Genomic DNA, 260,000 nt, shown 5'->3' on the forward strand with positions numbered 1-260,000 from the left:
ATTTTATACATATGTTTCAAAATTACTATTAATTCCTTTAGCAATAAAACTTTTTAAATGGGGAAAAAAATTACTGAGTGCACCTTTAATATAACTTCAGCTCTTCTGCCAACATTTGTGACATGTTGTCGATTACCACAGGAAATCAAAAATGTTTTTAACATTAATGTACTTTCAACGGAAATCAATGGGGTAAATCATTGCACCGGAATACATGTTACATTACACTTCCAAACCTTGTATTTGTTAAATATAATATTTCAACTCCTGTCATGACCATGTAAAGTTGGTAACCCAGTAATTTCAGCATAATTCAGTTTACCAGAAAGGGACTGTTTACACAGAGAAATCCACCCACAGGAATGAAGTTAATCCAACCAGAAGTTAATAAAGTAGTCCCACCACTAACACTACTATTTAGATACGTTTTAAAAAATATACATTGTACGTAAGACTTAAAACCCCTTAAACTCTGTTTAATTCTTAAATGTTTCTGTACACATAAGGCATACAAAGTATCATTTGAAAGTTTAGAATCTGTACTTATATAACTTGTAACTTCTGCATTTATCTTACTTAAAATGACAAAATAAGGCTTTAAAATATTTGCGTTGAAAATTAGCACCCCCTAGAGGTAATGGGGTATAAATGTTTATATGAAAATAAAAGTCCTTCACATAGCATCTATTTTGTTGCCCTAAAAATGAAATATGATTTCTGTAAGTCATCAAATAAATGTCACTTTTATGCTCTGGTCACTGTTGCTGTAAACCCCAAATAGCTAAAAACCTTATATCTGCTTTTACTTTTTTTTTCCTGTAAAATTGCTTGGCTGAATAATGTTATTTCTTAGATGTCCAGAACAACATATGCCATCCAGCAGGAAAAGCATGCTAAACAAATCATCATAAAAACATGTTTTTATTATCATTACAAAGGGGAGGATCTCAGCTTTCTAATGACAGATTGAATTTCTAGTCCACTCAGAGGCCGTGATATTCAATGAAGTAACGAGCGTGGTGCATGAACTGAAAATTAAACTAAATGTCTATGGACGAACACATCTTTGAGGGCTAAAATGCATTAGAGCGCTACCTACATTTCAGATCTTTATATTGTAATGGAATGACTTTGCTTGCTGCCATCTAGTGGAATGAAATAAGACTTTTCAAAATGAGGTTAAGTGAAAAGAAACAGAAATACACGTTTACAAAGTTAGGACAACAACAAAAAGATTAGAAAAAAAACTTTGTTTATCACAAATTATAAACACATATAATATTATTTATAAATAATTATATATATATATATATATATATATATATATATATATATATATATATATATATATATATATTTTGTTTTTTTTTTGTGATTGTTTTGCAATTAGTCCACAGTATGACTAAACATTTTGAAAAATTGCTTAATTAACGTAAGCACTTAAATAAAAATACGAGCTGTGCATTTCTGCTTATAACCCTCTGGAATGCCTTGCTCCATAGAAGTCCACTGTAAGTGCATTACCGTAAATCTGATTTACAATCAGGGGCGATTTAAAATGACTCTTGTTGGTAATTGTCAACATTCCACAGATGTGTTTAACCCAGATCATTTCTTAAACATTTGCACATAGTTTCTCAAAATTGTTTTTCTCCAAGTCTTGATTAACTCAGACTGGAGATTCTGAAGCTCTTTCTTTGATACAGAAAATTCTTCCTGCACTTCTACATGGAGAGGCGGTTAACATAGACATGGCTTTCATGGTCTATGTGGCTCATGAGATGGGCTTTCTGACAGAGGAGGAGAAAAGACGCATCATAGTCTGCATGTGGAGTCTTGAGCTTCCTGTGTGGCATTCAGACTGCACTCTGGAGCTGGTACAGAAATCCCTTAGTGAACGACTCAAGCACTCCGGTGGACTTCTGAGAATGCCTCTACCTATGGGTCTGGGCAAAGCAAGTATGTGGTACAGACAATGGGATTTAAAAATATTTTTGAACTTTACTCTGTATTATTGCCCAAAAATGACTTTGTATTTAAAAGTGCTGTAAGCAATATCTTTTATGAAATGGTATGCAGACGATATTTCTTCTCCCTTAGTTAGTAGTTGAAGCGGATCATTCAGGTTTAATGGCACATTCAAATTAATAACAGTTGTCAGTTGAAGGCACTACTTGATACAGTTGTTTTTGACAATGTTGAAAAGACACACTGTTCTCTTCTGCTCGGTGATGGTCTTAACAGTGTCTTTGGAGTGCAGGGTTTTGAAAAAGAGGGGGTGTGCCGCGTGTCTGAATCAGTCAGAGAAGTTTCAGAACGTCAAACAAGTCCACAAGAACATGAGAAATCACTTTGAGAATCAGCTAATGTTAATATTTTCAGTAAAAATGTAAGTATTTGATGATTTTCATAAAGTTTTTTTGAACGAATATTACATTTATATAGCGTTTTTTTTTTTTGACACTACACTCAAAGCACTTTACATAGTATAGGGGGAATCTCCTCAACCACCAAGAGGTGTGCAGCATCAACACGGAAGATGCAACAGCAGCCATAGTGCACCAGAACTCCCACCACACACCAGCTATTGATGGAGAGGAGAGAGTAGAGTGATGTAACCAATTAATGGATGGAGATTACTAGGAGGCCATGATTGACAAGGGCCAATGGAGGGAATTTGGCCAGGACACCAGGGTTACACCACCTACTATTTACGAGAAGTGTCCTGGGATTTTTATTGTCCACAGAGAGTCAGGACCTCAGTTTAACATCTCATACAAAGGACAGTACCTTTTTACAGGATAGTCTCCCATCAATATATTAGGGCATTAGAACCCACAAAGATCACAGGGTGAGCACCTCCAGCTGACCTCATAAATACCTCTTCCAGCAGCAACCTTAGTTTTCCCCATGAGGTCTCCCATCCAGGTACTGTCCAGGCTCAACCCAGTGGGCAACCGGTCTACAGCGTGATATGGATATATTAGACCATTTCACCCTGTATGGAAATAGTTGTATTTCTTCATGATGATGTGAAATGCATTCAGTATCAAAATAATTTAGTAAAGGAAATGTATATCCTGTAAATAGCACTTTTGAAGAATTATTAAAATGATGTAGAGTACACTCACATTACATGAAGACTACAGTCATACTAGATTAGAAAAAGTAATTTTTTTTTACATTAGGTGGATTACACATTGTGGAGGCCACCATGTTGAGATCATATAACCATTTATGGTTGAGGAGTAAATGGGTTATGAGAAGAAATATGCCTGCTAAAAAGATATTTCTGCTTCGATAGGTGTCAGTATAATGTCCAAGACCACTGTTGTACAGGGATGTGCCGACACAATCATAGCACTTCAACAATGTGATTATTTTTCTCAAAATATTGCATTGATAGGCCTACTTTAAATCTGTGTATTGATATTTTTTATGTGTGCATTCATATGATTTTTTACAGTTTTATTTTTAAAAGAAGCATGTCATCTAAATTGTAAACTAAGATACATGCCAAGACCAGACAATTGTAAATTTCTGTCCATATTTCTCAGGGGTTCTACTGTATGAGATATCCTACTGGGCAAAAATAAAGTGAACCATGCAAAAGAGATTAAGGCAATCCCACAGATTTTCATGTGATGTATTAAATCAGCATTTTCATGCATTAAATTGGGATTATATTCGTAATGTTTATCAGGAGGTAGAGAACTGCGCAGGCCTTAAAATGAAACCCGGACCCGTACCAGAGACCGTGTGGCCTGTCCCGAATTATACCGTAAGATTAGAAGCCCGAACCAAACCCGAATTCTCTCACCATCTTTATAATTTCTTCTCCTAGCAAGTACTGTTGCAATAAGCTGTTTTTATGTAAGCATTTAGGCAGCATTCGTAACAATATTGAAACAGTAAACGTATACCATTTTTAAGGATTATGTGCTGAAACTTTGCTTGGTGCAGAACAATCTGGAATAAAATTAAACAATGCAACCGTCCCCTCTAACTTGTTCAGGCACCTGCTGATTCTGTGTCATTTGAGCCATAAGTGAGTCTGTGTCATGTAACAAACGATCTTCTCTGCCCATATTTGGATGACTTCCACCTCTGGTTGCAGTGATCTGAATCCTAATAAGATTAGTTTAGCATTCCATGACGCTGGACAAAGTACTGTATCGTTTCCGATGAAATCATCTGATCGAAGAAGGCTAACGTGTTTTTGCCAGATAGCACATTATGCTTCGTGTGGATTATCTAATGATCTATGCATATTACATTGTGTGTGGACTCATTAGACAAAACCAAATGTAATGGTATGTGACATTTCATGTTCCATTTATTTTTATAAGTGAAAACACATGTACTCTAAGCAACACCTGTTTACATGTATCATATATGTCAAAGACATATACATAGCTATTATTCGCTATATTTGTCTGTCAGTAAAACAAACAGGCTGGTTGTATTCTTCTCATTAAGAGCTTTCAAACAACATATGACACATGGCTATTTTATTAGTTTCATGTTTTTACCAATTACAATAATGATGTGTTGGTCAAGACTGTGGTTATTAATATTTTGATAAATGTTATTTTTCTTGAGCTTAAAGGGTGCACCGGTAATACTCTACAATAAGGTTCCATTTGTTTACATTAATAGTTAATGCATTAGGTATCTTGAACTTACAATGAACACTATGTTTTTAACAGCATTTATTAATCTTTGTTAATATTAGTTAATAAAAATACCATTGCTCATTTTTAGTTCATGTTAGATCATAGTGCATTAACTAATGTAAACATATACAACTTTGATTTTAAACTATATGTTGGAATTAACATTAACCACGATTAATACATGCTATGAAAGTATTGTTCACTGTTAGTTCATATTAGTTAATGTTGTTAACTAATGTTAACAAATGAAACATTATTGTAAAGTGTTACCGGTGCACCGTTACGTGTTCAAAGCAAATTGTAGACACTCTGAAATTTCCTTCACTTTGTTTCAATTTGCCCCTACAGGAATCTACAATGGCATAGAAGAGATCATACTTTGCAGAGCATTCAAGAAATGGTGTGAAGAACATAGAGCTGAGCGCTTGGACAACATCAAGGAAACATAATACTGCCCCACTTCAATATTACACCTGACTGTAATTCTTAATAAACATCCACATACATTTGAGAGTAAAACATCTCTGATAAAAATTAAATAAATGCCAGAAATTGTGAAAACCACTAAATATAACTTTAATGTTTGTAACACTTTCAATCCAAGTACACTTGTCAAGCTTGAAATGGCCACACTAGTGACCAACTACTTCAAATTTTCAATTTCAAAACAACATTTTGAGTGAAAGGTGACTTCAACAGGTGAAAAGTTGGGTCGGCTTCCAGTACTGAATTCATACAAAATCCTTCATAAGGCAATTCAACCAACATTTTTTTTAAGTCCTTCCTTAAATAATGTTTGGTTAAGCTTCAAAAACATAATACAAAATGACATTAACAAAAAACATCTTTAGCTATAGCCAGCCCCCCCCCCACCCCCCATGGAAGCTTTCAGTGGGCATCACTGATACTCATGCATTCACATAGGAGCCTTGAGCTTTCCTTGATTGTCTGAATTATTGCTAAGAAAATAACAATTGCAACAGCCAGTTTTGCTTTAACTCCACAACATACATAAATAATACTTTTACTGCATATTCAGACTTCACTTGAAATTTGGCAACATTTTATCAGTCAACACTGTATAACATTACATACAAATTACATTAAAGTCAACTTTCAGTAGTTTCATGCTAGTAGGTGGAGTTAAATACAATATTCTTGAAAGCCATGAAGTGCTTCAAGACAATTCAGGTTTAATCAAGAATACATTTATGTCAGATCAAGTCTTTAGTCAAACCCTTCAAGATCATTCCCCTCTACTTCCCTTAAGGACATTTATTTGACACTAGTTTGATGCCACAGTCTAAGACACAATCTAAGATCACAAAAATAGAAGAAAATACATTTCTTTTAAATACAGAATTCATGAGTAATGAGATATCATTCAGTTCCATTCTATGTCATTTGAGCCATCATTAAATCTGTCATGTACTTGGTGGCCATATGTAATTAGAGTGAACAATCCTCCCTGCCCATATCTGGATGATGACTTCCACCTCTGGTTGCAGTGATCTGAATCCTACTACGATTAGTTAAGCATTCCATGACACTGGACAACGTACTGTATAATTTCTGATGAAGTCATCTCATCCAGGAAAGTGAAGCTGTTTTTAACCAGAAAGCACATTATGATATAATTCACACAAAAATGTGTCATCATTATGCCTAATGTCACTCAAAAAACTTGTGATTTTCAAGTTTCTTTGCATAATGTTTTTGCATTAACAACAAGCATGTGAGTAAATGTTGATATAATTTTAATTTTGGTTGAACTATTCCTTTAAGTAACAGGTTTGTAATTTAAGGCACTTAACTGTCGTATAACTCATCTTTCACTAAAACTTGTTTATTATTAAACCTTATTCACATAAGTCTGCACTAACTGACTGGCACAATTAACGTTCCACCTCCCGTGGAAAGCAGGTGGTATACTGAATTTTTTCAAATGTAATTTATCAAATGATTTCTTCTTTCAAAGAAAAGGGTTGATTTCTGAACTGAAAGTTACCTCTGCATAGTTCTATATAACAAAACATAATACAGTAGTTGCACCTACATGGCCATTATAGTGGCACAAATTGGATGCTTCTCAAAGGCATATATCAGCGCCACTGCTGAGCATTTTGAAACAGTAAAAATATTCAGTAACTGTACAGCTTATTATAACATAGTCATTTTACACCAAGCATTTCAAAAACCCAAAAAAGTGTTAGAATATATATATATATATATATATATATATATATATATATATATATATATATATATATATATATATATATATAAAAATTGTTTTACATTTTGTATATACCATTTTTTTGTTTAGTTTTGAAGGTACAGGCGTTCATCCAGTGTTTTTGAGAAGTACAAAAAAATTTTATTTGATCCTACATTTTCTCCTAATTTTCCTAAACAGTCTGAAACACCAGGCGATATATAGCCCCCCCAAAACACCCCTGAAAATTTTTATTTTTCAGTGGAGATGACGAGTCTAAAGTCTGAAATACTAAGCAAGTTCACATTCACATGGATTATTTAATGCTTTGCACTGTATTGTGAGATGCATTGTGTTAAAATGCATCCTCTGGGTATATTCATAATATAGGCTACAAGCAGTGTATAACTATATAGGCACTGCATATACAGTAACCACAACAAATCATGTTCATTTACATGACAATAAATCTTAAAATGTATTAAATGACAGATATAGCAACTAACCATAAAACAGACCACTAATAACAACTGCCTATTTTTGTTTTCAGAAACTATTACCACCCTAAATGTTTGTCAAACTGTCCAAGTTTTGCAGATCATTCTCTGTTTGTTTCTAGCAGGACATTGCTTACAGATCTTGGCACATTTGAACTTAAATTGGATATTGTGGAGATTATTCCAGTGACAAAATGACCTGATTCCCATCATTCCAAAATACCCACAGTGGTGTGAATCAATGGAGCTTAGTGAAATAACCTTAAAACAGAAAAAAAAAAAAAAAAAAACAGCTCTGAGGGACGAATTCACTAAACAATGGCACAACTTTAGCATGCAATATTTCAGTACAAAAACTTGCACCTTATTGACATTCCACCTGCAATTCATTCGAACCAGGCACCATCTACATCATGCATATTTCAATTAAATCTTTGTGAATATATTGTCTATTTGACAACAAAACTTTCTGTTGACAATTTTGTATTGTCGACTAATCGTTTCAGCCCTAGATATAACCACCATTTAATAAGATGCATAGTGCAGTCGAACACCCCTTTAGTATTCATAATTGCTTTAGTGAATCACCAAAGTGCAAATAAACAATGCTATCAGCTGGCCCAATTAGTTTTTAGTGAATTTCCCCTGAGAGAATAGTGACACTAATTCATTGGCAGAAAATAATTTGTATTTGTAAAATGTTAATATCTACAAAAACTAATTAAATGGCAAGTATTATGTTTAAATCATTCCTTTACAAGGGATATAAAAGAGAGAGATTTTTCTAAACTATGCGTAAAGATGCTACTGTACAACCAGAGAAAAATCACCATTCAAGTGCACTTTTACAATATCCCAAAGTTGATTCAGTTATATTCTAAATACACCTATGCAAAGTACACAAATCAATCTTTTTTCTGATACTGACCTTGATTATTTAGATATTATGCACAGCTGAATTATTGTAACATGATAAAAACTCCAGGAACGCAAAACTGGGATAAGGTTAGAATACAATAAAATAAAATGAGTGTAAACATAAAAAATAATATTACTTTGCACTTGATAAAACAAGCTGTGCTTCCTATTCGGCAGTCAATCGCATTATTGGAAGACTGTAACCAATAACCAGCCAAACGAGAGCTAACAAACATGCTCGTTTTCTTCCATGCTCACGCTATTTTTCTGGCTACTTTCGTTTGAGGCTCCAGGTGAGATGGAGGTGAGCAGCGAGTCGTTTGTTGCTACACCCGTTAGTGTGTCGTCCATCAGGATGTCATCAAGTTTGGTGCCATGTGCCTTAGGGATCAGACTGTAGGCCTCGGTATCAGTGGTAGAGCCCGGACCATGGGCGTCATTAAAGGTGATTGTGCCATTGTTAAGGTCGAGGGTGCTTGAGCGGCCCATGTCCGGGCAGGAGGGGTGCGCGTGGGAGTACATATCCTGGGTGCAGCCTCCCAGAACCGGCTCCTGTTTGATGGCCCGGGCTGCCAGCTCTGATGGGCAGAGTGTAGAGGAGGCGACGGCCAGTCCATGTGCACGGGCCTGCATTTCCAGCTCCTGGATTCATGCGGAGCATTCAAAAAGAGAGAAGAGGTCTCCTGTTAATGGTTGACTACAACATTGCATTACCTGTTGCTTAAAGGGTTAGACCAAAATGTAACATTGGCACAATTTTCGCTATTGACACAATTTCAGAAAGGCTTCATTACCTGCAACAATCAGTGTCTTTACATGCACACCAACATGCTGATAATGGCCAAAAATCTACCAGTTTGTGCTTAAACCATTTATGACCTTACCCAGATAAAGAAAAGCCATTTAAGCCATTTAAATGACCACACACATTGTCGCCTTATTAAGCATATTCAGTGTAAGAATGCACACGTAAACTTGCTCATTAGCTTAAAACAATGCCTAAATAGCTATTTGGCTATTGGTTACCATTAGATTAGATAGACATTTGACCGTGTAGAAAGACAGACTCATCATTGCATCATTCACAGAGCTTCATTGAAGTGGGCGGTCCCTGCAGAGCTCATTTGGCATGCTTTGTTAGCTGCGATTCTCTGATTGGTGGATCTTTTTCTGCAGGATCATGGGTAATGTAGTTATTCAGCACAAACTCCGCTATTAAATGTGTTTTTAATAACATGAACTGATAGCATATTCCATCGATTTACAACCTCAGAGCTCACTGTAGGTCTGTTATGAAATATTTGCATGTTACTGTTTAAAATAAATGAGCTTATGGAGAAAATGAAAGGGGTTTTTACTTCCTCTACAGTATAGTGGTCAACCGATATGGATTTCTGACCAACATCAATGGCTGATGCCATTGAGTAGAAAGCAGGGTGGCTACTGTTATGAAAATATATACACATGATATTTTAAAAAGATAGCATATGAGATGTATACAAAATATTTACTGAAATGTACACTTCTGCTAATCTGCAAAGTGGTTATACAGTTATAAGCCAATGCCAATAATCTCAAAATGGCACAAATGGCTCTTTTGATTAATCAGCCTGGCCAAAATATTGGTCTATCACTTCTTCGATCAAAAGTTTACATGTTACATTTAGTTAGTGTGCTCATTTATTGTCTCTAGCTGACCTGTATCCTAAGCATCAGGTGGCGGTTGGCATGTTCCAGCTTCTTCTGTCGGTTCTCCAGCTCTTTGGCACGTTGTTGCTCTCTCTGAAGTTTCCTGATGTAGTCCACAGAGGCCTTCAGAATAGTGCCCTTGTTCCAGCGCATATCCCTGAGGAATAACACAACCATCCTCAGCTGACAACAGCAGCTCTATTAACAGCATTAGCATCTGTGGTATTCATGTGGTTGACGTGTAGCTCAGAATGTACTGAACATATTTGTCCTTACGGGTCATTTGATTTTGGAATCAGAGTTCCCAGTTCTTTAATTCGATCGTTGATGTTGAATCTTCGTCTCCTCTCAACTGATACAGAGGAAGAAAATAATATTATATTACAAATCCATATCATATTCGAGGGCCATATAATATTTAGTCTAGCGTAGCCAGACTTTTGACTAAATGGCATAAAGTCTGGTCCACATTGCAGCTTATTCTGGCCATGAACCGCCCACATCGAAGGGACCGTCTGACCAACATGTAAAGCGATCAACCAGTTTGTTTTGTTTTTACATAAGGGGTGGGTTTATCTGAAATAGCCTATAACACAATGTAATGTAATGCAAGTATGTAAATGAGTGGTGCAAAGCACAATTAGCTATCATTTCGCTAAGATGTTTCAAAAGCAAGTCTGTTTTCAGCGCAAAGTCTAAACTAATTTCCTGCATTTGAGTAAAGTTCATGCCCAAACAAGAAGTTGTAGAAAAATGTTTGTCTTAAGTATGATTTTCCTGACCACTTCGTTATTTTGATTATATTTTTTATTTCGTTTGAAGTGTTATTTGAATTTAGGAATATTTGTGGTTTTTCAAAATCAAAAACGACCGGTAGAGGTGAAGTGTGTTCCGATACAATCGCTGTTAATACTAGCCATGATTTGTGTGAGTAGATGAACATTATACTACTTACATTCTCTCTATAATTTAATGGAGCATAAATCCAAATCCTGATGAGAACCACATTTTCCATACATATAAAATGAGCGTGTCACTGTCATAGAAATGCCTGACATTCAACAGGGATGCGGTTAATGCACAAAAGAACGTAAGTCCTTATTTCTATACTTCTAATTCATTGCATACAGTCCATTAACACTACCAACTTCTTATGGATGTGCTGTCTTGTTTATATCGCTGGTGCTTGACAGGGAATGACTATATAATAGGATGCAAATGGTGCTGGAGAAGAACCTCAGAATTAAATTGCACTTGACCCAGCCCATTTGCACTTTGCACCAGCAATTTCACCAAATACTCTTGCGTCTAGATTTAGTGCATGCTTGAACGAAAGCATAACTTCGTGGCCACGCTCACAGACTTTGCATGTATGATTATGTTCATGATGTTATGCTCTTAAAATAAACTGGGAAACTTTGTCAGATTAAGTGATATTTTCACGAGTGCTTGCTGTTTCAACACATTACCTTGTAAACATAAGTTTGAGGCAGACTGATAAAAACCTTATGTGCCCTTACTGGCAGAAGTTACATAAAGGAAACCAATCAGATAAGCTTGCCAGATAAAAACAATAAGGACTTTCCAGTTTTGTCTGCAATATACATCAGATGATCAATGAACCGACTGTGGGTGGTAATATGTCAAGTCAACATCAACATAAAAAACTCACTTAAGTTATGGTTGTCCTTTTTTTGCCTTTCCTTTGCGAAAGCGCGCACCTCTGCCTCTAAAAAAAGACAAAGCAAGGTGAGAGGTGAGGAGAAGTTTATTTCCCAGCTGGCTTCATTGTTAATTTGAGAACATGAAAAAGTCTCTTGGCACCCCTGAAATGTCATTGCAGCTGTCTTTCATAGTATAATCACTAAAAGTCAGTGTTAAGTTGTTGTTAAGCAAGTATGCATATATGCTCTCCCTAAACAATTCTTTGTAACCAACCATTTTCTTTTTGGTCATGTTTGGAATAGCATACTAACATACCACTCTTACTATTGCTGCTGTACTGTATATAGTATGTATACTATGCACAGTAAGTGAATTTTCTGAATGCAAGGCATGCATGGATGATCTACTAGTTTTGCCCAAATTTGCAGTATGCAACAAAACACACTGCATGGAACACAGTAAGCAAGTATTCTATTCTGAACATAGCTATAATAATTGTACACATCAGATGCACCAGTATAGGTCTGTCAATGTGCAAATGAAACCCACAAAATTGTCATTGTTATGATTCAGAGAAGACCCTGATATGCAGACAATGTATGAAATATTTCCACGTACCCACAGGAAACCCTTCAGGCCTTTGATAGTTCTCAAACTTGCCACAGGAGCTGGGTTTGTCCATCATGTGCATCATGGCTGGAGATGGAGTAACTATGTGGCATATGATCATATTTTTTATACAATTCTCACTCTTAGCATCTTCCACATGAAATTTCTACTGACTTTAAAAGGTAAACCACAATACATTGTCAAAAGGCCTGGAGGGTCTTTGTTGCTAAACAAAACAGAATTAAAACTTTCATGCCCGAAAAAAGGCAGTTTTTATCAAATCAAACATGGTTAGACTCAATGTACACTCAGTGGCACTCACCAGAGAATTCCCTTTTAATATTGGGCAGGTTAGCAGGGCAGGAGTTACTGATAGAGATTCCAGGAGGTGGTATGCCTGGGTTACTGTACATGTCCATGAGGTTAGCTGAGACAGGGATCTAAAAACACAAGATACATGCTGTGCACACAATATCAACATTGTCTCATTGCATTCAACACCACTTAGAATCCAGTCCTTAAAACAGGACTGCACACTTACTTTCTTAAGAAAATTATTAGCACAAATGAACATTTATTAGCACACCATAGAGTAGAATTGCAATTGTTTTATTGTAATTTTTTTAATTATGTATTACTATATAATATTTACGACTGATGAGGGCTGTCGATTTAATTTGTTAAGTTAAAAATAATGCAACTAATCATGTCTCTGGACCGTAATAAGGAATATTCCTACCATCGGTGCAATTCAAGCTTGCAGTACCACCTGTTTTCAGCCAGGGGCAGTAAGCAAAACTCCAGCTGTATAAACAGTGCGCAGCTGTACAAAGAACAAAGTTCAAACTGCATTCTGAATGGGATAAATCAGCCTCCGAAGGGCACTTTGAAGGGAGAACAATCATGATAGCCATGCTGTAAGATCACTTTAAACAGAGTTACCAATAAAAATGACTTAAAATGTGAGTTCTGAATAAACTTTATTTTTGAGTTTAAACACAGCTGGACTGAGCGTAAGTCCTAATGCAGAGGCCTTGAAATGGATTGCTGTAGATATTTGAATTATTATATGTTATTTAATTATAACATTGTATAATTATTGAATAATTATATATTGAATTATTGTTATTTGAGGGGCTTTCTCAGCAAATATTTATATATTTGATTGATTGCGAATATTTTGATTAATTAATCAGCATATCATGTAATTCATTCGATTAAACATTTTAGTGGATGACAACCATATTTTTTTTTTACCATAAACAGTAATAAAAAAATAAAATAAAAATCACTCTTTTTGTGTGTTTATGGTTTTGTTTCGTCATAAACATACAGTTTCTAGGTCGCTTTGTCAGTTAAACAAAGTTTGAAACTTAGAAAAACACATCTTGAGATCCCTGTTTTTGGATCTGCGCTCCATCAAGCTGTGTTTGTACACAAGAATGTGTTCTTATCTAGTGTTGTCTGCTCTTGGTAAGTGTGATTTGTTCTCAGCATAAGCTGCGCGTTGCCTATATAGTGAGTTTCGCTTACTGCCCCCTGGAGAAAACAGGTGGTACTTCATGCTTGAATTGCTCATGTGGAAGGAATATTCCTTATTACAGTCCAGGTACATAATTAATTATTTTTTAACGCATCATTTTTTATATAATTAATCGCACTGAATTAACGTGTTAAATTGATGACCACTAATTTGAATAGCATGACCACAGAATTACAGTGATAACACGTCTATGCCAAACATTTGGCAAAGACATCAGACTAATTTTACATGTTTTTTGTTGAACACTCCTTATAGGTGTAAACAACACTTAATGCACATCGGCAAATGTGTTCAAATTTGCTGTTGCTTATTATAATTTGTTATCACAAATGTGAGCAAAACATTCTTCAGAGGAACACAAAAGAGGTTTTGAAGAATATTCATGCAGATCTTTTCAATACAATGAAAGCACCAATTAAAACAAGCATCATAAATGTACCATAAAAGTAGTCCATATGACTCGTGCAGAACAGACCAAAATTTAGGCTATTCACTGAAACTTTTCCCCACTGTCTATCTGATAGCTCTCAAAACTCATTTGCGTTTGCGCATATTCAATCTTGGCATCTTTGCGATGATTTGTCATTAGACGCATGCTCCAGAGTCATTTTGACATTATTAAAGTCAAACCTAATGCATCGAGAGGTGACAAGTTTGAATATGCGCAAGCGCAAATGAGATTTGAGAGTCACGGCGGAAGTTTTCATCCAATGTAAATTTCAGTCTGTTTCACATACACAGCTATCAGATAGCTTTAGAAGGCTTGCGATATACTCAACGAGCACATGGACCACTTTCATAATGCCTCTTTTGTCCTTTTTGGAGCTTTAAAGCTCCAGTCCCCATCCTCTTCCACTGTATGGAAAATAGCAGCATGAACACTCTTCAAAATTCTTCCTTTTGTGTTTTATGGAAGAACAAAAAAACAAAACAAAGGTTTGCGTGAGAGTAATTAATAGTTGCTGATGCCAAAAGTTATATTTTTGGGGTGAACTATTCAGTCAATACTCCAAAAGATTGGGTGATTAAAGACATGTGGTCCACTATACAAGAGCTGAACTAGCAAGAAAAATAAGTGTAGTAGTGCAAAGAAAGTAAAACAATCCATACCGTGTTTGACATCTGAAGCCCGGGGTCCAAGGGGAATCTAATGAGATCCTCATTGTAACTTGATTCCAAACCAATTATGTCGTCAATGACATCGTCCATCTGACAAAGATCAAAGCAATCAGTCAAACAGCATTTAATAGTTTAAGTATATTACGTATAAGCCTCCTATAGTTAATTAAAGTGCTCTACTGTGGTAAAATAAAGAAACAGTTCAAATCAACCCAGTTCTTATCATTAAAATCATTAAGAAATCTATGCAGTTCAACAGCAGACTCTCTTTAAATCAGGTATTAACACTTATTTCAACTCTCTCCTCTCTATCACACTGTGAGCGATGACGCAATCCACGGCAGCTGTTATAGCGAGATATTCATAGAGCCGCAAACAGTGAGACTGTTAGTTTTGCTCCTCTACTTGTGTCTGTTTTTATGATTAGCAGGTAATGAACTCTAAAATGACAGAGTTCATGACGAAGTCATGCCTATTTATACTTCATTAACAAACGTTGACACATGATAATGAATTCACAACTGATTTGTTTGTCATGTTATAGAGTGAATTTCACAAAGAACGTGTCCAGGCCACATTTTTACCACAAAATAAAAAAGGGAGAAATAATCTTTAGCATAAAGAAAATAAAGCCTATTTTAGGCTTTTAAGATATTTCTGCCATTATTTTTGTCACAATAAGGCACATTTTCCCTCTTAATTTTTGCTGTAACAGATCATTTTAACTTTTAAGTTTGTTTGTAATTATCATTGCTGATTCTCATTAGATTCTCATTACTGTAATACAGTAATGAAAATCATCCCATCCGGAAACAATATTTATTAAAAATTCAAATCAGAAAAATGTACAGGCAGTACAAAAATGTATAAATACTTTTACATTTAAATTATATATATTATTATTATATAATATAATATATTTGCATTACAGTAATGAGAATTTGGGAGGAACATTTACTTAAAGGGATAGTTCACCCAAAAATGAATATTCTCTCATCATTTACTCACCCTCATGCCATCCCAGATGTGTATGACTTTCTTTCTTCTGCAGAACACTAATGAAGATTTTTAGAAGAATATCTCACCTCTGTAGGTCCATACAATGCAAGTGAATGGTGACCAGAACTTTGAAGTTCCAAAAAGGAGATAAAGACAGCATAAAATTAATCCATAATACTCCTGTGGTTAAATCCATGTCTTCAGAAGTAATATGATAGGTGTGGGTGAGAAACAGATTCATATTTAAGTCATATTTAACATTTTTTACTATCAATCTCCACTTTCACTTCCGGTGTGTTATGCATACACATAAGGACTTAAATATTGATCTGTTTCTTACCCACACTTATCATATTTTTTCAGAAGACATAGCTTTAACTACTGGAATCTTATGGATTACGTTTATTTTGCCTTTATGTGCTTTTTTTGGACCTTCAAATGTCTGGTCACCATTCACTTGCATTGTATGCTCCTACAGAGCTGAGATATTCTTCTAAAATCTTTGTTTATATTCTGCTGAAGAAAGAAAGTTATACACATCTGGGATAGAATGAGGGTGAGTAAATGATGAGAGAATTTATATTTTGGGTGAACTATCCCTTTAATTTTTATGATAATGTTACAATGCCAAAAAAAAAATCTTTATGCTAAATATTTCTTATTTTTCTATATCCATTGTTTATATACATTTTTAAATATACATTAATAATCAAATTAAAGCAGCAAAGAATTGTGAAAAAAATCTGGAGCAATTAAAGATGTAACTATGAAGTTTACAGATTATTTTTCAGACTATAATGACATATATTAGTATTCTTAATACAGTAGTGAAACAGGGTTGTTACCTCTTTCTCGCAGTTGGAGTTTAGGGTCAGTAAGGCCATGGGACTGTTGGGGGCGCTGTTGCCCGGCCCCGGAGGCATTCCCCCGTGATCAGTGGCCTGGCTGGGGCACGGCAAGCTCAACGCCTGCGATCCAAGCTTACCTCCCAGAGTGGTGGAGAGATACTCCTTCACCTGCTGCCGCTGAGCCTGCTGGATATGATACTTAGTGGGGTTTTCAAGATGAGTTTGAACCTTCAGGAGAGAGAGAGAGAGAGAGAGAGAGAGAGAGAGAGAGAGAGAGAGAGAGAGGGAGAGTCATTATATGGCTAATGACAATGTGTAGTTTTAGATTTTAAAAAGTTTACTATATAAAGATTTGTATTTTTTCAGATTAAAGGGATAGTACAAGCAAAACATTTGTATTTGTATTGTCCAAAGCTGCCCTTTTCCATACAATGAATGTGAATGGTTACAACAGCTGTTTCTGGACCACATACATACATACTGCAAAACATATTTTGTGTTCCAAAGCAGAAAGAAAGTCTTATGGGTTTGGAACAACATCTGGGTGAGTAAATGATGACATGTCCTTTAAAAGCTAAATGTCCCTTAAAAGCTTGCTCCACTGCAATGTAAATGCATTTTAGGAGCATAGGGGCAAAAAGAGAAAATTTCTAAAAACTTGTCTTTTCTTATGTTAATGTTTTTTGTTGTTGTTCAAAAGACATTACATTATATTTGCTGTATAAGCACCGCTCGCTCCATAAAAATAAACACACACAAACAACACAACCTTATTTTGCTGAAATCTTTATTATACCAAAAAAACGCACAAAAGACTTACCTACAACTAATAAACAAACAACCAACAAAGGTTGCAAGAACATTGTGATTTTACAGAATCTGCAACTTTCAGTTTCTCTTAGAAAAGTGAAAGTGTTTCACTTTCCACCTATGAAACCAATAAAACCTTATTATATCCTACAGTGCAAAAGTGGTAACCTGCAATTGTTACCTCAATTATTTATTTCTACTTGCTCTAATCCACAATAAATAAATAAATATATATATATATATATATATATATATATATATACTTTTGTTGGTGTAGCCCAATTTTTCAAGTACATTTTGTCAGATTAAATGACATTTCTGAATAAAATAAAACCAGTTAATTTAAATGTTACCACATGAAGTATATTTTATAGGTTACCTCACAAAATATTTTTACAGTTTATAATATACACTCACTGAGCACTTTATTAAGAAAACGTGTGTATTAAGCGTCCTTCCATCTTCAGGAGACAATGGTATAGCTTCCAGTAGGGTGATGTCCTTTGTCCTGTACTTTGTCCTGCCACTGAATGTGTAGAATGTGCCGAAGGCATCTCAGATGGAAGCTGTGGAGTTTCTTCTCATGTTTTGTTAATTAGTCCATGTCTCACTGAGTAGAGGAGTATACTGAGCACGAGGGCCTAATAGATGAGCAGTTTGGTCTTTTCTGTGAGATTTGGGTTGTTCCAGACCCTCTGTTTCAGTCTGGCCATGGCTGCTGCTGCCTTGGTGATCCAGCCGTTCACCTCCGTATCGATGAAGAGTGAAATGGAGATGATGGACCCTAGGTAGGTAAAGTTGTCAAAAACTTCAAGGTGGTACCAGTCAATGATGATGGTGGGGGAGTCTACAATCCTGGGCCATGATGTTGGTCTTCTTCAGACTGAGGGTTAGTCCAATCTACTTGCAGGCGTGGTAGAGGCGGTTGGCAAACTGCTGCAGACCTTCCTCTGTGTGTGTGACGTTAAGGCAGCATTTTCAGCAAATAGCATCTCATGGATGAGATCCCACTGCAGGTCCTGAAGGTGTATTGGGGGAGCATACAGAAGATCAATGAAGGCAATTTAGAGGGGCATCTCCTGCTCTCTACACTTTTCCTGCAGCTGCCGTAGTGAAAACATCATGTCTACAGATGACCGGCCAGCTCTGAAGCCACAGTGCGACTCTGGATATACTCGGAAGGTTAGGGTCTACAGGCGCACCATGGCGACACGGTGAATGCCTTCCCGACAACAGTGAGGAGGGAGATGACCCGGTAATTATTGCCTCCTTTGTTCTTATACAAATTGACAATGTTGGTGTCTCGCATGTCCTGGGGGTAAAGCCAGAGGAGTTTGTGCAGTGGCTGAACCAGCGCAAGTTTCCTGCTCTTCAGGACTTCAAGTCAAGTGGTTTTTATTGTCGTTTCAACCATATACAGTTAGTACAGTACACAGCAAAACGAGACAACGTTCCTCCAGGACCATGGTGCTACATAAAAACAACAAAGGACCAACATAGGACCACATGAGACTACACAACGAAATAAAATACCTATATAAACTACCTATATATACCTATATAAAGTGCACGTGCAAACATGTGCAAAAAGTACAGGACAGTACAACAAATTACTGACAATGAACAGGACAATAGACAGTGCAGCGCCGACCAGTACTCAGTAGTGCAAAAAGATGACAGTTTCTAAAATGTAAACATAACAGACTATGAGATAGTGTTCTATGCACATAGCAGTTATTGAGGTAGCAGACAGTTATAAAGTGACAGTAATTAAAGTGCAACTCAGGACACGTGTGTGTCAAACCAGTCTCTGAGTATTGAGGAGTCTGATGGCTTGGGGAAGAAGCTGTTACACAGTCTGGCCGTGAGGGCCCGAATGCTTCGGTACCTCTTGCCAGGCGGGAGGAGGGTAAAGAGTTTGTGTGAGGGGTGTGTGGGGTCGTCCACAATACTGGTTGCTTTGCGGATACAGTGTTTTTTGTAAATGTCTTTGATGGAGGGAAGAGAGACCCCAATGATCTTCTCAGCTGTCCTCACTATCCTCTGCAGGGCTTTGCGGTCCGAAACGGTGCAAGTCCCAAACCAGGCAGTGATGCAGCTGCTCAGGATGCTCTCAATAGTCCCTCTATAGAATGTAGTGAGGATGGGGGTTGGGAGATGTGCTTTCCTCAGCCTTCGAAGAAAGTAGAGACGCTGCTGGGCTTTCTTGGTGATAGGACTTCTGGCAGGATGCCAACTATCGCAGGGGCCTTCCCACAAGTGAGGCAGTCAATGGCTTTGCTAAGCTCTTCCAGAGTGGGTGTGGACATCTAGCTCCTCTATGACTGTCAGATCTGGTATGGCTTCCAGGGCGGTGTGTGTGACGAGGTTTTGGGTTTAGTACAGCTCAAGGTAGTACTCAACCCAGCACTGCAACTGTTTCCCTTGGTCTGTGATGACTGCCCGACTTGGACTTAAAGGGGGTGGTCTACATGGTTGAGGGGTTTGTCACCTTTTTGATGCCCCCATACATTCCTCTTACATCTCCAGTTTCAGCAGCTGCCTGGATAGCACTGCAGAGGTTTAGCAAATAGGTGTTTGTGCAGTGGTGGGCAGTGTGCTGGGCATTTTTCCTAGCAGTCCTGTGGGCCTCAAGTGAACTCGAGCTAGGCAATGCCTTGTAAGCCAGGAGGGCTTTCCTCTTCACCTCAGTCACAGGTTCCATTTCCTCCCAATGAGCCTCATAACAGTCTGCATTTTATGCTCCTTTCCGTAGGCAGTGATGGCTACGGAGTTGTACACAGCATCTCAGAGGTGGAGTCAATGGTGTTTTTGTCAGTTGTCTCCTAAGTGAGAGCTACCTGCAAGTTGCAATGAATTGCTGCGACTTCTCTGGATTTCTTGCACAGCAGATTTTAATAAATTAATGTTGCTAGGGCAGTAAATTCGGTGCTACTCGCACCTTGCTGGCCATGAGGGAGTGGTCTGTGTTGCAGTCGGCATTGTGATAACTGTGGGTGAGGATGACACTGGCCAGTTCCACCCATCTGGTGATGACAAAGTCTAGCTGGTACCAGTGGCGGGAGCACAGGTGTCTCCATTACACCTGGTGGATCTCCTTGCACTTGAAGAAGGTGTTTATCACGCATAGACCATGGAAGCAGCACATCTCGAGCAGACGCTGATCATTTACGTTGATGGCTGGGGCAGCTCACACTATAAAGTCCTTCTGTGCTGGGTATCACTTCACCCAGGGCCTCATCCGACTGGTCTTTCTCTTCTGGGATAGAACAGAGGGTTAGGGCATACACAATGATGTTGGCTGGGCCAGAGGATTTTGATAGGTGGAGGACAAGGATGCTCTCAGTGCCTGATGGAGGCTTGATGAAGGGGACGAGCGTGTACTTCACAGCGAAGCCAACACCGTGCTGCCCTGGTTTGTCCGAGGACTACCCTTGCCAATAGAAGGTGTAGCTTGCTTCCCTGATGGTGCCACTGTCAGTCAGTCAGGTCTCCTGCAGGTAGGCAATGTCGACTTTCAGTCTGTAGAGTTTCCTCTCAATGACAGCAGTCTTGCGTGCATCGTTGATCCGCTGCAATTTGGCGGTGAGTCCAGGACACATGGTCCTGATGTTCCAGCTTGCGAATCGAAGAGCTGGGGTCTTCTTTCTTTTTTTAGTCTTGCCTGGTGTGATGCTTGTGGCCTACTTGTCGAGTTGGTTCTCTAAGCTCCAAGTACCCAGTAAAGCAGGCAGGCCATGGCGGGACAGCACCTTACTGGCTGGGGGCTGCCCAGCTTGAGCAGTCTGTAGCTGTCCAATGAGATGCGATGAACTCTCCCAACATAGATTCTTATGCCAATCGGATGAGTTTATTACTGGTAACTGCCACTTTCTATGTTGTGCCGATGCCTTGCGAGGTCGCTGGAATGTCCTCTCCAGTGGAGGTACAAAGCGTGGGCAGAGAACTATGGAGAATCAGCTTAGCATCAGCAGCAGACACCATAAAATACTTTCATACTGTGTATGAATGGAGAAAGTTATAATTTGTCATGCCAAATATGGATATTAGAGGAAGAATGTATTAATTAATGCATACTTCACAGGCCACATGACAAGGACTTCCGCATACCACGCTATTATAACCTTTATAAGCATAAAATATTGTTTTAAAAGATAGAATATGCAGTAAATAAATAAATTATTACAGCAATGTATGGCTTGTCTATATTTTCCAGTCTCCTCTTGTATTTGTATCTGTTTATTAAACTGTATACATTATAGAAAAAACAAAGCTATTGCTGCAGCTGCAATTTGCCCCACGCTGCATATTCCATAAATATAATGCATTCTATTAAGTGTAATTTGTACTGTTTACATTCTACATTCATGGTACTAAAGCTATATGTGGTCACAATATGCACCTGTTACCCTCTATTGTATTTTATGATGAATGTTGTTAAAAAAATCAGCTTGATCATAAATCATAAAAAAGTTTATCTCTCACTCTTTCTCTTGCTCTAATAACCAAACCAATAATGGAGGCTTGGGCTGTTTCTATGGATGATGCTTAAATAGAGGCATACGGAAAAAAAATATGCAAAAGTGTATTAAGTATGAAAACCTGAAATCAGATGTCAATTTATACATTACAAGACTTCCAATAAATATGTAATACATAATTATAAATATATAATTACAGTCATTTAAAACCAAAATAGACTACCATTCTATTCATAGCACAATTATTCATCTTTCACGAGTCCCTCCCTATGAGCCATATGAACAAAATGACCTTTACATTCATTTAACTTGTCATGATCAGCTCACAATTTACACCATGACATACAGTACACACGAGATTTCTTGTGTACTGTATGTCAAGATGTATCTAAATAGAATTTCTTGCCATGTCTTCTGTTACTGACATATATAAATAAAGATGTATAATGTATGTATAAATGTATAATTATTATAAAAAAAATTATTGTATTTGACAGAGCACAATTATCTGTATTATCCATCAATGTGTATGCACAAATATGGAAACATTGCTGTTAACAAACACAATAACTGTTCCAATTACTTTGGTCAATCAATAGCAAACAATTTAATAAAGAGATAACAATACTATGAGCATCAAAAATACTTAAACTCTCACCTGATAATTATGATATTCAACCATCTCCAGCATAATTAGAAAACAAAGCACTTGAATGAACACTGTGAGAAAGGACCCCAATCTACTCTGCTTCACCTTCTTAACTATCTAGTAAACTGACTTAAGCAAACAAGAATGCATTTGGATCTGCCAAAAAAGTGGGTGACAAACCGATTAGTTTTGCATGTTGACCGATTAGCACAAGACACAACAAACACTATTGATGTTGTGCTGTTCTATTTCAAATATGACTTGATGCTTTTATGTAGCAACTTTGACGTCAGCATCAACTTAAAACAATGGAGTCTTTCAGACTGACTCTGGCTCCCAGCAACAAAAGTCTCCCACCTCCATCCTATTTAGAGAATTTTGCCTAATTCAGGACATAGTGGAATTATTTAGTTTTTACCACTATAAATGTGAGAACGGCAGATGAAACGCATGCATGATCTTTGACAGCTAAATTGTCACCTAGATTTCTGACTATTCTCTGAGGAAAACAACAAGTACACATAGCTAACCCAAATGTTTAACCCAAAAATAAAATGTTAAAAACTAGAAAACATTGAAGTTTGAAGGTTGACATTTTTAGGATCTCTACTACACGAAGAGACTAGATAAATTGTTAGAAAAATGTTTAAGGCCTTTACATGACCTTAAACATTGTCAGATTTGTGCACGTAAAGCCCCTCAATGTAAGTCTACAAAGCACAAATTTTAACTCTTATTGCTAAAATGGAACCCACTAATATTCACTTGCAATTTACTTATGGCTGCTATATAAGAAAAGTACTGTGTGTATCACAAAACCCAGATGGTTAACCCAGAAAATAAACACTTAAAAAATATATATACACAACTAGATTTTTAACTAGATTGGCTAAGGTTGCCATGGTAGTCTGGTCTGGTTTGTAGCACATTGGTATGTGGTTGCTAAGGTGTTATGAGTAGATTCCAGGGAGTTTCCATGAGGTTGCTGAGATGATCTGGACTGTAGTATATAGGCAGAGGCGTAGATTCTGGGGTGGATAGGGGAAGTTAACCCCCCCAGTTGTTTATACTGCATTGGTATATGGTTTTTAAGAGTGGTTTGTAGTGCACTGGTATGTGGTTTTTAAGGTGTCCTGGGTGGTTGCTAAGGTATTTCTAAAAGGATTAGCTCTGGATTGTTGCTAGGGCAGTACTATGAGGTTGCAAAGGCAGTCTGAGTGGTTTGTAGAATAATGGACCCATTTCACACATCCACGTTCGTGAACATCGTCATAGTTGGGTAAACGCAAAACTGCCGAGGTGTATGTGTATTCACAGCCCTCTCTAGGAGGGAGAGCACTAAGGAGACCACATCCTACCGGAGGGAGGTTAATATGTGGAGAATAGCTCACATGGACTTATCGATGGGGAAGTTCACATATGGAATGAAGCAACAGGGAGGACCCTATCTACAGAGAGGTACACAGCAACTGTGGCCAAGGCAGAGCGATGCTCTGTCAAGGGAAACTCAGGGTTCACCTGAGGGGTGGAATGCATCATGCGGGATTACCGAGGGGGAATCACCACATATGTAGCACTGAGCCCAACACTGAGTGCACCATGCACCACCTGATCCTGAAAAGGAGTAGTGGAACACTGAGCACGTAACCGGGCCGTGGTCTCAAGATCACATCACAAGGACAACACAGACCCGACCATGCATCTCTGTGGATCTTCCCCATGGGAAGAACACCAATTTGCCATCATGGTGACAGAGTCCAACTCCATACCAACAAAAGTGATGCTCAGCACAGGGCAGAGCCTGCTCTTTTCCCAGCTGACCTGAAGCCCCACTCGGTCGAGGTGCACAAGGTCCCTATGGACACACACTAGATCTCGCAAGTGAGCTAGGATCAGCCAGTCATCAAGATAATTGAGGATGCGAATGCCCTTCTCCCTCAGAAGTGCCAGGGCAGCCTCTGCAACTTTGGTAAAGATGCGAGGAGACAGGGACAGACCGAAAGGGAGGAACTTGTACTGGTTTGCTCGTCCTTCAAAGGCAAACCGAAGAAAGGGTCTGTGTTGAGGAAAGATGTATACGTGAAAGTATCAGGTCGATGGCTGCAAACCAATCCTGATGTACTGATGCCAGGATGCGCTTCTGCGTCAACATCTTGAACGGAAGCCTGTGTAAGGCTATGTTCAAGGCACGCAGATCCAGAATCGGGTGCAACCACCCCCCACCACATTGTAAGCCTTTTCACTAATGATGAAGAAAACGTACATGCCTTGGAGGGGAGCCTTGATCGGTTCCTCCAGGTGGCACAGCATGCTCTACCAGGGGAGAGACATATCCCTTAGCGGCACCACCGTCGAGGGTAATTAGGGTCGACGGTGGTGCTGCTAAGGAATATGTTGAGCTTCCCCTGGTTGAGCACGCTGTGGAGGTGCATCTATGCCCGCAGGGCATAGCCACCTGGAGGAACCGTTCAAGGTGGAGGGTTCCAATCAAGCCCGTTGTTCGCAGATGACCGGGCAAGCACAGCTGCCAACTCAGCGTCTGCCTCATCCTGAGCTCTACCGCCCGAGGCCAGGAGCTCAAAAGATTAATCCGCTTCCAAAAGCAGAAGCCCACCCTCCGTTGCTGCGACTGATAACTCTTCCTCGTCGCAAGCCCCGAACGCGACATTAAATTTGCCTTGAGGCGGGCCGCTTGCATAGCTCATAAACTCTACCGGGCAGAACGAGCGTGCTGGAGGGTTGGAGGACCGTGGGGATGGAGCAGGCGGAAACGCTCCCATATCCCCATCCAGATCGCCCACAGTGCTCGGCGATCCCGCCGTCTGAGTTTCAACCCAAGACGGATCGGGTCAGGAAGCAGCCGCGGTGGCTCTCTGCTTCACAAAGAAGGAAGAGAGACATGACCACAACGTTCTCATGGGCATGCTCTCCACAAAAGCTGCCTCGCCGCGCTGGCGACCCAAGCACTCGAGACAGATTTCGTGGCCATCCGGTGGGGAGAGATAACGGCCACACCCAGTGGCACAAAGGTGAAAGGACATCTTTAAAAAGATGGCAATCATTTGTGCAAGATCTTTTAGAGGAAATATACTCTTTTAGAATACACTGTTTACACCTGTGGACTCAGTCTCCAAAGCGCCCAGGGGAAGCACAACACTCGACCGTGCGAGGGTGACTGCTGATATGCGCCGTAATTCCAGCAGCAAGGTGACGGGATGAACACACACATGCACTCGGCTCCGAAGAACAAGTCTGAATGAGTGGTGCATGTCATCTCCTTTTATACCCATATATCCGGGGCAGAAAGCGTCATGCAAATTCCACTCACCAATTTTCCTTGGCCTTTTCTGAATAAAGCAAAGGTGATTAGGGCTCTCAAGAGTGAACCCCTAGTGTCACTACATTGACACAACTTCAAGTGAGTGACAGACAGGGAAACAAAGTTACTCACTGAGCTCGTACAAAGTTCAGCATCTTATGGAAATTCATGGAAACACACTTATACACACACACAAAAATTATTTGTGAAAATAGGAACACTATGCTAGCACTGATTATTACTGTTCTACCTGATAGCTGCTATAGTTTACCCAACTATTACAACTTCCGCTTTTCGAACGTGGAAGTATAAAAAGGGTCCATAATAACAGAGCAATAATACCAATGCTTACCTAAAAATAGATTCAAACTAAAGGCAGTGGCAATTTCACTCAATGATTTGCTATAAGTGAAAAAAACAGAGATCATGTAATGTGTTAGATCAATAAACAATCTTTCAATTATATAATATTTTACTGAAACAGTCTGTGATATATAGTAAAATAAAAGTAGGTATACAGGCAGACTTCCCCTCTTTTCTCTTGAAATGACAGAGAAGAGGCATGGCCTGGGGGGTGGGGGCATAGATAACCAAGGAAGTCAAAGTTTCAACCAGAATTTTTTCTTTGAGTTTGAATAAACATAAGCAATAAACATTCTGCCCCAAGGCCGGCATTAAGCAAAGCACATTCAAAGGACTTCTCTTTTTAATCTTTTGACGTCATTGGGGTGAGTTAAGTTAACGATGACAAACATTTTGGGTGAACTGACCCTTTACTGTAAGTCAATGAAAAATAATTTAATAACAGATTTTGTGCTTGCTCAAGTGCCAAATCTAGAGTTTAGCAACATTCGATGGGGTCCTGAGGCTAGAAGTTGACATTTATATAAAGAAGGCAAAAGAAAACTAACAAAGATTTGTCTTAAAGACTTAAAGAATGAGACACATTGTTCACTTGTGCAGTATTGAACTATCATCTTGCATCAAACAGCTGCATATAAAACATTTTTCACTTGACAAACACAAGAGTATCATTGGTACGCTATCATCTTTTTTATTTAATTTTTTCAAAGAAAGAAAGTTGATTTTGGAGGGGGGGGGGGGGGGGGTTAGCTTAGCTTCATTAGCATTTATAGGAAATCATACGTAAAGTTTATGCATGGTATTTCAAGTTTGGATTAAAAATTATTTTTAAATCAACATATGGATAGCTTCTAAAATGCAAATTATTAAAACTGATAAACTGTTCAGATCTACAATTATTAACAAATCCTCTGTTGTCTTTTCAAAACATTTTGTGAAAATAATGCTGCAGGTGTCCGAATGTGGCGAAAGTGATTGATAATCAGTAAATGATGGAAAAACTTTGTCAACACCTTTTTACATGACAAATTAGTTTATTAATGAAATTTAGATGGGTAAAACTTATTTGTACTTTTTTGTACATAGAAATGTGAAGAACAATGTGCGTTTGTGTTTGTGCGTGCTCTCACAAAGATTTAAATTATACAGACCAGCCTGAAAATGAAAAATGTTTAATGTCAAAGTAGGTAAATGTGTTTGTGCGGTTATAAAATAAACATATATTTATTAAATAAACACATATAAGCTATCAGAAATAACATGTTAAAGCATGCGATTAATAAAAAAAAAATTCTTAATCACAATTAACACATTTACCGTTCATATGGCATAAACCAGCAATAACACAGGTTGAAAGGGATTTGTTATGTTTACACTGAAACACACACCATAATAGCGCTTCACTGTCATTGATAAAATGGAGAAAGGAGCTCTTAATGCTATTTGATGTATAAAACAAGCCAAGATGGGACTTGTGATAGAAATCTTCTCCGGTTAATCAAGTAACCTCAGTTACCTGAGATGAAGGGAAGACATTGCATTTGAATGCTTTGGGTAAAATCCCTTCTCCACAACCTAGTTGAAGCCCTTGTATCGTAACGTCAGTCTTGTAATTGGCAATGAGGTTTGAGCTCTGCCCCTTTAGGCGTGCATTTGCCCTATATTACCAAGCGCTCAAACATAATTTCTTCAGAATTTATGAAGAACGCGTCGCTCATTCCTCGAAACTCTGACATAGTAGTTTTTGACAAATGACAAATTTTACAATGTCTCATTCCCTCATCTCAGGGAACTGAGGTTAGGTGAGTAACCGGAGATGTTCCCTATCGATTCAGATCACTCGACATTGCATTTGCCGCACTACGTAGAGTCATACCATAAATGTACCAGGTTAGAAATACTTAGAAGAATATGTATATGAGGTCACAGCCTCTATATACACACAGAATAATGAACCCCTTCATAACCAGAGGTAGGGAGGGAGGTTTTATTCTATTGGAAGTGCTTGTGACTTCTAGTGTGCGGAAATTGGATAGCGGAATACCCAAGCAGCTATAATAAAATTATAACTCGTAGCCCACCCAAATAAGGAGCTCGGGCTCACCCGCTGGGTGAAGGAATAGTAGCTCTCTAGACAAAGAGGACTAGCGAAGTGATGGACACCACGTCTAGGTTCCTCGCAAACATGTAACAAAACAAGCGCTGCATCAACACATTTCGTGAATGTTTGCGTGGCCAGAGACAATCTGAAGGGAAGGGTTTTTAATTGATATGTTATCCCTTTGAACGTGAATCTCGAGAACAGTCTGTGATGCTGTACATTCGGATATGAAAGTACGTGTCCTTTACATCTATTGATGCAAACCAGTCATGTGGGCAGATGTGCAATAAGATTTATTTTCGAGTTAACATTTGAATGGGCATTTTGCAAGTGTGCTGTTCAAGTGTCTCAGATCTAAAATCGGCCAAAGCCAGGCACCTTTCTTTTGAAAGAAAAGTTAGCAGCTGTAAAACCCTTTGTGGGCATGGCAGTTCGGAACAGTCTTTATCGCATCTTATATTACAAGATTTCTGCATGTAATACAGACATGTCCCATGATGGATCTGTGGAGGACAAAACGCTGTTGAAGCAAGAGAGCCACGTCACGAACCGGAATGTATAACCGCACACTACCATATTTTAAAACACTGAGAAATGCTCGGTAACACGCACCACATGACCACGTAATGCACGGGTTGGTGCCGAGTTTCATGCATGTGTTGAGGGGTGCCACTGTTTATAAGATGCAAGCATTTTGTGTGGAGTGTTTGTCACACATCAGTGCACAGCACTAATAGTGTAAAGGCTCGAGCGAGCTAACAATAGACACCAATCACCCGCGGTTATCACGGCGAGTGAGTTTGGTAGGAGAGGAGCTTTTCAGCCTTCATTGTGCATCGAGCAGTCTCTACGAGGTATGCGTGCTATTCAAACAATGCAAGAACCTTGCAATAAAATCTGACTCATTCCAGGCGAGAATGGAGGGGAAGGGCAAGTCGAAACATAATAGAAAAAGGCAGGAGCTCTCGATTCCTATAAATGCTATACTTCCAGGGGGATTCTTCCCGTTGGGGACAGACAGCGCTGTTGTGCTTCCTCATGTGATCCCTCGAGACTTAACACAGAGGAAGTGGTCGGGAGGGCGTGGGAGGTGGAATCAGAACAAGGGCAACTCTAGAGCGGAGCGTCTTGAGACTCATGTCCTCACAGTGAGGGCAGTCTGTCCCCATGAGAGCTGCTTCGGCATGGCCCAGGCAGCGAACGCAGCTCTCATGTTGGTCTGATGGAGAGATGTGTCGCTCACAGGAACATCTTTAAAAAGACACGTACACACAAGCGGCTCTTTTACGTGTGTCTTACGTCACTTGGACGAAATTATAATATATATATATTAAAAGTATACAACTCCTGCCTTGATGCTGCGGGAAGTGGATAGATATCTAGCTGAGTGAAGAACCTGATCCGCCGGTGAGGCGGAGAGACTTCTTTGCTGGAACACTAGAGGGGTCGGATACATTTACGCTGCAGGAGCTGGACTCAGGGGAAGAACATCCTGATGCATCTGCAGGGAATCCCGTCTGCTGAAGGGTGTCTGTTGAAGAGGAAGAGCGGGCTGATCAAGATGAGATGATCTGTTGTCATCAAGATGAGAAGATGTCGGTCTTGAAGGAAGAAATTCTGAAGAAATTATGTTTGAACGTCCGCTTATACAGGGCAAATGCGCACCTAAAGTTGCGGAGCTCAAACATCATTGCCAAACATCATAGGTTGTGGAAAAAGGATTTTCCCCATAGCGTTCAAATGCAATGTCGAGTGAACTGAATTGATAGGGAACAAGTATTTTTCAGCCTATTTAAGGCACATTTTAATTACTACAGAAGTATGTCAAGTCCTAACTAGCAGACAAAAACGTCTCATTCTGCGTTTTGGTGAAAGCGCTTTTCATGTGGAGTTCAAAGACATGTTTGATGCTGGAATTGACACTCTGAAGCGAATCATGAATGCAGCTTCACGACTGCTGTAGGAGAGCAGACAGCCACAGTCTACCGGCAGATTAATTATGGAACCATTGGGGAAACTAGTTCTTTCAATAAGTCAATTTCCCACTTAGACTTTTATAAATGTTTAATGTTACTTGAATTGGTGCTGTTTTAGTGCATTTCTATCTTTATACTGTGGAAGGCTTTGTTTGTAAAATTATAGTATAGCATTATATTGTTACATATTACGTATTAACTACAAAATTCATAATGCGATTAATCCTGATTAAAATTTGTAATTGACTGACAGCACTTATAATTAATAAAATATATCAAAAACAAAATACACAAAAATGAATTATGAATTCCATGCAAATTGAGTATAAACCTAAAAGGGTCTGCTTTTAGAATCTGTCCTTATGTTGCTATTGTATGCACCCATGCCTGTGTTTACATGCATGCCAATACAATAATTACCAAAAACAGTAAAAATAAACAAATAAATGATCATGTCCAAAAGTGTCTAGAAATACAGTAGTTCTTAGATTTATAAAGAACTAATGTTGATAATATAATGAGAAAACAATGGCAACAATGAATGGCCTTTTATGAACTCCATTGGTAAAACCAATCTCACAGACTAGAACTAGAAGCTGTACAGTTATGCCTTCCTTAGGAGACAAGTCCATAAGCCATTGTGTCGTTTAACAGTTTTTTTGTATCTTTTGTTTCAGTTTCTTTGGCATATTGTGTGTGAATAAAGTGATGGGCAGTAGCTTCCCTACAAGTAGCAAAGCTATTAGCTTAACTACATTTCTGAGTAGCTAGGTGGTAGCTTTGCTAATTTTTAAATCAAGTAGCTTTTCAGTAGCGAAGCTATACTTTTGCCTAGGTAGCGGTGTATCGTTGAGAAAAGCTACACCGCTACATCATGCCTTGTATCTAGTGTTAACTATCGCCAGTTTTGAATCAAAACTAAAGATGTCCGATCACAAATTAATCATTTATCCGAGTCAGTTCTTTCAAATGAACTGGTCACACGTGATAGGAAAGCAGTCTAAATCGGTTTGTGATTCAATCTGAATGCCACAGAACACTTGTGTGAAGTAGCGAAGTACCATGGTATTTTTTTTAATTACCTCGAAGTACCAATAGTTTATGAATATGGTAATCATATATCAATTTACCATGGAAGAAACAGTATTCTTTGAAGTATTTTGAAGCACCAGGTAAATACAGAATGTTACATAAATGTGGTAATTGCATATCACATAGCATGGTATTACCATCTGATACCATCAGAAATCACAATGTTATTGCCCAGATGTAATCTCTCTCTCTCTCTCTCTCTCTCGCTCTCTCTCTCTCTCTCTCTCTCTCTCTCACTCACACACACACACACACACACACACACACACACACAAATACAATTTTAAAATAGTGACTTTACATGTTGAACACATGGGTTTGTATAAGTAGCATGTCTAAATATGAATTGACATGTTTTTTTGTTGTTTTTCTTACATGCACATACAGTACATATTGCACCATACATAAGTCTTTTAGATGCTTTGTCTATGACAGTATTCTTTGTGCATCTGCGGTTGAAAAAACATGAAGTAGCTTAATTGTAGCAAGCTACTTTTGGCATGTAGCTTGTAGTGTAACATGCTACTTTTTCTGAAGTGTAGCTTTTAGCTTAGATTGCTATACTTTTTGAGTAGCTTGCCCAACACTGTGAATAACCAATAGTGAAACTGATCTCTTGGATTGGTTCCTAAATTTGTTTTTCTACAGATTGTTTTCATTCTTCCCGCCGTAAAATATGACGTGGAATGAAATCGGCACTCCTAATTACAGGCATTCTTTTCTGAATTAGCATTCGGTGTGTGCTAAGACTGTTCCTGCCTTTGTCTCCCTCCTAAACCTGATCCAGTACTTATTTCTAAAAAGTTCAAAGGTCACTTGGATAATTAGGGGCCAATCAGTCTTTAGACAAACTCATCTAAGCTTAATGTTTTCACTTTTAAGGTCCAGCAGCTCTGCCTGGTACACCTAAGCTAATTTTGCATAGTTTTAAGAAAGGGCGGCTAAGCTAGTCAGAGACGGCCAGTCTGAAAGCTTTGGGTCTTTCTTTTTTTCTCTTCTTCTTTTTCTTTTGATCGTTTGCTTATTTTTGTTCTCATAAAAAAAAAATGAAAAGATTTCATCACCTCTTATATAACTGGAATTTCTAAAACTACACCTTTCCACGGGCAACGTTTCAAAAGGTTTAAATGTATGAAAATACAGTATGATCAGATCAAAGGCATTCTTGCAAAATGTTTCAACCATTACATTCACAATCAGTTGCACTTATCAGTTACTATATACTTGACCTATATACGTTTCTTTCTTACTGATTATCTGTATAGATATATTATTATTTATTTGTGTTTAAGTATGAGAACTGACCACTTAATCTTATATTTGTATTTAATGTGTAAATAAATGTAAAAAATTTCATGAGAGCAATCTTACCTAATACTGATATACAAAACATTATGACCACCTACCTAATATGCTGTTGGTCCTCCACGTACTGCCAAAACAGCACTGACCTGCCGAGGCATGGTCTCTACAAGACCCCTGAAGGATTCCTGTGGTATCTGGCACCAAGACATTAACAGATCCTTCAAGTTCTGTAATATGTGAGGTGGATCCGCCGTGGATTGGACTTGTTGGTCCAGCACATTCCATGGATACTCAATCGGATTGAGATCTGGGGAATATGGAGGCCAGGGCAACACCTTGAACTCTTCATCATGTTCCTCAAACCATTCCAGAACAATGTGTGCAGTGTGGCAGGGTGCATTATCTTGCTGAAAGAGGCCAGTGCCATCAGGGAATCCCATTGCCATGAAGAGGTGTACCTGGTCTGCAACGATGTTTAGGTAGGTGGCACATGTCAAATTGACGTCCACATGAATGGCCGGACCCAGGGTTTACCAGCATCACACTCCCTCCACTGGCTTGTCATCTTCCCACAGTGTATCCTGGTGCCATCACTACCCCAGGGAAACAGTGCACACGTACACGGCCATCCACATGATGTAAAAGAAAACAGGACTCATCGGACCAGACAACCTTCTTCCACTTCTCTAAGGTTCAGTTCTGATGCTCACGTGCTCATTGTAGATGCTTTTTCGGTGGACATGGGTCATCATGGGCACTCTGACCGGTCTGCTGCTATGTGTTAAGACACATTCCTACCATAACCATCATTCAAATTTTCTGTGACTTGTGCCACAGTAGACCTTCTGTCAGTTTGGAAATCGATGAGCCTTGAGTGCCTAATACCCTGTTGCTGGTTTGTGGTTTTGTCCCTCATCGGACAATCACCATTGCTGACGGGAGCACCCCTCAAGCCTTGCTGTTTCACAGATGCTCTGACCCAGTTGTCTGGCCATAACAATTTGGCCCTTGTCAAAGTCACGCAGGTCTTTAATCCTGCCCATTTCTCCTGCATTCAACACATTGACTACGAGAACTGATTGTTATCATACCATCTAATCTTCCCAGACCTTGACATGTGGCCTTGTTAGAAGATGATCAACATTATATGCTTCACCTGTGAGTGGTCATAATGTTTTGGCTCATTGGTGTATATTTAAAATGACAACAGGCCTATATGTTGTTGTTGTACCTAAAATTTAAACGAAGAAGTATATAAATATCAATTTTGGTGTTCAAGATCATATCAGTAAATCAAAAACTAAAAGGAGAAAGGAATTCTAACCATTAATCTCCAAAACGGTTTCCTCTACTCAATTATCAATGAAAAGAAATCAAAAGAATACTTCAGCTATTATCTATAAACATATTAACAACCATCTACATTGCTCTATTAGGCCTAGAATTAATAACTCAAACATTATACACTTATGACATCCCTGTATCTTTTACCATCAATGCACTGTACTGCATGAAATTGTACAAATCTTAGCTGAAACCAAATAAAAAGTCAAACTGACAGTGTTTGTTGTATAATATCTGAAATGTGTGTTATGATGGAAGGAAGCGTGTATTAATTGTTGACAGCTGTTCAGGGGGTTGAATGACCAGCACATCATAAGCTTGGCATAAGTAATGACTGACTGAACAAAAATACTACGTTAAGGTTACGGAGAACATGCCATGCCGTATTTTTCCTTTGATATAAGCAACTTAAGATCGGACGTGTTTTTCAAACATGACTACAATGATTCCACGAGGTTTCAGCAACATCCTACAACATACTTCAAACTGTATATCTTTTTTAAGAAACCTTTTCTTTTTCTTTCGATATTGTTGTGTTATTCAATAAATGTGGACTGAACTTTATGAAATATCAGTAGCATTGGAGAATTTATAGTAGACCCACAGCAACAAAAAATAATTGTCAAAAGCACCGTCTTTCTTTTGTTGAAAAAATATAAATAATAATAATTCCATAGTATTTGGATAAGACTGCAGTTAGCATGATGGCTGGTCTTGGTTTATGTGATTCTGTTGACACGTGAATGTCACATGTAAATATAGCAAATATCACAAATCTGATAAAAACTGTGAAAATCTATTTATACCAGAGAATGAAATACAGTAAATATCCCGAAGGTGTTTCAACAAAGTATGCACAAAGGAGAAACATTACAACAAGCCAGTAACACATAACAAACAAGTATTTTGTAAGTATTTATCATATATTTTGAGATTGGCTTATGAAGTCTAGTTTAAGTAGTACTAGTTCTAGTGTAAGTAACTTAAAAAATATTTAAGTTTTAATAATTATTTTGAAAATTGTAAAACAAACAAAGTTTTTAAATCATTGGATAAGCAACTGAATGTACCAGCATAAGAAAGTTCATGAACTTGAGTTCGGCACTAGAACATTTTGAACATGTATAAAAGTGAGATAAAATCGCAACATTTCCAAAAATATTTAATTACTAAATGACTAAAAATGAAACAAATACTAAGCATGAGAACATATTCATAGTATAGTGATCAGTGCACATACAGTAACAGAATGATGCTACAATTAATGCACTTGGTTCCCGTGCCAGCGACTCGATTAAAGACAGCGATACCATAAAAATCCCTTTTCCTTGAAATGTTTTTTTTATCACATTTAACAAAACAGCTCTTACCGAGTGAAATTAGCAGCATGAGTCCTTTGGGGTGAAGGCGATTTTGACGTAATTATCACAGTCTGTGCACAATAGCACAGAAAATCAGTAACAGTCTCTAGTTCCACAGACTAACGAGGAATCAAAGCTATGAAAAGATTTTGAATGTAGCTGAGCAAATAGGATTAAAGATGGCTAATTCCAAGAGGCTGGAAGCACAGCATGCATTAAAGAGGAATTCTCTTGGGAAAGATAATCCCCATATGCGTTTTAACACACTTCACTGTCCCATACCCACTCCACTCCATTCCCTCCCCTCCCGCACAGACAGTATCATAATCAGACATGCTTGAGAAGACAAAGACTCAAGTTCAAGTTGAAGTGAACGGTCAAAAGATGATATGCCAGCACAGTCAAAACATGAAAATAATTTTCCCTCTAAGAATTTTCTCTCTAAAAATAAATGGTTACTCCACTGATGGTTAGGTTTAGGGTTGGGGTTAGGGTTAGGTTTAGGGGTATGGTTAACAGTGTAACTACAGATGTAATTAAATGGAAGTTTGAATGGAAGTGAACGGAGTGAGAAATGTAGTGGGACCACCCTTTAAATCTGTATTTTTCCTACATTTTTGAATGATGAGACGCACCTGCATCTCGGCGAAATTGGAGTTGAAGATTTCTGCACGTGTTTTCAAGTTGAAATCCGATGTCAAAAGGCATTCCATTGCACTTTTTCTAGTAGGAAGTTGTAAATTCCGACTTTCCAAATTGAATGGAAAGCAGCATTAGAACTGGAAACGGGTTCATAATGTGATGTCATTAGAGAATTCACTTTTAACCTTCAAGCAGAAGAGTGTAATTTCTTTGCCACTAGCGGCACTAAACAGAACTGAAAATAAAGAGTTTAACTCTTAGCCAAACAGATCTCTCAAACATCCCACCAATTCCATTGGTCAAACTTTAAAACCTTCATATCAGCCTTATATAACATTTATATATATCTTATGCTAAGCTTTTTATGCTGCCATGAAATGAAAAGTAGAGCATTATCCCATTAAGCACCTCTAGTATGATCGCAGCATGCAACAAATTAACATTTTGAAAGTACTGTCATTATCAAGATGTTTCTTATGTGGCTGTGTTACCTTCAGCACTTCCATGGGCACCTGTGTGGCACTGGTCAGGCCCGTGGGCACGCTGACGTTGATGGCCGGGCTCTGGGTGATGGAGTGCTGGCCGTACACTGCGTTCTGCCGTCTCTGCTGCTCACGCCGCTCCTGCTCTTGGAGCTGCTCTCGCATCAGCTGCTGCCGGAGCAGGATACGAGAGGTCATGGCCGACATTCCCAGCGGGGGCTTAGACGAGCCATGCTGCTGCTCAGATGGATTACTGCAGTCAGACAGATAGATAGAAAAAGGGAAAGGGAGAGAGATTAGAGCTAGAGCATTGACCAAGGCAAGAAAGTGGGGCTCTGTCATGGAAAAGTGTTTGTCCTGGGTAATTGAATTATTTCGAGATCTCAATAGTTCATTAGGAAGCATCATGATCATGACCACAGGGTTGGAGCTGATTTGGTAACATGGAGGCTTTTGGGAAAAACTCAGAGGCGATCATCAATATTACTGTTGTTCATACTTAGGGTTAGTGGTTTGTTCAAGCCATAGGTATTACACTTTGGACTGTAACTTGTTCCGCACCGCTTGTGCTACGGACATGAATGATACCTGAAATCACACGACTTGTTGAGGAGATGTGTCCTTTTCTTTTCTTAGAGATAAAACTTGTGATTAATGCCAAGTGGAAGATAAAACGTGTCAAAATTTGACTTGTTTGAAGGAGGGACCCATGCCATACATAGACACCAGAATATCACAGAGACATGGGGGTGGGCTTTTTTGGCCAGTAAGCAAGCACCTACAGTATCAACCACACAGAACATCTTGGCTACCAGCTAGAGACACCATAACAAACAACCAGGATATCATAGCAACCTGATAGCAATGTTGGGGAAGCTACTTTAAAACTGAAAGCTACTTTGAAAGCTACTCATAACTTAACCCTATAACGCCGGCAGTATCAAATTTGATATGCTATTTTCTAAAGCCTTTGAATCAACATAATCAAAATTTTGCTGAACATCCTGTTGTCTGGAATGTACTAGATGTCTGCAGCCACCTGGTGGATGTTTCTGGGCATTTCTTGATGGAAAAATACTGTAACATATTTTCACAATAAAAATGCATGCACTCGTTTTTTATGTGAAATCTTTGCTGAAATCTTTTTCTAAATTTTAATAAAGAAAAAGTGACAGTAATGATTATATTGTTATTGATATTTTGAAATGAGTATTTGCTGAATATATCAACTTGTGCTTCATTAAAATGTTGTAAATAATTTTATTTAAAACCCCCTTTGAAATTAATTTATCAAATATGATACAACAGGCTTTTGAGACATATCTGTCCATCCATTACTTTACATTCATGCCCACCACAAAATAAATAATATATATATATATATATATATATATATATATATATATATATATATATATATATATATATATTAGGGCTGTCGATTTAACATGTTCGGTGCGATTAGTTTTATTAAAAGTAACACATAAAAAAATATTAACGCCATTAATCGCAATGTCCACAGACCATAATAAGGAAGATTCCAGAGAAATGCAAGCTTGTAGTACCACCTGTTTACTCCAGAGGGCAGTAAGTGAAATTTCAGCTGTGAGGCAATGCGCATTTTATACAGTGAAGAAAAACACCATCCAGCAGCACCACACAAACATGCGTTACATTCTTGCATTAAAAACACTTGATGGAGCGCAAATTTGAACTAAGGGATCTCAAGATGTGTTCTAAGTATTAAATATATTTAACTTGACACAGTGAACTAAAACGTTTATCTTTATGGCGCAACGCACCTGAGACACTACACGAGACACTACACGAGCATGTCTGACGCAGGTGTACATTAGCAGGTCCTTAAACAAGCCCTCATAATAAATCTCCAACTGATTGACAAATTCACTTGTGAAATGGATTGCTGTGAACTGTCAATCTCAATCAATGATTGAGTTATGATCAATAATATGGTAGTAAACAATAGATTGTATTCTAAAGCCACTTTTTGTATTGTCTTATTAATGATTAACTCTTCTGCCACAAGAATGTAATGCATTTTAATTATCTGAATATTTTGAATTTTTATTAATATATATATATATATATATATATATATATATATATATATATATATATATATATATCATTTTTAAATATTTAAAGATAACTCTGTATAATTATTTCATCAATATATATTGAATTATTGTAATATGTTGGGGTTTCTCAGCTAATATTTGTATATGTGATTAATTAATCGGGACACCACGTAATTAATTTGATTATAAATTCACTCATGCTGCTATAAATAATTGATTGACAGCCCTAATATATATATATACATATATACTGTTTACATACTTTACATTACTTAATGGTGTCACCATTGCCCTCAGCTGGGCTGATTCATTTATCCCACTCCAACCCTGATGAATCATTTTATGCCTTAATGAACAGCACTTTTAAGTTATACAAGTAAAAGAAAATAACGGTTCTGCATATATCTTGAAAGTAATAATAATAAAAATCAAACATAACTACTTGATTCAAGCTTTGTTCTAAATTTTGTTGTAGAATCGTTCAGTACAGTGAACCAAACCAAATCCTTACACCATTTATAATTTGTTTCTTAAAAAAATAACATTTTAATAAAATACAGGAAATGTAGTTATTTATCTGATTAATCGATTAATGGAAGAAATAATCAAAGATGAATCGATCATCAAATGAATCATTAGTTGCAGCCTTAGAACATTTTACAATTTGTATTCATGGTAAAGTAGACCAGACAAAAAAAAAGTGTGCAAAAAACTGAGAAATTGGATCGGCAAATGACACAAGTTCAGACTCGTACAACAAATCAATATGTTGAAGCATGCCTACTGACCGCTAGGTCATGGCTCCAACAAAGTTGATTTATTTAAGTGGATAGGTATTTACACTATTCATACATATTTCACAAGTACTTCCAATGGTGTAATTGACTTATCTACAGATACTGTTATAACAAACCAACATCTGTAAAGTTAAGCAGGTTAGTAAGCAGTGATTGTTGATGTGTATGTATTGATCACAGAACTGAGCTGGACCCTCATGACACTTATTTAACCTAATGAATCATAACAACAATTTTCAAACAGCTCAACTATTTTGATTATTAGTTTAGAATAATACATTAATCAGATTAAAAAGTAACTTTTATATTTTATATATATATTAGTATGGTATAACTTAAAATAAAATATAAATGTTACAATATAAAACACATTATTGTTTTGTTTGTTTTTTTTTTTAATTATTTGTAGCTGTCTAAGATTTAAATAAATCTCAGGCTCATAACCAAAAAACAACATGTGAAGGTTAAAACCCATTTAATGCAAGAAATTCAACCTATGAGTTTGATGACCTCCACTTCCTCTACATCAGCTGGTGTTTTGATCATACAGTTCATGTGGCTGTTTACATTGTCTTTCTCAAAAACAGAGTTTTCCTCCCACTATTTCGCCATCCCTTTCCACCCAGCGATCAGAGTACCGCAAAGATCCGAATGCTCCTGTTGTAGCTCCAAATGCAGAGGAACTTACACAACGTTCCCTCGTCCACTTTCAGTTCTCTTCAGCAGTCAATTGGGGAACTGTTCGCTCCAAACGGTGCGCTTTCCCGACCAGAAACACCAGCGATCAGCTTGTGCAGAAGCTGTCGAGATTAGGCCTTCTTCGGCGGCTGATCCTTTTGATGCGTCTTCCGCTGAGCAGCCAGCCAATCCAGCTGTGCAGTAATCGCTCTAATTAGCCAGTCTGGCCCTGTTGAATGCACGTCTACAGCACTCGCTTAGCATTGTGGTTTAAACACAAGTAATCTCATTGTCTACATCTTTCCAGTTCTGTTTCTGACTGAAATATCAATAGGCCATTGTTCATCAAAGCTGAAACAACTTTAAGTAGCAGCAACAGTTGTACTTGAATCTTGAAATTCAACATGTTTCTTCAATTGTACACTTGTACACTTAGAGTGTACTGTTCAGAAAAATGGCTAAAATAATATTCCTGTGCATTGCCTACTGAGTGTTTTATGGTTGAATTGTACTGCAAACAGGAATCTAACACCATATATTTAGAGAAGATGCGATATTTCATGTCAATCTTTTTTCTCCACTAGAAGTTTTTGAAAAGATGAATTTTCAATAATTCATCAGTCGAATGACACACATTAGTATAACCTATTAAACATATTTGACTTCAATCCCTCACAGGCTCATTTTCATTCACAAACAATTAAAAATGGCATCTACCCTCACTACGGTCTGTAAAGTCTTTACACTTATCTATCAGTTACAATTCGTTTATTGCATGAAATACGGTGATAGAAAAAGAAGAAGAGGGGACCGAAAGAAGAAATGCAGAGACATTGATTCTGGGTCAGCAGTGGCTAACTCGCGTGTCTTTGATGCATCATGGTTCCTCATTTTAAAAACTGATCATAGGTCGTCAGGCACTATTGAATCATAACTTGGACAAACTGCAGCAAAGAAGCAATGATTGGCACACACTGGGTAATTGGGTTGCTAGATGGTTGCATACTGACCCAAGTCAAAATAGCCATCCCAAATTTTCTTTGATTTTCTGGTCCAGCTGCTCAGGTCTCTTCTTCATTTGAACTCTATAGTATTTCTTTGCTCATTTTATCATCCATGTGAAAATTCAAATTTGCTAAGTCTAATTGCTCATAAAAGTACTTGAACACCTCTCCTCAATAAGCCAAATGATTTGAAGTATCAATCGTGTCCTTGGCACAAAAAGTGTGGGACAAGTAATGCACCAAAGACAAGTTTAATACTTATAAGTAAGGGGTTTGTTCCAATCCCTAAGCCTACATATCAGCAATAATACACATCTAATACAAAAGCACTACTAATACTAATGAAGTAGAAAAAAACTAGGTAAAATTGTTTAAGATGGTGTACATACAGTAGCATGTCAACTCTCCAAATACTAATGTTGTTATTTTTGTAATCAATAAACAGATCTGAGAACACTAATAGTGCACTACATAATGCACTAATAGGTTTATGTTCCCTACACCAGTGTCTAACCATAAGGTTTATACAGTGGCAAGATAATATGTGAACACTTTGGAATTACCAGTATTTATGTATAATTTTGTCTTAAAATCTGGTTTCATCTTAATCTGTTACAATACTGAACAAACACATTCTGTTTTAACTAATAACACACAAATTATTGTTTTGTTCTAGTACATTTTGATAACGTCATTCAAACATTCACAGTGTAGGTTGTAAAAAGTATGTTAACCTCTAGGCTAATGATGTCAACAAAAGATAATTAAAGTCAGGAATTGGCAAACCTGGCATCCAATTAATGAAACAAGATTGGAGGTGTGGGTTAGAGCTACTTTTACTTATAAAAAGCGGTGACAGGGCAGAGGGCGGGGCCGGGTCGTGATTCTACACACCCAGCCCCTTATCAGGCTAATCAAGCCTCCGAGAGGGATAAAGGCCAACTGCTGACGGTGGTGCGAGAGAGAGAGTTTACGGGAAGATGCCCTGTGTGTGTTTGTGTGTATGTCTTTTTATTTAATTAAATGTCATTTATATTGTCAAGCCGGTTCTCGCCTCCTCCTTTCCATTAATCCCTTTACACTGGTGCCGAAGAACCGGGAAGGAGGAGGGATGTGCCTTAGTGGAGTTCTCACCCCTACCATCAACCCAACGGATTAGCTGTGGACTCCTGTGGGGATGGAGGAGCCCGGCTGCCTGGAATCGGAGGAACGGCCTCCGACCGCGAGGGGAGAAGGGGCTCCTAGCTGACTGCCTGGAGTGGTCAGGGCCGCTGCCAGGGGAGACCCCTACCAGCCGCTAAACGCGGCGGGATCAAGAGAGGACCGCAGACCGCGAGCACCTGGAGAGGGAGAACATCTGCCAGGGGCGGGGGAGACCCCTTCTGTTCACCGAGAACGCGGCGGGGCGTTCAGTCTGCCAGGGGCCGGAGGACTGCCTCCGATCCACCCGGGGAGGCGCGGCTGTCGTCCGTTAGAGGGTGGAGGAGTGGCAGATGCCCTGTGTGTTTTTGAGTCTTTTTATTTCATTAAATGTCATTTATATTGTCAAGCCGGTTCTCGCCTCCTCCTTTCCATTAATCCCTTTACAAAAGCACTCAAACATTTTGAGTTTGCTATTAACAAGAAGCATCTACCGACGTGGACCATGCCTCACAAAAGAGATCTCAGAAGACCTACGATCAAGAAGTGTTGCTATGCATAAAGATGGAAAGGGTTACAAAGTTATCTCGAAGAGCTTATATATTCATCTATCCACAATTAGACAAATTGTCTATAAATGGAGACGATTTAGTACTGTGGCTACTCTCCCTAGAAGTGGCTGTCTAGTCAAGATGACTGAAGCTCAGTAAAAGTTGGATGATGCAGCAGGACAATGACCCTAAACATAGAAGTACTTTAAATCCACACAGAATGCCTTACACAAACTTCTCACAATAAGTTGCTGGAATTTTGGCCCATTCCTCCAGACAGAACTGCTGTAACTGAATTAGGTTTGTAGGCCTCCTTACTCGCACACGCTTTTTCAGTTCTGCCCACAAATTTTCTATCGGATTGAGGTCGGGGCTTTGTGATGGCCACTCCAATACCTTGACTTTCTTGTCCTTAAGCCATTTTGTCACAACTTTGGAGGTATGCTTGGGGTCATTGTCCAGTTGGAAGACCCATTTGTGACAGAGCTTTAACTTCCTGGCTGATGTCTTGAGATTTTGCTTCAATATATCAACATCATTTTCCTTCCTCGTGATGCCATCTATTTTATGAAGTGCACCAGTCCCTCCTGCAGCAAAGCACCCCCACAACATGATGCTTCCACCCCCATGCTTCACGGTTGTGATGGTGTTCTTTGGCTTGCAACCCTCACCCTTTTTCCTCCAAACATAATGATGGTCATTATGTGCAAACAGTTAAATTTTAGACCAGAGGACATTTCTCCAAAAAGTAAAATTGTTGTCCCCATATGCACTTGCAAACTGTAGTATGGCTTTTTATGGTGATTTTGGAGAACTGGCTTCTTCCTTGCTGAGCAGCCTTTCAGGTTATGTCAATATAAGACTTGTATAAATATATATATATATATATATATATATATATATAATATATATATATATATATATATATATATATATATATATATATATATATATATATATATATATATATATATATATATATATAATTATTACAAATGCTGTCCGACATTTGACAGATTCAGATGTCGAAGGGAGGCTGCTTGATTTCATGACTGCATACATCAATCATAATGACAGCGTGCTGTTGCCAGTTACTGTATGATAAAGCGCACAAAATTAACAAGATTAAAAAGTGAGAAAAATTCATGCATGCCGTTTCTGATGGTAATACTTGGATTTAATGTAAGTGCAAACATGACGTTTAGTGCAGAATTCAGAGTTATTTCAGTAGAGTAGGCTAGATGTATTATTCAGCTTTAGATGTAGACTATGTCCTTCTCATCTGTGCCAGACTGTCACTGCTTGCATGTTGATAGCAGACATACTGAAGAAGTCTTATCCATGTAAATGCGCTTTAAAGCAGCATGTAGCAATGTTTAAGAATCTTGTTTTAGCACTGAGGTTGATTGACAGGTAGAACTTTCAAGCCAGAAGTCCTTTGATTCACCAGACTCACTTGGGGAGTTGAAAAATATCTCTCACATATTCACTATCGTGTATATACAATTATAATAGATGCTATATCCCCCTAAATGTCACACTAGAACTGAAACAAATGCAAGTATGATGAATAAAAACAGACCATGACAGAAATGTTAAAACTCTGTCTGTCAGAGTGAAGATTGTTTTGCACAAATATTGCACAAAACCAACTCCAGCTAACAAGAGGCATAAGCACCCAAAACGAGCAGATTCATCCACAAGCTGTCCCGCAGAAATGAACACCACAAACAACACAAAACAAATTCCAGCCACTAAATCACCAAATGGCTTTCTCACTCCAATGTCTTTATGTAGGACAAAGCTTGCTGTGGGCATGTAAATTCTCTACGGCCATCCTTGGTATCTATTCTCAGTTTGGCCGGAAACATCAGAGCAAAAGCGTCCTTCTGTTAATGTAAGAGATTCATGGATTCCCTGAATTGTTAACGTTTCTCTCTTGTCGAATTCGCAAAGTCTTGGAACAGAACTTGGAAAATGCTGTCCCCCTCTGCGGATCCCCGAGCTGGGACCCCGCGAGCCCGCCCGACCTCCAGCCCACAGCCCACCATGCTGAGCACACCCGGGAAGAACTCGTCCAGGAACCCCACCACATCTCGGGCCTTCCCCATGCTCAGAAACTCCATCAACTTGGATGCTGCCCCACCGACCACAACTCTCCAAATCCTCCAGTTCCTCCCATATGCACTGCAAATCTCCCCTGGTTGCCAGCGGGCCAGCATCCAATTCCCTATCTGATGACCCCAGACAACAATCTGTCCCCCGACGTCCACAACCACTGCAACCATCCCAGAGAACCCCATTTACTACTGATTTGAAATCAAATTTGCATTCAGAATAGCTAAATTGAAGAAGAAGAAAAAAACACAAAGCAAAGCAAAACAAAACACAAAAAAAAATTGCATTAATTTTCAATCTCAAAACATAACAAATTTATATTCAGAACTGATGAATTGCCAATGATAACAGCAAATAAAAACAAAACATTTACATTCAAAACTGCTGAATTGTCAACCTCAAAAACAAATTGAGACACAAGCTCAAGTGATTCAGATGTCTGCTAATATACTACAATGCTATCAAGGGCAGTATGACTCTCACCTCACACTGATTCTAACCTTAAGTTACCGGGCATATGGGATATTTATAGTCTCGGCAGGTTTTTTTATTTATTGCTCACCCAAACAAACACACTGTCCCATCTCAACCGATACACACACCCAATCTCAACACACACAGTCCAGCGTCACTCCACCACAGGTACTCACAAGCGGTTGAAGTGAAAAGCACAGGGTCTTTGCGCATGGACACTCAGAGCCTCCATCTTTATTTCCTATGCTGAAGGTTTACTGCACGCCCTTGTACAGCTAAAGGAGTCAAGCTGGTTCGGCAGCACTGGGAGTGTGTCAGCAGTGAAGGCACCACAGCCAATCCCCATGTAGGGGGTACATGAGGAGGTACACACTGTGCGGTCACACATGAGCCTAGAGTGGTAAACACACAACACTGCTGCACACGTTTAACAGCACATGGCTAAAAATACAACAGCAGCTACATGGAGAGTATAAGGGTGAATCTCATGAAACCTGTCAAAAACATACCCTGGTCATATTTTATTCCAAAATCAAATAAAATAATTAAGAAAATATATTTAGCATAAAGCAAATAAATCTGGGTGAAATGTGACCAAGACATGTTTTTTGTGAGATGTACCACTAAGATCTCAATATGCCAAAATTGAAATACAGACTGAAAGTAGCCCATTATGCTTTCAACAAACTAATAATAAAACAATCTGTTAGAATGCCACATTAATGCACATGAAAAAGCTGCAGTCTTGTCATATTTCAGAGTTCTTTAAGTATATTTGTGCAGAACATATGATGCACTGTACACTAGAGGGCACTAGTTTCTGTCACTAATGTTTCACCTTCACAGTCACCTTATCTCAGAGAGGAAGGTCATTACAGGTAATGTGGAGGGGAGGGGAGACAGGTGTAGACACCAACATTCTGTACACTTTCTCTCTCTATTGCTCACTTACTCTCTCCTGGCCAGCCACATTGTGTTAATTATTACAAAGCACATTTAACAGACTAACACGCTTTCCTTTCACAGCTCAACAGGTCTGCACACCTGCACAGGTTTTAGCACACACACACATACAGACACATGAAGTCTGTTCCAAAATCTAGGGAGGCAGCGTCCTAATTTAAATAGAGCCTTTTAAGTGACCGATTGGTATGCACTTCATAGGCAGCAAGACTTGACTAAAAATGTATTTTAATACAGGTGACACAAGAGGAATGACCCAGTACTCTAATGAGCATAAATATAAATAGTACTCATTTTGGGTAAAATAATAAATTTTCTTTTATTATAAATTATTTTGTATTAATAATTTTCAGTATTGAATGGATTATAAGTATATTTATAAAAATGTCCTGAAAAAGATTACACAAACAAGTAGTATTTTGGCTATTTATGAAGGAAAGTAAAGGTATGATGGTTAGGATAAAGGTACATTTTAAAAGTTTAAAACTTTATAAAGGTATAATGCATAGTACTGGGCAATATAACAGAGCCCCTCAGAGGACAGGGCGAGCGCCAAACCTACTAAATCGGAATGGTGGATGGTGGTGGTAATGACGGCCGTGCACACCGGATATGTGGCCCAGGGAATGAGAAAACTGCTCTGTTGTTGAATTTTTGGGTTCTGCAGCTACTCGATAGTTTTGAGAGTTAACAGAACACTTCAGAGTGTAGAACAAAGCAAGACATTTGAATTTAAGCTTGGCAAACACAACACAAAATGAATATTTGCATTCAAATGAACGCAAATTCATGTTAAACATGAAAACTTGTTAAACTGTTGATGCTCACTGTACCAACAGCAGGCGCTCCTTCACTTTGTTTATATTTGTTTACATTTACTGCATGCGATATGATACGTGTCATGTATAATCTTGAAATCCATGGTCGTCTGTTAAATATAGTATGTTATCCATTCAACCACGAAGCTAGAGGTTGCTGCAGTGCTGAAATGATCCAAATATTGACATGAAGATAAAATTGTATCACATCAGAGACCACATGAACAGAATTCCTCGTTCGAATCTATACGTATAAACAAATACGAATACGATTATTAATATATTATGTTAATGTTTAGTCTGATGAAAGATGTTATGAATATATAAATGAGTACAAAAATGTATGGTTTGTCAATATTTTACAAGTGATCACTGGTATTTTTATAGGTTTATTTTCTGGAGCTGGCACTGGACTCAATTCTAGAAATTAGTAGCCCATGCGCGGCAGTGGTGGAGACGGGTCCCGTTCCTCCAGTTACATCTGGTAATATAAGATCATCATCATATTATATTTGACCTCATATCAGTCACAGTGACAGCACATTAGAGTTTGCATGATTTCTCCAATAAAAAAGTTAATATCCACCAACAGCTGCTGCGGGTCAATTGAGTCTAATAAAGGAGACGCATTGACAATGACGGCGACCAGAGAGTTTTTCATGATGTAACTATCGGGTGGAAATTTGAAGAAGCCCTCATCTCCAAAAATCTGTGGAAAACAGGGTATTTCAACTTCACAAACTGCACTTTTTGGGCAGTTTCTGAACAAATTGAGTGAAGCGCCCACAGACAACGGTTATTTTCTGGGCTCCCAAAAGACACTGGAAGTGGCTGGGCGGAGCGTTGGTTTGTAAACAGTAATGACATCTATAGTAAATAATGTATATAGTATAAATGTATACTTTTTTTTAAATAAAGACTTCCTACCAGCCATAATTCATGTCCGAGACATTCAGAGGGCTGGACTGGTAATCTGGCATGCCGGGCATTTTCCTGGTGGGCCGACGCACTTTGCGGCCGATCAGGGGCGGACAGGCCATTGGGAGAGCTGGTGGGTCGGCCACGAAACGGGCCGAATGAGCCGTGATAAGCTAAAATGAGCCGTCGTGTTCTGCAGAACGGACCACAAAATGGCCCCGCGATATGCAGAAAAGGCCAGCGATCACCCTGTGATACATGCCTTCCAAACTGGCCTTTTTCAAATGTGTGGGGGCTCTAGAGGATGTCAGGGAAGTACATTTTTTTATTAAATAATGAATATATATATAGGCCACTGACGCTTCATATCATGTTGCACTGCGTTTTGCCAAGGTGGACAAAGCACATAAAATCAGACAGCCAAAGAAATGTGTTCCTTGATGGTAGGAGAGGCAGAGGCTTCTAAGCTTGATTCTGTTCCCCTCTCTGACAACACAGTGGGTTGCATCTCTGACTCTGACTAGGAGCAAGTGTTAGACAGCATCATGCACAGCCCATTTTTTGCACTCCAGATCGACAAATCCACTGATGTGGCCAGCTGCGCACAGCTGTTAACACAGTTTAGCAAGAAGAGTTTCTATTCAGTTGTCCTTTGTACACACACACACACACACACACACACACACGCACACGCATGCGCACACACACGCGCATTGGTGCGGCTATCCTTATGAGGACTCTCCATAGACATAATGCTATTTATACTCTACGAACTATATATTATATCCCCTAACTCTACCTCAAAACCTAACCCTCACAAAAAATGTTTGCATTGGGGGCCCCATCGTGTATGTTGTGTCACAAGGAAGTCCCACTGTCTTTGACTTTGAAAACCCCTGCCCTAGTCTGTCATGAACTATTCTGTGTTTTTCCCCCAGTCTTCTAGAGACTCTTATGTTGTAATCACCTTCACTACAATTCCTAAGATGGACCGTTATCATCCTCACCTGTCTTCCCTCATCGTTGTGTTCAGCTCTTTTGGGCTATGCATCATTTGTACCTTTCTATTTATACCCTTCATGTTCAGTTATGAGTGATCTAGACTAATCTATGGCAGCATTAAACAATCTTAGAATTCTTTTGCTTGATGCTAATCTCTTTTGTTTATATAAATTGTGGAATTTCTAAGTTTGTAGTTTTCGACCTTCATCATTAAAGTACTGCCTTTGGGTTCCACCAGCGTCTCTCTATCCTTGTTTATGCATGACTATTACTTAGAATAGAAATATGTCCAGACTTTAGGATATAAAGGGTCTGAAGCTTCCCTACATCTTATACATGTTGTTTTTGTTTACATTCTCAATCTCCATAAATACTATTCAAATATTAAGTTATAATAACATTTACCATACATAAATAATTCATCTATATTTTGCATAACTTATTTTACAAAAAATAATAGTTAATGGACCTGGTTGTGAATCTTAACTTATGGATGGAAGTGACGGTGCACTTTGGGTTCTCTAGTTGTATTTTGAACCGTGCATGTTAATCGCGGTATACAATATTTCCGAATATCACCACATGTTGTACATGAGACGTACGCAAAATTGCTGAAATGAAACAAACACATATGTTCCACAATATTAAATGAAAATTCAATAAACATTGGGCCTCATTCATTAAACAAATGAATTTCATTTCACAAAACCATTCTTACATGGATTAATCACATTCAAATCAATGTTATACTAGACAATCAATTTGTATAAGAATAGTTTTTCAAATGACTGACACAGAAATTCATTCTGCTCAATGGATGTTTATCCTCCAATCGTGAAGCTGTGGGTAGATTCTGTAATTAACACATGGAAGAAATAAACTGTTCTGTTAAATGACCAACTTGGTACGATTATCCGCCAGTAACCTGAAATTAGCAAAACAAAAATGGACGATATATATTGGTCTATCACCACAGTAACACTTAGAGAGCATTAAATTCAAAGGTACAAAGTTTAGTGCACAACAAACCAAACATGAACATGGTCATAAAACAGTGTGCTATTTAGCATCTCTAAAAAACAAATATAACAGGATAATATTTGTCTTTTTAACACGATATACGAAAAGACTACATTCCTACCTCTTCACTTATGTCATTTACCGGAGGTGTTATTTATTCCAGTAACTGACAGCTGTACAGTCCACACTGTGTGTACTAACACTGCCTTTATGTCCTACTGTATGTGCAGTGAAACCGCCATGACTCAAACTCCTCGCATCTGTCGTATTCTTCACTCGTTCAACACTCAACTTTTATCAGCCATGCTGGAAACACTGACACACTCTTCTAGAATGAGACGACAAGGAGGAACTGTTTTGGGAGAGTAAATGACACTCAAGGGAGATTTTATCTAGTTTGCAGAATTGCTGTGTATTGATTCACCGATACATCATCATTTATTTTCAGGCTTCTGCTATTGAGCATTATAATGTATTCATTTACATTAAATATATTTACATTATAGTTAACAATAGGAAGATGTATTACCTGCGTTGGTGCCTAAAGTGAGAACACAATTTGGAAAGAAGGCCTTTGCTTTTGCTGCTCCCTCATCTTGGAACACTCTTCAGCAAACTTTGAGACTGCATTGCATGGTGCCTTTAAGTGATTTTAGGAGACATGTTCATGATTTGTTATACCAGAATTTAGGTCAGTGTCATCTGTGCCTGTAACGATTGTCCCTTGTTTTATGTTGTTGAATTGTTTTATGTAGCAATTTTGGCTAGGTCTCTCATAAAAACGAGATTTTTAATCTCAAGATATTTACCTGGTTAAATAAAGGTTAGAATAATAATAATAATAATAATGAATCAATCATTTTTGGTGACAACTACCATACCAACATAGTCCCATGACAAGGTCATTACTGTATCTGAATGACATGGCGAAATGTTATGATCTCTTACAAGTTAACCCATATGAAAACAGACCAAGCAATCAACAAACAGAATTTCAAATCAACAAAATACAGGCATCACATTTAACTAGAGCCTTCTACCCAACACTTTTTCAAGAAGACTCACTTATTATACATAAGTAAACACATTTTGTTATTCATTCGATATTTATTAAGGCTATCCAATACAAATGACTAATGTATGTCAATAACCTTTAATGTGCTTCCCTGATCTCATTCCAAATCCCAGTGTTTTTAAACCGTATGGGAAGAACTAGGGGTGGGCGATATGCCCAAAATCTTTTTGATGAAAAGCGATTCAAAAACATCTGAAAAATAATTCAAGTTTATTTTTATTTAAAATTATGTCCAAAGTAGCTAAATAGTAAACCTGTCATGTCCATTACAATAAGAGATAGACTGATATATCTGTTTTACTTATTAATTAACTGATTTGGGGTCGTCTCTCATTCGGTGTTCATCTCTTCTTGTTTGTCTCTCGCTGTCAGTCTCACATGCAGGAGGTCGTGCACACAGATATTTACATACCACGATATAGACGGTATAGAAAGATCTCTTCCGTTTCACATTTTATTCCGTCCCAATTATATATATCGCTACACCGTCCAGCTCTAGAAAGAACCAGTTGTGACCTTTCACCTTTGAACTTGATGGATGTTTTACAGTTGAAATCTTTTTTCTAAAAACTCTGTTTTTGTACCAGTCAACGTCTAGGTTACGGATGTAACCTACATTCCCTGATGGAGGGAACGAGACGTTGTGTCGGAGAAGCGACACTAGGGGTCTCTCGAGCGCCGAATATTCCTCTGATCTATGAAAAAAGGCCAATGAGAAGTTGGCAGACAGTATTTGCATACACTGACCCCAGACATCCGTAACCTAGACGTTCCCCATCTGTTGCTCTCTCGACGTTGTGTTGGTGAAGCGACACTAGGGGTCCAATTTAAATCACGCTATGCACTGAGCCGTGTACGTGTACGGCTGACGCAGGTCTTTTTGATGTGCATCGGGGACCAGCTGTGTCAGACCGCACATACCCTTCCCCAATGCCCCAAAGCAGTCGTCGGAGTTCTTCTGGTTACCCTGAACAGGGGAACAAGGCGACGCTTGCCAACCTGGGGCCGAGCCTGGCTGGGCCTCTTTTCTCTCTATGTTTCTCTCATAGAGCAATAATGGCCGGGATTGGGTTGGCTAGTTCCTCCACTGAACTGTGGACCCACAAGGGCTAGGGAGGAATCATCCAGGGATCCGAGGAGTGGGATCTCCTGGGAGAAAAAGCACACAATTTTATGCCAAGGCTTGGCATGGCCTGCGTGTGATAGGTCAATGAAATGGCGTCCACTACCCTGTGGGAAAGCCTCTGTTTGGAGACAGCGTTCCCTTTCCGCTGTCCCCTAAAGCAGACAAAGAGCTGCTCAGAACATATTGAGAATATTTTTTTTATACTGAACTACATTTTAAATGTTGTTAAGTTAGAAGTTAGTAGCGTCACTAATTTGAGTTACTCCCAAACACAGCAGGCTAAAATTATTTCCAGTAAATTAATAATAATAACAGATAATACTATATAGCAACACTCGAACTGTGAAACAGTTTGTACACTTTAAAATTATTTTGTTTACATCATGCTAGTGGCTGTAGCTCAGGTTTCTGCAATGACAGAATGTCTAATTTGTTTTCAGTGTCCCATAACCCAGATGACACAACATCGATTTCATAATTGCACTGCAGTTGCACTACTGAGGAGCACACACTGGATCCCATCTTATTTACTACACCCAGTTGGCGGTTTCCTTTGAAATATAGCTAACTCTTGTCCATTTCCTGTATTTTGTGGAAAGTTTGATACATATTTAACTGACTCAGAAGTCTGGTCAACATGGTTTGAATGCATTCAAGCTCGCTAAGGTTTTCAAGTTTAATGTTAAAGGTGCACTTAGTAACTTTTCATCTTAGACTTACAATTGGACATCTAACAGTTTGGATGCAGCATCATTCACCATTAGATGGCACTAAAAGCGAGTCAATTTGTTCTCAAACAGATGAGCTTTTTAAGGTTAATGCTCTATCAAGCTTTAAACCAAGAAAACTGACCTCCCTTCTGTAAACCTTAAACCTAAACTGATAGTGTCAGGGAAAACTAAATTGTGACATGAAAAATGTATTGTGTGTTGCTTCTATGACACTTTCAGCACACGTATAAACTTGCATTCTTTTCAGAACTCAATAAGGGACAATAGGCATGACATATGGGATGGCGAGCAACCCGGCTAATACCCCAAAGTTGACAAATGAGAACAACTGAGTCTGAAATATCCTACTGCAACAAATAAATTCACAGGAAATTGGAGTTAATTAAGATTGTAAATAAAAACATTGCACAGCAGATAATATGGGGTTAATATGAATGCATGTTTAAAGACTTTTTTGGGGAATTTTGGGAGGTTCACAGAAGAAAAAAAAACAGGAACTCTTGAAATCTGACTAAGGAGTTGCGCTGATGACCGCCTAAAAATACACTCCACCATTCCGGTGCCTTGTGTCAATTCCCAACCACAGTGGCCTTGTAATTGACAAAGATATGAACCTTGCACATCCTTATCTGTTATTTTGCAGTAAAACAATTGCAAGACAATAATCATCAATATCTGCCCTTATGCAAGGAGAAGTTTCAATTGACCACCTTATTGCAATCAAAAAATAGTTAATGAATGAAAAAAGGGAGTTTCATGGAATACAGAGGTGGGACAAATCAGTTGTGAGGAGTGTTGGAATTGATCTAGAGAGCGAATCAAGGATACATGGATGTTCTTCCACCGGTCAGAATGTTACTGGATTGCAAACACCTGTTTCTGCCACTCAGTCTCTGGCTCTGGTGCCAGATCAATATCAAGAACACAAAACTCCCTCTGTTATCTTGACACATTGCAGAACTGGCAACAACAGGGTCCTCGATTAATGCAGGGGCGTTACAGATCAAGAGCATATATCGCTCACCCTGATTATACTGGATTGCATTCAAATGAATGCACATTATCTTAAAACTAAACATCAAAAATCTAATGTTTTGTTCAATAATAATAAATAAATAATGTATTGTTCTAGGTTAGCCTATAAGCATTCTCTTTAAAGAAGCCATGGAATCATTTCATGTGTTGATGTACTTCCATTTAAAGGTGCGCTCACGCCAGTCAGTAATTTATTGTTTAAGTCATCTTGGACTAACACTGATATCTAGTGGTGTGGATGCAGCATCACTCAAACACAATAGTTTTCAGTTTCAGCTGCCATTGTAGAAATACACTACTCACATTTAGCTATGATCCATTTAATCATTGAGTGAAAGTGTCCAAAAACTGGACAGTTACTGCCAGTAGAATTCATCTGGTCATGTGATTCTAACACGGCCGCCCCATGAGGAGACCCTCTCCATGTAGAATAAAACAGCTTTAATAAGGTACTTATTATGTACATATGTGTTGTTACATTGTATTTACATTTAAAATATCTGCATTTAACTACATCTTAACTGTTAATCTTAACCCCTAAAGCTGGCTCTACACTAGCAGACTCAAAACAACTTTTGTTTTGGTTGAGGGTGTCACAAATGCAGACTGTTTTGCTGAGGTATCACTCTCTTCAGTCAGAGATATGACACATTTGCGATTAAAAATTGCTCAGCAAGTAAAGACGCTGACTATCACCCCTGGAGTCGTGAGTTCAAATCCAGGGCATGCTGAGTGACTCCAGTCAGGCTTCCTAAGCAACCAATTGGCCCGGTTGCTAGGGTGGGTAGAGTCACATGGGTTAACCTCCTCATGGTCACTATAATGTGGTTCTCGCTCTCGGTGGGGCACGTGGTGAGATGTGTGTGGATGCTGCGGAGAATAGGGTAAAGCCTCCACACATGCAAGGTTTCCGTGGTAATGCGCTCAACAAGACATGTGATAAGATGCACAGATTGACAGTCTCAGACGTGGAGGCATCTGAGATTCGTCCTTCGCCTTCTGGATTGAGGCGAGTCACTGTGCCACCACAAGGACTTAGAGCGCATTGGGAATTGGGCATTCCAAATAGGGGAGAAAAGGGGAGAAAATCAAAAAAAAATTTATAAAAAATACAAATGGTGGAGGGGTGACACACATCTCTGACAAAATAACAACATGAGTAAAATTGCAATTGTAATGGAGTGATTTGGGTAATTTTCAGACCTGTAGCTTGCTTGATTGTTTTGAAACAGGGGCTAAAATAGTTACAATGCTGCAGCTTCTTAATGGTTCGGTTGGCTTTCACAAGGTTATATTTTAAAATGCACCAAAACTGTAAAATGTTTGTCAAGGTTATTTTTATCCGTCATTGGTTGCTTTTGTATTATTTCTGCGTTATCCAGTGTTTGTGATGATATGCAGCTGAGTGTGATTAGAAATAAGTTCTGATCAGCTTGTCATCTTGTCAGTTATTTTCAGTGACAGAATCATAAAAAAACAGATGTGTTTTTTCAGTGCTTGAACTATTAACTCTGCAGGGAGTCCCGACGGATAAGTGATTAACACCTCCACCAACCCTAAACACTACCACTAAATCTAACCTTACACATACCCCAAACCTGTACTCTTACCTCTACCCCTAACCCCTACTCCTAAACCTAAAACTAAATCTACCCGTACCGCAACCCCAATAGCAGCAAATGTGAATCTTGTGAGAATAAATGCATTGAATTGTATTGTATGTATTTTAATATTAGTACATGGTAGTTAAAGACACCTAATATAATGTTGTTTTAACCCTGTACAGTTTGTACCATGGACAATAATGACTTTTAAAATGAATAAATTCCAGCCACTTCCTTGGCAACAAGGTTGGGAAAGGAAATAAAGAATGAATGTTAGCCCAACCAAAAACACAGACTACTTTGTTACTTACTATATCTAGTAGGAGGCAGGTGGTATTTAAAATTTAAGGGAGGAGGACATTCTTCTTGTAAAGAGCATTTAATTGGACAAAAATATGTGTATTAGTCATTTCCCAGAAAAGAAAGACTGTGCATTTTAAATTGTACAGTCATTATTTTTCTGCTAAAATGTAAACACATTAGGAGCACAATAGCACACCCTAAATCTAACTAAATGTCACAAAATACCAATACTGATTTCATCAACTAAGACATGCTAAAAGTAGATCAACATTAGCAGAATATCACTATGGTTGTATTTTATGGCTTCAGTCAGCATTATGACACTTCTGTTTTGGATGGAGGAGCGTTAGGCTGACGGTACATACTAGACCCTAATCCACTCACAAACAAACTCACCCAACAGATGACTGCAACAATGTTTGATTGATGACAGTAACTGGATTTAAATTACTGTAGGTAACCATGGAAAATGCATAAAAAAACATATAGTCAAAATCATAAAAAAGACCAATCCAACAGCCGCTAAAATATAAATTAACTATTACAAATTAACTTCATTGTAAAATTTTGCATCCAACACACAAGTTATTGCACTCAATATCTCTGCAACAAAGCAAAATAGCCCATAAAAGCCACCCATAGAATCTGATGTATTGGCTGTGTTTCTAAATTTATGTTGTTAATTTTCACCTCATGGTGGCCAGAGCTGTCAGCCTCATCTAAATTAAGATCTCTCCATCTGCCAATGAAACTTCATGCCACTCTGCCATGAAAAACACTCTTTGTGCTGATGGATTAAAGTAATTACAAATCATTTGGATGATTTTATGATTCTTCATAATATCATAATATCATTTGTTTGATATACAGTAAATTAAACATGAATATGTAATGAGATTCCCTCTGTTGTGTTTGTGTCTGCTCAGTGCAATATTTAGTATTGTGTCACTATAGCATAATCATAGTCTCTATATTTTGTATAATATATGATGAATTTTATAACGTATATTATAAATATATCATGTTCATTTAGATAGACTTAAAAGCATAATAGCAACTTAACCATGCCAGTAAACTTATAAAAGAAAATGATATACCATTGGGAGCAGGGTTGGAAATTAAGGGGGCTTTAGGCAAAAATGCCCCAAAAAGGGAAAAAATACCCCCACAATTCAAAATGTGGGTGCAAAAAATGCCCCTGCAATGAATTCCTCTATTTATTTATATTATTTGTAACTTCTGATATAGTCCTTAATATTCTATTAGTAGTAGTAATATATATGTATATCACATAAAATATTGATGAGTTGATGTTGATTTAATTTTCAGGGTAAGAGGTAATAAATGCTCAATCTTTAGAATCTGTATTAATACATTTATTAGACACTTTGTTTTATATGTTTAGAAAAAAAGCCCACATATCTATATAAAATGCCCCTGAAAATCAAATCCAGGGGGCAAATATCACCCCTTTAACTTTTATTTTTATATTTTTTATCCCAATTTGGAATACCCAATTCCCACTACTTTAGTACCGGGTGGCTGAGGACAAGCCTCCGCTTCTGAGACCATCAATCTGCACATTTTATCACGTGACTCACTGTGCATGACGCTGCGGAGACTCACAGCATGTGGAGATTCATGCTAGAGCGAGAACCACTAATCATGACCATGAGGAGGTTACCCCATGTGACTCAACCCTCCCTAGCAACGGGCCAATTTGGTTGCTTAGGAGACCAGCACACCAGTCACTCAGCACACCCTGGATTTGATCTCGCGACTCCAGGCAACGTAGTTAGCATCAATATCGCTGAGAGACACGGGCCCCGCCCCTTTAATTTATTATGAGCTATTCTTACAAATTCACACAGGGTCTGTTATGAAAGATCTCAAATGAAACCCTCTGCAGGTAACAACAGCTAATTATACAGGTGAAACTCGAAAAATTAGAATATTGTGCAAAAGTTCATTAATTTCAGTAATTCAACTTAAAAGGTGAAACTAATATATTATATAGACTCATTACAAGCAAAGTAAGATATTTCAAGCCTTTATTTGATATAATTTTGATGATTATGGCTTACAGCTTATGAAAACACCAAATTCAGAATCTCAGAAAATTAGAATATTGTGAAAAGGTTCAGTATTGTAGGCTCAAAGTGTCACACTCTAATCAGCTAAACACCTGCAAAGGGTTCCTGAGCCTTTAAATGGTCTCTCAGTCTGGTTCAGATGAATTCACAATCATGGGGAAGACTGCTGACCTGACAGTTGTGCAGAAAACCATCATTGACACCCTCCACAAGGAGGGAAAGCCTCAAAAGGTAATTGCAAAAGAAGTTGGATGTTCTCAAAGTGCTGTATCAAAGCACATTAATAGAAAGTTAAGTGGAAGGGAAAAGTGTGGAAGAAAAAGATGCACAAGCAGCAGGGATGACCGTAGCCTGGAGAGGATTGTCAGGAAAAGGCCATTCAAATGTGTGGGGGAGCTTCACAAGGATTGAGGCTGGAGTTACTGCATCAAGAGCCACCACACACGGACGGGTCCTGGACATGGGCTTCAAATGTCAAACGTCTTACCTGGGCTAAAGAAAAAAAGAACTGGTCTGTTGCTCAGTGGTCCAAAGTCCTCTTTTCTGATGAGAGCAAATTTTGCATCTCATTTGGAAACCAAGGTCCCAGAGTCTGGAGGAAGAATGGAGAGGCACACAATCCAAGATGATTGAAGTCCAGTGTGAAGTTTCCACAGTCTGTGTTGGTTTAGGGAGCCATGTCATCGGCTGGTGTTGGTCCACTGTGCTTTATTAAGTCCAGAGTCAACGCAGCCATCTACCGGGACATTATAGAGCACTTCATGCTTCCTTCAGCAGACAAGCTTTATGGAGATGCTGACTTCATTTTCCAGCAGGACTTGGCACCTGCCCACACTGCCAAAAGTACCAAAACCTGGTTCAATGACCATGGTATTACTGTGCTTGATTGGCCAGCAAACTCGCCTGACCTGAACCCCATAGAGAATCTATGGGGCATTGTCATAAGAAAGATGAGAGACATGAGACCAAACAATGCAGAAGAGCTGAAGGCCGCTATTGAAGCATCTTGGTCTTCCATAACACCTCAGCAGTGCCACAGGCTGATAGCATCCATGCCACGCAGCATTGAGGCAGTAATTAATGCAAAAGGGGCCCAAACCAAGTACTGAGTACATATGCATGATTATACTTTTCAGAGGGCCAACATTTCTGTATTTAAAATCCTTTTTTTTTATTGATTTCATGTCATATTCTAATTTTCTGAGATTCTGAATTTGGGGTTTTCATAAGCTGTAAGCCATAATCATCAAAATTATATCAAATAAAGGCTTGAAATATCTTACTTTGCTTGTAATGAGTCTATATAATATATTAGTTTCACCTTTTAAGTTGAATTACTGAAATTAATGAACTTTTGCACGATATTCTAATTTTCGAGTTTCAGCTGTATTATAGAAACTTAGCATTAGTTCATTTTATCCTTGTATTTTCATATATTAATGAATGGACTTCCATGATGTGTATATGCTATATCCATGATAGGTTATAGTTACCAACGTTTATTAAACTTTTAAACAGATCATATACATACATATTTGAGTAAATATTTGATGATGATGTTGTATAAGGCGTTGTCTAACTGTACCACCCATGTTCGCTGAAAGCGACGCGACGTGACACACACCTGCGTCTGCGTACATTGCAGGCGGCCGCTTCGTTTATTATAAAAGCGTTTGATTTATTTGCGTCGCGTCGAAGCAGCGTACACGGAGAGCGCTCAACCGATACTTCATAGAAAGACCAAACTAATGAAGAACTAATAATTAAAAAAATATATATAATAATAAAAACCAAAGGCAGTTTTTCTGAGCATACCACACTTTTAGAAGCATGCAATACAGAAAATACAGTTCGCGTCACAGCTGTCAAATGCAGTAATAGCAGACGCGCTCCGCTCAATTCACCGACCTGTTTTGTAGCGGCTGACTCTTCAACTCGTAATACGTTTTAGGCTCTTCATGAAATTCCTCGCCGACCTCAAAGTCGGGCACGATTCCCGATTCCGACTGCATTTTGGAAGTTGTCAACTTTTGTCAGGTCCCAGGTGGAAAAAATAATACGTCAGTTCAAACCCGTACTTTCAGACGCACGAAGTGCCAGCCACCGTGATGTCAAGCTTTCAGTTCTCCCTGCGCTCCAGTAGTCCGCTAGTTTCGTTTAGTAGTCCTTTAACAGGGCGCTTTGATGTTAGCGAATGTCGCCAACTATGGCTTGGAACTACAAATCCCAAAAAGGACAGAAGACCGTGACAGTCATGTGTCAGCATCGTTTGATTGGCAGTTATTGGAAATGAGGGCGTGGCTTTAAAAGTGTCCGGATAAAAGGCTGTTCTGTGCATTGAAGAACGTCAACATTTTTTTACTTGTTACATTTTTACGTATTTAATTTAATCTGTTTCATTCACCGATGTTATTGTTTTATTTGTAAGCGCACGATGTAGCGTTATTAAATTATCGCTGCAATTTTGTAAACAATTCAATCAATTGCCACACGATGGCATAATCAACTCGATAAAACATCACACGTCAACTCTTTGAACTAATTCCTGACAAATGGTCAAATATTTGCATTTGTATCTAGCTAAGCTGGTTTATTACATCATGTACTTACACATATACTTAATATACAGAACTAGTCAATAAAGATTATTAGTAGTGCAAATATTTCAGTAATCCATCATATATGTGAACTTAATGAGAACTAGTTTTAACAACTCAACTAATGTGATCTGAGATTGTTGCTGATGGATTTCAAATGTGTTTCATCTGTTACAGAAAGATTTTTTTTATTTTTCTGCCTTTGTTTTCTACAACAATAACAATAATAATAATAATAATAATAATAATAATCTACTTTCTGACAGACTGATCATGTCTCACTAAAGACAATTGGAACTGGAATGGAAATGATGTGGTCTCAGACAAACCACTGGTGTGAACGTGTATAACTTCTGTTTGCACACCTTTGGTCTACTGTATGTTCACATGTTCTCTGTCCATTATCAGGGTCATAATTCTACCTAAATCAGGATGTTTTTACATTATTTATTAATTAATTATTATTTTGTGAATATATTTATATGCCTTGTTCTTTTTATGCACACACACACACACACACACACACACAAAACACACAAATAATAATAAATAATAACTAAATATTAATAAATAACAATACAACAGTAAAGGTTTTCTTCAAGTGGTAAACAAGTCATAAAGGGCTTCTGCTTGACCGTAAAGCATGTTGCAGTATGGAAAAATCTTGCTAGTGTGCTCCCATTATTGTTAATGGCCCATTGCAGATTGATTTATGTTTTATATCATAATATCAGGGTAGAAATTAAGTATTGTGAAGATTAGCTTCAATATTATGTAATAGAAAAAAGTTGTAATGCACTACATTACAACTGAGTTTGCTGTTACAGTTTTTCTCAATCGCTTTGGCACAATCGTCGAATGACTATTACATTTCATCAAACTATATGACTAACTACGTATATGAACATTAATTAATTTGTTAACATGACTATAGTCATTTATAATTGCTTTGGCACAAAATGCATTGAGTAAGCCTTGCAGATCAAAATAGTCTGCATTCATTTGCTTTTGAATGATATTACTCTCAAATGCAATTATACACATGTTCATTGTGTAAATCCCTACATGCTAAATAGAACAACCAATGATCACAATAACCTGTCACACATATATTAGATACATAATAGTTATGTGGTATTGCTGTAATAGTTGACAGATGGATAGACTTAGGCTAGATGGGGAACAATTAACTTTCCTCACAATTTAGAGCAATCAAACGCAAATGCTGTCCAGTTTAGCTGACAGGTGAAACTCATAACCTATCAGATCTATCAGGAAGACTTGCTGACTGAGTGAAATTTAAGATGACATTTATTTGATGAATATAAAACAGAAAAGTAATAGATAGAAGGCAGGGGCGAGGAGCCTACCCCCATGCAGGACGGGACTCAACTGGTGGTGGTGGTGTGATGGAGGTTGACGTGTTAGCACACTGAAACAGCAATCTGATAGATTGTGAGCAGACTTATAAAGCAATGGCTTTCATGTGATTGGCTAGGAATTACCCAGCTAATGGTGCGATGATGTACAGCTGCTAGTCTTTCCGCCAGAACTATGCTGCGCTTACATTTCTCAAACAAGTTTATACTGAAAGGGTAAGACTGAATTTCACAGCTGTGGAATATGGAGCAGGCAGGAGACAGACAGGGGCAAGAGCCTACTCGTGCAAGAGGAAGGGGCATTAGAGTGCGGGTTGGTATGGTGAGAGGGAGAGGGAGAGGGGGGAACAGAGGATGAGGAAGAGCCAGAGAAAGGCAAAGGCACAGAGAAATCTCAAACGAGATACGGGCAACAATTATAGACCATGTCATCGACCATGGCCTAAGTATGACAGAGGCTGGTCTGAGAGTGCAGCCTAATCTGGTCTAGTCCAGGTGTCATCAATAGTCCAGACATTAAGGAGGGACAACAGGTGTGTAATCAAATACTGTACTGCAATATTCCTTCACACTGCTATTCCAGTAAACTTAGCCAATGCATGTCTCAAAATTTGTGTAGAATGACTTTACTGTGCTGTATTTTCTGTCTAGGATTGAGCGTCTGCCCATTGGTGGTGGCAGGAGATAAGTTTTCACTGCTAAACAAGAACTTGACATTTGTATTATGAATGTAGTTAACAATGCTATTAGACTAAAAAATATTCAAAGCACAGTCATACAAGATGACAGCATCTTTCAAAATGTCAACACCGTCAGCCTCCCCACAATTGATAGAATGTTGAAGAGAAATTAGACTGCAGTTAAGCAACTCTACAAGGTACCTTTTGAGAGGAATGTAAGAGAGTGAAGGATCTGAGGAACCAGTATGTACAGGTAAGAATTCATCATTGCACATTACACAGTGCTGTAATCTCCTTGTCTTTCAGTATTGACAAGTACAACCTGTATATGCAGAATATGTTACACAATGTGGGATATGTGTAACTGTATGATTTACAAGAACTACTGTAAATGATTTGCTAAATTGATTTATCTTTTATAGAGAGTGATGGAGCTGGAGGATGATGAATCACCATACATTTTTGTGTATATTGATGAGGCAGGATTCTACAAGACGAAAGTCAGGAGACGTAGCTGTTAAATTACTGGTCACAGAGCCACTGTTGATATGCCAGGCCAGCATGGAGGGAACATTACAATGTGTGCTATCATATGTTGGAATGTTGTACTCTGTCAGATTCCCATCATTGGGCCCTATAACTCACAACATCTCAATTTCCTGAAACTCTTTACAGGGATATCATTCCTGAGAATGAGAGGGAGTTCGTAAGTAATGACTTGCCAATGTATGTTAAAGTTTGGGACAACGTAAGTTCCCATCATTCAAATAAAGTCAGCGAATTGTTTGTTGCCTACCCATGTTTTTTGATGGATTTTCTCCCACCGTATTCCCTATTCCTAAATCCCATTGAGGATTTTTTTTGTTCTGCATGGAGATGATAATGAATCATGATGAGAAATGTTTGAATACATTTTTTGTTGAAAGTATTGTGTGTGCCATGACTTTCTGACATCAATACTATTCAGCTGGATGGACGGACGGACGGACCAAATACAAACAACAATTACATGCCCCACCAGAGACAGAAATACAGTATACTAGATCATTTCTACAGAAGAATAAAGGATGCATATCGCTCTGTCCCTAGAGCAGCTTTGGGAATCTCGGATTACTCTCTGGTTCATCTTCTTCCAACCTACAGGCAGAAATTAAAATCAACCAAGCCAGTAGCAAGGACTGTAAAGAGAAGGACCAATGAAGCAGAGTGGCTAAAATATATACTCTGAGAAGCTGGAAAACAAGTTTTCAGCTAAAATGTGCATCAGTGTGGAGTGGCATAAAACATCTCACAAATTACAAGACTCCTACCCCTAACCCTGTGGTGGACCAACAACTGGCTGTTGACCTGAATGTGTTCTACTGTAGATTTGAAAGGCACAATCTCACACCCCACACCCACTCTGACCTTCACTTCACACAAACACCAACACGCCCTGCAACCCCCCTCCTCCCCCCTCCTGCTACTCAACCTGCACTCAAGATCTTTGAAGATGATTTGAGCCAGGTCTTTCGGAAACAAAAGAGGAGGAAAGCTTCAGGCCCAGATGGCATCTCACCAGCGTGTCTTCAGTCCTGTGCTAACCAGCTGGCCCCCATCACAGATTTTCCCATGCTTCAAATGCTCAATCATCATTCCTGTCCCAAAGAAACCAAAAATCACAGGACTTAATGACTACAGACCTGTCGCCCTGTTGTCTGTCGTCATGAAATAATTTGAGAGACTGGTGTTGGCCCACCTGTAGAACATCACTGTACCCTTTCTAGATCCCCTTCAATTTGCTTATCGAGCAAACAGGTCTGTGGATGATGCAGTCAACATGGGATTGCATCATATCCTGCAATATCTAGACAGACCAGGGACATATGCAAGGATCCTTTTTGTGGACTTCGGTTCGGCTTTCAACACCATCATCTCAGCTATACTTTAGAACAAATTACACCAACTCTCTGTTCCCACGTCTATCTGTCAGTGGATCATCAGCTTTCCGACAGACAGGCAGCAGCTTGTGAGACAGGGGAAATTCACTTCCAGCACCTGTACCATCAGCACTGGCGCCCCCCAGGGATGTGTGCTCTCCCCACTACTCTTCTCCCTCTACACTAATGACTGCATCTCCAATACCCCTCTCAAGTCAAGTCAAGTGGTTTTTATTGTTGTTTCAACCATATACAGTTAGTACAGTACACAGCAAAACGAGACAACGTTCCTCCAGGACCATGGTGCTACATAAAAACAACAAAGGACCAACATAGGACCACATGAGACTACACAACGAAATAAAATACCTATATAAACTACCTATATATACCTATATAAAGTGCACGTGCAAACATGTGCAAAAAGTACAGGACAGTACAACAAATTACTGACAATGAACAGGACAATAGACAGTGCAGCGCCGACCAGTACTCAGTAGTGCAAAAAGATGACAGTTTCTAAAAATGTAAACATAACATACTATGAGATAATGTTCTATGCACATAGCAGTTATTGAGGTAGCAGACAGTTATAAAGGACACGTGTGTGTCAAACCAGTCTCTGAGTATTGAGAAGTCTGATGGCTTGGGGGAAGAAGCTGTTACACAGTCTGGCCGTGAGGGCCCGAATGCTTCAGTACCTCTTGCCAGACGGGAGGAGGGTAAAGAGTTTGTGTGAGGGGTGTGTGGGGTCGTCCACAACTCTGTCAAGTTCCTGAAGTTTGCAGACGACACCAATGTCATCGGCCTCATCCAAGATGATGATGAGTCTGCATTTAGAAGGGAGGTTGAACGGCTGGCTGTCTGGTGCAGTCAAAACAACCTTGAGCTGAACATGCTCAAAATGGTGGAGATGATTGTGGACTTTGGTGAGGGGGTCAGTGTTGGGGTGATCCTCCTATTCTAAACAGCACTGTGGCAGCAGTGGAGATATTCAGGTTCCTGGGAACTACCATCTCACAGGACCTGAAATGGGTGACACAAATGTGAAACAGACCCAGCAGAGGTTGTACTTCATTTGCCAGCTGAGGAAGTTCAACCTGCCACAGGCGCTGCTGATTCAGTTCTACTCAGCTGTCATTGAGTCTGTCCTCTGCACTTCAATAACTGTCTGGTTTGGTTCAGCTACGAAATCAGACATCAGAAGAGCGCAAAGGACAGTTCGGACTGCTGAGAGGATTATTGGTTTCCCCCTGCCCTCCCTTAAATAATTGTACACTTCCAGAGTGAGAAAAAAGGCTGTAAAAATCACTCTAGAACCCACTTACCCTGGCCATTACCTTTTTGAACTGTTGCCTTCTAGCCGATGTTTTAGAGCTCTGAGCATCAGAACAGTCAGGCAGAGGAACAGTTTTTTCCCCTCAGGCTATCCAACTCATAAACAGTTAAATCTACGCCATTGAGCAACAACTACGTGCAATATACAGTTCAGTCTTTTTTATCCAACACATCCAACCACTTCTGCCATTTCATTCCTCTGGGGAAATTTTTTTGCACTGTACATAACAGATAACAGATATTTATTAGATTTGCACTACGTATTTGTGTATGTATGTGTATGTACGTATGCGTATAATTATTTTTTATAATTTGTATTATTATCTATGTCTTGCTGCTGTTTTTGTATTGTTGTGCACTGAGCTCCTGTTAGCAAGACAAATTCCTTGTGTAAGCATACTTGGCAATAAATCAGATTTTGATTCTGATGTCGACTGTTTATATAATATTTATTTAATATTATATATTTGAAACACATGATTATTATTATTATAGTGGATTTGGTGTTATACATATTACATTTTATAATAATTACATTTGATTAAAAACAATATCAATGTGTGATTTAAAGCAGCTCCACCATAAATACTCCATGTCTTTCTATTTCACTGAAGGCTACAGTTAATAGAATAAATTAAATGATTAATTGAATTAATCATCATGCATCAGAAGTTATTACCCCACTCTTGTTGACTTTATATTTCTTTAATCCTTCAAAGAAATGTTTCTAATCCTCAATCCTTCAAAGAAATGTTTCTAATCTTCAAAGAACCATTAATCCAACTGGCATGCATTTATATTAATTAGCTACACCACTGTCTTTCTATTTCATTTAATGCTACAATTAAAATCATTATCTGGCACATATCCAATCTTTTACCCCACTCTCATTGTCTTTCTATTTCTTCAATCCTTTAAAGAACACTCATAATCTTAAAAGAGCGATTAACTGAACCATTAGCTAATAGAATTAGCATGTATATAAAGATATTAGCCTTATTAGCATGGTAGTCTTTCCATTTCATTGAATGCTACAATTAATAGTCTTAATTGAGCCATTCATTTTATTCATCAGCACTTCTCCAATGTTATTACCCAACCTCGCCTTTCTATTTCTTGAAACCTTTAAAGAAAGTTTCTAATTTTCAAAGATTTGAATCAGCGGATATCTAAGGGTATTATATACCTAATTTAAGGGTATTAGATACTAAGATTCCTAATTTGCCCAGCTGTTTTTTATTTAATTTTTTGAACACTACGACTTCCATGGCTCCACCATAGGAGACACTATTAATTGAATTAATTAGCACATATCTGAAGTTATTAACCCACTCTTTTGTCTTTCTATTTTCCTTAAACTAATGTTTTTACTGTTCAAAGAATGATTAACTGAATGATTAGCATCAATTGAAATTAAGCATGAATCTTAAAGTGCTGTCTGCGATTTTAAGGCCGATTTATATTTCTGTGTCAATCCTATGCCGGAGCCTGAAGTGCACCTCTTCAAATTTTATTACTGTGCATCACATCGACGATGACAACAGGTGTGATTGGTGCACTTTGTAACCAGAGACCGCTCCCCTAGGATGACAACAACGATATCTGAGGTAGCGTTGCATTTTACTTACATTATTTTTATATTTATGTGTTATGTCACATTTTATTTAGACTCAGGAGCATTAAAGCAGTTAACTCAACTGACAACTATTATGAACAACATGGCATAAAAATGGCATTAAGCCTCAATAATTTGCTGCAACTACAAAACTATGAGAACGTGCAAAATTATTGACATGTCAAAAACGTCAATGTCAGCAGTCCGAGGAAACATTTTTGATGCTGTTTAAATTCTAGAGCTTTCACAAAGACAGGTGAGATATCTTACAACACTTATTTCCATAATATCTCTCAGGGAATGGGACATTTTTTGCTTACCTTTCGCTTGCAGCACCTTTAAACCGTCTAGTGCTGTCACAGGGTAGGATATTTGTGGGATATTTCAGTGATATCTTTCACTGAGAAGGAATATTTCGCTGTATACATGTTTATACCGTTCCATAAAAACACAGCCAGGTTTGGGGAGTAGCGGAATACATGTAATGGGATTACAAATTTAAAATACTAAATATAAGTAACTGAATTCCACTACAGTTACAATTTAAATAATTGGTACAATTACATTCACAAAGTATTTGGATTACTGAAGAGATTACTTTGCATTTTATTGTCATGTGTTTCATTTAATATTTAGTCCTTTCAGATGGAAAACATTTATACATATTAATGATGCAATGCAAAGTGCATTTGAACAGCGGTGAAACACTTTCTTATTATGTGTTACATTCATACGAGCAGACAGAGAAGTACGTTTGGAGCAGAAGAAATAGAAATAACATTTATGTAAATTGTCATCTTTGCGCTAAATTAAATGCTATTTCTAGCCATTTTACATGCACATGTTACCAGACACGATCATATTTTTTTATCAAGAAAATTCATGTTAGATGATAATAATTTTTTTTGTAGTAAGTCCTTTGATATTAGCGCAAAAATGTTATTCTTGATAATAATTGTTGTATTGTTTCCCTGTAAAAAATTCTAAAAATCCTTCAAACAAGATCAGTTTGATTGATCTTGTTTTAGAAACAACACTGCATAATATATTTATGTTTTTCAGAGAATGTATTTTTAACATGTGTATTTTGTCTTACTGTACTGACAGAGTTTTTATAGTCAAAACAAGTGAAAAAAAATGTACCAGTGATCCAAAGTATTTAGAATACGTTACTGACCTTGAGTATTCTAAAAGAATACGTTACAAATTACATTATACAGTTTGTAATCTGTATTCTGTTGTGGAATGCATTTTAAAAGTAACCCTCCCAACCCTGAACACCGCTTACATCACCTTTAAGGTATGTAGCTACTGTCCTATTTCGTATAACGCTATTAATCGATTTAATTGAATTTAAAGGCCTAAGCGAATTAGTAATCGATTTTTTATTTCACAATATTTCCCAGCAGCGCCGTGTGTGTGTGTGTGTGTGTGTGTGTGTGTGTGTGTGTGTGTGTGTGTGTGTGTGTGTGTGTGTGTGTGTGTGTGTGTGTGTGTGTGTGTGTGTGTGTGTGTGTGTGATAACGGCATGGCTCCGGTCTCTTTGTAGCCGGTGTTGGGAAGGCGTGGTGAGTGACTGTGTGTGGAGCTCAACGCCTCGGTGTTTGATCACAGAATGAAACGATGATGAGGGAATAAAGCTGTGCGGTGCTATATTGGACAGCGACCATCTGAATTACACGGAAACGCCCTTATAGAAAAAGGTAAGGTTTCCTCGCGTATGTATAATGAAATTGTTCGTTTTTAAGGTTTTTGTTCATCTTATCATCCGGCTTTGACAACAGGCTGCACCGACAGCACGTGAAACATAACCGGGCGGTGTTTATGCGATTTTATTTGTAATAAAAATAAGGGTTGGAGAAGCTCAGATACAGTTTGGATTCAATAGTTCGCGTTCATTCAGCAGAATTTGAGTTTTTATCCTACTTAAGTGATAGCCTAATACAAAGGTGGTATATATAATTGACTATTCATCGCAGTATTGATAAGATTAACGCATTCATTAATACATTTCATATGGTCATTTATATGGAATGAGTCAGCTTTGTGAGTTAATGAATTAGAAGTGTAGTGTAAACTGCATATCTGTGAGGTACAGTAGATCAGATGCGTTATAAGACAGTTATAGGTGCCCAAAAACGCCGCACGCGCCTTTGAAGCTTTAAAATGCTGTCTAGGGAGGTAGCTCACTAGGTTTTGAGACACAACCAATGTGTCTAGTTCCTGCCTTATCTAATTCTGTGTTCCTGAAGATAGACTGTATTGTGTCACACCATAGATGGACATTTATTGGTTGATGAACACATAATACAGTAAATTACAGTATATCCAGGATATGAGATGTCATGGTATGTTTTGGCACAACTGTGTCATAGACAGATTCATAGATGGATCTGCAGCGCTTTCAACATTGCTCTTTTTGTTTGAGCAGTGCGACATGCCAACATTGGCTCAACACCCTTAACTCTGCTGAATGACATGCTCCTCATTTTATTAAATTTTTTTAATTCTGGCTGACTGATGGAAATGTGACGTGACTTTTTTTTCTAACGGTGACCCCAAAGGCTTTGAGTTATGTCTAGTGCTTCAGAAGCAAAAACAATAAAACACATGTCAGTCTTGTTATTAGGCTTTCTCGGGTCACTTTTGTAATCTTGAGACATAAAAAAATATGTAAAAAAAACAACAAAACAAAACTGCCATATCCGTCCTTCATACTCGATCGATTTTTGCAGACCAGATGGGGACTCACTTTACTTTTATTTTTAGAACTCCTGCTCATTCATGTTTCACCCTTGACCTGAAAGTAAAATCAGGTCAGGATGAGTTCAAATTTGCCTAAATTTATTTGCATGTAATATACAGTATTGTAGGTGCTCTAAAAACACGTGAAATCAGTATGACATGAATTTCAACATACAATTAAATTCATATAGTGTTTTCTATTGAAACAGGAAGTTTGGAAGGGGCATATTGAAGGGCTAGTGTGTTTAACCATTTAGTTAGGTTTATTTATTTTTCCCCCGTAAAGTCCATGTTATCCATTTTATTTTCTCTGAATTCCAGGTTTTAAAGTTTATTTTCATTTTATCATTAAAAAAACTAATCAAATTAATTCATATAATTTAATCAAATGAAAACAGAACAATTACTTTTCAACATACCATTGCTTTATTTTTTATTAAATGAATAAAAAACTACTGATCTATACTGATCTTCACAGCACAATCCAAAACCCCAAATTTGAGTTTTTTTGTTTATTATTAATATTATTATTTTGGTCAGAAATAGTGCTGCAGTAAAGCATCACATTATTAATGAAAGCAGTGATGAAACTCTTGCTTGAGAGATTGCTTTTATAAAATGTAATTATCATTGATAAATTATTCTTATATCATTACTACTAATAATAATACTACATTGAATATAAAATTGTACTATACATAAGTAATATATTCCTGTCGCATTTTTTTTCAGTTTCACGCATCTAGTTAAATGGAGCAGATGTGTTTGACAGCTTCACATCTCACCTGCGGAGAAGCAGCTATATGGGCTAATATGCTTAATGAATTTACAAATGATTTGATTTAATTTTACAAATATATAGTCTGCATGTGCTAGGTGCTTCACAGTGAATAAAGTGCTCTACTATTTGTCATTAATACACACAGTGTGCATGAGCAGAGGCTCCTCACATTCGCTTACCGTTGAAGCTGCCAGTCATGTCATCGCCACCGTACTCTCCCCCCGTCGGTGTTCTTGGGAAGGCGTGCATTAAAAAAAACGTTCAAAGGGAGACGTTGATGTAAACACAGAGAAGTTGTGCAACGGTTAAATCCGTCTGTGTAGTGAATGGTGATTGAGTAAGGCACTTAACTCCAGGTTGCTCCAGGGGGATTGTCCCTGTAATAAGGGCTCTGTAAGTCGCTTTGGATAAAAGCGTCTGCCAAATGCATAAATGTAAATGTAAATGAGTGCGAACGTCCCCTGTTTTTCCAGAACCAGACTGTTGCGCTCTGTTAGGGAGAGCTGACATTCTCATTCTACTGTAGAGAGCATTTGACTGGACAAAAATGTATTTACGCCCTTGCGAACAAGGTGAGGCATCAATATTTCAATTCTTATTTAATAGAAGAATTTATTTATATGTGTATATCTGCTAAAAGTGAATTTTATCAAATTTTAGGAGTGTACTAGCATATAAATGGCCTCAAAGCAAACAGACGTGGACTGAAAGCCACAAAAGTCAATTTTTGATTTCATTGGGTCTTTTAAAAAAGACCTTCCTATTTATACATTTTATATGATGGATGTGACGGCCTCTTATTTACTGCTTCTTTGTATTCCTCGTACCTCTCAGGAAAAGACACTGGATTTGACGTGCGAGTACGACTAGCTTTTCAGCCTTGTAAACAGGATCTGGTAGTTAAAGAGGAGCCTTTGGATGTGGAAATTATCTGCCAACTTCTCTGTGAGAAGCAACAGCAGGAATTCACATTCAGGAAGTGTTGTCAAAAACAGACAGCAACTAATTTTAAACACCAAATCAGAGAAGTTAGTGCTCATTGTGTCTGCAATGGATGTTGTTCTGTTGTGAGAAAGCCACTGGAAGTGACAGTGTTTTTACGTCACAGTAAATTACTGTATCTTCTTCACTAGAAATGCTCACATTGCGCACGACTTACATTCAGGGTGCTTTTTGGGGTACAGATATAGTTAAGAGAAGATGACCTAATATCTGCTTGTATTTATAGTTCGGTGTCATTTCTCTTTTCCATCTTGTGTAAGTCCTGAAGCTTCTTGAAAGCTCTGCTCCTCTCCTCTTGTTAATTGGTGGTTTGACGCCGAAGCAGTATCAATTTCTAGCTGTCCGGTTTCTCCATGCGAGGAGGGCTCCTGCTATCCACTAGAGAGTAATATTTAACATCGAAGAACGAACGGGTGTAACTTCATTTCAAACTAAATTTGGCCCAAAATAAAAAAAATTGGAGTTAATTTCAGTGGTTCGTAACAGCTCATCTGGGCAAACTTTTAGGAGAACTTATCGGCTGCTAAACACCTGCTTACTGCTATTTGGTCCACGTCATCGTCCACCTAATTGGAGATCGACAGCTAATTCCTGTTCAGTCAAAGATATGCCTCTTATCATCATTCTTTTGTCTGTATTCTGTCCATTTACACTCTTTTATACACCCATCTTTGCAGTAGTATCAGTGCCATCATAAATTTGAAAAACAGAGTGTAACCGGTGCATATTATGTCCGCGTATTGCGTGTTAGCGTGTTTGTGCATTAGCGCTATGAACTCTGAATGTAAACAACACAAATTACACATATTGTACTGCATATATGTTACTTTAAATCAAAATGGAGTGAAACAAAAAGCATCTTTTACTGATCTTGTGTGAACTGTACTCATAAAATGAGGCATTAAGTCTTTGATAACACATTTTATTGACACATTATTTAAGGTTTTACTGTGCGTTCTCATATTTAAATGATCCTCTATATGCTAGCCACAGAAGTGTGACCAGTGTCTGAATGTTCACAAATAGTATGTAGCTGCTCAGCTTTTTCAAACGTCTTTTTTTAGGGTGAATTTCATGAATACATGTGTGGGTCAAATTTTGCTTATACAACATATTTGCATAAACAAAATGAAACCTAATTAAGAAACATTAAGATTTTTTGCATCATGACAGCTAAGCACATTTAAACCCCGTACTCCTTAATTTTCATAGTCTAAAATACACAGTAAAATACACAGTCTCTAATTTTAACAGTAAAAGACTGTAAAAATGCTGCAGATAAAAAAACGTAAATTGGTTAACAAGTATTAACTGTAAAATATACAGTGACAGTTTTTTATATATATTTTAAAAGACAATACAGTAGTTTTTAACAATAAAATGTCGTTTGTTTCTGCAATGGTTGTTGTTCTGTTGTGAGAAAGACACTGGAAGTGACAGTGTTTTTACGTCACAGTAAATTACTGTATCTTCTTCACTAGAAATGCTCACATTGCGCACCACTTACATTCAGGGTGCTTTTAGGGTACAGATATAGTTAAGAGCAGAGGACCTAGTATCTGCTTGTATTTTTAGTTCGGTGTCATTTCTCTTTTCCATCTTATGTAAGTCCAGATGTCCTAAATTGTAATTTACAGTGTACTGCAAAAAAAAAAAAAAAGTCTCATTCTCATTAATTAAATGTGAAATAAAACACAAAGTATTGTAGTAAAGTACAATTGTAATTATACTGTACATCATGGTATATGGTTAAAAAAAAAGGCAGCTGTGGTTGCCAGATATCCCTACTTATCATACTTTTTTCTTTTCTTTTTTTGTTACAATATATTTCATTGCAAAATTACATGTATTGTCTTGCTAAATAAAATATAACATTCCACCATACATGGTATGGATTACAATTAAAATTATTTTATTGTATTATTTACCGTACTATTTTTACGTGTTTTACAGTGTAGTAAATATATATAGTTAATATATGCTCATTTTAATAAAAAAAAAACTGTCTGGACAGGATGATTTGAATTTTTGTACAAAATGTAAGGGGAAAATGTGCTTAATTGTCATGAAAATAAAATCACAAAGCAAAACATCATAATTTTCCCATAATTGACTTAATTTTCTTGATGCAAAATTCAAATGTATTAAGTTTTTCTTTGAATTTAGGGTGAAATACAAAAATGATCTGAACATTTCCTTGCTTCAAACCTTTAAAGGTGAAGTGTTTCCTTTATTTAATTATTTTTTTGTTAAAATGCTTTTTCATATCTGCCTTCGAGTTTGGAGTGGGACTTTGTTTCATCGACCAATGAAAGAGAGGGGTGTAGCATTTGAGAAGCCTGTTTGAAAACAGTCAAAATTTTTGCAGTTCCGTTTGATGCCACTAGCTGGACAGAAATGACATACTTCACATTTAAGACCAAATCCAGTGTGCTGAAACAAAAGCATTTGTCTCCAGTTCCCGTGTGATGATAAATCAAACAAGTTCTCACACCCTATTGGTGACATTACAAGGGAAAAGGTTTTAGAAACATATGCTGTTATGGAGAAATGTCCGATTATCAGGTCCAGTTTTCAGCCTATTTCACAGTAGTAATACCACTGACCTTCGAAATACCAAACAAACGACATGCCTAACAGCTACTGTTTAGACTGTGAGCTGCAGGTGGATTTCCTGAGGTTTTCCTGGCAGATGCTCAAACCACTATAATCACACATGGGATATGAGCTGCAGGCAGGGCTGTGTGTGTGTGTGTAGTCAGTCTAGAACTGGAGCCTCTGACATGATATCAGCCTCTATTGTTGAAGAGAAACAAGAGACAGAGGTCTATCCTGCAATATAAGTGCCTGTATGCAGTTGAGCATCAGTTGGCTTCAAAACAGCTAAAGACTTCAGCTGTAGTTTCACACCATAGCGTGCCTTAATATTGAGTCTCGAGACTAAGAGTTGACATCCTTATGGAAATATCAGCATTTCACGAGGATATCCTATTATATACATATATATAGTTTTATTTGAACCATATTTTTTAAGACCATGCCAAATTACAGTAACTCACCCTAATCTGAAAAGGTAACCTTTAAGAGTAGAGCAGTACAGTAAATGACATTAGTGTACATTACATTATTCACTTGTTCCATAATTTCTATTTAACTTGCTCCATGATAACTTGTTCCATTTTTTTTAAATGTAATGCTGTATGATGTCATTGTGTAATGAAACCTTTCATATTCAACCACTAACCACAGGCTTTATAGAGCTTAAGATGAAGCAATAGTAAAGTGCTTTTGGCATATATCCAAGGGATTTTGCCTTAATTCTCAAACAGTGGCGCAATTGCCCATTGGATTAATGAAATATTAACTAGAGGGATACAAGTTCAAAGAGTCCTGCTGAAAGTACATCTGTTGTGCCCTTAGTTGGGCCATTTAAATCCCCTAAACAGCCTCTTAAGGGAGTTTATATCTCAGTGCCTGTAGCTACACCAGCAGTGTCTCCTGTATTCAAACGAAATCGGCTCAAATCTATAGCAATTTAAAGGAAACTTATTTGATGTTGTTCTTCATGTGGAACACAAAAGTAGAAAATGTTATGTAGCTATTGCCATACAATGACTGTTCATGGTGACCAGGGGCTTTCAAGCTACAACAAGGACTAGGGCCTTATGATTTCTGTGATGTGGAAAACACGGTGAATTGAGTAAAAAAAAACAAAACAAAACAAAAAAAACAGAATAAAGAGTAAAATGCAGAATGTCGCGGAATTTGGGATGAAAAGTTTGGATGAATTTGGAATAAAATTATTGACAATTTGACAATCAATTTAAAATTGCGATATGATATTTAAACCACACAGGAACTGAAAGGTTTTCACTCAGCTTTCCGCCAAAATAAAAGCTTGTTTCAAATTGATACATGCAATTGAAGACATTAAAATGTATTAGCAATTACTACTATTAACATTAATTACATAATAATAATTTAATAACAAATAACTATAGAATAATAATAATAATAATAACAACAACAAATATTTAAACAGTTTAACATGAAAATTATTTACATAAAATATAAAATATTTTTCATTAAATATAATAACAATTATTTATTATTATTATTATTATTTAGGTGGGAGGAATTTTGGTTGAAATGAATGACAATGACAATTAAACAAGTTCTAATTGCGATATGGCCAGTTGTGTTATTTAAACGACACACAGGAACTGAAAGTTTTTCACTCAGCTTTCCGTCAAAATTAAAGCTTGTTTCAAATTGATACATGAAATTTAATTTATATATGAAATCAAAGACATTATGACAAAAATATATTACTACTGTATAGAAAATTATTTTATGACATTTTACGACAATGATTACTAATAATATTAATGAAAAAATGCCATATTACAATTTAATAACAAATAATGATATAATAATTATAATAATAAATAATCAATTACAATTTAACTTGAAAATGTTTTACATTAAATATAATTTATATTAATTATTATTATTATTATTATATTATTATTATATTTAAGCTTAATCATAAAAGCACCAAATGTTTTGTTGAAAATTAATAATTATATTCTCATTTGTTTCAAGTTTTTTTTTATTAATTTGATTAGACTTACAGTTAATTCATTTTAATTAGAATATTTAATTAAAACATAAAAAAGTGAAATCCAGAAAAAAATCTAATGGAACACACAAAAATTGGGAAAGAATTAAACGGATTTCATTGGGCCCTAAATGATTAAAACCATAAAGTAGTCCATACAACTCAGCATCGATGTGGTGACCGAACACAATGCACCATATCCCATATAATTGTCGCTGTATTGTAAAATGTAATCCTATGAAAAATTCTTCATTTGTGTTCCACTGAAAAAATAAGAGCATGCAGGTTTTGAACAACATGAGGGTGAGTATATAATGACATAATTTGTATTTTTGGATAAACTATTAATTTAAGTCTACCAGCGTCTACTGCCGACATGGACTGCTGTCTACATAGACAGTTTCCTCTTAAATTAAACCATGTAAGTGCCTGACTTAAGATGGGCAGAGGGCTTGTGATGCGTACAAATGCCATCTCAGCTGGCAGTTCACTACTGTAGGTTCCAAGACACTGCCATAAACTTTCTAAATGTCATCTCTGAAAAGAACAAATATCTCTGTAAAGCTTGAACACTACAGAACCGCAGAGCAGATAAATCTTGAAAGGCAACATGTCCAGGGTTTGTGTAGTCTGCTGTATAAAGCTACACACATGTGTGCAGTGAGAACTGTCAGCACAGGTTACAGATTTGGTGACAAGTAACCTCCTCAGTTCATTTGCGGCTTGAGCGGTTTTGGTGTGGGAGAGCCCCCTCCTTTGAGGACTGCAGTCGAACTCTGTTGCTTTCACTGCAGAACTAGTTCGGTTTGTCTCAGGGAAACTCTGAAGTTCCTTATGCTGCTGTAAAGCAGTTCCTCATACTGAATACTAATTCTGTTGGGCACATAAAGTCTGATTGAATTGTTCTCGGATTGAATTAAGATCTAGTGGAATTCTTTGCCTCACACCATCCAGGGTCCTGAATGCTTCAACTGAGATTACAGATTTCCAATGCAGTGTCCAGTAATGTCCTATATGGAGAGACAGGGGTCCTGACCAGGCATTTGAGGAAACCAATGGAGTGTTGATATCATCAACAGCCAAACGAGAGTTGGAGAGATTCTCATCAGAATTGGTGTTGCAGTAAACATGTGATGCCACAAAATGCATGACAAGCAGTGGCGGATCTAAGCATGGGCGAATTGGGCAGTAGTCCCAGGGCTGCATCTTGCATGGGGGGGCATCTCACGAGGCAGCGGCACCTCCCCACCGTTCAACAACATTGGGGCCGTGTTGAAGCGGGTTTCGCCCAGGGCGTCAGACTAGCTAGAACTGCTACTGATGACAAGAGCTTGATTGTTTGAGAGAGAGAGAGTATCCAGCGTGGATGAGACTGTTGACAGGGATGTCAACTGACAGGAAGATGGACTTGATAACCCTTGCAACTGCCCCATCAGCACGTGTGTTCATATTGTGAGTTCATGACCTGGAAGAAACACTTGGACAGAGGGCTGAATTTAATAACTCTTGTGAACAGTAAATTATCTAGTAATTTGGAGAATATTGACTTCAAACCTACAAAAATTATCTTATCGTTTACTCAACCCTAAAAAAATTTTTTTGTTGAATGCTGGCTGTAAATATTCAAAAGAGCTGGCTCATAAGAGTCATTTGTACGTGAATCGGTCTACACTGGTCACACTGTATGTTTTGCGCTGATTATTCAAAAGAACTGGCTCATAAGAGTTAAGTGTTCAGCAATCGGTGTACACTGGGCGTGCTTTTGTTGTACGCTGTAAAAATTCTAAAGAACCGGCTGATAAGAGTCATTTGTTCAGGAATCAGACTACACTAGACACGCTGTACATTTTGTGCTATAGATTCAAAAGAATTGACTCATAAGATAATTTGTTTGGGCAACACATTCTCACACCCCAACTCGTCACATACGGACGCTCGGGCAGGACCCCTTGGCGTCACTTATCGACGCGCTGGTGTACCTTTGGCTTCATTTTACGACGCGTCTGGTTTTGCAACGTAAAAAACCAGTTGGAGGGCCATTGTAGCCTATTCCTTTTTATTTTTATTTATTGCGATCTCGACTCTCGACCCGTTCGCGGCGTGAGCTTTTACCCAAGACGTGAAATTTCAACGCCACAACGCTCCGGTTCAGAGATACATAGAAGTCTATCGGACTACCCTGCGCGTCGAAAAACGACGCCAAAGGTATACCCGGCGCGTCAATAAGCGACGAAACCGCCCGGAGCGTCCGTATGTGACGAGTTGGGGTGAGAATGTGTTGGTTTGGGAATCACACTACACTGTTCGCATTGTATGTTTTGTGCTGTATCGTATGTCTTCAGAAGACTTTAAAAGAGCCTGGAGTCTGACTACACTGGGCATGCTTTTTGTTGAAAGCTGGCTGTAAAGATTTAAAAGAGCTGGCTCATAAGAGTCATTTGTTCATGAATCATACTACACTGGTTACACTGTATGTTTAACACTGAAGATTCAAAAGAACTGGTTCAAAAGAGTCATTTGTTCGGGAATCAGACTACTCTAGTCACGCTGTAAGTTTTGTGCTTTAGAATCAAAAGAGCCAGCTCATAAGACTCATTCATCTGGAAATCACGCTCTGCTTGTCACACTGTATGTTTTGTGCTGTAGATTCAATAGCAGTGTTCAAGTTCTGTTGAATGGTAACGCATTAAATCGAAGTATTTTTGAGCATGGTGTCCCATCCACATCGGCGTACTGAATACAAACCCCCCCAACAAAATACAGGCCTGGAACAACAGAAGGGTGTGTAAATTATGACATTATTTTTTTGTTTTGGGTGAGCTATTCCTTTAACACAATTGAAGCTGATGCACATTTAGCCTTTTTTGTACCTTTATCTTAGAAGGATATTTACAAAAGAAGGGCACGTTCAGAGTTGAACAGAAAGCAATGTCTCCTCTCGTAGCAGGGATAGACGGTGACACAAGTGCTGATAAATTATTCATCACATGGAGTAAACAGAGATAAGATGAACACAGACCGGGACGGAGCTTGATAAAAGCTCCCGCTTGTGTTCGCTCACAGACATGATAGCCATGGAAGATCTAACTCTGAAGACATGCTGGTTCTGAGAGATACATCTCTGTCCCACCAGATTCCCAGAAACAGCTCTGAACGGAATTACAAACAGCATGCGGCAGAATAGATTCCTGCGGTGAGAAGATTAATTTTACTTGGTTTTTATTTATCTTGTCATCTGGAAACACATTTTTGGGCTTCTCTTGCAAATATGGGAGTGTCGCAGTAATTGATTGCTGTTTGCCAAGAATTCCTCATGTGGTCGTATAAACAGTCATATGTCCTGTTAGTGTGCAGCATCCTAGAAATGTATGTTAATGCGTGTCCAAAAGTCCTGCTATACTGAAGCATTTTGATTGTGAAATCATGTTTTGCAGAAATAGTAAGAGAACGTCCCTTGCTATCATTTGCTCTAGATCTTGTAAAAAAATAAATAAATAACATTTACCTAGATTTTTACCATTTCTGTAGAAAATATGACTGTGCTTGAGTGGAAATCTCCACTTTCACTTTCTCATTCTTTCATATGTTGAAAGTGAAAGTGAAATTTGAGTTTTATAGTAAAAGATTACATAAATATTGATGTTTCTTACCCACACCTATCATCTCACTTCTGAAGATATAGATTTAACCACTGATTCGAATGGATTACTTGTATGCTACATTTATCTGCTTTCTAGACCTTCTGAGTTCTGGCCACTATTCACTTGTATTGTATGGACCTACAGAGATGAGATATACTTCTAAAAATCTTTGTTAGTGTTCTGCAGAACAGAGAGAATGTCATACATATCTGGGATGGCAAGAGGGTGAGTAAATAATGATAGAATTTTAATTTTTGGGTGAACTATCCGTTTAAGGCTGCATTTTCTGGGTGTTTGTGCCCATCACAGGACAGACTGTTTAAATGTGGCCTTTTAGCTTTATAGAGCCTGATGGTCTGTCTTGTATACCCTCCCCTGTGGCACTGTTGACATCAAATAACCAGTCACTCTCACACACACACACACATTCGTAAAAGTGCCTTGTGGGCATTTGGTTCATATTTGTGCATGTGACAAAATAATCAAAGGAAGTGTTTTAACACCTAGTACAGGGTTGACATGACAATGGTGATTTCAAGGCCTGCAAATGTCATGGAAATATCTGGTCAATATACATTCATAGTTATCCTCAGCTGTAAAACATTTAATCAGATTAAATGTTTACAATAATTTAAGTCTTGTACAAAAAACTTAATCAAATATAAATCATTTGCATTTTATACTAATAATTAAAGTAAAAAATTGTGTTATATCTTAAAATATTATCTAAATTGTTATATAATGTAAAGAATTGAATCGTAATATATACTTTACAGTATATTTGAATTGTAATACATTTTGTATTCTCCCCACACACGACAGCTTTGCAGATCATAGACATTCTAGCTGTCAGGTTGTGCAGATACTCATTTCACCCCACACTTCCTGTAGCACTTACTATAGATGTGACTGTCTTGTCGGGCACTTCTCATGTACCTTACAGTCTAGCTGATCCCACAAAAGCTCAATGGGGTTAAGATCCATAACACTCTTTTCCAATTATGTTTTGTCCAATGTCTGTGTTTCTTTGCCCACTCGAACCTTTACTTTTTGTTTTTCTGTTTCAAAAGTGTCTTTTTCTTTGCAATTCTTCCCATAAGTCCTGCACCCCCTGATTCTTCTCTTTACTGTTGTACATGAAACTGGTGTTGAGCGGGTAGAATTCAATGAAGCTGTCAGCTGAGGACATGTGAGGTGTCTATTTCTCAAACTAGAGACTCTGATGTACTTATCCTCTTGTTTAGTTGTACATCTGGTCTTCCACATCTCTTTCTGTCCTTGTTAGAGACAGTTGTTCTTTGTCTTTGAAGACTGTAGTGTACACCTTTGTATGAAATCTTCAGTTTTTTGGCAATTTCAAGCATTGTATAGCCTTCATTCCTCAAAACAATGATTGACTGATGAGTTTCTAGAGAAAGCTGTTTCTTTTTTTGCCATTTCTGACCTCATATTGACCTTAAGACATGTTAGTCTATTGCATACTGTGGCAACTCAAAAACAAACACAATGACAAATGACAATGTTAAGATTCATTTAACAAACAAATAGCTTTCAGCAGTGTTTGAATGGAAGTGATTTTCTAGTACCAAATTAGAAATATAGCATGATTACTCAAGGATAAGGAGTTGGAATGATGGCTGCTGGAAATGAGGTTTAGATTTTTTTTTTTAATAACGAAGGTGCTGATTTTTTACAGCAGTAATGTCCTGACTACTTTGTGATTATCCATCCATTTCAATGCCTAAGGAGAAAATGAATGGGATAAATACTTAAGGGGCCAAGGCTGCAGAAAAAGTGGACAGTCAGTGAAGCACTCGGAGTTAAGGAACAAAAATTAATGTTTAATTTTCAACATTAAATGTCCATTTATTAGCCCCTCACGTTAAGTTGATCCTATTGTGATTGTATTGAGCATTTTAGCATCAGCCACATGATGTAACTGTTAAAGAATTCAGAGAGACTGTCAGTTCTCTTTAATATGCTTTGCTGAAAACAAAAATGAAAGAAAATGAGAGAAAAACAAAACAAACAACACTTAAGTATTTTCCCATTTCAATTTTATTCACATGGCATGCATTGATTTCAGTCAATATTCATAAGATTTTGAGGATGTTTAGTCAATTCAAAGTAACAGTTGCTAATCATATTTGAATACAAATATAATTATTTCATTTGGGAACATTACATACAGACTGTGCTGAAAAAGGAAGTTGAAGATGAGTTGTGGGAAAGTCAAGCGAGCAAATGTTGCTGTGTTTCTATAGTGAACTGCAGGTGAGTCGCTCTGCCCTCTGCTGGCAGCACAAGTAATTACAGCATGAACAGAAGCAGAGGGACGACAGGAAATTAGCTCTCGATGACCAGTTACTTATAAATAGCAAATAACAAATGTCACATATAAACATCTAATATCTGTCATGACAAATATCATCCACGATTTCAAAACCCTTACAGATTTATCTTCACTTCCAGTGGCTTTAATTTGAATGTATTCTGCTCCTTGTGGATTCCAGTCGATGTATAAAAAGCAGTGAGTCATATTTTTATGAAGCTAAAGCCACAGAAAGCCAATAAAAACGGAATGGCGGGCAACTGCTGGAAGAGCTGGAAATTATTTCACCAAAATAGATTCTCTGTTTGCTCAAAGTTATTTCTGTGAATATAAAATTGAAGGAAAAACAAGAATCAATATTCTGTGAAATTAACTCAGAAAGATTGCTTGAGTATGTAGGAGACAATCACTCCTCAAAGTGGATGAAAAAGAAAGTCTTGCATGTGATTTAAGATTGTGAGATGGTTGGATGGAGTTTATATTGGGGTGTTAATTGATGTGAAGGCGTAATGCTGGTCACATGATCAGGGAGGGTGAGTGTGGGGTCTCTCTTATGGGATGGGATAAATCAATTTAACAAACCTTTGTTTGACTGATCGTTCAGTCCTCTCTGTTTCCTCACAGTGCTAGTGAGTTCTGGGTGGTTGCCAATGCATTGATATGTAGTTGCTGGTGTTCTTAATGTATTTTAGAACATTGATATATGGTAGCTAGGGTGTTCTAGGTGGTTGCCACTGCATTGCTAATTGGTTTCTAGGGTGTTCTGTTTTGTACTAGCTGTGTTTTTTGTTCTTTTTTTATGATTTTCTCGCCAATTTGGAATAACGCTTCTAACTCCTCATGGTGGTGAAGTAGCTCCCCTCAATCCGGCTGGTGGAGGACGAATCTCAGTTGCGCATCTTTTCACGTGGTTTGTTGAGCACGTTACCATGGAGACATAGCGCATGTGGCGGCTTCACGCTATTCTCTGCGGCATCCATGCACAAAACTAACCACGCACCCCAACGAGAGCGAGAAAAACATTATATTGACCACAAGGAGGTTAACCCAATGAGACTCTGCCCACCCTAGCAACCGGGCCAATTGGTTGCTTGGGAGACCTGACTAAAAACACCTTAAGTGTTTAGTCCACTCAGCATGCACTGGACTCGAACTTGCAACTCCAGGTGTGGTAGTTAGCATCTTTACTAGCTTTTTAGATATTAAATAACTGGAATACCTGGAAAATTGCCTTGTTTGGATGAAAAGGGGATCGATTCTTCCGTGTACTGTGTGTCCATTAAAGAAGAGGCGCACTTCACTTTCATTGATTAATGTGTCTTAATATCCTCTGTTTTTTACAGTCAGATAAAAAAGTTAAAATATATATGAATTTTAATCTCACACAGCATGGATATAAAAGAAACAAGATAAAGAAATTAGATACTCATTGTTCACTCAATCAGAACAGTGTGATCCGCTTGTTCAGTGACAGTAACCATTTTAGTGTTTCTGATATAAATGAATGTAAACTCAATGTTATTACTTGTAAATTGTAAAAACAGCTCATATAATTATTATTTATACAATTTCATGATATAATATTAATTATTATAATGTAAAATTGTTGTATTTTTACAAAATAAAATTCTGAGTATGATATTGACGACAAACAATTAATTAAAATATAAATATACACTTTCACATACTTTTACAACAGGTTGTTTTGTTGTTGTTGTTATTTTATTGATTCAATCCACAAAAAACACAACATAAAATACCGAATCAGTTATATAAATTAAACCCCTCCACCCGACACAAATGCATTACAGTGGTCACTTACATTTATATCAAAACAATTAAAAACAAACCAAAAAAACAAGACTGCACATACACAAACAAAAAATTAAGTCAAAAATCTCTCTCCACTGCCCCTCCCCAAGAACCCTCCAAAAAAATGCAAATATCATCCCACTTTCTATTAAACAAACCCACTTTCCCAACTCTCTATGAATCGCCTCCTCAAATGCCGCAACCTCACCCATCTCCCCACACCACTCCCTAAAAGAGGATTCCCCAGCCATCTTCCACCCCCTGAGAATGATTTGCCTGGCAAGTATAACTCCGGCAAGGACCCAACCTTTCAAGTGGCTATCCCCAAAATGAATGACCTCCCCACATGGGTTGTGTCCCCATCTTCTGATTGGCATCACCAGCAGGTGGCAGTATCTTTAAGACCAAGTCTATACAATCTAGAGGGTGTCCAATATTATCGATTACAAATCTTAAATTGCATCAGACGCATCCTTGAATCTCTAGATGTAGTCTTGATGTTTTTTTTAGAATCTTAGCCCACACTCCCTCCTCCAAAACCAAGTTTAAATCTATCTCCCATAATCTCTTGAGCGAAGTTAAAGCTCCATCCCACAGACTCCGAATTAGCAGGGAGTAATACCCTGATGCCTCATGATCTTTTCCAAAAGCAGTAATCACCACTTCTAGCGTATCTGCCCTTATAGGGGGTGTATGCTACTCCCAAAAATAGTACAGAGCAGGTGGCGCAGCTGTAAATACCTAAAGAACTGAGATTTTGCAAAAGGGATACATTAAAGCGCCAGCTGTATGATTTCTTTTTCTACATATGTGGCAACACCTCTAAACTCACCAGGGCATGATCTAAGACCAAGATGTTTTCAGTTAAGCAATACACAACAGATGAAATGAGGGACTTGGATATAAAAAAAAAGAAAATATTTGATGAAAAAAAAGTATTGTCTCTACCAGATGGGTTCAAAAGTCTCCAAATATCTGTAAGACTAAGATTTTACACATCCTGTGAAGCATCAATGCTGCTCTAGGGGGCTTACACACTTTTGCTTCATTATGATCAATGACTGAGTCCATCAAAAGATTAAAGTCTCCTGCCAATATTATATCATGTAGGGTGCCTGTGGCTTGCAACATCCCCTCAAGATCTATAAAAAAGCCCTGATCATCAGCGTTAGGTGCATAAATATTAGCCAAAATAAAATTTTGTCCCTAAATTTCTGCTAGAACAATTATGATTCTTCTTAATTTATCTTTAATCTGTTTGAGACATTTGAATTGTAGATGTTCATTTATCAATATAATGACCCCCCTGCTCTTACTTGAACCAGAACTAGATATGTCCACCCCATATCTTCCCAAATTTTCAGCTTCCTGTGGGAAAAGGTGCATTTCTTGAAGAAACACCATTTCATATTTCTTCCTTTTTATGGGGTGTCCCAACAATCCACTCATATAAACAGATAGCTTTTTGACATATTAAAAAAGATAAATTGAGTATCGAAAACAAGATTATAGAGACCACATTTCTCATAAGTGCAACAATCAAACCCTGAACTTCCCTCAGAACCAAACAAACAGAAAAAATAAAAACGTGTCAATCCCTCTTAACTCAAAAAGTCCATGTACGCCTACAAGAGTCCCCAAGACATCTTTGCCTTTGGATTGCTCAAGTCCGGTGATTCTGTACAACAGAACAGAAAATAATCTATGAAAAAAACTTCAGCCAATAGGCAGAATAAACACTAAGAACATGTAGATTAATTCACAGAACTGTCTCAAAGATGTGTTCCTCCACAAAACAAGCTCCATTCTCTAGCGGAACTATATAGCCGTGCAGTTTCCTCAGACAGACAAATGAATGATCAGTGAGCCGACTGGTCATGAATGCAGCAGATGACGTAATCCTCCCAATGTCCTAGAAAAATACTCCACAAAACAAACTCCAACCAACAAGAGGTAGAAGCACAAAGAACGTGCAGATTCATCCACAACAGTCCCGAAGCGGTGTTATTCCACAAAACATACTCCAGCCACTAGGCGGAACCAGCACAAAAAGAAACATAACGGACGTACTGGATCCTTGGATGGTCAAGAGTGTATTGAGTGAGTTTATTTCACTCAGAGGCCACATAAGAAACACACCATGACTTCCATTGATTTTATGACAGACATCGCTTGTAGGGTATTGAGAGGCCATACTTATTATCCATTCTCAATCTGGAACTTCAGTGTAAAAGTGATCTTCCGTCAATGCAAAAGCATCTTGAAGGAATATTATTCCACAAAACAAACTCCAGCCGCTAGGCGGAACCAACACAAAAAGAAACAAAAATGGCGCTCAGCATCCTCCGACAGCCAAGAGTAAGTACAGTGAGTCAATCCACTCCCATGAGAAACGCCAAATGGTTTACTCAACCATTGTTTCTATGAAAGACTAGGCTTGCTTGGGACATTTAAATACTTTGCGGCCATCCTTATTATCTCTTCTCAGCTTGGCCGGGAACATCTGAGCAAAGCGATCTTCCTTGAATCGATCATGTTTCTCTCGTCGAATTCGCTAAGTCCGGGAACAAGCCAATATTGTGGTTCTTCGAAGAAAGCTTTCCTTTGTTCCTCGCTTTCCTTTGTTCCTCGCTTTTGCGCAGCACAAGATTTTTATTGGATGATCTCATAAATTTGGCCAGAATTGATCGGGACTGTCTTCCTGTGAGCTCACTCGATTTCCAGCTTATGGCCTGTTATGTCGAGCAGACTTGGGAAAAGCTCATCCAGGAATTTCACCATATCTCTGCCTTCATGCTCAGTAATTCCAACAGTTCGTACAGTATTTTGCTTACTTCGGTTCTCCAAATCTTAAATTTGTTCAGAAACGCGTTCTAAATCTATCTTGGTTGCTAGCGGATTGGCAGCTAGTTCTCTCTCCAATGACTCCAGATAACTGATTCGTCTCTCAACGTCTGACACTCTTGTAACCATTTCCATCGCCGTAATTGATCGACATACTACAGCAAGATCCTCTAAGTTGGCAACAACTTTCATCAGTATCACAGACATGTTGGACAGTTGACGCTGGATTTCTCCCGATGCACCGTCCAAACAGAGTCCCTGGTCTACAGGCCCGTCAGAGGTTTCAGCTTGAGCATGTAAGTGTCTATTTATATCTCCAGAGCCTGAGAATTTTGACTTCATTTCCATGTTGACTTCAAAGAACATATATGTAGCAGGATGTATCGAATCTAACCAGATTATAACACAAAAATAACTCAAAAGTAGCAAAGTGAGCAGAGCTCGCCGTTTACACGTCTGCTCATCGCATGGCGTCACGTGACTCAGGAAATGTTTTGGTAAGTTTTATTGCGGATCAGCCTGAATGTAGCCCACTATCTGTTTGTGATATTTTTTTTACATGGAAATGAATGTGGCCAATTTTTTTGATAGGTTTAAAAAGGCAAATATGTGAATCTTATCATTTTAAAAAAGCACTTGCATTAAATCTTCTGTTAAAATTTGTTTAAATTGTAATTTTATAGTCATTTTAGGGTTTGTTGACATTACATCGTCATGGGAATTACGTTTTAAAATTTACTATAATTTTACAACATGTTCAATTTAACGTTTAAGGATTGGTCTCATTCACTTCCATTGAAAGCCATAATTGTTTTACTGTAACCTAGAGTATTGCTTTTTTGAAGAAGAAAAACATATTATGCCACAAATCCTGTCATTTGAGTGTAACTTGTATTAAACCCATAATATTCCTTTAAGCGAATCAGTCTTTTTGGATCATTCTGTTTCACGAGTTCACTGGTTCATATATTCTTGTTTTGGCTGGTTTGAGTATTTCTGTAACTGCTGATCTCCTGGGATTTTCACACACAACAGTCTCGTGACAATGGTGACATCATTGTTGATGAGAGAGGTCAACGAAGAATGAACAGGCTGATTTGAGTTGACAGAAAGGCTACAGTAACTCCGATAACCCCTCTGTACAATTATAGATAGCAGAATAGCATCTCAGAATGCACAACATGTTGAAGGCGGATGGGCTACAACAGCAGAAGACCACGTTTGGCACTTTATTAGGACCATAATGTTCATAATAATGAACTCAGTGAGTGTATTTCTGAAAATTATATAGCTCACAGACTTATTACTTTAATCCTCACTTGTTTTGTAATATGCGTTTTTAGGTATGAGATACTAGCGCTGTCTATTAATGAGTATACTAATGCCTGACGGTTTCCATATGCAAGTCTGATCTGGTGAAGTGGTGAACACTTAAGCTTGTGTTTGCTGCCGTTCTTCTGGTTTTCCGCTGCTGCTCTCCTAATAACAGAGGACGGGATGTAATTTCAACATGCTACTTTTCCTTGCACTCCCATTCCAAAGATAAAGCAGTCAATTTAAAACAGTTTTGTCTCTCTCCGCCTTAAATGCACCCACTTACTTATAGTAGGTGTAGTTGGCTGCAATTATTCTTGTATCTTGTATTTGTTTTGCACAGTTTAATAAGGTACTGATGAGTCATATTAGGCAGGGTTAATCTCTCCTGTCCTTTATTTCACACAGTCTTCGTGCTGTGACATGCCGATTCATTCAACTGAAAGAATTTGCTCAAACAAAACAGATTGATTTGAACATGTCCCATCTCTCTGGAATAATCGTCAGTCCAAAAAACAAATTTTGAACAGGAAGACATTTGTGTTGCATTATACAAGCATACATTCTCCAGATACATTCAATGTTGTTGAGGCACCCAGAGGACAATTGTATTGCTCTGAGGTTTCGCTTCCGTAACTCAAGAGACATAATGTTGTTAACCTGTATTACTGTATTTCCTCTGTGGAACATTAAAAGGGGAATTTTTGAAGAATATACTGTCTGCTCTTGTCCATGTAAAGCAAGTAAATGGGGACTAGGGGCTTTGGTGATGAACAGACGTTACAATATGCAGTCGTTGTTCATTAAAAAATAAATTATGTCATCAGCTATAGCTCTCAAATCAATTATGCCATCAGCTATAGCTCTCCAAGAAGAAAGTCCAACAAAAGCCTGTATTTTAATACCAAAAAGTCGTCAGTAATTTTAATCATTTTGAATGATTTTGTATGAATAGACATGATAAACACGATGCAGTCAATGGCAGAAATAATAAATTTTTATTATTTCTGCCATTGACTGACAGAAGAGTAAGTGTAGTATGCCATTCCAAACTCAGTCCATGAAACATGTCACCGTTGTCGTCGGTGAGTCGTCGGTGAGTCTGGCAAATCTCGAACAAGCCGTGTTGTCATCAGAGCTTGTGTTTGGAGCAACTGCAGCGACTGAGCCGGTGCTTTGATGACATACTTCACAGTAAAATTTCTAACCGACATGCTCTGCTTAAAGTTCAGGCCGATCAGTCTGCACAGCGCTGCATGAAGTCGAACATACCTAATGTATCACGTTTGTCAACATGATCACACGGGAAATCGACATGCTGCTTCCGAATTTTCATGTACCCTGAAATCGATCCCATTCTGCTGAATCACTGACAAGCACCATCCCCCATCAGACGCTCTAAGTCCTTGTGGTGGCATAGTGACTCGCCTCAATCAGTGTGGTGTAGAACGAATCTCAATTGCCTCCGCGTCTGAGAGCGTCAATCTGCGCATCTTATCACGTGGTTTGTTGAGCGTGTTACCGCAGAGACCTAGCATGTGTGGAGGCTTCACGCTATTCTCCACGGCATCCACGCACAACTCACCACGCGCACCACCGAGAGCGAACCACATTATGGCGACCACAAGGAAGTTACTCCATGTGACTCTACCTTCCCTAGCAACCGGGTCAATTTGGTTGCTTAGGAGACTGGAGTCACTCACCACGCTCTGGATTCGAACTCACGACTCCTGGGGTGGTAGTCAGTGTCTTTATTGTCTTTACAGAGCTACCAAAGTATAAAAACCTTTGAAACTTTTGACTGTCATCTGCAGCACCTCATCCTGTGTGTGTGTGTGTGTGTGTGTGTGTGTGTGTGTGTGTGTGTGTGTGTGTGTGTGTGTGTGTGTGTGTGTGTGTGTGATACCTTGATGGCTCGATCGGCTTCAGTAAATGTTATATTGCCCTCTTGTGGTCTCCCAATGCTATTAAGCAAGATTGTTAAACAGAGGCCAACTGAGTGAATTGGAAAGCATGCAAATTAGGCTTCTAATTTAAATGTCAGCTAATTTTAATATATCGATGCCTCTAAAATATTAATAAAATAGCGTGCCAATAATCGATATACCTTTAAGTCAGTGGAGTCAAATTATTTTCTTAGAGTGAAATTGAAACCTCCGAATCAGACACTTAAAAGTATTTTTCATTCAACGGTTCGTTCTGAGCAAAAACTGTATTTTTTCCTTCTGGTTCAATAGTTCCACAGCCTCCTTTCCAAAAGGTTACTGGTTAGAACAAAATAAAAGATTGGTAGTAGTGTTATTTATAATATGACGGTACACATGGTGGGTGAAGCCAATTGCAGCATTGCCAGATCTCACAAGAGAAGCAAACAATCTGGTCTGGAAAAACAAGCTTAAAAATAAGCCACTTGCCTCAAAATAAACAACAAATTTGTGATTTAATTTTGTACTTTAATTTATTTAATAGATCTGCTTCTGAGTCAAAACCCGGCAGCATCAAATTAGGGCTGGGCGATATGGCAAAAAATATTATCACGATATTCTTTTTCATATCATTCCATATTTATCACGATATTGAATCACATTTGCACATTGTAAATTGTTTTGAATTTCCAAAAAAAGAAGAGATTACAAAAAAAGTATTTACAAAACTGCATTGGGGGTCCAGACACCACCAATGCAGTGGTGTCTAAGGGATCTTCTATGAAAATATTACAATATTGTATAGAGTTTATCAATTGAGTGCAGTTGGATATGAATGTTATAAGATGATCTGTTCATTTTGAATCATAATGACAGTATACAGTATGACAGTTTTTTTTTTTTTTACATAATTATTTTCATAATTCTTTACATACAGATATCCAAGTATGGGGGTATAGAAGCCTTTGTGACTGAGGAATGATAATGTATGGGGGTTCAGGGGTATCTCCAGAGAGAAACATTTGACAATTTAAAAGTCTGAATGGACCATTTTTCTTTTTTTATTAAAGTGAGAAGACTATGACAAGGATGAAAGACAAAACAATTACTAGTTTGTTGCAGAGATGATCAAATCTGAATAATTTCACAAAATTAGAACAGAAATATATTTGTTTATTATTAAAGGCTTGGAACATGCTGATTAATAAAACTGAATTTAGTTCTAATGGCCTCTGGAAACATGCACCTCATGTTTACTCAAGTGTGGGGAAACAGGATGCGGGTGCGGACCGGGACAGGGCATCAGTGAAGCGTGTTTCAGTGCTAGAGAAAAATATTCAAGAATACAGCGCAGAAAGATCAGATATGATGTAACCGGCACTGTTGTTTTGTTGCTCTGCTCACTAGAGACGATGAGAGGGTGTAACCATCGTCATGATGTCTTCCAGTCAAGATGGAATCAATCTGGGGTCCGGAACACGGTGACCTGCGTAGCGGGGGCAATAGCAAGTTCATACAGTCGGAGGCTGCGTTTCCATTGAAGTGGAAGAAAACCGCACAAAGGCACTCCCAACGCTAGGGAACTGCTTGCCCCGTGCTACTGTCAATTTTACAATCCACCTTGCGAGCTTGACGCTCGGCTGCCATAGGAAGGAATTGAAACGCTTGCTCACATTCGCTCAGCACGCGCCAGTGGAAACAAACGACAAGAAAGCCAAACGGCAGGCTAAATATAAAAAATTACTCAAAAGCTTATTTTGTTTATATTTGGTTTGTTCCTTGAACCATTTTAAGTCCCTGCTCCGAACCAAACAACTATTCTTTATGTGATAGTGATTACTTCCTGATTCCCGGGGGACCAGATGCCTTGTCTCTAAGGTGGATAGCTGAGGTTTTTCTCCTCAGGAGGTATAAAAATGGACACAATTTAACTTCTTGCAGGTATATTTTTGTCAATCTGAGCACAGTTTGAGACATTGTTGAGTTCTATCTGAAACTCTAGAGGAGACATAATTCTCAATTTGCCTTCCATTTAATCCCTTTGTTGTCAAAGAGAAACAATTGAAATGTTAAAGAGAACAATAATTTTTTCAGTTGACTGTCACAAACGCAATAAATCAACCCTCAACATTTCACCAATAGATCCCACAGACGTTTTTGTGGAGCTTTAGAATAGTATGTTTTTTTTTAAATCTACATTGTTGTGTATTTCCTCTCATTTCATGCCAAACAGTAAGGTAGGATGGCTGCTAGCAGCTTTTGGACTCCTAACATGAGACACATATACACGTGGACAGGATGGAGAAAGCTATGTGACAAAGCCAAGTTCGCTTCTGGAAGCAAAATGCCAGAAGTGTGTGTTTGAGTGTGTGCGTGCACAAATCTTGCCTTTACGTCTCTATGTGTGCTTGAATAGGGCCTGTAAGAGCTAAAACTGTGGCTTGCAGTCTCCAAAAACCTCAACTCTTTCCTCCATGGCTTGGCGACCCTCCCAGAGTCTACGGCTCTAACCTCAGCTCACAGACTCTGAAAAGAAATTCCCCTCCTCGTCTCTCCACGGGCAAAGCGGACTCTCTACAAATGTGGGGAATTTAGTCAGAATGCACTTCACCTACTTGTCGATCTTACACGAGGGAGCAAAGATTAGGCAGTGGTAAAAGAATGGTCTGTTTAGAGTCTGACCCAGACTAGGGCTCGTTACGTAAAATGGGGGCGACCCGGGTACCAGCCAGTGGCGGACCAACCATGGCTTGGGGCTTAGTGAGTGGGGTGGAAGCACTGCTGGTGCGGAGCGGCACATTCATATGGCAGATCGTTTTGTGGATAATTCGGAGGTGTTACCTGCAAAGGATGAGGTCATGTCAGCAGTGTCTACACACCAGCTTCTTCCTGGGCAACGTCTATCAGGTATCGTCTATGGGGGACTTTCAGATTGGTATTGGGTCAGAAGTTGAAACAAGCCATTTTTTTTTTTTACATGATATAATCATTTAGTCAATTTTATAATGAAGAGGGATTTCTGCATAGTCATTTTTAAAGGTCTGTTTGAGTGGCTTATGCTTTGAGTCACTAACTATGAAGTATAGTGGTAAGTCTGCATTTTATTTCCTGTATTTACTAAGAACTCAGAACATTTCTCATCAGATTTGTCAAAAAAACATTTTGCTATGCTCTCCACATTCATTTTTATAACTCCATGCACTTGTTAACAATGGTCTCATTTTTGAAATGCTGTAAACTCTATTAAAATAGAAAACATCTGTTAACAAACCAGTATGTTAGGTAACCACAAAAATGGTGCATAGCTATGTGTGGCTATACACACACACAACTGCTTTGTTTTTCGTGCTATAAACCAAAGACCAATACCAAAAATGTCACTTTATAATATATTGTGGTGGAACTGGTGTACAGTTTTATGTCACTCTCAAGTTGTTCATTATGGAAAAGTCCAGTCCAAATAATTCATTTAAGTTTTTTTTCAATTCCACAGACCATTTTGTGCAAGGGATTATTGCTATGGAAACAGACTTCATTACCAGCATAAGCTTTTGAGAGTTAAACTTCTGAGCAGCAATTATGAGAATTACAGCATTAGGTGTTCTATACTCTTGATGTACTTTCCAAGGCTACAATTTTTGTATGCATGAGCTGTATTCTGAGAGTAGTAACACTTCATTTTGTATAACAAAATCGGTCCAAAATCTGAAAACAGTAAGGAAAATTTGGGATTTTTATCAGTTTAAAAAAAATAAATGTGCTAACTTAAACTGTTCACAGAAGCAGTATCCTGTTGTCATATTCAGTGTCACAAAAAGAATGAGTTTTTATTTTGTTCCGCTTGCTGTGTTTTTTCTACCATTCGTTTGTATGCCTTCTTGTATCTCAGATGCATTGACATTCTACACAAAAACACCCAAATAAAGAGCTCTTACAAAGAACATGACATCAAATATTGTACATTGAGAAATGTAAACGCATCAAACAAATGTAATTGTCCCCATGTTGTGATAACTAAATCAATGTCTCTTTCAACTCGGAAACATTTTTGACCAAGAAATATAATGGGTTTTAAAAGATAAACCTTTAATTTATTCAAGATACTCTGAAAGTTAGGACCCCATTTCAGTTATATATTCCAATTATATTTAATCATAGAACAAATTTACAATCGGAATGCAGCAATTGACCAACAATACGTATCATTTTAAAGCTTAGGTGTACTTTACAATGCATGTTGGCATTTTGACCAAACTGAACAAATGCATTGAAAGAGACAAATCAGGTGTTTTGTTAATTTATTAGCAATTTTGCACTGCGCATTTTATTGTAATTGGTAAAATCTTCAACCTGATCAAAAAGCCATATGCCGTTGGAAAGCTCCCTAAGAGTATAATACAACCAGCCTATTTGTTTTACGAAGACAAAAATATGAGTATTATTTACTTATACAAGTATATGTGTTTGACATACATGGTTAATGTAAACCGGTGTTGCTTAAATGCCACACTTTTGCTTATAACTTCACAAAATGTAAAATGAGCAAAAAAAAAAAAAATACCATTACTTAAGAGGTGATTATCTTTACAAATAACCCACACAATGTAATTGGATGTATAGTTCATTAGATTGTATTCAGATGGCTGAAACCAGAGGTGGAAGTCATCCAAATATGGGCAGAGAGGATTGTTCACTCCAATTACATATGGCCACCAGGAGATGGCGCAAAGTACATGATAACAATGTTCAATGATGGCTCAAATGTCCTTGAATGAGATCTCATTCCATATGCAAATACAACAATAACTAAAGGCATGAGTAATAAGTTCTTATGTACAATTATAATTTTTTTTATTTGTTTGGAGAGGCTTTTGGTCACTTTGAGATGTTTTTGGACAGGATAAATGTTTTTGGGTATGCTATAACTTTTGATTGAGAAAAATTGTATTGATACGACGAAGCAGTTACAGGTGACATGATTTGGAACAAACAAAAACAGTTTTTCAGAGATATCTTATTTAAACCAGAGATACAGTGGATATAAAAAATCTACACACCACTGTTAAAACAGCAGGTTTTTGTGATGCAAGTAATTAAAAGAAGTCATATCAGAATTTTTGCATGTTTAAATGTAAAAATTTCAACCTATGCAATGCCACTTAACAATAAAGTGACACATGTGACAAAATCTTTGAATCATTGCCATGCTGAAAATGTGAGATCTCTTCATTGTCAGCTTTCTAGATGTCAGAAGGTTCTGTGCCAAAATTGACTGGTACTTGGAGCCATTCATGATCCCTCCACCTTCACTAAAGCTCAACATCAGCCCCAAAGCATGATACTGCCACCACCATGCTTCTCCATGGGTATGGTGTTATTTTGCTGATGTGCCATGTTTTTGCGCCAAACATACCCTTTACAATTTTGAAAAAAAAAAAAAAAAAAAAAAAAAGTTAAATCTTGGTCCAATCAGACCAGAACACATTTTTCCACATGAATTTGGGAGACTGGATATAGGTTTTTGTAAAGTTTAGCTGGGCTTGGATGTTGTTGGTTTTTTCTTGTCAGAAATGGCTTGGTTTTGCCACCCTGCCCCATAGCCAAGACAGATGAAGAACATGTAGGGAGAAACCAGTACTTGCCAGAAAGAACTGCAGCTCCTTTAATGTTGCTTTAGGCCTCTTGACAGCCTCACTGAACAGTTTTCTCTTTGTCTTCTCATCAATTTTGGTGAGACGTCCTGTTCTTGATAATGTCACTGCTGTGCCATACTTTCTCCACTTGTTGATGACTGTCTTCACTGTGTTCCATGGTATATCTAATGCCTTGGAATTTGTTTTGTAGCCATCACCTGAGCGATACCTTTCAACAGTGAGATCCCGTTGATGCTTTGTAAGCTCTTTGTGGCCCATGGCTCTTGTAGTAGCATGTAATTAAGAAGATGTCAGAAAAATCCTACAAGAACAGTTGAGATTTATTTGGAGTTAATCTGAGTCACTTCAGGTGAAGACAGGTGTGTACTATTTCACATGAGCTTGATGATTGGTTGATTCTGAACACAGCCACATACTCAATTATAAAAGGGTGTGAACACTTATGCAGTTTGGTTATTCTATTTTGTTATTTTTTCTCTGAAATGTGTCAATTTGGTTTTCATTGCATAGGTTGTCATTTTTACATTAAAGGAACTAAAAGTCTGATATGATTTATCTGTTTAATTTTTTACATCACAAAAAACAGCTGTTTTAACAGTGGTGTGTAGACTTTACCTCCACTGTCATAATGTCAAATTAGAAAAATAAGAATAAAATATAAATTGTTTTGTGTGAATTTTCTTCAGTTTCTTATGCTGAGAGTCTCAGAATTTATCATAACTTATATCATTAAAACAATTGAAAAGTTTTCCTTAAAATGATACCAAAAAACCTGACCCTCCTTTTTTTGCTTTGATGAGTTATAAGCTTTAATTTTGGGTGTGCCACTGAAAAAGGGAATATTTCAAAACTCCCTCAAAGCTTAAAGGTTTAATTAAGCAAACATTGTTTCATGTTCTCAACTGATTATTAAAGACAAGTAAAGAGTCAGTAATAAAGCAAAAACAAAGAAACTAACTACAAACAATAGATCGAATATCAACAATAGAACAAAGACACAAATTAGGAAAACAGTGTTTGAAGTATTTAACAGCAGAATCAAGTATTTAAGTAAGATTCAGAAATCAAAAAGAAATGAAAGGTAACATGAAACTACATAAATGACTGGAAAGCCTTGATCATATGATGTAACTTTAATACTTTTTTTAAAGCTACTTATTTATTCGGGAGTGGTGTGCGGAGATCTGAGGGTGGCAGCTTTCGAGGAGGTGTCATATGGTGTCTGGGGATCTGAGATTCATTTGATGGGAAATGGGGCAATTATTTGGAGTTTTTGAGGGAGTCTCAGAGAGGGGTTGTAGAGAGAGAGGTGTTGTTTTAGATGTGTATGATTAATATATTCTTTTTTTTGTTATTATTATTATGTGTGTGTGTGTACTTACGTGTGACCACAGGGATGTTCGTTGGGGGTCGGGGTGGGGTTGGTCATTGGGAGGGGTAATAGAGGGAGTTAAATGCTGATTCAATGTATATTTGTTTTGTTTTTATTTGAAAAATGTTAATAGAAAAAAAGTTACCCAGCCTAGAGCAAAAGTTTGAAAATTGTGGTTAATATTAATGACATAAAAGACAGCTCGTCTATTAGATATGTTATCTTCAGTTCTTTTGGCATCCATAGTAAGACAGTAAAGACATATTTAAGATTGGGGGTAATAGATCAGCAGCAAGCTTTTGAAATGAAACAAAATGAAACATTGCATCTGCAGAGCTTTAAGAATGTGCTGCCATAACAGATTATTTCTGTATTGTTTTGGTTGTTGCCGAGAGACGTCGTATGATTCATAGCTCTGCTATAGATGACAGTAATAAGCTACTGTGGAAGTTAAATATTTGGATCTGTTTATTTTCCCATACACGTGAATGTGCAGCAGTATATTGTACAAAGCATGGATTTTGACCCTATATGAAGTGTTCAGTTTGGCACTGTAGTTAATGATGAAAAGTTCATGGTGCCGCTGTGTACATATTCTGATGTCATAATTGTGTCCACAGATGACAGAGGGACGACTCTGCCAGGTGCAACTCCTGGACGACAGGAAGCTGGAACTTTTGGTTCAGGTAAAACATCTCAGTTTAATAGCTCACAGTTTTTGTCTGTTTTAAGCCCATGCAAGAATATATATTAGACCTAAAATAAAACTCAGTCATATATAAAACTGACGTATTTTCTCTCGCAGCCAAAGCTATTGTCTCGTGAACTCTTGGATTTGGTATCATCCCATTTTAACCTTAAAGAGAAGGAGTACTTTGGCTTCACATATGTGGATGACACGTGAGTATCTCTTTTTAATGTTGTCTGTAGAAGTTCCCCTTTCCCCATAGAAACTTTGCTAAAATCCTGCTTTCCTTATTATGGACAGGTGCGGGGTGGGGGGGGGACCTCTGAATAATTTTAGTGAGTCAGTTCTTTTGAATGGTTATTGTAAATGAACCTCTTTTACATAAATTATTTACTTATTTTCTCGAGCTCCACGCAGCTTCAAAGGGACTTTGTGTATATTAAAGGGGCAGTGATTTTTTATCATTAAAAAGGTTGTACTCCTAAAGAAATTCATTGTAATTTTGAAACATATGTATAAAATTAGTAGCACTCACATGAGATGAAGACTCTAGTCTTGTCATTAATCTTACAAAAGCTGTTTTATTCTACATGGAGAGGGTCTCCTCATGGGGGCGGCCATGTTAGAATCACATGACCAGCTGAATACTTCTCACTTAATCTCAGTAACCGTCCTGTTTTTGGAAACTGTAAGTGTAAGTCAAAGAAAAGTCGTTCTAGCATGTCAGTCCACTGTCGGCCATTTTTGGAACGCTCTCGGGAGGCTATTTTCAGTCATGACAGTGCAGCCCGTATCTACTGGAATGGGAAAAGACCAAAAATCTCCTTAGCGGTCGGTCAAGATTAATCAAAGGACATATTTCAAATTAGCAGTAAAATCTGACAAAACTGGGATAATAAATTGTACTTCTTTACCTCAGATTGCACAAAAAAAAAAAAAAAAAAAAAGATTCTCGGCTTGTATAGCTAATGTGCATGCATGTTGTCATATTGATTGACAGGCGATGTCTGTGTCTAAAAGGTGATTGGCTTTTTTACCTGTAAGGTGGGACTTCCTTACTTCATCTATTGACCGTTGGCTGCCGTTGGGGGTTCCAATATCTCCCATTCATTTTAAAAGTCAGTCCATTGGCGACCATCTTTGGAACACTCTCAGGAGGCTATTTCCAGTCATAAAAGGGCATCTCCTTTATACTTGAATGGGGGAACAAAAGTGGTTGGTCAGGATTGCGATCAAAGAACATATTTTAAATCAGCAGTAAAACCTGACTACACTGGAATAATAAAATATGTTTCTTTACCTCAGATTACACTTGTATAACTAATATGCATGTGCATTCTCGAATTGATTGATATGATATTATTGAATTCTGTAGTCAGGACCCCTCTTGACCGTTTTGCCATCAGATGGTAATAAAATGATACTTTCATACAGGGTGCTGAATAATTGCCATATTCATACACCATGGAGTGCATTGTACTCCAAGCTCCTTCAAAGAATATCCCATTACCATGGTATTACCATGCTACCTTGTACCAAATAACATGGTAACCACATGGCACTTTTTGGTTAGTGTTATTGTTTCAACATTCCTTCCACCTCACAGTTTTACTCGCAGAGTTCGTCTACCTTACAGGTGCTTTACAAACGCTTGAATCATGGTTCACCAAATAATTTCAATGAACCGGTTCAAAAAACCCTGGATCATACACTAACCTAAAGGATTATTAGGAACACCTGTTCAATTTCTCATTAATGCAATTATCTAATCAACCAATCACATGGCAGTTGCTTCAATGCATTTAGGGGTGTGGTCCTGGTCAAGACAATCTCCTGAACTCCAAACTGAATGTCAGAATGGGAAAGAAAGGTGATTTAAGCAATTTTGAGCGTGGCATGGTTGTTGGTGCCAGACGGGCCGGTCTGAGTATTTCACAATCTGCTCAGTTACTGGGATTTTCACACACAACCATTTCTAGGGTTTACAAAGAATGGTGTGAAAAGGGAAAAACATCCAGTATGCGGCAGTCCTGTGGGCTGAAAATGCCTTGTTGATGCTAGAGGTCAGAGGAGAATGGGCCGACTGATTCAAGCTGATAGAAGAGCAACTTTGCCTGAAATAACCACTCGTTACAACCGAGGTATGCAGCAAAGCATTTGTGAAGCCACAACACACACAACCTTGAGGTGGATGGGCTACAACAGCAGAAGACCCCACCGGGTACCACTCATCTCCACTACAAATAGGAAAAAGAGGCTACAATTTGCAAGAGCTCACCAAAATTGGACAGTTGAAGACTGGAAAAATGTTGCCTGGTATGATGAGTCTTGATTTCTGTTGAGACATTCAGATGGTAGAGTCAGAATTTGGCGTAAACAGAATGAGAACATGGATCCATCATGCCTTGTTACCACTGTGCAGGCTGGTGGTGGTGGTGTAATGGTGTGGGGGATGTTTTCTTGGCACACTTTAGGCCCCTTAGTGCCAATTGGGCATCATTTAAATGCCACGGCCTACCTGAGCATTGTTTCTGACCATGTCCATCCCTTTATGGCCACCATGTACCCATCCTCTGATGGCTACTTCCAGCAGGATAATGCACCATGTCACAAAGCTCGAATCATTTCAAATTGGTTTCTTGAACATGACAATGAGTTCACTGTACTAAAATGGCCCCCACAGTCACCAGATCTCAACCCAATAGAGCATCTTTGGGATGTGGTGGAACGGGAGCTTCGTGCCCTGGATGTGCATCCCACAAATCTCCATCAACTGCAAGATGCTATCCTATCAATATGGGCCAACATTTCTAAAGAATGCTTTCAGCACCTTGTTGAATCAGTGCCACGTAGAATTAAGGCAGTTCTGAAGGCGAAAGGGGGTCAAACACAGTATTAGTACGGTGTTCCTAATAATCCTTTAGGTGAGTGTAAATCAGACATAAGTATAATCTCAGTTTAGTTTAGTTTATTACGACTTCTATCCTGTTGCAAGCCTTTTTAATGTATTTTGCATGCAATTTAGTGTTGAATTGGAGAGCTTTTACTGGGTTGGGTAAGAATGTTGGATTGCACACTTCAGTCAAATGAACTTTCCTCTTGCAGTGGTCAGTGCAAATGGCTGCAGCTGGACCGCAAAGTCCTGGAACACGACTTCTCCAAGAAATCAGGACCCATCGCTCTACAGTTCCTAGTGAGGTATGTAATCGCTACCTCATGACGTCAAAAGTCACATGACCACACCGACCACAGAATGCAGCGTACATTCCTCAACTGAATCATAGGTCACTGTGGTGCTGCTGCAAAAGGCACCTTGTTGAGGATTTTGAGTAAGGTTTTTGTCCTGTGGATAAGAGTGGAAGAATGTCACATGGACCAATTTTATTGTACTTTTGTGGTGCATTTTTGTTATTTTGGAGCTGAACAGACCCAATTTTCCAGTCAATTTACCATTGGTATTTCATGGGGGGGGAATTGATTGGAACAACATGAGGCTGAGTAAACGATAACAGAATTTTCATTGTTGTGTGAAATATCTCTTTAACTAGAGGCTTTCTCTTATTTACAGGTTTTATATTGAGAGCATTTCACTCCTGAAAGAGCACACAACAGTGGAGCTATTTTTTCTGAATGCAAAGTCCGCCATTTATAGCGTGAGTACAGACATGTCTCTCATTTCTTGCCTCTATAAACAATTAGAAAACCACAGTCCTCAGACAGCCAATATCTGCCTGTGGCACAAAAACGTGCTGCTTTCCAGGGGCGTAGAGAGGGGTATGTGAGCGAGACACTCCCTGATTCGCTCGTGTATCAGAGAGCTTGAGCAATTCCAGCAAGTCTCTTCAAAACCATCATGATCAACATAAGGATTATTTGGAAATGCCAAGATTATCACACAGTAGTTGAAATACTGTTTGTGTGTCTGTGGCACATTTTTAAAGACATTAATACATTTAAAACTAATAGGATGATTATGAGACAGAACCTTCAACGTCCGAAAGACATATTAAAACAAAATTCAGTGTAATTGCGTGAAATTAAGTTTTGCTTGTTTGTCCCGCAGGGTGATATAGAGGTGGAGAGTGAGCTGGTTTTAAAATTAGCTGCTCATGCATTGCAGGTAGGATTGGTGAAGCTTTCATATGTCATGTGTTTTTTATAATCCACTGTTAAGTCTTAAATGTGTATACGTGTACATTTTATCTTACAGGAGTCTAAAGGAGACTATACAAGGTAAGGATTCAATTTTACCTCACTAAATGCAATTTAGCAAATCTAGAAAAGTCTTCATTTTAAGACTTTAAGTCATAGACGTTAGTGGGTTCGCAAAATAGCGCACTCAATGTGTGAATGGGTTTGAAACAGTGTAATTTAATTCAGAAGTTCTTTTCCAGATATTGTGCCGGCTGCGTACTATTGTATATCATTCCCTTTCAAGCAATGTCGATATAAATAAAGACAGCCCATCTCTGTTCCCTTTTACTTGCATCTTGTTACATCTTACATTATTTACCAATGTAGCATTACAAATTATGCTAATGTTAGTCATTCAAGCATACTGCACATATTTGTTTCAATTTTAGTGATGAAAACACCAGAGCAGACCTGAAGAAACTTCCAACACTGCCTACTAAAGTACTGCAAGAGCATCCATCGCTAGCATACTGGTAACGTGCATGTTTTAAGACCGCTATTTGAATAAATAAATGGACACATTCACCGTAAATAAAGTCTGAAGACTTAAAGACATGAATTAAAGTATATTTTAAATGTGTATATCAGCTAAAAGATCGTTTAGTCAACTTTTGGAAAACACTAGCATGTAGGTGGCTTTAAAGCTAAAAGCTAACAGTTCATGCTAATATGAATGAAATTCAGTAGTTGATTGTAAGAACACATTTGTTTACTTTTATATGATGAACAATTTTGGTTCTGTTTTTTTTCACCACTTGTTATTCAATGTAAAATCTGAAGTTAAACCAGTTGAGAACCACCAAATATAACTAGCTTAGGAACTAGCCTGCTCAGTATGCTGTTTAGTCTAGTGATGTTTAATTGGTCATTGACTGCCATCACCAAAGTTCCCCAATCACATCTGTCTGTAGTTCAAAATTAAAAATTCTCTCATCATTTATTGACCCATGTGGCGTGGGGACGTGGTCATGTGTCGGGCTGCAGGAGAGAGAGAGCGGTAATGCTTCTCACCTGGTTCATAATTAACCCTAACACCTGTCTCTTGTTATAGTGATGCGGAGGGAGACATAAAAGGCATGCCGAGTGTCAAAAGAGAGAGAGAGCGAGAGTGACCTACAAGCCGATAGTCCTTCCCTTTGTCCCGCAGACCGACACATGACCACGTCCCCAAGCCACACCCCTCATGCCAGATTTGTATGACCTTTTTTGGCTGAACGCAAAGATTTTTAGGAGAATATTTCAGCTCTGTAGGTCCATACAATGCAAGTAAACAAGGTCCAAATTTGAAGCTCTAAACAGCATAAAAAGGCAGCATAAAAGTAATCCATAAGACTCCAGTGGTTAAATCCATGTCTTCAGAAGTGATATGATAGGTGTTGGTAGGAAACAGTTGGTGGGAAATGGACATAAAAATATTTTAAAAATCTTCCCTCCTAAGAGTTCTCCTTCTTTTGTTTTTTGGCTATTAGCATTCGTCGTGCATATCACCACCTACTGGGCAGGGAGGAAAATTTATAGCAAAAAAGGACTTAAAAATTAGTCTGTTTCTCACCCACACCTATCATATCGTTTCAGGAGATATTTACTTAACCACTGGAGTTGTATGGATTACTTTTAGTCTGCCTTTATGTGTTTTTTGAGCTTCAAAGTTCAGGATCCTGTTGACTTGCTTTGTATGGATGAAATATGCTAAAAATCTTTGATTGTGTTCAGCAGAAGAAAGAAAGTCTTACACATCTGGGATGCATGGGATAATTTATTGAGTAACTGTTCCTTTAAGGTATAGCGGCTAAAGTCCCCTATATACACTTTAGGATTTTTACAGTCCTTTAGGATTGTTGCTTGTCAGACTGTACAATATGAACACACTGATATCGCCATGGCACACTGTGCAACATTATGTCAGACTGCACGACACACATCGTTGCCGACTGTGGTCCCAGTTGTCCTGATCAGTGAACGACATGCGGGAGCGTTGCGGAATAGAAGCAAAACTGCATTTGTTTTTATTTTTCTGAAAGTCAGGACATCAGCATTTCCGTTGCTCCAATACCACTCCATCACGAGCATAAGTTAACATGTAAAAAGAAAGATGGATTTTGTCAAATAGGCCTATAAATAGACCACAAATCCACAATATTACAAATGTTGAGACTGAACAGGAGTGCGGGAGGTACCTTACAGTAATAATTAACTACCACAAGCAAATATTCATTGTGAAAATAAAAAGACTTTTAAATTTCATAAAAGCTGATAATATGTCACGCTTGCAAATTCCCGATGGATGATGGACAAGCATGATGTAGATTTCTATAATTGTATCAACTGTATCCGCTGGCTATTAATCAGCCGTCGATGAACGTGTCACCGGTGTTGTAAGATTGCCAATTTCTGTCCCTATGACAACAGAAATCCTTTAGGATTCCTAAAATTTGTCTCAGACGGCAGAATCGTGGCCCAAATCGTACAGTGTGCTCCGGACTTAAGACCGACACAAGCTATGCATTTATAGTAGATGAGTCAGTGATGCTCAAGCTGCATTTATTGCCCTTTATGATAGCTTTATGGTTGATGATCAGCACTCTCCTGCCTTTATGCTGACACACTGAGGTCTGGGGGTGATGGGGGGGGGGGGGGTGCCTTGTTTCACAGGTGAGGTATATATCCTCTGTTCGGCAGATTTCATCATCTCTCTCTTTTGCAGCGAGGAGCGAGTGATTGAGCACTACAAGCTGTTGAAAGGGCTCTCCCGAGGCAAGGCCATTGTGCAGTGAGTATCGCAAAAACAAAGATTAGCCTCTGGGGGGTGGGCCTTCTGGGGAGACGTGATTTACGATTGGCTGCTTGATTTTCTAATTCTAACACTTCAGGGCTGCTTAGAGAGTCTGTCACACATCAGTTATAGTTCACCCAAACATGAAAATTCTGTCATTATTTACTCTCCACCCCATTTTATCATTATTCAAAATGTTCCTCAAATTGTTTTATTTGTGGGTGATCTATCACTTTAAGCAAACATGTAATTGATTATTATGTCTGTTTCAGGTATTTGACTGTTGTAGAGTCCTTGCCCACATATGGAGTGCATTATTATGAAGTGAAGGTAAAAACTATTCACAATGTTTGATGATCAAAACAATTAGTATGAAAACCCCTTTATGCACGGATCATACCAGTGTTACAATTGAACTTTTTTATAAAGGATTTATAAATGTTGTATTTATAAATTAATAAATAATATATATTCATTTTTTTTAACTGTATATTATTATTATTTATTCATATAATATTAAGTTCATTATTTTAAAAATATTTATTTTATTTATAATTTGTATTTATTTATTAAATTTGCCCACAGGAATTAATTATTTAACTAAACATATTAAAAAGCAGAATGCAATCCATTGTCAAATATTTCAATTGAATCAAATTGTTTTAAGCATAAATCCATCCAATTTTAATGAGTTTATTTCTTAAAACAAAAATAAAACATTTTCTAATTTGGAGGGAAATTTCTAGTCTCTTGAAAATGAATGTTTTTAAAATAATTGATTTTCAAGTAAATTCATCTTGTTTTAAGTATGTTTACTATTTTTTATGATATTGTTTACTAGAAAAGAAGACATACATAGTTTTTTCTTTTACAGTTTAGCAAATGTTACATGTTACGATTTGCACAGTCATTTAGCTATTTGCAAAGAAGAGAGCAACTCAAACAACATAATTTTCCCTGATTGATATCAAACAATTTCAAGTTGTTGATGTATAATTAATGGAACTATTTTCTTGTCCCAACAGGATAAGCAAGGTATTCCATGGTGGTTGGGAATCAGTTATAAAGGCATTGGGCAATATGACCACCAAGACAAAGTAAAACCTCGAAAGGTATGTAGTGTTTTCACTTTACAAATATGTTATTTAGATCAAATCTGAAGTAACTGTATGTATAATGCTCAATATCCTATGAAATAAGACTCATGACATATCAGCACATGCATTGACAAACCATTTGCACTTCAGTCAGTTAGAAGGAAATCTTATCCGGAGCAACATATAGAGCGCATCATTAACCAGACTATAGATCACTATGATATGTAAATGAGGTGTTATAATAAGGACGTGCTGTCTGTACAGGTTGTCTGCATGAACTGTTATGTAACACAGCGGTATGTGTAAGATGTGGTGATCAAACAGACGGGTACAGACTATTGCTGTATGCACCGGACTGATGAATCTTCACAGCTCACCTAGAACTGACCAGACACTTGACACTGACTTCAAAGCAGCAACACACAAACAAACACAGATATGCAGGTGTCAGAATAAGCTTGAACCATCTGAGTACAGAAATTGTGACTGGAATAAAAAAAAAGAAATGTATTCTCTTATTACTTCATAACAGAAGAATTTAACCAGATTCTGATTAGTGTGATGCGTCAGACCAATATTGGCTCAGCTCTTCCATGTGCTTTGCAGAAACACTGAATGGACGTCAAAGATAAAGATAAAAGTGTTGCCACATGACCAAAGGCAGTTAAAGTAACTCATTACGTACAATGTAAAGGTGTCAGTCTTATAGCATCTAGCCCTTTTTATTATTACTACTGCAGCTCTGTTTACTGATTTGAAGTTTACTGCAAAATGTTCTAATATAAAAAATATATGAATTGTGTGTAGACTGTCTCAATTACGTCATATGGTTGTTGGCATTCACTGCTGAGGTCTTTTTGCATAATTAAGGTTTTCATAATAACAGCAACCTAATTGGTGGATTTCTCTTCAGGATTATGGGTAGTGTAGTTCTTCACTGGGAATTCAGCAAATTAATCTCGCAAGCACTAAAAATCAATGTCCGATAATTTTCCAAATCCCTGTTGCTGCACTCAATTGCTAACCCTTTGCTAAGCTTCACCCTTCTTGTTTACTGTGGTTCGTTCTGACAAACTGCAGAAGTTCCCACAGGAATGAATGGGAGATTGTCGTGAACTGCACTGTTTTTGGTAATATATTCTCATCAAGTAAATGGATATGATTCTGATGTGAGCTGAAACGAAGACATAGCAAAGCATTTTTCTTTCTTTTTTCCTTTTAAGGGTCATGAATCTTTTTATATAACTTTATCATCTTCACTGAGGTCCACTGATAATGTTAGTAAAGTATTTTGTTCTCACCAAAACAGGCATCATTTAGTAATATATGTCTCTGGCACTCTGTCTGAAATGTATGGTTTTGTTCTGACCGCCTCCTTAAAACATTTATTGGCTAATTTAATTCATATTATGGTTATGATTGGCTAACACTGTGAAGCCCCTCAAAATCATCCATATTTGGAAGAAAATCAACAATCTCCACTATATTAAAATAATATTTCAGTTTTTCCACATAATGCACATCCAACACATTGCATCTGAATATATTAGTCTGTTCATATCAAGCACTATGCACCATAAACTATCAAACAGTCATGACATTTGAAATGATATTCATGGTTTACTTACGGTTCTGATTGGGTCCAAGTGTTTTTACTGCCTTGAATACCAACGGACGAGGATCTGCTTTTATGGTGGATAGAAAATGCGAAGCGGTACAAGAAACTCAGAAGCTTATCAGACCAGTATGTTTCTATGTGTGTTAAATCTCTTAACACGGGCAGAGCAAATTTTATAAAAAAGACAACTTTCATAATTGTTTTTCTGAATAATAACGTGAAATTATAAAAATGGGATGTCCTTTTTGTAGACTTTTGTAGAGTTTTGTATTTGTGCATTACCCCAATGCCATCAGCATTGGTTTCTATGAATGCTCAGGGCGATGAAAATTATTTTTACTGTTATTTTTAAATCTTTTCTTGTTGTTGTTGATGTTTTTGTTAAAGCATTTTTAAGGGTCATGAAACTTTTTATATAACTTTATCATCTTCACTGTGGTCCACTGATAATGTTAGTAAAGTATTTTGTTCTCACCAAAACAGGCATAATTTAGTAATATATGTTCTCTATGAATGCTCAGGGCGATGAAAATGATTTTTACTGTTATTTTTAAATCTTTTCTTGTTGTTGTTGATGTTTTTGTTAAAGCACTTTTAAGGGTCATGAAACTTTTTATATAACTTTATCATCTTCCCAAAAGAAAATCATAGTTTGTTAAAGTTATCAGATTTTTAAACCGTTATTGGTAGCATTTGTGAAATACTTGTTATTTTTAACTTATATTTTTATTTACGAGTAATTGATTACTCGTTTTTTGTAGGTCAGAGTACTCAAATACAAAATCACTCAAACAAGGCCACAAATGTAGGGGTCCTTGCTGATGTTATACATGTTCATTTGGGAATTAGGTCTGGCACAGATTTGAATTCATATCATACTCTTCTCACGACCAGATAAAGATAATAAAAACGTATGAACTAAAATATCATGTTTATCCTTTTGGGTGGCTCTTTTCACTTTAAAAAGTGACCCTGCATCTATATTTTACATTTACATTTATGCATTTGGCAGACGCTTTTATTCAAAGCGACTTACAGTGCATTTATTACAGGGACAATCCCCCCAGAGCAACCTGGAGTTAAGTGCCTTGCTCAAGGACACAATGGTGGTGGCTGTGTGGATTGAACCAGCGACCTTCAGATTAACAGTTTACCAGTTACAGTGAGGAAAATAAGTATTTGAACACCCTGCTATTTTGCAAGTTCTCCCACTTAGAAATCATGGAGGGGTCTGAAATTGTCATCGTAGGTGCATGTCCATTGTGAGAGACATAATCTAAAAAAAAAAATCCAGAAATCACAATGTATGATTTTTTAACTATTTATTTGTATGATACAGCTGCAAATAAGTATTTGAACACCTGTCTATCAGCTAGAATTCTGACCCTCAAAGACCTGTTAGTCTGCCTTTAAAATGTCCACCTCCACTCCATTTATTATCCTAAATTAGATGCACCTGTTTGAGGTCGTTAGCTGCATAAAGACACCTGTCCACCCCATACAATCAGTAAGAATCCAACTACTAACATGGCTAAGACCAAAGAGCTGTCCAAAGACACTAGAGACAAAATTGTACACCTCCACAAGGCTGGAAAGGGCTACGGGAAATTGCCAAGCAGCTTGGTGAAAAAAGGTCCACTGTTGGAGCAATCATTAGAAAATGGAAGAAGCTAAACATGACTGTCAATCTCCCTCGGACTGGGGCTCCATGCAAGATCTCACCTCGTGGGGTCTCAATGATCCTAAGAAAGGTGAGAAATCAGCCCAGAACTACACGGGAGGAGCTGGTCAATGACCTGAAAAGAGCTGGGACCACCGCTTCCAAGGTTACTGTTGGTAATACACTAAGACGCCATGGTTTGAAATCATGCATGGCACGGAAGGTTCCCCTGCTTAAACCAGCACATGTCAAGGCCCGTCTTAAGTTTGCCAATGACCATTTGGATGATCCAGAGGAGTCATGGGAGAAAGTCATGTGGTCAGATGAGACCAAAATAGAACTTTTTGGTCATAATTCCACTAACCGTGTTTGGAGGAAGAAGAATGATGAGTACCATCCCAAGAACACCATCCCTACTGTGAAGCATGGGGGTGGTAGCATCATGCTTTGGGGGTGTTTTTCTGCACATGGGACAGGGCTGACTGCACTGTATTAAGGAGAGGATGACCGGGCCATGTATGGCGAGATTTTGGGGAACAACATCCTTCCCTCAGTTAGAGCATTGAAGATGGGTCGAGGCTGGGTCTTCCAACATGACAATGACCCGAAGCACACAGCCAGGATAACCAAGGAGTGGCTCTGTAAGAAGCATATCAAGGTTCTGGCGTGGCCTAGCCAGTCTCCAGACCTAAACCCAATAGAGAATCTTTGAGGGAGCTCAAACTCCGTGTTTCTCAGCTGACAGCCCAGAAACCTGACTGATCTAGAGAAGATCTGTGTGGAGGAGTGGGCCAAAATCCCTCCTGCAGTGTGTGCAAACCTGGTGAAAAACTACAGGAAACGCTTGACCTCTGTAATTGCAAACAAAGGCTACTGTACCAAATATTAACATTGATTTTCTCAGGTGTTCAAATACTTATTTGCAGCTGTATCATACAAATAAATAGTTAAAAAATCATACATTGTGATTTCTGGATTTGTTTTTTTAGATTATGTCTCTCACAGTGGACATGCACCTACGATGACAATTTCAGACCCCTCCATGATTTCTAAGTGGGAGAACTTGCAAAATAGCAGGGTGTTCAAATACTTATTTTCCTCACTGTATGTGGTTTAGACCACTACACCACCACCACTTTTTTCCATATTTTTAATAATTTATATAACACACATGACATGGATTTTTGCCCATTTCACCGATTTCACATGCCATGTAAACACCTGACCCGATGTTCGTACTGGCTCATCCAGTGTGCGCACATGTTGAGCGCATTCCTCTTCACGGTTTGACGTCAAAAGTAAAGACTAACGTGATTATTTCAAATGTCATGTAAACGTGGATTTCTTGCCTTGTCTGATTTTAGGCTGATTTTAGAGAATAGGTGTGCATGTAAACGGGCTCATTGTTTAAAATAGTTTTAGATGGAGTATAGCATGTCACATCGCAAGACATGTCAACTTCCCAAATAAAAATTTCATGCGTTCTACCACTCTCTACTAGGGAGAGGTAAATGGGATCGGAAAATGTTTCATGAGGGTGTAACCCTGCATTGCCCACATAAGCAACACTTGAGAACAAGAATGTGCACTAACAACTGCCCATGGTTCTGGAAAATATTTAACAATTAATGTATAGGATATGTAACATATAGTAATGTAGATAATAATGGAAAGCATTCGTCATGACATGGCATTTCTGTTCATCTACTGAAAACAATACTGATAATTAAAGTATTATGTAACATCAACACATTCTTAATTGAACAAATAGTTAAGGAATCTATGTATTTTCCTCCTGCTGGGACAGGACAGGTAGAGCAGTGACCTAACCAGTGAGAGCAATCCACCCTGGGCTTTAGACCAGTTTTACCCGAGTGCTGTCAGATCACTAATATAAACACAGCAGGGAGGAGACACAGACACTTCAGTCCTGTGAGGAGTTGCATTGGTATCTGAGTGATGTCATAGTCAGCAAGGCTGGGCCAAAACTGTGTGCCTGAAGTGTTTTAGGAACCTGAAGAGACAAGTCAGGAACAGGGAGTGAAGACAGCTAGAACAGAGTAGACTGTAACACAACGAAGAACCTCAGGATTTGATTATCACCAAGATTTCGATTCCTCAACTACTGGTAAGTGGCTCTAAGAGCTGGATAATTCAATTTCACACGCAAACTCTTCAGAGACTGGGTTCAAATTGGAGAATATTCATGTTGGCAAACTGCTGTCTTTGCTTGAGCGCTATGATGTCGTACATTGTTGGAAAAGATGTGTTGCAATGAGGCTTAAATACATACGCAGATATAAAGCTAATAAAGTCAATAAAGCTTATTGGCATGATTCATATGTTAATATTTAAAATATTGCCAAATAATATACATTAAAATGTACATATACTGTATATATAGAATAAAAATACAGAAATAGACAATATAAAAAAATTTTTTTTAAAAAGTGACATGGAAAACATATTTAATTCATACTGTAATATAATTATCTTAATATGTCTTAATGTTAACATTAATAATCATAGATATCTTAATATTAATAACATTATGTTATTATTATGATTAAAGATGATTAATGTCAATATCATATCTTAGTCTTTAGTTAGAGAATAAAATAAAAAAGAATAGAATAAAATAGAAAGGAACGTTTAGCTAGAAATTTGCTTTGAGTGGTACCATTTAAATTAACTGGTTTTATAAAAAGGCAATAATATTTTTTAACGTGACTGAATCAACATAAGTTGCACTAACAAACTCGTTTTAAGGGTTTGATTGGGTTAAGAAATACGGACAGTACAGTACAGCTGCTTTAAGTCCCTCGAGCAGCGTTTTCTTTGGTCTTTTGATGCATTTCCTACTGAAACAGGACTGGTCCAATGGCTTTTTAAAAAAATAGCTAATATGCTTTCGTTTAAATTGCAGCCCCGAACAGATCCACAGATGCACAAACATACCTCTACTGCTTCTCATGCCGGAGCCAGTGTTCAGCCGGGAAAACGGAGTAGCGATCTCAATACCGAGTTCGGCCATTTTTGATCAAAAACTTGAGAATCGAACGATGATAAAATGACAACATTAATCCATAACAACCAACAAACGCACACAGCACATCTCTGTCTTTGCTTACTACGAGGCTGGAGCCGTTATGCAAGTCTAATGCAGATGAATGAAAAACAAGCGACTAAAAGATATACATGTTTTGAATCGACACAGTCATTTTAGCTGGAAGAGGGAGACTGCAGTTTTTAAATGCTTTTATCTTCAGAATTTTTTTTTTTTTTTGCGTTTTGCTGCTTTTTGCTGCTTGTTTTATTTCACTGGGTCTTTAAGGTAACAACAGCAGGTTACCACTTTTTACAGTGTAAAATACATCCTAGATATATGTGAGTAGATAATAGACATATGAATCAGGATTTTTGGGGTAACATAATGTGTCAGAGAATTTTCAGAAACGTTCCATTGACGAATCAGTCAGTGCAGTACCTGGAACACTGGTCTGCTGGAACTCGCTGAAGCCTCATAACACTCACACGCTATTTTGTTTTTTCATTCATCAGCTCTTCCAGTGGAAGCAGTTGGAGAACTTGTACTTCAGAGAGAAGAAGTTTGCAGTGGAGGTGAATGACCCGCACAGGTGAGAAGAAACATAAGTTTAATAAATAGTTTTTTTGTTTGTGTCCATGGGGATTTATATATATATATATATATATATATATATATATATATATATATATATATATATATATATATATATATTAGGTGTACAGCGCAGCCATTATCTGCATTTGTCTCTGTATTCGGATAGAACCGGTGTGGGTGGGGTTTAAACCAGTAGTGCTTTAAAACTAAATTAAACACATATTTTTAAATATTACCCTTACTAATATTAATATTAATCTTATAGTTTCTAATAATTAAATGCCTTTTCTTAATAATAACCTAATAATAATTATTATTATTAGTAGTATTATAACAACATTTTTACTTAATTTAATTGTTATTTTCTTCTTTTTTACCAGATGAAGCTGAATTTGTAGGCTAGATTAACTGTGTAATATGTTGTTGCTTCTCCTGGTATTTCAGATATTAATATCTGCATGAAACAGAATTTATGTTTGTCTGTGCATGTATAACAACATTATTATAGAGGCAAGAGGTGTCAAGCAAAATGTGAACTTTCAAGCATGCATACATTCACTTTTGCAGTGAATAATAAATACTAGGGCTGTCGATTTAACGCGTTAATAACGTGCGATTAATTTTACAAAAAATAACGCGTTAAAAAAATGAACGCAATTAATCGCAATGCTTTCCTGAGAAATTCAAGCTTGTAGTACCACCTGTTTACTCCAGAGGGCAGTAAGTGAAATTTCAGGTGTGTGAGCAACACACAGTTTATTACAGTGAACCAAACATTAACAACCTGTCAGCACAACACAATGCTGCCCATCCGATCTGAAATCACAACGTGCACATTTCATTCTTAAGGTTTACACTTTAGAATGTAATTCTTGTGAATGCTTGTGACTATTGGATAATCAGTCAAATTAATATTTTATATATTATTATGAAGAATCCGTTATTCATTTTGAAGTCATTATTCGTGCCTTTCCGAATGCGGCACATCCCTAATATATTTAAATATAATACACGTGATACATACAGTCGCTTTCTTTAAACTTTCTTTCTTTAAAGCCTGATCTCATCTTTCAAGTTTGATTCATATGTTCATAAAATAATTGATAAAGAATTCAGAAATGTGTGATGTAAATGAGTATTAGGGCTATTTATGGATAAAAATATTATAACGTGGATGATTAATGAATGCATCATTGTGATTCGTCAATCACATTATGAAGATCAATATGTTTGTATAATGACCGCTAGACTGTATAATTGACTTGTCCCTGCCTAGGCAACATATTATTTAAAACAATTTAAACTCAAATCAATATTTAAAATCAATTTATTTAGCATTTGATAAGTAGCCATGTAATAAGTGGGATAATATATCATCAACCAGTCATTATCACAGATTATACCAGGTGTCTGTTGAATGCTTGATTCTGATTGGTTGACGGATGTTCTAAGGTGTGCAATTATTTTTCAAATAAACGCACGGCTATGAAGTAGTTCCAGATCTTGACCGCATAATAACGGTTCCATATCACTTCACCAAATGATTTCAGTTATTTCAAAGAGACGTACAGGCTACTACAACAAAATAACCAATTAAAGCAAAGACACTGGTTAAGTACTTCATATAAGATTGACAAACATGGTCTATAATATCATACAATTATTTCAATTTCAGTTGAAAAGCGCCCTTGATCTCCTTCTCTCTCTCTCTTTCGCTCTCATCTCACCCACACACCCACACACACATACTGTATGTGCACATACACACATACTGTACATGCACACAGACACACATACGCACACACACATATAGACTCTAGTGATCAACAAACAGAATATTTGCAAGTGTTTGGATGTATGTATAGCGAACAAAACCTAAAAATGTCTTGAGATAAAACCCTGAACAATGTCTTAAGCTGTGGTAACCGTGGTATAAGCAGAATAATTGACGACGGACCATTGAATTATTGAAAAATAATGCACACCTGAGGTGTAACTCCACTGCACATCGTGGCCGCATTACCAATTCGGGGTGTGCATTATTTTTCAATAATTCAATGGTCCGTCATCAATTATTCTGCTTATACCACGTTTACCACAGCTTAAGATTCTTACACTAATGGTTTGTAATAATAGATAAGACAGAGAAGTAGTTCATGTGCATTCAAATATGACTTTATTTGAAAATAAACTACAGAATATGCATAACATTTTCATGATGTTTCTAACTGAATTAAAATAAATTAACGATCATGATGGATCTAAGCTCTTAAGAGTGTTCTCTACGTGTGAGTTTACGAATATTTGCTCCTTTTCTAAAATGCAATTAACATGAACACTTGAGAATGCGCTTTACATGCTACTGAAGTGTCACTGTCCGTTTGTAAAGTGCTAAAATGTTACCTAGAATTGCTCGTCATTGTCAGTGTTGGGTGTAATCCAATTACAAAGTAATTAGTTACTGTAATCAAATTACTTTTAGTCAAATAAAGTAGTGTTATGCATTCAGATTACAGTTAATGACTTTCAATTGATTGAATTATTTTTAAGTACATTATAGGGTTATGCTGATTTGTAATAAAATATTAATGAGAATACGTGAATTATGGCCCCATAACGAGTAATGTGAGACATGTGAGGTGCTGAGTATATGACTTGTTTGTAACAATGAACAAGGACATTATTTTGAATTTGTTGAGCGGAAAAGTGTTTTAGAAATAAACTTAAAAGTAAAGTAATAAGTAAGGATGTGCCCGAAGCCGAATACCTTATTTAGAAAGGCACGAATAATGACTTCAAAACGGATAATGGATTTATAGAAAAAATATTTGTTTGACTTATTATCCAAGAAGCACATGGATAAAGAGGCATTTTATATACACTTATCCAAAATTACAATGAATTTATGAATCTGTGCAGACAATATTTCTAAAGTGTAAACCTTATGAATGAAATCCACACGTTGTGATTTCAGATCGGATGGGCGCAGTCTCGACTCCGTTTGGGGTCTTTGTAAATTGTGCACGTCTGGAGCTTGTCAAGTGTAATAATAAATAAGATTCAACATCATTTCGTCTGTTAATGTATCACAGGATTCACACGTGATTCTCATGTATTTATTTATAGCCTAAACCTGAGTGTGATGTTAAATTCCTGACCTGAAGAGATGATTTCACGTCAGAACTCGTCTAGCCGTCTCTTAAAGTTGACCACATTTATATTCACATCAGTGATTAAGATAATTAACTGATTAAGACTTTATTCTGAAAAAAGTAAAACTGCTCCATAAAGGTTTAAATGCTCCATAGAGTATTCATCTATTCAGAATATTCCTCCTTATGTAAAATGAAGAAACTGAAACTTGCTCCATCTTTTTTCTTCTTCTTTAACCTGTGCTACTTCTGTTAAGGTGCTATATAAATTTAACATTATTATTATTATTATTATTTAACTAAATAATAGTTTAAAATTCCTGATAGACTTATGGGACTTTTAACTGTTTTCAGGCTATATTGTTTTAATTTTAATTTATTTAAATTTATGAATTTGTATTTATTATTCACTGCAAAAGTGAATGTATGCGTGCTTGGTATTTCGCATTTTGCTTGACACCAATTGCCTCTATAATAATGTTGTTATACATGCACAGACAAACAGAAATTCTGTTTCAGCAGATATTAATATCTGAAATACCTGGAGAAGCCACAGTTAATGTAGCCTACAATCTATAACAATATTGTATAACAATATGATTATTCTTATTATTATGATTATGATTATAAGCTACTATTATGAAAAGGCATATACAAGGCATGTTTTATGAACAGAAATTATAAATGTAAGAGTGATATTTAAAAACGGGCTTTCATTTAGTTTTGACGCACTTCCGGTTTAAACCCCGCCCCCACCCAGTTTTATCCGAAAACAGAGACAGATACAGATAATTTTGTCATATTTCCTCTAAAAAAATTTATCAGATTACTTTGCAAATTACATCATGGATACAGACACAAATACAGATAATGGCTCCACTGCACACCCCTAGTAATTAGTAATTTGATTACTTTTTCAATGAAGTAATTAGTAAAGTAGTCTGATTACAATTTAAGAGATGGATTACTGTTTTTAAGTAACTTACTCAACACTGGTCATTGTAACTTCATTATAGCTTTTTGCATATCTTCGTAAATGCTTGGTATTACCTTGCCACTCAAATGTTGAGAGCTATTTTCTTAAATATTCAGCATAATTTTCTATAAATGAAACAGAATGATGTTACTTTCAGACAATCACTTTTTACACAATCAACTTCGATCATCTGATGTGCGTTTGCAATGTTTAGTGTTTGCAAAGTCATCTGTAAGGCGAGGTACAAGCTTCCAGGGTCAGTGGAGACATTGAGGCGATACTTTTACAATCATTTATTTGTCATTTTTAATATAACTGTTTCTACAATCAATAAGGCTGACAATATATTATTAACTGCTTATTTAAATAGTGCATCTTAGTATGTGTTTCGTTAGTTATAGTTTCTAAAGTGTATCACAGTGGTTTTACAGTACAGTAACCATGCATTGTGTGTATGTGTGCAAGTAGACGAACAGTGACAAAACGTACGTTTGGCCAGACGGGGTTGGTGATCCACACCTGGTATGCCAGTCATTCGTTGATCAAAACCATCTGGATCATGGCCATCAGCCAACACCAGTTCTACCTGAACAGAAAACAGAGCAAGGTAAGTCCCCGTAGACACATAATTTTTTTCTGAAAGCCTGAATCTCTTAAATGGCCGTACAAGGACAATAAATGCAGAGAGATTTATGAAAATCAATGCACCCGAATCCCAAGGAATGTCAGGCGTTTCATTGTACATGTAGTGTTTTGTTAAATCACAGCAAAGGTGTGTGTTTCATGAGTATACGTCTTTTCAAGTCATACCTGCTTATCTTAAAATGCTGAAATTATATTGAGTGTTTGTTTCAACTAACCGCAACGGGATGCTGGATGTCAACAACTATTTTTATTTCTCCTGAGGAATTTTAGGAGACAAAGTTGATACTTCTATGAAACATCATTGAGAACTACTGAACTATTAAAGAGCAACCTCACACTGAACATTATCATTTTCCTCCGGTTAGCTGTATATTGTAATACCCATGATCTATATCCTATTTATATCAATACACAGGCAAAAATCACCACAGCCAGAAGTTTAGGAGACATCGCAGCTGACCTGACAGAGAACGGAGCATCAAAAATGAACAAACTGAGTGCAGGAGTGAAGAATCAGCTCATCATGGCCAGTAACGGGAGCCTTGTGTCAACAGGTACATCAGATCTTCTCTTGGGTCTTGGACAGCAGGAAAAAACAATGCTAAATGCAAAGTCAGAAGGTGGGGGGCATGAAACCATCAAATTCAATAGATATTTAGAAACCGAAATTGTAAATTTTTTCCTAATTCAACCTATTTTAGTTGAATTTTTTATATTGTGTTAGCTCTCAAATTGAAGTTTGATTTTAAGGAAATTTTAAATGAGTAATGGGATTACTTTTTCAATGAAGTAATATACAAAGTAATCTGATTACAATTTTTAGAGGAAATAGTAATGGTAATTTGTAGTGAATTACTATTTTTAAAGTAACAACCAACACTGGTCATCACTTGACGCCAGTGTGAAGCAAAATCAGTTGAGAAGCACTAATCTAGACTCTAGAAGTTTACTGTGGTTATATTCTCAGACCAAACCTTTTCTTGTATTACCTGTCATTTCATTCAGTGCTACTACACACCCATTGTGTAATCTGATATTCATAATTTAATTCATGACTTCATAGGTTCGGCTGACTCAGAAATGAATGACGACCAGAAAAAAGAGAAACTGGCAGAGCTAAGAAAGAAGGAGCGGGATATCCAGGATATTCTCAGCCAAAAACTGACTGAGCTGAAGGAAATATGCCTGAGAGAGGCTGTAAGAGCAACAGTATTTTTCCTTTCTGGCATCTGGTTACAGGCATTCTGATAAATACAGTTAAATATAATTAGTCTTTCTATGTGTCAATTTATACCTGCATCAGACGGACCCTTTTGGAGCGTCTCACTTTGGTTGCATTGCGTCATGAACATACCATTTTTAGGTTGCTGTGTCAAGTTAAACGTAGTTTGAAACTTAGAACAAAACATCTTAAGATCCCTAAATTCGGATTTGCGCCACATCAAGCTGTATTTTGAATGCAAGAGCTGTCCTCGTGTTGAGCTATCTGCTGAAGGGTTGGTTTCTTCTCTGTCTGTATAAGCAGCGCACTGTTGCTTACTGCCCCCTGGAGGGAAAAAAAGGTAGTATTCCATGCTTGAATTGCTTATATGGAAGGAATATTCCTTCCATGATTAAATGCGTAAAATTTGTAACATGGTATTTTTAATAAAGTATAATTAATCACACTGAATTAACGTGTTAAATTATATATATATCTGGAATCATGTGTAATAGTCACATTAAGTCTTCTTTGCATCCTGAACTTTATCAGAATGTCAATTTGTGACACCAGCGCTGAAAAAAAGCTTGATGCAGTGCAGCAAATGGTAAAACAGAATACAGGTGTCTCAAGATCTTTTCATAAATATCGAAATTCTTTTTAAGTTAACACAGTCTCTAAAAAAATATAATGCAACGGTCCTGCGCGGTACTCTGAAAAAAATGAGTTGTGGCACAACGATCAAAGATGTTTGTCCACTGTGTGTTTACATGGCCTCGACTTACATACTCGCCCTATAGCCTACTTGAAAACTGACCTGAACCTGGCCCAAAACCTGTAGGTTTGTTGGGTACCGTCGGACACAGATCGGGTTGAAGACCTCTAAAAATGTGCAGAATAACTGAATAGTGATTTTGGTATTTGAATACCATGCATATCTCTAATAATAACACTTCATTTTGGATTGGTTCACAATAAAAAATTACATATAATTGGCCGTGTAAGACATTGCTCCAAACTTTTCCTCCTTCAATTTAAAAAATCCAACCAAATCTTTTAATAAGTCAATCTCCTTCTTAGACATTGGGAAACGTTTAATGTTACTTGAATTGGTGCTATTTTAGTGCATTTCTATCTTTATACTCTGGAAGGTTTTGTTTGAACATTTTTAATGAAACATTATATTGCTACATATTGTTTTGTTTTCTTTCTTAAGAAGCAAATAGATGCATTTTGACAGGGAAAAAGTATATATAGAGCCACATTTCACTACTATCAAAAAATGTGATTAATTGTGATTAACTATCAAAAATTATGCGATTAATCGCAATTACCAATTTTGATCGACTGACAGCCCTAATATATATTGTATATACTGTACGTATATAATATTTTAGATTTTCATGTTATGATATAAAGAAGAAAATTAAGCCAATTTCTGGACCATTAATTATTAACTGCAATTGTGAAGAAAAAAAAAAATAATAATTTTGGGAACCTTTTGGCAATATTTTTTTTAATTCCATTTGGTGCTGGTAGTGGCACAGAAATTATACACAACCTTTATTTGCTGATTTTTTTGGTGTGTGTGTCAGACAGGATGATGTGATACAGTAATGAGAATCCTCATTTGGAGTAATTCGAATTACAAACAAACTCTAAAGGAACACATCCAGACACATTATAGTAATGGGAATTGAGGGGGAAATGTACTTAATTGTTATTAAATAAAGTTACAAATCAAAAACATTGGTATGGCCATAAAATAGGCTTCATTTAGCAAAATATAATTTTGTGGTACAGTAACTTGCATGTATGTTTGATGTGTTTTCTCAGGAACTTACTGGCAAACTCCCAAAAGAGTATCCTCTCATTAAAGGCGAGACCCCTCCTCGGCTCCGGAGGAGAGTTGGGACCGCTTTCAAACTGGATGACCTTTTCCCATATAATGAGGTTAGTCTGAATCATCACCACAAACAACGTTGCCAAGCAGAGGACTGAATCGTATATTAGACTCTACTGGTATGATGCTGTCCTATGCTATCTAAATGCCAACATGCCATTTTTACCTTGTGTTGTCTTGTTGGATTTGTCTTGGAAACCAGCCACTTGTTTTTGGACAAATTATTCTGCTTATTGATTGGTGGTTGCAGCCACAAGTTTTGATTGAGAACAAACCTAGGGTGAACTTAAAAGCTTGTGGCTTGAAAGGTTTGTTGATTAATATTTTGTGCATGAATTCATAATTGGAGCTTGTGGTTTTTAACTCATGTATTTTAGCTTTAAGGCCATCTTTATGCTAGTGTACTTCTAAAAGCAGGGTTCCTACGGTCATGGAAAACCTGGAAATTTCAGGGCGGTTACAATTTTTGATTTTCAGTTCTGGAAAAGTCATGGAAATTTCTATATATATATATATATATATATATATATATATATATATATATACACACACACACACATACACACTGGCATCCAAAAGTTTGGAATAATATACAGATGTTGCTCTTATGGAAAGAAATTGGTACTTTTATTCACTAAAGTAGCATTCAACTGCTCACAGTGTATAGTCAGGACATTAATAACATGAAAAATTACTATTACAATTTGTGAAAATATTCAGAACTTCTTAAACTACTTCAAAGAGGTCTCATTAAAAATTCCTCCACTTGTAGCAATGATAGCTTTGCAGATTCTTGGCATTCTAGCTGTCAGTTTGTCCAGATACTCAGGTGACATTTCACCCCACACTTCCTGTAGCACTTGCCATAGATGTGTCTGTCTTGTTGGGCACTTCTCACGCACTTTACAGTCTAGCTTATCCCAAAAAATGCTCAATGGGGTTAAGATCCATAACACTCTTTTCCAATTATCTTTTGTCCAATGTCTGTGTTTCTTTGCTCACTCAAAAGTGGCTTTTATCTGTTCAAAAGTGTCTTTTTCTTTGTAATTCTTCCCATAAGGCCTGCATCCCTGAGTCTTCTCTTTACCGTTGTACATGAAACTGGTGTTGAGCGGGTAGAATTCAATGAAGCTGTCAGCTGAGGACATGTGAGGGGTCTATTTCTCAAACTAGAGACTCTGATGTACTTATCCTCTTGTTTAGTTGTACATCTGGTCTTCCACATCTCTTTCTGTCCTTGTTAGAGCCAGTTGTTCTTTGTCTTTGAAGACTGTAGTGTACACCTTAATTTTTTTGGCAATTTCAAGCATCGTATACCCTTCATTCCTCAAAACAATGATTGACTGATGAGTTTCTAGAGAAAGCTGTGTCTTTTTTGCCATTTTTGACCTAATATTGACCTTAAGACATGCCAGTCTATTACATACTGTGGCAACTCAAAAACAAACACAATGACAATGTTAAGATTCATTTAACAAACAAATAGCTTTCAATTGTGTTCAATATAATGGCAAGAGATTTTCTAGTACCAAATTATCAATTTAGCCTGATTACTCAAGGTAAGGTGTTTGAGTGATGGCTGTTGGAAATGAGGCCTGTCTAGATTTGATCAAAAATGACCTTTTTCAAATAGAGCTGTTAAAGTACCAATTTCCTTTCGAAACAGTTAAATCTGTACATGATTCCAAACTTTTGGCTGCCAGTGTGTATATATATATATATATATATATATATATAGTACCTCACAAAAGTGAGTACACCCCTCACATTTGTGTAAATATTTGATTATATCTTTTCATATGACAACACTGAAGAAGTGACCACCTTTGCCTTTAAAACAGCACCAATTCTCCTAGGTACACCGGGACAGCGTTTTTCTTGGTTGTTGGCAGATAGGATGTTCCAAGCTTCTTGCAGAATTCCCCACAGTATTCTATTCTGTCTATTTCGGGTGTCTCAACTGCTTCTGTCTCTTCATGTAATCCCAGACTGACTCAATGATGTCAAGATACAGGCCATACCATCTGTTGTAGGGCTCCATGTTCTGCTTCTACTGAATTATATTTGCAATCTAAATCTAAAATTGATATTTCCTCCTACTACACTAAAAGCAGAATATGCAGAATATGACAAATGTTTTCGTGAAAATATAAAGCACCTAGACTTTTGCACAGTACTGTGTATATATATATATATATATATATATATATATATATATATATATATATATATATATATATATATTCGTTATTCTCAGCTCTAAAATATTTTATTATCAAGATATTGCTCTTTGTGGGTGCAGTTTGCATAATATTATTTGTTAAAATACTTTTCCAATAACCACAAACATATAGAAGGGTCATAGAAAAGTTATTTCAATTTACTTTAAGTTGTTTAATAGGAAATATGTCAACAAAGGACATGTCAAGACATGCGTGACGAGTAGAAGAAAAATGAATCGTCCCCACTTTACATTAGGTGTCTTTATCTACTATGCACCAACATCAGAATACATATAGGACGATGATGTACTTATTGTGTATTTATATTCTCTCAAGATTCACATTTGCTGCAACTGATGTTGAAGTATGGGTAGGTTTAGGATTAGGGGTTAGGGTATAGGTTAAGGGTTGGGTAGGGTTTAGGGTATGAGGTTAGGGTTACTGTGAGGGTTTAAGGTACAGGTTATGGTAGGGTAAGGATTAGGGGTTAGGTTAGGTTTAGGGGATTGAGCAACACCTCTAAGGGTTAGGGTTTAGGGTAAGGGTTGGGATAGGGTTGGGTTAGGAAATGTCCAATGAATAATTTTTCCTCTGCACTAAACTGTTGGGGTAAATAAATGCAGGTACTTTAAATGTAAGTACAATGCAATGTACATATTAAGTACATTTTATAAAATGTTTAAGTGCATAGTAGAGAAGGACACCAAATATGAAGATATAAATTGAATTCTAGCTTACTATTGAATGTAGGGTAATTTACAGTGATACTCTGCCTACTGTTTTTTTACAAATAGTATGTGAAACCACACATTATGCAAAATATTCAAACTGTAGTATGCTACATTGTTGTCACTTGACATGTTGCATGATTAAATTAGTATGTGGTGTCCAGTTTGATCTCATGTCAAATAATGATTCAAGAAATAGTTTACGTGTGGTTCATTCATCACACTGGACATGGAAGATCGAGCACATTGCAGACAATGTATTACACTACAGTAAAATACAATATACTTTTAATTAATTGACTATACTTTTCCCAGGATCCGTATCTCAGGAATCTGGAGAGCCGTTTTGCGCTGCAGCAGAAGATTGTGGAGGCGGCGAAGAAGCTGGCGGCTGATCATGACATCTCTAAATTAGTGAGGAAGAAGAGGAGGAGAAACTGTCTGGATGCCATGCAGAAGCTGCAAGAGATTGAAGATGAGATGAACCAGTACAGACTGAAGAAAGGACAAAAACCCACTCAGAGAGCTTCATTACTCATATCAGGTAAATAAGACAGATACACAATAAACTCACTCACTATAGGGCATTATGAAAGAAAGTCATCCAGGTAGGATAAGTAAATCATGAACTGTCCCTTTAAATACGAACAAGGTTTCTGATCAACATACTGTACATGTTGTTTCTCTCCCATAGATGAACTGGTTCCGTCCGACTCTAGCTCACTCTGTAATAGTCTTGTGCTTGATGATGGTAAGAAGATCAGTTAAAGCCACTATTAAATCTATGCTTATGTAATTATGATTTATTATAAGTTAACGTCACTTCCAGTTGTTCTTTCAAAGCATTGCTCCCTATTGTAGAAATACTCCAGGATTAATATACATTAACACATCAATAATAGTTAATTTGTCATTTGAATGGGATGTGCAGCTTAAAATATCTCAGGAAAGGATGTAGTAAAGCCCAAAAAATGCTCTTGTTATGTTTCTACAGAGGTTGATGGGAGCCAGAGGCCGCGTTCTCGCTCAGTCCAGTGCTCCCCGTGTCTTGTTCCTCCTCTGTCTTCTTCTGGTTTGGAGTTTGACACAGCGAGACGATCCTCAGCCAGTGTCACACACCTAGACAGCAGGTATGAACGTCTCAGAAGTGGATGCTGTGAGTGATTCAATAATATATATATATATATATATATATATATATATATATATATATATATATATATATATATACACATACATATACACACCAATGAACCAAAACATTATGCCTTATATGCTGTTGGTCCTCTGTGTGATGCCAAAACATCGGGGCATGGACACTACAAGACCTCTGAATGTGTCCTGTGTTATCTGGCACTAAGACATTAGCAGCAGATCCTTCAAGTCCTGTATGTTATGAGGTGCATCCGCCATGGATCGGAGTTGTTGGTCCAGCACATCCCACAGATACTCAATCGGATTGAGATCAGGGCAACACCTTGAACTCTTCATCATGTTCCTCAAACCATTCCTGAACAATGTGTGCAGTGTGGCAGGGTGCATTATCTTGCTGAAAGAGGCCACTGCACTCAGGGAATACCATTACCTTGAAGGGGTGTACCTGGTCTGCAACAATGTTTAGGTAGGTGGCACGTGTCAAATTGACGTCCACATGAATGGCTGGACCCAAAGTTTCCCAGCAGAACATTGCCCAGAGCATCACACTTCCTCAACTGGCTTTTCGTTTTCCACGCAATCCTGGTGCCATCACTTCCACAGGTAAATGGTGCACATATACACAGCAGTCCACTTGATGTAAAAGAAAATAGGACATGGCGACCTTCTTCCACTGCTCCAAGGTCCATTTCTGACACTCACGTGCCCATTATAGGTGCTTTCAATGGTGGTCAGGGGTCATCATAGGCACTCTGACTGGTCTGTGGCTACGCAGTCCCATGGTGTGGGTTTGATGTGTTATGACACATTCCTCCCAGCAGGGTGTGATGTGTTGTGACACATTCCTCCCATAACCAGCATTACAATTTTCTGTGACTTGTTCACAGTAAACCTTCTTTCAGTTTGGACCAGACGGGTTAGCCTCCGTTGTCCTCACGCATCGATGAAACTTGGGTGCCCAACACCCTCTCGCTGGTTTGTGATTTATCCCTCCTCGGACCACTGTCAGTAGGTACTCACTCACCACTGCTAACTGTGAGCACCCCACAAGCCTTGCCGTTTCAGAGATGCACTGACCCATTCGTCAAAGTCACTCGGGTCTTTACTCCTGCCCATTTCTCCTGCATTCAACATGTTGACTATGAGAACTGATTGTTCACTTAACATCTAATCTTCCCAGACCTTGACATGTGGCCTTGTTAATAGATGATCAACATTATATGCTTCACCTGTGAGTGGTCATAATGTTTTGGCTCATCAGTGTATATATTATGATTTTATTATTTTTTTTAAAAATCACCTTAATGGACAGAAAATTTACCCTATATTTGCACAAAGAAAATAAAGCATTTTTCTTTTTTCTTTTTTTTTAAGATAATTACTGTAATATGAAAATGTATTTTGTGTATTATTACCATTGTGAAGTATTTATAAAGATTAAGATACAAAATGTGATTTGTTTTTATGGGGGAAGGGGAGGTGCTTAATTGTCATGAGAATACTGGCACAATGAAAATTTAATTAATAGGCTTCATTTGCTTTATAGAAAATATTATATAATTTCTTTCCTTTAATATTTCTTTCCTTTAATATTGTCAAATACATGACCCATAAATGTGACCTCTTGACTTAGCCATTGCTTAGCATCTCTGTTGTTTCATAAGCAGTCTCTCTCTGTTTGAGTTCAGATTAGATCATGAGGGTCAGGGGTCAGGACAGTACTACACTCCTCGAGAGGTGTTTTCTGCACAAAGCAGTCCATGTAAAACCTTACCAAGAATGCAGAGGAATCCCCGCAGTTTACCCCAAACCCCTGTCATGCCCCGTAATGCCTACAGCAGCAGCCAACTCAGGTAAGTCATTCAGCACTGAAAGGAATTCAGAGTTTTTTTTAAATGAGATTAATTAGTTTCTTAGTTTGCAATATGTTCTCAAAACTGTGACCACAATAAAACCATTGTGAAATCAAACGCCTAAACATCCCGTCCGTTGTGTGTTTATTAAAACGTTTAGCTAACTTCATGAAACTTTCATCTGCCAATAAGAGCAACCTGGTCATATTTCCAGACGGGAATATAGCTTCATTTTTGCCAAAGTTTTAAAACTATCAATGTAGTATTCATTTAGTTTCCAGTCTAAATGTCAACGAAGTGGTTCCAAAATTAAGTTTGAGACTAGGCTTTACACTTATAAGGTTAAAAAGCAGTATGTATATCTCCAAATTCTAGCTAAGCAGAGATGGGTCACTTCTATTCAAAGGAATAGGAAATATTGTAACGGTCAACGGAAGTACAAGAAAGTCCCATCTTACAGGTAAAAGAGCCAATCATCTTTTAGATACAGACATCGCCTGTCAGTCAACTCGAAAACATGCATGCGCATTAGCTATAGAGTTATAAGTGTAATCTGAGGTAAAGATGCACATTTTATGATTCCAGTGTTGTCAGATTTTACTGCTGATTTGAAATATGTTCTTTGATCGTAAACTTGTCCAACTGTTTTTGAGATTTCAGTCTTTTCCCATTCAAGTAGAAAGGAGCTGCACTTTCATGACTGAAAATAGCTTCCTGAGAGCGTTCCAAAGATGGCCGCCAGTGGACTGACTTGCTAGAAAAATTTTCATTGTTATAATTCTAGTTAATTTATAATCATTAATGCACATTTTACTAGCCCTACCCCTATGTGTATTTAAAAAAGCAAGTCCAGTTTAAACATCAGAAGAGCATGACATTTTCTGATGCTTTTGCCTAGGACTGAAATGTTCCAAGAAACGAGAATTTTTTATTTTTTGCAGAATGTAACCGAAAGCAGGAACGAAGATCCTTTCAATTGTTCCATAGTGTAAACGTTATTTTTTAATGTTGGCAACCGGTTAATAATAATAATATTTTTTTTCACGAAACCAAAGTCTAAATGGTTTATTACAGTACATTTTTGGAATTACACCACTTCCTGATGGCCAGGTAGAATAAGAGTGTAGTATTCTCAAATGTGGTCAGTGGATTTCTGCAGATTTTCTTTGGGTTCCTCCCAGGCCAGTTGAACTAATTGTTTAATGTATATTTCTAAGTAGTTTAATTTATGCAGCCTACTCTCTCGCACTATAAACAGTAAGATATGTTGATGTTAATTTGTGTCTTATAGGTCAGAAAGTCACCTCCGAGGTTTCCGGCACCGCAGCGGGAGTTTAGAATCTCAGTCGCAACTTCTCCACTCTCACTGTCCAAACAAGTCGGTCTTCCCGTTGTCTCCTTCTCGCCGTAGTAACAGCACTGAGGTGTTGGACGACTGCTCATCCTATACCAGCATGTCAAGTATGGACTACTGTCCCCCCTGCTCGGCCACACCCCCCTACCACACTCTGGACTCTCCCCACAACTATCGCCTCCATCGCAAAGTGGAGATCTATGGCAACACAGGCAGTATGCCCAACCTGGTCCCTCAAAACTCCAATTGTTACGGCTACCAACAGAATCACTACGGCCCGAACTACCCTACAGGATATCCCGCGTTTGACTATGAGCCTTGTTCGAACGGAGCTTACGTTTACGAGAGCGAACTTGAGGGTCATTATAATATCAATCCCTCTTATCCAGCGCAAGGTTACCATGGGCGTAGCCGGAATAGACATTATGGGATGGAGGGGTCAGATAATTTGTTGCAGAACCCTTACGCAACAGTACGGCCTCCAAGAGGAAGGCAGGGACCCTTGAATGATGTGCTAACGAAGAACATGTACAAGGCTTTGGTGGCAGAGCACCTAAAGGGATGGTACAATCGTAGCGCTGGGAACAAGGACCCAGGTGGATATCAGCTGGTTTATACCTACAAATATGACCGAGGCTCACAGCACAGCCTGGGCTACCAGACCCTCCCCGCACCCTTCAGCCATTCCAGCAGAACCAACTCATTCTCATCAGGTAACTACAGTTACTCAGAGCATAGTTACTCTACAGTGTGAAACATAAAGCTCGACTAGTATAGTCTGATTCCTGAATGAATAATTGTTATGAGATGGTTCTTTTGAATTTAAAGCATGAAACCTACAGCGTGACCAGTGTAGACCGATTCCTGAATGAATGACTCTTATGAGCATTTTATTTATTTTTTTCAATCACCACCAGTGTAGGCTGATTCAGGTATGAATGACTCTAATGTGTTGGATCTTTTGAGTCTACAGTGGGAAACATACAGCGAGACAAGGCAAATGACTCATAAGAGTCGGTTCTTTTGAATCTTCACCACAAAACATACAGTGCGAGAAGTGTAGTAAAAATTCCTGATTGAATGACTCTTATGTGCTGGTTCTTTTGAATCTTCACCACAAAACATACAGTGCAACCAGTGTAGTCTAATTCCGAATTAATGACTCTAATGAGCTGGTTCTTTTGAATCTACGGTCAATGTAGTCCGATTTCCAGGCGAATGTCTTTTGATAGTCGGTCCTTTTGATTGTTCGCCACAAAACATACAGTGTGACCACCAGTGTAGACTGATTGCAAATGAATGACTCTTATGCGTCGGTTCTTTTGAATCTACAGGGTGATACATACAGCGTGACCAATATCTTAATTAAAAGTTATTTAAAGGAGCATATGTAACATTGACGTCAACTGTTTAAAATGGGTAGTGCAGTCTAAATTAAATATATTGGAGAGAGTTGTCTCCCCTGCCCCCTCCTCCCCAGACTGGAAGCTCACGCGAGTTGCCAGGTTGAGGACACGCACCAGGAACGAGCAAACTGACAATGGCAAGCGACGAGCCTTAAACTGTAAGTTGATCAGCTAATGTATACGTTTGCAATGTTTTTATTGTTTGCAAATGATAAACCTGTTCATGTGGATTTTTTAGAACTCAATATTAGCTAGATATATTGTCAATGTTAGCTAGATATATTGCTGGCTTCCGTGGCTGCTGCGCGCTGTGTTCCCCGCTAACTTGTTTCAAATCTGGTAACCCGTGGTGTCTAAATAATATTGGGAAATGTACAGTGGGCGGGATCACACAGTCCAAAACACAGACAGAAATTCCGTCTGGGAAGGGACATTTCAAAGTAGAATATACTGGCTGTAGCATTGTTTTTGGAGAAGCCAGTATTTCAACTTAGCATGTTTCCTAAATCTCTGATAGCATATTATGATCATTTTATTCTTTAGTACAGTAAAAAATTACATATTGCTCCTTTAACTTTTAAATTAAGTCTCTATTCAAATTAGCGGTCGGTATCATTACTGCATTACTTATTTCCAAATATTTCTTGCACAAATGTATTTAAACAAATGTGAATGGAACCAGAAATGTTAAGAAGAATCGAAATTGGAAACGGAATCATTAAAATCCCCACGACTCCCATTCAAAGTAAAGATTCTTTAAATATGTTTACTTTTGTGCTTCACAGAAACTATAACAGCATGCAAGTCTGGAATGACTTTAGGGTCAGTAGAAATCTATAACTTGCCTGACAGAGTAGTCTACTTAATATTTCTTCATAAAAGCCATATTGTGAATGTTTGCGTTCATAAATGCATTTACTCCATATTTTGCTTATTACTATGCAGCATTAATATGCATTGCTGGTGCGCTGTAGATGAAACAGGCCTTCCATCCAAACTCCAAAAGCTGACAGGAATTTTAAAGAACTACAAGAATATTTTTTTTAGTTTTTTGAAAATTGCACGGTGGAAATGAGACCACTGATAACTAAGCTATTGATTTGTTGTCAATTCACTCACTGTTATATTGCCCTGTATTATATTGTCTGGCTAGTGTGATTTAGCCAATGTATTTTAGGTTATACTTAATATATCACACCTCTCTTCCTCACTAGTGTCATCTACTGCCAGTGGAGGGGGAAATTGGCAGAATCATTTAGCTGTGGGCCTGACTGATGGTGAAATACCAGACGCTCCCTTGAGCGAAGGGGTCTACAGTCCTTCATACAGCCGCAGTTCTTCACACAGCAGGTGAGATTGAAAATGTGTACATACTTCGCAACATGCTTGCTGCTGATTTGGACAACATTGCACTTTGGTTAGATACAAAAAAGAGAAAACAAATAATGTAACCATAAAACAATACGCGAAGATTATATATTTGGATTACCAAAAAGAAAATGCAACTGTTCTGTTTAGCACTGACAAATAGTTCAATAGACATTATTTTGTGCATATGAATCCCGTTTCCACTGGAATAACCAAATAAAGTTTTCAGGCTGTTGGGAACTTTTGCAGTTCTAACTTTATTGTTATAGCTCTACTTCACATTCATCAATTGCAATGTACTGGTGTTGGGTTAAGTGTTTATTTGCTGTTTCTTGTGGCAGGTTCCCGGCAGAATGTACATCTCCACATACATCAGAGACTGTAGAAGTGTTTGATGCTGTGGCCGGCTGTTCAGATGCAGACCATTGAAAACAGCAGATGAGGACAGGTCAGCCATCAACTCGTCATTTATCAGTGATGTCATGTGGTGTATCTTTTCCTTTTATTGACATATTAGAGACACTAGTATTACTTCTGAGTTAAAGATCTGTTTATAACCTTACAGAATGTCTCTTTACACTTTAAATAATTTGTATAAACTGGGAGTCATATATGTGAATGGCGAGCTCTGCGCACTTTGCTAGTTTCAATACTTTTAATGTCGTGATGGTGAGATTCGAGCAACCTGATCCTGAGACAATGTCAAAGAATTTAAAATCCTCAGGCTCTGGAGACAGTAAAAGACACTTATGTACTCAAGCTGACGTAAGCTCCCCCGAGCAACTGGACGCAAGCCCAGGAAATTCGGTGAGGATTGTTGAACATGTCGGCAATGCTGACGAGGTTTGTTGCTGACTTGGAGGATCTTGTTGTAATACGTTGCTCGATCACTGCCATGGAGACAATATTCACTAAAGTAGTTACAAGACTGGGGGATGTCGAGAAACAGATTATCTGGGGTCATCGGAGAGGGAATTAGCTGCTAATCCGCTAGCGAACAAGGTGGATTTGGAGCACGTCTGGGAGAAGTTGGAGGACTTGGAGAACTGTAACTGGTGGAATAACTTCAGAATTGTTGGAATTCCTTAGAGCGAAGAAGGGCGGGATATGGTGGTATCCTGGTATGATATCCTGGACGGGCTCTTTCCGAGTCTGATCAACATAACAGGCCATAAACTGGAAATCCAGCAAGCTCACTGAGTTCTGGCTTGGTGATCCGCTGAGGGAGACAGGCCCTGATTATTTCTGGCCAAATTTCGGAGATCATCCGATAAAGATCTCGTGTTACGCGAGGCGAGGAGTAAAAGAAGGCTTTCTTGGAAGAACCAAAGCATTTTCTTGTTTCCAGACTTTGTGAATTCGACAAGAGAGAAATGTGATCAATTCCAGGAATGCAAGAAAATCTTACATCAATGGAAAGTTGCTTTTGCACTGATGTTCCTGGCCAAATTGAGAATAGATCCTAAGGATGGCCATAAAACATTTGCATGTCCCAAGCAAGCGATGATCTATTTTTTCTAATAAGCTAAAATGTCAAATGAGCGGGTTGTCTCTCTCCATGTGGAATGTGGTTTGGAGCACCCAAAAAAAGAAGGAAGGTTATTTCTTTTCTTAAACGTAAGACATATGATATTGTGTTTCCTCAAGAAATGCATCTTTCCACGCAGGAAGCTGAAAAATTGGGGAATATTTGGGGTGGACATGTTTTCTTTAATGCTGGTTCAATAAGAGCAGGGGAGTCATTACATTGATAAGTAAACATCTACAATTCAAATGTCTCAAACAGATTAAAGATAAATTAGGAAGAGTCATTATTGTTCTAGCAGAAATTCAGGGACAAGGTTTGATTTTGGCTAATATTTACACACCTAACTCTGCATTAAAGGCTTTTTTATAGATCTTGAAGGGATGTTGCAAGGTGCTGCTACTCCTCATAATATAATATTGGTAGGAGACTTTAATCTATCGATGAACTTCTTGATCATAGTGAAGCAAAAGTGTGTAAGCCCCCTAGAGCAACATTGACGCTTCACAAGATGTGTAAAAATCTTGGTCTTACGAATATTTGGAGACTTTTGATCCCATCCGGTAGGAACTATACTTTTTTTCATCAGTACATAAGATTTATCCTAGAACAGATTTTTTTTCTTGATATCTACATGTAAGTCCTCATTTCATTTGTTGTTGATTGCTCAATTGAAAAATGTTTGTCTCAGATCACGCCCTGGTGTTGCCACATACGGAGAGAAAGAAATCATACAGCTGACACTTTAATGTATCCCTTTAACATTTGTTGGAATTCAGGATTTTGCTAAAGGCTGAAATCAGTGTCTATATTGAGACCAACTGGTCCTCAGTATCCTCTGTGTGCGTGGCTTGGGAGACACTTAAGGTGGTCCTTAGGGGTCAGATCATATATATGCCTCATTCATCAATAAATCCAAAGCATGAGAACTTGTGGAGTTGGAAGGGAATATTAAAAGGGCAGAGGCAGAGCTGAAGCACCGAATGTCGTCTGATGGACTCAGAGAATTGTCCCGATTGATATACAGATATAATACTATTTTGTCGTGGAAGGAGTTTTTAAAGTTTAAAAATCTTATTTAATTTTGTAATTCCTGGTCAAGAATTACATCACCTTTGATCATAAGGGACAAAATCCACCAATCAGAGAATCACAGTGAAAAAATTGTACCAAAAGAGCTCTACAGCGACCGCCCACTCCCATGATGCACTGTGAATGATGCAATCGAGTCAGTCTTCCAACACCCTCAAACTACTTACCAGTATATATTTGTAAATATGTGAATATTGGGTAATAAACTTTAAATATATTGTTTCTATACTTATAATTAACAACTTTAAATCAAAAGTTTTATATTTCATTTTTAAAGGGATAGCTCCGAAAATGATCTCATCATTTACTCATCCTCAAGCCATCCCAGATGTGACTTTATTTTTCTGTTGAACACAAACTAAGATTTTTAGAAGAATATCTCAGCTCTGTAGATCCATACAATACAAGTGAATGGTGGCCAGAAATTTGAAGCTCCAAAAAGCCTGCATTAAAGTAATCCAGTGACTCCAGTGGTTTAATCCAAGTCTTCAGTAGTAATATGAAGTGTGAGTGTGAAAGATCAATATTTAAGTGCTTTTTTACTATAACTCTCCTCCTTGCCCAGTAGGTGGCGATATGCATAAAGAATGCGAAATCAACAAAAACAAAAGAATTTGAAAGTGAAAGTGGATATTTATAGTGAAAAAGGACTTAAATATTGATCTGTTTCTCACCCACACTTATCATATCACTTCTGAAGACATTGATTTAACCACGGAGTCTTAGATTACTTTTATGCTGTCTTTATGTGCTTTCTGGAGCTTCAATGTTCTGACCACCATTCACTTGCATTGTATGGACCTACAGAGCTGAGATATTCTGATAAATAACTGTGTGTGTTTGTGTTCAGCAGAAGCAAGAAAGTCATACATATTTGGGATGAGGTTGAGTAAATGATAAGAGAATTTTCATTTTTGGGTGAACTATCCCTTTAAATGCTTTATGAGATTCTAGTTCATTTCCACATGGAAGACATTAAATACACAGTCTTGTACCTTTTGTCTTTTTGTCTGATTTTCATATAATTATTTAGCTTCAAATCAAAGTATGTAATGTTGTGATTCACCTTGGAGCTGGTTGGTTGGTTTGGTGCATAACTTTGAACTTGACCTCCCTGTGGAAAAAAGGAATGAGAAAAACACTTCCAGAACCAAGAAGGCTGGAAAAGTGGACGGGACTGTTACTACATAATAAAAAGGAAATTAAGAAAAAATGTATTATAAAATGTGTCAAGCAAAGTCCAAGTGCCATCATACTTAAAGATATATTCCCTGCCTATATATTCTATAAACTAATACAACTGGAATTCTTTATTGACCAATCAGCCTCCAGGACCAGAACTATCTATTTTATAATAAATTCAATTTTATAATATAAAGTGTCTATAACTCAGTGATTGAGTACAGCTCATTTTACATACATTTCTGTCACAGAGCACACATTGAGACCGGCGGCTGTATTTCCCAGCTTCTGGAGGACCAGAAGACACATTGGCACAACAGGAAGTAGGAAGTACAGTAGAAAGGAAACAGAAGCACCTCACAGACACCATGGACCTAAATTCTCTCGTGCCTTGGAATGGGATCTTTCAGTTCCAGAGTGACAGGAGAAGAGCTGTGGCCAAGCTAGTGGGGACATTTGGGAAATGTCTCATAAAATGCACAGACTTGTAAGAAATAGGGACCTGGAGCATCAGTGTTTATATTCAGAACTGTAGAAAGCACAGAGAAATAAACCAACTAAACAAGAAATGCACACGTAATTATAGTGAATGTCATTTCAAACAGGATTTTGAGAGAAGGTAAATAAAACTAGTCATATCACATTATCTTTCTGACATTTTTTACTCCGTTAGACACTATTACTGTATAGTCCATTAATTTAACATTCTTATTTCATATATAGTGTTTTCACTGTCATATTCCACTGCCGTCTTCTATCCTGAAAACAGTGACAGATTTGAACGCAATTAAATAATGAAATCCCAAACCATTTCAACAACAAAATAATGTAAATATTGTTATGGATGTTTTTGTAATGTAATTTATTTAATTGTCAATGGCATAAGAATGCACTCTCTTCAAGTGATCATTTCTGATTATGGACCATTAGACGGAAGTGAGTTTTTCGCTCTCTTTATATTGATGTAGATACTTTTCATCGCACAACTTCTGTGCATTACAAAAGCAACAATTGATTGAAGTGAATTCAATGAAAAAAATAATCAAATTGGGGAATTTTTGTCCAATATGGAGCTTGACCAAACTGCTGATACAAGACCAGAAAAAATCAGGATGCTTGTTCTATCAGAAAAGAATTATTGGGATTAATACAAATGTAGAAATATTTACATAATGTTTCGGTACATCCGTCCCATGATTCAGAGCACGGATACTTGTTTGAACCGTCAGATCCTGCCAGAAGGCTACAGCATCATGGGAGTGGAGCTTACCCCTGCCCAGGATGGGACCTAAACTGGTGGTGATGGGGTGGAGGGGGGGTAAAAACAACAGAAGTATGCAAACAATGAGAGACAGTTGAGCAGGCTTATAAAACGGAGGCTGTATTGTGAGAGATGCCTGATAGAATGAATCCCATAATCTTCCTGCTAGAACTACGCTTACGCTTATATTTCCGCTTTGAGTAAGAAAAAAGATGTCAACCCAACATTTTTCAGTGTTTTACTGGTGAATGCGGGAAGAATGTCATCAAAGTTATTAAAGGAATAATTCACCCAGAAATAAAAATATGACTTTTAGAACTTTTTCATTAACTTTCATTTTATGGAAAAAGGCGGCCTAGACATTCTTCAAAACATCTCCTTTAGTGTTCCATGGAATAAAGAAATTCATAGATGGATTGACATTAGGTTGAGTAAATAAGCACATATTTTAATATTTTGGGTGAACTATACCTTTCAAGTCAACAAAATCGCCATGTGTCATGCTGGAGTACACAAATGTTCATTCTCTTCCTATCGATCTCCTTTAAATGTGTCAGTCTGATTGTACAGATTGTAGTTGTATTTTCCTGTATTGTCTGTTTATGTGGCTTAGGAGCATGTGATGTAAAAGCACACGTTTAGAACAATGTTTGGTGTTTTTTAAAGTGGTTTGAATGTCAACATTGACAACAGTTATACGTTTCATCAGATACCATTAACTGTGTTCATTTCCATACCTAAGCAAGTAGTCTTTCCTTTTCCTAAAGTATGTGAATAAAAAACGAGGTGTGTATGCACTTTTTTTCGTCATTATTGCATTATAACGTCACATGTTAGACAACTCAACAGATTTATAAGTACATGAATTGAACATAATTTGCCAGAGTTCTTCCTTCAGTACATGGAGGGTTACTGAATTAGCGTTTCCTAAGTGCCTTTGCTTATACTAGAATCTATTGGAATCTAATTGGGCCATTTTACCATTCATTCTGGTTTAAGACATCACACAAGCTTTCAGATGTTATACCTTATTATAACTGCCTGAGACCCACGTCCACATACATATGGACATTACGTTTTGGCTTTAGTATAGGCTGTGCATAATTAAATTTCATTTAAACCACCAGATCTCAGTTCAGGAGACTCTAGGCTGTCATTAAATGGTAAAACGTTCAAGTCATGTGACAAAGGAACATGGTGCCGATCTCAGCTGAGTTTGACTTTGGGAGAAAATGGCAACACAACTCCATCTGGTAGTTTTTACATTAAAACCTTTTTGAGTCAATAGATTAGAGTCTCTAGTTTCATTAGATATGACATTTAAAATATTTGAGCGATTTATCACGAAACGGCACGTTGTTAAACACAATGACCACGTACGTTGACAAGGCTTTATATGAAGTTAGGATGAAAATAACATGCATTTCAAACTGTTCTGAGACCAGTGCAGACAGACAGCACACTAGAGGTTAAGTCTTTCACTAATTAGTGAGCAAGGCCACATTCATTCCTAACATTCAGTCAAAAGTTCAGTTTCAGGCTGCAGATGATGTTTGGACCACTCGACATGTTTGCTGGACATGGGACAATGGTAATCAGTACATGGGTCAGTGACATATATACCATAAAAAAGTGTTTTTTCAAAAATTTCAAATAATAGGCATAAAAAAGACTTTTGTTCTACTAACTCTCATCTTTATAGAAACATATGTTGTTTCAAAATTTTCAATTGGAACCAGAATTTATGTGACAATTTGTTGTATTAGTGCGTACAATCGTCATATGTTGTGACATGAAAATAATTGTATATAAACTGAAAATGGATTATACCTTTCTTAAGTTACTCACTTTATCAAAGTCATTTATCATAACTAAACTGTGATCCATTATAGTTTTGTGAAAATTAATTAAATTTGTGTATTATTTTCTAAAACATTGCTCAATGTGAGACCTATGCCGTCGGTCTCTCAACATATTTTCTATTTATTGTGACAAACCTTGAGAGAAAATTATACAAATATTTGTGACTCTTGCTGATACTATTTTCTATGTATTCCATGAATATTTTCAGGTTTTATAATTAATAAAGGTATGTTATTTTCACAATTTGGAATGTCACACCAAATGATATAGTGTCACACCATATGATAATGTCGCCATGTGTCAATGCAAACCATGTATTATCCTACTTATTGGTGAGTACTGATCACTCATATGGCAGGAAATATTTAACCACGCTTAAATGCTGGAAGGTAATATTCAAATTTTATTGATTTATTTGATATTTAACAATAAAACAAACATTTTTTTAATATTGTATGAACCATATGAACATACAGTATGTTTGTGTATCAAATAGATGATCATAGATGGAGTTATCTGGGGGAGTCATGTTGAGTAATGCATTTAAATTTCTTCTTTTGGCTCTATATTTTGTTTGAGAATTTCTCCATATCTCCCTCAGCTTCTCTCTTCTTGACGGTGGGAGAGTCTGGATTCTAAATTTAGGCATCTCCCCTTTCTGTTTCTTTTCTTGATATCTGTTAACAGAATGGTGTGAACATTTTAACAGCTGTTCAACATTGTTTATTCTCTTCATTTCCTAACTGTGTTCCTCTTAGTTGCACTGCCTACAGTGATGATATTTTAGCTATCATGTATTGCCAGGCTTCAAGAAATCTGCCTCAAGGCATTTTGAATCAACAGTGAAAGCACCCTCAGACCTTTCCTATTGGTCAGCGAATAGAAACAGACAGTTGTTGTTTACTTTTCTTTTCTTTTCCTCAGCATCTCCTCTCTCTTTGCAGGGTCTGAATTCAGTCTCTCCCTGTATCTCTTTGTCCTCTCTGCACTTGTCATCATTATCTGCCTCAAGTTGACAAAATAAAAGGAAATGTATGGTTTGAGATGAAGACAACATTGTTTAGACTTAAACAGCATTCTAAGGTTTCTGTGAAGGGGTCTGCTGTGTCTGTCTGATGAACTAGAAATCTGTATCACCGAATAAAACTAAACTAAACTAAACACAATCGATGGTGGATAATTACAGCTTTTATGTGATGATGGACCCGAATAAATGTTTAAAAAGACAAAACATACATTGGACTTTGTTATTTATTGTTATATATGCAGGGAATTACAATTCATATCATATGGTGTGACAATCAAATCATATGGCGTGACAGGCAGACATGTCACACCAAATGATGAAGTGTCACACCACATGATGTTTTCTGCACTTAGCACAACCTTGAGTCTTGTAGCTACACATTAGCATACTAACAACATGCTAGCTATAACAAAGCAGCATAGATTTACATATAATTATGACAAAATAATAACATTTCTTTTGCATTTTTATAAAAAAAATGTGTCACACCAAAAGACATCTGGAAGTGGGACTTTTGTCAGAGTGCCAACAAGATCTGATTTATTGTAAATATAAAAATCATGACTCACCTCAGGTTGTACAGCAGCAACACACTGCTAGTTCTGTACAACATTGCTGAAGAAGGTCCTCTCCTTCTCAAGGGTGTCAAAACAGTTGCTTCAAATATCCCAAAATAGTGTCACACCATATGATTTTGATTTGTGTGACAAAATCTTTTTGATTAGAACTGACTCAAAACATTATGCTTGGACTTTGAAAAGAGTAGGCTCACAAATAGACATCTGTATTATTTTTCTGTATTTTTTTGAGAATTTTTGCATTTATTTTTTTTAGTTTTATTCAAGTTCTCACTTTGAGAAACAAGTGCCGGACAGTCACACCATATGAGTTTTGTTATGTTTGGTTGAAAATTCTGAAAAATGAGTGATGAACTGTTTTAATGTTGAATATGTTCACATAAAGCATAATGTTCTGCACAATATTGAGAAGGTTTTTGGCAAATGTATTTTTTATTCATACATGTTTGTCACTGAAGACAGCAAAACTGCCATGTTATGTCATCCACCCACATAGATTCAGATTTTACAATGTATAATTTTATTTTAACATGGTTGGCAGTGATTGGATGATGCTGGCTATTAATTTACATCTGAAATTAGCATCCATAATTCTGATTCAATGTCTGTAACATCTCAAAAACATGAATAACACTCCTGGAGACTTAACTATTTGAAAAAAATCTGACTTCCTATAGGCTATCTTGATATTATTTAAAATGTCACAACTTTGTACCGCTGTCCACATGTATGAACATACATTTTTTAAGGAAAACTATTCGGTCTAATACGTATACGGTCCTCGAATCTGATTGGACGAGAGACGTTCCATCAGCACTCCGTCCGACACTTCACTGTGCGTATGACTCCTCTGTAAATGTAGTGCATATGTGTTAGGAGTTACTGTCTTTATTTTTTTTTTTATTAAATATGTTAGCCAGCAGGTGGTGGCAAAAGTTCATTGTTGTGTATAATTATTAGCCAGTTGGTGACGTAAAGTGAATCCGTTAGTCATTGTTTACATAGAACAGCGCTCTGTCAGTTTCTACATTGGATACATAGTGTGTATTGTAAAATGGCGGAGGACATCGCTGTTTCTAGAGTGAATGACATTTGCGCACCGGCTACCCCGATATAAAGAGGAATATGTAATTATACTGTATATGTATATTGCTAAAAGAATGACTCCCACACAGTACACATATTTCAGAGAGCAATAAAGTAAATTGCATGTTTGCCACAAAAATTCAAGACATGATATATTCCAATTAAAATGGCAAGATACAGGCAGTTGAGAATATTCGCTTACAAAAAAATCAAACAATAAGGGCATTCTTTATGCCACAAGCTTTGTTACTTTAACTGGAGACCTTTAATGAATTCATACTGTATTTGGCCAATAATTCATATGAAAAAAAAAATGGAAAAAAAACAACCCAGGCAGATGTTGAAACAGGCAGATGTATTGTGCAAATGCATTCTTTTAACACACATAGTGGGGCGGGGACAAGTTCACTCATTGCAAAAGTCCTAGTATGATATGGGGTCACTGTATCAAACAATTAAATGTATGGATGAATCTTGGATGAAAGAAAACTCATATTTCACCCTAAAAATTATTATTATATATTCAAATGATACTATTTTGGGACATTATTTTCATGAAAATAAAGAACTTTCCCCCAAATTATGTGAAAAAGTACTGTAATGCATTGTTTTATTATTATTACTAAAATCAGTGTAAATTAAAAGCAGTACAACAAGAACTACCATGATCTAATATCTAATATTTTACTATTGTTTTTACATTACAGAGATGAAAATAATGTAACAATGCAAACGTGACATTAATAAAATAAACTTCATTTTCTTAATGCAAAATATAAGTTCTTTTTTTTGGGGGGTTGTTCTTCAGACAGATTTTGTGAACTCATACTTTTACATTTAGATGTCAATATAAAAAAAAATAATCTCTGCATTCAAAATATGCTTCACAGTTGCACTTATACAGAATGTTTACAAAGAGAAGGATGGGAAATTCATATTGGAATACATTTCTCAAATAAACTTAGCAAACAAAATGGACTTTTAGCCTTCTGTGGTTAAGATTTCAAAGAGAGTGTGAGAACATTATCATTTGAAAATCTTTTTTTTTTTGTATGTATAAACAAACAGCAATAACAGCACTTGGTGCTCCAAAAAGACGAATACTTTGATTCACTTTCTCCACCTTAAATTCACATTTAAAAATTGTGTGAGCGCTTATATAGTCTTATACAGCTTATATAATCTAATACATATATAATATGGTGCAGTTTCACATAACCGTTATTATCTGCTATGCCCTAAAAATGCCACTAAAATATAATCTACTGTGCATTTCAAAGTCATCACAGACAACGGTTGTCTGTAATCTTCTGCATAGATTGCCATGTCAAATAAGACACGCTCCTTATCAAATCAGTCCGAAACATTTTAATGGTCAGCGGCTGTTGCTTAAATCATGTTTAAAGAGGACAAATAAATTGCAAAGAATTGAAAGAAACTACCAGAAAGAGTTTTTGAACTATGCCTATTTTCAATCGCAACATCATTCTTTCTGCTTCCCAGAAACCCATTCCGTTTTTTATTTATTGATTTTTTTACAAATTCATGCGGTCCACAAAAGCATATTTCATGGGTCAACAGTATTTTTCGAGAACACAAATTGCTTTCTGGGAAGTAATGGCTGTAGACGATGTGATAATGTACAATAATGTCACATGCAACAGTTGTGCTATCAATAATAGTTTTTTTGTATTTCCTTGTTAACAGTTCCTAAGGGTTCCTCTTTAACCCACCTGACTTGATAAATCCAAAAACGTAATAAACTATTTTGTTTTAATAAAAAATCTGCACATCTCCATATGATCTTAATTGTTCTGTAACATATCCTAATGTAAATCTCTTTGCTGCAGTTTTAATGTGTGCACAAACAGGGTGTATATGTTTTGCACAGTTTAAAAATGCTCATGGAGGCTTCAGTCCAATAGTAAAGGAAGTCCAAAGATCAACTCTTTTATTCCAATGGGAGGTTCCGAATGAAAAAGCCTTTCTCCATTCCTCCTGTTCGCATCTGAGATCCAACACCACTGCTGGCCACGAGTGAAAAAGAGACAAAAGCCATTATTTACAATCAAATCCTGCACATTGGATCTACGTTTAAGCCTAATTTCTACAACGGAAAAAGCTGTACTATTGTCTCTTGAATGAACTAAAGGACCCCGTGTATATACCATGAGCTGTGTCACTTTATAATTCATTCATAAAGATTATTAAACAAGTGCATGATGTATGAGGCTTTTTCCTCTTACACAGGGCTGTATCTCCTCTTTTTGGCATCAGGTTGTTGTGGGACAGACCCTTTCTCCCTCCTCTCCGCTGCCCGGTCCCTGTATTTCAGCTGAAATAGAGAACGCCACAGAGAGTTCAACACAACTACTACAATTATCAGGATAATAACTATTGAGAAATTCCGGGTGGGTAAATGGACCGATCACAAAGACAGCATTTTTTCAGACACATAAGAAATAGGCGACTCAATAGTGCTTACCTCGGTTTCTAATCGCTCTTGACCTCCGGGCTGGGCTTGTCTGGCTCTCCTCTGCTCTAGATTTTGCTGTACATGTGACGACAAACATATTAAAATCTTGTTCGGCTATTTCATTTAGTGTACATTTTTTCAATTTCAAAAAATTATTTAAATTTGTATTTTTTTTTTGGTAAAAAAAGTAACCTTTTGTTTCATATACAGTTATGAAATTAATTTGGTGTTTGTGCAGCTAGCACATTTGTCTAGTTTTTGCTAATATTTCTCCAAAAGAAAGACAAATAAAATAGAGAACTCGTTGACGAAGCGAAGCACACATCCTGTGTCATGTGTCACTCACTCTGTGTAGCTCAGAGAGCTGCTGATGTCGGATCAAAGCCTCTTTACTGGGGAACTGCCTCCTGCACAGCAAACAGGCCAGTTTAGACCAGTCTGTCAGTCGCTCCTCTCGGTCTCCCCCTTCATCCTCACTGTCTGTCTCTCCGCTGTATCCTGCCACCAGTCCCTGAGGAGGACTCCTCTAACAGACCGAATGAGAAGAATTTTGTTTTTAAAACATTGCATTACCAGAAATGCTTTTTCAACAGGGTATATATAAAAAAGATGTTAGCAGGCAGTCAGGATGCACAAAACACAACAAAAAAAAAGAAATGGAACAAAACAAAACTAAAACAAAAATATTAAAAAATGTGAAATCAAAACAACTAAACAAAACAAAAAATTAATTAAACAAAACAATAAATTAAATGAAACACAAAAAAACTGCAAAACAAAAACACAAAACAAAATACAAAATTAAATGAAACAAACACACAAGAAAAAAATAAATGAAACAAAAAACCAAACCAATAAATTACACTGAAATACAACAAAAAACAAAACATAAAAACCCAAAATGAAATAAAACACAAATAAAAACAACAACAAATGAAACAAAAACAAAAACCACCAAGAACCAAAACAAAACAAACCTAAAAAAAAATAATAAAACACCACAACACATCAAAAACACAAAAGAAAACACAAACACACTTCTCTTTCTTCCAGATGTTTCATTTGTTCGATCAGAATTTGAGGTCTCTCCAGCAAGGCACCCTGTGCAAAACAACATCAGTTTAGACCCGTTTAAAACTTTTATTTTGTTTAGCATTTTAAGAGCAGGACATTCTCAGTCTGAGGTGTACAAACCTTCATCTCCAGAACGGCGTAGCCCGCATCAGCACTGGCAGATTCCCGCTGGTCGTCAGGTCTACCCTGCAGCCGAGAGACCGTGTTGAGTGTGGAAGAGGAGGACGATCGCACATTTTCCTTCTGCCTGTTCAGACTTTTGGCCCACCGCTCCATGTCTTTGGCTATCTGAATTTTTTTTTTAAAGAAATAAATAATAATCTCATATATAACGTTTTCCATAATCCTTACACAAATCACCTACATCAACAAAAACTCAAAGTAAAACGTAAACCGTTAAAGTGACAGATCGCTCGAAAATTAATAGTCTGTTAATTTACCCTTATGTTGTTCCAAACCGGCCTGACTTGTTTTTCCCACCGCGGAATACAAAATTAGATTTGACGAAGAATCTTCTAGCTGCTCTTATCAATACAATGAAAAGTACACAGTGGCATAAGGTTTTCAAGCTCCTAATAGAGCAAAATGCACCACAAAAGTGGTTCTTACACACACAGTATGCACATAAATAAAGTCTTTCTTGTCAGTCAATCCACTGTCTGCCAGCTTTAGAATGTTCTCAGGAAGCTATTTCCAGTCATGACTCATCTTTACCTCAGATTACACTTAAAAAAAAATGTAAAGCAAAAAATTCCCGGCTTGTATAGCTAATGCACGTTCATGAGTTGATTGACAGGCGATGTCTGTCAAAAGGTGATTGTCTCTTTTACCTGTAAGGTGGGACTTTCTTTCCAATTTCCCATTCATTTGAATAGAAGTGGCCCATCTCTGCTAAATTGTCACATTCTAGGTTTTCTGATGCCTTATGATTAGCGTTAAGTTTTACATTTAAGGTGTTTTCACTGAAAATATTTCTGTCTACTGAAGCACACAAATCAAATAGACATTTGTTGCATCACATCAGGTTGTCAGTGATGATTGGTCATGTCAAAATGACATCACGACAACACCAGTGTGAAACCTGACATGTCGCATGTAAATGCGGCACATATAAATGGATGCGGAGGGCGTGATTTTCAGCGAATGGCGACTTCAATTTCCGTCTGCTCCTCACACAAAGCTTCAGGAGACTTGGAATATAGCGCAAGTCATATGAACTATTATTAGGATCCTTTAAGGTTTTTTTTAGCTCGTCGGCCCAAGTCCCCATTCCCTTTCCTTAAATGGAAAATAGTGGCCAATAATTTCTTGAACATTTCAGGCCACACAGAAGAAAATAAGCGAATGATCGCAGAATTTTCTTTTTTACCAACCCTTTAATTTCACCAGATGTTTGACATACTTGTTGTGCCGTCTTATTCTTAGGCTTGTCTTTCTTGTCCTTGTTGGGTGTAACTGAAAGGTCAGAGGTCGCAGAGTCTGTGGCGTCTTCTGATGTCTGAGACGGAGCAGGAACATATGTGTGTCGTTCCCCATCCCAGTACATGTACTGCTGTGTATGAGGATTATAGTAGTACTAGAAGAACATCAGGAAAAACATACAGAAATATTAGCAGCATCACTGTGGCTGTATAATGTAAAATACCCAAGTATAAGTAAGGAATAATTGACTCCGGGCCGTTGAATTATTAGAAAAATAATGCACACCCGGGGTGGTAATGCGTGATCACGACGGCCGATGGCTTACCGGAGTCAATTATTCCGCTTATACTACAGTTACCACACCTCGAAACATTGTTCAGATGATGTGATTCTAGGCGTTTGTCAAGTTTTTGTCATTAAAACGCTCTTGTATGTAGGACTAATTTCTTACGCATCTAATCCCATACCTCCGTTGCTAATTCCAAAGCGTCATTTTAGAGTTAGTAACGGAGGTTTGAGCCACTGACAGCAGACTAATGCAGTTATTAGTGTAGTTATTAGAGAGACAGAGGTTGCAATAATGAGACAGAAAATCATAGTGCGTCATATTATTTAATTTATTTATTAATTCATATGTTATAATTCATTCGTTAATTCGAACAAATTTATTTATTAAAATTAAACTGCACGTTAAACACATTGACAGCCCAAGCTGTTGTTTTTTAGTGTTTTCTTCATGTTTTTAGCCCTCGAGTCGGTCTAGCTGTTCTTCAGCTGATTGTTTTATGTCTTTTGTTGTTGCCGGCTGCCTTTGACGTCCTCTTCCGTTTATTTGTTTTTTCATCTGAGCTATCCAATACTGCGATTAGCCCAGTTGTTAAAATGTTTATGTTCACCATAAATATTAAAATTTACTTCGGAAAATCAAAATAGTCTGTCATTTTTTTCCTCTTGAAGTTGAAGTGGATTTGTCGCTGTCACTTCTTGTTGTGAATTGTATCCTATTTTCCGTTATTACAGTTGACTACGCGAAGTGATATGGAACTGTAATGCGGTCAAGACCTGCCTGGAACTACTTTAGCCGTGCGTTTCCCTGAAAATAATTGCACACCTTAGAACGTTCTCAACCAATCAGAATCAAGCATTCAACAGCCCTGTAGTATAACAGGTAATAATAGCTCGGGTAGAAGACTTGTGGGCACTGTACTGAACGATGACTAATGGAAACATTGCTGGCAGGAATTTAAAAATACAGACAAGTGTGTCTGAGAGAAATGTGTGTATATATATATATATATATATATATATATATATATATATATATATATATTGCATTAACAACATACTAACTGACTAAATACATATCGAACTGTATTTATCCTAAATACACACAGTTAAATTATACTTTAACACTGTGTAATTCACTTAGAGCTCAGGACATTTTTTTTTTCATCATGTTAATTCTCATAGCACAGCCTACAAACAGAAAAGAAATGTGGAAGTATATGTAAATGTTTGTACATTCTGTAATACTATTTGTAGACTTTCACTTGATTATAATTTTAGGAGAACATGTTAATGTGCCTCTCCCCATCCAGACCTGTGACCATTCACCTCTGTATAATGTTAATGTGCTTACCCAAATCCAATCAGTTACACATTTGCATATCAGGTTTTAGTTCCTCTCCTTTGTCTCAGTGACAATATCTTTCTCAGGGTATTAGAAGGAAACTTAGCAGCTGATCGGGGAGACAGTCTCCGTGGCCTCTTCCGCAGAACAGTGTGACACTGTTATCAATGTGATTTCCTAGCTCAATCGTACACATTTACTATTTTACTGTTTGTATATTCAATTGTGTAACTTAATAAATAACTTGCTCTAAAGGTTTTCGGATCTCTTTTTCATATCGAAAGCTTAAGCGATTCTAACTTTGATTCATTAAAGTTTAATCCTATGCTACCATCTACTTCTTGTCCTTTTAATCAATACAACTCTGAATTTACAACAACTTTAATGGAGTCTAAATTAAGAACACATCATTCTTCAACTGCTTTTTGTTCCAACTTTTGGTTCAAAACAGCAGGCTAAGCTTCTAGTCTTACAATATGGATACAGTTACTGCATTAAAAAAAACATGGTTACTTAACATACTTTCATAGTTACTACAATATTACTATAGTAAAACCATGCTTTCCGCCACAAAACTTTGTTTATTGCAATCTTACATTAACTAAACAAATACCACAGTTTAACTATGGTTTAACTAAACCATAATTACCACAACATTTTTATTTGTATTACCATAGTTCTATTTTCTTGTACTTTCACTATAGTTAACTATGATTATCAAGGTTAAAATATGGTTACTGTAGTAAAACCATGGTAAATTTCACGCAGAACAATTTCAGAACAAAGTGATATTTAGGTAGAAATTTCTTTGTTTTCTTCAAACATCACTGGTCTCATATTTCATCTCAAGTGTGCTCTTCACTGACACTTGCCGATTTGGTTAACAAGTACCGGTACACTAACTTTTGAAAAAATGATATTAGGGGCAACACGCCAGTTGACCGTTATGGTCTCTCTAATGATAGGTTGTCATCTCAATAACTAAATACATACAAAAATTCTCTGACAGCACTTCACTCTGACACAAATCATGAACGCAGCTTCACAATTGCTGTAACAAAGTGGATAGCCACATTCCACCGGTGGATTTATATTGTGGCAGATGATAGTTTTAATGCCCATTGCCATGAATATTCAACCTATGTGGGGGCTAGTTTTTTCAATTAGTCTAAATCACACTAAGATTTTTGCTATTTCAGTGCATTTCTATCTTTATATTGTGGAAGGCTTTGTTTGGAAAATTTTAATAAAACATTAAGAGTATATTGTTGCATATTGTTTTTTTTCTTTCCTTATAGTGTCAAAGAACATATAGTGTCAAATTTACACTTTTAAAATCTGCGATTAATCGCAGTTAACTGCAAAAACAAATTAAAAAATAAATAAATCATGATAAATTTGAATCGACTGTCAGCACTAATATATTATATATAATGTTACCTGTGAGTTCGCGTCATAGTACAGACCCGTGAGAGGGTCATAATAATAACCAGAGTTTTCATCATACTGGTATGTAGACACATCAGGATCCGCTGGAGGAAGAGAAAACACAATTTATCCATTTAATTTACATGAAATTAAACATGCATAGCAAATGTATTTAACAAACCAAATCAAATAGACATTTGTCTATTAGGGTCAGTTACTCATTCTTTACTATTATTCTTAATTGTAAAAAATAATAGTAATAAAGTCATCAAAACTATGGAAAAACATAAATTAACTATTTTTTTTTGTTTTGTCACAACAAAATGTACAAAGTAGTCACCCTTTGTCTAGAATTTGCAGACATGTTCTCATGACATTTTCTCTTCTTGAGGAATCACCCTGGGATGCTTTTAAACAGTATTGAAGGAGTTCCCATCTATGTTTGGCACTTATTTGCTGCTTTTCTTTATTATTTGTTCCAAGGCATCAATTTCAAAAACCTTTTTTTATTAAATTTTAGTTTTATAATGAAATAAATTTATATGGTGTCACAATTATTTTTTTGTCTACAAAATTAATTTCAAACATTTAAACATACACCTTCAGATCAAAAGATTTTTAAGATCATGAGAAACATTTCAGTCAAGTGACCCCAAACTTTGGACCGGTAGAGAGTGTGTGTGTGTGTGTGTGTGTGTGTGTGTGTGTGTGTGCGTGTATGTATATATATATATATATATATATATATATATATATATATATATATATATATATACATACATACATACATACATACATACATAAGTGCCAAACGTTTGGAATAATATACAGATGTTGCTCTTATGGAAAGAAATTGGTACTTTTATTCACTAAAGTAGCATTCAACTGCTCACAGTGTATAGTCGGGACATTAATAACATGAAAAATTACTATTACAATTTGAGAAAATATTCAGAACTTCTTAAACTACTTCAAAGAGTTCTCATCAAAAAATCCTCCACGTGCAGCACTGACAGCTTTGCAGATCCTTGGCATTCTAGCTGTCAGTTTGTGCAGATTCAGGTGACATTTCACTAGGAATGCACCGATACCACTTTTTCTCTTCCGATCTAATTCCGATATCGGCTGATACCGATCTGATACCAGTGTTATTGCATAATCTGTTTAGAATATCTTTACATTATTGTGTGGAAATAATTGTGAGTACTCTTTAATATGTAAAGAAACACAAACCTCTAACTACACATTATTTCAATATAAATGTAAAGATTATTAAGAAAAACTTTATTTTTAACTAGTATACTGGATAATGTAGCAGCATAATTAACAGCAATTCCTGTATAAGTCATCAGTAGAAAAGTGTTTTATTTTTGCCTTTTTTTTTTATTTCTTTTTTTCAAAAATGTTTCAACTTGCATCTGGACTTTAAAGGATTCAGATCTCTTTTTTGTTTAGTTATTTAGTTGTAAGACATCAGTCCACTCTTCATTCACGAAGTTATTTTTTGGAACCCATTCAACTTAAATATTATTATAAATTGTAAACATATACTAATGACGACAATAATAATAATAATAAATTGTTATTAATATTTTTATTACTGACTTTAATTTTACATACAACAGTAATATATTTGAATTGTGCACTTTTTAAACCCTCACACTTTTATTTTGAGATTCTGAACTCTCCAGGAAGTCCTGTATGTGTCTGTTTGTAGGCAAGTTCACAGTAGTTTAATTCGCTTCTTATTCAAATTCATGTAAAATGCACCTCGGGTGCCAATCTAAATGCATATTTTAAGTGATCCGAACTATTGAGCATCAACATCGGAGATATTTTTCGTGAGTAGCGCTCAAATATTGCATACCGCGTGAAGTCTATAAATAGCCGCGAGTGCATCACCAGCCTGTGCATGACTTTGTGTCAACAGAGCAGCACCATTCACTGATGTGCTGCACATAATATATATTTACTTATTAAACACAGCCTTCTGTGATTCACAGAGCTATCGCACGTCTTCAAGTGGCATTGAATAAAATGCACGAATCATATTAACTACTTTAATTGTGTTTGTATGATTATTTTATGTCATTTTTGGAGCTTGACAGTACCAAACATGACTAACACACAGTATCGGATTTGGATCGGGCTAGTCGGTCCGTTACCCGATCCGTATAAAAGCTTCAGTATCGGAGCCGATACCGATACAGGTATCGGAGCATCCCTACATTTCACCCCACACTTCCTGTAGCACTTGCCATAGATGTGTCTGTCTTGTCGGACACTTCTCACACACCATACAGTCTAGCTGATCCCACAAAAGCTCAATGGGGTTAAGATCCGTGACACTCTTTTCCAATGATCTGTTGTCCAATGTCTGTGTTTCTTTGCTCACTCGAACCTTTACTTTTTGTTTTTCTGTTTCAAAAGTGTCTTTTTCTTTGCAATTCTTCCCATAAGGCCTGCATCACTGAGTCTTCTCTTTACTGTTGAACATGAAACTGGTGTTTAGCGGGTAGAATTCAATGAAGCTGTCAGCTGAGGACATGTGAGGAGTCTATTTCTCAAACTAGAGACTCTGATGTACTTATCCTCTTGTTTAGTTGTACATCTGGTCTTCCACATCTCTTTCTGTCCTTGTTAGAGACAGTTGTTCTTTGTCTTTGAAGACTGTAGTGTACAACTTTGTCTGAAAACGTTTTTGGCAATTTTAAGCATTGTATAGCCTTCATTCCTCAAAACAATGACTGACTGACGAGTTTATAGATAAAGATGTTTGAATCACGTCATTTAGCATCAAGTTCTCCACAAATGTGTGATGCGTGATGGGAGAGGGAACCTGTATCGAACAGCTCTCCTCGCCGGGCCCTTGCGGAGTCCCACGGTGCTGCAGTATTGTTACATTTAGGGGGGATTCTGATTTAAGACATAAGTTCAGTCATAATCCCACAGATGGTAGCTTCACAACAGTGGCTCCTCAGCCAAGCACACGCACAAAATGTCTGAACCTGCGGTTTCTCTCGTACTAATTGTAATAGTAATTTTCCACATTATTAATGTTCCGATTATACAGGTGAAACTCAAAAAATTAGAATATCATGCAAAAGTTCATTCATTTCAGTAATTCAACTTAAAAGGTGAAACTAATATATTATATAGACTCATTACAAGCAAAGTAAGATATTTCAAGCCTTTATTTGATATAATTTTGATGATTATGGCTTACAGCTTATGAAAACCCCAAATTCAGAATCTCAGAAAATTAGAATATTGTGAAAAGGTTCAGTATTGTAGGCTCAAAGTGTCACACTCTAATCAGGTAAACACCTGTAAAGGGTTCCTGAGCCTTTAAATGGTCTCTCAGTCTGGTTCAGTTGAATTCACAATCATGGGGAAGACTGCTGACCTGACAGTTGTGCAGAAAACTATCATTGACACCCTCCACAAGGAGGGAAAGCCTCAAAAGGTAATTGCAAAAGAAGTTGGATGTTCTCAAAGTGCTGTATCAAAGCACATTAATAGAAAGTTAAGTGGAAGGGAAAAGTGTGGAAGAAAAAGGTGCACAAGCAGCAGGGATGACCGTAGCCTGGAGAGGATTGTCAGGAAAAGGCCATTCAAATGTGTGGGGGAGCTTCACAAGGAGTGGACTGGAGTTACTGCATCAAGAGCCACCACACACAGACGAGTCCTGGACATGGGCTTCAAATGTCAAACGTCTTACCTGGGCTAAAGAAAAAAAGAACTGGTCTGTTGCTCAGTGGTCCAAAGTCCTCTTTTCTGATGAGAGCAAATTTTGCATCTCATTTGGAAACCAAGGTCCCAGAGTCTGGAGGAAGAATGGAGAGGCACACAATCCAAGATGCTTTAAGTCCAGTGTGAAGTTTCCACAGTCTGTGTTGGTTTGGGGAGCCATATCATCGGCTGGTGTTGGTCCACTGTGCTTTATTAAGTCCAGAGTCAACGCAGCCGTCTACCGGGACATTATAGAGCACTTCATGCTTCCTTCAGCAGACAAGCTTTATGGAGATGCTGACTTCATTTTCCAGCAGGACTTGGCACCTGCCCACACTGCCAAAAGTACCAAAACCTGGTTCAATGACCATGGTATTACTGTGCTTGATTGGCCAGCAAACTCGCCTGACCTGAACCCCATAGAGAATCTATGGGGCATTGCCAAGAGAAAGATGAGAGACATGAGACCAAACAATGCAGAAGAGCTGAAGGCCGCTATTGAAGCATCTTGGTCTTCCATAACACCTCAGCAGTGCCACAGGCTGATAGCATCCATGCCACGCGCATTGAGGCAGTAATTAATGCAAAAGGGGCCCAAACCAAGTACTGAGTACATATGCATGATTATACTTTTCAGAGGGCCGACATTTCTGTATTTAAAATCCTTTTTTTTTTATTGATTTCATATAATATTCTAATTTTCTGAGATTCTTAATTTGGGGTTTTCATAAGCTGTAAGCCATAATCATCAAAATTATATCAAATAAAGGCTTGAAATATCTTACTTTGCTTGTAATGAGTCTATATAATATATTAGTTTCACCTTTTAAGTTGAATTACTGAAATTAATGAACTTTTGCACGATATTCTAATTTTTCGAGTTTCACCTGTACATTGTGTTCATTTGAATGCCATTTTAGTGAATAAAAGTACCAAATTCTTTCCATAAGTGCAACATATTCCAAACCTTTGGCCACACGTGTGTGTGTGTGTGTGTGTGTGTGTGTGTGTGTGTGTGTGTGTGTGTGTGTGTGTGTCTATATATATATATATATATATATACCTGATTTAAAATACACAATTGTCATCCTAAATGTTTAGGAAAGCATGTTTTTATTCTTCTGGGTGTTTTTGACAGGCTCTGAATGGTGTGCAGATGAACTCACGGTATTGTTGACACTCCCGAGCAGTTCCAGGTGTGGCTGGCTGACTCAGGGCAGCAGGCTGAGGTTTCCCAATGATCTCCACTGGGACCTTTATACAGACACACATATACAGTACAGAGGCCAACCATTAGCAATTCAGAAATAACTTTTTTTTAAGTAATTGTTCATTGAATTGAGAGAGTTAGGCATTGAATCAGTTTGTGAATGAACAAGGGTAAAAATGTAATAACTGAATACCTGATTAGCCCTGGTGGAGGCTGCCATGGTGACAATCCGGGGATGGGATGCTGTGAGTGTCAGCATGGAGGTGATGCTTGTTTCTAAAGGAGAAAACGTTGAACACATTCACTCCGGTAGAAGATCTTAAATCATGCATATGCTACGCCTAAGAAAGTCCTTATATGTGACTATTTAAATTATTGAATGTGTTAAGATCCTAACAGACAGAACTGGGATTAATAACCCCCTTGCAACCCCCCTGAGATGGGCTGACAGTAGATGTAACTGGGCTGTGATTAGGGATGTGCCCGAAGCCAAAAACCTATTTGGAAAGGCACGAATAATAACTTCAAAATGAATAACAGATCCATCTGACAAATCTAAAAAAAAAAAAATCATATACCTGATTATCCAAGAAGCACATGGATAAAGTGGCATTTCATATAAACTTATCCAAAATTATAATGAATTTATGAATCTGTGCAGACAATATTTCTAAAGTGTAAACCTTATGAATGAAATGCACACGTTGTGATTTCAGATCGGATGGGCGCAGTCTCGACTCCGTTTGGGGTCTCTGTAAATTGTGCACGTCTGGAGCTTGTCAAGTGTAATAATAAATAAGATTCAACATCATTTCGTCTGTTAATGTATCACAGGATTCACACGTGATTCTCATGTATTTATTTATAGCCTAAACCTGAGTGTGATGTTAAATTCCTGACCTGAAGAGATGATTTCACATCAGAACTCGTCTAGCCGTCTCTTAAAGTTGACCACATTTATATTCACATCAGGGCTAGACTGGTAACCTGACATACCGGGCATTTTCCCGGTGGGCCAGCGCAATTTGGGGCCGATCAGGGGCGGACTGTCCATCGGGAGAACGAAGCGGGCCGGCCGCGAAACGCGCCGAATGGGCCACGATAAGCTCAAATGAGCCACCGCGTTATGCAGAACGGACCAAAAAAACGGCGCCACAAAATGCAGAAAAGGAAAGTTTCGACGGTCTAATTGTAATAGTAATTTTCCACATTATAGAAACTATAAATGTGAGAGGAACATTTAAAAATGGACATTTAATTTAGTTTTGACACACTTCCGCTTTAAACCCCGCCCACACTTGGTTCTATCCGAATACAGAGACAGATAATTTTGTCATATGAATAGATACAGATAATGGCTCCACTGCACACCCCTAGTTGTGATAATCCTGTGCATCTGCTCACCTGTAGAGGCAGATCCTCCCTCAGAGGCACCTGATATTGTGCGGCCAGTCACTAAAGCAGCACCTGGCTCTTTAAAGGGTTGCACCTCTACACTGAAACCCTGTATGGCTTCTTGCCCAAACACAGAAGCTGCTGCTCCCTGCTGGTGCACGCTGAAATCACCACTATGAGCTGCACCTGAGAGCTGGGTCGTCTGTGTAGAAAGAAAGAGAATGCTACTCTTTCTGGAAGAATACCCAGAACATATAACATATAACATATAACTAACACATACATATCGAGGGGTATAATTCATGTCTTCTGAAATGATCCGAACTCTTTGAGTGAGAAACTCGCCAAAATTTCAGTCCTTATACACTATAAATCTTGACATTAACAGTGTACTTGGTGTTTTCACGAGAGAAGTATGTTTACACACATACAGAGCGCTGGACACAAACCAGACACTGTGCTGCCAAGTTCACAATTTAGAGATTTACGCTGGCTGATTATGACAATCTTGGTGGAAAACAAATAATTATATTAAGCATGTCAACTATCAATAAGCCTGATCATAATGTGATTCAGACTTACAAGTATTTATTCTGATTTATATTTGTATATTCAGATTTACAACTATACATTTATATAATCAGGATTTACAACTTTATATTCATATTTACATTTACAGTGTACATACAATGTTGCTAATCTGGCTGTGACGTGGTTACCTGAGTAACGGCCCATTGAGCTGCTGCTATAGCTGTGCTCGCTACTGTCGCCACGCTCACCCGACTCCCGTCTGTCAGAAAAACATCCCTGAGAGAGGAGAGAGAGAGAGATACTCTTACAACACAGTTTATTAATCTGAAAGCTCTCTGTAAACATTCTCTCAAACTATTACACAACAGTGACATTAGTGTAACGCTACAGGAAAGTCATTAGAACCGTAGAAACTCCTACCGTTTGGATCCCTTGGCAAACTCCACAGAGATGAGCTTTCCATCAATAGAGAGTGGAGGATGCAGGGACTGGAGGATCTGAAGAAGTTGAGAAGCTTCCTAAAACCCAAACCAAAACACCTGTTAGTGTTAGTCAGACACAGATATACTGTGACCACAACCTACAGTCCCAACTGAACAAGCTTATCCATTTGCATACTGTCGTTTACCCATTCTGAAGACTAAAGGGGCTTTAAGCATGCAAAAATATTTCAGACAACACAATGGACAGGGTATGAGGTTTCAACATATTTGAATGGTTAATGTTATCTCATGCTCAATCAGCTGGACACCAGGCCCATCTCCGGCTCTTAGATCTTAAATCATGTAGGGTCACTGACATACCACAATAGTTGTGAGCTGCAGGAAAGCAAACCCTCGGTTGAGCTGCGTCTGTTTGTCTTTGATGAGGCGCACATTGGAGGAGGAGAGAGTGGCAAACGGAGCTAGAGCAGATAAAATGGCCTCCAGTGTGGTGTGGGGTCCCAGGTTCCTCAGTATCAGAGCTGAAACAACAGATGTCATGTTATAGGCCAAAGCTGTGTGTTTGTCTAACCAGAGTAAGCCAGATTAAGAGTGTGTCATAATACATTTTGAAGATGCATATTTCTTACTGTCATTTGCCACCTCAGTAGCCTGGGACGAGGAACTAATGTTTAGAATTGGAGTCGCAGTCTGGTATATGGCAGGGAGGGGCAGTAAACCCTGAGCAGAGTCCTTTAACTGCCCCATGGGTAAACTCTTTGGCACCAGGGGCAGTTTGAGTTCGGCCTCTGAAAAGGGAGGCCGATATGATTTACATTAGCACAGATTTACATTAATATTAATGTTTTGACATTTAAATCATGGATCAAGGGCAACAAATTGATTTCAACCTGATTTTGGAACTCCACATTTGAAACACTTTTCTCTTCGCTTGAAGTTCTGCACACCACACTGTCAATCAAAACAAATGACCACATCACACGTCTACAAACCTAGTGCAAATCACAGCTGCATAAGGGACATTGCCTGCCTGTAAATATGCAAATATTCAGAAGATATACTTCCACAGGATTCAACTCGATTCAGATTTGCATTTTTGCAAATCTTTATATTTTGCAAAGAAATGGTATTAGTGATCAATGTTTTTTTCCAATGTATGATATAAAAACTATGACACTTAAAAGCAATTCCATTATTTTGGTCATTAATTCCATTTGAAAGTAAAAAACGAATTAAAAACAAACACAAGGATCAGAATTTGGTGAAACACAAAAAATCCAATGGTACAGTGATAGTATCATGTAATAATAGCATGGCAAAATTATACTATTAGGCATGCACTGGTTTGAAATATTTTGTCTGTTACCAATTTTGCCAAAAAACCTATAGGTCAATACCGATTTTTTGCCTCACCTTATTTTGTTTTACTTTGGAATTATCCTTTAAAATGTACAAAGATGTACAAAAGCTTTTTTTTACTGGACGGTAAATATCAGCAGCCAAATACATTGGTGCATCTCTAGATATTATGGCAATAAATGATTACCATATTCACATACCATGGCATTTACAAGTCTGAAACCCATGATATTGCCAGAATATGTATCCAAAAAACACGGTAGGACTCTTGGTACTTTTTTGTACTCTTACACTAAACCAAGGGAGAACAATCCATGCTGTAGGTTCCTTCCAAACATAATTTCCAATAAGAATCACTTAAAAAGTGAGTTCTGACTGACCGTTATCACCTTTCAGCTATCTGAAGCGGTCCCAGAGGAGGGTAATTGTCTTTGAAGGGAATAGGGCATATGGATGATCACTGTTGAATGGAATGCGCCAACGTGGGAGTGGGACGTGAGGACATTTGCTGGAGTTTATTTATATTTTTTGTGCAGCCGGTGGTATCTTGGTATGTACAGCTCAAGTAAGTGTTCTTTCTTCTTTATGCTTAGTGTGCTGTGATTTTCTCCCCAATTTGGAATGCCCAATTCCCAATGCGCTCCATGTCCTTGTGGTGAAGTAGTGACTTGCCTCAATCCAGGTGGCGGAGGACAAATCTCAGTTGCCTCCACGTCTGAGACCGTCAATCCACACATCTTATCCCGTGGCTTGTTGAGCACGTTACCACGGAGACGTAGCATGTGTGGAGACTCACCACACGCCCCACCGAGAGCGAGAACCACACATTATAGCAACCATGAGGAGGTTACCCCATGTGACACTCCCTCCCTAGCAACCAGGCCAATTTGTTTGCTTAGGAGTCCTGGCTGGAGTCACTCAGCACACCCTGGATTCGAACTCACAACTCCAGGGGTGGTAGTCAGCGTCCATGCTCAGTGAGCTAACCAGGCCCCTAGTGTGTTGTGATTTAAATCATGGATGTCTATTTTTTACTCATTCAACTGCACTTGTCTTGCACAACAGCTCCAGCCTTGTCATAATGAAAGACTGCAATGTGCTGTGCGCATTTGTGGGCTGTTTATGGATTAATGTTGTCAGTTAGATCATTGCTCGGTTCTGAAGTCTTTGGAAAAGCTGGCCAGTATTGAGGTTCCTTCTTAAGTTTCCCGCAAAGCCCAAAGTATACTTTGGTTGACCGGCTACAGTCCTAAAAGAGTATCACAAAGCAGTCCTAGTGCGCATGGGTCGAACACGCTCGTATTCACTCGCGGTCAAGTGTATACTTTGAAAGGCAATGCAGTCGACCCGGCATGATCCCATCTGGACCTCAGAAAAGCAAAGTTTACTCAGGCCTTAAGAGGCTCTAACATGAGCAGCATGGGGGAATGGGGTGTATGGGTGTGTGTGAGACTGTAAACTAAAGCCTATTGGCTATTTAAAAAAATGGAACGAGTCATTCGACATGTCCCGCCCCCACGTCCTGTTTTAATAGGAAATTCATGAAATCACCAAATCGAACTTTGCTCGTCAAGGTGCTTCATGGGGACTTTAAAACTTTGTGTTGCATTAAAGTGTAATGTACTTACCTTATTGCAGAGCCAGTCTTCATTAGCACGGGGCTTTGGGTCACTGTAGTGCATAGAAACTCGCTGTCCCAATATAGTGAGCACTCTCTGAAAGTGAGACACAGCAAGAGAGGGGAAAAGAATAAAAGAGGGTAAATATCCTTTTCAGGGTGGAATGGGCACACTTGAGACCTCATCTCACAAGATGGTCAGAGTGCAGGGGAGAAGAGAGGAGGGACGGGAAAAGAGAGAGAGAGAGAGAGAGAGAGAGAGAGAGAGAGAGAGAGAGAGAGAGAGAGAGAGAGAGAGAGAGTGAGAGAGAGAGGAAGACAGATTTCACCATCAGCTTGAGAAGAGTAAGAAAGACACCGGCCTGTGTGTAAGAGTGTGTGTGCGGACACGCTCTCTGGGCCAAAACCCTCAACCTCCCCCCTTCAGGGGAACAAATGTCCAGCTCACTTCTGCCCACCTTGAAACCCACATTAAGCCACATATAAAACATCCAGACAGAAGTTTCATATAAGAAAACTCCTTTTCATATAGCGATGACAGGACACTTGGAATGAAGACTCAATATATTATTGAACATTGAACTTGAGCCAAAACATATTTCATTAGGTTCTAAAAGCTTAAAAACAAACACTTGAAAGCCCCCCTCATTTGAGTTATCCTTCACACTGGCATTAAGAAAACATCCCAAATGTTAGTGGACACTTAAAATTATTTTGAGCAGTTCAATGGCATAATAAAGAAAGATCCAAAATGACCCTGTGCTTAAAACATTTAGTTCTAGTCTAGTTTTACTTTTTCCTGTGGCATCCATTCATAACCACATTCAATTCAATTCCTAAAAAAAAAAATATTATTATAATAATCTGCCCAGTTAAAATCAAAAGTCTACTGAGGGGATGGTGTGGTATAGAGTTTAAAGAACTTAAATTCTGTAGGTTCAAACCCCAAAAGGATCAAGCCATGACCCTGTCTCAGCTTTGAAAAACTGTAGATGGAAACTGCAGTGCCATAATTTTTAAGAGTTTATTGGGGTTTCGTCAATTTAGGATATACCTGCCCTTAAATGACATATGAAAATAAAACAAACTGTGGTTGGTTGCTTTACGTGTCGGTTAGAAAATCTAATCGGGCAATTCTTGGCCAGAATAAGGTGCACTGTGGACCAGATTTCATGCCGATAGCCAAAAGTCTGGCTGAGCAAGACTAGCCATGGCCTACCACTAATGTACCCCCTGAGCAAGGCGCTTAACCTCAGGTTGTTCCGCTCATCTATGGACTCACTATTCAAATATTTTAGACAACAGACACATAAAAAAAAAGAAGACAGTTGTGGAGGACTCCCCAACTATACATTTCTAATATTTTATGAAACAATTCTGGCATTTTAGTGACTCGGAAACATTTCAAGGCCACATGGGCTCAACTAGAACCAAACAATACATAGGGCAGGTATCACCCAAGGATCATGAGGAGACACAACAACAGCAGTTGACTGAAATTAGGAAATTACAGCGTACACAAGCGGAGCTTAAAGAGACTTTCTCGTAGATTGAAATATTGCCAACTTGAGCGTTCCCACAAAAAAAACAACTGACAGACCTCACTTTTTTAAGAGATGACGAAATCTGTGAAATCTTAAGGAATCCAGCCGTAAAGGGCATATATATCCATACACGTGTGCACTTGTAGTGTGTATGTGTGTGTGTGCAGTGTGAAGTGACCTGGTTGGTCTCCATCCAGCGGTTGGCCTCCTGCAAGTGATTAAACTCGACGAAGGCGAATCCTCTGCTCTGACCTGGAGACACAGCCGTCGCCGGGCCACAATGACAGAACAACAACAACGCAGTGAGGGGTTAGTGTTTTCATATCGAGAGAGATAGGCAGAGAGAGAGAGGGAGAGAAAGATAGAGAGAGGGTGGATAGAGGGATAGCTGTATTCTAACCATTTATCACACAACATTGCTGTAACTGAAGGAGCTTTTCATCTCTAGGCTGTTGACACCAGTCAACCCTGCTGAAAAGACCAGCAAAGCTAATCATCAACTTACGTTTTGTTTTGGATTCAGGTATACTGGTGTCCCCAAAAAGCTTCTTATCTTGTTTAACCAACAAGACTTCCAAGGTTAAGCAGCTTCACTAAGTTTGGACGGTGACCAGCATTTCTATGCATTTCCAAACCAGTACCAACCAACATAAACTAGCATAGACCAGTATGATAATGCTGATATAAGCTGGTCTTTACAGCAGGGAGGTGCACAAAAAAGTCATTTGAAAATGTATGTATCTGATCATCAAAAATGTATGTATTATCTAACTTTGGATTCTTGTTTTAAACTGAACCTTTTTGAAAACTCACTGCCTGATTCACACATGCACATGAGTCTAACTTGTAATACCTCCAATCTTATATTGTATGATATTTGACTATATGTGACAAGAAATTGATAGTTTATGATATTAACCACATGTATTATTACATCAGACGAAATGGTACAAGTGAATAATTCCATTGAGTTTGGCCAAACTCCCTACAAGGGATTAAGAACAAAGCCATCTGAAATAGCATTTCAAGCATAACTATGAATCATTTGCTACTGCAGACAAAATGTAAGCATCATATATTTTATAGGAATGCATTACATTTGAAGCATAACTATTTTGAATACACATAAAATTATCGAATCCTGAAACTATAGTGAAGAGCTCTATCACACAATGTGGGATTTCAGGTAGTTTCCATGTGCCTTTACAAGTTTCTATAGCTGAGATTTCCTTGAATTTGAATCTTTTACCCATAATACCTCCATGCCACATACAGCTGAAATATAAATGGGGTGGATAAAATAAAGATAACACCTGGCATTACATTATCAGGGCCCCTGATTGCCTTCAGAACAGCTCCTTGGAATGCTGTCATACAAATCCTCAACAGTTTGTTGTGGGGTATTGCACCATTCTTCAAGAAGAAACTCATCCTGTTCTTTGAGGTTTAATGTCACAATGGAATTTATTCTTGGTAATTGGCAATGGCATGGAGGGCATTTGACATCTTCCTGCTGTTCATGAATTCATTCTCAATTTACAAGTACATGAGTGGGTATTTTCACTCCACAAGATGAGCGCTGGCCATCCTGGGGACAACTAGTCTTGCTGTCTATCACTATGTATTACAGTCATCAGACATATTGACTCACATGAAACAGCTTCCTATACCTATGTTGATTATCCACAATATTGTTGCAAAAAAAGTTGCCAAACATTGCTGTGGTTTAAAGGCATACTTTGATTTCTCCAAATGTAAACCTATCCAAATATAAATGTAGAAACTAGGTTAAAAGATGACTTCCCTAACCATTTGACTCATCCCAGGTGTTGAGCTTCTTATACCAGATTGCACATTCTATAGAAGTACTAAGATCTCTTTTATACCAAAAGGCCTTTTTACACCAAATCTGTGACAAGACAAACTTCCAACAAAAGGTCTGTTCAGACAGAAAAAAACCCTGAATAGAAGGCGGCATTGTTAATGGTCTACAAATTTACATTTATACTAGCTTCCTGCCCGGACCCTTAAGCATTCAGATATCAATGCTAGAGTTTAATATATTGAATGCTGTTAAATCATTTATTTGCCTAATTTGGCATAACTGTTTCATTATGTTCTTTCCATGGTGTTAATGCATTTTAAAGAGCATATAACCTGTGTTTTTATGCGAGTGAGAGGAGTAAAGAGCACCGTTGCATAAATATATGCTTATGTTTGCACATCTATTTTGCTAACAGTATATTCCAAACGGACTCCCGAACCAAAATTCTCTTTTTAAAATGCCTGGATAATATAACACAAAGAAAAGTGACATAAATACATGTGGAATAATGTACATTAAGAATAACAGATAGCCTGTGGTCTTTTCTTTATGATTGCATATTTGTACTGAATTCAGGGTTTCTTGTGCGTGGATATAAAAGAGCACAGTTCTAGAAATACTTTGTTATATTTTCCTTGCAATAAGTATAGTGTTGTTCTGCAATTCATTTGTCTAAAATATTGTATGTAAAGAGTCTTTTTATGGGATATTTTACTACAAGCATAGTGCAAATGTATTGCCAAAGCGATTTTTAATGCCATGAGAATATAACAGGCACAGTGTTATACATATTAAATCTACATCAAGAAAAAACACCAGGTATATAACATTTTATATATTCAGCATGTTACATAAATAAAAAAAAAATAAAAAAAAGTAAAAGAGCACAGAAATAAACTTTATGTTACCATTTATAATACTATATGCTATATGCTAGTACTGCTTATAATATTATATCAATTAATTAATACAGATTAGAATAATTTTTGCAGTACAAAGGGTTCATGAACTGCAACCATTTATTTTTAAGTATATAATTTGGGGGGGAGTCAGCTGGATGTCCAAAGCCGGTGTTTGCCAGTTAATTAACGCCACCAACCGCAATGGGAGAAAGGTGACTCATGTTGTTCCGTCAGGGTGTTACAGGCTCCATATAGTTAGGATTAGGGATGGGGGCAGGGTAAGGGCATTTGCTGCCTGCCAGGAACAAAGCCAGGCACCTTTGTATAATGGGCACCACCAACACTCTGGATTGAACAGCTGCAGCGACTTTGGAAATGATTGCATATTTGTATTGAATTCAGGGTTTCTTGTGCATGAATATAAAAGAGCACAGTTCCAGAAATACTTTGTTATATTTTCCTTGCAATAAGTATAGTGTTGTTCTGCAATTCATTTGTCAAAACTTATTTCATTGGTCAGTCAGTTTTAATCATGGACATGGACCACTCTCCGTAAAAAAAAATTTGGATTGTCGGTTGGGCGATTTGTTGGAGCAGGTACGAAATGGAATTGGGAATCCATTGTTCTGTGTCAAAAGCACAATCAGAACAAACATTTGCACAGAAAAAATTGACTTTGTGTGAATAGGCCTTAATACATGCTGCTAATTGGCAACTTGACTCACCTTAACAGCTGTAATTATTAATTAATGACTACGAAATTAAACCCCTTTTAACGTGGTGCTTACATTATTTTTTCCACCACTTGGGAAATAAAAATCTTTTCAAGCCCATCAAAGAGATGCTGACATTGAAATAGCATTTGATGATCAGCCATACTTCTCAACACCGCTGCCGCAAAATACTTACGTAGATCTTCCACAGACTCCAGGACAAGAGTGATCAAAGGGAGATAAAAGGAAATGCTGGGCAGGACATATGATACAAGCTTGATGCTTGGAGAAGATACGTTTGTGCTTGTGTTCACATGTGAGTCGACATTTCGGTTCTTCCCATGCCTTCTCTAAAGTGGATTTACAGTGGGTATCCATTCAGAATAGTCTTTCTACCACCACGATTACCGCATGAATGGGTCATTAGCAGCTCTAAGGGGTGCTATAACCATAGAATTTCAACAGGCCAGAGCAGAATGCCTCAGAGCTCTTTCTCCCATTATAATGACCATTAAGTTGGAGGCGGTAAGGGCAAGTTAAGCTGGTTTTGCCAACCGCCATTAAAAGAAAAAAAGAGGAGAAGCAAGAAGATCAACAAACTTAAAAACACCACAACATTTATTTTCTGGCTTAACGTTGCAATGGAGTTGCTTGATAAAGACTTTACTGTAGCGTTCAGCATTCATGAGGATGTCCGTGCATTGGAGAGTTATTTGTTTATTTATTCATTCACATTTCATTAAAGAATTAGCATTTGTGAGTGTTTTTATACACATGCACAGACGTTATGGCGAGCATGATTAGGACACATTTTCAAACAATTGTGACTTTCAAAAACTGTTAAGACTTAACACGTGCTTCCTTTTAATAGGCTAGCACATATTTTCAATTTTTAAACAGAATTATCAAACGTGAATTAATTTATATGTATACCATTGTGCCATATTATGTTATATTCTCCTGGCAATAAAAACTATGGAAAAGGGGAACAGAATCATAATTTATGGGAGAAGAATATTAAAAAAATGAAATATTATAAAATATTCGAATTTTTTTGCAATTTTACATTACATAAAAGGAAGTATTTTGACCACATTATTTGTATATTTGTCTCAACATGCGTTTGAGTTTTACACTAAACGTGATAACCAGAAACACTAAGCATTTCAACCCTGTAGGTTAAAAGCTTTATTATTCATTATTTGTCATAGTATTTGATTGATATATGAACCAATGTTACCCCAAAGCTTGATAATACTGATTATTTTTTGGAGTGACTATTTGCTTTCAGATGTAATAATCTGTTGAGAGTGATGCTTCAATGGCGTGGCGTGTCAGTGGGCCGGTGTCTGTATGACCAGGGTTTGGTTCTGCGTTTGACATTTTATTTTTCCCATTATTTTTCCCATTTTGCCTGTGTTAATGCCAACGGCATAGATTTTGACACAGGTATGTATTTTTGGGGGAATTTTGATATTGTAACCTCAGTTTCTAAAATACATCTATAATACACAGTGTACACAACATAGTTACACTCAGGAACATCAGGACAAAAATGTCCTCATTGAAAACCATTAAAACGGCAATATTTGATCCCAGTGCCATTAAAGCATCAAATCATAATTTATATGATATTAAGCTTTCATTCCGGAGCTCTGGATTCAAAGTGTTTTTATATATATATATATATATATATATATATATATATATATATATTACCACCAGATGGCGCCATGTTTTTCATGTTTAGCCTATGGAGCAAATACATGCTTTTTTCCTATTTTCTGTATTATAGTGCACTACAGGCCAATTGAATAAATGATCCTGCTAAAATTGTGTGGGTGTGTTGGAATGGATGTCAGAGTGTGTTTTGCATGTGTGTATTGAGAGATTTGTGTGGGTGTTTGTGTGTGTAAAGACAACTGTGGCATTATGTAAACAATCTGGCATTTAAGGGTTAAAATCCTGAAAATGAATGAATATATGGTAGTTATGATCAGGACTGATGTTGGTTAAAAAAGTAAGTGAAAGTGGAAAATAATATTAATATATAATATTATTAAGGCAGTTTTTTGACGTGGACATTTTTGTCCTCTAAGGACCTCTGAGTAACTTTTTTTAATTGACGCACAAGGGTTAATAAAAGTAACCAAGTTTAATTTCTTGGTTACAATAATTTTACTAGAAAATACCATGCTGATTTTATCTGTAGAGGATGTCAGAACAGATCTGTGTTCCAATCGGTTTAGTGCTTAACTTAGGACTTCAGAACCCTTTTAATCGAGACATTTTTCTAGAAACTTTTTTTCAACATACGCTTCCAACACCCAGAGCTTCAGCAATTCAGCGGGGGAAGGAGGTGTTTAAATCTTTTGTTTGAGCTGAAAAATATGCAGTGGGGACATGTTGCCAGGCAAAAACATGCTCGATTCCATTAGCAACTTTCATTGAACAATATCTGGGAGCAGCATTTCGATGAGAAAAAGACGTTCAGATTTCATACAATGTCATAATCTGACAAGACCATCATATTGTGAACGTGACGCACAAGTTAACATGGTGTTAACGTTGCTTGACAATGTGCACCATTTCACACCTCCTCTAACCCCCTTACAATGAACAAATGACCAACAATGATCTTACAGGACAGTGTCAGTAGCAGCCACAGCGCAAAATGGCTTTTTGTGAATCTGTTGGATGTAGTTTACATTCTACATCCAAACCGGAGTATATGAGCAGAATGGAGTGGGAGCGGAGCAGCGCGATTTTGCCTAGAGTGAGGAGTCTAAAATGGTCTACATGTACTATGAGCCTTTGAGTGGCTCATAGTACATGTAGACCATTTTAGTTGGTGTTGGTGGTTTAGGTCATTAAAATTTAGGAAAAAGAGAACGGATGCGTTATTTTGCGAACATTGCACAACATGCCTACATCCCACCTTGCTACAGCAGGGTCCATGACACACTCATGCCACATGCTTTCTTAGAGTTGGAGAATAAGTTGCACGTTCTGCTACAGCACTGCAATGGACTCTCATTGGCAGTTGATAGTTGGACAAGCCGACGGCGTCACAGTTTTCTGGGAGTCGTGGGCAGTTTTATTGAAAACTTTCAAGGCCACACTGTTCTGCTGAGCTGTGAACACATCCAGGGACACCACACATCAAAGCACATTTATGAAAAATACGAGGAGGTCGTGAGACGCTGGAATGTCCAGCGTGGTGTGATCAGAGTGGTTACTGATAGTGCCAGCAATATGGTGTAAGCAGTCAATCTGCCTGGTTTCAATGAAGTTGGGGATCTGCTGGATCAAGATGTTGGGGAGACAGATGTTGAGGGTGATGCTCCAGATACTGATGCACTCCTGCAGTTCCATGCAGAACAGCTGGACATCAAGTTGAACATGATGGTAGAGCACTACGTCACAGAATCAAATCTTCACCTGAGATGTCCGATCCACTTACTCCAACTGTCTATTAAAGATGCGATCGCAAAGCACAGTGCAGTCAATTAAATAATCAACAAGGTCAGAAAAAGCACACCGAACACAGAGGAAATCGACAAATTAGGTGTTTGTCCCACAACTGCATGTGCAACCAGATGGAACAATGACGGAGAAGGACACGCTGTGGCAAAACAGGCTGACATCGATAACAGATGATGGAAAAATCACATGCAATGATGTTCTCATGCTTCAAGGCTTAGTGAGAGTACTCACTACACCGACGTTGACGTCCTTCGCTTCTGGAAGGACAACTCTATTGTACTGCCCCAACTTTTACAAATTGCAAGATGCATATTTAGCATCCCCAGCATAGAAAGGGTGTTTTCTATTGCTGGCCTGACGTACAGCGGTCATCGCATGTGCTTGAAACCTGCCACTCTGCAAAGGTTCGTTTTTATGAAAGTGAACGCAGCATTGGAGATATAGTTTTGATGATTAAAAGTGTATTCAACCAACCAACCAACCATTTTTCTGTTCAGAGAATCATAGTTCTCAAGGTTAATATAAAAGTTTTTTTTTTTTTAAAGTGAAGGCAATAATAGCCTACATATTTACATTTGTTCCTTTTGGTAATTTATTTAACTTTCTTTTTTTTTTTTTTTAGTTTGGTAATTTATTTATTTATTTAATGTAATGTTTTTCATTTGGTCATTTATTTAATTTTTATTTAAGTGAGCTAAACGATAATTTATTGACTTGAGCTAATATTACTGTTCCAAAAAAGCATGTTGATGTTTTTCTCCTAGTTTAGTGTATTTATTTTACACTGAATGAATCTTCTGCACAGAGGTTTGTGATATTTCCCAAAAATAATGAAGATTTACAGTGGAGCGGTAATTAGGCCCATATTTTGCCATGGAGTGAACACGGACTGAGGAGTGAGTGAATTGGGAGCGGGGAGGGAGCGAGTTTGGAGCTGGGAAGGAGCGAGGAGTGAATGAGGAGTGAGTGGGGAGGGAGCAAGGCGTGAGTGAGTGAGTTGGAGCGAGGAGGGAGCGAGGAGTGAGTGAGGAGTGAGTGAGTTTGGAGCGATGAGGGAGTGAGTGAGTTTGGAGCGGGGAGGGAGCGAGTTTGGAGCGAGAAGGGATCGAGTTTGGAGCGAGAAGGGAGTGAGTTTGGAGCGAGAAGGGAGTGAGTTGGGAGCGAGAAGGGAGTGAGTTGGGGGCGGGGAGGGAGTGAGGAGTGAGTGAGAAGTGAGCGAGTTTGGAGCGAGAAGGGAGTGATTTTGGAGCGAGAAGGGAGTGAGTTTGGAGCGAGAAGGGAGTGAGTTTGGAGCGAGAAGGGAGTGAGCTGGGAGCGAGGAGTGAGTGAGCTGGGAGCGAGGAGTGAGTGAGCTGGGAGCGAGGAGTGAGTGAGCTGGGGGCGGGGAGGGAGTGAGGAGTGAGTGAGTTTGGAGCGATGAGGGAGTGAGTGAGTTTGGAGCGGGGAGGGAGCGAGTTTGGAGCGAGAAGGGAGCGAGTTGGGAGCGAGAAGGGAGCGAGAAGGGAGTGAGTTTGGAGCGAGAAGGGAGTGAGTTGGGAGCGAGGAGGGAGTGAGTTGGGAGCGAGGAGGGAGTGAGTTGGGAGCGAGGAGGGAGTGAGTTGGGAGCGAGGAGGGAGTGAGTTGGGAGCGAGGAGGGAGTGAGTTGGGAGCGAGGAGTGAGTGAGTTGGGAGCGAGGAGTGAGTGAGTTGGGGGCGGGGAGGGAGTGAGGAGTGAGTGAGGAGTGAGTGAGTTTGGAGCGATGAGGGAGTGAGTGAGTTTGGAGCGGGGAGGGAGCGAGTTTGGAGTGAGAAGGGATTGAGTTGAGCGAGAAGGGAGTGAGTTGGGAGCGAGGAGTGAGTGAGTTGGGAGCGAGGAGTGAGTGAGTTGGGAGCGAGGAGGGAGTGAGGAGTGAGTTTTATACATTAATATTATTTTCCACTTTCAATTAGTAAATTTTTTTCAACAACATCAGTCCTGTTCATAACGACCAAATATTCATTCATTTTCAGGATTTTAACCCTTAAATGCCAGTTTGTTTACATTATGCTACTGTTGTTTTCACACACAAAACACATTCTGACATCCATACCAACACACCCACACAATTTTAGCTGCATCATTTATTCAGTTGTCCTGCAGTGCTCTATAATACAGCAAACAGACAATAGGAAAAAAAGCATGTATTTGCTCCATAGGCTAAACATGAGAAAAATGGCACCATCTGGTGGAAAATATAAAACAAAATTACATTTTGAAGCCAGGGCTCCAGAATGAAAGCGTAATATCACACAATTTATGATTTTATGCTTTAATGGCACTGGGATCAAATATTGCAGTTTTAATGGTTTTCAATGGGCACATTTTTGTCCTGAAGTTCCTGAGTAACTGTGTATTATAGATGTATTTTAGAAACTGAGGTTACAATATCAAAATTCCCCCAAAAATACACACCTTTGGCAAAATTTATGCTGTTGGCATTAACACAGGAAAAAGATTGAAAAAACTCAAATTAAAAAGACAAAAATGTCCAGAAGGTCGCACAAGGGCTATATAGAACAAAATAAGCAAGGGCACACACGCACGCGCGCGCACGCACACGCGCACGCACACGCGCACGCACACGCGCACGCACACGCGCACGCACACGAGCACACACACGCACAAATATGAGTGGGGCTAACACGTTTAGTCTAACACTGCTGACTAGTCAATTATAACATGGTTTAATGCCATTAATTAAATGCATTGTTGTTGTTGTTTTCATTAGGGCTAACAAAATTATGAACAGAATGTATTTTCATTTTGATTTTCAGGAAGATAATTAAATAGCTCATATCTATGACACTATCTTCACACTACTAAACGATGGTGACAAAAGTGTCCTTTTGCACTTCCTGGCAGTGAATTGTGAACGAGTTTCACGTGTAAGAATTTTACGTTTTCCAGCGGTGATACTTATCGCGGTAGTAAGGCTCAATCTGGTTGATTACCCACTGTATCAAGTGAGTGTGTTTGTGTAAATTGTCTGGTCAAAGATCATAAGCATAAGTCAGAGGTACAAGAACATAAACAGAAGTAATGGATTTAATGTAAAAGATGTGAAGGGGTTTAAGGAGACATATGCATGAAAATTTCAAAGCACCGATACTAAACAGACTCTAAACTTTTCTCAAATACACCAGGCGGGAAATTAGCAAGAGAGAGTCTGTCTTGAAATAAAACACTGAACTAGAAAGAGGCAGAAGTGAGTTAAGGTTTGTTAAGGAAGACAGTGAAAGAAGACTTGGAGGTCAGTCTGGGGTACAGAGAAGGCCCCAATGTCAGAGCATGCTCACCTGAAGACTTGTTCCTCATGAGGCGAACCTCCCTGGGTTGGATCCCCTGCTCCTGCAATTGAGCGCGAATCTGAAGAGCAAACACAAAATGCTTAATTACATTTCACCCTTTTAGCAGGATCTTAAAAATAATGTTTATTCAATCTCTAGTGTATGGCAGTATCTAGTGAATATTATGGTTCAATACAAGTTAAACTCTATTGACAGAATTTGTGGCATGCTGTCCCACCATTTGTTTTAAACAAACTAAAAATGTACTTATAATGGAATTTGTACATTTGCTCCATAGACCTCCATGTCAACACAGTTTTGTTTGTTTTTACTAATGGTGGGATTTTCTTTTTGGTAATTGAAAACCACAGATCCATGCCACAGATATTTAATGAAACTGTTATTGCACTCATGCCAGAGGAGGCACACCTCGTTGACTGTGGCGTTGGGTGGGAGCATTCTCAGCATGACAATGTTGCTGGGCTTCTGGGCCTGCTCGGTATCAGACCTGTAGTCCTGGTCACGGGATTCTGGCTCCTCCTGGCTCATTTCTAGGGCATGGTGGTAGCTCCCATCCCTCATCTCCTCCCTACCTGACTGGACTTGGTCAGCAAAACTCTATATCAGGACGACAACACTCCTTAACAATGACGTATTAATTTTCTCCATTCTTTAATAACCATTCTTATGGGAAAAAATTATAAAATATTGTAATAGTCCCCTGGTATTTTGGTGGTGTCAGATAGTAATACGACCAACTGAAACATACACTTGTCCCAAAAAGTATGAGGTATGCCACTGAACGGAATTGCATGTTCATGAATACCTTAATAAAATACATCAGAACTTAATATGTATAGAATTTCTCAAAAGAATATCAACTGTTGTGTTGTTTAATGTACATGAAACAAGATCAAGATGCAGAAAATATATTATTTCTTAAAATAAATGTATGATTTGCCACACATTATGCACAACAGCGCCACATCTGCCCCTAATGTAGAGACGCACTTGTGACGAGGAGGAGGGCGGGGCCCCTAATTGGGCTAATCAGCCTAGGAGAAGGACAAATGTGGCGGAACACTGTAGTTCGGGAGATAGAGAGCCATATGCAGCTGCCATATGTGCATTTGTTAAGTTCTTATTCAATATTATTTTGACTGTTCAGCCGGTTCCCGCCTCCTCCTTTCCCATTCTAACCTTGATACATTGGTGCCGAAGCCCAAGAAGGAGGAGGGATGTGCGGTCGTGGAGTCCTTCCCACTGCCATCCACCCAAAGGAGCAGCCGTGGCCATCCGCTGGGGGACGGAGGAGTTGCTACCGACCGCCTGGACGCAGAGGAACGGCCGCCATCCACGAGGGAAGGAGGGGCTCGGTGCCGGCCAAGATGCGGCAGGGGCGCTCCATCCATTAGGGGTAGGAGGACTGGCTCCGGTCCGCCCAGGGAGGATCGGCTGTCGTCCGCCAGAGGGTGGAGGAGTGATCGAGGACCAGGCGGCAGCATGTCTGGGAAACCAGCAAGCAAGTTGTTTTCACTCTCTCCTCTCATTCCCTCACTGTCGCTCCGCCTTGCCCTTTCCCTCTCCTCTTTTTTGTTTTGTTTTTTCCCTCCCCTCATCCCCCTCCCCAGCCCTAGAGAGGCGGGGAAAAGCCTGCTGCCAGAAGGGCAAACCCTCAGGCCGGGAGTGTGATGAGGAGAAGGGCAGGGCCGGGTGTGCGCTAATCAGCCGATGAGAGGGATAAATGCAGCGGAACACGGCGGTTTGCGAAAGAGAGAGCCACATGCAGCTGCCATGTGTTTGTTCTGTGTCTTTATGTTTCATTAAATATTACTTTGACTGTTCAGCCGGTTCCCGCCTCCTACTTTCCCAACCTTAACCATGTTACAGCACTGTAAAATATTACAGACTTCAACAAATAGGCTCCAAGCTTCTATGCAGGGGTTTGGTAAACACTTGTGCAAAGCCCTGCCCCATAATCCAGGCCAATGCCGGTTCTTTCTCCGAAGTGTACGTAGAGGGTTGCACTGTATATAATAAATTATCTATATTCATAATTACCTGTCTTTGACTGGGACGTCTGGTATATTTTTCTTCCTCAGCTCTCCATTCTGCAGCATATTCCTCTTGAGAGTTGTTCCGTCCCCTGATTCTGCTCCACACATTGTCCTCATCTTCTTCACCTTCATCTGGGTTTCGATTATCCAGATACACCTTCTGTCCTGCTTTAAATGACTGCATACCTCTCCTGGCCTCATACTCTGATTCAAGCTCATAATCTCTATCTTCTTGCTGGAATCTTGAGTGGCTGTTTGGATTTGGGGGACTTTGGAGGAGACTTTTTCTAGCTTGGTTGCTCTCAGATCCACGGTTCCCACGGTTTTGCCTGAATCCAGGTCGGTTATTAGCAAAATGACCCGAGGTAAAATCTCTCATGCTTTCATGCTGTTTGGCATTTGTCAGGCTGCTATTCAGTCCCAAGCCATTTTCTTGTCCATAGCCACGATAGTCCATGTCCCTGTAGTCATGATCGTTAGTCTTATTTCCATAGCGACCCATGCGGTCACCACGACCACCTCTGTCAGGTACAAAAAGAGACAAATTTAGGCACTTTTTAACATGTAGTTCGAGACTAGTCCACTTGTTTAAGATTAATGCTGCCATCAAGTTGTCTCCAATGAAAGAAGCTTCCTCATGTACTAAACATAGACTTAATGTTACATAATAGGGTCAGAACATTTATGCATGAACTCATTCTGTGGTGTACTGAATGCAAATGGTATTAAAAAGAGAAAACAACCCTGCAGACTGCAGGACCCTTGACCCACCTCCTCTCATAATCCATGCTTCAGTGCAGGTCGAGAGAAACGCCCACCTTTCATTCAGGCTGCTTTATTTACAACTGTTGACAAAACATGCAATGATCAACATGCACATGAATACATTTGCAATTATCAACCTTAACATTGTTAAATAATTATATAAAAATAGTTGACTCTTACTGTTGTTGTTTTTTACAGCTGTTAAGCACACTAGATTCACAGATACAGAACGTGTGCGCTGCTGCTGACAGCATGTATGGAGGGGCGTCAAACAGGGGGTTATGGTGGGCCTGAGTAACACGGGCCCTCACTGGAGAGGTAGAAGAAAATGTATGAGTTTCTCACAGAAGGTCAGCCATGTGTGTCAATGTATGCCTATGTACTGTAGGTAAATATTTGTTAGATACATGTATGTAAACGGGATCCAAAATGAACACCGACTCGGCACGTGCCAAATGTGAGAATAAATTGTAATTGGCAAGTTAATAAAACTGAATTATTCCCCAGTTGGCTTGTAACATTAACACTTAATATGAACAATAATCTGACCCTTTCTAATGCTAAATAAAGTGACGTGTGCAGATCAATCATCAGTCATTTTACCGGAGTGGAACATTTTCCATCAGAAGTTTATATCTAGTGTTTTCCTTTTCCTTCACCAGCACTCCATGAGACACATGTGGAATATTCCTCACATCAAGCTACCAAATGAATATGTGTGGAACAAAATCATGCTGATGGGTAAGTTTAGGAGTAGGGAAAGGTTGGGTTAAGTTTAGAGGTAAGGTTAACAGTGTAAGGTTTACAGATGTAATTAAATAAAGTTACTTTTAATATAAGTACAATGCAATAACATGTATGTCCATAAGTATATTGTACCAAATGCTTAAGTACATAATAGTTAGACACCTCATATAAAGTGGGACCAATATTTTTAAATAAATATAAAAAATATATATTTTACGTTAATTTTGGACCCTGTACAAATATCAGTTAGAAAGTTAAGGCTTTCTAAAACTACCTGTGATCAGTAATGCATCAGCACACACTGAACATCCTGAAACACCTCCAATTTCAGGCATTTTATGTTGACTTTGCCAAAAAGAAAACTCATAAATGTATACATTTATATTAAGTATAGATTTACAGGCAGTTTTTAGGCAGTTTAGTATTATTATTGCTTGAGTCAAAGAATATTTGTGTTTGAAATGGGGGGGGTCCTAAAATAGTTCTGTGCCAAGGGCCCAACATTTGATGCTACGCCCACTGCACTTATACAATGAGCAGGATTGGTCAGGACCACAAACTTATTTGCATATCGCTTCTTAAACATGTTTACGTCATTTGGACAACTGCAAGAAGATCGTAATACCTCTGATGGATATTATTTTTGACTTTCTACAGGATTGTTCTGTCCCGCAGCTGTCAAACCGGGTCTAGAGAAAAGCATACGTATACAAGTACACAACTACCATCAACAAATATTCTACGTTTGCATAACTGATTAAATAACACCCGTCATAACGTTTAAATACATATGGACGTGAGCAATTCAATCGAGAGTCAGGCTGAGTTCAAAGAGCACGAGCCTGCAATCGCTGAGCGCAATTGTAAGCCCTCGCACCAAAACACAGGTCCTATCCTCCTCAATATCAAACCGCTAATCTATTAACTAAACGCATTTTAATTGCATAATAAATCATGCAGCAACTTACCTCTTATACACCAGCAGGTAAAGCGCTGAAATTGATACAATGTTCATATATGACGTTTGACGCTTCACAGCAAAGCTCAGTGTAAAATGGCCACAGTCCGGTGGGCGTGGCCAGGTCGCTCAAGCTGATTGGCTCAGAGACGCTGTGATAACAATGCGTAAATTGATTGGATAAGGGAACCTGAGGTATGGCCTACAAGTCTTCATAAAAGTTTCTTTATGTATGTTCACAATATAGTTTTGTATAACTGCATTCATTTCAAGAAGTAATGTTGTTCATGTTAATATGCATACAATAAGAGTACGTTTTTAATAAGTTTGTCACTTTGAGAGAACTAAACATTTTAAACATTTGAACAGTAACCAGTTTGATAAATTGGCATTATGTGGATCTACAGTAGATATAGACCTAATGAACCTTTCCAATGCCTTTACCCTGAAATTTGGGTTCATTTTTAGTATTAGTCCAGTGTATATTTACAGAATATATCAATTAACTGCTAAAATTCAAAATTAAGGTGCACAAAGCTTCTCCACATAAAAAAAACAAACTTAAAAGTACTTTTAAAAAGATGTACATGATGAAGACTCAAGTCATATCACTGACCTTGAAAAATCTTTTTTTATTATTATTTCACATTAAGCGGGCAAGCCCCTTCCTAGTGACCACATTCAACATATTTTACCATGTTTAAATCCATTCCACAGATTTTTGGATTAAGAAAATTGGCAGATTGCATCTTACCCTGCAATTGCATCCAAATTTTATTTTGCTTTTACATGATGCTGCTTTCACACCACAATAACGTCCCCAACCACTGTTGTATCGCCCAGCAAAACATACCAGAAACAACTTTGTGCACCTTTAAAAACAAGTCATCAAACTGAAATCTGAAGTTCTTCAACTTCATTTCTAAATGCATTGATTTAATTAATATATATATATATATATATATATATATATATATATATATATATATATATGCGCTTCAGGATCGCTAAATGGTTTAGATCCCTAATGTACAGCCCAGACTTTTTTGAAACATCAGCTATAAAAAGAGAAATGCCTTAAGTGGGAGGTTAAACACAATACACCCCACTTCAATGTTCAGTGTGTGTTCACTGAACTAGCGGAGTAGAATAAAGCTGGCCAGATACACTCATGTACAAAGAAAAAACCTGGACATGCACTCATTTTGACAAACATTCATATTCTTACATATACAAACAAACATACAAACAAACATACATACATACAATCTGTCCAACACATAAAACAGTTGTTAAAGACAGGAAGGTAAACCTAAAAGAGATGCATACAGGAGAAACATTTTTTAAAACCGGCATATAACAGTTTGGGGCTAAAAAGTAAAGAAAGAAAAAAATAACTACATCAAAGGGTATAGAGTCCATTTATACATTTGATCTCAACGTTTTTGCTTGATATTACCAGAAATCGCTTTACCCCAATCTTTGTGATGACAGGAAATAACGCCAACCTATTCCCAGCTGTTCCCAAAGTCTTTCCATTGGTCTCTCATTGTTTGTCTGACACATTGTCCCAGTATCAGTCTTATATGCCAACTGTACTGGGACATGAATGCTAGGCTTGTCCAATCTATCCCTCCCCTCCCTGTTTTTAAGTCTTCTGGGCTGTGTTAACTGATATCCTCTCCTCTACAGGTTTCTATAACAGCAGACAGCCACTCTTTTTGCCACGTTTCCTTGCTTGCAGCGCAGCTCTGGTGGCCATCTCAAACACTTCTCTCACTCCATCTTTTGTCTTGGCAGAGCACTCCAAGTATCCAAAGGCACTGATTCGGTTGGCCATATCTCGCCCTTCCTCTGGCTTTACGGGCTCCTACATGAAGAAATGTATTATATATGAGACATTACAAAGTAACAACTTATGGTCCAACATTAAGTATTTTCATTTAAATGTTAACCCTCATGCTCTGATACTTGCGCTCCGACAGATTTCAGAATGCAACGATGTGTGAAATCGAGCTTGTTTTGCAGGATGCGTCTGAGTTTACGTACTTGTGTAGAGTATGCATCAGCCCTTAAAAGACCCTTGTCTCGTGAAGCCAGACCTTTGACTAAAACGCCAAAGGTCTGGACCGTATAGTAGCTTAGATTGGCCAAGAATCGCCAACTTAGACCGGAATGTAAAGCTATCAATCTCAGTCGGTTTAACCATTACGTGTAGTTTAGGTTTGGGTTATTGGTGGCGATATCATACGATATCGTAATAAAAGGCCCGACACGGGGAAAGAAATAATTTGATAAATATTAAACATTTGATTAAATATGATAAAGACTAGAGAGTGAAACTGTCTTGCCTGTTTCATTTTGGCAAGTTCTCTTCGTGTGTGCTCATCATGTCGGAGATCCTTTTTGTTACCCACGAGGATGATAGGAACATTTGGACAGAAATGCTTCACCTCTGGTGTCCACTTTTCTGGAATATTCTCTGTAATGCGTTAAAGGAAGGAAAAATAATCCAGATTATTGATTAACTGCAATTCAAGTTATTTGTCAAATATACAATACATTTAAATCATAACAAAAATGGCTTCAGGATATAATAGTTTAAAGTTCATCAAACACTCATACAACGACAAGGCTATGCTTGACAATGTAAATGCCAATGTCATGTAAAAGGAATAATATAAAAATTACGTCATTATTAGATATTTGAAATACTTAAGAATCAAATTTTACACAAAGTGGCTTCATATACGCCCCCTGAATAGGGATGCACCAATTTGGTACTGATATCGGTCCGATACTGACTCAAATAGCTGGATTGTGCAAATGTGACAACGGGGCCGATCTATTCATTTAAATTCTATGCATGACGTTGTATGCGCACGTATGTAAGAACGTGCAAATACAGCATCAATAGTGCGCTGGTAGACCTGTACATTTTGCTAGAAGGAGAGCTAGCTAACATAGCATGGAGGGAGCTAAATACAGAGGGTCTGTAGTTTGGAGATATTTCACGCTTGCTAGGCCAACAAGTTCTACGGCTACTTGCAATATCTGCAGATCCAATGTTTCGAGGGGTGGCGGTAGCAAAATATAACACAACCAACGTAATCAAGCACCTCCAAAACATCATGCTAAAGAACACGACGAGTTAAACCAAAAAAAAAATATAAGCCGACGCTTCGAAGTATCAGTTAACTTTTTCGGGTGCATTGCAAAGATACGAGAAACTTCCCAGCGATAGTGTGAAAGCGACAAAAATAACAGAAAATGTTCTCGAGGTTGCTCATGTTCTGGATGAGCAACCCCAGACAGTTGTTGAAAACGAGGGCTTCCGCTGGCTGATTGAACACTTGGAACCATGGTACAGTTTGCCATCACAGTACACTGGTTGGACATGAGTTGTACACCTCCATTGCTGTGATTTAATGTTTACATTTTGTTCTCATTTGATGCAGTTTTATACTGGAATTGTAATTCCTGACCAATTTGTTGCTGCATTACATGGTCTACCCTTGAATTTTAATTCCAGTTATTTTGGAAAAAAATTACCAGGTTGCTGGTGCATAATTATTTTAATAATAAATAACAATTCAGTAAATTTGAATACATTTATTTATTTGTTACATTTTGCTATACAGTGTTAGGAAAGCAATGTTTAAGTCAAGCCTTACACATTATAGAATAATTCCTAGTCTCTTCCTCAGTGAGGAATACAGCTTATTAACACTGGTTTTGGATCGGTAATCGGACGATACCCAAGGCCCAGGTATCGGATTGGTATTGGGACTGAAAAAGTTGGATCGGTGCATCACTACCCCTTAAAAAAAAAACAAAGCGGAGAACTGCTCACTATCTCAAATAGATTCAAAATGTTTCCTTATAGTAATCCTTTACACTTTAGAGCAAAATCACCAAAGAACCAATAAGTAGCATTCTTAAACCCAGTCTTTGAATACCCAGTTCTACTTGATAGCTAAATTGATCCCTCTTTAATATGTCACTGTGATGTTAAAGCCACAAGTAAATTTTGGCAATATTTTTCTGACAAAGCCTTACCCAAGCTATCAGGACTGTCGATGGAAAAGCACATAAGAATAACATCTGTATCAGGGTAGGACAGTGGTCTTAACCGATCATAGTCCTCTTGTCCAGCAGTATCCCATAAGGCTAGTTCTACCTAGAAAAACAGAGAAAACAAACCCAGGTATTGGTACATGCAAGCAACAGTATCACAAAAACCACCAAACACTATAAGTGAGTCACAAAATACACATGCACATCAGTGTGCAGCTTTCATACCTGCTTTCCATCAACCTCAATGTCCGCTACATAGTTTTCAAACACTGTGGGCACGTAGACCTCAGGGAACTGGTCTTTACTGAAAACAATCAGCAAGCATGTCTTTCCACAAGCTCCATCACCCACTATGACAAGTTTCTTACGTATGGCAGCCATCTGCAGAGAAACAAGAGATGGTCAAAGATATTAACGCTTTTGTTTACTTTGCTAGAACAAGACAACTATGAGGCAATTTGAAGGAGATGATTGGGAAGTAGCTAGATAACTGAGGAAATAAAGAGCAAAATTTTTAAAGTGAAAATATTTAAATTTACTCCAAAACATCAGATAGACAGCCTTATTGTTTGTGTCCTAATATTGAAATACACGTGAGAGGATCAATGGTGGAAGTTAGTGTTCTGTGAATCATTTTTAATGTCAACATGAACCGGAAACAGCTGCGCAAGTATCATTTGACCAGAAGTTGCATTGTATCCGTTTCGCTATGTCGTGGAAAAAAGAAGGAAAAAGAAAACTTTCCAAAAATATTGACCAAATGACAAAGAACACAACAATTAAACGTGACATTACTGATCATCTGTACACGTTAATTCTCGTGGGAATCGATATCTTAATAACGAGGCCGTCACATCCTGAGGCCTGAGATACCGCACCCGATAGTCAAAACAACATTTATTTCAAGAAATAACATAAGAACAAACAAAAAAAATAACACACATTTAAATACATACACGGAGTGACTTTTATATTTATTTATACATATATTTATAAACCTCGCTTCGCTTTGTTATTGATAAAAAAAAAGGTCTGGCGTGTAAAAGCTAATTAGCCACTAGCTGATATGTTTCAGTAAAAAAGTTAAATATAAAACCTCAAACACAACTTAACATACTGGTATAAATGCTTTCAATAAACAAATAATAATAATTCTGAACACAGGCTTTGCAACCGATAGACCAAACGGCACTATGTTTGATATGAAAAAATAAAGCGAAATGAAACAGAAGCTGCTTTAATCTGATACATTGATTAAAAGAACTGTCAGAACAGTCCAGTTCATATTTTCACGTTAATTTATGTGAAATTAAAAGCCAAGCTGTACAGTTGTGAAATGCAACTACAGAAAACAGATCGGTTTTATATTGAATCTACAATATTGACCATCTAAACTCGTTTAATCTAACAAGCTGCCATGAATCATATATATATATATATATATATATATATATATATATTACTACGTTTTCTTTTTTTAATGATGCAACTCGCTTTAAAAAAACATTTACAGTCAGTAAGTCCGACAGTTTCAGGCCGGTAAAATGAAATACAATCCAACAATTGTTGAAAACGCACACGATATCATGCTTTTCTCACCAAACACTATTGTCTATATTCGTTACATGGAATGTATTTAAATGAAAGATTCTAAATAGTTACCGTTTTCTTTTTGTTGTGCTCCGGGGAAGGATCGGCGTTCCTGTCTTTTCCTGCTGTGTTTTAAAGTCCGCCCATCTTCACAACACCCGCCCAGACCAACAGCACTACATTACCCGAACTGTTCATGCGTTCATTACCAAGCAACGGAATGTGATTGTGTTTATTAAGAATGTTTTATATTATTTCAGTTTTAAATCTGAATAGTTTGCCAAATTATTCTGGTTGGCATTGTATCTGTTTCAGGGATTCCAGTGAACTCTATATCAGGAAGTGTCCATCTTCTTTATTTATGAAATGTAGCTAGTGGTAACGATTCTAGGGGCCCACAGATCCAGGGGTCCCACAACAAATTCTAAACTGTATTATTTATTAGGAGAGGCCCCTGGAGCAATATACAGTCAGGGGGCCCAGAATATCTTGCTATAGCCCTGCTTATTACAAAGTCAATTTAAATTCAGATATCACTGTAAATCTTGTTGTTTTAACTTAAAAAATAATAACTTGTTAAATGAGCTTAATGTCTATTTAAGTAAATTGTACTTTGTTCAATCAAATTAAATTCATATTGAATGTACAATTCCAATTACTTACTTTTCCTGCTGGAACTGGTAGCTGTGTTTTGGAACATGGTAGCTGGTCCTTAGCTGGTCATGAGCTGGTCCAAACGGGTTATTAGCTGGTCCAAGTTGGCACTGAGCTGGTCCAAACTGGTCATTAGCTGGTCCAAGTTGGTCATGAGCTGGTCCAAGATGGTATTTAGCTGGTTCAAACTGGTCATTAGCTGGTCCAAGCTGGTCCTAAACTGGTCAAGAGCTGGTCCAAGTTGGTCATTAGCTGGTCCAAGCTGGTCATTAGCTGGTCCAAGCTGCTCCTAAACTACTCAAGAGCTGGTCCAAGTTGGTAATGAGCTGGTCCAAACTGGTCATGAGCTGGTCCAATCTGGTCATTAGCTGGTCCAAGTTGGTCCTAAACTGGTCAAGAGCTGGTCCAAGTTGGTCACGAGCTGGTCCAAGATGGTATTTAGCTGGTTCAAACTGGTCATTAGCTGGTCCAAGCTGGTCCTAAACTGGTCAAGAGCTGGTCCAAATTGGTCATTAGCTGGTCCAAGCTGGTCATTAGCTGGTCCAAGCTGGTCATTAGCTGGTCCAAGCTGCCCCTAAACTACTCAAGAGCTGGTCCAAGTTGGTAATGAGCTGGTCCAAACTGGTCATGAGCTGGTCCAATCTGGTCATTAGCTGGTCCAAGTTGGTCCTAAACTGGTCAAGAGCTGGTCCAAGTTGGTCACGAGCTGGTCCAAGATGGTATTTAGCTGGTTCAAACTGGTCATTAGCTGGTCCAAGCTGGTCCTAAACTGGTCAAGAGCTGGTCCAAATTGGTCATTAGCTGGTCCAAGCTGGTCATTAGCTGGTCCAAGCTGCTCCTAAACTACTCAAGAGCTGGTCCAATTTGGTAATGAGCTGGTCCAAACTGGTCATGAGCTGGTCCAATCTGGTCATTAGCTGGTCCAATTTGGTCCTAAACTGGTCAAGAGCTGGTCCAAGTTGGTCACGAGCTGGTCCAAGATGGTATTTAGCTGGTTCAAACTGGTCATTAGCTGGTCCAAGCTGCTCCTAAGTTTGTCCAAACTGGTCATAAGCTGGTCCAAGCTGGTCATGAGCTGGTCCAAGCTAGTCATTAGCTGGTCCAAGCTGGTCCTAAACTGGTCAAGAGCTGGTCCAAGTTGGTCACGAGCTGGTCCAAGATGGTATTTAGCTGGTTCAAACTGGTCATTAGCTGGTCCAAGCTGCTCCAAAGCTTGTCCAAACTGGTCATAAGCTGGTCCAAGCTGGTCATGAGCTGGTCCAAGCTAGTCATTAGCTGGTCCAAGCTGGTCCTTAGCTGGTAGACCAGCTAACTTTTTCCAAAACCCAGCTTGACAACATTGAGCTGGTACGACAAGCTGGTAGCTGGTCAAAGCTTGTCTCCCAGTTTGGACCAGCTAATAACCAGCTTGGTCCAGCTAAAGACCAGCTTGGACAAGCTAATGACCAGCTTGGACCAGCTAAAGACCAGTTTGGACCAACTAATGACCAGCTTGGACCAGTTAAGTCCAGCTTGGACCAGATAATGACCAGTTGGACCGGCTTGGACCAGCTAAAGACCAGTTTGGACCAGCTTAAGACCAGCTTGGACCAGCTCATGACCAGCTAGAAACCAGCAACCATGTTCCAAAACAAAGCTACTAGCTTAAGCTGGATTTTCCACTAGGGTTAATTTTATTGATAACTTTAGAAGTAGTTGGGGCTATTCCATTGTCATGGGAAAATGAAACTGCTATTTGATGGTAAATGATCAGTTGTTGACCAGAGACTATATAGAATAACTAAGATTGTAAAGGAGACACGCGGCATTCAACACTTTACACGCAAATCACAATAATGGTTACAATCATCAAACACATTGAGTAAAAAGATGAGCTCTGAATTATTGCTACATGACAAATAACTGAAATTGACAAGCACAACAACCAACAGCATAAATAAAAGTAGCAAACAAAGCAGTGCATGCTGGGAATACGAATCATTGAGTGTAATGTGTATATTCTCTTGACTTATATATATTTTTTCAGCTGAATGTTTTTTCTAGTTCAAACACCCACGAGAATGGCCGAGCAATACTCGGAAGAGCACAAGATATTCCCCATAATTTTTCCATTGGCATTTAAAAACAAATAATATATATATATATATATATTACTCAGCCTTGGCCCAAACCAGAAAGCTCTATTATTAATTAACGACACTAAAACATAGAAAAAAGCGATTGGTAATTGCATGGGAACTTTTCTGATTGGGATCTCACTTGGGATTGCAGTTCTGGCAGGAGATCTGGACCCAGAGGAATTATTTGTTGGATTTTAAGAGACACAACTGCCAAATTGGACACTTGAATGATGAATTCATCTAGCGCGCCGCACCGTTGGGGCACCAACCGACAGAAACGTAACAACTTATCACAAGATGAGCCAACAAACACTTGGATAATTGAGTTCTCAACAAAATCATTCCAGGAATCCAGCAATTATTCTAACTCTACATTTCAAGTTATGATAACTAAAAGGCAAAATCAAAATCTTGATTTTTTTACTAATAAAATACACACACATTAGTTACTTGATGTTAATAGTCTGTAAGCCCAGTTTATAAGGAGCAACTAGGACGGAAAGGGTCTACTCTGGCTCATGGCCTGTTCGATATAATGCAGTACACAGATTGCAAATTGTAAAATAAATTATATGAAAATTATTTTATGAAGTACATTTTCCCAAAGCGTATGTCAAAAATCTCTTTCATATAATGAATGCATAATGGTAGTATTTGCTGTACTGAATTAAATTCAAGGTATGTATATCTACAGTATATACTTAATAAATCAATAAGAAATTTAAATGAAGAATCAATATGTGAAATATGACATGGACAGACAATTCTTCTTGAGCTTCAGCCATTTAGGCTCAATATACAGTATAATATACAAACATCTTAAATTAGCTAGTGTAGTGCTATCAGTAATGGACTTTGGGCTATATTTTGGACAACAATTAAAATAAAAAATAAAAAAGTAAATTAAAACGTTATAGAATGATAATATATGCACAGTCCATGACAAAACAATTCAACGGTTTGCTGTGGCTTTGATAGTCACATGTGCATCGTCATCTTTTTCCAAAACAAACATGTAATTTTATTTCTTGACAATTAATATCAATAGCTCATGATGAACAGCGATATACCTGACATTTTTCCCCATTGTTATACAGACATGTAGTCTAAATCTAGTCACACCAGTCATTTGATTCAAATGTTCTGTACAACATACCAGTGTTATCTTGTTGTGTTGTCTTGTTACAATATATGTATGCCCTTTCTCTGCCATTCCTCCAAACTGTTTTGTTGATCTGAGATTAGATTTAGAAAAGAACACTTCTGTATCACAATCTTCAGAAGTATTATCTTCATATATGAATTGAATCACTGAGATCATGGTGTAAATGTTGAAAAATATTATTGTCACGATCCCCTGTTGTCTGCCCCGTGTTTCACTTGTCAACTGTCTTAAAACTACACTTCCCATAGTTCCCTGCCTTCATCACTGCCAGCAGTCACTCATTGTTCTCACCTGTGTCCTGTTTGATCATCACTCTCCCTGTGTATTTAAACCCTGTTTGTTCCCCAGTCATTGTCGACCGTTGAATGTGGATGTAGATGTTTTCATGTGTTTGCCCAGTTTTGTCTATGTTACGTTTGCCCACCGTGGTGTGATCTTGGTTGTGTTTCGGTTTTGTTTTTCCCATCGTGGACGTTTTATTTGTTCCAGTCTTGTTTGTTTTCACCTTTGTCAATAAAAACCGCACTTAGATCCTCACCCATCGTCTGCCTCCTCCTGCCTTCGTAACAGAACGATCATCCCTTAATGGATCTAGGGGTTCAACAGGCTAACTCTAGACTGCTCTGCCTCAAGCAAGAGGACCGTCCTGTGGAGGATCACGTTCGCGACTTTCTGGAGCTGGCGAATGTAGCGGACTTCCCAGAATACTCCCTGGTGGTGTTCTTCAGGGCAAACCTCCACAGTTCGCTTAAGGAGCTGTTGCCAAAGGTGACTCATCGCTGGACGCTCCTTGACTTTGTGGAAGAGACTCCACTAGTTTGCGGCTCGCCGTTCACTGTGGGCGTAGAAGAGGGCCTTACCTCTCCTCCCACAGTGGTCCCTACGCCTGCCACGGCCAGCGAGCCAGAGCCCACGCCTGCCACGGTCAGTGACCCAGCGTTGTGAGCCTCGTCCGCCCGGAGGAGGAGGAGAAGAGGAAAGGCTTCTGCTCTCCAGCCTCCGCCTCCCATGGCTCCGTCCCCAGAACCTCCCATGGCTCCGTCCCCAGAACCTCCCATGGCTCCATCCCCAGAACCTCCCATGGCTCTGCCTTCAATTTTCAGCGAACCAGAGCTCACGCATACCACAGTGAACAAATCAGCGCCAGTAGCCCCGACCGTCAGTGAGCCCGTGCCTGCAGCCCCGACCGTCAGTGAGCCCGTGCCTGCAGCCCCGACCATCAGTGAGCCCGTGCCTGCAGCCCCGACCGTCAGTGAACCCGTGCCTGCAGCCCCGACCGTCAGTGAGGCCGTGCCTGCAGCCCCGAGCCTCCCAGAGCCAGCGCCTGTAGCCACGACCGTCCTGAGCCTCCCCGGGCTCCGCCTCCCATGGCTCCGCCTACACGGCTCCGCCTCTCGAGCCTTCCACGACTCTGCCTTCCACGGCTCCACGTCCTGAGCCTCCCTCGATGTCACCTCCTGAGCCTCCCATGGCTCTGCCTCCTGAGCCTTCCACGGCTCCGCCTACCACGGCTCCGTTTCCTGAGCCTCCCTCAGCTCCGCCTCCGGAGCCTTCTACGATGTCGCCTCCTGAGCCTTCCACGGCTCCGCTTCCCATGGCAGATTGATGATCAAACAGGACACAGGTGTCCCGTCTCCAGAGCCTTTTACGATTCCGCCTCCTGAGCCATCCATGGCTCTGCAACCTAAGTCTTCCACGGCTCCGCCCTCCATGGCTCCGCCACCAGAAACTTCCATGGCTCCGCCTACCACGGCTCTGCCCTCGGAGTTCCCCATGGCTGTGGCTCTGAGGCCAGATCTCCCGAACCTGTCCTGTGGCCGACTCCCAGGCCTCCAGACCAAGACCCTACCCTGCGGCCGGCTCCCGGGCCTTCTGAACCTGTCCTTGCCCTGTGGCCAGCTCCCAGGCCACCTGACCCAGTCCCCGTCTTGTGGCCCCCTTGGACTGCCTGCTTGCCCTCTGTGCCCCCTTGGAATGCCTGTTTGCCCCTTGTGCCCCCTTGGACTGTCTGTTTGCCCTTGTGTCCCCTTGGACTGTCTGTTTGCCCTTGTGTCCTCCTTGGTCTGCCTGGCCCCCTCCTCACTCCTTGGAGGATTTCGTTTTTTTATTTTTTTCTCTTTTTGTGGGTATTTTTTCTTTTTTTTTAGGAGCGTCTGGAATCTGCTCCTTAGAGGGGGGGTTATGTCATGATCCCGTTGTCTGCCCCGTGTTTCACTTTTCAACTGTCTTAAAACTACACTTCCCATAGTTCCCTGCCCTCATCACTGCCAGCAGTCACTCATTGTTCTCACCTGTGTCCTGTTTGATCATCACTCTCCCTGTGTATTTAAACCCTGTTTGTTCCCCAGTCATTGTCGATCGTTGAATGTGGATGTAGATGTTTTTCATGTGTTTGCCCAGTTTTGTCTATGTTACCTTTGCCCACCTTGGATGTTTCTCCAGCCCGTGTACTCTTGGTTGTGTTTCGTGTTTTGGTTTTGTTTTTCCCATCGTGGACGTTTCATTTGTTCCAGTCTTGTTTGTTTTCACCTTAGATCCTCACCCCTCATCTGCCTCCTACTGCCTTCGTAACAATTATTAATAAATAATTCACAAATAATTCACAGATTTTTTTTATTGGAGTACAATAAATAAGTTACAGTTAATAATAATAATAAAAAATCATCACCACACAACACAAACTAACTTATTCTTACCCATAAAACAAGCAATCCTTCATAACATAAAAGTGAACTGTAATCTGCTTATATCCCTCTAACATCATCTCTATCCAGCCTGAGCATGTGATAAGAAGCCCTTATGAATGACTTAAGCATGAATGAGCTGAATTTATGTATAAGCTGATATATTTGCATTTACATTCACAGAATTCCACCAGCACCGCCTTAATACAGAATTAAATACATTGTTGAATGAATTGCATGTTCATTGCATACCTAAAGTCTTTCACTTGGTATAATTGTACATTTTAGATAAAAAGACAGCTCTGCCATTTACAGTTAAAACGTAAACATCCCGACATTAATTGCATTCTTCATATTCATAGGCAAAGTCTGATGAGGCACAAACCCAAACTACATGTTGCTTATTCACTTAGTCTTTATGTCTGACCATGGAAATACACAATACTATAGTGAATTCAATGTGTAAACTAGTGTATAAACTATATACACATTCAACTTTTACACACATAGTGCAAACCTTCATGAATCTATAGCACTTTATTGTGACCTTCATTAAGTTGCAGATTTTCATCTTTTAGTGTCCTTCATCTTTCACAATACATTCATTGGCATATATTTTATGTTTGTATGTGAAATTGCTGTAAAGCCTTTGAATCTCTCTTGGAGTTTAACTGAAGTAAAGTTGCTGTCTCGTTTACAGAAGATATCAGTCTGAACATCAGCCTCAAGGGATGGACACGGCTCAAGAACACCATGTTCATCAGAACAGCCCTGGAGTTGGAGACAAAATCAACAAACAAAAAGTGTACATCAATTTGCACAATATAGCTTAAAACCCTAAACTTATGTCTAAAATATGTAAATGTCTGCATTCATTTTCCGAATCATAATCGATTATCTTTTCTGAGGTGCTTATTGTATTGATTTCCGGTCACACTATAATAAGGTTACATTTGTTAAAGGAATAATTCATCATTTACTCCGCCTTTTGTCATCTCAAACTCGTATGGCTTTCACAATGAAGATATTTTGTCTATTCAATGCAGGTGAATAGTGACCACATTTTCAAGCTCCATAAATCACATATAGGCATCATAAGAGTAATCCACCAGACTCCAGTGGTTTAATCCACGTCTTCTGAAGTGATCCAATCGGAATGGACCAAAATATAACTCCTTTTTCACTGTACATCTTGCCATTGCAGTCTCTAGGCACGATCATGATTTTAAGCTCAACAACACTTCCTACAGCTCGATGCATGCAGAGCGCTAGATGGCGCCGTAGGAAGTGTAATCGAACTTGAAATCATGATCGGCAAGAAGACTACTGATCTCAAGATTTATAATGAAAAAGGAGTTACATTTTGGTCTGTTCTCATCCGATACTGATTGGATCGTTTCAGAAGACATTGATTAAACCACTGGAGTTATATGGATTTCTTTTACGCTGCCTTTGTGTGCTTTATAGAGCATGAACATTTGGTCACTATTCACTTGCATTGTATGGACAAACAGACAGTATATCTCCATTCAAATATCTTTGTTTGTGTTCTGCGGAAGAGAGTAAGTCATATGAGTTTGAGATGACACTGTAAGTCTGAGTAAATGATGAGAGATTATCTTTCGTTTAGCAGAAGCATTAAAGGATTAAAAACATGACCACGGCACATTTACAAACACACAGTGAAGATAAGTCTTCAGCCATACCTTAACATTTCCAACGTCTTTGTACTTGCAATCAGAAAAAGTGATATCACTTGAAGATGCCTTTGTCAGCAAGGAATCGGTGTAAATGAATGGAATCTGTGTACATAAATTCAATTCGATTAAGTTTCAATTCAGAAATCTAATAATGAGAACATTGAAAAATTTATGTTCCAGTGTTTTACCTTGCAGTCAGTTCCAAAGGCTTCTGTGTGGGATGGAATAAAAGATTGAGAAGATCCCTCCAGCTGTATCATTCTAGTTTTCTTCGGCATATGTCTGATCAGACAACTCATCAGCAAGAAACCTGTTTTCATTTTAATCACATACAATCACAAACAGGTTTATTAGATTTACATCTTCAGGGACATACACTGACTACATGGCCAAAAGTATTGTGGACACCCACTTTGGGTCTGGCTATACTGTCCCTTTAATTCAAGTGAAGATCTAAATGCTACAACATGGAAATCATCACATACTTGTTTTGAAGTAAAAAGAAACATGGAGATATTTTTGCCTTTGTGATTTAATAATTCATGCATAAGAGGAAACAAACGTTTGTCCAAATTTTAGTTGTCTCCTTGAAGCAAACGTCATAAAACAGCATTTAACTTCAGCCAGTACTTACCAAGTAGTATTAAGATGCTGATGACTATGACAATGATGGCAGTGACGCTTAACTGCATTGCAACGCACTCTGCAGTAATGGTACACTCACAAACATGTACTGAGAGTGTCTGGAGAGAAAACTGGCCCTGGCTGTCAGAGATCTTCAGGGTGAGTTCATGATCGCCCACAGGTACAACGCCCTCTTTGAACAAAGTCACATTTGTGCCTATCGAACACAAGAGAAAACATATGTAATATGTATTACATGTGAATCTTTACACAATAGAAACTTTGGAGGCTGTGGTTCAGGTGGTAGAGCGGGTCGGCCACTAATCGCAGGGTTGGTGGTTTGATTCCCGGCCCACATGACTCCACATACTGAAGTGTCCTTGGGTAAGACACTGAACCCCAAGTTGCTCCCAACGGCAGATTAGTGCCTTACATGGCAGCTCTGCCGCCATTGGTGTGTGAGTGTGAATGGGTGAATGAGTTCACAGTGTAAAGCACTTTGAAAACCACTAAGGCTAAAAAAAGGTGCTATATAAGTGCAGACCATTTACCATTTTTTATGGTAAATATGCAAAGGAAGACGCGAATGCTTGACCAGTGCATTGCAAGCACACAGCCTCGTTTAGCGTTGGGTTCTTGTGTTACTGTAGTGTTAACAAACCTCAAGGAGGTGATATAGTTACCTACAAATGTTTATTGTTTGTGCCATTTAACTGTATATGTTATTATTCACGTAGCTAGCAGTAAACATGTTGACTTTAACTTACATTCTCAAAAAGATTCTCTTTAAACACTTGTTTCGCCATGACATAAATGAAAGTAATAGTTCATTCTATACATTATGTTTACTTATGTAGAGAATTTGGCAGAATATTTATGTAAATAACTTCACTGTAAACTCAAAAGTTGTCATTACTTTAAATGCCAAGCTTTGTGCTCATAACTCAAATATCTATTTTTCTTGAACTTATTTTTCTTAAAAATCCATAGACTTAAGATTTTAAGTGTTAATAACAAAAACTATTGAGTACAAAATTGAGGCTATGGGAAATGCCCATAATGCCTTGTGCTTGAATTATTTAATTATGTTTCCTTGGTCAAAGGGAACATATAGTGGCATTTAAATAGTTGTTTTTAAGAATCCATAGAGGTTTTAGCTCTTTTGTGGTATTATGTTTGTTGTTTAATAGTCATTTCATTTGATGTCACCATTAGGGTGATCTGTGTCCCCTTTGATCAACTTGGACGCTGTTCAAACCATTTTAATTCGCGAATGAGTTATAATCGTCTTTATTTAATAAGTATTACTGTATGACCTAAAAATGTGTCCACTCAATTAAATGTATGAAGTAGAAACAACTGCATTTAAATAACAAATATGAGTCAAGTCTACTTGCATCTAGTTACTTAACTTAAATTGTGAAGTTCATTCACATTCGATCACCAAGTTAGGTGAACTTAAATACACAAGTTTTGGAGAAGCCATTGCTCAGTTCAATTGAGGGAATGAGTTTACTCTATAAATTGAGTTAAGTCAACTTATTAGGGTTTTTAGTGTTCCATAAGCAAGATAAATTCAAAGTATTTATAAAGTTACACAAAAAGCTATAATGAAGTTACATTGGCGAGCGATTCTAAGGTGACATTTCAGCACTTCACAAATGACAGGGACACTTAAGGAGCGCACATTCATTACCCGTTTACAAGAACGCTCTTAAAGGGGTCATGAAATGGTGAAACAAATTTTCCTTGATATTTAGACATAGGTAACATACTGTACATTTCAGAACTGAAATCTTCCTCCCCAGTCTAAAAAGAGCATTTATAGTTTCTCGTATTGAATCTGTTGTGATTTCATGAAACATTGCTCATTTGTATTTACACATACCACAACATGAATCATCGCACCCGTGGCCCTGCCCACAGGAGCACAGTTCAAGTCAAGAGAGCAGACGTTGTGTGGCTAACTATTCCTAACATAACACCAAAACGGACCCATCTGGACTATTTTGAATTATTTTGTACATAAACAGAACTACTCGGACTCTGACCGCTGCCATGTATCTCGCCACTTTTAAAAGATGCAGTGTCAAGTTACAACTCTGAAAGGGAGAAACAATTTGCTTTCATTCAGCTGTTGCTTCTTGTTGTTTTGAGCATCTGGACTATTTTTAATTGTTGGTGTATGAAAAAATGCGCTAGATGGACATCTTTGAACGTTTCGATGTGTTTCCGGCAATGTGAACCTCAGTACACCTTCAGTATGTGTGCGTCGTTTCACAGTTCTTTGGACTATGTATGTGCATTTTTTTTATGGCTCATGCCAGCATGGATTGCTTGTAAACCAGTCAAAATATGATTCAAACTTTGCAAAGAAACTGTTATTATAGGCAGGTAAACAGTTTGGACCCGTTAAAAAACGTAAGTAAACAGATTAATTAATTAATTACTATTTCAGATGTCATGACTGTTTGATTGTTTATGGTGCTGAGTGTTAACAGTTGTGCTTGAGATGAACAGTTGAATATATTCAGATGCAATGTGTTGGATGTGCGTTATTTGTAAACCTCACAATTTAGATTTATAATGTTGAGTGGCTTGTTCCTTCTCTTCTGACTGAGTTTTCTGAATTTGAGGGGCTTCATGATGTTAGCCAATCATAACAGTGGGCATTTGTTTTGAAAATTTTAAGGAGGCGCTTAAGCCAAAACCGAGTGTTTCAGACAGAGGGTCAAAGACAGGGTGGAAAATGACTAAATTGTGACTTATAATATTTAAAAAGTTTTTTGCACCAAAACAGTGGACCTCAGGTAAGATAATAAAATTATAAAAAATAGAACTTCATGAACCCTTTATGAGCTAAGATCCATTGTTATCGAGAAATGCAGCCCTGGGTGCCTAGAAGCGTTTATATTCATGTACTGGCGTAGAGTATGTTACAGGCCTTACAGTATGAATTTGTAAGTCTTTGATTGATATTCTAATTTTAACCAAGAGATAAAATGTGGAGTTTTTCTTACCATAGTTGGAATTAAGCTTCCATTTTCCGTCAACATCTCCCACTAGCTCGAAGCGGAACGGCGCGCTGTACGGATGCAGGTCAGGGTCAACAGCTGTAATCTCAATGGCCCTCTCAGAAAAGCACATGTACTGTTTGTCTACCTCTAGCATTGGTGAATTATCATTCTCATCTCTCAGATGGATAATTAAAGTCCCGGTACCAGTCATTGGTGGTGTACCTGCAAATTACCAATACAAATTAGCATAAATACATAACTAGCAGCAGAGGAAATGCTTGTTCAAAAATCAGAAAAAAGCTAATTAAAGTATAATGTTAACTATATTTTAACATTTCCAAAGGAAGTGTGAGCGGTGCTTGCCTATGCATGACTTGCCATCATGATGCCAGGGTGTTTGTCAGGGCATTGATATGTTGTTGAAAAGGTTTTCTGAGTGTTTTTAGCTCTTTGCTAGGGAGTTATCAGTGGTTGGTAGGTAGTTGCTTCCTAGCCCAAGTCCCTAACCCTAACCTAACCCCTAGTCTTTATATTCTGGTTGATAGATAAGGATTGGGTCCCTCCTTCAATGGAAGTCTGAAATTTTATGTTAAACCACTTAGGAAAGTAATAGTACAACTTCAACATGAACACAATTTGAAATATCATTAATGTTTGTACCACAAACGGTGTTGGGACAAGCTACAAGCTAAAGTTTAATACAGTAATTTGGGTCAGGGGTTTGTTCAACTAACCCTAAGAATGAGCTGTAATAGTTTAGTCTTTGCAAGCACAACAAATAAAATAAAGTGATTTATATCTCACCATTATCAACAGCATATAAGACAACAGTGTATGTATTGTCCTTTACGTAGGGTGATTCCCGGTCTAAAATTTTAGCTGTAGATACAAGACCCGTTTGTGAGTCTACAGTTACCCAATCATCTACATCTTCTCCTCTGGTGAACCTACTAGAATGGAAATGATTAGAAGTGAGAGGTAAAACTTTTATGCAATTAACTTTTTTGGGAACGTATGTTCTCAGAAGGCTTGTAGATTAAAACAGGAGATCAAAACAAACTTACATTATTGAATTTGAATCATGGTGATCTTGGTCCTCAGCTTTGAACATCCACAGGCTGTGTCCAATTTCCATGTTCTCCATAACTCTCACATGTTTGATATTCTCTATGAATATCGGAGGGTCATTGACATCTTCCACAATAATGTTGATTGGAAGAGATACTGATGTGGAAATGGACCTGCCTCTAGAGTTTTCTATATTCCACAGTCCATGTTTGGGACGCCTTTTGACTCTACAGTAGAAGAAAGGATCTTCATTCTCCACACTGACTGTCAGTTTCAAGCTGGACCTTTCTTCATAATCCAATGGCTGGGGAAAGATGGAAAATGGTCACTTTTTGTTTATTACAGCTACCAATATACTCCGTGTCTAGTAAGATTTGATGATGATGTAACATTTCTAAAGCTTTCCACTTCATGACCAGCTCCCTAAAGTGGGAGGTTCATTCTGAGAAATGGTGCCATTTGTGCCTGAGAGTTTCGTGAATTATTATTATTATTATTTTTTATCAATTAAGTTGAAAAGGATACTGTTGAAGTTGAACTTTCAAGAAATTAGAGGTTCCCACCTCAGGCTCAAAGTACCATGGTGAAAACCGCCATAGACATTGGCAGACAACCTTGCCAAATATATTCACATTAGTTTCCAAAATTTTCCAATACTGGTCAGCAAATATGGGTTTTCAATGGCTGATTCTCTCCCCCAATCCTATAAACCTAACTTTAAAGCTACTTTATACTTATGCAGCAGTTTGAATAGATAATGGAGTACATATTGGTAATATCTCTCAGTTTCAGTGTGCCTTGCAACAGAAGCCTTTATTAATTTTTTTGGTCACATATTATACATACATTTTTGCATACAGTGAAATTTATTTGTTTTCACATATCCCAGCTAAGCTGGGGTCAAAGTGCAGGGTCAGCAATGATACAGCGCTCCTGGAGCAGTAGGGTCAAGGGACTTGCTCAAGGGCCCAACATTGGCAGCTTGGCAGTACTGGGGCTTGAACCCCCGAACTTCTGGTCAGTAACCCAGAGCCTCAACAGCTGAGCCTCCACTGCCCTTTCAGCATACTATAACTAAAGAAAATAGGAATAACCCATTGCAATTCTCTAGCAATTGTTTTGTTATAACGGCCTTAATTAGCAAGTATCATTGCACTACATATTATTCAATGTGAATATTTTTTTACATTTTGCCAAGAAAAAACAACATTCATAACTAGTATTGAGCTTGACAAGGCCATAAAAAGGGGGGAAATATAATTTTAGAAATAATTATACACATTTCAAGAGACAATTACTTCTGTTTGAACCATGTGTCAGTATGATGTTATTCGTTTAAAGTGACACATGTTACCGCATAACAGTGTTGAACAAAAAGTGAGGGACAGAAGTATTCTGCATTTTCTCAGAAAAATGGCTAGGTATTTTACATGCAGTGAAAGCACCATATTTATATTTCAGTAAAAGCTAAATTTAGGACAGTAGTTGATCTATATTAATCTATTTTTATTTATTTATTTGCACTTTTGCATTGGCCACTAAATCGAGTCAAATCTATCAAATAATGCAAGTCATGGGACACAAATGGCACAGTTTCCACGTTTATGACCCATATATCTTACCTTAGTGACAGTTATGACTCCATCATTGGTCAAAGGATCGGTTTTAATCTTGAAGTGCTGTGCTTGTTCACCCTGCAGAGAGTATTTGGCCCTCCAAGCTGCAGATCCTGTGCTATCTTTATCTGCCACCTGCAGCCGACAAACAGGTTCTCCACGCTGTCCCTCTTTGACCTTCTCACAAGTCTGCAGCACACATGACAACAGCCATAAAACATGATTTACCTTTGATAAAATGCTGTGCTTTTTGTTATCAGCTCAGCGACAATCCACTGTAAACATCCCTGATCAAAAACAAGTCAAACAGCATAACTGAGCTAAAATGGTAACCGGTTAGAAGACTGAAACTAGTTTACAACCTGTTTACTTACCATTTTACCTACGAATTCTGGAAGATGGTTGTTTTTGTCGATAACATTCACTATCACTCTACTCGTGCTTGAGAGTTGCACCTTCTCCCCATGATCCTTCGCTTCAACCACAATAGTGTATTTTTGGGCCTCCTATATTGAAATGTGTAAAACCAATTTAAATACAAAATCTCAATTCGGCAAACTCCTAAATGTATACCTCCACTGTAAATCCTAATGCTCAAAATAACTTATTGTTTTGAGAAGGGAAAATGTAATCATACAAATTTGTTCAAGAATACGTTTTAGGAACTTTCCCTTTTTTTTTGAGTGCACAAAAATGGGCAGAATTTTATTTTTACGATAATGTCAGGAATTATATCTGCATTATGAAATTAGCATAGAATGGTGACATGATTGCTTGTTACCTCATAATTAAGACAACCCTTGAAGTATATTTCCCCTGTTGTATCTCCTTCAGTTTGTCGAATGAAGAACTCAGCGTTGGAGGGAGTGGGAGTGACTGACACGATTCTGAAAGTGAACAATGAATTTGCCGAGCCAGCCCGGTCACCATCACTTGCAAATATTGTGACCACATGCTCACCTGCGGGAGAGAAAACCAGGAGAGGGGCTTGGAAAATGGTACTCTTTCACCAAGGAGACCAATTGTATGTTGAAGTCAGTACCTTGTGTTGTCGATTCATCTATTGTGCTTTCATAAACTGGATTATTAAAAACAGGCGTGTGGTCGTTAACATCCAGAATCTCAATATCCACAGCAAGCTTAGAGTCTGGGCTTTTATCAGATTCAAATGTGATCTAGAGGTGAACACAATGGGAAAAATGGGTGCAAATGCAGTAAAAGTAATTGTTTCGTCAAAAACATCCCAAACACATTTGACCAAGGATCAATTCGAAATTATTTATTTTCCAGGCAATTACAATAAATGGCCACTGGAGCTTTTAAATACAAAATGGGCACACGAGCACCATACTGTAAAAGTAAACTTAAGTTGTTATTACAGTAAATGAAAATCTTGACATCCACTCTCCATGGCTCGCTATCAGAGTAGTCAACAAATCATTCTTTTGAGTTGGATCTTACAAATGGTTGATCCGCTTCACAAAACTGGTCTGAATGATCTTTTGTGACAGCAAGCCTCAATACATTCTTCACATTACTTTTCCTTTTGGGTTCCAGGGAAGAAATAAAGGCGTATGTGTTTGGAATGCCATGCCATTAAATATTAAACTAGTCCTTCAACATGCTTGTAAGTCAAATATGCAGGAAACTACAAAAAGGATTAAAAAGGTCATGTTGTTTACTAGACTCACGGTTAATTTATTGTATTCCTCGTAATCGACTTTCCCATGAACGTAAATGGAACCGTCAGTCTTGTCAATAGACAGAATTCCCTTGGGATCTCTGTCAATACCCTGTCCGTGAATGGAGTATTCCATGAAAACATTCTTCTCAGTATTTAGCTGAGAGAAAAGAAACATTCTGGTTAAGGACATTTATGCACTCAAAACACATTTTCCATTCGAATTGTTCTTGTTTTCAAGGATCTAAAATGTGCTCATAAAAATACTTATTCTCAATGTTCTTAAAACTGTGATTTATCTTTAGTTTTTATCAGTTTCTATTCTGCTGGACACCAAAGATGGCTGAATATTGCTAAAATGTTGCAATATAACCTACATCTCCCAGTTTATATGGGAAAGGACCCCTTTGCTCCTCTTCCATAGACAGCGTATTAACAATCCATGCACGTGTTTTGCGTAGGTTATGTTTCGATGGGGTTGCAAAATGAATGCAGACATTCTGAGAAAAGAAAGGAAAATATTGCACAAAATGTTGTATCAGATAATCGTTTCAAAGGATTATTTTGACATTTGGACAGCATTTTAGCTTTGAGTTACTATTAATATTATTTTAAACATCTGAATAGTGTTTCCTTATTGAGCCACCACTGTAAACATGTCCACACTTTCAGCTCAGACACATTTAAGCCGTCATTGCTCTGGAAAACATTGCAGTTATATTGAAGCACTCAAACTATTGAAGACTCATGAAGCAGCAAAACATTTAAAAGGTTACACATAACTGATCAAACCATTGTTTGCATTACTTTTTTATATTTAATTTTTTTTTAAATGACAACATTTAAAGCTAATGTGACAACCTGCCCTAAACTGACATTTATGAAAAACAAAAAACACAGTTCAAACTTTGGGTTCAAATCTATCTTCGTTATACTGTAGTTGAATGCATGACAGTGTGTTTTAATTGTGTTCACTTGTTTACCCAACAGCTATACGATAGTATGCAATAGAACATTTTAGCTTGGAGGACAGACAATGATCCTAACTTACATTTTGAACAAATTGTGAAACTAATTGTAACTGCTAGAAAAACAAGCATCTGTGCAACTGATCTTTTGACTAAAAAAACCTCACAGTTACTAATGCCACATTTTTATTTTCTAAAGAAAGGTACATTTTTGAATTAGTTTTTTTAAGTAGACATTTTACAATCTCCCATACTGCTAAACTGCATAATTGATAAGACATTTCAAAATAAGCAATATTACTTACTGCAACTAGGAAAACAAGCCCAATAGCCCTCATTGTAAGCAGTGATACTGACAGCTAAAGATCTTTGCTTCCTCTTGCCTTATTGTGCGTTATTGTGACAGCCTGTCTTATACATTTATTTAAAGTGCATCAAATATGGGAGGGTGATTTGAGAGAACTTCTCTGGAAAGCCATTCCTACGGATGCAATGCTATCTAACAACCTATAACAACCTGGAATTCCAGTCATAGCTCAAGTGAAAGGAAGCAGGAAATATTTCATGCTACACAAAAACTAAATGCAATAAAAATATTTATGTAAATGGAAGCTGTGTAAAGAAAGTATATGGACATATGGTTTGGGGTAGAAAACTTTTGAATTATCCCTCTCACCCTCATGTCATTCCAAACCCATCTGACCCAGTGCAACTCTAAAAAAAAGGAGAGTGTACAAAGTGTTCAAAGAATGTACATGTCGCTCTGTTGCATGCAAATACAGTGAGTGGGGACTGAAGCTTTCAAGCTCTAAAAATCATAAAAGCACATAAATGTGGTCCATATGATTTGTGGCTATATGTAAAGTCTTCTGAAGTCATATGATAGCTTTGTGTGACAAAGTGAAATTTAAATGGCCATTCACTGGAAATCTTATCTTGGAAATGTTGCTAGACAGCATAGGTCACCTGCCATTTTCATTCCATGGAAATGCAACTTGTCACATAAATTCCGAAAGACATGAGGGCAAACAACGATGTTTCACTTTTAGGTAAACTATTTTTGCATTGTAACTACATGAAAAATAGCAACTAGATGGTACATTATAAGATTCTCTTTTGTATTTCATGGAAGAGGTTTGGAATGGCATGAGGGTGAGTAAATGTTGACAGAATTATCATTTTATGGGTGAACAACCCCCTTTAAGAGGACAGATGGTCTATGCACATTGCTTTTAATAGTTGCATTTCAATGTACATTGGCCATCTGTCCTCTTTAAGGATGAGTTCAACCAAAAAGTTGAATTTTGTCACCACTCACTCACCCTCATGTCATTCTAAAAAATGACTCAAGTGACTTTCTCTCATGGGTGAACCACAAAAGGAGACATCTAGCAGTATTTCCAAGCTGGTCTTTTCCATAGAGTGGAACTGAATGATGACATCCAGCCAAATGTGTCCTTTTGTGATCCATGCAAGAAAGAAAGTCATTAATGTTTGATTAAATGAAGACAAAATGTTGTAATGAGTTAGCGATATTGATTGTAGGCCTATGTGACATTGATGATATCATTTGTAATGAAAAAAAAAAAAAAAAAAAAAAATATATATATATATACTGTATGATTAAGACCAAAGCTTAAGAACCAAAGAACATTTTAATGATCTATTTATTTACGTATCGATTCGCTTCAGAAGTCTGATCGACTTGAGTTGTGTGGATTACTTTTATGCTGACTGCTGACAATAGTCATAAATGTGACTTGCATTATAAATAACTGACTGAGCTTCTTCTTCTTCTAAACTTCATTTGTGTTCTTCTGAAGAATGACAGACATACACATCTGGAATGGTATCAGGCTAAGTGATTTTCATTTTTGGGTGAACTATTCCTTTAAGAGGACTGTATGACACACTGTAAAGAAACGCTGTCACTCCACATGTCATCTACATACTTTCAATTATAATAAAGAGGCATTTGTCAAATGTCAAAGGACTCCTGTAATTTCCTTTGAAGTTTAAATATTTCTGTTAGATTCAGGTGAACTTTACATGGGTTAATGGTTAACTTGATGGTGTAAATATCATATAGTTTTAATGTTTCATTTTGAAACATTAGCAATTATTTTTCAACATATTTATTATTGAGTTAAGCCAGATGCTATTCTGTATGTGTGTCATTATGGATTTTATTTAGATACAGGTAAATTATTTGATATGGATTTAAATGAGTTCTACAGCATGATCTGTTGATGAAACATCTGTTGGTATCTGTGATGATGTCAGATGGTAATACCAATGTAGTTTGATATATTCCATGGTTCTGAATAATTATCATACTTATATATTAAGGAATTTACATGGTATTCCAAAGTACCACAGTGGGGTTCAAAAGTCCACTTGTGAAAACGCTTTTGCATTGTCAAATTTATGCTAATGTTTATTTGTTAAAATACTGCAGAATCGTTAAACTTTGTCTACTTACAGGTTTGAATTCGAGATCTCTTTGGACTCTTGAATTCCACTGTAAGTAAAAAATAATTTAAAAATAAGTTTATATATATATATATATATATATATATATATATATATATATATATATACTGTACATACTGTATTTTTTTTATTATTTAATTTTTTTATGGAACCTGGTAAAACATGGTATTACCATGGGCTCATGTCCAAAAAATGGTTATTGTGTTGTTAGTACTGGTCAAGAAACTTTATATATATTTTCTAGTGCTGTCAGTCCATTCAGTTTAATTGTTATTAATCTCATAATGTTTCAAAGTTAATCACAATTAATCGCAGATTTTGAAAGTGCTGAAATTTGACTCTATAAATAATGATATAATTTATTTCCATCTTAGGAAAGAAAACAAAAAGATATGTAACAATAAAATACTTTATTAACATTTTCTAAACTAAGTCTTCCACTGTATAAAGATAGAAATGCACTAAAATATCCCCAATTCAAGTACATTAAATATTTCCCAAAGTCTAGTGGGAGTTAGACAAATTAAAGAACTAGTCACCATTGGTTGTTTATTCATTGCAATGGGCATTAAATCTCTAAAACTCTCATTCTCCACCATTTTAATCTACCAGCAGACTGTGGCTATCTGCTTTGTTACAGCAATCATAAAGCCACATTCATAATTCAGGTCAGGGCTTCAAAGCCAGTGTCAAGCATCGCTTTGAACTCCACCTGCAAAGTGCTTGAAAACAACATCTCCTTCTGGTCAACATCTCATTCTGGTTTTTCGTGATAGTTAAGACTTGACGTGGCTCTGTGGTAATTAAATTGCGCCTTACAGAGGCTGCAAAGTACTTGATTTCTGTCATTTTGTACATCAAATAGCATTAAGAGGTCCTTTCCTCATCACTTGATCACTGAAACTGAATCACTGAATTGCTTTATGTATTTATGAGCTTTTTGGAGCTTCAAAGTTCTGGCCACCATTCACTGTCATTATATGGATCTACAGAGCTCTAAATATGCTTCTAAGTGTTTGTATGTGTTCTGTAGATGAAAGCAAATTGTGTGAGTAAATGATTAGAGAATTGGCATGTTTGGGTGAACCATTCCTTTAATTGTCTTGTTTGCTGTGTGTTTACATCCACATGTCTGACATCACTATTAAAGCCCATCCTTCATAATCTTCAAATATTTCTAGTGTGTAAGGATGTGTCGTATATTGCCTAATGTTATGAACACTTTAAAGACTGTAAACAAATTCACATTAATGAGCATTATAAAGTTGTTTCTGTAATCACAAACACCATAACTCTCAGTACAATAACTCCAAATACAATCAAATAATGAAACAATCATAATTAAGTACTCCAGAGAGTGGTGTAATAACTGTATTTATTGTTTCATATGGAACAGATTTCAAATGTAACCGTGATAAATTAATGTAATTCAGGTCAATTAATGTACCTCATTTGATTTTGATACTTCTAGATCCAGGAAGATACAAGCCTAACTTTCACAGTGTAACCACAAGAGGTCAGTCTTTACTTTCACTTTAATGACAACCTGTAATAATGTACAGCCAAGGCCACAGCTAACAGTATAAGAGCAACATTATGATATTCATCTCGCTTTATAAGTGCTAAATATGCTTCTCATTTGGGACACGGATGTACGCAGGAATGATTAAAGCCCGAACTTGCACTCTGATCTATCTGTGTGTGCGTCAAACAGACTTCCTTCGAAATGTGGCATAGATCTGATAGCATAGAGCGGCTCACATGTACCATTTAAATGGTCTTCCCTCGATTTCTTGGCACATGCTTTCTGATTTGAATTCTACAAGAGAATTTTCTATTTTTAACCACCATGGAGCAATTCAACCCCCGCGACCCTGTACACAGGATAAGCGGTTGACGATGGATGGATGGATGGAGCAATTCAACCATGTCAAATGGCTAGACAGCCTGACATTCTGAACAGCACTGATGTGTGACAAAGAAAACACATGCTCTGCACAAACATCAATTACAAGACTTTTCACACCTACACATAAACACCTTACTAATATTTATCACAGTGAACTGTAACAAACTTTTTCAATACAATTGTGGAAGTTGTAGCCAAGAAAAACATGGATAGCACATACTCTCCTGTCGGAAACAAGTTTATGTAAGTATTTTGGATTGAAAGACTTGACTGCTGTAGAGATGACAGATTGTCTAGTGTTTACATTCCACTATGCAGTGAGCTGTCATTACACGATTGATGATCACTTGTGTGTGATCTCTCAGATTTTGAGGTTTCATATCATGATGAAATTTGTGATTTACACCTTGTGGCAGGGCGGACGGCGGGTCATGATCATACACACACGGCCCTTTATCACGCTAATCAAGCCTCCGAGAGGGATAAAGGCTGACTGCAGAGGATTGTGCGGAGAGAGAGATAGTTTAGAGACACGTCCGTCATGACCTCCTCCATTCCATTGACAGCTTTACACACCTCTAGCATGCACTCAAGCTGTCATGGACTCTATAAGTTTGTGCAAAACCTGATGATCCATGTTATCCAGCATGACTTGAAAATGTTTTGTGGGACAGGACTGGATTAAAATATTTAGCAATATTTGCTATTTAAAAATAATGTTAAAAACATTGAAGTACTACATTAAAATTTGGACATAAATTGTTTGTAAGCTACTTTTATCCAAGAGTTATCAGAGTTGTATTCTTTTTAGTAGGCCTAATCAATCTTACCTTGAATATCAAGATGGTTCCATCCTTTGGCAACATGGTGTTTCTCTTCTCACTACTTTGTGTGGTCATTACACTGTTTTGCCACTATGACAGCATGGTAAACCGTGCAAATCAGGTAAATTCCTGCCTGTCAATCATATTAATTTTCTCTCAAAGTTTCCGTTTCTTAAATGACTTTTGGGCATCAATCCGTTTACATTAGCACCGCCCTTTATTTTGCACATCTTAAAGATGCAATCCTTTAAAAGACTATTTTGAACAGACATTTTTGTGTTTTTTTTTTATACATGCAAACCTTTGGTAAATCAGGGCCATATTGCTTGAACTTGTTTAGACGACTCAGAATAAACAACAAGATTGTCCAGGTAGCTGTACAGTTAGGAATCTCAGTGAAGATCCTGTTAACCAATGTGGGAGTATTACACATTCTAAACAGCATAACAGCGTACTGGAGAAAGGTGTTGGGTATAACAAAAGCAGAGATTACAGAAGCACAATGTGTGAGTGAAACCTTCCAATATTCTTTTATTAGATTTAACTTACAAGAAACCATGGACCTAACTAAACATGACAAAACTAGACTTGACATGGCTACTAAGGCTAGACTAGACCAAAACAAAACAAAGTTACGTGCACACTGGCTAGACTAAATTTTGGCAAAAAAACAAGGTTACACGTACAATACCTGACAAGAAACAATGGCAAACATGAGGGCTTAAATACACAAGACATGGGTAACAAAAGCCAATGAACAAACAGAACTCTAAAACAAGATAACAAGACAATTAACTAAAACCAATGATAAACTAGAACTGATAACAAAGTAATCAAACAATGAACCAATGAAAGCAAGACACATGAACACAGAGGGAAAACAGGACATCACATGACTGGGGAACAGGAACTTTAACAAGAATTTCAAAATAAAAGTACACAAACAAAAGACAACTGTGAATGTGACAATAGTGGATACAATCATATGAGGCAATTAAAAAGAATCTGGCACAGCAACAGTATTTACTCATCTACTGTTTAAACGGTAGAGAACCTGAATGTTCAGTCTGGTTTGGGCACTAGAACACAAGAAGAACACCACAGGCTAATACATGGAACTGCCCAACCATTCACCAACAAATAATATACCTCTTGTTTCATTATTTGCCTTTTTCGTAGCATTGACTATGGATGTTGCTTAACTGGCCTGATATTGAGGTATCATTCACCTCAATATCACAAGATATTACAAGAAAATCACTGGGCTTCCTTTTGGATCTCATAATGACCAACAACCTTCTCAGACAATGTAGACCCAGGAATGGGCAACAGAACCAATACTTTGTACCCTGAGTGGAAACTTCGAGACAGTTTTTTTGTCATATCACAGTTTCATGCAATCTTGGGTAGACAACAAGGACTCTTTTGCCAAGGAGCTAACAAGTAAAAGACATTCACAAAGTTTAGATTTATAATCAGAGTAGTCTGTGAACTGGACTCATCCAAAAGGAGCGGTTCTTTCAGTACCATGAGAGGACCACAAAAGACATGTTCAAAAGGGCAAAACCCAAATACTCTTGAACTGTCTCATGATTGGCAAACAGGGCAAATGAGACACAATCATCCCAGTCTTGACCAGACTCAAGGCAAAACTTTCAAAGCATGGACTATAAAGTTTGGTGAAAATGTACCAGTGCACCTTGACTCTCAGGGTGGTATGCACTGGACACCTTGTGAGTGATACATAGCATTTCCATAAAACTTTCATAAAGAGTCTTCCAAACCTTCTGGACCAAGGAAATCTGACCCTTTAAACATGGTCTTAAATCACAAATTTGCTTACATTTGATTAATGACCTAGCAATTGTGCAGAAACATGCAGAAATGCTACAATGGATTAATCACACTGCAATGATGCGAACACACAAAAAAGCTAGCTGATTAAATAATATTTGAAAATTGCCACATGAGTCATTCAAAACAAAGCTAACACAGGTTTTAACAGCATATTTCTGTTATTTTAGGTGTGTCCACAGTTATTAATTAAGTGTACTCTTGAAAGGCCACACACCACACCTTGAATTGATGGAAAGAAGGACAGGTTTTAATGATTCTTGCAAAGCTGTTTTACCCTTATAAGGCTGTGCTTGAAAATAATTAATTGTAAAGTGTTTCATGTATTATTTGTAACGGGTCTGCCTATGGAGGGGATCGAACCCGTGTCTGCAGTGCTCAGAGTGATTGGTGTTCTGCCACTGAGGTAATTCCCCAATAGTTGAACCCAAGAGCAGAAAAGCAAAGAGTCAGGATACTGGTGTTTCTTCCAAAAATATTATCTTTTACTTGTAGAGAATTGCAAAGTACAAATAAACTGGGAAACTAAGAGAAACATAGATCAATAAAACAACTAGAGACCAACTTAGCTGAGGGCTGGTCACAGGAGGAACAGGGTACAAAGGCTCAAGACTGAACACCTTGGTGAAAAACAAACAGGCTTATATAGGGCTAAGCACAGTTGAAGGGAATGAGTGGATGGTTGAACTGGGTTAGGGGTGTTAGTGCCATCTGCAGGAGGGGAGAGGAACATGGCATGGAAGGTACAGGACGAGCGCCCTCTGCTGGTATGGAGGAGAATAGCATCCCAAAAGTGAGATCCTTACATTATTAGGTCTTAGGGTTATTCTGAAATAAAAATGTAAAAAATACAATTGGGAAATTCACTACAAATAAATTGCGCAGACCTGGTAGCAGTTTATTTGAGTGCACGTTTTAGCTGCAAAGTCACTTTGAATGAAAGAATTGAATGGCACAAAACTGTATATTATCACTCCATTGCTGTGATCCAGCCACCTTAATTGAGGGCTCTTTGCTATGAGCCTGATGAAAGTGAGCTCGACTACACTGCACATCTGGATACATGCTTGGTCATGATGTTCTTCTCAATCATTTGATTATCATTGGATGAATTGCTGCTGCAATGATTAATAAAAACACATGACTCTTTTAAACAAAGTGCAACGTTATTTACTGTATGCCAAGTAAGTAGCACTTCGTTTTTTTTTTAATAAGGCACAATCTCTAATAAGCCTAATTTACATAGCAAGTATGTTTGTGCTTACTGAGCAGCACCTTTTCAGCTCATGCCGTTATTTAACACCTGGTTGAGTTGGTTTGAAGGTGGTTAGTGTATAATACGCAGGATTTTGTGCTGAGGTACAGCTCACAACGCAAAGTGCCGCAACTGTTTAGTGAATTTATCCCAATATACATATATATTCCCCAACTTACCTATGAGGGCCAAAACTGCAATGACAAAGATCAAGGCAGCACCAGCACCTATCCGGGCCCCCGACAATGGACTGACATGGCCATTAGGAACAGTAGAGAATTCACACACTGTGACCAACATATTCTGTATGACATGATATCCCTGCTGGTCTGATATCTTGATCTGTTGAAGGTGACAGCCTGAATATACACTATTTTCTTTTACAAGATTCACAGTTGTCCCTTTAATAGAGCGAGAGATGATCAAATTAGAGCCAATTCTTGCAATCTACAAAGAAAACAACCTCAAGAATGGCAAAGATCATTGAAAAGTACTCTCTTTCAAATGAACTTAGAAGTAATTACTTTAAATTTTCTTAACTTAAGGTAATGATTTTAAAGTTTTGTTTTAAGTGAAAATGAAACGGCACTCAAAACCCAGTTTATTTCTGTATTTTAATGCATATTTCAAGGTGAAATGGGATATTTGATGAGAAACAAAGTAAGATTGGGATTTTATCCATTGAGAATTGATTGGATCAGGAAAAGTGGATATTTCATATCAGGATGGACTATATGCTAGCTGGGTGTGTGTTTTTATGGCAGTTGGTTGAAGAGCTAAAAAGGAAAGCCATTAAAGTGGTTCAACAATTTATTCAATTTTACTAGAAGATTATGGAGAATATTTTTTTTTTTACTTGAACAGATTCATTTTTTACAGTAACACCAGGAACAAAATGCAAAATGCAGTTTGCTGTTTGAAAAAAGTTTGACTCAATCTTCTGCCAAAATGTCATAACTTAACAACATAACAGCCAAAACATGATCCAACCAATTTCTGCTGATTAAAATCATGTGCTGCTCCAAGGACACTTTACAATAAGGTTCCATTAATTAACATTAGCTAATGCTAATGAGCTAACAATGATCAATATGTTTTTTACAGCATTTATTAATATTTGTTAATGTTAGATAATAAAATTATAATGGGGGTACCATTATCTTTTACATCACGTGGACCACCGTGTACGTGTGCGACATTTACCTCAGGAAGTGATGAGACCAGGATGCATTGTGGGAAGATGACAAGCCGGTGGAAGGAGTGTGATGCTCTGGGCAATGCTCTGCTGGGAAATCCTGAGTCCAGACATTCATGTGGATGTCAATTTGACACGTGCCACCTACCTAAACATCGTTGCAGACCAGGTACAACCTTTCAGGTATTCCCTGATGACCGTGGCCTCTTTCAGCAGGATAATGCGCCCTGCCACACTGGACACATTGTTTGGGAATGGTTTTAGGAACATTATAAAGAAGTCATGGTGTTGCCCTGGTCTCCAACTTCCCCAGATTTCAATCCGATTGGGATGTGCTGGACCAAAAATTCTGATCCACTGCAGCTCCACCTTCCAACTTTCAGGACTTGAAGGACCTGCTGCTAATGTCTTGGTGCTAGATACCACATAACAACTTCAGGGGTCCTGTAGAGTCCATGCCTTGGCGGATCGGCGCTGTTTTGCTGGCACACGAAGGACCAACTGCATATAAGCTGGTGGTCATAGTGTTTTGGCTCAATAATGTATGTGGGATAAAATGGTACTGTTTAGGGGGCCTAGGTAGCTCAGCGAGTATTGACACTGACTACCGCCCCTGGAGTCATGAGTTCAAATCCAGGGTATGCTGAGTGACTCCAGCCACGTCTCTTAAGCAACTAAATTGACCCGGTTGCTAGGGAGGGTAGTGTCACATGGGGTAACCTCCTTGTTGTCGTGATAAAGTGGTTCTCGCTCTCAATGTGGTACGTGGTATGTTGTGCGAGGATCGTGGAAAGTAGCATGAGCCTCCAAATGCTGTGAGTCTCTGCGGTGTCATGCACAGCGAGCCTCGTGATAAGATGCATGGATTGACTATCTCAGAAGACATGAGACTTGTCCTCCGCCACCTGGATTGAGGTGAGTAACCACGCCGCCATGAGGACCTAGCAAGTAGTCGGAATTGGGCATGCCAAATTGGGGAGAAAAGGGTGTAAAATATATATATACTTTTAAAACATACTGTTTACGGTAAAACGGACGTCATTTGGGTATTACCCTTGCTTTAGATACACATTTTTGCCCTTAAGGAGACAAAAAGTTATGTTTTATATTCCCAGCCCAGAGGGACAAAACATATAAATGAACCTTTAAAGGTACACAATACTGTAGGTCCTTAGCATATATTTATATATCCACAGTGAGTTATACATTTTTACTAGATGCAGAGAAAAGGTCCTCTTGAGGGTACCACCTCAGTGATAGCCCATGTACTGTGCCTTGGCCAGTACCACTTTTTTCTGAGAAAGCAAGATATAATAGATTACCTTGCAAATGTGAGTCGTCCACAGTTACTTCATATTTCGCTGAATGAAATAATGGAGGGTTATCATTTATGTCCAGTATATTTATTTCAACCCCGGACCTTGTGTCCAGTGCATTATTGGATTTATTTCTTGCTTCAAATAGTAACTGTAATTGGGTCAGATGAATGTCAAAACATGGCCTTCTTGCAATATATTTCAATAAATGACATATGGAAGAGTAGGAGGCCACTCATACAGGATGCATTGTTGTGTTCCACTGTGCTATTTTTAAATGGTCTGGAAAACATATATGGTCATCCTTTTTGGCATGAAGCCCCCCTTATATATTGGCTATGTATGGTAGAAAATGTTGGCATGGTAGATCATTTTAAAGTTATTTTGTTTTGAATGTGATTTACAAAATATACTATTAATATACTGTAAATTGTGTCGCAAATTGGAAGTTTACTGAGGCCTCTATTGGGCCCTGGCCCCCCAAATTTGAGAACCACCTTAGACAGACATCTTTGCAGCTTTCTGTTTTCTTGACTCTCGAACCATGAACACTACATTTTTAAGATATAGTGTTAGGTTAAAAAAAGTTAAAACTATAAAACCCATCTCGAGGCACACACGCCAAAATTACTTCCTGTGTGAATGCCCCCTAAAATTACATTACATAATGGGAGCACATACTTTGAGTTTCTTGTTGTTGTCTGCAGCTTCATAGTCCACCATCCCATGAACATAAATTTCACCTGTATCTTTATTAATCAAGAGAATATCCTTTGGTTCTTTATCAACTCCCTAACACTCTTTTCCAGTTATCTGTTGTCTAATGTCTGTGTTTCTTTGCCCACTCGAACCTTTTCTTTCACTCGAACATTTTCTGTTTTAAAACCTGCACCCCTGAGACTTTACTGTTGTACATGAAACTGGTGTTGAGCGGGTAGAATGCAATGAAGCTGTCAGCGGAGGACATGTGATGTACTTATCCTCATGTTTAGTTGTACATCTGTCCTTCCACATCTCTTTCTGTCCTTGTTAGAGCCAGTTGTCCTTTGTCTTTGAAGACTGTAGTGCACACCTTTGTACAAAATCTTCTGTTTTTTGGCAATTGCAAGCTGTCTATCCTTCATTCCTCAAATCAATGATTGACTGATGAGTTTGCATACTGTGGTAACTCAAAAACAAACACATTGTTTAAACTTCATTTAACAAACCAAATAGCTTTCAACTGTGTAATATAATGGCAAGTGATAATCTAGTACCAAATTAGCAATTTAGCATGATTACTCATTTTTTTAAATAGTGATGGTGCTGTTTTTTACATCAGTAATGTCCTGACTATACTTTGTGATCAGTTGAATGACACTGGTGAATTTAGGTACAAATTTCCTTCAAAACAGCAAAATCTGTACATTATTCCAAACTTTTGGCCACCAGTGTAAAAATTATGTATTCTTGTTGCACTTTAATCTGTCTTGGATACTACTATTCTGATGCTAGTGAAACTTTATAATGCAGCACTGTCTCCTTGATGAATCGCATATGATGTATTATTCCTCTTTTGTAAGTCTCTTTGGATAAAAGTGTCTGCCAAATGAATAAATGTAAATGTAAATATTGGACCAAAAATCTCTAAAAATAAGATGCTAAAATATAATTTGACTCTCAATGGATGTGCTGTCACATTGTCTTTTACAGCAAAGAGCTTAGGTGTTATTTTGGATAGCAATCTTTCCTTTGAAAAATCACATGTCCAATTGCTAAATTTCAACATTTGCTCTCTGTTTCTAATGCCGAAACATTTATTAATTTAAATTAGTTTTAAATTGCTTTACTGTTTTAAAGTGAATGGCATCTACTCTACATATCCTGAGGTTACCATAGTCTTCCTGTCCTGCCTGATGTCTTGACTCCAGTTCTGCCTAATGTCTGTCTCCCACCACACTTGCTGTGTGATGATGACTAACTACAACATGTGTCAGCCTGATATCACTTCAGTCTACTACTATGGACTTCACAGAGGATGAACTGATGCCAGCACCAACCATCAGACATTGGACACTTCACTGGACACTGCCTGAACTTGGACTTAAGATGGACAACACCGGAAATGAATCTGCCACAAGCTTACAGTCAAAACGCAGTGCACCTTACTGACCTCTGCCTGCATCACATTGCACAATGGACTACACTCTTAAAATGGCATATGTAGATAATAAATTAATTGCAGCATTCGACAACCAAATAACAAAAGATTTTCATGCTGTTTAGCCAGAGGGGAACTTACTCCCACAGTGAACCTGGCTTCCCCAAGGTTATTTTTCTCCTTTAAACATCATCTTATGGTGTTTTGTGTTCCTTGCCACAGTCGCCTTAAGCTTTCTCACTGGGGATATAAATATAAAAATAATGATTTTCCATATATATTTTAAGGAACAATTTGAAATCATATTTTTAAACAGCACTATTATGACTCAAAGGCATTACTATATTACAGCTTTTTCTGCTGAAACATAATTTTCTGTATTCAAGCTGCTTTGAATTATATGTGTTGTGAAAAGTGCAATACAAATAAAATTATTTAACAATACATTTTCGCAATCATTTATAATACGCATTCATTGGTAAAGGTGTCAAAACTGTACTGCTCTTATTATTTTTTCCATCTGTACAGTGTGAAATGCAGTGGCATGCTTATATGCTATGTTTTCAACATGTTATAACAACATAAAAAAAATAAAAAATAATATATATATATATATACTGAGCTGATGATGAGGTCATTGAGCAAATGCTCCGCTAACCATAGCATAGTTAGTAAACTACACTCTGTAGTGCTTCCAACCAGCATATAGTTAGCATGTTAACAATCATTTCACTAGTTCATACTGTACATAAAGAAATAAAAGATTTATTTGAGTTAAATTAATATGTCGAATTTTGTTGTGTTTACAAAGTTCAGCTAGGTTATTTTTACACAAAGCGTTTGTGTTGAGAATACATATAGTCATTTTAAGTTAAGAAAAATCTCAGTTCAATCACGTGGAACCACTGTACATGACTGATTCAAGTTCTGCCATAGAGTGTATATTTTTAATATAGTGTATTTTGGAGTGTACATTTCATTGAGTGAATCTCATGAAATCTGTCAATAACATGTCCAAGTCATATATCACCCCAACATCACATGCAAGACATTTAATGTTGTGCTTAAAAAAGGGAACATTTTAGCCCTTTTCACACATATAGCCTTTTCCAGAAAATGAATTGCATTTGTCAGGTTAGGGACTGTGTGTGAACACAACCTTTTTGAAAATATTGTTACATTTTGCTCTGGCAATTTCCTTTAATGAGAAGTTGTATCATAAATTTCCACATTGATGGTATGTTTGAACAACATTTACCTGTAAGGAAATTTTCCTGTAATTTACCTGTTTGCAGTGTGAGACGGGCTCATGATTAGGACATGTTTTATACACATTCTCATTACCGTAATGGAAAAATGTAATTATATATAAGAGACTATGGCTAAAATCTAAACTTAATTTTTTTTATTTATTTCTCAAATAATCTAAAAAAAATTGCTTCATGAGGTAACAGCTAAATTAACTGGTTTTATTTAAATCAAAATTATTATTCAACATAATCAAATGACCCTAACATACTGTACATATTAGACCAACAAAAGTATTGTTAACCTTTCAGCAATACTATTGTTATGAATCAGATGATGGCAGACGAGGAATGAGGTTCTAAACGGTGAACAGGACAACTAAAAATAAAACAACACAGGGAACAAACAAAACATCCACGAGGGGAAAACAAAGTATAAACATGAAAAACATCCACAGAGTGCACGGACAGGAAGACAATCAAGGATAACCATAACTTTAACATTTGACGACCGACAATGTAAGGCCCTGTCCCAAATGGCACACTCCGGACTTGTGGACTTCCTCAGAGTCCACACTTCGGTGACGTCATGTAGTGCAGGCTTATAGGGCCCCTCGCGCAAGTCCACAAGGGCGCATTGAGAAGTATTTTTGGGACAGACTCGATCGTGAAGCGTGGTTATTGTTGGACAGGAGCTGCAGGTTCGGTTCGGGGGAATATGCTGCCTATTGTTGTTGTTTTTACTATTGTGTTTGCGAGATGGCTTGCCATGCAGAGAAATCACATTTATACGCTCCAACGTCGTAGAAGACAAGATTATTTTTCATGCATACAAATGCTGATGTTATGCACGGAGGAAAGGGTAAGCAAGTAAATGTTATTGACTTTGTAGATAAACATATAACTTGTTAAAAGTCGTTAATGCATTAAGTCATTATTATTTGATTTACTGTTTAATTTTCTTTTTTCTTTATATACATATATATATATATGTATTTTATATTTTTTATGTGTACCTTGTTTTTTTTATGTCGTTTTTAATTTACAGGTTTAAATATCCATACTTCACTTACATATGACTCAGTAAAGCCCTGCCATTCGGTTCTATATAATGAATCGTTATGCGATCAGCCTATTATTCAGCGCGCTATTACTAAGTTTGAGACATCAACCACTGGTCGATGACCATAATGTTTGTATAAACTGTAGATAACAACTGGTAAAATGTACACAGTCATAAAAACCATAATGATACTTACACTTAAATATTTTCTTCTCAGCCATGTTATCAATTGTCTGTGTCCGTGAGCGAAAGCGCTCTTCACACCAGTTGTCTGATTGGCCTTTCGCAAGTACTCCTGGGTACTTGAAGTGCGTGAAGCCTGGATCTATGCGGGCTTCGCGGAAGACCGCTTCAAGGGTACAAAGGGGGCGCTGCTGAGCACACTTCAGAGCGTTAAAATGCTAAATGGGACGGCCTACGGACTCGTAGACTCAGCGAGCACGCGCTATTTAAGTCCACGAGACCGAAAGTCCGCATGAAGTGCGCCATTTGGGACAGGGCAAATGAACAAACAGCAGGGCTAAATACACAGAAGGATAATGATTAAATTAAACACAGGTGAGAACAATGACACTGGCAGTGATGAGAGCAGGGGATTATGGGAAGTGTAGTTCGGGACAGGTGACAGGGAGGTAACACAGAGCAGACAACGGGGAATCGTGACAACTATCAACCCTAGTTTGCTTCAGGGGAATTGTTCATGTAACTTTAAGTATGGTAACGTTGTAGTAAATGAAGTAAGTAAAGCAAATTCCAGTGGATCTTGGCCAAAAAAATAAAGATTGTATTAAATACAAAATTGTATGATGCTTACATTTAAGGTGTATCTTTGCTAAAAACTCATTAAAATAATTTTCAATTATTATTATAGTAAACCAACATCAGAACAAATGCTGTAAAGATGTTCACACCAAGTACTGAAAGGGTTTATAGTTCCAATAGAATAGTAAAAATATACAAACGTTTGCTAAATGTTATAGACATATGTTGCCTCTTTATATGGTGTACCGGCATTCGCATAAACTGCTGTTCAAAAGTTTGGGGTCACTTGACTGAAATGTTTCTCATGATCTTAAAAATGTTTTAAATTAGATTGTAGACAAAAATATAATTTGGCCACCATATAAATTTATTTAATTATAAAACTAAAATTTAATAATAAAAGCTAGTTTTTGAAACGGATGACTTGGACCAAATAATAAAGAAAAGCAGCCAATAATTGCACAACATAGATGGGAACTCCTTCAATAATGTTTAAAAGCATCCCAGGGTGATTCCTCAAGAAGTTGCTTGAGAAAATATCAAGAGTACATTTGTACTGTAAGAGTACTTTGAATACGCTAAAATATTACATAGGTTTTATTTATTTTACATATTTTTTTGAAACAACACAATTCCTATAGTTCCATTTATGTTATTCCATAGTTTTGATGATTTTACTATTATTCTAAAATGTGAAAAATAATAATAAAAAAGAATAAGTAAGTGACCCTAAACTTTTGACCAATAATGTACATTACTAATGTAACAAAGACACACCCGGCAGGGCGGAGGGCGGGGCCGGGTCGTGATCATACACACCCGGTCCCTTATCAGGCTAATCAAGCCTCCGAGATGGATAAAGGTCGACTGCGGAGGATTGTGCGGGAGACAGAGAATTATGGGCATGTCCGTCATGTGTGTTTATGTTTGTGTGTTTTGGTTTAAGTTTTTATTAAATTATTATTTATATTGACAAGCTGGTTCTCGCCTCCTCCTTGCCCATCTTAACACCCTTACACTGGTGACGAAATCCGGGAAGGAGGAGGGATACGCCGCAGTAGAGTTCTTGTCACTACCGTCCACCCCAACGGAGCAGCCGCGGCCATCTGCCGGGGGACGAGGAGCCCAGCCGCCTGGAAGCGGATGACAAGGGGCTTGTCATCCGCAACAACAATTAAGTTGTTAATTAAAATATTATTTATATTGTCAAGCCGGTTCTCGCCTCCTACTTTCCCAAAAGTACATAGATATTTGCAAATATACCATGATTCAAATCATAAAAATGTGCAAATTAGAGATAAGTCATAATAATCCTATAGAAAACTGCTGAGGGATAAATCTAATAAACAGATCTTTTCCACATCAAAATGTATTTGGAAAAAGGGTTTTTATTCTAGAAAACCCATAAACAAACTGGCATAGTCTGGCGAGAATTTTTAACCCATCACAGCTCCCTGTTTCTGGAGATAATAGCGATCCTCAAATAAGAAGTATTTCTTAAAAAGAAGCATGGACGTCATGTCAAGAATAAAATTAGACAGTAGAGTTTTATCAATTTGTGACTCAAGGAAAAACACGTATCATGCGGGATGCTGGTATATAAAGAAACGGCATCTAATGTGACCAGAAAGATATGTGCATCACAACTAGGGATGGGCGATACCAGTTATTTTCTTTTCGATCCGATACCAAGTACTTTGAAGACAAGTATCGCCGATTCCGATACCGATACCGATACTTTTATGAATTATTTATATATAAGTGATTTGATAGAGTATTGTGATTGCAACATTATTAATAATAAATAACATGGACATGACAACGTTTTGCTTACATTTATTAACAAGCACTGAAAACTTTTACAACATTTCTTCCAAACAAGTTGACATTAACATTTTCCTCTTGAGCCTGTTTTTTCTATGAATGATTAAGTTAATTTTTAACTTAAAAATTAAATTAAATTAAATTAAATAAACCCGTGATAAAAGACTGGAATGCACTGGAAATCAAACCAGGGATGACAGTTCGGCTGAGAACACTTCAAATGATTTAATTGTAAAACTTGAACCTGAACAGAATTTTTAATTGGAATCTTCATGTGTTATTTATAGGTTTTTGTTAAGGAACAATAGAATGTTGACATTTTTCCCCTTTAGTCTGTTTCTTCTTTGACTAGTCAACTCCCCTGCTTTAGAAAAAATTCTCTCTGACGGGACAGATGATGCAGTGACCGCAAGATATTTTTTAGCTAGTTTGCTGAGAGCTGGGAAGGTTTGTTCATGATTTCTCCACCAAACTAATGGGTCTTGGTTTTTGTATTCAAATAATCTAACCACCACTTTATACCTGGATAACGTTTTTGACCTCTCTGAAAGCATTCTGCTAGTGAACTCTGCCTCGAGCTAGAAGATGTGGGTCGTGTCTGTGTTGACTCCTCTGCTCGTTTCAGCTGCACCTCGTCGTGCTCTGTAGGGTGTTTTGCTTTCAGATGTTTGGTCAGATTTGTGGTATTACCACAGTGGCGTATGTTTTTTTACAAATGTCACACGAGGCTTCGTCAGTATTTACTGGAGTGAAATAGCTCCAAATAACACTTCTTTTTCGTTCACTCATTGCAGTCATGCACTCGAACACCTGTCTGCGCTAACTGACCATACATTCTGCTTCATTAATTCCTAGTGATGATCGCCAGAGTGTTTATATGCCTACTGCCTCTGGCGGTCAGTAGGAATTCACAGAACATGTACTAATTGAGGCAAGCGCGTCACAATTTGCTCTGGCCAACCTGTCAACAGCGCTATCGACAATTTGTGGACGCTCTGGCGTATTTGAAATAGGCGGCTAAACAAACAGATAGTATCGATACTTTTATTTGAGAATCGATCCTTTTGATACAAAGGCAGTATCGAACATATCGATACTTAAGGATCGATCCGCCCATCCCTAATCACAACCTTCAAAGATAACATCTTTTAGCTGTTGTATAAAATCACCCGTATCCTTCAAATGGAAGGTGAAAGTTGTTCCACCAAAGGTTTGAGAATTCGATCGACATAATGAGATATGGGTTGCAAAAGACTTTCGCTGGAAGCCACTATAGGGCAACCAGGAGGATGAATCAAAAATGTATGAACTTTAGGCAAGACATGTCAGGAGTTACCTGAGTGTCTGGGGGCATTTTTATGAAGGTAATTGCACAATAAAGATGAGTAACAGTAAATGAGAATCATTGCAACACTCAAAATGTTGGAAACTTGGTCATTTTCATTGCTGCCATACCAGAGGGTACTGAGTTTGGGAAAAATGTCACGAAACGAATCAAAATGTAAAAATGTTCACATAGCGACGCATACATTTTTAATAAAATAGTCCAACAATGCACCATTTGTCATTTTACTTGTTACCATATTTTCTACCATTTTGAATTTGATTGAAATATTTTTTATGAAGTTATTAATCAATAAATTAATTGATTTTTTATTTTCATATCATTGAACAGAAGACTATCACTAACCTCCAGTTATCTAGTTTTTCAATCTGTCTGGGGTAGATTTACAGTTTAGAGGATGTTGACACAGGACAGGATACACTGATTATTAAACTGATAAAATAATTTACATCAAGTTTGAACTGGAAAGCATTGTACTATGCAACCACTTGAAACATTTATTGTGGCAAACATAGTTTTTGCCAAACTAAATGCACCTCCGCCTCGCTTGAGAGAGAGTGTGCCTATCAAATGATAATGTGGAGTGATACCATCAGGGTATGAAATGAGCTTTTTGTCCACCTGCCACAGTGGTGGATGAATGCACAATTTTATCAGCCACTTTGATCTGATATATATATATATATATACACAGAACAAATATTCTCTGATTGTGTAATCCGTACGAAACCAACGAGTGGTACAGTGGTCCTGTTTGAGCTCATTGTCATTTTTGGAAGAAGACACACTGTGAATTTACCTCAGAAGAAGAGCGTGATCCCATTCTAACACAAAAAGTGTCCCACAAAAGTAAATTTTGTGAGTAAAAACTGGAGTCTACAAAATTTATTATGTGTTTCATGGCCTTATTTCTGTGACTTAAAAATTACTAACCATGCATAATCTTGATTTTGTCAAAAATTCAAACATGCATCTCATGTTTGGAGGCTCTTATGTTACAACACTGCTGAGAAAGTGATGCAGTTTATTTATTCATTTAGCTAATTATTCATGCTTGACATGATGACTACAATCATGTCAGCTGTACCTGGGCAAATTGTTTTATTGTTATCTCAAAACTGTTTCAGTTGTGCGCATGGTAAATCAAGACCTGTCAATCTAAGTGATCAGTCCAATCAATCCAAGCTGCAAAACAGTGGCCAATTGGTCTCTACACATAATCCCTTCCCACCATACCCACCCACTTACCTGAGATCAGAGATGATCTTACTATCAGTTTATCTCCAATAATCCCCTTGTTACCCTTCTACATTTCCAATTCTTCATCCAATTTTCTGTAACTCTCCTTTCTTCTTTACCTTTTACACCACAAATGGTCTCCTTCCGCCACAACCTTCACACTCTCTCTCACCCACTTGCTTCTCTTCCAAAGTCTCTGCATCCCTTTCCTCCACTAAACATTTCTCTTCACTTGATTTAAATGAAGCTACAAATGCTCTTTTCTCTACATTAACTTCTTGTCTTGATATTGTTCTCTTACCCCCAGGCCAGCACGTGCAACACACTCCAGTCCCTGGCTGTCAGAGACACTTTGTGATCACAGAACTGAGCTGAGGGCTGCAGAGAGAAAGTGCACAAGTCAAAAGTCCTCATTTTCTGCTACAGTTTTATTATCAGAACAAGATCAGTATCACTTCAGATTCCTGTAAACTATTTTCAATTCTCATCTCTTATCTATCCTTCTCTGACTTCTGATGACTTTGCCATGTTTTTTACTGACAAGGTAGTGAGCATCATCAGCCAGTTCTCTACACCTAACACCCACAGCTACTCACTTCCAACATTCCTTACTCTGTCTCTGAGAGAGGAGAAAAAGAGTAAAACAGAGACCTCAAAATTGTTTCTTTATAACCATCCTGCCACCTGTCCACTTGACCCTATCCCCTCGCATCTTAAGCAAGCTGCCTCTCCATCGATCTTGCCCACACTCACACACATTATCAATGCATCTTTCACAACTGAAAAACTTACCCAATACATTAAAGCAGGCTTGAGTAACCCCACAGCTTAAAAAAACAACACATAACCCCACAGTATTCGACAACTACAGATTGGTCTCTCTCCCACCCTTCCTGTATAAAACTCTTGAGAGTATCATTTTCAACCAGTTGTCTGCTTTTCTCTCACAGAACAATCTACTCAACAGACAACAGTCTGGCTTCAAAAAAGGACACTCAACAGAGACTGCCCTCTTGTCAGTAGCTGAAACCCCACAACTCCAAATCATCTGTCCTCATCCTCCTTGACCAAGATTCACCAGATGACCACTGGGGTTGTTCACAGATCAGTGCTTGGACCCCTCCTCTTCTTGATGTACACAACATTATTTGGACATGTCATTGAGGCACATGGCTTTTCCTACCATTGCTTCACAGATGATACACAGCTCTACCTGTCATTCCAGCCCCATAACCCTACTATCTCAGCTCTTATCTCTGCCTGCCTCTCAGACATTCAGCTTGGATAAAGGAACTACACCTTTAGCTCAACCTAGCCAAGAGAGAACTCCTCTAGAATCTAGCTAACCTATATGTTGACCACATCCTCACTATTCATCTTGGTTCAACTTCAATAACACCAGGCAGAACTGCCCCTAAACCTGGGAGTGGTGGGGGATGACCAGCTTAATTTCACTGCACACATCTCATCAACTGCCCGATATTGCAGATTCGTGCTTTACAACATCAGGAAAACCAGACCTTTCCTGTCTGTATAAGCTAAACAGCTCCTGGTCCAAGCTCTGTTAATTTTAATATGGCCTTCCAGCTAACACAGTTAAGCCACTGCAGATGGACCAGAATGCAGCAGTATGTCTGGTCTTCAATCAGCCAAAAAGGGCTCATGTCACCCCACTCTTGACTTCAATCCAATGGCTACCTGTAGCTATCCGCATCAAATTCATGGTTTGACTCTGGCTTTCAGGACAGCCAATGGAACCGCAAAGTCTTCATCAATTCACTTCTTTAGGTCTATGCTCCAACTTGCTTTCTGAGGTCTATGAACGAGCAACACCTGGTGGTCCCATCACAAAGAGGCTCAGTCTATTTCACATTCTTTCACTTTCTCTGCTCCTCTGTAGTGGAATGAACTTCCAACCTCCACACAATCTGTTAATAATCTGTTACTGTCTCAACATTCAAGAACCATCTGTTCTCCGAGCACTTAACCAACCCACACAAATTGCACTTACTACTGCACTTAAGCTGCACTTAATGTACAAAAAAGTGAGCTGGTGTTGGGACAAGATCTGGGGAACAACAAAGTCTATGAAGGTGAATGTGATCGCTGGGTCCATATGAGTGATTGTGGATGAGTGGGGAAGTCTGTGGAGTTAATGTATTGTGAGAGTACAGCATCAGTCACTTCATGTGGGCAAACAAAGAGAAACAAATGTTAGTCACTACGTAATGAGTGAGACCATTCTCTCCTCTACAGTTCTCCATTGTTTGAACTGTAGGATGAAGGGCAGTGAGAAGTATGGGGTGTGCAGGACCGGTTGAGATGTCAGTGCCCTCTTTATTTGTTGAAACGCCCTTTCTGTATCCTTTGTCCACTACAACTTCTCAAGCTGTCCCTTCTTGGTCATATCTGTGAGAGGGCAGGTTACAGAAGAGAAACCTCAGATAAAACACCTATAGTAACCTGCCAACCCTAGAAAAGCCCATAACGGAATCTTGGTGGTGGACAGAGTGTAGTCCTGGACAGCAGCCACCTTGTCTTCCTGTGGTAACACTAACCACTGGCAGATGCTGCAACCCAGGAACCGTGCCACAGCTAGACTCAGGTGACACTTCCGTGGGTTGGCAGTGAGTCCCACTCAGCGCAGTGTTGACAGTACCCTCCGAAGACAGTCAAGGACAGCTTAGGTAAGTTGCTGCATTCTGGCGGTGGGGACACAGAATGATGTTCATAATTCTCTGGAAAGTAGATGGTGCCTCATGTTAGTCGAAGTGAAGGGCCTGGTACTGAGTGTCCTGATTGGGTACAAAAGGTGGTCTTCTACTTGGCGGTTGGAGCCAATGGTACCTGCTAATAGCCTTTGGTGAGGTCTAGAGCTGATCTGAACCGGGCCTGCCCCAGCTGCTCCAACAATCTTCCACTTGGGGAATTGGGTAACTGTCAAAAGTTGGATGACTCGTCATCCAGTTTCCTGAAGTCGTTGCAAAAACGGAAGGTGCCATTGCTCTTCTGGACCATTGCAATAGGGTTGGACAATGGGCTTATGAAGGGTTTGATAATTCCTTGCTCCGGCATCCGTTTTACCTCCTCTATGGCCTGCTGGTGAGCTTCTGGGACCTTGTAGGGCTGCTGCCTAATGACGACTACAGGAGGTGTACAGATGTTGTGGGAGATCTGGTTAGTCTGCCCAGGTTCTGGGGAAAAGATGTCCTTGAACTGATGGACCATGTTCACCAATTTTTTCTTCTGTGCCGAGGACAGATATCTTCTCAGATCTACCACTGGTGTTTCCTCTTTGGCGAGTAGCATGGGGTTTTCCCTAGGCTCCACCCACTGCTTTTTCAACAAATTTTTATGTTTATCTGTTCGTCCCGTCATCGTCCCAGCTGTCTCAGCTTGTTGGTCACCAATCCCAACTATTCCACCACAGTGTATGGTCCCTGCCAAGAACCCAAAAATTTGCATTTAACATTTGGCAGTAAGAGTAATTCTCCCGGGTGGAACTCACGTGCCTGAGCTGGATGGTTGTAGACCCACTATTGGGCACACTGGGCTTCCTTTAGAGGTTTCTGAACTAGTTGCATCACTCTGTCAGTCCACTTCCTCATGCCCCATACATGCTCTATGAGAGAGCAGTGTTGGGTTGTTTTTATGTTCCCAAACTTCTTTTTCTACATCTAAAAGCCCAGAAGCTGCCTCCCGAACAACAGTTCCAATGGGGCGAAATCAGTGGAGGCTTGGGGAACATCTCAGATTAAAAAAACACATATGGGAATATGAGGTCTAGTTGAACCATTCCACCTGTCCATCAGTCTGCGGGTGATATCCAGAGGTGCGGAGCTGTTTGACTTGCAGCATCTTGGACATGCAGGTCCTCTACCATGCCTAACTCCACATTCCAGCATCCTGGTTCTGCAGCGATGGTAACTTTGTGGACGGGACATAACGCGTCTCCATGAACACATATGATAGGTAGAAGGGACTGCACCCTTTTGCATTCACCATACGGGGCTCGATCAGGCTGATGGAATTCCTTGTGTCCAATGTTGCTTGATTGCTGTTGCTGAATCAGCCGTTCAGCCACACCTCCTCCTACACAGCTCGCTACCCACATCTCAAGAGGGTTGGGATCGTGGGCATTGTTTCATCAGCCCCTCCTGCAGTGACCGGCACTGTTGATGGCTTGAGTTAGCCCTCCATCCTACGTTGTTGCCCTGGGGCCCTCCAGGGGTAGGCACGGCAGAGCTCACAGCATTAGATCCACTGCCACTTTTTCAGTGACTTCTGCTGTGGTCGGCTGACCATCCAAAACCACAAATTTACCCATGCTGCTTTGCAAATATCCCAGGTTCATTTTCTCATTCCTGGAACCGCTGAGCAGCACACACTGGCGTCAACACCAATCTTGTAAGGACATCTACATGGTTCGTGGACAAAGGCCAATGCAAATACTTTGCCATTGGGTGCATACATGGTGCAAAGGATAGTATTGCAAATTGGGCACCCATTTGCCTATTAGCTATATGACGAAATTGACATTTTCGCCTTGCAAGAGATAAGATCGTGTTAGGGCCCAAACTCTCTGCATGGACACCTGTAGGGGACGTCACATTCTGGCACTCCAGTATCATCCATGGGGGCATATTTCCATATTAAATATCCACAGGGCTAGTATTTTGTTTCTTTTCCCGTATATTCTCTCCAAAATCTTCCACATGTCCACGAATCCCATATAGTGTCCACTTACCCACTAGTCTTCCTCACGTCCATAGAAACAGTATTGTGTCCACTTAACTAGTATTGTTCCTCGGTGGTCTTCCTCCTGTCCACAGACCCAGTTTTTGCCCCCTTACCCAGTAAAAAGTGCTTTTACATGCCTTTGCCCCCAGAGTGCTCCCTGATGCCATACATCACCACGATTGGTACCAGGCAGTGCCTAAGCATCCCACAAGGTCATCCTGAGTGCTTTTACGGACCTTCATGGCACTTGGAATCATTTAGCTTTTTTAACTTGACTTTGCCTCGGAGCACAAGGTGGGTGCCCGCTGTGGAAAAATAAGTGGAAATATACAATGTTTACAGATGGCTCCACCCCCCACCCGGACACACCCCTGGGTTCCAGGGGCCCACAGGGATGAAGTGGCATAACATATTTGGCAAGTGTAAAAATTGTTAAGTGTCTGAATTGTATTGGAAGATGTCATGAACAGCTGAGCATCAGCTTTACTTACTTGACCTGGCTGAACTGATGCCATGCTTCATTTTTGTCCTTACTTTGTTATAATGTTCAGTTTCATAAATATAATATAATATAATTCAGCCCATATAAGGCAGTGTTAAATCCATAAATGCCCTGCAGTGTGTGCGTGCTGGAGAGATATTTATTAATTGATTTTAGATGGCCAGTTGTTTATTTAATCTTTATTTAACTATTTTCTTTATTTAATATTAAGAATACATGCTATACTTCAATGCTGATCAATCTTGCAATCTTATTTTGAGCCTGTGTTTCCAGACCTGGAGTGCATTTCCTAATAGCCTTGTTAGCCAACTATGGTCCAAGTTACCAACATAGTTCAATGATTTATGCTCCCCAAATCAAATTTAGCAACAAGAGGTGCTAAAATACATCCTTAAAGGAGATAATGCAGTAAAAAAAGGAAAACAAACAGAAAAGGACACTTTGTGCAAAAGATTCGAAAAAACCCATCCCACATCAAACAACATTGTCCAGATTAAGAGTGTATTGCGCCCACTGCAGAAAGAATGGATATTATGCCAAAGTTTGCAGGTCTGGGACTATCAGTGAAGTGAACGTGACTGATAATGCAGATGAAGGAGACATTGCATTCATTGGCACTGTTTGTACAAGCCTTAATTATACTCCCTGCCTGCTAAAACTGAAAGTGCAATCCAAGCTCTAAAAATAATAACTAGAATAGACAATAAATCTGGACAGCAGTAAGTCAGTGAAGAGGCAGTTCCCCAAAGTATTTGAGGGTCTTGTTAAATTACAGGGCAAGAATAAGATTGCTCTATAATTGGATACAAAGTAATTTCACTCTACACCCCACCTCACATTCCACTGCCACTAATACCAAAAGTAAAATAAGAACTGGAATGCATGCAGCAGCTAGGAATTATTTCCAAAGTGGAACAGACTGGTGTGCAGGTATGGTGGTCATCCCAAAACCCATTGGTGCAGTTCATACAGTATATGTGTGGAACTAACAAAACTGAACAGTGCAGTAAAATGTGTATACTTCTTTTTTTATGTTCCATCTGTGGAACATACACTGGGCCAATTGAAGGGAGCAAAAGTGTTTTTAAACTTGATGCAATCATCATGATCACAGTACTCCCTGCTCACAACCTTCCTTACCCAGTTTGGAAGGTTCTGCTTCAACATGCTGTGCTTTGGAATTTATTCAGCACAAGAACACTTTCAAAAAATAATGTTGATATACATATACTAGAGGGCCTGCAAGGGATTCTGTCACATGAATAACAGATGTTTGTTTGGTGCAACTGAAACAGAGCATGATCACCATATCTTTGCAGCACTGGAAAAATCTACAAAAACAGGAGTGCCACTTAATGAGAAATGTGATTTCTCCAAGACAGGTGTGAAATTCCTAAGTCAGATCATTCATGAGTCAGGTGTTAAAGCAGATCCTGATAAGATGAGAGCAGTCACACACATATGCAAATCAAATACAGGTGAAATACAGAGATTCTCAGGAATGATAAACCACCTGGGAAAATCTTACTGAAAAGACAATAATGAGATCTTATGAAATCTACTGCGGAAAAAGTGGAAATCACAATTTGGCCCAAAGGAGAGTCTCAGCAGAGAGCATTTCTTGGCCTAAAGAACAAAAAACGAAAAAAACTAAAACTAAAAAGTACGCCATCCAGTCTTGCTATGTTTGAGCCCAAAGCAGCCACAATTGTCTCCACAGATGCCTCTTCATTTGGGCAGGGAGCGGTATTGCTTCAAATACAGTGGATTAAAGAGCCTTAACCCATGCAATGCACCTAACTGATCTCTGCCCGCATCACCTCGTTCTGATGATGGACTACACTCTTGAAATGGAATACATAGATTGTCAATTAATTGCCAAAAAACCCTACATCAGCCAACTAACAAAGACAATTTCATCTATGTGAACTTCTGCAGTTAATTCAGGATGAACTTCAAAGACATTGCTCATTAATCTTACAGTTCAAACTAAATCTTTGTTTAAACACTGACCCTTAACACTTACTTGTTTTAATAATGTTAAAACATGACTTGCACTCTACATACAGTGAGTAATATTGGCATTATATTCATGATGTTAGCCAGAGGGGAACTGGCCCCCACAGTGAGTCTGGTTGCTCCCAAGATTATTTTTCTTCATTAACCAACATCTTATGGAGTTTTGTGTTCCTTGCCACAGTCGCATTCAGATTGCTCACTGGGTTATAAATACAATTATTATTGAATTACTTATTTTTAAACACACTTCATAATAGTATTTTATCAAACTACACAATAATGACTCTAAGACATTATAGATATCACAGTTTTATATTCTGTTAATGCCTGATCTTCTATAAAGCTGCTTTAAAATGATGTGAGTGGTGAAAGGCGCTATACAAATAAAAATGACTTGACATGCAGATGTTCTCTCCAGAGAATTGTAAACGAGAAAGGAGATAAACTAAATGAGGAGGAGATAAACTTATATGTGAACACAGTCATTGTGAACTTATCTGCAAGAGAGAAAAGGCTTCTGGAACCTGTTATCAGGCTGGTGAGATAATAATGCCTAGATGGCTGGCCAAGTAAACACAGAGTGGATGCCATGCTGCAACAGTACTACCCATTTTTAGGGGAGCTAACTGTGAAAATAAACTGTTACTGAAAGGTAGTAGACCAGTATTCTCCAAATTACTACAAAATGACATACTTCAATAATTACACATGGTACACCAGGGAACAATCAAATTCAGGTAAAACTATCAGTTTATGCACAGCTCCAGAAGACAGTGGAGAGGTTTGACATTTGCTCACACGAGCACACACATTCCAAAGAGACACTACTTCCCACTTACATCTTAGTTAGACTGTGGGCAATAGTTGGGGCTGGTCCATTTCTGGTGTAAATGAGCTAATTTGGATTTTCATTTGATCTTTGATCTTTGATCTCGATGCATCGTACTATGGTGGTTCAAGCTTAAATTATACTTCGTTCAGATGGATGCATCACTGAAATCTCGGCATCAGTAGAGTGTGGGATCAATGAACGCGTGCAGCCAGGTTTTTCTAACAGCATGTCTTTGAACGTGTGGAATGTGCATATGCCTGGAGTTATTTTCTTTAATTAGTGGGTCCACAAGATGGCTACACTTACATTTTGACTCACTGCTGTCATGAAGAAGCGCTAGAAGAAGATACGCTAATCATCAGGAGATGAAAATAAAAACAAAAACAGTGTAAATGCAAGTCAACAGTATGTGTGTAAGGAGGTCAGGAGATACCTGAATTTGTACCACTCGAGTCTGAATATAGTCTTATAAAGACATCTTTATGAGTCTATACTCCTGAAGGGAAAGTCTGGTGTCTCATAGCAATCATGGCCCACATGCACCAACAGCCTGTGTATGTGCGCACAGTTACACAGTGGAGTATACTTTGACAGATTCACTTTCCAATGTACGCAGATGCTGAGCATTCACGTCAAAATGAAAGTATACCTAGGGCTTAGGAGTTAAGTAATTGTAGAGGAAATGCACCCCAAATCGCTTGTTTCTCTTGCATGATCTGGCAACAATGCAACTGGTATATCACCCACAATTGGCAGAGTGTACTGTAATTTTAAAAAGAACATTATTAACCGTTCTATAATTTAGTTCAAGCTTGTTATCATTTGTATAAGAGGCCGCGAACGTCGGACTCAGAGCGAAAAAATATAGTTTCTACTCAGAACGAATCAAAATGAAAAACATTTAGTTTTAAATCCCTGCTAGCAAGGTAATGAGCAGTATAACCTACGATTGGTCGCTTTTCAGTCAGATAGACCTTCCCAGTCTAAGAGGATGGTTCTTAACCACAGGAAGCTACAATCTGGACCAGGCCTTATGCTATAAGTCTAAGGTTGGGTTTTGTGAAACAACACTAATGCAGGCAAGGATCTGGACATCTAAAATTAACACAGGGCTTGGAATAACCATGACAAACACAAATCACATCTAGTAAAAGATGTGTTCTGAATGACTGGCGAACCACACAATAAATATCTGAAAATGACATCAAACGCAGAAGATTAAATGCAAACAATAAACGGTTTCACAATTTATTCAACATCATTAAATTATTTAGGATATTAATTAAATGTGCTGTATTTGATAGCCTATTCATTCATCCAATAAAAGCAGATAATGTTAAAAGCAAACATAGCCTACATTTTAGAAGTGATGTTTTTAATCTCAAAGAAAACAAATAATTGCAGACAATGCCACAAGCCCTCAGAACCCTGTACAGCAGGGGTGCCCACACTTTTTTGTGTGATGATCTACTTTTAAATGACCAACTCAATAAGATCTACCAACTAAAAAAACACAGTTTCATTTAAAATTAGAAAATGCTTGTTGGGACTACTGCATGTTTCCCTACATGGAATTGATCTTCTAATTAATAAAAAAATATATAATAATGTTCATTGTTGATATCATTCAGTTTTATAACTAAACCCAAAACACCTACAGCACAATAGATTGCAATAGCCAGGGCATTTACCTTATTCTGATGACGAGTAAATATTGACCAGGCCAGGTTTTGTTTATTCAGTTGCCATGACAACTAGGTTTGCGCATACGCGCCTTCCAAGGACTTCTGAGAACAGAGAGCGAAATTGCGATGCTACTGCCCGGATTAGGCAAAACTGAATGGAATCAGACAATTTCGCGCTCTATTCTCAGAAGTCCTTGGATGGCGCGTATGCGCAAACCTAGTTGTCATGGCAACTGAATAAACAAAACCTGGCCTGGTCAATATTTACTCGTCAAGTGCAAGTCAAACAGAAACTAAAAGAAGGAAAGACATTATATTTATTTGTATTAAAATGTAACGAAATTACATTTAAATTTTGTGCGATCTACCAGCATTGCCTTTGCGATCGACTGGTAGATCGCGATCGACGTATTGGGCACCCCTGCTGTACACCATAACCATCAAGACCTGATAAGTTCTTGGCCGAAACCAATTTTGGATTAAACAATGGAACAACATGATGGTGAGTAAATGATGACAGAGTTCTCATTTTTAGGTGAACAATACTATCCCTTTAAGTAATACAAAATATATTTTCAAAAAGATGAGCAAAATGGAAAACATTTACACAACAATTGGCATCATGCACCACACACACACACACACACACACACACACACACACACACACACACACACACACACACACACACACACACACACACACACACACACAGTAAAAAATTATTAATGGTGCAGATTGTCTTATTTAGTTTGTGTTTGGTCTTTTATCAAATGATGTGATTAATTGGGTCATTCCTGTTATGCAGTTCATTTCCATGTGCCCATCATATATACAGTATGTCTTAATATATTGGATATAATGTCAAACTCATCATAAAATTAAATGTCACAAATATCATATTAGGTTTCTTTTATTACGATGGTGTGAATTTGATATAATTTCACTTCTTTGTTTAAACTTAGGCTGCAATTTTTCCCATGTCTCCTTCTAAATGTCTTTTACATTTTAAATTCCCATGTCGTCTTCTTTCGTGTCAACTTCTAAAACTGGCAATTTATGAACAAAACTATGTCAGTCTTCTTGGGCTTTAATTAGTAATCAATTAATTTTTTCCTGACATCATCCTCCAAAAAGTGAAAACAACACAAACATCAGTAGGTTTTAGCAATGGATTGTAGGAATTCTGTTGTGTTATGTGAATTAGTTGTAGTATTAGAATCTGTATAATAAAACCAAACCATTTAAAATATATCTACATAAATATTCAAATTGAGTTTAGATCCTCATGTAAGTCTGTTCATGAACAATGGCTTCAGCTCTTGCACATCCTGTTCATTTTCTTGCCATTGTGTAAATAATCAGTGCCTGAACTTGAGCAGAGTATATTTTTATAAGTCTGGTATACCCTTTTACATTTGAAAATTATGAATATGCTATGATAATCATAGCATATTCATTAATTTCAAATGTAAGAGTTCCAATGGTACTGTATAGCCTAACAGGAATGAACCAACTGGTCTTATACCCATCTATTTTGCCTGGCATTTCACCATGAAATAGCTTCTCATTTGATCTGTCATCATCTGTTTTAACATGCACATTTGAGCCAAAAAGAACATCCAAGTTCTAGACAGATTGCCCATTAATACACTAGTGATACTGCAGTGCAAAGGCATACAGCAAAGTTGATAAAACCACATGTTGGCTGAGCTGACGACAGTTCCAGGACAAATTATTTTCATTTCAAGCACCCAACACAATGCTCTTTTACACATTGACCTATCACAGTGAATCCCATATTTCCTTAATGCCAGTCCTGGCACTGGATACTTATTGTTCTTAAGACTTAAAGTTTATATCTATAATTGATCTATGCTTGTACAGGTTTGATGCTGCCAGATTTCAAGGCATGGCCAGTAGCCTAACAGACTAGTCTTTTAACTAATCTAGGAGACTTCAGTCTCCATAATTGCCTTTTCAGCAATGTTATCCTTTAGATTACGGTCTAAACGAACAAAAACAGACCTCAAAAAATCCCTGGTATCCCTAAAAATATAATTTGCATGAGAAAAAGCGAAATAGAAGTCTATAAAAAATATAAAAATAGAAGAATATTAAGCAGAATTCCACTAGACACAAATTAGTATCCATCTTCACAGTCGCACGTTTTTGTGCTGGATTGGCTGTTGACAAATCCCACCCAGAGTGTTGAACTTTGGCCCAAGGTTCTGCAGGAAGTCCATGTTTTCTCCAAAGTTGCTAACTGACAGCTTATCCAATGATTCACAATTACTGCCTGTCCCCTCGTAATCATATTGACGTGGCGAATATTCTGGATAGTCCCTCTCTTCTTCTGGAAGCCCATAGACTTTCTATAATATAACATAATGGAAAGAGAAATATCAACATCAAAGTATGGATTGTTGTATCATTTGTGGGTACAATTTGATTTCTTTTCATCTGTGGAAAGTTCTTTTTTAAGCAAGGCCTGTTGATGATGCCACATTGTGGTGTCTACATGACCTGCTGAAAATACTGCAGGTCATAATAGACTTCCAGTCAAAAACCTTTTGTGATGTTTAAAAAAAACAAAAAACATTAAAATAATAGTTTTTGTAAAGAAATTAATATGTAGGCAATTTGTATGTATCAACAGGACTCATTCCAAGCATTTAAGAGCACTGTAATAATTTTTTTTTAAATCCAACTTAAATTTTGTCAAAACCCCCAATTTTAAAAGTTGATTGAACTACAGTATGTTATGTAGAAACAAATTGAGAATACAGTCCCACTTTATATTAGGTGTCTTACCATGTGTGACAGGGTGGAGGGCGGGGCCGGGTGGTGAGTCTACACACCTAGTCCCTTATCAGACTAATCAAGCCTCCAAAAGGCTGACTGCGGAATGCGATGCAGGAGAGAGAGATCGTTTACGGGCAGTTGACGTGTGTGTGTTTCTGTCTTTTGGTTAAGTTTATCATTAAAACTATTATTTATATCGTCGGTTCTCGCCGCCTCCTTGCATGTCTAAATCCCTTTACACTGGTCTAAAAGACCCGGGAACGAGGAGGGATACGCCGTAGTAGAGTTCTCGCCGTTACTATCCACCCCAATGGGCCGCCTGGAAGCGGAGGAACGGCCACCGACTGCAAGGGGAGAAGGGGCTCCTAACCGACCGCCTGGAGCGGTCAGGGCCGCTGCCAGGGGCGGAGGAGTCCCCTACCAGCCGCTGAAACGGGGAGGGGAGGGGCTCGCTGCCGACCGCCTGGAGCGGGAGAACCGCTGCCAGGGGCGGGGGAGACCCCTTCAGTTCCCCGAGAACGCGGCGGGGCGTTCCGTTCGCCAGGGGCTGGAGGACTGCCTCACAGCTGTCGTCCGTTAGAGGGTGGAGGAGTGGCCTAGGACCAAGCTACGGCGTATCGGAGAACTGGGGAGTAAGTGTTTTTTTATCTCTCTCTGTGTCGCTCTGTGTTGGCTTTTGTCCTTCGCCTATTTTGTTTGTTGTTGTTTTTACCCTCCTGCCTCCTCCCAGGTCGAGAAATGCAGAGATGACCCCCGCAAGGCACGGGGGTGTAGGTCATGCCGTAGGCTCCCCGGCCTGAGGAAACGCCGGGAGGAGTGTAGAGCGGAGGAGGGCAGAGCCGGGCTGGAACAATGCACGCCCGGTCCCCAATCAGCCTGATAAGGGACAGGGTGTGTAGAATCACCACCCAGCCCCGCCCTCCGCCCTGTCACACCATGTACTAACATTAAAATACAGACAATACATTTTATTTATTGTGTAACTACATGTTCTACTGGAAAATTCTCGCAAAATTCACATTTGCTGCTACTGACATACAATGTCAAGTTCGGTGGTAAAGGTAGAACTTACAGGCTTTTGAGCATGCTCAGTTTGATCAATAATGCTCAGTCCTGAGGCCATTTGTGGCAGATTCTTTGTAAAGGAATAATATACAATCCAAGATGTTGGAATGTATATTATTATTTTGACCATAGTTGACAACATGTATTTTTATCAAAACCTCTGCATATCATTGTCCATTTAGTGGATTGTCTGTGGGAAAATTGTATACCTCTGAAAAATGTAAACTTAAATGTTACTGTTGTTAAGTCTATAAAGCCAGGCCTCCCATGGACACAGAAAATTGGTAAATGTCAGGGAATTTAAAAGTTTTTTATAGAGTTTTGATTCTATATTTCTATAGGTTTTAACGTGTATTTACATTGAACTAAAAGTCATTCATGATGGGAACAGGTCTAATTATTTTTTATTACATTTTGTGTCTCAACTAACATACTAAGAGACATCAGCAGCACAGAATGTTTAAGCATCATACTCGTATCCCCACAAATGACGACAAAGCATATATTTCATACTGTGAACTGCTGAGCACAGGATTTTTATCAAGCTACTATATACAAAAAAGACAACAACACTAACATAATAAGTAATTAAAGTTCACATGTCATTGTAATGTGTGGCCATCACTTACTTATATTCATAAATAATCTGGCCCCTTTTTTTGTTGAACGAGATTGACGAACTGAATGAACAACATACAGCTCCTCCTCTCATTCAGTCGAACAGCAGATCCTCATTCATGAACGAGATGGCGGATTCAATCAGCTTGTTCATGAATGAAATGTCTCGTCTGGTTTTATCATCTACTAGTTCAGTAAAGGGGTGTTTTTGTTCAGCGGGTCAAACCAATCCAGCACTTTACAGGCATGAAAAGCAGAAGAGCTCATTGGCTTCAAAAGGGAGAGAGGTCAATAAACAAAAAATTTAGTCAGTGTATGGAAGTGAACAAGATCCATTCATTCACTTAAATGATTGGTTTAAAATGACTAAATTGTTCACTTCGATCAATTTTATCCAATAGTCATAAACAGTTGTTTATGTCATGGAAAGGTCATGAAAATTCATGGGTCAAAATCTGTAGGAACCTTTTAAGGTGAAGCACTAGGAACTTCATTTTGTTGCATCTGCTACTGAGCATGCTCACTAGAGAAGAATTGTGACTGAAGACGACCCACAATCCCTTGCGCTTTATTGAAATGTGTTTGGACAAAGCGTGCAGATTTATGCGGACATGTAAATAATTTGAATTCATAGGTATGTCAGCTCTATGTGTGTATTTAATGATGTTTTGCTGTAAAATGTTGTGTTTGTTTAAAGTCACCATCAGGGTGATATTGCTTTAATGAAGTTTAATCGGTAGTTCATTTCTTAAAGTTTGAAGTAACTGTTACCTACACAATGTATTTTTTATTTTTTTTTAAGTTGGACTAAGTACTGTGTACTTTGGTGGGGCTCACACATGATGCATATAGAAATGTATATCTTCTTAATAAAGAATATTGTAAATGATAGTCACCTGTACTTAAAAAAATTTTTTTTTAATTTGCTGAATTTATTGTATTGATTTCATGGAATTTACAGTTTAACTAGAATTGTTACATTGGTACAACCAATTTGCCTGAAGTTGAGTAAACTCAAAAATGCTTTGCAGCTGGTTGCTTTACTTTTTAAGTTTACTCAACTTTAATTGAACTTTTATAATGTATTTTTACAGTGGTTATGCCTTTATAACAAAAGGTTTTAAAATGTTGACGCGGCTCCTAGCCCACGACTAATCATAATTCAATTTTTTTAGTTTATATTCATCTGACCTTTTTCTCTTGGTCTGTTTCTCAGCCATTTGTCCTCCTTGGAGTTTAGAAAGTTCGCATCAGCCAGATTTGCCGTCGCTCTTCTAATGAATTTCCCTCTCGCTCTGCCCCCACCCCCCATCCTGTGCACGCACAAGAACCACCCCCTGTTGCTGATGGGCTGGAGTAGTGTTGTGTGGATCAGTCTGTTCCACTTTGTTTTTGACCCATTTACAAAGTCAGGGATGTGTACAAATACTAGATTTTTTTAAGCCCACCTACAGAACGGACAGCTAGCAGATTGTGAGGAGATATTTGCAGAATTTGACAAAAAGTGTATTGGATTAGAATTAATGATTGCACCTTTAAACAACACTCTACAGTCATAAATTTGTGGGCCACACTCCATATTGCATCTTATCCAATCATATGTTTTTAGGCAAAATGTGTCACAAACCCCGCTCCTCTGCTTCTCCCCGCATCTTCGTCGCACACACACTCACTCTCTCGCTCCGCCCCCTCGAGCTTTTCACGCTCTTTTTCCTCCCTCGGGCTTCCACGCCCGTTTTGCTCGTTCGAGTTTACACGCTCGTTTTGCTATTACGAGCTCTCATGCTCATTAGCAGGTCTCCCTCCTCGCTCGCTTCCCGCTCCCAATCCCCAGAACATTATGACCACCTGCACTCGCGTCATCTGCACTCCTGCACATTAGTTTCACCTGCACTCGTCTCATCACCTGTCATTGTTTACACCTGCACCTTCCCCTATAAATACCACAGCACATCAGTTTCACGGGTGTTGGTTATTGTGTGTTTAGTTTCCCGTATCTTTGCCCCCCGCCAGTCTCGTCTAGTTCTGACCTCCTCTTGTTTACCCCTTATCTTGCCAGCCTCTCTTGTTCCCCTAGCTCCCCTGTTAGTTTACCCGCCTCTCGATCCTGTTTACCCCGGCTTTGACCCTCACTCCCCTCGACTACTCTCCCGGATTTGCCCACTAGTTACTCTCATTCTGATTACCCCGGCTTTTGACCCTACGCTTCCCTCGACAACTCTTCACTGGATTTGCCCTTTGTACTTTTGCCTGCACTACTTTATATTAATAAAGCAGTTTTCATCCGACATTGTGACTGTCTCATCTTGTGTGTGTGTGTGCGGGTTACAAAATAACCAACCTCACCGTTGACAGTCACAATGCCCCGCGCTAAGGATTCGCGCAGCTCACTAGAGCGGAGAAGCACATCACATTCGGCGGGAGGAGCTACAGTGTGGAGAGATGACCACGCGCTCACGGCTCAGGGGCAGCAGGTATGCGCTATTTCTGATTTGTTTCACCCTATTTCACCTGTGTCTGCCCCTGAGCCCGTTTATGCCTCCAGTGCATTTCTGAGCGCCGTGCACTCTCCACCCCCGGAGAGGTTTTATGGCTCTTCGGACGCTGACCAAGGGTTTTTTATGCGAGGCAGCGGTTGTGTAACTCATAACCCCGCCCTCGACATTATGGAGCCAGCGGCCCGACTCGTTGGGTTGCGTCAGGGGAGTCAACCCTTGGAGGTTTATGTTGTGGATTTTTGTGCCCTGGCCAACCAGGTGAATTTTAATGAGGTGGCTCTGAAAACCATTTTTCAACATGGACTGAATGAGCCAGCCTCATCATTCATGCCTGGTGGTCGCTGCTCCCTTAACCTGGCTCAGTTTATTGACCTCGCCCTACTGTACGCTGGTTCCTCGTTTACTGTAGGGGAGGCAGACACTGAACCAGCGTTCCCTACCATGGCCCCCGTCTTGAAGCCTGACACGGCCCCCGTCTTGAAGCCAGACCCGGCCCCAGTCCCGAGGCCTGTCACGGCCCCAGCCTTGAAGCCTGGCATGGCCAGCGAGTCAACGCCCATGCCTGCCACGGCCAACGAGCCAGCGCCCACGGCCCACGAGCCAGTGCCCATGTCCACCACGGCCAACGAGCCAGCGCCCATGCCCGCCACGGCCAACGAGCCAGCGCCCATGCCCGCCACGGCCAACGAGCCAGCGCCCATGTCCGCCACGGTCAGCGAGCCAGCGCCTGTAGCCTCGACCGCCCCAGAGCCAGCGCCTGTAGCCTCGACCGTCCCCATGGCCACGTCCCCTGTTGGCCGAAGACGTAAGAGAAGGAAGAGGGCCCCTTCTCCCCAGTCTCGTCTTGTGCTCAAGACCGCAGAGGTTCCCTCAGAGTCTTCCACGGCTCTGCCGGGTTCTGCTCCGCCCCAGAGTCTTCCACGGCTCTGCCGGGTTCTGCTCCGCCCCCAGAGTCTTCCACGGCTCTGCCAGCCTCTGCTCGCCCCTCAGAGCCCTCCGCCTCTCGAGTCTCCCAAGGCTCCTCCTCCCAAGCCTCCCAGGGCTCCTCTCAAGCCTCCCAGGGCTCTTCCTCTCGAGCCTCCCAGAGCGCCGCCTCTCAGGGCTTCTCCCCCCGAGTCTTTCATGGCTCCACCCCTCAAGCCTCCCAGGGCTTCTCCTCACGAGTCTTTCATGGCTCCACCCCTCAAGCCTCTCACGGCTTCGCCTCACGAGTCTTTCATGGCTCCACCCCTCAAGCCTCTCACGGCTTTGCCTCTCGAGTCTCTCAGGGCTCCTCCCCTTCCTTCCAAGCCTCTCAGGGCTTCTCCTCTAGAGTCTTTCATGGCTCCATCCCTCAAGCCTCTCACGGCTTCGCCTCTAGAGTCTTTCAGGGCTCCTCCTCCCCTCGAGCCTCTCAGGGCTCCACCCCTCGAGTCTTTCATGGCTCCACCCCTCAAGCCTCTCACGGCTTCGCCTCTCGAGTCTCTCAGGGCTCCTCCCCCTCGCAAGCCTCCTAGGGCTTCTCCTCACGAGTCTTTCATGGCTCCACCCCTCAAGCCTCTCACGGCTTCGCCTCTCGAGTCTCTCAGGGCTCCTCCCCCTCTCAAGCCTCTCAGGGCTTCCCCTCTCAAGTCTTTCAGGGCTCCTCCTCCCCTCAAGCCTCCCAGGGCTTCTCCTCACGAGTCTTTCATGGCTCCACCCCTCAAGCCTCTCACGGCTTTGCCTCTCGAGTCTCTCAGGGCTCCTCCCCCTCTCAAGCCTCTCAGGGCTTCCCCTCTCGAGTCTTTCAGGGCTCCTCCTCCCCTCGAGCCTCTCAGGGCTCCATCCCTCGAGTCTTTCATGGCTCCACCCCTCAAGCCTCTCACGGCTTCGCCTCTCGAGTCTCTCAGGGCTCCTCCCCCTCTCAAGCCTCTCAGGGCTTCCCCTCTCGAGTCTCTCAGGGCGTCTCCTCTCGAGTCTTTCAGGGCTCCACCCCCTTCCAAGCCTCTCAGGGCCCCACCTCTAGAGCCTCTCGAGTCTTCCACGACCTTTTTCCCCGAGCCTCTCACGGCTCTACTCCCAGAGACTCCCGAGCTTCCTATGGCTCCACCTCCCGAGCCTCCCACGGCTCCCCCTCCAGAGCCTCCCACGGCTCCACCTCCCGAGCCTCTCATGGCTCTGATCCCAAAGACTCCAGAGCTTCCTAGGGCTCTGCCTCTCGAGCCTCCTACGGCTCCGCCTCTCGAGCCTCCTACGGCTCCGCCTCCCGGGCCTCCTACGGCTCCCCCTCCAGAGCCTCCCACGGCTCCACCTCCCGAGCCTCTCACGGCTCTGCTCCCAAAGACTCCAGAGCTTTCTACGGCTCCGCCTCTCGGGCCTCCTACGGCTCCCCCTTCAGAGCCTCCCACGGCTCCACCTCCCGAGCCTCTCACGTCTCTGATCCCAAAGACTCCAGAGCTTTCTAGAGCTCCGCCCCTCGAGCCTGCTACGGCTCTACCCCCCGGGACTACAGAGCCTGCCAGGTCGTCGCCTCGGGGACCTCCCACGGCGCCCCCTCCCTTGGCTCCACCTCCAGAGCCTTCCAGGCCTACCTCGCTAGAGCCTCCCACGGCGCCACCGTCATCAGCTCCACCTCCTGAGCCTTCCAGGCCTTCGCCCCTAAAGCCTCCTTCGGCTCCACCTCCAGAGCCTTCCAGGCCTACCTCGCTAGAGCCGCCCACGGCGCCACCATCATCGGCTCCACCTCCTGAGCCTTCCAGGCCTTCGCCCCTAAAGCCTCCTTTGGCTCCACCTCCGGAGCCTTCCAGGCCTCCGCCTCTAGAGCCTCCTGCGGCACCACCTCCCTCTGCCGTGTCTCTTGGGCTCCCCATGGTGCCGCCTCCTCAGCCTCTCAGTACCCGGCCTGCCGGTCTCTCACGGCTCCGTCTTCCAAGGCTCCGTCTCCCAAGTCCTCCAGGGCTCCGCCTTTCACGGCTCTTCCCTGGACCTCTGACCCTGTCCGGTGGCCCCCTGACACTCTCCCTGTCCTGTGGCCTCTTCCCTGGCCTCCTGACCCTGTTCCTGTCCGGTGGTCACCTTCCAGACCCCCGGACCCAGTCCCTGTCCTCCAGTCGCCTTCCAGACCCCCTGACCCAGTCTCTGCCCTATGGCTGCCCCCTAGATCTCCCGACCACCCACCTGTCCGCTATGTTCCTCCTGACCTTGCCGTGAAACTGCCCATTGACCCCATGGACTGTCTCATTTCCCTCTGTGCCCCTTGGACTGCCCTCAATTTTGTTTGTGTGTTTTGTGGGTTGTCTGTTCAGGGTTTTTTTTGTTTGTTGGGATCATCCTGCACCGCCTCCCGCGGCTGTCAGGAGCCGTCCTATTTAGAGGGGGGAGTACTGTCATGAACCCCGCTCCTCTGCTTCTCCCCGCATCGCCCGTTTTGCTCGTTCGAGTTTACACGCTCGTTTTGCTATTACGAGCTCTCATGCTCATTAGCAGGTCTCCCTCCTCGCTCACTTCCCGCTCCCAATCCCCAGAACATTATGACCACCTGCACTCGCGTCATCTGCACTCCTGCACATTAGTTTCACCTGCACTCGTCTCATCACCTGTCATTGTTTACACCTGCACCTTCCCCTATAAATACCACAGCACATCAGTTTCACGGGTGTTGGTTATTGTGTGTTTAGTTTCCCGTATCTTTGCCCCCCGCCAGTCTCGTCTAGTTCTGACCTCCTCTTGTTTACCCCTTAGCTTGCCAGCCTCTCTTGTTCCCCTAGCTCCCCTGTTAGTTTACCCGCCTCTCGATCCTGTTTACCCCGGCTTTGACCCTCGCTCCCCTCGACTACTCTCCCGGATTTGCCCACTAGTTACTCTCATTCTGATTACCCCGGCTTTTGACCCTACGCTTCCCTCGACAACTCTTCACTGGATTTGCCCTTTGTACTTTTGCCTGCACTACTTTATATTAATAAAGCAGTTTTCATCCGACATTGTGACTGTCTCATCTTGTGTGTGTGTGTGCGGGTTACAAAATGTTTAATAATGCTTTTATTTTCCCTTTTTTCAAATGTCCATTGTTGTCCCATTGAAGGTTATAACCCTACTGTTAACTGACAACTTTTGCCTTTGCATGGTGCCGCATAGACACCACTAGATGTCATAAAAAAACAAAACAAAATTAAATCTGAGTTCTCTTTTAATGATCTGCTGATCTTCATTGTTTGTTTATGAACTCCCTGACCTCACAAAATGAGGGCTCTTGCAGGTAGATGGCAATAGTGTGCTCATTTCACTTAGACAGGAAGTTGTTAACGTATCAAAACATGTTAGGGCTTGAGTTGTAGCAAGGTCTATGTCTAAGTTATGCAGTACTGTGAGAAGTGTCTGAATATTTGTACAACAGTTTATGTTTCCTCAACTGACAAACTAGCCATAAAAGACATTATAACTTTGAGACATTTTTTAAAGTTTTACAAATTTCATCCCCACTATTTGGACAATGATAATGATCTTTTCAGAGTTTTGTTTCACTGGGCCTGCAAACATAATATGAAAATAATTGCAGCCAAATGCACAAAACAGTGAGTTAAAACCAAGCAGAACAGGTTGCACTGGCAGTGGATTGAACAAGCAGTAAAGAATCATTTGGATAGCAATTAAATAATTTAAATGATGACATGTAGGGGTTCTTACCCTGTCAATGTGCCCTGCAAGGTTCCTATCTGATCGAGCCACACTGTATGAGCGGGACATCTGGCTTACTCCACTCTGAAAAGCAAAAGACACAAAACCCTGAACTGGTGAACTCGACAATAAATTAGTCTTTAGTAGTTGATTAAAGGTGCACAAAGTGATTTTTTTGCAAATTGCTAAAAGTTTAAATAGAGATGTTTATGAAAAATTATATAAATTCACATGAGATGAACGAGTCATATGTCTAAGAGAAAAAGTTTCTATATTCTACACATGAGGTGTCCCAGACCGCACACATCTGTACTATTTTAAGATCATTTGTAGTGTAAGTAGTGTGAGTAGTTTTAACACTAAGAAAGCAATAAAAAGAAGTGTACTTTAAGTCCCCGTATGATAAATTTTTTCAACTGTCAAAATAGAGCATGAAATGTTTTACACTTCAAGCACTCGCTGCATGCAGCTTCCCGTACACAGCAGAAGGGGCGGAGTTACCTGGCTGCGCTGGTGGTCTGACAAAACAATTGTAAATAATGAATAATGTAGCAGCTAGTGAAAGTTCAGTGGATACAGCACCTTGCAAATGTGAGTTGAATGCTTTAAGCAGTGTGAATATGTACGTTGTTTGGGATTCAAGTGTTGAACTGAGGTTGGCTAACACACTAAAACTAGCGGCAACACATCATGAAACGTCACTTCCATCAGCTGTTAAACGGCGAATGCTTCCATAGAGCAAAACCACGTTAAGTGTTCCATTTGGGAAGATACAACTGTAAACTTGCTGAGTGCATAATATATTTTGTAAGTGCATACGGTATAGTAGTGTTGTCAAAAGTACCGGTACTTTGGTACCAAGTCGGTACTAAAATAAAAAAGAAGTAACAATACCAGTGATTCTAAAATACCGGTAGTACCGAGCACCGACTTATTTCAGTATCCGCACATTATCATACTGACACACGACTGCTTTCAAATGCTCACATGCTTATTTGCGCATGTGCTCTGTTACTCCTTTTACACTGAAATGCTCAACTAATCAAATTAAAATCCTAGTGTGATTATTAAACCACAAAATGCTGCAATCTTTGTCTGTATGAGCTGCATGAGCTTAAATGAATATGTGAAGCAGACCACTCATACACTGAAAACTCCACAGACTATGAGAATCATTCACGTTGTATGAGAGATGACAGAGCAGAGCACTAATCTACTCTGAAGTGTTATTTTTATATAATTTATATATTTAAATCACAGCATTTGTGCTTTAATGATCACACTGGGCCATAGAGCAAACTGTTTATCCGGAGAAGTTAAACTTCTGTCAAAAATACAAAATAAAAGCTTGATTCTTAATAATAGCTAAATGCCTGAAGTTATACAGAAATATATTATAACTGTATAGTAAAATTTAATCATCACTGTAAAAATAATAATAATGATAATAATAATAATAATAAATAATTATTAATGAATAATGATTGTAATAATAATTATAAAAATTAAGCATTATATCATAAGCAAGAGTGCTTTTGTACTGAATAAATGTTTGTTAAAAAATGCAATGGTATGTTAATAAGTAATTTTTTACTTATAAAATTATTTTTTATTTTATTTTTTAAGTTTAAGGGAATTTTAGTTGATTAGACACCATTTTGATAATTCAATTAAATTAAACATGGATTTTGGGGGAAAAAAATAAAACGGGTTTCAGTAGATTAAGGGTGTTAGAAACTCTTGAAGGAAACATGCATATCTTTTGAAATGTAAATTTAAATAGGCTAATGGAGTTTGTTCATTAGCACGTTATTATATTAGCAAATATTTTTCTTTTGTATCAAAATTGGTATCGAGAACTGTGACATATTCACTGGTATCGGTACAGACTACTGAACTTTTGGTACCGTTATGACACTAGTGTGTAGTGTATAGTTTGGGACACCGCTATGTTGCTGGATGCGCATTCATGAACACCGAAATGTTGAGATTTGACCAGCTGAAGTCATTTAGCTCTGCAGATTGTTATATGGAAACAAGTGCATAAGAGGACACCTACTATCGTTTTGAATTGGGAAAGGCAGAAATCTCCAAATGGTTGGTCAAGATTACGATCAAAAAACGAAATAACAAAAATGTTCAGGCTTTTTCAGCTAATGCACATGCAAGTTATCAGGGCAGGACTTCCTTTTCTTCATCCGTTGAGCGTCCCGATTTCGCCCATTAATTTTAATACAAGTGGCCAGTCGATCATCACACTTTCACTCATGGAATTAATTAATCATGGCCAATAGTGCAGTGCAACATAAACAAAAATTACTAAGTGCACCTTTAATTTGTTATTATGTCTATTATTTTATGTGACTTACCCTGACTGTGTTGGTTCGGGCCATTGACCTGTTCCGATTTGGCTTTAGCAAACACAAATATATGATTAAATATCCAGCATCATTAAAATAATACTTTTCAAACATAAAAGTTTATATATATATATATATATATATATATATATATATATATATATATATATATATATATATACACACACAATGATGTACAATGATTGTCCTAAAACAAGTGTGAAGCTGTGTGATTCAGTAAACAAAACCCCCTTCTTGGGCTAAACTTATTTGTTTATTTTTCTTTTATTAATCTTCCTTCCCATTCAAACCCCCTCCCAGTCTGTCCTGTCTCACACGCCCACCCACACATGTCTTACTACACCATTGTCTCAGTTTGATGGACACTTTCACTCACCATGCCGTGCACACCTTCACCGTTATACATTTCCTGGTACGTCCCCAATGAGAACTGAGAAACATAGTGTCAGACATAACAAGAAAAAGAGCTTTTCATACATGAAATGGTTAGCCAAGGGTCATTTTTAACATTGGATTATTGAAATCCTGGATTATCTTGTTTCACACTGTTCATCAGGGACATGCATTTATTTATATAAATACATGTACATGTATTTATTTTCCAAACACTTTTAAATCGACAGGTTTACAGGTTAACAAGTTGTTACCTTGAGCTATTCCAATAGGCTGTATTGACCAATAGGCACCCAGGACCACAACTATCCATTTTATAACAAGGTATTTAGTGTTATGAATATATACACATATATGAATTATTGCACTGATGTCACATTCATACCTGTCAGTTATCCAGTTAACAAGACTCATTAACCTTTTTGTTTATGTTCACATCTGTTAATGAGGCATCTAATAAGTACAACTGCCCTTCTCAAAGTTGTAAATATCCTCCTCTCAAACCCTGGTCTTTAATCTGCATTAATTTGCACGCGGGTGCGCTCTCTCTCTCTCTCTCTCTCTCTCTCTCTCTCTCTCTCTCTCTCTCTCTCTCTCAATTTCAATTTAAAGTACTTTATTGGCATGATTGTGTTTACATACAATATTGCCAAAGCATTAATACACAAAACAGATAATGACAAGACAAATAATAATAATAAAACAGTAACAAATAACAATGAAGTTAGAATTAAAATAAGGTGCCAGGTAATTAATCAAATACAAATAAACACTATAATAAAAATATACACTATACAATATAAAATACGCATTTAAAAGGACATTATGAAAATAAGAACATAAAAGTACTGTGACTGCTTTCTGAGAGTGTGCATCTTAAAAATGAATTTTGCTGCAACTGGTGCATGATGGTCCTCCCCCAGTAACACCAGCATCTGATCTGATCTCCTCCAGTAACACCAGCATCTGATCTGTTCTACCCCAGTAACACCAGCATCTGATCTGTTCTACCCCAGTAACACCAGCATCTGATCTGTTCTACCCCAGTAACACCAGCATCTGATCTGATCTCCCCCAGTAACACCAGCATCTGATCTGATCTCCCCCAGTAACACCAGCATCTGATCTGTTCTCCCCAGTAACACCAGCATCTGATCTGTTCTCCCCCAGTAACACCAGCATCTGATCTGATCTCCCCCAGTAAGACCAGCATCTGATCTGATCTCCCCCAGTAACACCAGCATCTGATCTGTTCTACCCCAGTAACACCAGCATCTGATCTGATCTCCTCCAGTAACACCAGCATCTGATCTGTTCTACCCCAGTAACACCAGCATCTGATCTGTTCTCCCCAGTAACACCAGCATCTGATCTGTTCTCCCCCAGTAACACCAGCATCTTATCTGATCTCCCCCAGTAACACCAGCATCTGATCTGTTCTCCCCAGTAACACCAGCATCTGATCTGTTCTCCCCCAGTAACACCAGCATCTGATCTGATCTCCCCCAGTAACACCAGTATCTGATCTTATCTCCCCCAGTAACACCAGCATCTGATCTGATCTCCCCCAGTAACACCAGCATCTGATCTGATCTCCCCCAGTAACACCAGCATCTGATCTGATCTCCCCCAGTAACACCAGCATCTGATCTGTTCTCCCCAGTAACACCAGCATCTGATCTGTTCTCCCCAGTAACACCAGCATCTGATCTGATCTCCCCCAGTAACACCAGCATCTGATCTGATCTCCCCCAGTAACACCAGCATCTGATCTGTTCTCCCCAGTAACACCAGCATCTGATCTGTTCTCCCCCAGTAACACCAGCATCTGATCTGATCTCCCCCAGTTACACCAGCATCTGATCTTATCTCCCCCAGTAACACCAGCATCTGATCTGTTCTCCCCCAGTAACACCAGCATCTGATCTGATCTCCCCCAGTTACACCAGCATCTGATCTTATCTCCCCCAGTAACACCAGCATCTGATCTGATCTCCCCCAGTAACACCAGCATCTGATCTGATCTCCCCCAGTAACACCAGCATCTGATCTGATCTCCCCCAGTAACACCAGCATCTGATCTGTTCTCCCCAGTAACACCAGCATCTGATCTGATCTCCCCCAGTAACACCAGCATCTGATCTGATCTCCCCCAGTAACACCAGCATCTGATCTGTTCTCCCCAGTAACACCAGCATCTGATCTGTTCTCCCCCAGTAACACCAGCATCTGATCTGATCTCCCCCAGTTACACCAGTATCTGATCTTATCTCCCCCAGTAACACCAGCATCTGATCTGATCTCCCCCAGTAACACCAGCATCTGATCTGTTCTACTGAACTGGAAAACTGTGGCATGAGGTTTGAGAGTTTGTGGAGGTATTTCTCTCTCTCTCTCTCTCTCTCTCTCTCTCTCTCTCTCTCTCTCTTCATCTTAATGAAAATAATTTTTTTTTATGAAATCCAGAATCCAATTTTAAAACTATTTGATCCAAACTACATTTTAGGGTCAACAGGGTAACATACTAAGAATGACCCAAATATTTTTTATTTTATTTTGTAATTAATTTGTAATTCTTTAAACTAATGACAAATCTGAACATATTTAAATCCAAAGTTTGCTGATTCTAGGCCTAGTAATGGCCAACCATATACTACAGCATTTACGCTTACGATTTTCTGGATGTTCAACCTCGGCTTAAAGTCAGTTTTGACATGAGAACAGGATGAGCTACTTTTATTTCTTGGTACAACACAAACATTCAGTTGATTTAACACTCACCCCTCTGGGAACTCTCATACTGTTTTCACCCTTCCTGTTTCCATCGGTAACAATGTGCTCAAGCTGGCAAAACAGCAATATACATGTTGTAAGCTGCTTATTAATAAAAACTATGATGTTTATAGATAAGGTGTGTGTCAAACAACTTCATTTTAGGATCATAATCTTCTTTAACAGCCAAAATTGGCAAAGATTCTCACTGTCATGTCATTCCATTCCGTCAAACACAAAATGAGATGTTTTGAAGAATGTTCACTCTCTTTTTTTCCATACAATGAAAGCATACAGTGATCTTGGACTTCTAAGTGCCAGAACAATAAAAAAGCACCATAAAATCAACATAAAAGCAGTCCATACGTCTAGTGCGCTGTATTTCAAGTCATATCCGGGCTGTTGATTTAAAGCGTTAATTCAGTGTGATTAATTTTACTACAAATAACGCGTGAAAAATATTAACGCCATTAATCGCAATGTCCACGGACCGTAATAAGGAAGATTCCTGAGAAATGCAAGCTTGTAGTACCACCTGTTTACTCCAGAGGGCAGTAAGTGAAACTTCAGCTGTGAGGCAATGCGCATTTTATACAGTGAAGAAAAACACCATCCAGCAGCAGCACAACACAGACATGCGCTACGTTCTTGCATTCAAAACACTTGATGGAGCGCAAATCCGAACTAAGCGATCTCAAGATGTGTTCTAAGTATTAAACTATATTTAACTTGACACAGTGACCCCAAAATTTTATGTTTATGACATATATATATATAATTTTTTAATATTTAAAGATAACTATGTATCATTATTTTATCATTAGGCCTATATATTGAATTATTGTTATATGAGGGGCTTTCTTAGCAAATATTTGTGTGCGATTAAATGCGATTAATTAATTGGGACATCATGAAACTATTTAAAAATAGTTTTTATTGTCCAAAACTAAAGTTGACCAAAAGGAGAGACATACTGTACACATTTAGAAATAAGTTGATATTTATTTATTTATTTTCAAGTCATTCATAAGTTTTTAAAGCCTTAAAAGGAAATCACATATCCCTATTTTATTACTGGATTTATATATATGAAGTTAAATATGTAAAAAAGACTTATTAAGGTGTATGAAACACACACACACCTTAAGAAATTTGACAATTCATATGACAGTTAATCACAAAAGCCCTAAAACAGACAATTAATCTAAAACAGATAATTAATCTAAAACAGATAATTGCAAGTCATTTTTATCATGACAGCCCTACTGTAGATGTAAATGTTGTAGCACACTCAACATGAATGCATATTTTAGTAACACTACTCCCTAACCAAACCCCTAAACCTAATCATTAGAGGAGTACGGTTGTAATTTTAGAGTGAAAATTCACCTTCTGAATCAGGCTCACCATTGTTTGTGTGAACCACAGAAGAAAAGAAAGCCATACCGGTTTGGAATGACATGAGGGTGAGTAAATAACGATTTTTATTTTGGGTAAACAATCTCTATGAAGACAATAGAACCTAGATCTATAGAACAAAATGAATGTCTTCATTCAATCCATGGAAAGACATGACAATGTATATATACTGTCTGAGACTGAAATTTATTACCATTTAAGTGACACTAAAACTAGAAACACCCATAAAGTCATTAAATGTTACATGAGAATTTGGCAGAATTAAACAAGTAAAAACAGGCTGACAACCCTAATAAAAACAGTTTGGCTAAGAACCTGCTTATTCCTTCTCATTTGCATCAACTTCTATCTGCAGTTTGCTTACTTTGTTTAACTGAAGAACAGGAGATAATCCAGTGGCTTTGTGTCATTGGCATTAAGCCAATGAGAAAATGCAATAGGAGAAAAAAAAGATAAAGAAAACTACGTACCGGAACAGATGCTATTTTCGAGACTTCCTTCTGACCAAAATGGTAAATGGGCTCAGGCTGAGGAGAGGAAAGATAGACACAAATAGCGATAGAAAGAAATAATAATGAGCAAAGAAAAAGTATGCGTCACGTGCTCTGCTTTTAAATAATTGGTGTTCACCTAGCGTTGCACAACAGGAATATGCCAAGAATTTCCCACTGATATATGCCATATTTTTATTTTGTTTATATCATTTATTGCCATATTTATAGTGAAATAAAAAAATTATTATTTGAGTAATTTATTAGTAACCGATTTTGAAAGTCCAATTCCTATGAGCCTCAATTAATGGCTAAATATATTTTAGTAAACTGCGGAGCAAACAACTATGCAAACAAACCCAGAAGTGACTAAGTATTTTTCAGCCTATGTAAGGCACGTTTTAATTACCACAAAAGCACACCAAATTTTAACTATCAAAATTTTGGAATGAGACATTTTTATTTGCAAGTGCTTTTCATGGTGAGTTAAAAGCGGCACTCGATGCTGCCGTTGCCGCCCTGACGTGAATCATGAATGCAGCTTCACGATTGTTATAGGAAAGCAGATAGCGACAATTTACCATCACATTAATATTGTGGTGGATGAGAGTTTAAGAACGATTAAATCGCAATTAAAAAAAATTAAACGACTGAAAGCACTAGTTACCATACATATACTGTAAGTACAATGGACTAGGATAAAAAAAATTATAATTTACTCATAAACTTGTCAGATCACAACCTTATGTAATCTATATTGCCATATTACTCATTACATAACACATATGCATCTCAGGGTTAATAACTTTAACCCTGAGTGTACTATTGATTTATTGATTTAACAATAGTTATCCAAGTAGGAATGAGCATAAAAGTAATGTGGCTTTATGCAATGTATACCATCAGGATCACTTTTATAAGGAAAAGTAAGCAACATAATAAAAATAACATATTTTTCACATGGCACCCAGTGTTACACTATAATTTGCCTGTTTGCCTTTGAACATATCAAAGGCAAACAGGCAAATTATAGTGTAACACTGGGTGCCATGTTGCATCGACTAACTTGTCCATGCTAAATGTTGCTCTTTGCTTGACGGATTTGTATGTATATACATATAAACAGATATTTTAATTAGATTGCTGTTTACAACAGTACGTCCGGAATCAGCATTCAGATTCAGTTGAATTCAGACTGATGCATGCAAGTAAACATAGACTATGTAACACAACCCACATGAGGAAGGCACATCAAATGGGAAAATATAGTTTTGATTTAGAAATGATGGTCAGTTCAACATAATCACAAGTGGTTACCACTCCCAAAGACTTTCCAAAAGGTGACTCATTTCATAACTTGTCAATCTTTTACCAGATGGATAATGTCAAACATGTAATTATTGAGATTATTGGTTCACACATACCTTATAGATTGATCCGCCTCCCTCTTCATTGTATTTGACAAGGGTTTGGTTGCCCTCGTCCTTCAGGTTCAGTGGGATGTGTTGGAAGGTTTTGCTTCCGCATTCACACAGGAAACAAAACAGGAGAAGTACTGCAAAACAACATAGGCATTATGTAGGGCTTGTGAGTACATTTTCATCCAATTAGAGTAAAGTGCACGGAAATGCATTTGAGTCTGGAAGAAAATGGAATATTTAGTTGTAAAATAATATAGAAGCACTCTTGAAACACCGCTAGTGGATCTGAACTGGGTATTGTGTAAGTACACTATATTTGATTTGTTTGTCTAGAGGAGATGCATTGTGAGTTTTGTTATTCAGACTGAGACTCACAGGGCAGCAGAAGAAGTCCGGCTAACAGGAGGCCGATGCCTGCAGGTCCCAGTTTGGAGAAGTGAGGGAGGCGTCCACGACACACATTTCCTCCTGCACAGTCGCAGACAACCACCTGCATAGATGTCACTACTTCCGACCCCTGTTGATCCTGTATCTTTAAGGGAACTGTGTAGTTTCCAAATGGCAGATTCTTCAAACTTATCAGAGAGGAGTTGTCTCCTATAGTGTAAACCAAACAAATCTTTAATCATAGTATGGAATTATATCAAATCATGCAACAGAATAAGGTTACTGTTTCTCAAAGCAGTACGCATAGATTGGTCTGGTGTTTGGTTATTAGTTTAACAAACAGCTGTGTAATACTAACTAGAATATTATTTACAGAGTTTGACAAGGTTATCAGCATGGAGAAAAGAGAGAGGAAAGCATTGTACTGGGAAAAGAAGAGTTTGTCAGACAAGCATTGAATGTTGGTTTAACAAAGCATTGTCTGGAAGTTTACAACAGTTTAAAGGGTATTAAGAATTCAAAAGATTACATAAGTCATATGTAGTTTGAATACTTGGGCAGTTTGAATTTTGAGATATTTGAAGCATATATTATGTAGTTTGAGAACAGTTATAATTGATATGCCTTGATAAGATGTTCTAAATGGTTGCTAGGTTATTGGAAGGCAGTTGCAAAGGTGTTGCCAACTTGTTTCTAAAGGGTGCTTTTTTATTTGCAGTTGTAAGATGGACGAATGGATGGAGTGTTGTTGGTAAAGTGGTCAATGGAAGAGAAAAGTCCTTTTGTATTTTGTAGATTTTTCTTTATTGGATCTATTAAGTGGGTATAAACTGTTGATTAACTAAATGAAAAGCTTGTTGACTCCAACTCACTGACCTGTGGTGGGTTCCAGTTTCCAGAGGTTCTTCAGATCATCATTCCCTCCCAGATAGAAGGAGAAAGGTTTCCCATATGGAGGTTGATCACGGTCTTCTGTTATAATATTGACACGGTCTATCTTGTTCATGCACATGATCGTTTTATTGGAGATGAGAAATGGGGCATTATCATTCACATCACCCAGGTAGATCACTACGGTGCATGTCCCTGTAGCTGGGGGGTGTCCTGTGAACAGCATGCAGAATGTGACGGTTGAGTTCTAAGAGTTATGATGATATCGTTAAAGGTCATATGTGTATTTTTTTAAAAATATTTTGTCCTATCCCAGTGTGTGTGTGTGTGTGTGTGTGTGTGTGTGGGTGTGGGTGGGGGGGTTAGTTGAGACATTAACTCCCCAGATTTTCCTTGTGTGCCCCAGAAACTTCTGACACCCCCCACCCAGTCGGATGGCGAAATGACCATGCCCCCCTCAGCACAACCCCCCACACACACACACACACAAACAAAATCTCATCTCATCAAAAAAGCCTTGTTTTGCTCTGTTTGTTTGAGCATCCTGACACAGCAACATTGGCTCAACCTATGGCGTAAGTTTGAGGCAGGACTATCTGATTTTGTCCAATGGATAACAGATGGAAGAATTGTTTGAAGATGTTTATGGCGATGCCAGTGGTACAGAATTTACAGTTCATTTAAGATAGTAAAGTAAAATAGAAAATAATACCAGCTGTTGAACTAGTCCTTTAAATAGCCAAATCAAGTAAAGTGAAGTGTAAAACATGGCCTACATTTTTCATAAAAATTTAATTTGTTTCTTAAATATCTTTGCTGTCCTTGTTAAGGACAGTATTCCTGTATTATAGTACTGTATTACTGTAATCCTTGTTCCTAGCTTTTACATTTCAAAATCTGAATCTTGTTCTCATTAGTGCTTACCATCATCTATTGCATGCATCACAAGAGTGTAGGTGTCATTTATGACAAATGGAGACTCCCGATCCAGTTTCGCAATTGTGGTGATCTTTCCTGTGTGTGGGTCAATGGTTACCCATTTGGCTGTGTCTTGTATTAACTCATACCTTTAAACAACACACAAATGCAGAAAATAAAAGACTTCTTAAATGTTTTGTCAACTGGTATGTTGTCCAACAAGCATGTCTATTTTTCTACACCTCTGAATTATTTTGTATTAGTTTAAGTTGTGTGTGTAGCTAATAAAAAATAGCACAAAATCATTTTTTAAGTTACACATTTTATGGTGCAATACGTCCAAAAGTCTGGGACCACATTGAAAACACATTTTTTCCCCCACATTTAAACCTGGAAATGAGCAGAAAGTAAAAGGATTTGGAATTGTAAACAAAGAAATGTTAAGATATAAAATGACAAGATAAAATGAGATTTTGCACTATTTCTAGGAAATTTGTGACATTGACAATGTTAACTCCTGTAAATAAAATTTTGAAATCACTGCAAGATAGTAGCATTTTTAGTAGAGGTAGATCTGTTTTATCGATTCATTGATTTTGGTTGAACAAAAAACTGCACCTGGGATTGTTTCTTGTTTGACTCTTTGTCTTTGCCCACCATAGTACATTTTTTTACATTCTTTAAATCGATTTTAAAAGCTATTGGCCGATAAATCGGTTATCGGCCTTTCCGACCACCTTAGTTATCAGTGTCGGCAAAATCCAATATCGGACAACCTCTATTTTCACTAGTGATTCCTGACTTTTGGCGCCCACTACATGATCACAAATTGTTTAACATACACAGATTTTAACTGAAATCATGCCAGTTAACTGTATTGATGTAGAAATAAGTATACAGCACATTCCATGGCATCTGTGCATCCTTTAGTGATTATAAAAATAAATTGCCATTAAAATTCCACAATATAAAGAAAATTCAAACCCAAGCAACTCAAATATACCTGAGCTTGTTTGTATCTGAGTCCTCATCTTTGACCTCAGGTATGAACAGCACATCTCCTGGATCCATGTTTTCAGTTCTGTAAACTATTTCAGTGCTCTTCTTAAAGACAGGGGCGTCATTCATATCGATGACTTTCACATTCACTTTAACAGTGTTTGGTATTGCCGTTGAGCCTGTTACCGGTTTTCCATCAACACACTGAAACAATTTCTCCTCGTTTTCAACTTTTATCTCCAGTTCTACGATCTCAGTCTTAATATAATTCTTCCCCTGTGAAAATAAAATTACATTTGAAGCCAGTTTTATGAACCACCAGTTGCTGTAAACATATTTAACATACTTGCTAGAGCTCCCAACACAGAGCGTAACTCTAACTAACATACATGTTAATAGCTGCAATGATGGAGACAAATGTAAAACAGCTTCACAGTATAAACATTATTTTTAATCAAAGTACTTCCGTTGACTTTGATCTTTACAGTGTTATCGAAATTCAAACCACTGCCCCAAGTGGCCAAAGCTGTAAGAGCTGTTAATCAAAAGGGCAAATATTTCCCAGTGAAATGTTTACAAAGTGGCATCAAAAGCCATTTGTATTTTTAGTTGTAAATTATGTAATAGAGTTAATAGGATTGCATATGTTCTTAACCATACTCCCTAACCCCAAACCTAAACATCAGTAGTGTAAAAATTTATTTTAAGAGCAAGAATGCAACCTCTGAATCACACTCAACATTGTTTATATGAACGCAATAACATCCTGGTTTCAATGGAAACAGAACCACACTATCAGTAGTGCCAGAGTTAAATTATATCTTATGTGAACTGATGCAAAAATATCTGTATGGTGGATGACGCATGTGAGTAATTCAGCAAAAAGTGGTCAATTTCAGGATACATGAACATTCAGAGCTAACATGTTGATTTTCTGTGTGGCCATGTTGGGGTGGTAGTCATGGCATTTGGTATGCAGTTGCAAAAGTCTTCTGTTGTTAGGTGTTATTATTCAATTGCTATGGTAGTTTAGGTGGTTGTTCGGGCATTTTCTAGTTTGTTCTGGGTGGTTGCTAGGTGGTTGTTTAATGGCCCAAGTCAAAATAACCCACCCAAAAAGTCTCTACGATATTCTGGTCTCTTGATATGGTTTGGGTGACTGGGCCCCTCCTTTAGTGTAAGTCTATGGGATTTTTGTCCACAAGATTTGAGGTATCATTTTATGTCTGTAGCACAAACGATGACTGACGAGTTACACCCTGAGGTGTAATAATTGTTAAAATGTGTTACCTCTAAGTAGCCTATGAGTAATAATAGAGTGATGCTTGCAAGCATCACTAAATAATGCAATATGAATGGCAATAGTGTAATTTAAAGTACCTTGATAACAGACAGCACACCCTCATTGGTTTTGGGGTCTGTCACAATCTTGTAATTTCCCTCTTCATTGCCCTTCATGATAGTAAACACTGCTTTTGAAGCAGGTGTGTTTGGTGTGTCCAAGTCTATCACGCCAATTCTTAAGATCTCCTTTAATACCATTTCCATCACCTCAGCGTTGTACTGTTAAAAACATAAATCAATGCACATACATTAAAGCATTGTAGCACAACATTAAAAACCTCAAAACCTAATTACCCAATAAATCTCTGTATCATAGGTGAAGTGTGTTATTTATGTGCCTTTAGTGGCATTGCAAATGAATAAAGTATTTGCATTTTAAGAAGAAAATATGTAATCCTTGTCCGTTAAAACTTCTTGCCATGTTGCAAGGGTGTTAATGGTGGTTGCCAAGGTATTATTCTGCTGTTTCTAGGGTCTTCTGATTATTTTATGGAGTTGCTTTGCTGTTCTTAAGTGTTCTGGGTGGATTTCTTACAGAACACACAATCTGAGGTATCGTTCAAGTCCATTGCACAAATCGTGTGGAACAAGCTATGCACCGAAGTAGAAGAAATACATAAAAAAAAAAAAAAAAAAAGGTTTTGGAAACCCGAACCATAACTATGAGCAAAAATAATGTTGATTATTAGTAATGACTCTTTTCAAACAGGTTTTGCATGGACTCCACTTGTCTTCCATTGGTTGGGCAAACAGATAGTCCTGCCCCCTTTTCAGAGAAATCAACCTACAAATACTGTAGCTTAATTAGAGTTTAGTCACTCATGACATCTCTCGGAATTAATTTTTTAATGCTGTTTATTAATGAATAGGAGTAGGTTTGGTGTTGACAGACTAGATCTGCTTAGGCTGCTGCTTCACAGCAAGTACAAAGTCTTGCTTCTGCTAATGGGGCTTTTCCACTGCATGGTACATCTTGACTCAACTCAATTCTGCTCGCTTTTTGGGGTTTTTCACTGTGGATAGTACCTGGTAAATGATATTTTTTTTAGTACAACCTCAGTCAAGGTTCCAAGCGAGTCGAGCCAATACAAAATGTGACGTCAAAATCCTGCAGATCACTGATTGGTCAGAGAGAATCGTCACTACCAGCGTCACTGGATTTCCGACACGGGACATCAACCCACTAGTTTTAAAGTTAGCAAAAGCGATAACAGTATAATCTGTTCACACGACTTTCAAATTGTGAAAAAAAATGGCTGTCTGCAAAACCACGCCGTGGTCAATAAACGAAGTGCAAACTGTCCACTCATTAGCGAAGAAAGAAACAACGCAAAACTAAAATGTCTTTCAGGAAGTATCAGCTGTTGGCCGCACAAGGCTAACACTGGACCTACCAACAGTGTAGTGAAAAGTAAAAAAAACAACTTAAAATTGATGACAGAACCATCAAGCAAAAGTGGAAGTGGTTCGAACAAATGGACGATATCTAAACCGGCGAGCAATGGGAGGGAGAGTGCCCTGGACTGCCGTTGATTCACGACTGAGGATGGTATGTTTTGTTACGTTAACTCTATACTCTGCTTGAAAGCTTCACTTTATTCAGTTGACCAGCTACTGGAAAGCTTGCTTCTAAAACAACAAGGCCAATTTAACTGTTACACTTGTGTAAAATCCCCATGCAACAACTGCTTTATGCAGCATAATGAGCTAGTAGCTAACAGCTAGCGGTTGTGTTATTGTTTTGGTTATTATTCAGTAATGTTTGTCGTGTTTAAGATGATGTCACGGCAGTAGAGGCGGCATAACAGCCTATAATCCCAACCACGTTGAGGCGGCACTATACAGCAGTGGAAAAGCAAGCTCTGAAAAGTAAAGCGAGTAGAGTTGAGGTGAGTCGAAACTGTTATGATTGCAGGATGAGGCAGACAAGGAGTTTGGATCTACGTGCGGGTTTTATTGAAGACAAGGTGAAAACAAGCAAGACTGGAACAAAGGAAATAACCACGATGGGTAAAACGAAACTAAAACACGAAACACTGTTTATTCTGGGAATACACGGCTGGAATGAACATGGGAAGACAGGCATGGGAGCGAACATCAGAACACGGGAACATCAGTGACATCACAACAGTTGAGACAACGAACGACAAGGTAATGGAGGAACAGGCAGGGTTTAAATACACAGACACATGAGGATACAAACGAGAAACAGGTGTGAACAATGACACAATGTTGGCAGTGATGAGGGCAGGGAACTATGGGAAATGTAGTGCATGACAGTGACATGTGAAACGCGGGGCAGACAACAGGGAATCGTAAAAGAAACGTAACGTGCAGAGGAAAAGTGCCATAAGACATACACAGACATGCTATTAAAACATGCAATACTTGCTGCTGTGGCTAAAACAATAATATACACAAGAATAGATCCCCAGCAAATCAGATCTAGACATGTGGTGCTGGGAAGGAGGTTGGTAAATGCGAGCAAAGCTCTAATATTGTGCTACAGCTTGTCAATAGCTGAATGAGGTAAAACTATTTAAATGTTTAAAGTAATGGTTGACGTTTATTGGCAACAGAGATTGCTTAGGATTAACCTACTGTATGCTTGCACCATAGAGTTTCCTGATATAACTTAAGGACATTTGTCTCTGCCCATTAAACTGAGACAGGAGAAAGTATTTTAAAATTAAAAAATTACACACTTCACCTTTAATGTTTCCAACTAAAAGCCTGACTAGCCAGTAAAGACTCACCTTGGAAGCATTGAATTTTGGCATATGGGTGTTGGAGTCTGTGACATCCAGAAAAACAGTTGCAGTTGAAGACAATGTAGGTTTTCCTAGATCCCTCGCTTCAACTAGCACTTTATATAGTTTTGCTTTCTAAAATATGACAGAAATGAACAACAGGTGTATGAATGTGTGCTCCTTTGGCTGAAAAAATAAAAAAATCTTAAACTAGCCTGAGCTTATTTTTTGGTCTGGTCAATCTGGTGCTAGCTGGTTTAGCTGAGAAACCAGCCAGTCTCCCAGTCTGACTAGCTGAAAAGCGGTTAAAAAGTGCCCCTTAATCCCTCTGAAATCAGCTAACAAACCAGCCTGACCAAGCTGGGAGGCCAATTAAGACCAATCAACCAGCTGGTTTTAGCTAGATATTGCTGGGTTTGTTTTTCTTCAGCAGTGTAAGCTGGTTTTGCTTATCTTAGTTGGGTCCGTTGGTTGTTTTAGAGGGGTTTTGGGAAATTTTCAGCTGTTTAGGATGGAAGACCAGCTGGTTACCCCACTAAAGCAGATGAACACCAGCTTGAACAGGCAGAGAGACCATCTTAAACAAGCTTAAACCATTTTAGGCTGGTTGAAGACATTTCTTCAAGCAGGGCTAATAATGTGAATGTGCAGAATTTACTCACATCATAATCAAAGCATCCTGTAAAGGCAAGCTGTTGGATTTTAGTGCTCCCACCCATGGCCTTTAGGGAAAGTTTTGGGAAGGCAGGTTCTTGTGACAGCACACTCATGGTGAACTGGGAGTTAGGATTATCCTTCTGATCGTTGTCATGAGCCTGCACTGTTGCTGGGAGTGTGCCTAATAAAATAAGGAAGCTTTTTTATAAGACAAATATAACATTCTCCCAGGCTGTACCTTTCTTTATAACTGTGATAGAGGTAATACATCAGTGGTTCTCAACTGATTTTGCTTCAGAACACAGATTGTACATTGGACATCGAGTGACTACCCAACATGTATACGAATATTGTTTAAAAAAGTTCTTAAAATCAAACATTGAAATATATTATTTGGAGTGTAATGGTGTATAAAATAATTAATTGATATTTATTAATTATTTCTATTTAAATTACTTTGAACTACTAGTGTGTATGAAATTATCTATATATAAACTGCTCTATTACTCTTCTTATAGCACCATCTAGCACTCTGCGCATGTGTCAAGCACTAGGATGTGTAATCGAGCATGAAATCATGATCACCAAGGAGATAAAGTGTAAAGTGAAAAAGGAGTTACATTTTGGTCTTTGTATGGTGATCAGGCTTTTAAAGTTCCAAAAAGGAGATAAAAGTAATCCATAAGATTCCAGTGGTCTTATCAATGTCTTCTGAAGTGGTCCAGTAAGTTTTGGGTGAAAACACACAAAAATTTGACTCCTTTTTTCCTGTACATATTGCCATTGCAGTCGATCATGATTTCAAGCTTGATTATACTTCATAGGATTTGACTCAGGTGCAGAGAGCTAGACGGCTCCTATAGGAAGAGTAATCAAGCTTGAAATTATGATAACCAAGGAGATTTCTGTCAAGATGTACAAGAAAGATGCAGAAGAAAATAAGTCATGCACATCTGGTATGGCATAAAGGTGAGTAAAAAGTTCATTTCTGGGTGAACTAACCCTTTAAGTAGACAAAATAGCTTAAGATCTGAGACTGTTCAGAGGTTTTTTTCAGTTCATAACTTAAATGGGTGATGAACCTACACAGCTCAGTTGATGTCCATACTAAAAATAACAAACAGCCTATACACAAGCCTGTTTGCTGGTCTTAGCTGGTCTTCAAGCCAGGCCAAACTGATCTAGCTGGTTTCAACAAACCTGGCTAATTAGGCTGGAAGACCAGCTAAAGCTTTGCAAGCTTAAGTTGATTGTATAGACCATTAGCGCCAATGGTTTCTATGTTCCACTTAGGATTACGCTGCTTTTGGGAAACACAGGCTAGGCTGGTTACTGTAAGATGTTTGTTTTTTGTTTTTTCAACTTGAACAAAATTCAACGTCACAAAATGTTTTTTGAAGATTTGTTAGTTTTTCTTTCTTTGTGTTCAGAAGTAAAGCGTATTTTAGAAGTGTTGAATTAAATGTGCTGTAAGCAATTTTAGCCATTCTGGAATTTCTGCAAGACTCGTTGAATTAGACATGCCCACTCTTTCCAAAACACAGCTCTCCATTCTGTATATACTGCCTTATTTCAGTGATATCTTAATAACATTTTCTGCATACCATTCCATAAAAATAAAAAAGTTGGTAAAATTCATGTCCATTACACACCAAAGTTTAATAGTAAGGGTTAGGGGGTTGTTCAAATTTCTGGAAGAGCATTAGAGTTAATGCATAAGATAATTAAAAATGCATTGATGCGTGCTCTGAACCTTCAGCAATGTTCTCGGGAAATGATGCACGGATGGTTCCTGGACTGAACTCAGGTCTATTGTCATTCTTGTCTTTTATTTCCACATTAAATGACAACGTTTTGTCCACCTCAAAACCCGTATTCTTGTCCAGAACATCAAAGTCCACCTACAAATGAATACAAATTTCCTTAACAGCCGAATAATATACCCACAAATTAAACTTCTGTCATTATTTACTCACTTTCATGTCATTTTTTATTTTTAAACACATAAATTAAATATTAAGAAGAATCTTTACACAGCTTTTTCCATATATTATTCATAGTTACTATTTATGTGAAGAACAACACAGTTCTTGTATAGCATTTGTGTTCCATGTAAATGAACCTCACATGGAAGATGGGGGTCACTTCTCTGTCGACGGGCCGGTGTACGAATACAATTCCAGAGTTTTCATCAATGCTAAATAAACCCACATGTCCTGTTGTCACCCCTTCTCCTTTAATACGAAACTTGATGTTGTAGTCTTCCTCTTTGTCATTGAACAGCTGGTATCAAAACAAGAAAAAAAGAAAGAAAAAAATAATCAAACACTTTAAGGAATGAAAATTCATTATTAAGATGTCAATCAATCCACAATGAAAATCAAGCTCATTTAAGTACATGCAAAAACATGATCAATATTATGACAATCAACATATTACGCTGTCAATTTTACATGATATGATATATTTTCTTGTAATATAAAAAGCCTTGTTTGAAAGATTAAAACAGACAGTCAGACAGATCATCAAACAATCCAAAAAACATCTACAGTATCTGGAACAGTGGGATGACGAAATTACAATTCTACCAGACTCTAAAATCAAAGTATGAATTGGAAGAGTATCTCCTGACTGTAAGAGATACAAAGCAAAGATAG

General features: G+C 38.4%; 7 protein-coding genes across 14 annotated transcripts in view; 2 read left to right on the forward strand and 5 right to left on the reverse strand.

Moving 5' to 3' along the window:
* Positions 1-6,935, forward strand: part of LOC127619085 (2-epi-5-epi-valiolone synthase) — a 33,209-nt gene extending 26,274 nt beyond the window's left edge. Inside the window, exons 4-5 of the mRNA XM_052091832.1 lie at positions 1,707-1,959; positions 5,025-6,935. Coding sequence (XP_051947792.1) covers positions 1,707-1,959; positions 5,025-5,125 — 354 coding nt within the window. The 3' untranslated portion in view covers positions 5,126-6,935. The remainder of the gene's footprint in view (positions 1-1,706; positions 1,960-5,024) is intronic.
* Positions 6,936-6,971: 36 nt separating this feature from the next.
* Positions 6,972-60,367, reverse strand: LOC127619084 (microphthalmia-associated transcription factor-like). 3 transcript variants are annotated; one of them, XM_052091829.1, is made up of 10 exons: positions 60,161-60,367; positions 36,713-36,956; positions 16,776-17,006; positions 14,923-15,021; positions 12,592-12,709; positions 12,279-12,371; positions 11,668-11,724; positions 10,272-10,347; positions 10,005-10,152; positions 6,972-8,948 (listed from the first exon to the last, which is right to left on the reverse strand). In XM_052091829.1, exons 1-10 carry the CDS (start codon positions 60,262-60,264, stop codon positions 8,532-8,534), a joined length of 1,587 nt encoding a protein of 528 aa, XP_051947789.1. In that variant the 5' UTR covers positions 60,265-60,367; the 3' UTR covers positions 6,972-8,531. The 3 variants fall into 3 exon arrangements, with proteins under 3 accessions (XP_051947789.1, XP_051947791.1, XP_051947790.1); XM_052091830.1 differs by lacking the exon at positions 60,161-60,367 and adding an exon at positions 45,741-45,876 and having other exon boundaries at positions 6,974-8,948; XM_052091831.1 differs by lacking the exon at positions 12,279-12,371.
* Positions 60,368-69,338: 8,971 nt separating this feature from the next.
* On the forward strand, positions 69,339-137,310 carry LOC127619080 (FERM domain-containing protein 4B-like). Of its 3 annotated transcripts, none has more exons than XM_052091821.1 (24): positions 69,339-69,483; positions 98,444-98,509; positions 98,629-98,723; positions 101,617-101,709; positions 102,080-102,164; positions 102,575-102,631; positions 102,722-102,744; positions 103,095-103,178; positions 105,410-105,475; positions 105,751-105,808; positions 106,504-106,590; positions 113,415-113,491; positions 118,090-118,231; positions 118,685-118,823; positions 119,333-119,466; positions 121,307-121,423; positions 124,639-124,867; positions 125,018-125,074; positions 125,318-125,453; positions 127,167-127,331; positions 128,623-129,398; positions 131,306-131,441; positions 131,801-131,907; positions 135,510-137,310. In XM_052091821.1, exons 2-23 carry the CDS (start codon positions 98,444-98,446, stop codon positions 131,886-131,888), a joined length of 2,910 nt encoding a protein of 969 aa, XP_051947781.1. In that variant the 5' UTR covers positions 69,339-69,483; the 3' UTR covers positions 131,889-131,907; positions 135,510-137,310. The 3 variants fall into 3 exon arrangements, with proteins under 3 accessions (XP_051947781.1, XP_051947779.1, XP_051947780.1); XM_052091819.1 differs by lacking the exon at positions 69,339-69,483 and adding an exon at positions 93,359-93,704; XM_052091820.1 differs by lacking the exon at positions 69,339-69,483 and adding an exon at positions 93,359-93,704 and having other exon boundaries at positions 118,093-118,231.
* Positions 137,311-141,200: 3,890 nt separating this feature from the next.
* On the reverse strand, positions 141,201-175,788 carry rbm10 (RNA binding motif protein 10). Of its 2 annotated transcripts, none has more exons than XM_052091827.1 (24): positions 175,705-175,788; positions 174,170-174,299; positions 173,996-174,069; positions 173,229-173,745; positions 171,597-171,785; positions 171,177-171,246; positions 161,114-161,187; positions 159,402-159,488; positions 157,305-157,365; positions 157,044-157,202; positions 156,775-156,935; positions 156,392-156,489; positions 156,160-156,247; positions 155,450-155,642; positions 154,239-154,321; positions 154,002-154,089; positions 149,116-149,207; positions 146,026-146,199; positions 144,744-144,911; positions 144,588-144,650; positions 143,896-144,075; positions 143,559-143,624; positions 143,320-143,408; positions 141,201-143,097 (listed from the first exon to the last, which is right to left on the reverse strand). In XM_052091827.1, the coding sequence occupies exons 3-24, from the start codon at positions 174,010-174,012 to the stop codon at positions 143,025-143,027; spliced, it is 2,790 nt and encodes a 929-aa protein (XP_051947787.1). In that variant the 5' UTR covers positions 174,013-174,069; positions 174,170-174,299; positions 175,705-175,788; the 3' UTR covers positions 141,201-143,024. The 2 variants fall into 2 exon arrangements, with proteins under 2 accessions (XP_051947787.1, XP_051947786.1); XM_052091826.1 differs by having other exon boundaries at positions 141,201-143,100.
* Positions 175,789-176,629: 841 nt separating this feature from the next.
* Positions 176,630-181,515, reverse strand: rhoac (ras homolog gene family, member Ac). Its single transcript, XM_052091801.1, has 5 exons — positions 181,434-181,515; positions 179,997-180,152; positions 179,754-179,874; positions 178,046-178,176; positions 176,630-177,564 (listed from the first exon to the last, which is right to left on the reverse strand). Exons 2-5 carry the CDS (start codon positions 180,150-180,152, stop codon positions 177,391-177,393), a joined length of 582 nt encoding a protein of 193 aa, XP_051947761.1. The 5' UTR covers positions 181,434-181,515; the 3' UTR covers positions 176,630-177,390.
* Positions 181,516-187,907: 6,392 nt separating this feature from the next.
* Positions 187,908-199,098, reverse strand: LOC127619182 (cadherin-like protein 26). 2 transcript variants are annotated; one of them, XM_052091976.1, is made up of 14 exons: positions 198,964-199,098; positions 198,068-198,190; positions 197,701-197,850; positions 197,052-197,184; positions 196,791-196,969; positions 196,384-196,515; positions 196,016-196,198; positions 194,390-194,697; positions 194,130-194,272; positions 193,329-193,547; positions 190,319-190,525; positions 189,873-189,994; positions 189,691-189,786; positions 187,908-188,755 (listed from the first exon to the last, which is right to left on the reverse strand). In XM_052091976.1, the coding sequence occupies exons 1-14, from the start codon at positions 198,994-198,996 to the stop codon at positions 188,576-188,578; spliced, it is 2,208 nt and encodes a 735-aa protein (XP_051947936.1). In that variant the 5' UTR covers positions 198,997-199,098; the 3' UTR covers positions 187,908-188,575. The 2 variants fall into 2 exon arrangements, with proteins under 2 accessions (XP_051947936.1, XP_051947935.1); XM_052091975.1 differs by having other exon boundaries at positions 194,130-194,275.
* Positions 199,099-228,431: 29,333 nt separating this feature from the next.
* Positions 228,432-260,000, reverse strand: part of LOC127618891 (cadherin-like protein 26) — a 46,978-nt gene continuing 15,409 nt past the window's right edge. Inside the window, exons 4-19 of one of the 2 annotated variants that reach the window (XM_052091582.1) lie at positions 259,471-259,626; positions 259,097-259,244; positions 257,349-257,524; positions 256,693-256,821; positions 253,973-254,155; positions 252,597-252,868; positions 251,600-251,742; positions 250,661-250,888; positions 249,773-249,994; positions 249,401-249,531; positions 247,956-248,012; positions 246,076-246,138; positions 243,278-243,331; positions 242,890-242,931; positions 240,530-240,604; positions 228,432-231,277 (exon numbers count right to left, since the gene is read on the reverse strand). In XM_052091582.1, coding sequence (XP_051947542.1) covers positions 231,059-231,277; positions 240,530-240,604; positions 242,890-242,931; positions 243,278-243,331; positions 246,076-246,138; positions 247,956-248,012; positions 249,401-249,531; positions 249,773-249,994; positions 250,661-250,888; positions 251,600-251,742; positions 252,597-252,868; positions 253,973-254,155; positions 256,693-256,821; positions 257,349-257,524; positions 259,097-259,244; positions 259,471-259,626 — 2,298 coding nt within the window. In that variant the 3' untranslated portion in view covers positions 228,432-231,058. Of the gene's footprint in view, positions 231,278-240,529; positions 240,605-242,889; positions 242,932-243,277; positions 243,344-246,075; positions 246,139-247,955; positions 248,013-249,400; positions 249,532-249,772; positions 249,995-250,660; positions 250,889-251,599; positions 251,743-252,596; positions 252,869-253,972; positions 254,156-256,692; positions 256,822-257,348; positions 257,525-259,096; positions 259,245-259,470; positions 259,627-260,000 lie in introns of both variants that reach the window. The other variant, XM_052091580.1, reaches the window with a different exon arrangement.

Source organism: Xyrauchen texanus, chromosome 25 (genome assembly GCF_025860055.1).
Source record: "Xyrauchen texanus isolate HMW12.3.18 chromosome 25, RBS_HiC_50CHRs, whole genome shotgun sequence".
Lineage (NCBI taxonomy): Eukaryota > Metazoa > Chordata > Actinopteri > Cypriniformes > Catostomidae > Xyrauchen > Xyrauchen texanus.

Coding starts and splice junctions, on each gene's coding strand:
- LOC127619084 (XM_052091829.1), bottom strand. CDS start 60,264: ATGCAGTCGGAATCGGGAATCGTGCCCGACTTTGAGGTCGGCGAGGAA. Junction 12,710..14,922: donor GGCTTCAGATGTCAAACACG/GTATGGATTGTT, acceptor TTGTGTTTTTAG/ATCCCTGTCTCAGCTAACCT. Junction 11,725..12,278: donor GCCTGAAGGGTTTCCTGTGG/GTACGTGGAAAT, acceptor GTCTTTTTTTAG/AGGCAGAGGTGCGCGCTTTC.
- LOC127619080 (XM_052091819.1), top strand. CDS start 93,504: ATGGGGGCGACCCGGGTACCAGCCAGTGGCGGACCAACCATGGCTTGG. Junction 118,232..118,684: donor TGAACAGAAAACAGAGCAAG/GTAAGTCCCCGT, acceptor ATCAATACACAG/GCAAAAATCACCACAGCCAG. Junction 124,868..125,017: donor AGCTTCATTACTCATATCAG/GTAAATAAGACA, acceptor TCTCTCCCATAG/ATGAACTGGTTCCGTCCGAC.
- rbm10 (XM_052091826.1), bottom strand. Junction 156,248..156,391: donor TTTGCCAAGGGATCCAAACG/GTAGGAGTTTCT, acceptor CTCCTCTCTCAG/GGATGTTTTTCTGACAGACG. Junction 154,090..154,238: donor CCTCCACCAGGGCTAATCAG/GTATTCAGTTAT, acceptor GTCTGTATAAAG/GTCCCAGTGGAGATCATTGG.
- rhoac (XM_052091801.1), bottom strand. CDS start 180,152: ATGGCTGCCATACGTAAGAAACTTGTCATAGTGGGTGATGGAGCTTGT. Junction 179,875..179,996: donor TTGAGGTTGATGGAAAGCAG/GTATGAAAGCTG, acceptor CTGTTTTTCTAG/GTAGAACTAGCCTTATGGGA. Junction 177,565..178,045: donor AACTTGCCAAAATGAAACAG/GCAAGACAGTTT, acceptor TTCTTCATGTAG/GAGCCCGTAAAGCCAGAGGA.
- LOC127619182 (XM_052091975.1), bottom strand. CDS start 198,996: ATGAGGGCTATTGGGCTTGTTTTCCTAGTTGCA. Junction 194,698..196,015: donor GAGTCATAACTGTCACTAAG/GTAAGATATATG, acceptor ATCTTTCCCCAG/CCATTGGATTATGAAGAAAG. Junction 190,526..193,328: donor GAAGCTTAATTCCAACTATG/GTAAGAAAAACT, acceptor TGTGTTCGATAG/GCACAAATGTGACTTTGTTC.